General features: G+C 41.2%; 2 pseudogenes; both read left to right on the top strand.

The window, feature by feature from the left end:
• The window catches only part of LOC135276229 (uncharacterized), a 21,189-nt pseudogene extending 13,980 nt beyond the window's left edge, over nucleotides 1-7,209 (top strand).
• A 62,640-nt stretch (nucleotides 7,210-69,849) lies between these two features.
• LOC105725410 (NADH dehydrogenase [ubiquinone] 1 alpha subcomplex subunit 5-like) lies at nucleotides 69,850-70,253 on the top strand (annotated as a pseudogene).
• The last annotated feature ends 218,105 nt before the right edge of the window (nucleotides 70,254-288,358 follow it).

Below are 288,358 nucleotides of genomic sequence, written 5' to 3'. Positions count from 1 at the left end.
AGAGGCTGTGTGGTAGCTGAGACGTGAGCCTGGCTCTGCAGAATACAGACAAGAGGCAGTGAGAGAAGGGACTCCACAAAGAAACCAGCAAGACTGGGAACACAGGGATGGAGAGCAGCCAGGAGTTTACCTACGTTGAATTTGGAAAGTCTGTGGATAGAAAGATGCAGGTCCCACCAGGCATGGCGGCTCACACCTGTAATCTCAGAGCTTTGAGCCCAGGAGTTTGAGACCAGCCTGGGCAATATGGTGAGACCCCATATCTACAAAAACTACAAAAATTAGCTGGGCATGGTGGCATCCACCTGTGGTCCCAGCTACTTGGGAGGCTGAGGTGGGAGAATTGCTTGAGCTCAGGTGGTGGAGGTTGCAGTGAGCCATGATCATGCCACTGTACTCTAGCCTGAGCAACAGCATGAGAACATGTCTTAAAAGAAGAAAGGAAGAAAGAGAGAAAGAGAGGAAGGGAGGAAGAGGCAGCTCCCTTATTCCCCAGACATTCACTGAGCATTTAGTGTGTGTCATATGCAGGTTTTTAGGTTTAAGGTCCTGGGCAATGACACAGACAAGATAAACAGTTTTCTCCTTCATGAAATTTACATGAGTGGGGCAGACAACAAACAAATCATCCAGACGATTCAGATAGGGGTGAGTGTTTGGAGAGCACTAAGCAGAATAATCTGAGGTTGCAATGGGCATTGCAGTACCTGCTGGGCTCCTTACCCATCAGGACCTTTCCACCGGCTGCCTGAAAGGCTGAAAAACCTTTGCCCTGTCGCTGCAGGGCCAGATTCTCTTCATGCAGGATTCCCTTGGCTAAACTGTCACCTTGTCAAAGAGGTCTGATGCCGACTAAAAGCTCTCTGTTGCTGCGTGTGCAGAGAGAAGGCCATTGTGGCTGGAGGGACGGGTGAAGGAGAAGGCACGAAGTGGAAGTAGAAGCAGGAGCAGTCACACAGGCCTGGTCCATCACGGTGGAGAGTGCGGATTTTATTCTCAGCAAAATGGGAAGTCATTTTTCTTCTAAGCGCAAGAACAACATAATTTGATTTAGACTTTAAATTAACCACTTTGTCTGCCCAGTTGAGAATAGTTAGTAAGATAGATAAATAGATGTATAGGTAGGTAGCTAGCTAGATAGACAGACAGATAGAAAGACAGACAGATAGATGTATATGTAGGTAGATAGATAGACAGACAGAGAGATGTACAGGTAGGAAGGTAGACAGACACATAGATACACAGACAAATGTGTAGGTAGGCAGATAGATAGATAGATATAGATAGATAGAAGTATAAGTAGGTAGATAGATGTATTGACTGATAGATAAATAGATAGATAGATGTATAGGTAGGTAGGTAGATAGATAGGTAGATAGGTAGGTAGATAGATAGATAGATAGATAGATAGATAGATAGATAGATAGATAGACAGACAGGTATATAGGTATATAGACAGATGGATGCACAGATGGATGGACAGACAGATGGATAGATAGATAGATAGATAGATAGATGTATAGATAGATAGATAGATCGACAGGTATATAGGTATATAGACACAGATGGATGGACAGACAGATGGATAGATAGATGATAGATAGATAAATGGATGCACAGATGGATGGATGGATAGATAGGTAGGTAAGTAGATAGATAGATGTATAGATAGATAGATAGATAGATAGATAGATAGATAGATAGACAGACAGGTATATAGGTATATAGACAGATGGGTGAACAGATGGATGGACAGACGGATAGACAGATAGATAGATAGATAGATGTATAGGTAGGCAGATAGATAGATAGATGTATAGGTAGGCAGATAGATAGATAGATAGATAGATAGATAGATAGATAGACAGGTATATAGACAGATGGGTGCACAGATGGATGGACAGACAGATGGATAGATAGATAGATAGATAGATAGATAGATAGATAGATAGATGTATAGATAGATAGATAGATAGATAGATAGATAGACAGACAGGTATATAGGTATATAGACAGATGGGTGAACAGATGGATGGACAGACGGATAGACAGATAGATAGATAGATAGATGTATAGGTAGGCAGATAGATAGATAGATGTATAGGTAGGCAGATAGATAGATAGATAGATAGATAAGATAGATAGATAGATGTATAGATAGATAGATGTATAGATAGATAGATGTATAGATAGATAGATGTATAGATAGATAGATGTATAGATAGATAGATAGATGTATAGATAGATAGATAGATGTATAGATAGATAGATGTATAGATAGATAGATAGATGTATAGATAGATAGATAGATTAGATAGATAGATAGATAGATAGATGTATAGATAGATAGATAGGTAGATAGATAATGTTTATGAATATAGATCTCTATCTGTCTCTCTCTAGCTAGAGATAGAAATAGACAAGTGGGTTGATGCATTGATAGAACTGAAAGACATCTTGGATGTGGTCTTACTTCAAGGTGATGAAATTTCTTTTTAAGCTCAGTTTCTACTTCCTTTCTGAAGAAGTCCATACCAGGAAGCTGCTGTAATAGATGTGACTTTAAACTCTAATATCCCAGTATTGTAAATAAACTGATCAGCTAGGTAGGATTTAAGGTGAGATCTCTGCTCAAGAAGAATTATGAGACACATTTTAAATTCTTTAGCCATCAATTTCACTTCCAGTCAAACTACATCCTCAGAGGTGAAAAAAAAAATGCCCAGAAGGTAATTTTTGAAGTGATAAAACTGCACTACTCCTATATTTACAACCAAACCACATTTGAAAGGATTTTTTTTTTTTTTTGGCTCCAAAATCCTTTTTTGGTTCTGTCCACCCTTTGGGTCCACAATAGGATTTATAAGGCAGAGAACAAAAAAGCTTACATAGATGAAGAGATATAGATTTAGATACAGATAGATACTGGATAGATAGGCAGGTAAATTGATAGATATGAGAGAGAGAGAGAGAGAGAGAAAGAGAGAGATGTGACTGTACAGAAGAGACATAAATGTAGATATGGAATGGATGTCATTCTGTGCTTATGAGCCCAGCCATTCACCTGCCCCTTTATTTGCCCCCAAAAGAGCAGCATTAGAGAGTATATAAATATTGTAAATAAAGCAGATAAAAGTAGAAAGATGTTATGGTCTCAGAGACAATCACAACTGCTAAAAGATTCTCAACACAAAAAATAATCTTAAAACAAAAAGCTGTGTTTTGCATTAAATTAGCTGTTTAAATTAGCCTGAAAGATTTACACACCTCACCCACCTGTCTTAGAAAGAATACTCCAGAGAGATCTTTTGTTATTACCTGGCTCCAACTTATTTTCTTAGGTCAGAAATTGATTTCTAATTTCAAGAATTGACTTCTCTATTGGAAAGTCCATGTCACATTAATCCATGCTGCAACTGGTAGAGAATTCTTCTCCTTGGCATGTGAGCCATTTGGACTCTGTTTTTTCAGAGAGGAGTCTGCAGAGCAAACCAGATATGCAATCTAAGTGTTCCTGGCATTTCACACTAATTCTCTCGCAAACATTTTGCTGTATGTGTTCTTGATGTGTTGTTATCTGTTTGGATAGTTTAAAAAGTATTAGTAGAAGACATATGTATTTCTAACAGGTACACAAATATCAAGCCTTGAGGTGAATGTGTACAGAATTGTGTATTTTTGAGATACTATCATACTTATTCAATATAGCTCTGTAGCTTGCTGGAGAAAAAGAAATTCATAGATAGCCAGTTCTCTAAATTGTCCTTATGGGAACGTCCACTGGAAGAATGCAGGAAGTTCTGAAGTGCAGAAATCAGGCGACACAACTTGACAGAGGACCCTAGATTAAGAGAATAAATAAGTGCAAAACAGAAAAGAAAGTGCTATTAGAAGTGATAGAAGGCAGGTGTTAAAGGAAAATTTCTCTGGAACAAAATTCACGCTCTGGAAGTCAGAGGGCGTAACTGAAGATGAAATCGTCATTTGGAGAAAATCTGGATTAGAGACTGGTATCATTACTTTTAGACAATATTTATCTATTTATTTTTTCTATTAATTTGATTGAATTAAGGAGAACAAAATTGATTTTTTTACCTGCATTCTGTCAGTGTGGACACGGAGGCTTAAAGAGACAAGGTCTTGCTCAAAGTCACACAGATAGTAAAAGGGAGAGAAAGAATGTCACCTTGAGTTGTTAGATCTCCAAGCTGGGGGTCTCATCCGCTGAGCAGTGCCTCCTCTCACTTAGGCACGGCCCTGGTGCTGACTTGCTGCATGTGTTCACTTTGAGGATGCATTGAGGGCCTGCAAGAAATGTAAAGGTATAGTGTCTGCTCTCCAGCATCTTACAGTCAGGTTCAGGGTCAAAGGCTTAGAAAGGTACAGATCCGGAAAACAGATATCAAATAATGCCAAAGTGAAATTCCAAAGCAGGGTTTTTATGAGCACACCATAGAATGTCTTAATATTCAGGTCTTCAGGAAATGAATCATATGCAGAAACATCTTAGTCTAAAATAAACTCCTTTTACAAACCCAGAAATAAAGACTTCACTGTTTCTGTCAATAGAAATTAATTCATGTCTCTTTGAGAATTTAGAAGCTGGTGAAGCATAGAATTTGCAATAATAGGGAGTTCTTGTAAATCACTAACTGTCATTAATCAACACTAATTATTTGCTATTTATGTTTTTATTTCGAAAGGCAAATGCATTTTAGAGTAGTACAATGCATTTTATTCTATATCCAGAATACGATTTTCCATTTCCCTTAAGATATGTTTACTCTTCAGATTAAATGTGTCAAACTGATAGCTCATCAGATCTAATAAATGATTTTATGTGTCTGGTATCTAGTAGGTGTTTAATAAATATCTGTTGAAGAAATTTATTCAACATTTTTTTTTGTTCACCCTCTGTATGGTAGGCACTCATATATGTTGGAGATACAGCAAAAAATGAACAACCAAGTTCTTGGGAGTTGATAAAATGGTGGAAGCGGCTGTAAAAGTTAATGAATTATCAGGTTGCGATCACTGTGATGATGTATATAAAACAAGGCCAGGGCAAAAATAGAGAGTGAGGGGAAACGCTTGCACGTTATTTAGTTTACACACAGGAGGCCTGTCCCTCAGGCGATGTCTGAGCACCTGAAGAACGTGAGTGAGAAAGGTGTGGGCCATCTGCAGAAAATAACTCCGCAGAGGGAAGAGCAAGTGAAAAAGTCCTAAGGAAGGAGGATGCTTGGTGTGTTTGAGGAGCAGAAAAGAGGCCAGCAAGGAAGAAAGAGGGAAGAAAGAATGAAGGAGACGCTGATTGCAATCTCGTACATTTGTATAGAACGCCATGGTTGGCTTGATCCCGAAGCCTCTCTTCAGGAGTAAGGAGGGGGAGTGACGGCACATCTGAAAAATCCTTCTTACATGCCTTGTGATGTCTTTACCCCTTCTGGCTTTTGAACTGTATCAATTAGGATACACTGACTGCAAGGCGTGGCACACCTAACAAATAGGCTAATGATAGTTATGGTTACTGGGTACGTAACAGTAAATGCAGAGACAGGCCAGGGCAAGGTGTGTGCACAGATCTGGGATGTCATCACGGAACCAGACTTTCCTTTCCAATCGGTGTATTTTGGCATGCTGGTTTTCTATTAACTCTTGTCTCTTCATGGTCAAATACGGCTGCTGAAATTACAGATACTGTGTCCACACCTGGCAGCTTCCAGTCAATAGTGAGAGCGGTGCAAAAGTATTTTCCATATGCAGCTCTCTCTCTCTTTCTCTCTCTCTCTTTTTTTTCCTGGACAGGGTCTAGCTTTTCTACCCAGCTGGAGTGTGCAATGATGCAATCACAGCTCGTGGCAACCTCAAACTCTAGGGCTCAAGCGACCCTCCTGATTTGCTTTCCCAAGTAGCTGGGACTATAGACATGCACCACCATGCCTAGTTAACTATTCTGGTATGTTTTTTTTGTAGAGACAGGCATCTGGATACGTCACCCAGAATAGTATCAAGCTCCTAGGCTCAAGTGATCCTTCCACCTCAGCCTCCCAAAGTGCTGGGATTACAGACATGAGCCACGATGGCCAGACAGCAATTTCTTTTTAAAGAGAGACAACTATTTCCCAGAAATAGCCAGCAGATCTTCTTTTATTACTTTTTGGCAAGTCAGCCATGAAAAGAAATGGCAAATAAAATGGTGTTCCACTGATCAGTTTATTGCAGTTGTAATTTATTGCTTTAACCCACAATTCAGGCTCTTAAATTGTGTCTAGTACTTTTCTAAGCACTTTATGTATAGTACTATTTATTTCACACTACAACACCATCAGGTAGGAACTGCTATTATCCCAATTCTGCAGGTGACAAAGCTGAAACACAAAGAATTTAAATATCTCACTCATAAGTGAAGAAAATAAATAAAACCCAGGATGTCTGTCTCCAGATGAGAGTGCCACAGAGGGTATCAGCTCCCTTTAGGAACAGAGTTCAATGCTCAGTGGGTTAAAAGCATCCACATTCATTTCATAGAGGCCACAGGTAAGACAATATGTTAGCTTAAATAATCAGTAGAAAAAAAGAAAACATTCTTTATATTAACATTAACATTATAAGACAGCAATTAAAATTGTTAAAATACTTTGGAGTCATTAAACGGTACCTACTGAAGCTGAATATATGTAGACCTGACAACCAACATTTCATCCTTACTTATTTGCCAATATGAACGAGAACATATGTTCACTAAAAGACACATTCTAAGATTGGCTTATTATTTAGTTAAAAGTCATTGCAAAATCAGATGCTTTGAAAACCACAATTTTCTTGCAAAGAAAAAGAAATTAGGCAGTGGAATCCTGAAAAACTTTCTAAAATAATATATGTCTGTCATTGCATTCAGGTGCGGAACTGTATGTAGCATGCCTTCGATGTCCAATTTGATCTCCATAGGTTATGCTAAAAGCTGAAAGCAAAGCAAACACAAATAAAAATTTTAATTTGTAATCTTTACCAATGGAAAGCCTATATTTCACTGTCCATTATGTCGCCCTATTCAGTGGAAGATACTTGACGGAATTACTTTCGTATTAGAGTAAGATTAATTAGTACAATGAATTTGTCCACACTTACCAGCGTCACCTTTCAGAAAGCTTGCACTTTTTGTTGCAGCTGGTTGAGGCTTTATTCAATTCAAATTCAAGCTATTAAATCGAGGCTCTCAGACTCCTGCTGCCTGGCCAGTGGAGAAATCAAGTTTCACATACGGCTTTTGGGGTTTCTCTCTCTTATCCTGGTGCATGTGTTCTCTCATTTTTCTGAAGTCTAGGACCTCAACACAGACATCTGGGTGAAGGCGTTGACAGCAGGGCTGGTGCAGAATGAATTGTCACATCACACCCAACTTTCTCAACCTTTAGAATCTGAAAGTAAGAAAAAAAACCTCAAATGCTGGGCGTGGTGGCTCACACCTGTAATCCCAGCACTTTGGGAGGCCGAGGCAGGTAGATCACAAGGTCAGGAGTTTGAGACCAGCCTGGCCAATATGGTGAAATCCTGTCTTTACTAAAAATACAAAAATTAGCTGGGCATGGTGGTGGACGCCTGTAGTCATAGCTATTTGAGAGGCTGAGGCAGGAGAATTACTTGAACCCAGGAGGTGGAGGTTGCAGTGAGCCGAGATTGTATCATTGCACTCCAGCCTGGGTGACAGAGGGAGACTCGATCTCAAAAAAAAAAAAAAAAAAAAAAGGCAAAAACAAAAACAAAAAACAAACCTCTCATACATAGATACTGCATTTTTATGTTCTCTTTTCAGATTTCAAGTGAACTGTCTTTTTATATTATATATAGTTAGTTGATAATTTCTCAGCTGTTTAATCGTTAATATTTAAAATTTCATCTCACCCATTGAGTAGAAAGAGAAGTTCAAGACAGAATCACATTTTTACATCTTTGATATTTTTATGCAGAGAGATGAGGGATAGAAAATTGTGCACCAACAAACAGGTCTCTGAACCCCTTCTGATATCCTGACCTCTTTTGTTACCTGAACTGAGGAAAGCTATTATGCCTTCTTAGCAAATGTTGAAAAATTACTCTCAGCACAGGGTCAACAAAACTGTTATTTCTTTCAGTCTGAGGAGCTTGTACGTTGGCTTAGGAAAAGTCCATCAGGGAAATGGGGCCACATATTCCTGGACCACATTTACATTAGAAATCCAGCTGGATTTTTGTAAGCAAACATGAAGTAATCTAAAAATGGACACACCTAAAGTAATAGACTGTCTCTCTTGACTCCTGACCCAGTAAAAATAGGTCTTTAGGCATATCTCTGTTTTTAGAAAACATTAAATATAGTGAATACTTCAAGGCACTATGCTTGGTGCCGAAGAAGATATAAGGAGGTCTACACTACAGAGACTGCACCCACTCCTCAGCCTTCCTGAGCTGCACCATTCTCTTCTCTACAGCGTCCACCTCTCTTGGCTCTTGTAAGAACTGAAACATGCCACAGGCTTACTGTAAGCACAGAACAACTGTAAGGCTTTGATGCTGTCCCATTGCCATACTAAGCAGCAAGTTTTCTGGACTTGCCTGAACCTTACAGCAGAATAGATATTTTTATTTCACTGAACAAAGTTTAGAGGTCCTTTTACATCAATGAACAAAGTTTAAAGATTTGGAGATTATCTGTTTTTAATTTCTAGGGATCTTATACTTCTCTTTTTCAAGTTGAAACGTCATGGAGGATTTTTTGGAATTTAGGTTGAGAGATGTACATGGCTTCAGAGTTGCTGTGGAATTCTATCTCCATGGGGCTGTCTATATAATGGTTGTGCACTCCCCAGACCCTGCTCCAGTGCCTGCTATACTATGGCCACTTTGCCAGTATTATTGACTAACAGATGGCTCTTAATGGCAGATAAACTTCTATTTAGCAAGTGTTCCTTTTGCCCTGGAATTTTTCCACCTGTTGTTTGCACCAGCAACTCCCAGGACAAATGTGACAAAGCAAAGAATAAGGAATATTACAAGATGGGAGTAACATCGGAAGGTGTGTATTCGTCAAGCATGATCAAGAACCTACTGATAATTTAAGGTATCTAAAACCAAAGGAGCCCCTTAGATGAGATGTTGCAAATAATTCCTAAGGGGTCGTGGGAAGGGGGCATGGGATTTGAGGAGAAGTACAAAAGAGAGCTTGTCTATAAACTTATTTAATCCTTAATAAAAATGTGCACTCTAGATATTATTATGAACTCCTATACTACAGATAAGAGACCAGCCTTCGGGAGTTTACGTGTCTTGCCTAAGGTCACCTTGCTAATTAAGAGGTAATCTCAGGGCAGGGACTCTGCCTTGCCGTTGCTGAAGCCTTAGTGCTGAGAACAGCCTGGACTTCAGTTCTGTGTTTCATATTTTTTAAGTATTTAATAATAAATGTATTAGGTAGGGAAGGGGACCTTTTAAAACAGGTTTTCTTCATTGTATTAGTCCGTTCTCACATTGCTATGAAGAACTCCCTGAGACTGAGTAATTTGTAAAGACAAGAGGTTTAATTGACTCACAGTTCTGCATGGATAGGGAGGCTCAGGAAACTAACAATCATGGCTAAGGCACCTATTTATAGGGTGTCAGGAGAGCGAATGAGTACAAGCAGGGGAAATGTCAGACGCTTATAAAACCATCAGATCCCATGAGACTCACTATCATGAAAACGGAATGGGGAAACCACCCCAATTATCCAATTATCTCCATCTGGTTCTGTCCTTGACAAGTGGGGATTTTTTTTTTTTTTGAGACAGAGTCTCACTCTGTTGCCAGACTGGAGTGCAGTGCTGTAATCTCGGCTCACTGCAACCTCCACCTCCTGGGTTCAAGTGATTCTCCTGCCTCAGCCTCCCGAGTAGCTGGGACTACAGGTGCGTGCCACCACACCTGCTAATTTTTTGTATTTTTAGTAGAGACGGGTTTTCACCGTGTTAGCCAGGATGATCTCGATCTCCTGACCTGTGATCTGCCCACCTCGGCCTCCCAAAATTCTGGGATTACAGGCGTGAGCCACCACGCCCAGTCAACAAGTGAGGATTATTACAATTCAAGGTGACATTTAGGCGGGGACACAGAGCCAAGCCATATCATCCACCTTGACATGATTGACATTTTGCATCAGGTGATTCATCACCTGGGAGGCCGTCCTGTACACGGTAGAATGTTTGACAGCCTCTCGACCTCCACCCTCTAGACTCCAGTAGCATCCTGCTCACTTACAGCAACTAAAGACGTTTCCAGACATTTCCAAATGTTCCTGCAGAAGTAGGAGGAGGCAAAATTAATGTTTGAGAATCACCACATTCATTCAGGAGATTGTTTAAAAAGTTCACACTGAGATAATACACAGGCTTCTCAGAGCCAGTGTCTCATGGCCTGAGTCCTGACTTTCACTGCGAAACCTGCTTTAAAATACTGCACTTGGTGTAGCCTCGTGTGTAGAGGGCGGAGTGACTGGGTGTGGCTCTGTGATGCATTCCAGGGTGACCAAGTGGCCTCAGCAGGGATGGTGTCTAGACAAGAGTTTCTGTTGAATTTTATCATCCTATGAAGTATTTCATGAGGAAACTCACAACGTGTCCAATCCCACAAAGATGCCAGAGAAAGGCTGTATTCATTCAGGTTGACTATAATGAATAACAACTTATTTTTAATTACTAATTAAATGTGTGTATGTGTTGTTGCTGCTGGGTTTTTTTTTTTTTTTTAGACCAAACTGTGAATAAAAATATCTGATCCCTGAAGAATCACTCCTGATTTGATTTTATCCAGTGTTGCTCACTGGCTTTCGTATGTGAGTCGTTTGTAAGGAGTTTCAGTACATCTCTTCTGCAACCCATGCGTATCTTACTTATCCCCAAGCTTCTAAGGTCAATATAGGATCCTACTTTTTTCAAGTGCTATTGATTAGTTGCCTGTTTAGGCTTATGCTATATGATAACAATTTTAGAAATGATAATCAAAATATAATATTGAATATAATATGGGGCATTATGTCATAAATATTTACTAAGACAATGTTTGCATTTCATAACCTATAATACGTATTGATTTTAGTATCACTTTTACAGCTTGATTCTCACTCATTAGCACAGATTTCTAAAAGACACTTTATGGGATGTTGATGCATGAATAAAAACTTTATTCCTTTGGGATAAAGAAGATGACACTGCATGTCGCTATCTCCTGAAGAGCCCTCTTTTCACAGGGAAGCAGTAAATAGTAGAGGTTGTCCACGTGGATTCCCAAGTCAGATATGGATTCAAAGCCCAGCTCTGCCGCTTGCTAAGAGACCGTGCACTGTGGGCTCCTTAGGCCTCAGGGTTTTTGTTTGTTTGTTTTCTGTTTTCCTTTCCAAAAGCAGAAAATGATAAGATCTTTTCCGTAAGATGGCGGTGGTGAGTAAATATAATTATACGTCTAAAGCTTTGAGCATGAAAGCTTGGCGCACATCTAAGTAAGGGCTTGATAAATGTTAATTCTTACCACTGTTGGTATCATTTAGATTTACATTGCTGAATTCGTTGCAAATAATGCCCTCATCATGTGAGGAATCCCTGTTCTCAAAAGGGGTGATGATCATTAGAATGCTGACTGCTTTCAAAATAGCTAATTGACCATTTTATTCAGAAGCACCATCTGCTACTCATTAGGGTCTAGGTTTTTGTCAGCTCAGGGGTGCTCATATATGAGTTGATAGCCCTATTTCAGTCTTGGTTGTTGAATCCTCAGTGTCTGGGGTTGACTGGCTATCAAGTATCTGCATCTCTGAAAGTATTCTTCAGCAGTGAGTTTTGAGTTAGCTTCTTTGGTTACAGTTCTGGATAATCAACACTAAAATGAGACTTCTTAGAAGGCTTTGGCTCAGATACTTGAGAGAAGTGAGTGTTGAACAAGGTTCAGGAAGAGAAGAGCTGGGGGACTCCAGTATCTGGGTTTCATGTGCCTTTTCTCTAAGCACATCTATTGGGGGTCTTGGCCTAATCCCTTAGGTGTCTTCACTATAATCTGTAACTCTCAGAAGAAGAGAACCTGATGGACCTTGCTTGGACCAAATGCCTTCACCACTAACTCAGTCAGCTACGGGGATGGGTCAAGGACCTGCTGGGTTTACAGAGAAGGCTCCTGGTCAAATCTTTGTGAATGAAGCAACCATTCCATGTTCAATAACAGGATAAATGCTGGCCAATGATGTCATTATCACCCATCCTGTGACTCCCACACATCAGTGATCTTATTAGATACCTGTGATTTAATCCCATTAAATCAGAATTTCATAGGAATGAGTTGTTTTTAAAGTTCTTCAGAGTTAATTTGTATGCTCAGTCCTTATAAAGAATTATCTTCATCCTACAAAGACTGGTGTTTTTTCTTCCTTGTATATCCCGAGATTTTTTTTTCCAATTGCAGCCTTGCAAACATGTTTCCAATAATGTTAGAATTTGCTTAAAAGATTACAAAAGACAGTAATCTGTATTGTAATACTGGGTCAAAGAGCCCATACCAGGAGCCAACCATGCTAAATCTACAGAATTTGTAAAATGCCTAACTTTGAAATACTGAATTACAATGTCAGGACAAGTTCCGTCGTGTGACAGGGTCTATGTGGTACTCACTGTTTTACACACATTTTCCCACATGTAGCATAACTTTCTGCTAATTACATATAATTGTTTGAAATTAGCTGATGTGTGTTTTATGTGATATAGCTTTATATCCTAAGCCAGAATAAAAATATTCTGAGAATGACAGTCTTTCTTCTTTATTTCATAGCTTGTCCTGCGTAATTTTGTGTTTAAGTTAGATTTTTATATTCAATTGGTTAAATAAATTAAAGCAAAAAATGAACACTAGGAAAACAAAACGGGTGAGGTGGCTTCAGGCCAATTTATCTGAACAAGCAAACACTCTAACTTTTCTTTTAAAAGTTTCCAAAAACAGTGACAAGCAGGCTCTTTCATTTCTGTCTAGAATGCACCAATTTATACTAAACTATCTATACTCTTGAGAACAACAGAAACACCTGACCAAGACCACCAAAGAGTGACATTTTAAAAGACATCAAAGAACTCTCAAGGTTTCCAGAGCTGGAAAGATCAAGAAAAAGAGAATGCAAATTCATTATGGTGAGCCTAGAATTTTATGCTTTTTTTTTCTTCTAAGGAATTTATTAGATTTATAAGTGGTGCAGTCCAGTGAGGCTGAAAGGAATGTATAAATAAATAGAGTGTATAAAATGTAGAGTGGGTGAGCAGAGATTTTAGTCATCTCATAGTGATGGGAAAAAAAAGTGAGGTTATGGTTGCCATGGTAGGAATGAATCGAGGGGTCAACGCAACATGGAGAAGGGGAACCAGGTAAATAAGCCCAATGTTCGGAGCCAATCATCCTCTCAGCAAATGTACTGATGTGTCAACAAAGTCATCTATGAGGGCAGCAGAACTAAGCACAGAGCAGTAGCTAAAAACTTAAATTTTAAATAGAGTTTTCACAAGTCTTATAGTGCTGGGGTGTGAAACTGAAGTGTAGGGTTCACCTAAGAGAAGGATCCTATTAAACAATTCATAATTCCATTGGGAACTCTAAAGGCGGTTATCCTAAAAAGATGAGAAAGCTAACAGTATCTCAGACGTACAAAGACTGAAACCCAGCCTCACCTCCATCCATATTCCAGATTAGATAAAAATGATAAGCTCCTACGCCAACTATCTTCTAGTAATATAAAATATCTTTTATTCAGGTTCATCCAGATGCTATAATTTTTATCTTATTATTCAAACACCAGACACAAAAAGGACACAAAAGTGGAGGCAGCTCAATGAAAAAGATGACAAGAAAGAGTATGTCCACAAATAAATTTCACTTATAAATGTTCAGATAAAAATTCTAGAGCCGGGTTTTTGTGATTTTAGGTCTTATATTTAAGTCTTTAATCCATCTTGGGTTAATTTTTGTGGAAAGTGTAAGGAAGGGGTCCAGTTTCAGTTTTCTGCATATGGCTAGCCAGTTTTCCCAACACCATTTATTAAATAGGGAATCCTTTCCCCATTGCATGTTTTTGTCAGGTTTGTCAAAGTTCAGATGGTTATAGATGTGTGGTCTAATTTATGAGGCCTCTGTTCTGTTCCATTGTTCTATATATGAGTTCATGTCCTTTGCAGGGACATGGATGAAGCTGGAAACCATCATTCTCAGCAAACTAACACAGGAACAGAAAACCAAGCACCACATGTTCTCACTTATAAGTGGGAGTTGAACAACGAGAACACATGGACACAGGGAGGGGAACATCTCACACCAGGGCCTGGTGGGAGTGTGGGGCTAGCGGAGGGATAGCACTAGGAGAAATACCTAATGTAAATGATGTATGGATGGGTGCAGCAAACCACCATGGCACGTGTATACCTATATGACAAACCTGCACATTCTGCACATGTATCCCAGAACTTAAAGTAAAATTTAAAAAATTTTAGAACTAAAAATATAAATGAATTAAAAACATAGTGATTGTATTTAAGAGCACATTAGACACAGAGTTCTAGTGATTTCAAAACTATATTGATAGTAAATATTTAGATTTCAGAATAAAAAAATAAAAAGAATGTGAGACACACAGAAGCCGAAGAGGCATGTAGGGGAGTGTTGTGGTTATGTCTAGGTCACAAACATCTTCCAAACTTAGTGACTTAATAAAACCATATTATTATTAAACATTTCTCATGAATGAATAATTTGGACAAAGGCACTGTACAGTCAATCACTGAAGCTCCATAATGTCTGTGGTGTCATCTAGGATGACACAAACTACTAGATGCAGAAATATCAAAGGTGGATTATTTTATATGTCTGATGCCTTTGTGTTCCCCCAAAAGATCTCTCTCTCCAGCAGAGGATTCTTCTGTGGAATTCTGTGGTGACAGCCCCAAATAGGAGTATTCCAAGAGTGTGTATTTTAACAAAGATAATAGTGTCCTTACAATATCATTTAGGGGCTGTCAGAACATTATTTCCACCATACTCTACCATTGGAGCTTAAATAATGTCAACTGCAATTCAAGGGAAGATAAAATGAACTTCAACTTTCAAGGAAAGGAGTAACAAAGAATGTGCAGGCATTTTCATCCTCCATTGACATGAGAAAAAAAAAAAGTCCATCAAGGATTTCCAGTTTCAGCTCCTACCTATAAAGAGTTCAGAAATCATTATTTATAGACTTACAATTAAATAAATAAACAAACAGATAAATAAACAAATAAATTGGGTATATGTAAACTCCACAACTTCTCTTGGACTCATCAGATAATTGAGGTCATAGACCAAACTGACATATCTAAATCTCAAGGGACAAGCAAATCCAGAAAGACAACACAAGTGAGATCTTTTTATGTGGAGCAGAAGCCACAGAAATATAAACTTGAGAAGAAAGTCAGGGGCATTACATTATCCAACTTCAAACTATACCACAAGTCTACAGTAAACAAAACAGCATGGTACTGATATGAAAACACACATAGACCAATAGAACAAAATACAGAACTGAGAAATAAAGCCACATACCTACAACCATTTGATCTTTGACAAAGATGATGAAAATAAGCAATGGAGACAGGACTCCTTGCTTAATAAATAGTGTTGTGATAACTGGCTACTCATATGCCAAAGAATAATACTGAACCCCTACCTCTCACCATGTACAAAAATAATACAAGATGGATTAAAAATTTAGATGTAAGACCTCAAACTATAAAAATCCTAGAAGAAATAGCGTTCTGAACATCAGCGCTGGCAAAGCATTTATGACTAAGTCCTCAAAAGTAATTGCAATAGAAACAAAAATTGGTAAGTGGGACCTAATTAAACTGAAGGGTTTCTGTGCAGCAAAAGAAACTATCAACATAGTAAACAGACAACCCACAGAATAAGAGAAAATTTTCACAAACTATTAATCCAATTAAAATCTTATATCCCAAATGTATAAGAAACTTAAGTCAACAAAAGACATACAGATGGTCACAAAGCGTTTTGCTCAATATCACTAATTATCAGCAAAATGCAAATCAAAACCACGATAAGATATCATCTCATGCCAGTCAGAATGGTAGTTATTAAAAAGACAAAACAAAACAAATTAACAAACAAACAAAAAAAAAAACCAACAACAACAAAAAAAGGATGCTGGTGAGGTTGCAGAGAAAAGGGAATGCCTATACAGTTTGTTGAAATGTGAATTAGTTCAAACACTGTAGAAGGCAGTTGGGAGATTTCTTAAAGAATTAAAAAGCGAACTACCATTTGACCCAGCAATCACATTACTGGGTATCTACACAAGGGAAAATAAATAATTCTACAAAATTCTGCAGTATAAGCAGCATGCATATATGTTCATCACAGCACTGTTCATAGTAGCAAGGATATGGAATCAGCCTACATGCACATCAATGGTAGATTGTATTAAAAAAATGGTATATACACACCATGGAATACTACACAGCCATAAAAAAGAACAAAATTGTGTCCTTTATAGCAACTGGGTGCAGCCTCAGGCATCATCCTAAGCAAATTAATGCAGGGACAGAAAACCAAATACTGCATGTTCTCACTTATAACTGGGAGCTAAATATTAGGTAATCATGGACATAAAGATGGCAACGATAGACACTGGGGACTACTAGAAGTGGAAAGGGGGATGAAAGAAAGGGCTGAAAAACTACCTGTTGGTCACTATGCTCACCAGCTGGGTGACATCATTCATAAACCAAATCTAAGTGTCACACAATATACCCACGTAACAAATGTGTACATGTACACCTGAATCTAAAATAAAAGTTAAAATTACTAAAAACAATGCAACCCCATAATAAGAAAAAATATATAATCCCCAAACTGCCCAATCAAACAATGACAAAAGTCCTGAACAGACACTTTACTAAAGAAGACACAGTGTTTTGGTGGCAAGTAGGATATGAAAACGTGTTTAACATCATTCACCATTAAGGACATGCAAATGAAAATAACAATGCAATGCAATTATATACTATTAATCTGGGTCTTGAATTGCTAGTGGGAAGAAAAAATAGTACTGCCAATATTGGGGAAAATTTGGCAGATTCTCAAAAAAGTGTAACATAGTGTTATTATTACAATCTAGCCACCATGGTCCCGAGTATTTATCCAATTGACTTAAAAATGCATTTTTGGTCGGGGTTAGTGCCCTGCCTCAGCACTTTGGGAAGCTGAGACAGGTAGATTGCCTGAGTTCAGGAGTTCAAGACCAACCTGGGCAACAGGGAAAAGCCCTATGTCTACAAAAAATGCAAAAATTAACTGGGCATGGTGGTGCATGCTAATAGTCTCAGCTACTTGGGCAGCTGAAGTGGAAGAATTGCTTATGCCTCAGAGGCTGAGTTTGTAGTGAACTGAGATCATGCCACTGCACTCCAGCCTGAGCAACAGAGCAAGACCTGGCCAAAAAAAAAAAAAAAAAAAAAGTATGTCCATGCAAAATTCACAGATGAATATTTTAATAGATTTATTCATAGTCAACAAACACTGGAAGTAATAAAGATGTTGTTTTATAAATGATTAGATAAACAAACCTGTTACATCCATACAATGGCATATTGTGCACCAATGTAAAGGACTGAGCTGTTCAGAAACATAAAAATGTGAATGCATCTTAAATGTATATTGCTAAGTGAAAAAGCCCTATCTGACATGGCTACATGCTGTATGAGTCATGAAAAAAAAAGGAACTGTCATAGCATAGGGTAGCCTAGGAAGATATGGCTACTAGATAGAATAAGGGATTCTGGATGAGATCCTGAAACAGAAAAAGGATGTTAAAGAAAAACTAAGAAACCAAAATTAAACTGAAATAAATATGGATTTTAATTAATGATCGTATTAGTCCATTCTCATGCTGCCGATGAAGACATACCCGAGACTGGGTAATTTATAAAGGAAAGAGATTTAACTGACTCACAGTTCCAGTGGGCTGAGGAGGCCTCAGGAAACTTACAAACATGGTGGAAGGGGAAGTAAACATGTCCTTCTTCACATGGCATCAGGAAGGAGAAGTGCAGTGTAAAGCTCCTTATAAAATCATGTCTCAAGAGAACTCACTATCACAAAAACAGGATGGAGAAAACTGCCTCCATGATTCAATTATCTCCACCTGGTCCCTCCCATGACGTGGGCGTTATAGGAGCTACAATTCAAGATGAGATTTAGATGGAGACACAGTCAAACCATATCAATTATAATGTATTAATATTGATTCATTAGTTGTGACAAATGTTCCATATTAATGTAAGATGCTAACACTAAATGAAGCTCAGTGTGGGGTATATGAAAACTCTCCCTATTATCTTTGTAATTTTATATACCTAAAACTATTTTGTTTTATTTATTTTTTTAAAAGCCTATCAAATTTGCATCTAGACTCTTAGAAGAAGGGAATATAGAGTAGAAAAAAATTTGAAAAAAAATTATGGGTAAGAAATATCTAAACTTGGTAAAGGAAATGTAGGCATAGATTAAAGAATTTCTACTAAACCAATGCAAGAGAAATACAAGGAAAATAAAACACCTAGACACACCACAGCTCTCCAGCCTGAGAGACATAGCAAGGCCCTGTCAAAAATAAGCACACACAAACACACAGATACACACTCACACACACAGAAACACATACACAGAAAAACACACACACACACCACGAAACCAAAATTAAGTCTGAAGAAAACCAAATTACATAGAGAGTAGAATGATACACATTGGAGACTTGGAAGGGTCAGGGAGTGGGGAGAGGGGACTGGATGATGAGAAATTATTTAATGGGTACAATGTGCATGATTCAGATGATGAACACACTAAAAGCCCAGACTTCACCACTAGGCAAAACAGCCATGCAATAAAAAATTGCATTTGTACCCTTTAAACTTATAGAAATTTCAATAAAAGAGATAGCTGAAAGAAAATGCCTGTCATCTTTGAATTCTATATCTAGAAATAACATACTAAGAAAGTTTAAAATGAAGACAAAATAAGAATATTTATATAAAAACAAAGACTGAGAGAATTCAGTCCCACCAAATGTACACTGAAAACCATACAATTTGTTAGTGTGTTAGGTTGTTCTTGCATTGCTATAAAGAAATATCTAAGGTTGGGGTAATTTATAAAGAAAAGATGTTTAATTAAACCAATTGGCTCATGGTTCTGCAGACTTTACAGGAAGCAAGATGTTGGCATCTGTTTCTGGTGAGGCCTCAAGGGGGCTTCCAATCATGGTAGAAGGGAACAGGGAGCCAGCAGGTCACATGATAAGGTCAGGAAGAAGAGAAAAGGGAGGAGGCGCCACACACTTCTAAACAACCACTTCTCTCATCACCAAGGAGATGATGCTATGTCACTCATAAGGAATTCATCCCCACGATCCCTACCCTGCCAACCAGACCCACCTCCAACACTGGAGATTACATTTCAACATTAGATTTAAAGGGACAAGTATCCAAACCACATCAGTTAGTTTTAGGAATAGGAAAATCATTTCAGACAGATAAATAGAAAAGAAGAAAGGAATAATAAACACAGATTGAAAAATATCTGTGGCAAATCTAAACTGCATAAATCAATCATAATAACAGTAACGCCTTGTGACTTGCAAAATGTATGTAAAATTTAAAAATGTAACTCCGATAAATCAAAAGACAGAATAAATGGATTGAATTAAAATGTCTTAAATTGCTAACACTTTCCAGGTTATAAGGAAAGTATTAACTTGTATTTAATGATTATGAATTATGAATCAAAGATGCGTGTCATAGTCTCCAGGGGAACTGAATAATACAAATATAACATGCTAAAGGGGATGCTAAATAAAAATAATCTGTTAATGCAAGGACTCAAGAGGAGAGAAAAAGGAATGCAGCAAACAGAAAACAAGCCTGAACGCGAATGTATCACTAAAATCGTCACATGTAAACTAACTGACATCCAATAAAAACTCCAGCTTTGTCAAACAGGATAAAAACATACAACTCAACCACCTGATGCTTACGCTATAGGGATCTTAAATATAAAGATGTTTCTTCATATTTAAGGTGTGGAAGAATAAAAGTCCAGTGAAACATTGTTCAAACAAGAAACAAAAGCAGGCTGGCATTCTCACAACAGGTTTTATGGCAAAAAGTACCTCAAATTATACAACGATATTATGAGAAAGGAATCTAAATAGCACATACAAGTGGAAAGCCAAATGTTGACAGAACCAAAGGAAGAAATATAAAGAGTAGACGCTCACAGTGGGAGATTTTAACAAACCTCTCTTAACTGATAGAGCTCTGGCATAAAATGTGTAGGAATACAGGAGTTTTCCACAGCAGAAATACAGGCTCGATCCAAATGGCACATTTAGAACGCAGCAGCCAACAACCACAGAACGTGGAATACGCATCCCAATTGACCAGAATCAGTACCACCCAGCCAATTGTAAGCCATTCAAAGAATTGAAATGGTAGAGTATCTTCTCTTCTCACCGTGGAATAAAACTAGGATGATGATGATGATGGTAACTGCAATATCCCCAAATGGAGACTTAAAGAAATCGTCTTCTAAATAGAGCATGTCAATGAGATCATGCTGTAAATTTGATCTGAGTAATTATTAAAATATTGTATGTCAAAAGACAGCTAGGTCAGGCACGACGGCTCATGCCTGTAATCCCAGCACTTTGGGAGGCTGAGGTGGAAGGATCACTTGAGGTCAGGAGTTCAATACCAGCCTGGCCAAGATGATGAAACCCTGTCTCTACTAAAAATACAAAACTTAGCTGGGAATAGTAGTGCATGCCAGTAATGCCAGCTACTAGGGAGGCTGAGGCTGGAGAATCACTTAAACTGGGAGGCGGAGGTTGCAGTGAGCAGAGATTGTGCCACTGCACTCCAGCCTGGGCAACAGAGAGAGACTCTGCAAAAAAAAAAAAAAAAAAAAAAAGGCACCCTAAGCCATATTGAAAGACAAATTATAGCAATAAATGCACATATTAGAACAGAACTGCCCTGGACTTGGGGACTCAGGGTGACCTCCCTTTCTGCAGTGGCAGAGTAGTCGGACCTTCAGGCCACCCCAGCTTCTTTCCTGGCCAGTGAAGGGCTTCTGGCCTCCCAGACACACAGCACAGGCCTCTCAACTCTGCCCAGAGACCCAGCAGCCAGGTGAGGCTCAACCTGCTGGGGGCATGGGGTGCGGTGAAGGAGGGAGGAGGACAGGATGCGTGTGTTAAGGAACAGAAAGGGGTTGTGACTCTGGAGCCAGCTCTCAGGTCTCTCCTGCCCCCCTCCCTGGGTTCTGATGTGTGGTGGGCCTCAAGCCACAATCATTCAGTCCAGCAGAAACCTGGTCCAGTGGCCTAGAGTCTCCACATGCAGGGCAGACTCTACTCCAGCCCCTTAGGCTGTCCATCCTCCCACACCTGCTGGTTCCTTACTCACTGATGAGACCTCTGTACAAAATAGTGAGAAGGGTCAAACCTTGGCATCTACACCCTGGAGCTCTGAGACTTGAAGTAAGAATTGTAATTCTCCCAGCGATGATCTCACCTAGGACCCTTTTATTTATTTACTTATTTATTTTTGAGACGGGGTCTCCCAATGTTGCCCAGGATGGAATGCAGTGGCACACTCATAGCTCACTGCAGCCCCGATCTCCTGGGCTCAAGCGATCCTGCTGACTCAGCCTTCTAAGTAGCTAGGACCACAGGCCCGTTTCACCACATCCAGCTATAAATACATATATATGTGTGTGTGTATATATATATGTAGAGAGAGAGAGAGAGAGACAGAGAGAGAGAGAGAGAGAGAGGGAGAGAGATGGGGTCTTGCTATATTGCTCAGTCTGGTCTCAAATCCCCCGCTACAAGCAATCCTCTTATCTTGACCTCCCAACATACTAGGATTACAGATATGAGCCATCTCAACTGACCCCCTTCCTCTTAAATTGCCCTCACTGCCCCGCCCTGGAAGCCACAGCCTCTTGGCCACACATTCATCTCACAGATATTTGCCAGGTATCAACTCAGGTGAGGCCCTGGGCTGAGAAAATGGGAAAATGGCAGCCCCCACTTTCTCTGCATGACGACCTTCAGAAGAAGGGCTCAGAAGTGTGGCCATTTGCAATCCACAGTGAGATGGGGAAGAGGAGAAGATGAGAAAAAAAAGAGTTCCAGAGGGGTAGGGGGCTCTGTGACCCAGGAGGGGCACCCAGGAGAGACAAAAGCCTGCACAGAGGAGGCGGCAACAGACAATCCCAGGCTCAGGTCAGAAGTCACCCACCTGCGCACGTAACATGGGTGCCTTGCTTTGCTTAATGACTCACTAAAGTTGACTAAAATAAGCCTCGGAGAAAACACATAGAGGATCTTTTCTTGGCTAACAGTAGATTAAACAAGCTCCAGGCCACACAAAACATATCTTCTATGCACTTTAGCCAGTTTTCAGAGCATGCATGAGGCATTTCTTTTAAACATCATTTTGTTTGTTGAAAATTTTTAAGCTTCCCCAGTGACCTAGAGCTGGAAACCCTCACGCATTCATTGATTTGGGACCTTCGTGGCTGGTCCTCTTTTTCCTTGGAAATGCTTATTTACCTCATCCCCAGCACAGCAGGCCCCAAGATAAACGAGATCATCTTTCCTCAAGTCTCTTGCAACAAGAAGGAGGGAGGAAAATCAATATGTGTGATCATCATTCTTCCCCATCCGCTGTAAATAGGTTGAGGAGGGTCATTATTCATCACTGCTGGCGAAAATCAGATTATAAATGCTGGGGAAGCTGAAAGCAAATTTCAAGACCAAAATATGTTCCTCACTCCATGACTGAACTGCCTGCTGAGGGATTTTCAATCGCATAAGGCAGTTTCGAGACGCACGGCGTGACTCCAGGCTTGGATCTGGGGTCTGTAGTTTCTGGGCTTTCATTCTTATCTTTTAATCAGCTATTAAAATGACTGCATATCAACTTTCCTATACAGAATTCATGCCTAGTATTAAATAGAGCATTATTATTATTATCATTATTAAAGGAAAGCATGGAATTATATACGGAAGGGCATATTTTCTGGTACAGCTATGCCGCCAGCCAAAACATGCAAAGAACCCCCCTGCAGATAGGTATGAAATTGTCCAGCTCCCGATGTTCTCAACCTAGGGTCCAGGAATGATTGAATCTCACAGCATCTTTGTGAGGAAAGACAAAGCAAGCAACGTCTAACTGAGCCTGAACACGAGGCTAAAGAATTAACGCTATGTGACGGGTGGTTTGGCAGAAGCACTGAAAACACGTGGACTATTTACACTAGCACTGTGGTGGAGCAACTTTTAGTCGCAGTCCAAGTGCCTGGTGTATCCATGGTGACACACGCAGGTGAGTGCAACATGGACCATATGGCATCCACGGTGCACCCAAGTCCATGTCAGTGTGTCGGCTTCCGAGAGAAAATGCAAAGGTACGTGCTGCCATTTGCAAAGTTTGCAGCCTTGTCTGGGAAGACAAGCGAGGCACAGCCACATAGAAAGTGTGGGGCCGTGGGCTGTTCTTTTTATAAAGGTGATGCTTTGTACCATATTCTCCTTACATTCACTCACTCCCCCCAGGCACACACTCCCAGGCTCACACTCCTCCTTCTACTTGAGCTACTTAAACCAGACATAATGTACGGTGTCTTCGTCATGATCTGTATTTAAATCACAGTGATACATTACCGAGATTCAGAGTCTGCATTCCTCTTGCTGTGGTGAGGGAGAATCTTGACTAGGGACAAGGCGGTATTTTCCATCTTTGCATTCTTATTGTCAAAGCAGAGCACACAAGTGATTGACAGCACTTTGAAGGTAAAAGGAGACTGCATGTCTTGGCTATGTCACAGAACTCAGTCCTTCCATCAGTAAAATATTAAACGCTCTCTGGCTTACTTCTAAAACTTCTGTTATGTTTTAAGTGCCGTATTTGGAAATAAACAAATAAAAGTTTCCCTGCCTTTTTTCTCCTATTATTTCCCTCCCCAAATTGTTTTTTTAAAGACAATTATGCCAGAACTGCGTTATGATGCTGGGTTCCCAGAGAGGAATTCAGTAAGAGAGGAATTACCCTTGAGCTCTATCTGTAGGTTCTTCCTCCCTTCCTTCCCTCCCTCCCTCCCTTCCTCCTTCCCCCTCCCCTCCCCTTCCCTTCCCTTCCCTCCTCCTTCCCCATGACGCCTACTGTGAGCCAGGCTCCTTCCTAGTGCCTGGGGAAACAGCGTTGAAAGCGACAGCTTAGAATCCTGCTCTCATGCAGCTTAGAGTCTAATACAGGAATTCAGTCAATAAAACAAGTAAACAAACTATTTTCAGACTGTGATAGTGCCAGGGTGAAAGGGTAAAAACAAGCAATTTGATGGAGAGAGACTAGAATGGGGGTGGTTAGGCTATCTTATTATGGAGAACAGAGAGGGCTTCTGCTAGGAAGTGACACAGGAATCCCTCTTCTAACGGAAAAGGATGAAAAAAGAGCTCAGCCATATACAGAGAGTTCAGGTAGAAGCAGTAGCAAGTTCAGAGGTCCTAAGATGGGATGTGATTACTTACTACTTGGCCAATTATCAAAAAACTATTTATTGATAAGATAATACTGAGAAAAACCAAATCATAAGCCCAGGCAATAGGGATATATCAGTTTGTTTATATTTCTTCTCTAACAAGCTTTATCTTTACTTTCATAGGAATATAGAAATACTATTTTGAGCTGTATTATGGCTTAATATACTGTGCTGAAACAGCTTAGACTCTTGTTTCAAACCATTTTTCTTCCAAAAACAACCTACACACAAACTATTTGCTCTGCTAGTCAGAACAGGACAGATCTGAAATTAGTCACTCATGATAGGTACGAGTCACTTATAAACCTATTTTTTTTCCTATTTGTATCTGAGATAATCAGATGAAAATCAACCCCAGCATTATCCAGGCAATTCTGTAAATTAAGAAGATATTAACACCATTGTTCCTTCCCTAGTGATGGTGGTTCTCACCTTTGTTACTATTTATGCATATTTTCATTCTTTCAAAAGCTGACGTCATTTCTTCCAGTCAAATGCCTTCATTTTTTCCACCAAGCTGCTAATATGTTTGGCTTTTAAATCAAACTAAGCCTGGTTTTTATCTGAACAATTGAATTGTGTAACTTGTGCCTTGCAACAAAACAAGCTCTGTTAGAAAAGGCAAGCTACAGAAACGCAGGCAAAGATGTACCTAGTATTAGGATTTGCTGAGTACAGTGGGAACAAAGGAGAATGAAAGTCTGGCATGCTAACTTACAAGAAAAATTAAATCCACTCATGGTATGTTAATGGCTCTAAAACAGGCTTCCAGTCGGGCACGGTGGCTCAAGCCTGTAATCCCAGAACTTTGGGAGGTGGAAGTGGGCAGATTACTTGAAGTCAGGAATTTGAGACCAGCCCGGCCAACATGGTGGAACCCTATGTCTACTAAAAATACACACACACACACGCGCGTGCACACACACACACAAATGGTAGTATGTGTTGGTAGTCCCAGCTACTTGGGAGGTTGAGGCACGAGAATCACTTGAACCCAAAAGACAGAAGTTGCAGTGAGCCAAGGTAATTCCACTCCACTTCAGCCTGGGTGACAGAGGCAGACTCCGTCTCAAAAATAGAACAGAACAGAACAGAACAGAACAGAACAGAACAGAACAGAACAGAACAGAACAGAACAGAACAGAACAGAACAGAACAGAACAGCCTTCCATAACTGGAGAATTTGAATGCTTAATGCATAGTTGATGATAAAAAGAATTTTTATTGTATCTGTAGAATACTATTTTGGTTTTTAAGAAATACATTTTTAAGAGCGATATCCATTAAATATCTGTGGATCATATGGATAACCACAAACAAATTAGAAAGGATTTTCAAAGCTTGCAAAACTCTTTGGGCCAAATTTTGTTTCCAAGAATTTATTTTCCCTTCAGATGAGAACAGTGACCTGACAATGATTATATTTGGCACCCAATTATCAGTGTCACAACTCCACAGGAAGTGTGTGTAGTCTTTAAACCTTTTAACGTCTCTTCCTCAGGAGTGTGCCGATATTTAGTTTACAGTGTTCCTTTTGAATGTGCAGCCAGCAACCCCTTCACAGCTAGTTCAAATCCCCATGCATAAGAGAGATGTTTCAAAGGAATTTTTGGCCCTAGTGAGACATTCTTAATGAAAAATTTTCTGCATGTACTAATTAAATCTATGTAATTACAAGGTATTGTGTCATGTTAAAACTTTAGCACCAAATATGTAATTTACATGCCGTTATGATAGAACAGCTCATTATAGGTCCAATTTTCATCCCCGTCATTAGCCAGGCTCTTTTGTTTCCCTGATAAAAGAGAACCCTGTCTTTGAGTCAGAGGCAGCCTCATCAAAAGAAAGATGCTTGAGGGGGTAGACCAAGGAAGAGAACTGGGCTTGGAATAGTCCTGATGACAAGATATACCTACACAGTTATACCACAGGGGAGTTCTTATACCACATACAAAGAGGCAGGAAGCGTAAGACCATGAGGGTAAAACCTGCATTGGATTCATTGTTTGGATGTCAGCCATCCTTATAATAAATAGATTAAAGCTTCCCTAACCAAAACCAAAACAACAAAATGTGAAAATGTAAGAAATATGCAATCACATTTCATATCCTTTACAGAAATGTGGGATCAGGAGAGTTCTGTCCAAGAAGTAATTTGAAGTTATTTGCACTTGGAATCACCAGATATTTTGCTCCATTGTACCAAATTCAATTCATATGTCCCTCCTGTGGATATATGTTTTTATATCCAATAAAATTATCTCTGGTCTCTATTTTGTCATAAGCAGCATCTCCCAAAGGATAGGGGGAGCTTTTCTTTGTCTCCACTTTTTCCTGATGGATCATGAAATAGAAGCTTCCAGCCTTCAGGAATGTTGGGATGCCACCCTCCCCCACTCCCACCCCCACCCCACCATACACATGCACAAATGCTTGCACCTTCTTGTGGAAGGGCAAAGGGTGTGTCCAATTAAAGAGATGGAGGGATGCTGATATCCTTTTGGTCACCTCTCTCTATTGAGTGTGGTTAATATGTGAAATGCCTTTGGGAGGCTGAGGTGGGAGGATCATCTGAGGTCAAGAGTTCAAGACCAGCCTGGCCAACATTTTGTATTTAGTCTCTACTAGAAATTCAAAAAGTAGCCGAGAGTAGTGGCAGGCACCTCTAATCCCAGCTACTCAGGAGGCTGAGGCAGGGAGAATCACTTGAACCCGGGAGGCAGAGGTTGCAGTGAGCCGAGATTGTGCCATTGCACTCCAGACTGGGCAACAGAATGAGACTCCATCTCAAAAATTTTTATATATATACAAAAATTAGCCAGGCATGGTGGCAGTCGCCTATAATCCCAGCTACTTGGGAGGCTGAGGCAGGGAGAATTACTTGAACCTGGGAGGCAGAGATTGCAGTGAGCCAAGATCGTGCCATTGCACTCCAGACTAGGCCACAGAGTGAGACTCCATCTAAAAAAAAAAAAGTGAAATGCTTTGTCAGAGGACAATTCACTGTTGAGTGTTCTGAGCTCTCTGCACCTGGCTAGGAGCAGGCAGCCTTTGTTCGCCATGTGCATCATGAGCCCAAGAATCTAGCCTTGCTGTGTGGAGTCCAGTCATCCCTCAGTATTTGCAGAGGGCTTGGTTCTAGGACCCCCACGTAACCCTAAATCCGTGCACACTCAAGTCCTGTAGTTGATCCTGCAGAACACACATATGTGAAAAATTAGCCCTCCATGTACCCGGATTTCAGATATCACAAATACTGTGTTTTCTACCCATGCTTGGCTGAAAAAAAAATCTGCACATAAGTAGACCTTAGCAATTCCAACCCGCGTTCAAGGGTCAACTGTATCAAGAAACCAATTTTACCTCTGATAAAACCAACCTAGAATTTGCAGCTATGAAGATAATGTTTTTGATAAGTATTTAACCTTATTTTAAAAAAAGAAAAACTTCTATTGGTTTCAAATATGGAGGGTAGTCCAGTGAGGTTAATCATCACTTTCCAATAGACATTCACATTACAATAAAGATTGGCTCGAGGATGTAAAAGCATCATCAAGCCACGTACCCTTATTGAGGTATTACATCTTGCTGGAGCACAATGATCCTGACTTGGCCATCTTTCTATTCAAATCACAAGTAAAAGACACAATGTAATTTTGCTTAAGAAAGAGAGAATTTCATTTTTCTCCCATATCAAAGTCCAAAGGTGAGAAGCCTAGAGGTGAAGTCCCCAGAATCTAGGTTCTTTTCAGCTTGTACTCAGCTGTGTGGGGCTTCATTTCCAAGACTTCCTCACAAGTGGTGGCATCAGCTCCATCAATCATCTCGAAGTACAGAATTCAAGGAGGAGGAAGAAGCAAGGTACACAGGTGGGTCAATGACATGTGCTGCTTTGTCCTAGAAGCTGCCATAGGACTCTTCTGCTTATATTCCACTGTCTGAAACTTGGTCACCAGGGAAGATGTAGTTGTAATGGAGGTTGGATAATATGCCTTTTGATGTCACTGTAGTTGACACACAGTTATCAAGTTAAAATCAGAAGTTCCATTACTGAGGAGGAATGAATGTCAGGGATAACTAACAGTCTCTCCCAGAGGAACTCTGGTTGTCTGTGAAGGACAAAGGCTAGCACGTGTTTCCAGGCCTGAGTAAAAGGATAACAAGGCGTCATCTCACCTAGACCAGTGCTGGTGCATCATGGGAAACTCCTGCCATCACTGAGACTATGGCTGAGGCACCATGTGCTGGGACACAGGGCGGAAAGTACACGTAAATGGGAGCAAGCGTCTTGGAGGATCAGTGGCGGGGAATGTATCTGCTCTCAGCCTGATTCCCTGCCTCTGAAAATACAGAAATGGAAGATAAAAATGGGATTAGAATGTTTGCACTGACTACATGCAAGAGCTACAATACGATCACAGAAGCTAACATATAGAAAGTAGATAGCATGCTTTCATGTGCAGAAGGGCAGACTTTTTATTTTCCTGCCATAATACTACTCCCTTCTTCATGAGTCTACTGGGAGGAATTACTAAACTCATTAACTGCTGAGTGCACTGCCTGGCATGGAGGGAGTCCTTGGGGAACAAGAGTCAGTTTTTAAAAGGAAATTAGATAGATTCTTTTACTTCTACATTAAAAATCACCTTGGGAAAGTGATGGGAGGCCATGTCTTCTTGATCGAAGACTATCTGATGGGTCATGAGGGACTGGGGCTACATTGAGAGAAGCATTTCAGGTCTGTTGTGTTAGTCTCTTCTTCCCTGCATTCTGCACACCTTCCCACAGGCTGGGCTAGCAGGTGTCTCCTTCTGTGCCTGGTGTTTAAAAGCTTAGCTGATACTTTGTGATGAATTCATTACATGCACCTCATGCCACACTGTCGAGAATAGAAATCGTTAATGAGAAGCCCCTTTGTTTCACATTTGAATACTCTCAGAGCTCATTTTCATATAAAAGTTAATCATGAGATTCTTATGACCGAAGAGAATTTGTTTTCCTCTCACCATCTAGTCAAAGACATGGGCTCCATTTCCTAGTACGTATTTTTCTGAATGGTCATTTTTAAGAGAAACTTTAACCGCATTTCATCATTGGATCACAAAACCTGTTCAAGTGGCAGAGCTTCGAAAAATCACAGTGCTCTATGCAGAAAAATGAAGGTATATTAGCAAAATATATCCAAGTTAGTGTTCTCTGTTAAGCTGGAAACCAATAAACCCTGGATTCTGATATGGACTGCATTTAAGAAGTGATACATAGTCATATGTCACTTAATGATGGGGATGCTTTCTGAGAAATGCATCAAACATCACAGATGTACTTACACACGCTGTGCTAGCTGGCATAGCCTTCTACACACCCAGGCTAGAGGACAGCCTATTGCTTCTAGGCTACAACCCTGGATAGCATGTTACTATCCTGCATACTGTAAGCAGTTGTAACACAGTGGTGTTTATGCATCTAAGCATATCTAAACATAGAAAAAGCACAATAGAAACAGTTCTATAATCCTATGGAAACACCATTAAATATATGATTTGCCATTTACCAAAATGTAGTTATACAGTACATGACTGTACAAGAAAAATTACATCTATTAACTTGAAGTTTTGTTTTTTTTCTGTGCTATGAGCTATCTTATGTTTCAATATATGACAACAGCACCTATTTCAAAGTGTAATGTTGTGAAGAAGAAATAAAATAATGTTAAAACATCATTTATTACAGTACCCACAACAGAAGTTGTTCAATCCATGACACATGTTGTTTGCGGAGACATCATATCATAATGAGGTTTCGCAAGTGCTGGTCTAACAATGAGGGTAGGTCTGTATGAAAGATTTCACGCATGCTGTTCAGGTAGTTTTCACCGCTCTGTGGAGGGCAGTGTTGCAGGCCTCTTGCTGTGTGGCCAGGGAGTGGATCATCCCCGAGCTGGACAGCTGGCTGGCTGGAGGCAGCTTCAACACTCTGGCACAGTAAGAAGCAGAAGAAGGAGCTGCTGAATCAGGGGCTGCCAAATCCCAGCACCTCTTTCCCAATGTCAGACCAGGTGAAGACCACAGCCAGGCGGGAGTCCCACCCACCAAGGACTTACGTTCACTTGCTGTTCAAGTGGAAAGATAGGATCAGTGTTTCCAAAACATCCAGTGTTGTAGTAAATGCAGAAAGACAGATGTTATGTCACATCACCAGAATTCTACATGGCAGAAGGTGATGAAAGAAATATGTTTAACATTATGCGTGTCAAACAGCACACGCTTCCAGACTTCATTTGCCTGGATGAATGTGGGTTTGCAGTGTGGGGTCCGGAGAGAAAGGAGGGCTACATTTTTTTCTCTCCTTTTACAGTGGAAGGCTTTTCTCTTTTAACTTAAGCAGAATATTTCAAAACCATTGAAATCATATTGAGTTGAAGTCTCTGTTCTCGTCCACAAAGATGCAAGTGAAATGTTGAAAATGATTAAAATAAAACACATTTCAGAACAAGTCTGAGATTTTGTGTTGTAGGAGTTGGGAGCAATGATTTGCGGTGGTAAAATCCTCATTTGTCCTGTGGCTTCCACTCGAATTTCCAGTTATATAACTAGCTTGCTTAAGTCTTATATATTTTTCTGTAAAAGGACGATATACTCTCCAATTCTATTTATAAATCATTCTTCTCTTTTTTTAAATTTGAGACGGAGTCTCACTCTGTTGCCCAGCCTGGGTTGCAGTGATTCAATCTGAGCTCACTGCAACCTCCGCCATCCAGGTTCAAGTAATTCTCCTGCCTCAACGTCTTGAGTAGCTGGGATTATAGGCACCCACCACCATGCCTGGCTAATTTTTTGTATTTTTGGTAGAGATGGGGATTCGCCATGTTGGCCAGGCTGGTATCGAACTCCTGACCTCGTGATCTGCCTGCCTCAGCCCCACAAAGTGCTGGGATTACAGGCATGAGCCACCATGCTCAGCCTATAAGTCATTCTTAAAAATACAAAATTATAGAGAGGGAGAATGGATTAGTGGTTGCCAGGCCTGGGAGTAGTGGTGTCAGGAGGGATGTGTGTTTATAAAGGGGCAGCACAAGGAATCCTTGTGATGATGGAGCTGATCTGTGTGAGGACCGTGGCAGGGGAGAGACAACCCACACATGAAATAATACTGCATAGAACTAAATGCACATGCATAGACATACAGCTATAAACATGGGAACTCTGAATAAGATCAGATCATTTATGTGTCAATTGCCGGTGACGGTGTACTGTAGTTTTATAAGCTGCTACTATCGGGAGAACCTGAGTTAAGAGTGGATGCGATCCTTCTATATTATTACTTAACACTGAATGTAAATCTATGATTATGTCATGATACAAATTTCAATTTAAAAAAGATGACGATGTTCATATCTACTCAGCAGAGCCCGTATGAGGATGGATGGACAGTGCTAATTACATTTGTTTTACCTGGTGAGACAAGCTGGTGTGTCCCGCAGAAGAACTGCCTCTCCTGCTGTTCAATTGCAGCTGTCCAAACCTTCAGCAGAGCTTAAGAAATATCTTTATTTGAGAAACTGCCTTTTCTGGCCAGGCACGGTGGCTCACATACACCTGTAATTTCAGCATTTTGAGAGGCTGTGGTGGGTGTATCACCTGAAGTCAGGAGTTTGAGACTAGCCTGGCCAACATGGTGAAACTTCGACTCTACTGAAAAAATACAAAAATTAGTCAGGCATGGTGACATGTTCCCTGTAGTCCAAGCTACCTGGTAGGCTGAGGCAGGAGAATCACTTGAAATCGGGAGGCAGAGTTTGCAGTGAGTTGAGATGGTGCCACTGCACTCAGTCTGGGTGACAGAGTGAGACTCTGTCTCAAAATAAATAAATAAATAAATAAATCAAACAAACCAACAACACCAAAAACAAATACCTGCCTTTTTGTTTTTTTGAGACAGAGTCTCAGTGTGCCATCCAGGCTGGAATGCAGTGCTGTGATCACGGCTTATTGTAGCCTCAACCTCCCAGGCTCAAGCAATCCTCCCACCTCAGCCTCATAAGGAGCTGGGACTACAGTCATGTGCCACCATGCCCAACTAATTCTTTTTCTTTTTTTGAGAGAGACACATTCTCACTATGTTGCCCAGGCTAGTCTCAAAATCCTGGGCTCACACCATGTCCCCAGCTCAGCCTCTGAAAGTGGTGGGATTACAGGTGTGAGCCACCATGCCCAGCTAAAAACTGTCTTTTGAGCAAAGCTCCTGGTGGTAGTTGCAAAGTTTAATTGATTACCTACAGATGTAAGCTTTAGAGAAAATCAGAATGCAAATCCAAATGGCCCTGGTTGAGGGCTCCTGTAGTGCATGGTGCTTGGCTACTCTCAGGAAAGAACACTGGGTTAGGTAATTTGTGAATATCAAGTTATTTGCAAGTTACAACTTCATAGCAGTTAATCAGTTAGTTAGAGATGATTAACGTCTTGCTCATATGAGGAATTATATGGCAAGAGAAATACTTTGTGTTTCCCTCACCCTGTGATTTCTCTCTCTTCTCTCCGGCCATCTTGCTGAGAAAAGGTGTTGGCCAGCCTGAAAGAAGACTGAGCTGGCAGGAATTAGAGCAGGGTTGACTTTTTTTTTTCTAAAATCAAAGGGAAGACTGAGCTGGCAGGAATTAGAGCAGGGTTGACTTTTTTTTTTCTAAAATCAAAGGGAAAATACCCATGTCAATGTTCATTGTGTGTGTGTACACTAACGCACAGGCACGCACAAATGCACACAAATGTGTGCGTGCACACAGGCACACACACGTGTGTGTACACACAGGCACACACAAGCACACACACACATAGAGATTAGGTTGGTGCAAAAGTAATTGTGGTTTTTGCAATTAAAAGTAATTGCAATGAATTTTTTTTTTGAGATGGAGTTCCGCTAGTTACTTTTAATTGCAAAACTGCCTCTACATATATATATATATATTCAAAGTCATATAAAACATAGAGATGAATCTCATTTAAAACATTTTATTTGGGAAGAAAGAATAGAAATTTGGGGCTTCAACACAAACTGGATGGTCTTTGGTATCTCTGAAGAACAAAGAGAAGGTTGGAGGTTTTATAAAAAGGAAAAGTGTTATGTATTGTATTAAAGGAAAGTTCATTCACATTCACACTGTAAAGTTTTGGAAAGCTGGCAGTCTCTGACCGGTGGGTGATGGCCTTGGGTAAAACTAGTCTTAAAAGTCATAGGCCAGGCACAGTGGTTCACTCCTGTAATCCCAGCACTTAGGGAGGCCGAGGTGGGTGGATCACGAGGTCAGGAGATGGAGACCATCCTGACTAACACTGTGAAACCTTGTCTTTACTAAAGATGCAAAAAAATTAGCCAGGCCTACTGACAGGCGCCTGTGGTCCCAGCTACTGAGGAAGCTGAGGCAGAAGACTTGCTTGAACCATGGAGACAAAGGTTGCAGTGAGCCTAGATCATTCCATTGCACTCCAGCCTGGGCAGCAAGAGCAAAATGCCATCTCAAAAAACAAAACAAAACAAAACAAAAAAAACAAAAGAGTCACGGCAGTTTGTTTCAGTAGCTATTGGATAAAACTGGTTTCAAGGTACAACAGGCAATTTCGGCAGCTGGACTTGTAGAAAATTTAACTGTTGGAGCAGATGCTGTGAACCCAGAGTGCTTTTTCCCCCTGCCCACAAGAATGATTGACTTGAGTATGACAAGAATGAAGCAATTTGTATAATCAACATTCTATATATGTATACTCACTTTTTTTAAATTGCATTTTAGGTTTTGGGGTACATGTGAAGAACATGCAAGATTGTTGCATAGGTACACACATGGCAGTGTGATTTGCTGCCTTCCTCCCCATCACCTATATCTGGCATTTCTCCCCATGCTATCTCTCCCCAACTCCCCACCCCACACTGTTCCTCCCCTATTTCCCCCTGACAGACCCCAGTGTGTGATGCTCCCCTCCCTGTGTCCATGTGTTCTCATTGTTCAACACCCGCCTGTGAGTGAGAATATGCGGTGTTTGATTTTCTATTCTCGTGTCAGTTTGCTGAGAATGATGGTATACTCACTTTTATTTTAAAATGTTCCTGATTTATTTTAAAGCATTACTTTTCCTAAAACCCATTATTTTTGTGATTATGGACTACCAGTTCTTAACTGGAAAAAGGCTTTCTTCTAGATTTTTCCCCGATTCTCCAGGGAAATATGAATTATTGTCCTGTTGACAATGAGCTCAATGTTAATGAAACCACATGTATTAAATATCTTTAAACAGAAACACACATCAAACAAGGTTATGTATATATTTGCTGACAAAAACATAACAACGTTCACAGGAATCTAGCTCTATATTTACCTGAGAAGCAATATTCAGTATTTGCTAATTGTTCGGTGTTGCAGATGATTCCGTAGAATATAATCTTGAATCGTGAGAATCAAGTGCGCTTCCCGATCCATTCACATTGCTTGAATTCCACTTTCCACCTCTGTTGCTAGTAATTTATATGCGTGCCTTTGCATATACTGTTCCTTCTATCTTGTCCTCTGTCGTCTTTGAGTAAGTGATTATCTTCATTAATTTGTGGGGGATTCTACTGTCGTTATGATCCAGCATCTCTCCCCACCCCCGTCTTCTGCTGTCAGCCTCTTGATTGCTCTGGGAGAACATCCCTACTCCTACATGATAAAATTGGCAGGGACTGGCTGTCCATCATGACTCTCAACCTTCCCATAGGCAAGGTAGTTGCGGGAGGGTGTAGGGAAGAGAGTCTGAACCAACCTGGGCCAATCTGGAACGTGAATCTTGAGTTTCCAGAAAAATAGGGGATGGAGTGGGGGTGGGTCCTGACAGGTTTTTCCCGTGTGTCACATCCCTGGAACTGTTGTTTTGATTTCCGTTTTTTCCAAGGCTTACTTTTTCTATTTATTTCTGATAACAGTGACAAACCTCATGCCCTTGTTTAAGTACGTCCCCACATTTTGGTGGCCCAAATCAGTTTTTGTTGTTTTCTACCAAAGACTCAGCTCAGCATTCTCCTTCGTGGCACTTCCCTGTCATCCAGCCTCCTTTGCATTGCCAGCTCTCCCCACCCTCTTTAACCCCAATTCTACCTGGACTCTTGCTCCTCATAGGAACACGTAACACTTTACTGCTCACTCCTGTTTATCAGTCTGTCTCCTAATAAACCCATGGTGTGGAAAGAGGCAACGAACCCTTGGCAATCTAAACTGGTTAATCAGTCAGCAAGTTAGGAGGCGCTGAGAGGATGAATGTGAGTCTGCCTCAGGCTAATTCCCCTCATGTTCTTAATTTTTGTCCCAAACAAAGCATCAAGGCACAAGCAGATAAAGAAAGATGCAGACACGCTGAAAATTGGAGAACGAGTTTAGAGCGATTAATGATTTTTTATCTCTCTGTGCAGTGTGTAAAAATGTCACATAAAAGTATGGCTAGCATGGCATCCTTGTCAAGTTAAAACAGGCAGCCTCTTGGCACAGTGAGGGCCGGGAAGAAGGGTATTGAAATGCCACCGCTTGGAAAGACGGGCTTTTTCCCTCCTTCCCGCAGGGTTTGTGTTTCCACAAATGTCACAGGAAATGCTACGTTTAATCTCCATTCGAGTCTGCCTTGCTTTAACAAGCACTATTTTTTTAAAAACAGTTTTAGGTTTACAGAAGAATTGCACAGAAAGTACAGAATTCTCATAGATCCCGCCCCACCCCAGCCCCACATACATTTCCTTCTCTTCCTAACATTTTGCATTAGAGTGGCACATTTATTACAATCGATGAGCCAATAGTGATACTTTATTACCAGCTAGAATTCATAGTTTATGTTAGGGATCGCTGTCTGTTCTGTGTCTTTATACAGAATTCCACAGATGCATACTGTCCCGTATCCACCATTACAGTATCCTAGAAAAATGGTTTCATTGCCCTAAAAATGCTCTGTGCTCCATCCATCCATTCCCCACCTCCTGCCCTTGGCAATCTCTGATCCTTTTATTGTCTCTAGAGCTTGTTTTCCGAACGTCATCTAGTGGAAATGTGACAGTGTGTGCCCTTTTCAGCTTGGCTTCTTTCCCTTAGCAGTCTGTGTTAGGGTTTCTCTACGTCTTTCAATAGCTTGGCGGCTCATTAACAATATTATTATCATATTATATGTATATTTTTGTAAATGAAAGCCTGATATTTTTGCACCTATTTGTTGGGCATGACCTCCTTCATGACTCTCTTGTAGGTTACAATGATTACTAGCATCAAATAAATGAATGGAAGAAAACATATTTAGATGAGGTAAAACAGACTGTGACCGAGCAATACAAAATGGAACAGAACAGAACAGAAAAGAAAGTATTTAAGTTCATTTCACTTAACACAAAAGTATAAATTTGTAAAACTGTGTTCCTGTTGTGTGTGTGTGTGTGTGCATAGACACTGGGAGTTATATTTTTACTGTGTATTTTTTATGCACCCCATACAACTATGGGTTGTGGATTTAAAAAAAAAAATACTCAATCTACTCCAGCCCATACCTTGAAATACGCAGTTCACATTGAAATCAGAGAAAAGCCATTTATTATTGATGTTGGCTCTGAAAGGGCACAGATTTTTAGTGATCATCGTGAAAATGATAATTAAAAAACAATAGCATTACATTTTATACGGTAAACATTTATAGCAAATTCATTTTACTACAAATTTATTTAGAAATAATTTTAAAAATTCTGTTTTCTGGGCCATGTTTGAAGTGTTTTACAGATTTCAATTTAACAATAATAACTGTATAAGGTACGTATGCATATTTTTTAATTTTTCAGATGAGACACCAGAAACAGAGTGGAAAATGCCTTTCCTCAAATCTAACAGCCAGCATGCTAGCCAGGTTGAACCAGGGAGAGCGTCTGTTTTCTTTAAAATAATTCAGTCCCTGGCCCTGAGTAAAGTTTCATCCTTTCTAAAGAATAAAGGTGAAGTAACTTTCAGGAAGAGGAATTAGTTTTATTATGTTACCAGAATAAGATAATCTGATTCCAAAATTCTGTAGGTTTCAAGATGATAGGGTTTATCTCAGAGGAGAGACAGAAAACAGTTTTCACACTAAATAAAACTGTGTCTACTGGCAATAATGTAAAGGGAAAATGAGTGGGAAAAAGTGCTGTGAGTGACTGAAATGACAGGCACAGGCATAACATAGGAAAGTGGAGATAGGGCCAGACGCGGTGGCTCACGCCTGTAATCCCAGCACTTTGGGAGGCCGAGGCGGGTGGATCACGAGGTCAAGAGATCGAGACCATCCTGGTCAACATGGTGAAACCCTGTCTCTACTAAAAATACAAAAAATTAGCTGGGCATGGTGGTGCATACCTGTAATCCCAGCTACTCAGGAGGCTGAGGCAGGGGAATTGCCTGAACCCAGGAGGCGGAGGTTGCAGTGAGCTGAGATTGCGCCATTGCACTCCAGCCTGGGTAACAAGAGCGAAACTCCATCTCAAAAAAAAAAAAAAAAAAAAAGAAAGTGGAGATATTCAGAGCATGTATTTGCAACTGTTTCTTCATTACACTACCCACTCCTTCAACAAATTTGCACTGAAGGCCCACTTTGTGGCTGGTGGTTTGCTGAGCATGGGTATACCATTGGTCAAAAGGCATGAAGCTGCTGTACTCGTGGAGCTTACAGTCAAATGGGGACAGAAAGACGATAAAATAAATAATGCCAATACAGATGTATCAACAGATGCTCTGGAGGAAAATGAAGCAGGGTGAAAACAGAGATGACACTAATGTCATTTCCCCAGGGTATTATCAAAGACCTCTCTCATGAAGAGAAGGTATCTAGAAGAGGCTGGGTGCAGTGGCTCAAGCCTGTAATTCTAGCATTTTGGGAGACTGAGGCGGGCAGATCACCTGAGGTCAGGAGTTTGAGACAAGTATGGCCAATGTGGTGAAATGCCATCTCTACTAAAAATACAAAATTAGTCAGGTGTGGTGGTGCATGCCTGTAATCCCAGCTACCCGAGAGACTGAGGCAGGAGAATAGCTGAAACCCGGGAGACGGAGGCTGCAGTGAGCCAAGATCATGCCACTGTACTCCAGCCTGGGCAACAGAGAAAGAAAGAAAGAGAGAGAGAAAGAGAGAAACAGAAAGACAGAGAAAGAAGGAGAGAGGGAGAGAGGGTGGGAGGGAGGAAGGAAAGAAGGAAGGAAAGAAGGAAGGAAGAAAGGAATGAAGGAAGGAAGGAAAGCTCTAGAAGAAATCTAAACCAACAGAAGGTGTGAGCCTATCTATCAGCAGACGCCATGTGCTTGAATTCCTTAAGGAAAAGCTGAGATGGACTATCCAAGTGTTTAGAGTCTTGGATTTGCATTTAGTCTAGAAGGATAGAGTAAGAGCAAACTAACTCAGGGGTAGAGTAGCAGTGGAGAGGGAGAGCATCTTTTTTCCTACTTCATACATTTCAGTGTTCATTAATCCTTTTACAATACTTACATCAATATTGTACAATACAGACATTACTTACAAATTACGTATCTACTGCCTCAATTCATAAAAAGAATTGTGTAACACTTAGTAGTTACTCCTAGGTCTGGAAAGAGTGTGGGCTGGACTAGTTTCTCTGTGGTCACCGGACAAGACTTACATATGATTCTTTCTCTAAGAAAGAAAGGAAGCAATCAATTCTCTAAGAGTCTGTGCAGTTTCTCCATCACTTGTTCTTGCTCTGATGGTCTGGACTGGTTGCCAGAGTAACCAGGTAATGTCCACCTGCCAATAGATAATTGCACAGAGTCAAGGTGAAGAAGAAGCATGGGGCAAACAGCAGATGAGCCCAGTGCAGACCACACTGAGCAAGTAGGGCTATGCTGACGTCAGGCATTTTTCTTATCATATTGAAAGAAGATGAAGGAAGAGGCTTCTCAAGAGCAGCCAATATTTCTGACCTTCTGACTGCAAAGTGGATTCTGGGAGTGAAGGCCTGGAAGACACTACTCTCTTCTTATTCATTCAAAATGGGCACGAAAATGGAAGAGCTGCCTTCAGTACACCACAACAAACCACACTCTCAATAAACAGGGATATTTCAAAGCACGGTAGCTCTAACAGTGAGAAAATGCAGGCAGATCTGGAGAGTTTAATCATCTGGTAACAGAACATTTGTGTCATTTCTATTTTGGGAAACTTTTCATTAAATCTGTAAGTTTAGAATGTTCCCCTTTCTATTTTGTTTGCTTCTACTTGACTTAATGTTCTTGGGAAAGCACTTAAAAAAAAATACTTGCGATGATCTTCTGCCAGTGAAAAGGAGAATTGTGGTCATTTTTAGGAACAAATAATTCTGCTTTCAAATTCCAAAATAAGGTAATTGAAAAATTATCTATCTGAGAAGGCAGCATGAAAAGGTTACATTTTCGCCAAAGAAGATATGTTTGTCTTGCTTTTATTCTGGATTTTAACAATCATGATAAGGTACCATTTTAGAAATCATTGAAACTTTAACTAATGGGAAGTTCCAGATTAATACACATAATGGAAAGCCTTTATTTATTGGAAAATTATCTCAGAATATATTAAGGTGTTTTACATTTCAATCACAGTTTGTATTATTTTAAGAAATTTATTCACTATATGAAGAAGTTATACAAGATTGGAATTACAATAAATTGACAATCTTTTGAAAGACACTTAATTAAATGTATCATCACATTTAAAATTTATCCATTGACTCCACAGTTTCACTTTGGAGCATATGTCCTGAGAAAATATTATCGACGATGTAGGTGCTGGTTATATTTTGCTTTTCAGGAAACATCCTCTTCTTCTGAGACTGAGACCCCAAATCTCCCTTGGGGAATCCCCTCCTCACGCTCAGTCTATGTGTTCAGTGGGGTTGACGCAAGTCCCAGTTCACCTGGGTCCCAGGTCTAGGACAATCGGCACATTTCATCTCTTCATTCCCCCTGGTTTATTGGGGCATGAGAATATAATTGAATTTTACTCTGTGTCACTGAAGTCTAAAACCATTTGGAGAGTATCGTGAAAACTAAAAGACTTTTCTTGCTTGTTTTGTTTAGTTTCACTGTACATTTTACTGGAGAGATATCAAAGCAAAACAGCTGAGTTCCAGCCACTGGAAACAGTCCTGCTAAAGTTTCAGACACCTCCAGGGACAGTTAAGAAGCGAGAATATGGGATCAGAGTGTAAGACACACCCCAAGGCCTCCAGAATGTCAGCTCTGCAGCAACAGTGACTGCATCTACTTTGGTCACTGCTGTGTTTCTATATTCAGAAATGTATCACGTGTACAGTGAGTATCAATCAATACTGTTGGAATTAAACTATGATGCAAGAGAGACCAGGTGTGGTGGCTCACATCTGTAATCCCAACACTTTGGGAGACTGAGGCAGGTGGATAGCTTGAGACCAGGAGTTCCAGATCAGCCTGGGCAACATGGTGAAACCCTGTCTCCACAAAAAATACAAAACAACAACAAAAACCCCCAAACATTACTAAGGCATGGTGGCACATGCCTGTGGTCTCAGCTACTCAGGAGGCTGAGGTGGGAGCGTAGCTTGAGCCCAGGAGGTCGAGGCTGCAGTGAGCCAGGATCATGCCACTGCACTCCAAGTTGGGTGACAGAGTAAGACCCTGACTCAATAAAATAAAATAAAATAAAATAAAATAAAATAAAATAAAATAAAATAAAATAATAAATACAATTCAAGAGAGAGTCTGAATATATTAATTAGGTATCTAGATCCACCCATGCCTAGTGCCAGATATCCCAAGATTTTTAAGTTATACAAGTGAATATACTTTTTCTTTAAAAAATCCATTTAAGTTGTGTTTTATATGAATTAAATATTTCTAACATGAAGAGTTCAAAAGCATATTTTCAGTGCTGTTTCACAGAAGTTTCTTTCTTTTTACATTTCAGTTTTTATTTTGGGTTTGGGGTACATGTGCGGGTTTGTTACCTGGTATATGCTGAGGTTTGGGGTCTGAATGATCCTGTCACCCAGGTAGAAAGCATAGTACCCAGTAGGCAGTTTTTCAACCCTCAGCTCTTCCTCTCTCCCCCTCCTAACAGGCCACAGTGTTTATTGTTCTCATCTTTATGTCAATGTGTACTTAATATTTAGCTCCCATTTATAAGTGAGAACATGAAATCTTTGGTTGTCTGTTTCTGTGTTAATTTGCTTAGGATAATGGCTTCTGGCTGCATCCATGTTGCTGCAATGGACCTGATTTTGTTTTTTCATGACTGTGTAGTATTCCATGGGGTATATGAATCACATTTTTAAAACCCAATCCACTGTTGATAGGCGTCAAAGGAACACGCCTCAGAATAATACTAGAAATCAATGACAAATGCACAGCCAACATCATACTGGAAAACCAAAGCTGAAAGCATGCCCCTTGAGCACTGGAACCAGACAAAGACGCTCACTCTTACCACTCCGATTCAACATGGTACTGGGAGTTCTAGACTGAGAAAGAAACAAAGCCATCCAGATAGGGAAAAAGAAGTCAGATTATCTCTCTTCACTGATGATATAAAATCTAGAAATTCTTAAGACTCTATCAAAAGGCTCATAGAACCGATAAATGACCTCAGTTAAGTTTCGGGACACAAAATCAAGGTCCGAAAATCAGTAGCATTTCTGTATATCAGTAACATTCAAGCTGAGAGCCGAATCAGAACGTCATGCAAATGTGCCACACCTACCAAGAAAGCCAGATCTCAATGCTTGGAGGCATGGTGCAATTAACGAGAAAGAAAGTACTTCCTGGTTTTCTTTTCACAGACGTCGTGGCATCCTTGAAGAGGTGTAGAGGGGTAGCCAGAAATCTCTCTGCAGGCCCATGCGTTTGTGGCACGGCTACATTTGGGGATGTTTATAGACCCGTCCTTAAAACCACCACATGCCATATGGCAGGATCTCAAATTTCAGCCCTCCTTTTGCATTCTAGAAATCCCTGAAGTGGGTAGCAATGTTCTCTGACTGAATTTCAGTTCAAACATAATTCAATAATCTTGTTATAATAGTTTTAAAAAAATAGAATCAATAGTATAACCAACACAAAATAATCAACAGATGTCCTGCGATGGGATATTGTGTGGTAGCTGCTTATCTGTATATGTATCTAAAATGCTGCTTGTCTATTCCGTCACTGATTAATGCACCTAATTTCATTAAGTTCATGCTGTGGCCTGGAGACGAGGCTGGCAATGGGAGACCCAGCTGAACCAGTTATAGAGAGGCTGTATCTTCAAGAGCTCACACCTTGAGGGGAGATGAGCGGGGGCAATCAGATAAAACAGTTACAGATAATAAGAAGGAGAATACAGAAATGAGTAAGGAACATGGCAGAGAAGAAGCAACAGGGAGAAACTAATTAGCAGATGCCAGTGGGAGAAGGTCTTTCTGCGGAAAAACTTAGTCTGAAATTGGAACAGGGAGAAGAAGCCAGTCAGGGGCTAGAGCTTGGGAAAGAGTGATCCAGGCTGAGGAAAAGAAAAAATGCGGAAGCCCAGCTCTAAGAACAAACGAGTGAGTGCTCAGGGCAGCAGGAGGAGGCCCATGCGGCCTAAAACCCTAACCCGTGTACCTAGCAGATGAGTGATGTTAGTTTCTTTATTCATACAATGAAAATATACTAGTTGTATTGTTTTTAGGAGGCACACAGAAATAAGCATCCATTTCAAGCCATGCATCTGAAACGTTCTGAATAGACTTAAATGTGAAACTCCTATTCGCAAACAGTGACCCTGGGCAGGAAAAGCACATACCAAGGGCCCTGTCTTTTCAAAAGCATCTCTCACAGGAAAGCACTCTTCCTTTAGAGAAACACATCCATCATCATCTCTTTTAAAATGCAGACTCGTGTGCAGATATTCAAAGAAATAGCCCTTGCCTGACACGTAAATAGCAAATGAGGTTATTTGATTTTGTTTCTTGCTACTCTTAACGCCACGTTACAGAAGCAAATCCTTGGTAAACAAAGTGGCATTAGTCCCAAGTGGCATTACTGTTCTCGGAGAAATCTAATTACTATAGATTTTTCCTTCACTATTCTCCAAGATTTTCTAAGTTAAAGGCCAAAGTGGATGCCAGTTAGACAGCTCTCGACAGTATTACTAAAAATAGTATTTAGGACCTACTATAACGTCATGTGTGTTTCTCTGCCTCGAAGACTAAACTGATGTTAATTTAGTACAGATCAGGAAAAGACTAGGACAGAGACTATCACTCGTTCTTTTTAAGGTTCTTTTTATGGTTGGATTCAAGTGAATGGGAGAAATAAAGTCTTTCTCTTTAGTTGTGCTGCCTGAGACATACTGAGCTCTCTGCCCCAGAAATAACTTCCGAGGGGCTTTACGAGGGATTCAAGTTTCTAACTAAGCCAAAAAGTGAAGAAGGATGTGAAATTCAAAGATGGAATAAAAGAAGAATGAGTAAGAGACATTTCACTTTGGGGTTTGATAGGTTAGTTTGCTGCAGAGCAAATCTGCCATTGGGAAAAACTAAGAAAGTTGGAAACTTTTTTTTTTTAAAAATCTGATGACGTTGGGGAGCTACCGAGACAACCAGTGTCTGAGGAGCAGGATGCCAGAGGGATCAGAAACTTATCAGGGTGAGACTGACATTCTCACTTTTTTCCTTCAAGGATTTGCTGGTTGTAAGCAGCATGGAATAAGAGGCTGAGAAGTCAACCAGAAATCCTCACAGAAAACATGAAGTAGACAGGGTTTTAGGTAGTCCCAGGAGGCTGAAAAAATCAAAATAGAATGCAGGGTTATGAAGGCAATCAGGACATGAAGGGCCAAGATTCAGGGAAGAAGGGAAATGCAGAGACGCATGCACAGTTCCATCAGTCTCTGATCTTCTTAATGTTGTTTGCAACGCCTGACTTGCACAGAGCAAGAAATTCTGCCAGAAGCTTCGTCACAGGGGCTGAGCAATTAAATCAAGTTATCGGTGTACTCACAAGGGGAAGACAAAAATTGGACTTTAGGCTCTTCTATGACCTTAGGAAACTGAGTTTGTCTTTTCATTTCGTCCTAGTAACAAGACGATAAGAAATGAGGAGGTTCAGTAATAACCAGTTCAGTAAGCTGAAAGACTCAGAGAAGAGTACTGGCGTGTTTTTAACAGAATCCCACCTTTCGATGACTTCATGTCCTTTGCAGGAACACGGATAAAGCTAGAAATCATCATTCTCAGCAAATGGACACAAGAACAGAAAACCAAACACCACATGTTCTCACTCATAAGTGGGTGTTGAACAGTGAGAACACATGGACACAGGGAGGGGAGCATCATACACAGGGGCCTGCCGGGGGTTGGGGGGCTAGGGGAGGGACAGCAGGGGTTAGGGGATTGGGGAGGGATAGCGTTAGGAGAAATACCTAATGTAGATGACGGTGTGGTGGATGCAGCAAACCACCGTGACACGTGTATACCTATGTAACAAACCTGCACGTTCTGCACATGTACCCCAGAACTTAAAGTATAAAAAAGAATCTCAACTTTCATATTATTGCCAATACTTATTATGTATCTATGTGTTTCTGTAGTTGCAAACAGTGTATTTTAAAAATTTTAACAAACCTTTGTTTTTGTCTTTCACTAAGCTTATTATTTTATATTAAGTTTGTAATGTATATGTATATTACAAGCAAGATGACCATTTGCAGACACATCAAATGTGAGGCAAGGGTAAAATACAGTCACACGTGTATATGGCATCGAAGTGCGCATTGGGCAATGGTTTGGGTTTACCATTACAGGTAAAAGAACTGTGGCGCCAGAGGCTGGATTTGTACCCTGATCCACACTTACTGTTATGCATTTATTAGCTCTTTAATTCAGGCCATATTAACGGCTCATAGCCTTTGTTTCTCCATCCATGAAACTGGAACGTAATAATAACAACTTCATAAGCCTATTATTAGGGTTAAATTAAGTATTTTATGTGGACGTCTAATGATTAGCTTGCCATGTAGCAGACGTGCAATAAATGCTAGCTGTTTTTATCTATAATACTGAAAAGAAAGTAACATAATGTGTGCAAAGTACACAATACAAAGCCAGACATGTGGAAATTGCTTGGGTGGGATTACAATAATGAATATGAAGTTATTTTGGTGATGGCCTAATTTCATCCACTAAAATTGGAAAAAAAAAAAAAGACATGTTCTTCCATATGTGGAGTTTTCTAGCCTTAAAGTACTTCTCCTGATACCCTGAGAACTGTGTGTATTTTCCATTTTTAAGACATTTAAATGCATCCACCTTGTTGCATTACAAAAGGTTCCCAGGGCGGACCAGTGTGCAGGCTGGAAGATACGATTTCTGGCTCTTTCAAACATGTGCCGTTCTTCAAAACATACAACGTGATTTTCTGAATGCTAAGTAGATGAATAAATGTGGCCTGGAAATATTTGCCTTACAGCATTTTAGTAACCGAATATTAGGCCTCAGTATCTTAAAGTTGAGATACCAGAATTTACATCCTTGTTAGTCATAGATAGACTTTTCAACACCTTTTCAACTCCAAAAACAGCGACAATGACATGCAAAGCTCTTTTTCCCACAATTCTGACATATTACTCATAACATACACATCATGAACAAAAATGGATTGTTTTTGAATATTATTTCAATTCGTAAAGCACGGTAAGAAAGAGTAAGTGTTAACTGTCTCTTCCTGTCAGTTAACTCAGGCAGAAAGGCTTAGAGGAATTCTCAGGAAATGAAGTCCTGAAACTAGGTGAGAGATTCCTATTACAATAAACTGCTCTCACAATTCCTGTTTAAGGACTTATAACAAGTGTAATTAAATAATTATTGAGGCAATTGTTTTTTCCAGGGGCCATCATCAGAAACACTGAAATGAGTCACAGAGAAGACACAAATGTAGGAGGTCAGTTGGGGACTGGTGAACTGAGTGACTGTGGCCCAACTTCAGTGGACAGAACCACCCGTCACCCCCAACCAAGTCTTTGTATGCAGGAATGTGGCCTAGTGTTTATAAATTTTCCAACTTTTTAGGAAAACTAGACAAATTTTATTTATTTATTTATTTATTTATTTATTTAAGACAGGGTTTTGTTCTATTTGCCAGGGTGGAGTGCCATGGCATGATCTTGGCTCACTGCAACCTCCGCCTCCTGGGTTCAAGCAATTCTCCTGTCTCAGCCTCCTGAGTATTTGGGATTACAGGTGTGTGCCACCACGCCCAGCTAATTTTTGTATTTTTGGTAGAGATGGGGTTTCACCATGCTGGCCAGGCTGATCTGGAACTCCTGACCTCAGATGATCTGCTCACCTCGACCTTAAATGTTGACAATTAATTAGTTCAAAAATCACTGTGGTTGTCTATTTGCAGATCAAAACTCAATTGGCTATATATGCTTGTGTTTATTTTTGGCATCTCACTTCTAGCTTGTTGAGTTCTATCCTGTTGGTCTATATGTCTATCTTTGTGTGAAGATCACACTGCTTTGATTACTTCAGCTTTGCAGTAAGTTTAATGGGAAGTGTGAGTTTGGTCATCCACCACCTTTGTGCTGATATTTGCAAATGTATTCCTTTTCCATGTATTGTATATATTATTGGCCTTACTGTATACAATATTAGATGTGTGGATGGTAGAGAGATTAAATAGATGGATGAAAGATGAGAGATAAGTGAAAAGATAGATGAATAGATGGTTAGATTAGATAGCTGAAGAGATAGATTACATGCTGGATGAATAGATACACACATACATAGTGTTTTACACAATTCATTTTGCATACAATTGCACTTTAGTAAAGAGATAAAAGGAGAATAAATATACTCCATACTATCATTTATAATTACGTAATTATCTTAACAAGTGCGGTTAGTTTGTTCATGGGACGTTGAATTACTTTCTGTGGCCAGCAATAAATTATCTGAGTTTTCAGTTGTTTTGTAATACTTTTGTTTGATTTTTGAAAAATAGTTCTGTTGGAGATAAGACTTCTTTTGTTGACAGTGTTTGTTAGTTTGTTTTCACACTTAAAATATGTCATTACCGTTTAGCTCCCATTGCTTTTTGTGAGACATCATTCACTAATACTATTTGGGGTTACCTGCATGAACACGTTGTTCTCATTTTACCTTCAAGATTGTCCCATTGTCTTAAGCTTTTAGCATTTTTGCCATGATGTTGTTAGCTGTAAAATCTTTTTATTTATTCCACTTCCAGTTTGTTGAGCTTCTTTGATGTGTAGATTAATATTTTCCAGCAAACTGGGGAGATTTTCCACCATTATTTCTCTCTCTCTCTCTCTCTCTCTCTCTCTCTCTCTCTATATATATATATATATATATATAATTTTTTTTTTTTCTTTATCACTCTTCATTTCTGGTATGCCCATTGTGCATATGCCAGTGTGCTCAGGAGCATCTCACATTTCTTTTAGGTTCTAGTTATTTTTATTCATTTTTTTCCTTTTGTTATTCAGATATTATAACCTTTGTTGATCTATTATCAAGTTCACAGAGTCTTTCTTCTTCCAGTTCCTATCTATGGTTGAGCCTCTAGTGAAATTTTTACTTTAGTGATTATTCTTTTGAAATTCGGAATTTTCATTTGGTTCTTTTTTATAACTCCTATCTGTTTTTGAAATCATGTAGCATTGTTATCATTGTTTCTTTGTGTGTGTTTGCTTTTGGTTTTATTTTCATTTTACCTTTTTTTTTTTTAGCTTTAAGTTCTGGGATCCATGTGCTGAACACACAGGTTTGTTCCATAAGTATACATGTGCCATGGTGGTTTGCTGCACCTATCAACCCATCATCTAGGTTTTAAGCCCCGCGTGCATTAGGTATTTGTCCTAATGCTCATTTCTCATTAGTGGTTTGAACATATTTAAATCTGTCTGTTAAATTTGACATCTGGATCCTTTCACAGGAAATTTCTGTTGTATACCTTTCTTTACTCCTATAGATGAGTCACACTTTCGTGTTCCAAGTGTCACATCATTTGATTTAGTTGTTGTGAAAACCTGGACCTTTTAAAGAATATATGTAGTCACTCCTGATACAGATTTCCCTCTCCCCTCTCCGGGACTTGTTTTGCCTATTGTTTGCTTATTTAAGTATTGGCTAACCTACTTTGTGATGTCTACTTTCCCCAGTGAAGGCTTTTGTGCTCATGCCTCAGAGGGCACAGCCTCAGACATGGACAGGGTAAGCATTGGATTACTAATGTTTAAACTAGGTTCTCTTCGAACGTTTTCTTGATCTCTCTGTTAACCTGTCTGCCTCATTTTGTTCACATCCAATTATTAGGCTTCACTAATTGCGGGCTGATTATGCTGTTGTTTTCTAGAATTCCCTGGATCGTATATTGCCCCTCAGTCTGATACAATTAAATTTGGGCAAAGTGTAGTTTTTGAGGCCATTGTTTGAGGTTTTCTTTGACCTCAAACATACGGGTTATTCGTAGCAGTCACATTATCTGGTTTTCATAAGTAAACTAATTGGCTTATGTTTTAGCATGTTTTTCTTAATTATGAGGAACCACCAGTTTATTATTTGTATATCACCAAAAATTCCATTGTTTTTAAGCCCTTAGATGTGAACTTCCCCATACTCTTTTTCCAATACACACAGCTCCGTTGGGGAAAGAATCAGGGTTTTCTGTTCTTATACAGTTCATTCTTCCTTGGCACAGTCTCTGAGCCACCACTACAGCTACTGGGTAGAGGGATTAGCCTGTCCTTTCCTAGACTTGTCCTCCCAGCATTGCCAGAATCCTTCAGGTCATCTGGGGCATGCTTTTCAAGTCAGCCTCAAATGCCTGAGATAAAGCTTTTATCTTAAGAGGGAAGGCCAGGCTGAGGAAGTGATCCTCTGACCTCTCAGTTGTACTCACCAGCAACTTAGCCTCAACTTGGAATTTGAGGAGACATGAAATGTTGGTGACCTGTACCCCTCAGTGAGATAATATTCCTCAGTTGGGAGCTGAGGAAAGAGGGAACCCTGTCTTCTTTCCTCCATATCTCTGGAGTTGAGCTTCCACCTGCTGACCTCAGGGAAGACAGGTGGATCACGTCTTGAGTGCCTCAGACTCTTGCTATTTGGTAGACTTTCTAGAACACATATTTCTTCCTCGGCTGTACGCTGTTGAGACAATTGCCAGAGACTCTCCACAGCTGCTTTGTAAGTAGTTTACACCTTAGTGCTCTTTCTTCCTCCCTGGAACTCCTCGTGTTGCCATCCCAGAAGTCCTGTTAACTAAATGTTAGTTGGTGCTCTACACAAAATGTAAACGTTTTATAAAGAAAAATGATATCAGTTAAGTAAGGCAATCTTTAAGCAGAAATGCAAAATAAAAGATTATAAGCCAGGCATGGTGGCTCATGCCTGTAATCCTAGCGCTTTGAAAGAATGAGGCAGGCAGATCACTTGAGGTCAGGAGATCAAGACCAGCCTGGCCAACATGGTGAAACTCTATCTCTAGTAAAAAATATAAAAACTAGCCAGGCATGGTGGTGGGCACCTGCAGTCCCAGCTGCTTGGGAGGTTGAGGCAGGAGAATCACTTGAGCCCAAGAAGTGGAGGTTGCAGTGAGCCAAAATCGTGCTATTACAGTCCAGCCTGTGCGATGGAGTGACTCCATATCAAAAAAAAAAAAAAAAAAAATCATAAAAAACAATACTCTCAGGAATATAATGCTAGTTAATTCCAGGGAATAGTCATTACTTTTTTCACTGAGGACCACAAGAAAAGCCCTTGAAACAAAAATATTAGAAAAAAATTCAAACAAATGATTTAATATTTAAAATGCACTCACTAAGATGTTCTGATGGTTAGAAAAATGTATTTATTAGAGAAAATGTTTTAAAAAAACTTAACCAAACATTGTACTTTTAATAACGAAAAGTAGAAAACTATTATTTTAAGATTGGAGCTATTACAAGTGTGATATTTATTACTGCTTCATTCCAATATTGGAAACACCAATCAAATAAAAGTTATCAGAAACGAACATTTAAACATTATATTGTAATTATTAACAGATGTATATTCAGATAAAATATTAAAAACATATGCAAGGCTGGGCACAAAGTGCCTGGAATCCCAGCACTTTGGGAAGCTGAGGCAGGCAGATCATTTGAGGCCAGGTGTTCGAGACAAGCCTGGCCAACATGGTGAAACCCCGTCTCTACTAAAAATACAAAAATTAACTGGGTTTGGTGGTGCCTGCCTGTAGTCTTAGCTACTCAGGAGGCTGAGGCAGGAGAAGCACTCAAGTCTAGGAGGTGGAGGTTTCAGTGAGCCAAGATCGTGCCACTACACTCCATCTTGGGCAACAGCTAGAGACTCTGTCTCAAAAAAATAAAAATAAAAATAACAACAAAAAAAACTATATGCGAGACTTTTGGTTAATATTCATATACAAAAGCAATTAAATTTCTATATTTTAACAACAAAAACTTGGAAAATTAAAGAAAACAAAGATGAAAATACATCACATACCTAGGAATAAATTTTTGAAGTAAAACTTTGGGACAGGTCTATACAGAAAGCTTTACCACTACTTTATTAGAAAAACAAGAGAAGACCTAAATAAACAGAAAGTATATTATGCATATAAATTGGATGACTCAACATCATAAAAATGTCAGTTCTTCTCATGTGATATATGGATTCAGTTCTATTCTAATAAAAATAAGAAAGGTTGTGTGTGACTGTGTATGTCAGAAATTGACAAAACAATATTTCTAAATTCTTGGCAAAGGGTCAAATGACAAGCTGATCCTAAAAATTTTGTGAGGGAGAGAGATCCAAGATGGCTGATGATTAGCAGCTCGGGCACGTACCTCCCAGTGAAAGCGCAAAGAACGAGAGGACGCCACACTTTCAGACGAATATTTGTTGCTCACGGACCAGGACATTCCCAGTGGAGGAGCTCCACGGGTCGCCAGGGCAACTCTTGTGGCCGGAGTGGCGGTTTTGCTGGTGCCTTAGCACGCCAGTTCTTGGTGCAGAGTCCGGAGATTCCCGGGCAGAAAAGCACCATCAATCTTAACACCGCTGTTTTGGCCGGCTCAGTGGATTGCTCAGATTTCGGCGCAGGGAATCAACAAGTTGGACGTCAGAGACCCAGTTAGAAAGTTGGTAATTATAAAGACGACAGACGGACAAATATATAATGAAGGGAAGAAACCAGCGTAAAAAGGTAGAGAATACTCAAAATCAGAATGCCTCTCCCTCTACAGGGGATTGCAATTCCTCATCAGTAACGGAACAAGGCTTAATAGATTACACGAGTGTTCCAATAACAGAAGCAGGTTTCAAAACGTGGGTGATAAGAAACTTCTGTGAATTAAAAGAACTTGTTCTAACCCAATGCAAAGAAACTAAGAACCTTGAAAAAAGGTTTGACGAAATGTTAACTAGAATGGACAATTTAGAGAAGAATATAAGTGAATTGATGGAGCTGAAAAACACAACACGAGAACTTCGCGAAGCATGCACAAGTTTAAACAGTCGAATTGATCAAGCAGAAGGAAGGATATCAGAAGTCGAGGACCAGCTCAGTGAAATGAAACGGGAAGACAAGAATGCAGAAAAAAGGATGAAAAGGAATGAGCAAAGTCTCCAGGAAATATGGGACTATGTGAAAAGACCTAATTTACGTTTGATAGGTGTACCTGAATGTGATGAAGAGAATGAATCCAAGTTGGAAAATACTCTTCAGGATATCATTCAGGAAAACTTTCCCAACCTGGCAAGGCAGGGTAATATTCAACTCCAGGTAATACAGAGAACACCACAAAGATATTCTTCAAGAAGACCAACCCCAAGGCACATAATCGCCAGATTTATTAGGGTTGAAATGAAGGAGAAAATACTAAGGGCAGCCAGAGAGAAAGGTCAGGTTACCCTTAAAGGGAAACCTATCAGACTTACAGAAGATGTCTCAGCAGAAACCCTACAAGCCAGAAAAGAGTGGGGACCAATATTTAACATCCTTAAAGAAAAGAACTTTCAACCCAGAATTTCCTATCCAGCCAAACTAAGCTTTATGAGCGAAGGAAAAATTAAATCTTTTGCGAACAAACAAGTACTTAGAGAGTTCACCACCACCAGGCCTGCTTTACAAGAGCTTCTGAAAGAAGCACTATACATATAAAGGAACAACCAATATCAGCCTTTCCAAAAATATATCAAAAAGAAAAGAACTTTAACACAATAAAAAATTTACATCAACTAATGGGAAAAACAGCCAGCTAGCATCAAACGCCGGTATTAAACTTATATATATTTTAATTGGATAAAAAGCCAAAACCCATCGGTATGCTGCATCCGGGCCCATCTTACATGCAACAATACACAAAGACTCAGAGAGAAGGAGGAAGATTTACCAATCAAACAGAGAGTAAAAATAAACTAATAAACAAAAAGCAGGAGATGCAATTCTCGCCTCTGATAAAGTAGACTTTAAAGCAACAAAGATCAAAAGAGGCGAGGAATGACATTACATAATGGCAAAAGGATCAATGCAACAAGAAGAGCTAACGATTCTATAGATCAACGAGATAGAAAATTAACAAGGATATTCAGAACTTGAACTCAGACCCGGAACAAGTAAACTTAATAAACATTTATAGAACTCTCCACTTCAAATACACAAAACATACATTACCACCTCACACCTATTCCAAAGGTGACTATATAATTGGAAGTAAATCACTCCTCAGTAATCGCATAGCATTTCATAGGTTTAAATTAAATATTGGTTGGCTGTTTGTTTGTTATTTTCTTCCCTTATTCCTTCCTGACTACATCATTAAGTATAATTATCAGTATAAAAGAGGTTTTCAATACCCATTACTAAAAAAAAAAAAAAAAAAAAAAAAAAAATTTTGTGAAAGACTACAAATAACAAAGTTACTTTTGTATAAAATTAATAAGGTTGAAAGACAGGGAGGTACAGAGATGGATAAATCAGCCAGTGGTTACTTTATTTATGACAAAGCCAAAACTGCATAGCAGTGTGAAAGGAGCACTTTTTCAATGAATTACCACAGAAAAATATTGGGAAAATTGGTGAGTTTTTAATTGTACCTTACTTCATTTATGCCTAGTGTTCCATTACTGGAACGCTAAGCATGTAGGAGTTATCCTACTCCTTCCTCAAGGTCATCACCAAGGTTTGATTTTGCACACGTCTGTCTCCTGAGGATACATGTCATCACATGGTGCACAGCATTAGTCACTGCTACAGATACTGGTGTGCTGGGAGCTTGTCAAAAAGTGATGCTCATTTTTGGAGACATTTTTGAGGAAGTATCCAAAGACAGGTACATATAACTTTACTGCATTACATACTATACTAGGAATATATTTTATTACTTCTCTACTAGTTATACTATTGTGCTATACAAAGAAAATAGCTAAATTATTATTGTTGCATTAGTTATGGGTTTGACATTTTTAATGTTCCATTTTTGGAACACTAGGCAAAACCACTACCACTAGCACTAAAAATACCTTTTTTTCTGTTTTAGTCCCAAGATGCCTCAAAGTCCAAGCTACATGAAATAACTGACATTTTAGACAGATGACAGCATAGACTCAAGTGCTATAGTGATACAACCACCTGAAAACGCTGCAGCACCTGTTTCTGTTGAGGACTCAGGAGAAGAAGGAGGAACATAATCTGCCAGGTTCTCAGATGCACACAACTACATGTCTTATTCAAGATGGCTCTGATGCTGAGTCTGACTCAGATGATCCATCAGACGCACCTGAAGATGACTCTCCTGACGAAGTTCCATCCTCTACTGCACAGCAACCTCCACCATCAAGGAGGAGGAAAGTAACAAAAATTGTTTGCAAATGGAAAAAAGCTGACCTAACTGCACACGTCATAACAGCTAGAGTTACAGAACCGCCAAAGGATTTCTTCACCAAAAATAAAAGCTCTCACAGAAATTCTTGAACTTTTTCTTGATGATGAGGTTGCTGAACTCATCGTCAGGTACTCCAAAGTACATGCTCAAAGTAAGGGTGTACATCTTGGCTTGACTAGCTCCGAATTCAAATGCTTCATGGGAATTTTTTTTTCTTACTGGTTACATCTCAGTTAGTAGAAGGCGTATATTTTGGGAAAAAAAGAACAGATGCGCATAATGCTCTGGTTAGTGCTCCATGAGAAGTGACCGGTTTGAAACTATATTTTCTAACTAGCAAATATGGATCCAATGGACGGTTTTCCAAGTTTCAACCTCTCATAAGCAAACTCAGTGAGATATGTATGAAATTTGTTCCAAATGAAAGATATTTCTGCTTTGATGAATCCATGGTTCCTTATTTTGGTCATGATGGGTACAGTTTATTCAGGGAAAGCCCATTCTGTTTTGCTGTAAGTTTTGGTGTGGTATCTTATGTCTGGGCTATATTTGCTGGTTTCAGCCATATCAGGGTAAAAACTCAAATACTAAACATGAAGAACGTGTTGGTGCGTCGCTTGTCCTTCAGTTTAGTGAGGCACTTACAGAGGCACACCCTGGACAATACCATTTTGTATTTAATAACTTTTTCACCAGTATTGCCCTTCTTGATAAGCTTGATAAGGGACATTGGGCAGCAGGTGCAGTGAGAAAGGATCACATTGACAAAGCTCCATTGGAATAAAAAAGAAAGTGGCACATCCGATCATCGCATTGATGGCAAAGGCAGTCTTGTCTGCAGGTGGAATGATAACAGTGTTGTCACTGTTGGCTCTTCTGGTGCTGGAATCCATCCCCTGTGTCTTGTCAGTAGTTATTCCCAGAAACTGAAAGAGAAGACCCAAGTTCAGCAGCCAAACATGATCAAAATGTATAACCGGTGCATGGAGGGTGTAGACAGAGCTGATGAAAACATTGGTAAGTATTGGGCATCAATCAGCGGAAAAGAATGGCACTCAAGCCCTCTTTTGTTCTGTTTCAAATTGGTCTTACAAAATGCTTGGCAATTGTATAAAACATCTGAGGAGAAGCCAGTAGATTTTCTGGAGTTTCGTTGACATGTGATATGCCATTATCTGGAGACCCATGTTCGCCCTCCAGAACCCGGCTGCAAAGAAAGATATTCTGAGACTTTGGCTTAGATTGTGATGGCATAAATCATGTGATAATCAAACAGGGAAAGCAAACATGGTCTGCTAAATGTCATAAGAATACCACTTTTGTAAGTGAAAAATGTGATGTTGCCTTACATGTAAAGTGTTCTGTTAAATATCACACTGAATAGCAGGTGTCACCATTCCCTGAGACAAGAAACATGATTTTATACATTACATACAATGTAGCAGTGGTTTTGCCTAGTGTTCCATTTTTGGAACACCGCATAACTCAACAATGGAACATAATAAAAATTCTTTCTTTCAAATACATGTTCCATGGATTAATTTCATGCAAAAATTTAAAAAAAAAATTCAACCTCAGTGATAAATAGTTTTATACCATAACAAAATTGAGGATGGATTGAAAATCTAATTCCTGGATGACATAATAAAGCTTCCAGAAGCTTAAGTTGAGGAACGGCTATGTGAACTAGAATTGGCAAAAACTTAAACTAGTTAAAAAGAGCAATTCCTTTTGCAGAGATCCTCATCTTGCAGATGACAAAACCAAAGCACAGGCAGGTGACATAAACTTGCTCAAGTCTGTATGATTTATAATTGGCAAAGTTGAGATCTGACCATTGGGGTACCTCATTCCAGAGTCCATGCTTCTAAGTCTTACACTCTCAGCATTTCCTGAAATAAGAAACATAAGAGTCAAGCTCAGTTTTTTAAAATGAGAGAAAAAGAAGTTACAGGGAGAGACCAACCAATCTAACTCGACAGGATTGCTTCTCTGCACAGACCAAGAAAGATAAAAAATATATGAACATTTAGACAGCGAGAATACCACACACACACACACACACACACACACACAAATTGCATTGGTAAAGTAGATAGTACTTTTCAAGATTGCTACAGAAATATTTCTGGTCCCACAAGTTTTCCAATCAAAAGGTTGAGACAATTATCATTCCAAAGCTATACAGTTTCTATCAGGCTTGACTCTATTGTGATACTCACCCTGGGAACCCAGACACCATGCTGTGAGGAAGCCCAAACCACCTGAGGTAAACAATTGCAGGGACTAAATGGGATAAGACAAGTAAAAGGTTAGAAGAATTAACACTTAATAATCTCTTAAAATGACATATGCTATGAACCCTTATCAAATGAAATCCATTCAAGTTATTATAACAATTTTGATTTATAGCATGATATTTAATAACTTACATTTATAAAAAAAAGTACAAACTGACAATTGGAGAGTATTTTATTAAAAACTTTCCTTGTATTGTGTGTGAGTGTGAATTCTTCTACCCCAAGAATTCTGAACACTGCATGCAGAATACAGATAGCATTGGGATATAATAAATATGAATATACACTAATTCCAGAGATATTGTGGTTTACTGGTAAATGTTTAACAGCAACAAAAATGCATAGGTACGTGTATATAAAATATATATAATAAGTTGTACTGATATAAATAATGGGTAAAACACAATTTATAATTTATAATAAAAATATAATATTTATTGTAAATCCCATATAGCTAATTGATATTCAGATGATAGTTTCATTGGTTTTGGCTGAACTTCTATCTCAGTAGATACAAAGTAGTTTCTTTTTTTTTTTATTTTAACTTTTCGGTTCAGGGGTATATGTGCAGGGTATGTGGATTTGTTACATAGGTAAACATGTGTCATGGGGGTTTGATGTACAGATTATTTCATCACTCAGGTATTAAGCTTAGTACCCATTAGTTATTTTCCCTGATTCTTTCCCTCTTCCCACCACCCAAAAACAGTTTCTTTTCTAATGGGATTACATCTCCAGTCTGTTCTTCACGTTACATTTATTGTCAGTAAAAAGGATAAGTGAGGTACTTTCACACTATTTTTAACATTCATATAACTTATATTCATCATGCTGAAACTCCCTCAATTCAGCATTGTTCATGGCAAGAGCACTGTTTGGGGAATAGTTGCAGGAATTGGAGCATCATTTGGTTTTACATTGTTTAATAGCAGTTGTATTTAACAATAAGCTCATAAAATTCTTGAAAACTGACTATGATAAGCTGGTATGAGTTGGCTTTCAGTATACCACTCTTACCAACCTTGTTTTCTGCTGCTCTCATTTTGAAGTGTAAGAAGGCTTAGGTGTAAAAATGGCTTTGAAAATTTATTACCCCCATTAATTTGCAAAATAAGATGTGTAATCATCTTCGATTATGTGTAAATTATCCCTTCTTATTCTGGTTTTGCACTGTCTCAATAAGAGAAAGTAAGATACTGCACACTAATTATACATTAACAAGCACGAATTAGCTGGGGCACAAAAAAAAAAAAAACTTTTCTGTTGCATTAAGGATCATTGGGTGACTGGAGAGCTCAGCTAACGACTTCGAATTAGCACTTCTCACAGTGAATGGTGATTAATGAACAGCAAATCTGGCAATAAACACTGTAGCTGGGGGACGGGAGTAGGGCTGCTGGGGCGTCCCAAAAACGCTCCCAGTTCCTGCATCAGGAGGAGGGCTTACTCAGCTCCCTTCCCATTCCAATCTTTTCCCCAATGTGCCCAGGTCCTTGGCCTCTCTTACCCCAAGAATGGGGAAAGGGTCCCGGGAGAGCTTACCATTTGAATAAAGACTGTGGGCCCAGAGAGTTTTGCAGAAAGTGATTTATTAGGCAGAGAGTTTACAGAGAGCGATTTATTAGGCAGAGAGAGAGAAGGAGAGAGAGCTCCCAGGCGCTGCCGTGGGAGGGGATCCAGAGAAGGAGTCTGCATAGGTAGGAAGCAATGGTTTTCCCTGCTAATTTTTAGATTTTTAGTAGAGACAAGGTTTAAAAAAAAAAAAAAAAGAAGTGGAGTTTTTTTTTTTTTTTTTTTTTTTTTTTTTTTTTTGACGGAGGCAGTGGAGTTTTAAGTTATTCCCACCTGGAATAATTATTCCCACTTCATTCATGTTTTCGTCTAATGAGAGGAGTTCTTTCAAACTTCCTCTGGAGTGATTGCTCTTTTACTCTGATTCAGGATTGGCTGCCTGGAGCACAATAAAGCCCCCTCCTCCCAGAGCTTTCAGTGGGCTTTTTTGAGCTCGTGGGCAGGAAGCCTAGACAAACAACTTTACATTCCCACATGGGGGCATGGATGGAGGCATGGCGCTGGGATACTCCTGCCTTTGAAACCACGCCCCTTGTAGACTCGGAAAGAGAAGTTTTTTTCTTTCTTTAGCACAGTCCCTCAACACCACTGGCTTTGTAATTGGAAAAGTCGCTAGCCTAAGTGGTCCTCATTTAAGATTTTAAAAGTGGCAAACTGCTATTATTGAAACCAAATCGTCTCAGGTCACATCCCAGTTATGCTACTCATGTGCCGTGTGACTTCAGACAAATTATCATCCAATGGCTTTAGTGTTCTCTTCTACAAAATCCTTATCTTTTCCAAAGCACCTAAGCACCTACAATCCTGTGGTATGAAGTAATGAATATGCAAGTGCCAGCTTAATTGTCCACCACACAATGTATCTTAACAATCCTGAAAGGGACTGTGGGTCACACTCAAATGGAGATCACAGAAATTTTCATGCACAGGAATTCCTTAAACAGCTGTTGGTAGAATCAGGGGAAGCAACAAGATACGATGAAACCTGCAGGATCTACCCAATGCGGGAAGCAGTTGCTGCTCAAAGCAGAAAGGAAGAGGAAGCTATTCCTAGAACACAATAAGAACCTCATTGGGGGTTGTGGTCTTGGCAGAGGAAGGCAGACACCTCCAAGCTGTGGCCTGGCAGGGAGGAAGTAGAGAGAATAAAATACTTTGACTTCTCTTTCTTCTGAGCTCCAAAGCTCTCCCGTTGGCTGAACACAGCTAGAAGGCGGCAGATAAGGAAGCTCAGGGTCCAAAGAGGTCAGCTTCCTTGTTGTTACCTAAAGAACAGGGCAGGATGAAGGATGGAGAGCAGAACAGGGAAGAAAACAGCAGGTATCTAGCAAAGAGGACGATCACCGGAAGTTCAGCTGTACCTGGCAATCAGTGTAGATAAATAAAACATATACTGCAGTACAGCCTCATTACTCAGGCTAAGAACTGGCCGATACATACTTGTCTCCAGTCTGTGATGGTAAAAACTTAATTTTTGTTTGGTTCTGGAACAGAACCAGGAGTGATCATCTTATTTTAAAAGTGAACAACAATAGTAAACTCACTAGAATTTCCATGATGCTTTATATTTAACAAATTGCTGACAGCTATTAAATTATTTTTAAGTCCTATAACAACTTTTATAAGGTAGATCTTTATCTCTGTTTTACACATAAAGAAACTGAGGTGGGGAGAGGCCTTTTGACAAGGGTCATGGTGACCCATTGTACAATTTTTCACGTAATAGTTGGAGACATTACATGCAGACAATTTAGCAGAGGATTTAAGAGCACGGTATTGTGAATGCATTCATTCACTCATCCTTTCATTCCTCATGCATGTTTTGAAAGCACGTGGTAGTCCAGTTGTCCTCTGCATGCTGGGGACAGAGAAGTAGACAAAACAAAGCCTCACTCCTGCGGAGCTGACAACTAGGGTGCAGGGCACAGACGGCCAACGTAAAGATGCGTACACACCCAATGGATCAGATAAGGTAGGTGCTGAGAGGCTGGAAACAGGTCACAAATCCCTTAACATGTTTTTTGTTAAATGTCTTCTTAAATAAAGTGATAGCTCAGCAGGGACCTGAAGAAAGCTAGCCAGATGGACATGTCAAGAGGGAAACTGTTTCAGATTAAATGAGACCCAAGTAAAAAACTCAGGTCTTTTAAGGGCCTCCTGCATAACCAGGGGCAGTGGCAGTCTCTTTGAAGCTCAATTTCCACATTATTATGATAGGAATACAGTTATCTCATAGAGTTGTTGCCAAGATTATATATTAGGTGTAAAATGTCTGAGTTGTGTTCTTAATATATCACACCTATTTAATAAATGGAAACTCTCCTACCGTTATCAATGCTCAAAGACGAAAAGCATTTGCTTCTCGCATATCATAAAATTGTGCCCAATTCCATAACTAATGCCTAAAATTTCATCCTATGAAGTCTTTCAGCTTGTGATAATTTTCTTCCATTATAATATTTGTGCATTTTCTTTCTTTCGAGAATATCAATTTGGACAGAATCTAAATATAGCTGACTATCATAAATTACCTGCTAAAAATTTGATTGTCTACAGGCACATTCTGGAAGTCTGTATGAAAAGAAAAAAAATGTTTATAGCTACTTAATTATACCACCTACAAACCACCTCATTCTTTTAAAAACTTTTTTTAAGTCTGAAATGAATAAGTTAATGAAATTGGCTATATATGTTTCTTCTGATATTCTCATGTTTTTTCATGGGAGGATATTAGAAGAATCCTTCAATATGCCCTTATCTTGTTTTATATCTTTCTTTGTTGATAAAAGTGCAAATCTTTCCAATCTTTCTGAAAATAGCTTTGTAGTGTGTGATCTGCTTGCTTAAATTTGAATATCTATTATTCTCCACTGAAGGATTTCAGAATGTATTAATGGCAAGCAACATTCAACGTAATTGTGCATTCTCTTCCTTGTATCTTTCAGTTCTTGAAAAATGAAAATTACTGTATCATAAAGAATTATCGTATGTTTCTCAGTAATGTGAACTGCTGTAGACTGACAATATTAATATGTGTTTGCATAAAAATTGGGAAATATGATACACAGAAGAACTTATTGGTCAGAACAGATAGTTTGCAATATTTATTTTAATGTAAAGAAATCATTATTGAGGATGACTTAACTAGTGCAAAGTTATTTGGTGAGCAATGTATTGACCAGACATCTGAAAAGATAAAAATGCCAATATTCAGTCTGACAATTTGTCTATAAAACCGGATATATTTCTTACACACACACACGGTTTGGCTCTGAAAGTAGTAATTTTCCTTTCTTCTATATGTACACTGAAATCATTCAAGACGCTCTTAACAATGGTGGATGGCAACATGAAGAATAACGGGTTAAGTTAAACATTGGTTCATTTGGAAAAATAATGAATGCAAAAGAAGTGATTAACTATTCAAGCATTTGCACAGACACCAGCCCAGAATGCCCAAACATCTTTCCCCAAGTGTGGCATATTCCATCTCACTATAAAATAAAAGTGAGAATTTTTACCAAAGGACCATACCTGGAATGTTTAAAACCAAAAATACTGATTCTGTCACCACAACATATTATTGGCATGAAACACTAGTGTTATTTACTCCTCAAATATTTATTGAATACTTATGACGTGAAGGTATCACACGTGTTTCTGGAATTACAAAGATAAAGTACCACTAATTCTTTCCTCAAAATCATGAACTTAACATTGAGAAAACGAAATATAGAAGTAAGTGAAGATTAAAAAGCCCGGAAGGGAGGCCTGGGAAGAAGGAGGCAAATGTGGTTGGGACATGTCTGGGTTTTGATTAAACTCATCTCAAATCCCAAAGCAGCCACCTTTGAGGCACGTGAATTCTGTTACTTCCCCAAGAAAAGGACATATAAATGTGTAATCTACAAGTGTGCAGTTGCTTATATATACTTTATTTCTGTTAATTTCTGATTTACGTATTTTGAGGTTATGTTACTAGATGCATACAAGTTTTGAATTATAATCTCCCAGTGTATTGAACTCTATTGCCTATTTTTCCTTTTCTTTATGTTAATTTTTGCTTTATGTATGTTGAGGCTACACTGCTAGGCACATAGAAGTTGAGAATAATTATTTTTTTCCTGGTGGATTGATGCTTTCTCATTATAAAAGTAATTTTCTAATTATAATAATATTTCTTAATTTACTATTTGTTCAGATATTAATATAGCTATATATTTGAATTTGTGTTGTATCCTTTTTCGTCCTTTGACTTTCATACTTTTTGTGTTCTAATTTTAAATGTATACCTCATATAAGTAGCATACAGTTTTAAAATCCAATCTGACATATTTAGCTTAGTCCCTTACATTAAATGCACCTGAATACTTATGCTTTGAGCACTTTGGGGCATGTATGCTATTCATTAATATCAAGTTTACTTTTAACAAAAAGTTCTAATGGTACCTATTTTACATGGTTGTTTTTTTGAAACTAAAGAAGATTTATTTCATTTATTTTTCCAAGGTTTATTGAAGTATAATCAAAAAATAAAAATTTTATATGTTTAAGGTGTACAATGTGGTGTTTTGATATACAATGAGTAAACATGATCATTGTGAAATTATTACAGTAGTCAAGCTAATTAACATATAGACCTCACATAGTTACTTTTGTGAGTGTGTATGTATGTGTGGTGAAAGCATTGAAGGTCTACTCTGTTAGCAACCTTCAAATATGCAATACCATACAGTGTTGTTAATTATAGTCACCATGCTATATTTAGAGCTCCAAAGTGTATTCATCCTTACTGAAACTTCGTAACCTGTGGTAAACATCTACATATTAAAATATGCAATTTCTAACATTAAGTATGTGATGACCATTTTTTGGTTTCTATCCATAAGTTTCCAGATATATGATAGTAAAAACGTTTGTTGACCCCAGCTGAAAGAAAAGCATGAAAAAGGGGTAAGTTTCAAGATCTCTCAGTCAGGACAATAACATGACATACATGTGAATGGACTTTAGACAGCATATACAATGTATTTGGTCAAGGTAAATAAGATTGGCTTCCATAATAAACAATCTTCAAAGGTATAGGAGTATAACACTATAAAATTTATTTCTTTCTCATATTACTTATGGCATTGTGGCTACAATGACTGATTACTTTATAAAAACAATTTTGATATATCTCAAATTAAAAGAAAAAAATGTATCCTCTAAAAAACTCAGTAGTTGTGTGTAATGAATATTCTTGAAGAATTAGTGACTTTAGTTACGTAGCTATTGCCTCATCAAAAGCAATGGCTATATTTCCTATTTATTTTCTCTCTTGCTTAATTACCTACGTCATGACCACATCAAATGTGTTCTTTCTAACTGCTGTTGACTTGCAAACATGGGTGAGAAGTATTACCAAAAGACATGCGCTGAAAGGAGAAAAATTAGCTGTATAAAAGGAGTAATGGATCTGACTTTGGCAGAGAATTCCAGAAATTTCAAAATAAGGAAGGAGTTGTGAGTATTGCTTTTTGCCCACAGTAACCGTGTCTAGCATTACTACAAGGACAGCTATAAAGAAACAAAATACTAAATTGCTGATGTGACCAAAAAACATAACCCCCATCCCCCCGGATAAATGAGTACTTACTCTCTTCTCTCTTGAAATGTCTAGTTTGTTGATGGAGGGGAATAGATACTATATAGATCTAAGATAGGGTAGATAAGGTATATTTTAAACTTCTTGTGTAAACAATATACTATCCTACTGGGGTTTTCTACCAAACTTGATTAGGTTTTATAATGTTTACATAAGATATGCTTGTAAAACATGGTATGCAGCATTAAAAGCAATGGAGCAGGAAGTGTCCAAGTGGAGACATCAGGGGGCCTGCCAATCTCAGATCACCGGAATCAGTATCAGGGTTTTATAGCGTAGGACAGCGTTTACGGCACTCAACAGGTTGCCTCAGTTTTCTATTTTTTAAAGTAGAGATAAAGTATTTATCTTTCAGGACTATTTTTAGTATTTATTTAATTAGATCATTCATGTGAATAGGTTGTCACAAATTAAAGACTCCATAGGTTTAAATCATTATCATATTGGCTTATTCTCATTATTCTCATAGTTAGAAAAAGTAGGATATCAGAAACTCCTCAGCTATTGCTATGTAGATTGGAAGGCCTAGAAACACTTTTAAAAACATGTTCTTTTTAATAATTTTTTGAAATGAAGCAATCAGCCATCTAGTTTTACTTTGGGGAGATCTGTAATATTTTTGGACCTCTAAACTGTGTATTTGTAGCAGAATATTTATAAAAAGACTGTATTTTTTCAATTGTATCATGTTATTGTAGTAATCCTTTTGAAAAATTAAGCAATAGAATAGGCCTCCGTTATATATGAAGCACTATTGGGTGGATAAACACGACTGGGAGATATTGAGAGTCAGCTCTTTCATATGCCTGCAACCAATGCCATTCATGGCTAAAGAGTGCAGGAAAGACAGTGTAACATGCTTAATTAAGCCTTTGCACTGGGTGTTCCTGACTCTCCAAGCTTCTCCTATTTATGTGTGTGTGTGTGTGCATGTGTACGTATACTATATTTGTATGTATTTGTACACACACACACTCTCTCATGTTTTGTCACTTGACGTATAGAAAACATTCAAGTTCCATAGAAAAAACTGAAATGAATGGCTATGAAAGGAATTCTGTTGTTGTTGTTGTTGTTGTTTTCAGAGACGAGGTCACCCAGGCTGGAGTGGTGCAGTAGTGTGGTCATGGAGCACTTCACCGCAGCCTCGACCTCCTGGGCTCAAGTGAGCCTCACACCTCAGCCTCCTGAGTAGCTGGGACTACAGGCACAAGCCACCATTCCTGGCTAATTTTTACTGTTTTAGAAAGAGTTGCCCAGGTTAGTCTTGAACTCCTAGGCTCAAGTAATGCTCCTGCTTCGGTCTTCCAAACTGCTGGGAATCCAGGCATGAGCCACCATGCCCAGCCAGCATATTTTAAATATGTATTCAAAGGCAGAACTCATGTCAAGAATGCAGTCATGAGCTGAAGTGAAAAAAAAAAAACAACCCAACATTTCAGTTTTGAAGACTTTGCATGAAACACATAATTACTATAAAGATGAGAATACATTTGAATCTGGCATCAAAGGAAATGCTAGAAAGCAGTGTGACTGTTAGCGTGGTGATTTAGGCTGGTGGGATGAGGAGCTTTGAAAAGGGCCATGTTTAAATCGGGGATGATTGATTTTCTAATCAGAATGCCCAAGCCCTCATGGTGATACAGCTACATTCAAAGATACACAGGAGACAAACTCATTAAATTTGGATGAAAATTTTAGCAAAGTAAATTGAGGCAATCACAATATTTGCCTAGTTTGTGTTTGTTCTGAAAAATCTTAAGATAAATGTCCTATTTTCTTTTTTTGATATTTCCAACTGTGAAAACATGAATTCTGGGCACCAGGGAAAGGTCTAGAGACTTAATATCTGAAATAACATATTTTCACTTTCAGCTAAATGACTTAAATCTGTTATTTTTGCCTCATTACTCCCTTCTCTAAACCCCATGTACATCATATAGTTCCTTTGTTCCAGAAAGACTCTAGGTTAAAACACAGTGACATCTAAGTAAGCGTACTGAAATTTACCACTGGAAGTAGAGGCAGAATATGACAATGTTACTGATGGAGTATGCTTCAGAAAATACCTAGAAAATTTCTACTTCCTCCTCTTCAGGACAGCTCACTTGCTACGGGAAGCAGTCATTGTCAGAGACTCCAGATCTCAAGTGGGGTGTCAAATACTGTGAAAACAGGGAGTGGTAAATTCACTCTCTCTGAATTACTCCCAATATCTGCTCAGGATCACTCAAGACTACCCTGAAGGACTAGCAATAATATTAGATTGTAATTCAGCGGGTAGGATGTGTGGGTTTCTTGTCAGGCCAATTCATGCTGCTGGACCTCAGTTTATCTTCACAGGAAATGAGAGGTCTCTAAAATCCTCTTCAGTACTGAAACTATGTGTGTGTGCATATATATATACGCATATATGTGTGTGTGTGTATATATATATGTATATATTTAGTAAAAATCAAAGGTTTATGCCACATTATTGTGCTTTATTAAAAAGATTTATAATTACATTGACTATGGGCCTCTATTATGCAGAAAAGTTTTTCCAGCTTTATTAAGATGTAACTAGCAATTAAAATTATATATTTTAATTAGCTGAATGTGGTGGCAGGCACCTGTAATTTCAGCTACTTGGGAGGCTGAGGCAGGAGAATCGCTTGAACCCAGGGGATGGAGGTGCAAGTGAGCTGAGATTGTGCCACTGCAGTCCAGCCTGGGCGACAGAGTGAGACTCTGTCTCACAAATTTATGTATATATGTATTTAAATATATAATTAATGTGGGCAACTTGATACAAACAAGTATAGTGTAAATTATGCAACTTGATGTTTTGATATACAAATACATTATGAAATAATCACCGTAATTAGCACATCTATCATTTTATTTACGATGACCTTTCGTGTGTGTGTGTATATGTGTGTTGAGAGAACACTTAAGATCTACCTTCTTGCAAGTTTCAAGTATGCAATTGATTACCATTAACTATAGTTACATTGCCATACAGCAGATGTCCAGAATGTGTTCATCTTATAACTTCATGTTTGCTCCCTTTGACCAGCATTTCCTAGTTCATCCATCATCAGCCCCTGGCAACCACCATTCTACTGTCTGCTTTTATGAGCTTGACTATTTCACTTTCCACATACAATGAGGTCACATGGTATTTGTCGTTTCATGTCTGGCTTATTTTACTGGAGGAAAGAGCAGAAATTTTACAGATGGTTTCAGAAACATATTGTGTTCTTAGCATTGTCATCCAGGTTTACACATATTGTTGCAACTGACAAGATTCTCTTCTTCTTAAAGGCCACATTATATTCCATTATATATGTACATACATAATATGTCATCACATGTATATATTATGAACTCATATGTTATGTGTATGTATATATGCACATATACAGTCATGCATCGTTTAATGATGGGGATCATTTTGAGAAGCGTGTCCTTAGAAGATTTCATCCTTGTGCAAACATCACCGAGTGGACTTACATAAACCTACATGGTATAGCCTACTATACACCTAGACTACAAATCTGTACGGTGTGATACTTTACTGAATACTGTAGGCAATTGTAACACAATGGTAAATATTTGCACATCTGAATGTATCTAAACATTTTAAAAATACAGTAAAAATACACTATAAAAGATTTCAAAATGGTACACAGGGCACTTTCCATTAATGGATCTTGTAGGGCTACAAGTTGCTCTGGGTGTGTCGGTGAGTGAGTAAATGTGAAGGCCTAGGACATTAATGCACACTACCGTGGAGTTTATAAACACTGTATCCTTAGGCTATGCTAAATTATTATTATTATTATTTTTGGAGATGGAGTTTCTCTTGTTGCCCAGGCTGGAGTGAAATGGCTCAGTCTCAGCTCACTGCAACCTCCGCCTCCTGGGTTCAGGTGACTCTCCTGCCTCAGCCTCCAGAGTAGCTGGGATTACAAGCATGCACCACCATGCACAGATAATTTTTGTGTTTTTTAGTAGAGACAGTTTCACCACGTTGGCCAGTCTGGTCTCGAACTCCTGACCTCGAGTGACCAACCCACCTTGTCCTCCCAAAGTGCTGGGATTACTTGTGTAAACCACCGAGCCAGGTCAGGTTATGCTAAATTTACAAAAATAAAAATAAAAAAATGTGTGCTATGATGTTACTACAGCAACATCACTAGGTGATACAAATTTTTTAGCTCCATTATAATCTTATGGGAGCACCGCTGTATATGTGGTTAGTCATTGACTGAAGTGGCGTTATGTGGAGCAGGATTGTATATGTGTATGGTGTCTGTCTGTGTGTATATTGACAGATACACGCACATATGTGAGTATGTTTGTGTTTATCACATTTTCTTCATCTGTTCTCCTGTTAACAGATATCGTTTTCTATATCTTGGATTTTTTTGACTAATGCTGGAATGAACATGGAAGTACAGATATATCTATCTTCAACATACTGATTTAAATTTCATCGGATAGCTACCCAGCAGAGACATTGCTGGGTTATCTACTACTATTTTTAGGGAGAAGATTCATACTGCTTTCCATAATGGCTGTACTAATTTGCATTCCTGTCAACAGCATACATGAATTTCCTTTTCTCCGTCTCCTTGCCCACAGTTGTCTTCTGTCTTTCTCATAATAGCCATTTTAACAGTTGTGGGTGGTATCTTGCTATGGTTTTGATGTGCCTGTCCCCGATGATGAGTGATGTTGAGCACCTTTTTATATGCCTGTTGGTCGTTCATATATATATATATTTTTGAGATGGAGTCTCACTCTGTCACCCAGGCTGGAGTGCAATGGCATGATCTGGGCTCACTGCAACTTCTTCCTCCCGGCTTGAAGCGATTCTCCTGCCTCAGCCTCCCAAGTAGCTGGGATTACAGGTGCCTGCCACTACCCCCAGCTAATTTTTTGTATTTTTAGTAGAGACAGGGTATCACCATGTTGACCAGGCTGGTTTCAAACTCCTGACCTCGTGATTCACTCACCATATCTCTTTTCAGAAATGTTTATTTAGGTCCTTTGCTCACTTTTTAATTTGTTTTTGTCATTAAGTTGTTTGAGTTTATTATATATTTTGGATATTAACTCTTTACTAAATGTATAGTTTGCGAATATTTTTTCCTCTCCATAGATTGCATTCTCAATCTGTTGATTGTTTCCTTTGCTGTACTGAAGCATTTTAGTTTGATGCAATCCTACTTGTCTGTTTTACTTTCTCAGTCTGTGCTTTAGATGTGACATCCAAAATATCTTTACCCAGACCAAAATCAAGAAGACTTTTCTCTCTGTTTTCTTATAGTTATTTTGTTTCAGTCTTATATTTAATAGTTGATCTGTTTGAACTTATTTTTGTAAATGATGTTTAATAATGGTCCAATTTCATTTTTCTGCATGTGGACATCCGATTTTCCTAACACCATTTATTGAACAGACTATCCTTTTCCCACTGTGTGTTTGTGGAAACTTTGATGAAGATTGGTTGACAGTAAATGTGTGGATTTATTCCTGGGCTCCTTGTTCTTACTACTGGTCTACCTGTCTTCATGCCATTACTAACCGCTTTAACTGCTCTAGCATTTTAACATATTGTAAAATCGGAAAGTGTGATGCCTCCAGATTTGTTCTTCTTACTTGAGATTGCTTTGGCTCTCTGAATCTTTTGTGGTCCCTTTTGAATTTTAGGAATTTTTTTTAACTGATTCTGTAAAAAATGCATTGGGGGCACTGTCATGTTGGGTATGCTGAAGAAGACCACTCGGCCCTGTGTGACCGGCTGTATGTGGGAGTCCACAGGAGCAAAGCAACTACAGCCGGACTGCTAAAATGGAAGAGGCTAAGAATGTGGTACACAAAGATTCTTGATGTTCTTGAGTAAATCCCTAAAAATGCAGCATGGAGAAAGTATACAGAACAGATTATAAAGGAGAAGCTGGCTACGGGTGAAGTGGAACCAGATGTTAAGAAATTAGAAGATCAACTTCAAGGTGGTCAAGTACAAGAGGTGATTCTTCACACTGCAAATGAACTAAGTCTGTCAAGAAACATGAGGCAGTGGAAACCATAGGAGCTCTTAGTGGAAGAGCCTCCCCTGATCAGTGGAAATAGCCAATATAATTATCAAATGTCTTTGGTGGGTTGATGGGAAACTGATGTAATTCAATAGGCTGTTATATTAAGAGTGTGTCCATATTATTGACATTTTATAATCAAGAAAAATTATATAGAAAATATTTGGGAGGCTTGCTAAAATTAGTGATTATGGTAACACAGTCTTGTGGATTAATTTTTGATTTGTAAAGTATTCACATAAATTATTACAAGGCAATATTTCTTTGAACAGAGAGGTCTTGGGAAGATTTGATAATTAACTTACAGGTCTTCGGTGAAGAAGCCATTTTCAGAAAGTATATTTTCTTTAGTAGAATCTTCACTACATCATTTAATTTTTTATTATGCTGAAGAAGAAAAGTAAGGGTCTTATATATTATTGTCTAAACAAATGTATAGATCACTGTTTGAAGTAAATAGTAAGAGTGAATATTTTCAAATGTCATAGAATAGCCCAAGTCAATGAAAATTTGAAATTACAGTTAACCTTCTTGGCTGTGATATTACGTATGTATAGTAATAAATATATAATTATATACTGATTTCAAAATTCGTAATAAATGTCCTTTTATTTTTACTCATTATTTGAATTATTTCATTTATTCTATTTTCAGTCATAATTTTATGATATTTAGTTATTAATGTATTATATTTAAAAGCTATCAAATTATATAGAATACATTATAGGGGTGAAGAACTTGATTTGGTACTTGAAAGAAAGATTTCTTATTGCATAGGGGTAGTTGGAAAAACTTTTCCCTTTGTCATGTTTATGAAAGCCCATGGCCCATGGCCTTTAATTTTCTTAATCAACTCAACTACATCAGGACAGAGGTAAAATTTCTGTGAAAGAAGAGACAGTATGAGTTCCTGAAGTTTTTTATGGCATATGGATAGGCCTATATTCAAACATCTTAGTCATATGGCGACAGATTCAAAGTGGAATCAATAAGTAATTTGCATACATTTCTAATATGAGTTTAGGTATCAAAACAAGACAAATGCTGCTCAAGGAAAGAAGATGGAAAGCTGAAGGATAAACAAAAATAAAATTACTTGACATGTAAAAAATGCATTGGAATTTTGAGATTGCATTAAATCTGTAGACCACTGTTGTAAGCACTGATAGACACCCATGTTCAAGGATTAAAGACATAATATTATTAAAGCACCCATGTATTTTTAAACTTTAAAATTGTAAAATGTAAATTATCTCATATAACTGGAAAATCCAGGTGTATGACAGCCTTCGGGCAAAGTTAGCCTGGGAAGGCAGTAGTTAAACGTGTCATCAGATCTGCCTTCTTTTTGGGACCTTCATATTTATAACGTTTCTTCAGCTTGTTAGTAAAGACAGCTTCAGGGACTTCCAGCTTTATCTCTACAGCTTGTTATGCCGAAGGAAAAAAGCATATTAAAAATAATCTTAATTTCAAAAACTTCCTATGTATTGGTTACAGACCAACATTATCAACCATGAGAAGATGTTAAAAATATGACAGACCTATTGGGAAACAATGTCTGTATCTGTAGGGCAAACCCATCACTTAGACACTGCAGTGAGCTTTCTGTATCCTATAGTCTCCTCTTTCTGGGGTCACAGGAAACTGTATTTCCAAGTCTTTCTTGTACTTAAGTGAGAGCATATGATTATGCTTTTGCCTATTTAATGATGAATAGATGTAGCAATGTTGCTGCATCCAAGATAAAATGGATGACGAGACAAATGTACTTGATTTAGTCCTTTATATTTTCATAATACCGTCTACAAAATGATGAAAGTAGGAGGCAGTCATATACCTTGGAAGACAAAAGATGAGTTTTACTGTCTTCAGAATTATGAAATCAAGGTCAGCTCAAATAAGAGGAAAAGAAAATAAATAATTCCCCAAGCTGAAAGAGCCACAATGAAATAATAAATCTTCAGAGCTTATCTCCCGGTGCTGACATGTGCCACAAAGCAATGGGGTACATCAGTCAATGTGCTCATTTTATCAGAACCAATAAATGTTTTCTCTTCTTTAAAAAAATTTAATTATGTTGGTATGCACATAAAACACATAAGCATAGATGCATGCACACATAAAAATTAACTATCACTTGATATTTTCTTTTGTTCTCAATTTTTGTAGTATCTATTATGATTTTATATCTCCTTTATAATAATATGAAAACTATATAAAATTACAAAAAAATCTTCTGATTTTTATAATGTTGTAAATTTCACATAGAAATTGAATGAGTTAAAAACCACAATTAAAAATGCAAATCAAATTAGAAAATGTGATCAGAATGTCATTTACCTCTGATTGTGTAACCTGCCAACATTTTGACAATACATAAATATTGTAAATATCCCTTACTAATCATTTCAGAGTTTACATACTGAATTTTAATAGTTTTGTAATTTTGTAGAGAGCAGTTTGCTTTGCATTCTCTGCTAATCCAGGGAAAGGAAGAGATACGGTAGTGGACATCAGGAAACACAGGCTTATCTCAAGAGATAGAATTCAGGTCTAAGACTGTATCTCTAAGGACAGCTACACTGATCAGGAAAGATCGAGGATTTTGTTCATTTTTTTCTAGATATTACATAAAATTTGGCACTTTAGAGATATTTTTCCCAACTGCATTTTCAGGTCCTTTTTACGATTATTATGATATTGTTATGCTATTGATTTTTGTATAGCTAATTTGTATTCAGCTACATTTTATTTTTTAATTCTACTTGTTTATTATTTTTATTATTCTTTATATTTGCTTCCTAAATACAAGTTACTTTTTAAGTTAACATTTTATAGTTTATGTAATTGTAAATCACCTTTTAGTTCAAACATTTAAAACAAATAGGTCATTAAATTATAGTTAGTGGACTTTGCTTAAAGTGGACTTTGCTTACCAACTTATGATGTATTTTATTTACATACGGTTATATTTCATCTCAAATTAGATTTTTATGTTAGAGATGGCTTCACCAGATGTCTTGGTCAAGATTCCAAAGCATTTTTGGCGTCCTTTGAACACTTCAGGGCATGCTGCTTTCCGCCTCTCCAGGTGCTCTGTTAAGAACAGTGGTTCAGTTGGAGTTGAAATGGACAATCTACAGGAAATAGTTAAGCCAACATCTTCCCACATGCTCCAGCTGTCTCCATAAAAGGCAAGATTTTAGAACAGAGATCAAAGTACAAAAGAGAAGAGAGAAATTGAGGCCCGGAGAAGGGTCTTCACCTTGGTACCCACTCACTGGGATGCCCATAAGAATTCAGGTTGGGGCCATCTGCAATTCTGAAGAAGTAAGTGGTCTGGGGGGATCCAGCCTCCTTCAACATCTCTGGCCTTGGCCTATTAGCCTAGAGCCTTCAGTGTATGGTATGTTTGGAGGGAAAGGTCATTATCTCTTTTCTGTGCAATTCCAGGGGTATTAATCGGCTTGAACCCGGGAGGCGGAGGTTGCATTGGGCTGAGATGGCGCCATTGCACTCCAGCCTGAGCAATAAAAGTGAAACTCCATCTAAAAAAAGAAAGAAATTTTTGGAATAATTTTCAGTATTCTTGTGGATACCAGAATACTGCTCACTACAAGTACTTCTCTAAAATAATTGCAAAAGGTACGTTTCTTCTGGTTGCAAAGGGGTATGGTGACTGAATTTAACCTCTGACTCAAAACAACAAGAAAAACAAAAATAAACAAATGAAAAACTAATTTCTAGGCATTGGATAACAGGTAGTGCAAGACACTGATCACAGAGACAGGAACAAGTAAACCCTGTAATTATCCCAATTATTAGGAGGTTAGGTGGGCTGCAGCACAGAACAGAATGGCTTATAGTTTCACTGAGTTGAGGAGATACAGCTTAGATAAGCCAAGATAACGATTAGCTGTGAGAAAAATAACAAGAGTGGAGGGAGCCACACAGAAGAATTTTGTTGACACTTGAAGAGGAGCCCCCTGGAGTCTTTGTCTGAGTTCCAATCTGCAAACCATCTGAGGCCAGAGAGGGGTGCCTAGAAAGAAGTATGCAGAATTATACTCAGAAGGCATGCAGTCATACAGGCTTTGGATTAGTTTGCTCCAACTAGACAGAAACGTAAATGCCTTTTAATAACTGGGAAATCAAAGAGAGTCCTCAGAAAGTTTTTCCCTTGGTACAGGTTAAGTAACCCTTATCTGAAACACCTGGGACCACAGTGTTTGGGATTTTCGGTATTTTTTGAAATTTTATGTGTGTGTGTATCTATCTCATATATATATATATGCATATACACACACACATAAAATTTCAAAAAAATATGTATATATATATTGAGCTATCCTGGAGATGAGATCCAAGTCTAAACACAAAATTTATTTATGTCTTATATACACCTTACACACACAGCCTGAAGGTAATTTTATACAATATTTTTTACAACATTGTAATTTTACACAGTATTTTAACAGTTCTGTGCATGAAAATAAGTTTGTGTATGTTGAACAGAAAGCCAAGGTGTCACTATCTCAGCAACCTATGTGGACGGTCTGTGAATGTTTGTCAAAGCTATCATTCCTGATTCTGAATTTGTATGCTACTGATATGCAATTATTCTCTCTCTCTCTTTCTCTCTCGCCCCCTCTGTCTCTCGGTGAGACAGGGTCTTCCTCTTTTGCCCAGGCTGGAATGGAGTGGTACAATCATTTCTCACTGAAGCTTCAATTTCCCAGGCTCAAGCAATCCTCCTGCCTCAGCCTCTTGAGTACCCAGAACTACATGCATGCACCACCACGGTGGATTACTACTTTTTTTCAGATCTCGCTGTGTTGCCCAAGCTGGTCTCGAACTCCTGAGCTCAAGTGATCCTCCTCCCTTGGCCTTCCAAAGTGCTGGAATTACAGGCATGGGCTACCATACCTGGCCCAAATATTTTTGTATACTTATTCACATGTAAATACTTAACAATTAAAAAATATGACTTGCCATTAATACAGTGAAAATAAATAATGTGTTCAGAGTAACTTGTGGTGTCATGTGGCACTCAAAAACTTTCAAATTTGGAGCATTTAGAATTTCAGATTTTCAGATTAGGGATGCTCATCCTGTAGGAGGGTGAATTTTCATCAGACTAAAATTTAATTTAAACTCACATTAACAAACTTTAAAAGCAAGGCCCGAGAAAGCAAACTTATTCTAAGTAACAAAACTGTGTTTCAGAACACACTAGAGAATATTTATGGGGATATAAAAATATCCATCATCCTACAATATAAGATTTAAAATGTCTGTCATCCAATTCAAAATTACCAGTCATGAAAAGAAGCAGGAAAAAAATAGCACCTATCCAGGCTGCTAATAAATCGATAGAACCAGATGTAAAAATGACAAAAATGGCATAATTGGGTGCCTTAGTCAGTTTGGGCTGTTGTAACAAAATACCTTAGACTGGGTGATTTATAAACAGCACGAATTTATTGCTCACAGTTCTGGAAACTGGGAAGTTCAAGATCAAGGCACCACAGATTCAGTGTCCAGTGAGGGCTCCTCCTCTGTTCCAAAGATGGCACCTTCCATCTGTGTCTTCACATCGCAGAAGGGTGAGAACAACACCCCTCATGTTCCCTCAGCCTCTTTAATAAGGTCACTCATTAGGAAGGCGCCTGGTTATCCAGTCACCTCCCAAAGGCCTAACTACCTCTTAATACCATCACCTCAAGGGTTAGCTTTCAAAGTAAAATAGCATACTGTAAGCCAGACACCATAAGGATCTACAGGTGAACAAATCATAGTTTTTGGTTTTGTTTTTGAGGCAGAGTCTTACTCTGTCACTCAGGCTGGAGTGCAATGGTGCAGTCTCGGCTCACTGCAACCTCCGCTTCCCAAGTTCAAGTGATTCTCCTGCCTAAGCCTCCTGAGTAGCTGGGATTAGAGGCCTGTGCCACCATTCCCTGCTAATTTTTGTATTTTGTATTTTTAGTAGAGACGAGGTTTCACCATGTTGTCCAGGCTGGTCTTGAACTCATGACCTAGTAATCCATCCACCTCGGCCTCCCAAAGTGCTGGGACTACAGGCGCGAGCCACCATGCCTGGCCCAAATAATAGTTTTTATCCCCTAAGAACTTTCCATCTGGAAGAACAAATGGGAATGTGAATCACTATCTTCTATGGCAAATTGTGATGAGTTTTCTGATTTTCTATTGATCAGGGTTGTGTTTATTGCAAGTAATGGGAAAAATTCCACAAGCATTCCATAAAGAGAGGTGATAGTTCTCTCATGCAAAATTCTAGAGAATGCTGGCATTCATTCAGAAGCTCAATGGAGTCAAAGAGTATGGCTATGCAATCCTTTTTATTTGTTCCTCATGATTTTTAAGATGCGTGCTGCCTCTCCAGCCATTACAACCTCATTCCATGCAAAATAAGGGTAATATGGAAGGGAAATACCAATTAGGTCTCCCAGGTATTGGTGTCACAAAAGCTCTCCAGGAAGCCCCATCTCCACTGGAGATGTATGCTTAGTAATTATTTGTCAAAATTGTGTCAAATGGACAGTTACTACTGCAAAGAAAGCTAAAGGAAAAAAAAAAGATTCTTGCTTTTTTGTAGGGGATGGGGCAGGGACAGGGTCTCACTCTGTCACCCAGACTGGAGTACAGTATTAGGATCTCAGTTCACTGAAGCTTTGATCTCTTAGGCTCAAGCAGTCCTTCCTCCTTAGCCTCTTGAGTAGCTGGGACTACAGGTATGAACCATCACACCCAGCTCATTTTTGTATTTTTTGTAGAGACAGGGTTTCACCATGGTGCCCAGGCTGGTCTCGAACTCCTGGCTTCGAGTTATCTGCCTTGTCCCGGCCTCTCAAAGTGCTGGGAGTACAGGTGAGAGCTACTATCACCAGCCAGATTCCTGCTTTTTAATAGAATATGAGTTACTCACCTTAATAAAGAAAAGAAGAATGAATATAGCATATAATGTTAACAGAGTTTATCATATGCCTGTTGAAATGTGTGCTGTAAACATCTTTAAGCGAGGGAGAAATCAGTTTCATTTGAGTAGGATCAATTGACAAGAAATTCCTAATGTGAGTTGCAGAGACTCTTCACATCTCTGAGGTTTCAGTGTTTCATTTAGACCTCTAAATATTGAAACACATTATATAGAGGAAAGGAGAAAACAGAATTCTCTTCATTTTCTCAGAGACTTTTATGTTGAATAAAGTTGTTCATCTTCTGGACACAACATAGATAACTCCTGGGATTTAGGCCCTCCTCAGTAGCCCAAGAAATAGAAAGCTATTTTCAGCCAAAGAACTCCAGCTATCACAAGGATCACCTTTTATGTTTCCCCAAATATCGGCATTTCAAATGGACCTCATTATCACTAAACCTGGTGTTCTGAAATCAGTGTTACCCTTCAGTTTCAAGGTAGGTGATTTGCTTTGCATAGGATTGATTACAGAATTGTATTTACAGTGAATTTGAGTATTTAAATGTGAGTCTGCTGTAGTCTTATTAATTCATTATTAATTATTAATTCAAATATCTATTGGTCACTGGTGGGGTTCCAAATTCTGGGCTAGACAGTGAAGGATTTCCTCCTGGGGCATGCACTGCATTGGAGGATACTGGTACTAAATAATGACACTAACAAATGTAAATCATGAAAGAGCAAGTCCTAAAAGCTCCTTGTAAAGCAAGTAAAAGTATAACAGGAATGTTCCTAACATAAAGAAATGATCAATGCTTGAGAGGATGGAGACTCCATTTACCCTAATGTGATTATTATACATTGTATGCTTACCAAAATATCTCATGTACCCCACAAATACATATGCCTATATTTACCCATAAAAATTTAGAATTAAAAAAATTTCTTAAAAGTTCATGATGAAAGAATGTGTCCTTGTTAAGGAAGTTGGGGAATTCTTGCATGAGAAACTGATTATTGATCTCACTACAATGAATCGAAAAGTAGAAGGTAAGAAGATGCAGATGGAAGAGACAGGAGTCCCAGGAAGAGGGGAAAGCACATCTAAAGGGCTTGCAGCAAGAAAGACTGTGGGGACTACCAGGAACTGAAGAAGGTCCTTGTGGCAGTGATGCAGGACACGTGGGCCCCAAAACTGGGGCTTAGCCTCGGATGATTCTTGGTTTTGCCCAGGAAATAATTCAAGGTGAGCCAATGGTGTTAAACAGCAATCGTTTATTGAATGATACTGTTTCTTGTGGAGCAGGGCTAACTCATAGTCAATGTGCCCAGAGTGAGCAGCCTATAATAGGCTATTGGCAACTGTATTCATACCCAAGTTTACCCACTTCCAATTACACGCAAAGTAAGGGGTAGTTCATGCAAATTGAAGGTGGGTTATTTCAAACTTTCTGGAAAAGGGGTGATAACATCCTGGTCACTGTCATGGAAAGGGGTGGTGACTACCTGGTTGTTGCCATGGCATTTGTAAACTGTCATAGCTCTGGTGGGACTGTCTTATGCTAATATACAGTGATGGAAGCTAGGGATTGTTTTCAGCACCATCTGCTGGTTTTAGCCAGTTTCTTCACTTCATCCCATCTGAACTAGATCCTGCTTTGGTCAGCAGAGTTGTGATTAGAAAAGAAGTCCTGCCAGTGTCCTGCCAGAAGTCCTCAGTTGGAGCTGGAAGATAAGATATCACACAGAAGGAGGAGGGTGGATGGAGAAGTGAATGTCTGAGGATGCCATAGTTTGGAGGAAGACACCAAGATTTCTTTTAAACAGGGGCAGCACCATCTGATTTGTGATTAAAGCATCATTTTGGCTGTAGGAGGGAGACTAGGTTAGAATGAAGGAAGTGGTTGGCAATGCCTGACATAGCACCTGCTGTATACATTGCTGCTGAGCAAAATAATTAACAGCATCAGCAGTGCTGACAGGAGCACCAGTAACAGCAAACACTGAGAGTTCCTTTATGCAAAGCTGCATGCTAAGTGTTTCCATTTAATGTTTCCTGTGCTTCCTCATAACTCCAGATAGAATCATGGAAATCTATTTAGCAACACAATGAAAAGAAAATCAAATTGGACTGGAAAATGTATTGACTTTTCTATGGACAGAAATAAAACAATGTACTGGTTTTTTAACTCAAAGAACTACGTTCTTCATAAGTTCCAATTATATGCCCAAAGTGTTTGACCCTTTAAGCAAATCAGCTATTAGCTGTTATACTGCACAAGGGGAGGTACCATAACTATTCTATTTGATAAACCGATGTCAATCTGTGACCTTGCAGAGTACTGGAAACATATCTGATTTCCCAACAGGTGTTCTAGTTGCATACAGCCACATAGCTTGTATTCTAGGGTCTTATAATTCACCTTGGAAATAGCTTGGCAATTTCTCAAAATATTTAGTATACCATTACAATATGTATTAGCAATTCCACTCCAAGGCATGTACCCAAGGGAAATGAGGACAGCTACACAACAACCCGTGCATTAATGCTCATAACAGCATTACTAACAGTAGCCCCAAATGAAAACCACCCAAATGTCAATGATAAGTGGATAATTTGAATGTAGTTTATCCATATAATAGAAAAATATTCAGCCATTAAAAGGAATAAAGTTTTGATTTAACATGGATGGACGTAAAAATATTAGGCCAATGGAAAGAAGCTGGTCACTAAATTTCACTTATATACATTCCATTTATATAAAATGTTCAGAATAGGCAAATATGTAGAGACAGAAAGTAGATTAGTCATTTCCTAGAGCTTTATGGGGTTGGGAGGTGATATGGTTTGGCTGTGTCCCCATCCAAATCTCATCTTGAATTCCCACATATTGAGGGAGGGACCTGGTGGGAGGTGACTGAATCATGGTGGGAGGTCCTTCCCATGCTGTTCTCATGATAGTGGATGGGTCTCATGAGATCTGATGGTTCTGTAAGTGGGGTGGGGGTGGGGTTTCCCTGCACAAGCTCTGTCCTTTTGCCTGCTGCCATCCATGTAAGAGTTGACTTGCTGCTCCTTGCCTTCTGCCATGATTGTGAAGCCTCCCCAGCTATGTGAAACTGTAAGTCCAATAAAGCTCTTCCTTTTATAAATTGCCCAGTCTCAGGTATGTCTTTACCAGTAGTATGAAAATGGACTAATACAGGAGGTAAATTGCCTAGATCTTTGGGGTTGGGGAATGACTGTTAATATGTATAAAATTTGTTTTGGAGTTAATGAAAATGTTTGAAAATTGCTTGTGGTGATAGTTGTATAGTTCTGTGAAAATACTGAAAAAAAAAAAAACTGAATTGTATACTTGAAGTGGGTGTATTGTATAATGTGAATAACATCACAATAAAAAGATAAAATGATACCATTGCATCTAGCCAAATAATTGCAATGTTTAAACCATTATCAAATAATAATTTAGAAGGCAGTGTATTAAACTGAAACTATTTTTTCAATACATACTAATGGCTTTATGATTTTTAGTACAAATAAGAGATTTTAAAAGATGACAAAAAAGACATGTACTTTTGTTCCTGGGGTGATATTTGTTCACCATCATACAAACCCCCTAACTCATCAATGAGGAAACCCTGATATATTACAGAAAAAATGATAGAAAATATGCAAAGACTCTATAAAATAGGTGATGAGGAGATAGCATATAGTTCTGTTTTACAAATTTAATTATTGGTAAAACCTGGGACAAAATTTATCTAAATTAAATGTTTGCAAATCACAGCTGGAAAAAAATAATATTGTCAATATTACTGTCAAACAAGGTTGGTTTGTTTACTTTTCGATTACTTTTTTGAAAGTAAAAATTTTTTGCGTGATTATAAGAAATAATTGTAATTAGGATTTGGAAGAGCAAAGAGAACTGAATTTAAAATGATCATTTTATTAATCACACACATTTTTTATAAGGAAGTTATTTTTACCGGCTCAGGCTAATAGGAAAACATTATTTGACACAATTGTGAAAACAATTGGCCCATGTCGATTTGATGCTGTTTTTCAAAACTATCATCTGGCATGGGCTTAGATTAGCTAAATTCACATGGGTATTTTCTTAATTTTTTAATCATAGACTATTTGCAAGGTAGTTCCAACAGGCTAGCAGTTCACATGTGACTGTAGAGTGTTATTAGCTTCCACGTAATAATCCCTAATTTCCAGTACGACGCTCTGAGTTGGAGAAAAACAAAGAGTCACAGCTGCAGGCGCTGTCCAAATGCTTTCCCCAGGAATGTGTTACCACACGGAAGCTCCTATCTTCTGAGCCAAATCTCAGGAAGAAAGACTTCCCGCCTGACGATTAGAAGAGCAAGACTGAATGCTCAGTGGACTGGAGTTTTTAAATTATCCTTGATCTCTCCACGGCATATGACTTCACAGACACAGAACAACAGAGACATAAAGCAACTCACACCGTGGTGGCGGGGAGCCATAAGTGCATCATGAGAAGCACTGCATCTGGCTTTAACTAGGAGCAGCTAAATCTAGATTCAACCTGCGGTAACCAGACTCAAGCTCATTATCTTTCCATCGTACACTGCTGTATCTGTGTTTATTGATGGTTAGTGGAGTTTTCTAGGTGTCATGGAGAGAAATAATTAGGAAAGTGTTGATTTTAGAAATTGCTTTATTGACAGAATTAAGCCCAAGGCTTTCGATGAGGAGGAGGTAACATGAGATTTTGTTTTTAGCTCCAGCTAACATAAATCTATATTAAATACTATAAATATATTTTAAAAGTTATGGTTTTATGAAAAAGAAGTCTGGATATTGGCCATCGGTGGTGCAGTGGCTCAAGTTGCGTTCAAGAGCCCAGGCTCCTCTCTGTCTTCACTAGCTTCGGTAGTTGACTCCTGTTGTATGGGTGTGAAATAGCTGCTCTGTCACCACACTTTACATCTATATTCCAAGGAGGTACAAGAGGATAGTACCAAAAGCCTTATTCTCATAAACCTTTGCTTTTAATTTGAATAGAGTTGCTTTCCCTAAAAATGTTCATAAGTGACTTTAATTGGGTCACATGATGCTTAGTTGCAAGAGAATCTTCAAAGTATTTTTGCTTCTCAGTCTGTGTAGTAAAGAAAGATAAAGAAGGAGGCTGGGCGCAGTGGCTCACACCTGTAATCCCAGCATTTTGGGAGGCTGAGGCTGGCGGATCACAAAGTCAAGAGATTGAGACCATCCTGGCCAACATGGTGAAACCCAGTCTCTACTAAAAATACAAAAATTAGCTGGGTATGGTGGTGCATGCCTGTAGTCCCAGCTACTTGGGAGGCTGAGGGAGGAGAATCAGTTGAACCTGCAGGCAGAGGTTGCAGTGGACCAAAATCGTGCCACTGTACTCCAGCCTGGTGACAGAGCGAGACTCTATCTTAAAAATAAAAAAGGAGAAGCAGGAGGATGGTGTTAGGGTGACCAGTTTAAAGTGTCCGTCATAAGATATTGAGTCTTATAGTAAATAAGGTATTAATGGTTCACCAGAGAAACAGAACCAATATGATGGATGGATGGATGGATGGATAGATAGATAGATAGATAGATAGATAGATAGATAGATATAATATATACATATAGATGTGTAGATTTAAGAGGATATTTTAAAATGGGAATTCATTCATGCAGTTATAGAGATTGAGAAATCCTAGAATGCTTCATCCGCAAGCTGAAAACCAGGAAATCAGTGGTATGATTCAGTCTGAGTCTGAAGGCCGGAGAGGCAGGACAGGGTATAACTCTCAGTCTAAGTCTAGAGGACTGAGAACTGGCCCACTGGTAGAAAGCCTGTAGTAGAAAGTCCCGATAACCACTCCTTCCAATGTCTTAGGGCAGGATAAAACAGATATCCCAGTTCAAGAAGAAAAAGGGAAAAGTTACCTTTCTCGGCTTTTTTGTTCTATTCAGGCTGTTAACAGATTAGATAATGCCCACTTCCAGTGGTGAAGGTAGATCTATTAGGTTGTTCTGTGCATGAAAAGCACAAGCGGAGAAGAAAAGGCACACACACAATACCTTTAAGTGTAAACAAGGTTTATCCCACGTAAATGGCGATACAGATATAATAAGCAAATGATTTAATAAGCAAATTGCAATGGGAAAGGGAGAAGGGAAATTATATATATATATACGTATATATATATTTACACTCACTAGACTATGGAGGATTCACCACCAGACTAGGAAGTAACAGCTTGGGCTCCAGAGTTGGACACTCTTGTGTGCACAGACGAGGAGAGGTCTCAGAAGCTTCAGTACAGTCTGGGACCCCAGCTCTTTTTGTAAGGAGTTGTTTGGCATGAGGTCAAGTCACCAGGGCCCTTCACGAAAGGGCTCAAGGAACACAAAAACATCAACCTCTTTTTGTGATTGTCTGTTGTTTTTCAATAACTAACATATAGGAATAGATTGAAATAGAGATTTCTCTGAAACAATGCTCGATGAACGCCTCAAGGGACTCATACAACCTGGTGACTGGTGAATTCCCATAATAAATACCCTCTTAAATCTATGCATCTATATAGATTGGTGACCACTGTTTGTGTCCATGTTCAACTGAACTCAAATTTAACATCTAACTTGCCGTCCACATAGGTGTCAATCACAATCCCAGAAGATACAGTCTCCAACACCATCATCCCAAATATTGAAATCCTAAAAAGCCAGAATTCCTTAACATCAAAATCCTTAAAGTCTAAATTCCTCAATTCTAAGACTCTGAAAATTACTTATACAAATGTCTTCATGAATAGGGTTCACCTTCTCGTAACTGCTGACCCTTGCAACTGTCTTAAATATGTCTGAGTGTCTATGCTTGCAAAAATATGTGTGTTATTGTGGCCTATTTTATTGTGTAAAGTGGTCTATGCAGCGTTCTGCCATGGTTTAATATGTTTCTTAAACAAATCTGATTTTTAAAATGTAAATAAATGCCTTTTTAATAATTTTTAAATTATTTTCCCATACTTATATTTTCAGAATTTTAATCCTAGTTTTAATTTTCAGAATTTTAATTCCAGATCATGGTTTTTGGAATTTTAGACTTAAGAAGATTTGTTCTTTTGAGATCTCATCATTCTTGTTTATGGTGATTGAGACCATATGTCTTTCATGCCTATGGGCTAAAACTTTACCAGCTATCTGGACATCCCTTAACCCAGTCAAGTTGACACATAAAATTAACCATTATAATAAGGAATGCTCCCAGAACCTCAACAGAATAAACACAGATTCCTAGATTGTATTTTCAATGCATTTTATTTGATCTCATCTTAAAAATTATCACGAATACTGATTACATGATTTTGACCATTTTTTCTTTTTACAAACATACCATTAACAAAAAGTCTAATGATGGTTTCAGTGGGCACTCATTCACTAAATAAGTATATAGTGGGTAGGGAGACAGCCATCAGAAGATGGAGTTGATGAATTACTGCTAAATATGAGTTTGCTGTCCGAAGAGAAATAGCGAAAAGAAGAACAGTATAAATTATTAGGTTTGTGTCACTTCAGCTCCACTAAATAATGAATAACCTGTAGACAGCTAATAAAGCTGATACTGACATAAGGGTTTGCTGTCCAATGGAAACCTGGGTTGTAGAGCATTTAAATTAAATCTGTTTTCTGAGAGAGGCTGCCATTCTTTTTACGTGAGTGGGTGCTTTGTCCGTGTGTGAACTGTGTATTTCACATATCGGTGAAAGGAGACAGCAACGTGTAAGCTTTCCAATTGCATCTGCAGTACCACAACGTATCCTTGTTCTATGGAGGTATTTTTGTGCTCAGCGCTGTGGCTAAAAGGGATAACCATTAAGACAGGGTGAGTATAAAGATCAAATGAGCTGTAAAGTCCTGCAAAAACATCTTGGAAGCAGTTATCGTGCTAAAAAAAGACCTTGTACTCAGCTTGGCAGGAAATCGGGGTGAGCTGAGTTGCAACCTGAAGTGGCATGTTTTCAATGCCAACGCATCAAGCCCTTTTGAAGGGCTCCTTTGACTCTTTCATCACTGTTGTCTCAATCTTCCATGGTCTAGCAGAAAAGGATATTTCCATCAACAAAGAGATGTGACCTTAGAACATGTTAGAGACGAAGGCTTTTACTTCCACAATGGTTTCTCTCCTTACTTCTTGGTGGTCTATGGAGCCATACCTTCGCTCACGTTATTCATTCTGGCTAGAAATCCTTCCCTCCCAACTTCCACTGTTGAGGGGCTTTAAACAGAAGTGTAGAACTGGCTCTGGAATAAAGAGAAGACACAGGTTAGAAGGAAACGATCCAAATGCTCAGATATCACCAAGGAAGAAGCTGTCATTTTTATTCATTTTGGTCAGAACACTAAAAATAAACTATAAAGGCTCATATATATATTTTCGCCTCCATTAATCTCACTTCTTTTTCTATTTAACACGAGGTTGGCATCCCTAATGTGTCCTTATCTAGCCACTTCAGTCCATCTGCAGCGATCAAGCTTCACACACATAAGTCATGTCTCCTCCATTTCTAAAACCCAGGCTGTGAAAGGACACAAAGACCTCAGTAAACTCCATTCTTCCCTGTCTCAAGAAAAACGTCACATTCCCTTTAATTTCTTTGTTTTTGGAAACAGAACTTCTCCACAGGAGATTTTTAAAGATGGGCAAATGCGCTCAGATGCCAGGACATGTTAAATCAGCACCTGCATCCTGCTTGCATTCCAGTCCCATTTTTCTCTGGTCCAGAAGGAAGCCTGTGTCTATCATTATTAAAAACACCAAGAGAAATTACAGTCAGGAAGGGCTGTTGCTAAAGTCTTCCCTGCAGCTCCTCTCCGCCCACACTGGCCCACTCCTGACATCTTTCTGCAGCTCATTTTGGTTTTACATGCACACGCATGCACGTTTTCCAATATTTCCTCATTCTGTGCTCGCCCTGGCTGCATCTCGTTCTGTAAACAGACCGGACCCACGCTCCCAGCCCTTTACCGACAATACTCTGGGGCTTGTTGTTGCTTCTTTGCTATTGCTCCAGACACAGGTAGAATGCTGTGCAAGTAATCTTAGACCTAACCCTCCCACCAAGTCTGTGAAGTAAATTATAATATCATCCATCCCATTTTACAGAAGAAGAAACAGACACAGAGATTGAGTCGTTAAGCCATTAACGTTGAAATGTAAGCCAAGGCAGTCTAGCTCCAGAATTTGCATTCTTAACCATTATACCAGAGATAATTTTTGTTTTCAGAAGCAGCTGCTTATGATGGGAGCAGTATTTGAGGCTAATTTGACGGCATAAAACAATACCTAGAGGTCCTTACCTGGTCGAGGCCTTTCCGTCAGGGACGAGTTCTTGACTGGCATTGAGCTCATTAGGGATTTAACACTATGCTGAGTTTACCAAAGGTGCAGAATAAATGTGTGTAGATGTCTGTGACGTAGGAAATTACTCAAGACATAGGAACAGTATTCAAACTATGTTGAGGGTCCCCCGCAGTAGGACAGATATGCAACATACCCAGTAATTGTGTTGGATAGACTCTGGGTAGGCACATCAGTTTGTGTTTGAAAATGACACTCTGGGCCAATATCAGTTGAGTGAGACTTTAATAATGTTTCACAAGACTCCCAATGTTTCAATTTCTTTCCCTTTAGACAACACTTGCTTCCAGGCACTTGAGTTCAATTTTTTTTTCCCCAGAGGCAGAGTCTTGCTCTGTCACCCAGGCTGGAGTGCAATGGTGTGATCTCACCTCACTGCAACCTCTACCCCCTGGGTTACTCATGCCTCAGCCTCCCAAATAGATGGGATTACAGCCTCATGCCATCTATATTTTTTATAGAGATGGGATTTTGCCATGTTGGCCAGGCTGGTCTTGAACTCCTGACCTCAGGTGATCTGTGGTGGCTCACACCTGTAATCCCATTACTTTGGGAGGCCAAAATGTGGGTGGATCGGCTGAGGTCAGGAGTTCAAAACCAGCCTGGCTAACATGGTGAAACCCCATTTCAACTTAAAATACAAAAGTTAGCCCGGTGTGGTGGTGCATGCCTGTAATCCCAGCTACTTGAGAGGCTGAGGCAGGACACTCACCTGAGCTGGGGAGGCAGAGGTTGCAGTGAGTGGAGATTATACCACTACACTCCAGCCTGGGTGACAAAGTGAGACTCCATCTCAAAACAAACAAACAAACAAAACGAAAAAGAAAGAAAGAAACTGGGCAGCAGCTTCTGCTTCTGGTTTTATTGACATCAGTGGTAAAGAAAACTCATAACACTTCGACATTCTTCAAACATTCTATGCTATAAATTATAAATTACTGTAGGAATCCTCATACAGGCACATCATGCATTGGGTTTGGTTCTGAATGAGCTCAGATGGTAGCCTAGCACAACAAGCTTTAAAATCTTAGGGTGATAAACTCCAATACCTGAGTGAAAAGCAAGCAGTGAAGTGTGAGGTGTGGGGAACCACAGGGACCGTGCTAAACGTCGAAGCTCCTTCAGGGTCGAAAGGTGCATTCTCAGCTGAGACAGTTTCCCTACAGGACTCAGACCAAGGGTGAACAAATCTTCTAACACAAGCAGAGAAGGGTAGAATATTAATGTTTACCTGGGATCCTACTATTATGAAATGTTGGTAATTAATTAAAATTAAATGTAAACACAGAGAATTTTAAGAGGAAAATAATATAGAGTGGATTTTATATGAAAACCACCAGTTTGCAATCTCTGAACTACAGATTGGTAATTCATCAAAAAGCCACGGTATCTTTGAGAGCATATGACGTCATCAGTTTGAAGTCTCCCCTTCCACTTGTATAATGTTTCCAACATACTTTGCACTTAACTTTTAGAAATGCTTATGTGGCTAGACCTAGAATTACATGGGGAAATGCAATCTACATTAGAAACCCAAAGTGATATACAGACGCTCCTCGATTTATGGGATTATATCCTAATAAACCCATCCTAAATTGAAAAAAAAAAAAGAAAGAAAATTAAGTAACTCCAGTGTGAGAAATCAAAGCTACCAGGTGTACTGTGTAAAATAATTATGCATGCATTTAAATCTCTTCTGCCCATTCAGCTGATGAAATTCTAAAACACTGTTTTACATTCATAGCTACAAGCAGACCAGGTATGAAGGGCTTTCTGGAAAGCTTCATATAAAATTACTTGTTTTTCCTATTAATTTCAATATTAAAATGATCGAGATATTTTTAAAAAGAGATTGCATTTAAATGAAGCTGGTTTAAAGAGTAAGATTTGGAAAATAAGCGTGATTCCCCTAGTCCGGTGTTATTGGAATCCAGATCTGAATTTAATGAATCTAATTATACATATACGTTCCCATTGAGTGTCAACTCACAGCCATTTTTATTACATTATGTGGAATTTAGGATGGCTGAATAATCGTTACTATCACAAAGAAGTTTGCAAGTCGTGATTTTGGATTTTGTTGTTGTTGTTTTCATAATGGAAATGACCTTGCTCTTTGTTATAATCCCTAAGTTCTTAAAGTTGACTTAGAAGTGGAAGTAACAGGCGTCAGCACGTTTGAGAGAATGAACATCTTTTGACTGTAAAGTACTGTGAAATAAAGTGCCTGGACCCTACATTTTCAGCTTACTTTTTGTTAGTACCAATCTCAATATTTTTCTGGTTGAATACAAATTTAGATTTTTTTTTAAATAGACATCTTCATTTTCAACTCTCTCTCCTTTTTCTCTTTTTCCCACCCACCTCGTTGAAGTAATTGTTGAAACACTACTAAATGTTTAACAAAAATGTCATGAACACCTGTGAGGGGCCTTTCCCATGAATAAAAATGGCCTCATCAGGGCACTGATGAAAGTCCCTGGAGATGGTGGGGCTTATAGTGATCCTTATTTCCTGAAACTGCAACTCCCTCATCCATGCAAAGGCTCAGGGGCCCAGATTCTGAGTTGGGGGCAGCAGAAATGGAAGCCGCAAGGAGAGGCGCAGTTTCAACTCTGGAGCTGGCTTTGCGAAAAGACTTGTTATTCTGAGAAAGTGAGGAGGCTATGGCTGTTCCCATATTGATAATCATGACAACTGTTGCTCCTGTTCACGTCTCTCTTTGCTGCTAAGCTGTGGGCTCCTGGAGGACAGGCTTTGTGAGTACTCAGTACGTGCTCAACAAACACAACTTTAGTGAATGACTGAGTGCTCCAGAAAAACTCCAAGTTATGGTGGAAGCTGAGATACTTACACACCTGAGTGAGTAGCTGAGCAGGGACTAGAGCCCACGACCTTCTGTTCCACATCCCGTAGTGTAACCAACTGTCCTACAGGTTGTCCGAAGTCTAGATGGAGCCAATTTACCAAGAAAGGGGAGTTGCAGCAGAGAAAGAGTTTAATTTATGCATAGCCAGCTGTATAGGGATATTGGAGTTTTATTATTACTCAAATCAGTCTCCCAGAAAATGCAGGGATCAGAGTTTTGAAGGAAAATTTGGTGGGTAAAAGGTTGGAAAGTGGGAAGTACTGGTTGGTTGGGTCGAGATGAAATCATAAGGAGTTGAAGCTGACCTCCTGTGTTGAGTCAGTTTCTGGGTGGGACAAAGACCAGACCAGCCAGTTTATAGATATGGGCCTTATCAGCTGATCCATCAAGTACAAGGCCTGCAAAATCTCTCAAGCACTCACCTTAGGTTTTACAATAGTGATGTTATCTCCAGGAGAAATTTGGAAAGGGTCAGAATCTTGTAGCTGCATAATCCCTAAATCATAATTTCTTTTTTTTTTTTTTTTTTTTTTTTTTTTTTTTTTTTTGAGACGGAGTTTCGCTTTTGTTACCCAGGCTGGAGTGCAATGGCGCTATCTCGGCTCACCGCAACCTCCGCCTCCTGGGTTCAGGCAATTCTCCTGCCTCAGCCTCCTGAGTAGCTGGGATTACAGGCACGCGCCACCATGCCCAGCTAATTTTTTGTATTTTTAGTAGAGACGGGGTTTCACCATGTTGACCAGGATGGTCTCGATCTCTTGACCTCGTGATCCACCCGCCTCGGCCTCCCAAAGTGCTGGGATTACAGGCGTGAGCCACCGCGCCCGGCCCCTAAATCATAATTTCTAATCCTGTGGTTAATTTGTTAGTCCTGCAAAGACAGCCTAGTGCCCAGGCAGGAAGGGGATTTGTTTTGGGAAAGTTCTGCTATAGTCTTTGTTTTAAAGTTAAACTATAAAGTAAATTTCTCCTAAATTTAGTTTGGCGTATGCCCAGGAATGAACAATGACAGTTTGGAAGTTAGAAGCAAGATGGAGTTCGTTAGCTCTTTCAATGTAGTAATTTTCTGTTACAATTTTTTCAGAGGTTGATTTCAGTAGTGGCCAAGGCTGAGAGCAGGGTCCTCACCTTGTGAAGCCTTGTCTGGGCCAGGAGAGGAGTCCACACAAGGTCAAAATGTGGTGACCGGCGCCCAAGCCCCAGATGCCCTTGCCCTCACAGAAGCACATTCAGTGCTTAGACAAAGAGCAAGAGGGCCCCTCCCTTCTCTCCCTGCTCCTGCCTTGGTCTCTTTCATATGCAGATTAAAGGAGTAAGGGAGCACTGGGTAGCTGTGGGCAGCTGAATATGCAAAGGGAGTTCAATGTCCTTGTCAGCGGATTCCTTTCGAAAAATTCTGAGCGAACATTAAGTCAGCTATTTTAATACAACTTGAGAAAGTAAAACACTCAGCAAGGAGGCTTTCGAGAAATGGCCTGGCCTATAAATGAAGGCTGGTGGGATTCTTTCCTCCATCTCTTTCTCTCTCACTTTTTGTATTATACTGGTCATTTATTTCTGAGAGGAGAATACGTTAAGGACTTTCACCACTATCGTTTATCAGAAATATCCTCCTTTTTCCTAAAAATGGAAAGAATTCCATCCATTTGGTGAACTTGTGTGGAGGATCTAGCAAACGGGCTCTCAGAGCAAACGGAGATATGAAGGAAAAGGATACAGAGGTTCTGCCCTGAAGAACTTGCACTTATCATATGAGGTTCTTCTAATAACAGTAATAATCTCAGTCCCTGAAACTCATTGCTCACTACTGTGACCTAGGTCCTGTTCTTAGTTCTTTACAGTATGTCAAGTCACTTAAAAACCCTATGAGGGGCCAATATCACCTACTGATGGGCATTAGAGTCATTTGTAGTGTTACTGTGGGTCCATGAAGTGGATGTGCACACATTTGTTTAATAACACATCAGTCAGTAGACGTCATTTAGAAATTATCTTCACACAATCTCATGGTTCCTCATGCAGTTCCAGGCACTACTACTGACTGAGAACACACAATACTTTCAGTAAGCCTGTTAACCTCTCATGGCATGCTGCCACTGTCTTCCTCTCACATTTCTGCTTACCACTTACCCCTACAACACTGAATCCTGCCGTTCTCCTGCTCCAGCTGGAAGACACAAAGCCTCATGGCTGTCTTCACTCAGTTATGGAACTGTAACAGTCCAACGGGTTCACCTTGCCTGCTGCCTAGACAGAGCCAATTTATCAGAACAGGGGAATTGCAATAAAGAGTAATTCACTCAGAGTCAGCTGTGCGGGAGACAGGAGTTTTATTACTGAAATCAGTCTCCCCAAGTGTTCAGGGATCAGAGTTTCTGAGGACACTTTGTTGGGTTGGAAGGGCCAGTGAGTCCGTAGAGCTGATTGGTTGTGGCTGAGATGAAACCATAGGGTGTCAAACTGTCCTCTTGCACTGAGTCAATTCCTGCGCGGGGGCTCCAAGACCAGATGAGCCAGTTTATTGATTTGGGTGGTGCCAGCTGATCCATCGAGTTACGGTCTGCAAAATAAGCACCGATCTTAGGTTTTACAGTAGTGATGCTATCCCCAGGAGCAATTTAAGGAGGGTCAGAATCCTGTAGCCTCCAGCTGCGTGACCTCTAAACCATGACTTCTCATCTTGTGGCTAATTTGTTAGTCCTGCAAAGGCAGTCTGGTCCACAGGCAAGAAGGGGGTTTGCTTTGGAAAAGAGCTGTTATCGTCTTTGTTTTAAACTGCAAACTAAGTTCCTCCCAAAGTTAGTTCAGCCTACACCTAGAAATGAACAAGGACAGCTTGGAGGTTAGAAGCAAGGTGGAGTTGGTTAGGCCAGATCTCTCTCACTGTCTTAATCATAATTTTGCAATGGCAGTTTCAGAACTGTCTGTACCTCACTCACATTTACTTGAAACTCCCATTGAAAACCCTGACCCAATATTACTTATTGATGTATTATACCACACAAATTAAGATGGTTGTCTCACAAGATGTGCTACCATGAGTTTGAGCTATTACTTAGAATACATTCCTTTATTTGAGATGAAATTAGCCAGGACAACCTAATTTAATACACTCACTAGAACTTGTCCATTAGCCAAGATCAAAGATCACAGAGGAAAACACATGTACAAATATCAAGTTACTTTTCAGGAGTAGTATAAGCTAACCCCCTAAATAAAGTTCTTATTCTAATATATGCACCTCTACTTTCTAGAGAGGTGGCTATTATAAAAAATGAGACCCATACAAAGCCGAGATCATATGGAACCTAAATAAGCTATTCTGCCAATCCTGGTGTTAACTGGTCAGCCTTAACCTTAAGGTTATGACTCTAACTAAATTATCAAGTAATAAATCTCTGGAAAAATTCAGAGTGGTCATTGTGTCAGAAGCATTCAAACCAGAACAACCCTGTCTTAAATAGGGTCTGGGCTACTAAGGCTAAGACCTACTGGGCTGCATTCCCTGGAGGTTAGGCGTGCTAAGTCACAGGATGAGATAGGATGTCGTCCACAAGATACAGGTCACAAAGACCTTGCTGATAAAACACCCTGTGGTAAGAAAGTTGGCCAAATCCCACCAAAACCGAGATGGCAACGAAAGTGAGCTCTGGTTGCCCTCACTGCTCGTTATACACTAATGATAGTGCATTAGCTGCTAAAAGACACTCCCATCAGCACCTGTGACGGTTTAAAAATGCCATGGCAATGCCAGGAAGTTATCCTATATGGTCTAAAAAGGGGAGGAACTCTCAGTTCTGGGAATTGCCCACCCCTCTCCTGGAAAACTCATGAAGAATCCAGCCCTTGTTTAGCAGGTAGTCAAGAAGTAACAATGAGTCTAAGCAGCTGAGCATCCCACGCTGAGCCCTGCCTATGGAGTAGCCATTCTTTATTCCTTGACTTTCTTAATAAACTTACTTTCATTGTACTCTATGAATTTGCCTTGATCCGTTGTTGTGTGGAGATCTAAGAACCTTCTCTTGGGGTGTGGACTGGGACCCCTTTCTGCTAACAATTGTAAGAGATCAATGTTTAGTCCCTGATTTTTACAGGAGAAAATGGGAAAAGCAAACGGGTTGTATCTTGCCATCATAAAATCTTTGGTTCTCCTGAGACAGCTGCTTAGTGGCACCAGATGATTTTGTTGGAGGCATTTGAACCAGAGTGACTCTATCTTGAACAGGGACTGGGTAAAATAAAGCTGAGGCCTATGGGCTGCATTCCCAGGAGAGTAGGTATGCTTAGTCACAGGATAAGATTGGAGGTCGGCACAAGATACAGGTCATAAAGCCCCCACTGATAAAACAGGTTGCCGTAAAGAAGCCAGCCAAATCCCACTGTAAAAGCGACTCTGGTCATCCCTGCTGCTCATTATAACGCACTAGCATGCTAAAGGACACTCCCACCAGTACCATGACAGTTCACAGATGCCATGGCAACATCAGGAAGTTACCCTATAAGGCTGAGAAGGGGGTGAACTCTTTCTCAGTTCCAGGAATTGACCACTTCTTTCCCAGAAAACTCACGAGTAATCCACCTCTTGTTCAGCATATAATCGAGAAGCTACCCTAAGCATACTCAGTCTCACAGCCTATGGTGCTGCTCTAAGGAGTAGCTATTATTTTATTTCTTTGCTTTCTTAATAAATTTGCTTTCACTTTACTCTATGGACTCACCCCAAATTCTTTCACGAGGTCCAAAAACCCTCTCTTGGGGTATCGATCAGGAGCCCTTTCTGGTAACAATTTCACAGAGATATTAGCTAAGTGTCTTCATGAAACTACTCAGAATGATGTAGGCAGATAGGTTATTATCTTATGTGAAGATTGATAAGAAAACTTTATTATTTATTTTTTATTTTTTATTGCATTTTAGGTTTTGGGGTACATGTGAAGAACATGCAAGATTGTTGCATAGGTACATACATGGCAGTGTGGTTTGCTGCCTTCCTCCCCTTCACTTATATCTGACATTTCTCCCCATGCTATCTCTCCCCAACTCCTCACCCCCCACTGTCCCTCCCCTATTTCCCCCCAACAGACCCCAGGGCGTAGTGCTCCCCTCCCTGTGTCCACATGTTCTCATTGTTCAACACTCGCCTATGAGTGAGAACATGCGGTGTTTGATTTTCTGTTCTTGTGTCAGTTTGCTGAGAATGGTGGTTTCCAGGTTCATCCATGTCCCTACAAAGGACACAAACTCATCGTTTTTTATGGCTGCATAATATTCCATGGTGCATATGTGCCACATTTTCCCTGTCCAGTCTATCATCAATGGGCATTTGGGTTGGGCATCCAGGTCTTTGCTATTGTAAACTGTGCTGCAATGAAGAAAACTTTAAAGAGATCACTGAGGTTATTTGGAAGTCATGTGTCAATTTCCAAAAATAGAATATTCAAATACACTGAAAAAGAGGGACCTAACCAGGAACAAAAGCCTCAAAACTCCCTTGAACACCTTCTGTTAAATTTTATCCAGCTTCCTTCCACTCTACATGGGACTTAACTAGGCATTATTATTGTATTTCTATTATCAGGATGTAGGAAACATTTTCTTGCTTAATAGCTAAAGCTCTAATTGTCGCTAAAAGTGACTTGATTTTGTGTTTCCAATCTGTTGCACACCAACTTGCTGAGGCACACACTTTACAGAAACTACTATAAAAGAACCCAGTAAGGTATCACCACTTATTAAAAAACTGCATTGATATTGCCATCTCTAACCTTTGGTAAAGATTGAAAGGATGAAAGATTGAAAGGTTATTTAGCTTAAGAATGACCAATGGCATTCTTAAGTTAAAATGCCATCCAAAAACCAACAGAGGGTTTTTGGAACTCTTGAAAGAAAGAATTTGGGGTGAGTCCATGTAAGCTCCAAATGACCAATGGCATTCTTAAGTTAAAAATAACAAAATTTTCAGAAAACTTCGAGATCAATTGGTCCTTATGTCTATTTGGTCCTTATGTCTATTTGGTCCACTCCTTCAAGGACATGTGAGTCATCCCCCTGTGACTTGATAACTAGAAGGTTCATTTAAATGGGGTTTTCACCTCTGATACAAGACTCTTCTTTGCTGCACAGGGACATGACAGTCCCATAGTCAACCGGTTCAGGTTACCTTCCCACAACATCTTTCTAAACAGACCCTTCGTGATCTTCAATCAGGAGAATTCATTGGCCCAAAGAGGTGTCAGGAATAAACTCTCTGGAACCCCTTTTGGAAGTGACCATATGACATTTGGTTAACAACAAATACAGCGATGCATTCACAGTTTGCAACTTAGTGTAGAAATTCAGAATTCTACATGATACAGAGGCTACTTCAGTGAAAGGCCTGAAAATGAAGTTTTCAAAGATCCTCTAGAATATCGCAGTATAACTTTAGACAGAAAACTGTTCCTCCCAACCTGAGAACTAGGATCCTTGTCTAATTCCTGTTTCATTTCACCTGCTTTATTATACTCATTCATCCTTTCAGTTTCTATATATGTCTGGCATCCACTCTTAATGGCTTTCCTCTTTGTTGTGATTGTTACTTCTGAGCATACTTATTTTAATGTGACCCTTAGGTTATTCCAAACAGTAGTCCCTGCCCCTACCCTTACTGACTGCTGGGCATGGCATCATCACCAGACTCCCCACGACAAAAATTTCTGGGCAATTTTGGTCTCTTTGCATGGGACCTTTGGGAATTATAGCCAACGGCCTTTTCAACTTGCACCTACCTAGAAAAAAATGTCCCTAAACAAATCAACCTCTGACTTTACTTACATCCATCTCAAGAAAAAGAATGCATTATTACAATCTATTGTTCAGACCCTATGTAATTCTACATTTTGAATTCAACAACCTCCATAGTGCAATGGGCCAATTACCCGTACCCAGAAACAGACTAATGGAGACTCAACGGGCTGATGTTAGCCCATGGTCAGACCTCATGGCATGAGCAACTCCTCTTGCTGGGTCTCCATGGGGCTAACGAGACACAGCTTCTTCAGTGCCCAGGGCACCTAGTTCTGTTTGCCTCAGATTAACCCCTTCTGCAGAGTAGAAATTGTATCCCAAGACTTGACTTCATAGAGAGACCCTAATTCTGTAAATCATCACTGCATATTGTGACTCAGACATAAGTGCCAAAACAAGACCACCCTTAACTAGCTATTTAGGCACTCTTATCTAGGGAAATTGTTGACTCATTGTTTATGCAAACAATCTGAGCGATGTTTCCAATGGTGAGAGTCAAGTAAACGAAAAACACTTTGGGGTCAGTGGTTCATGTCTAGAATCCCAGCATTTTGGGAGGCTGAGGAGGGTAGATCACTTGAGGTCAAGAGTTTGACACCAGCCTGGCCAATATGGTGAAACCCCATCTCTATTTAAAAATACAAAAATTAGCCGGGCATGATGGTACGGTCCTGTAATCTAGCTACTTGGGAGGCTGAGGCAAGAGAATCACTTGAACCTGGGAGGCAGAGGCTGTAGTAAGCGGAGATCGCGCCACTGCACTCCAGCCAGGGCGACAGAATGAGACTCTGTCTCAAAAAAATAAAAACTAAAAAAAGTAAAATAAATAAGTAAATAAATAACACTGTAAGAAAACTATAATTAAGGCTGACAGAAGTTACTAATATCACCTGCAGCTCAAGCAGTTCCAGTCACCATCTGAGAAGGCTGGAGAGGTTCTCATCACTCTTTATATCAGTTCACTTCAAAACAATGAAGGAAAATAAAAGGCTTTTGGAGAGTGGTTTGCAGAAGTGATGAAGAAAAGCATTTCGTATGAATATTTATCTGAAGAAGGCAATCAAACACAAGCATTTGAAAAGTAGAAAGATACATAGCTTCTTTTCTGATGTTTTCTTCTCTTCTCTTGATGAAAGTGAATTATTTAATGCTATCTATAACTTCCCAGTTCGATTTAATGAGATTTACCAGCTCCCCACATTTGACAATTTATTTTCTATTAGGCTTTCAACCAAAATCCAGAAATAAAAGGTATATTCCTTCAAAGCAATGTGATTTTCTTTTTGTATCTAATATATTGAAATGGTGTAAATTCAGATATATTGTATCAGACTTCACTGAAAACTTCATTAAAACTTCCCCTGTTTGTTTTCCAAGTCCCTGTAAACCATTCTCTTCTGTGCTATATTGACCTTTGTGAATAAAAGGAGTAATGCTTATCTATGTAGATACACTTATTTGCAAAAGCCCACAAATTTAGGGTCATAACAACTAAGGCAAATCTTGAAAATATAAGATAATGCATAAGAGAATTAACAAAATAAAAGATAATGCAAAGAACATATAAAGGAATCTTAAAAAATGGCAGGTCGTTGATCCCAGGTTTGCAACTCTGACTAGTGCAGTTCTGGTTACTTACTTAGTCATTCTGTTCTGTGTGGGTTCTGTTTCCAAGGCCCACTTTCCAGCACTAACACCTCCTGCAGCCCACACAGGTGGGGGCTGGGAGCAGAGAACTTGGGAAAAAAGAAAGGCTGTGGCCAACTTTGCTATCAACCCACAGGCCTCTCAGTCATTTCGACGAAGTGGAAATCCCATAGGCCTGGGTTGTCTAGTCTGAAAGACGTGGTGAAGTTTCCTTTCTCTCAACTTGGATTAAATGGAATTTGCATTCTGTAGAGGTAACATGTTTCTGGGTCAAAGACTGGTTTGAAAATTTACAACAGAGCTTCTGTCTGTCCCCGGCGGTTTGTTCAGAATCTGGTGACAAGCAAGTGTGGGACACGTTTGATTCAAACTTGGCCTTGGCAAGCACTGCTCAGTGTCTTTGTTCAATGTGCTTCACCCTTCTGCCCCCAAGTTTTCTCGTTTATAAACAAGAAATTGTTGGTACAGCAATTCTTCTTCCTGATGCCACAGATGAACCATCATCATGCCTGTACAGTGGTTGGCTGGCATATATTAATAGCATGTATAATTACTTTTATTGAATAATAATAACCAGCTTTTATAAAGTCAAACAGAGTTTGTGAGTTATATTTGCAAACATTAGGTTATTTTGTCCATATGTCATCTGTAAATTCTGCTTGCTGATAAGAATACCTGGGTTAGGAGAAAAGTAACTGTCTGAAAGCTGCATGGCCAGTACCGAGAGAAGCACTCACACCCATGGACAACTTTCAGTTCTGAAGCCCGTGGTCTTCCCCTTCCATCATGTTGTCTCCTCAACAGGCAGAGATCCAGGGGGCCCAGCCCATGATACTCACACAAATAACATTGCAGAAAAAAGGGCATGAGATACGGCGTCTCAATCTCAGAGTTCCTTCTGGGATTTGCAAAGTGGTTTGTGTAGCCAGGGTGCAGATGGTGTGTGACTGCTTAATTTGGCTCTCAAGCATTTTATTTTATTTTTTTACTTTTTATTTTGGAAAATTGCAAACATGCACAAAAGCAGAAAGAAGAGAATAATGAATCCCTATTTACCCATCATTCATTTTTAGCAATGCCAACTGGCTTACCCCCAAAGAGCATTTAAAGGGTCTCATAATTGGCACTTATGTGACTTGGAAGCAGAGCAAGCAAAATTAGTAATTATTGGTTTAATCCAACCTGCCTCATGCATTTCGTTACCAGCCTGGATAGTGAAGGTGTGTGTGTCTGGGACCTTTTTCAAGTGATGATGCAAAATGGAGAGAGAAAAAAGTAGTTTCTGACCTCCACTCACATTCACATGAGATAAAAAATAAAAAAGGACAAACCATCTATAAACCAAGCACTGACATATGGGGCACATTAATTTGTCAGGGAGTGGAACGTGTTCTTTGGGCAATTGATAAATTGCAGGTAACTTGGGGCTTCTCAATCTGGAGTAACTGCAGAGAACAGAAATAAGAGCTTCACATCCTCACTCAAATCTCCTTTACCACCCCAAATAACTACCACTCTTCCCAAAAACCTACAATCAAAACACAGGTGCTTGAAGTTTTACATGGGGAATGTTTTGCCCTGGCAAACCTCGAACTGCACATTATTATTGCCGAGGAGGAAAAGAGGTACCGAAAGTGGCAGGGAAAGAAATACACTTTAACAGCAGCGTTTCTGTGAATCTGTCAAACGTGTTAACAAGACAAATATTCACCAAGGAAAGAATCAAGTCCAACATTCGTTCAATTTTTATTTGCTTCTGCATAATTCTGATTGGTATTTGTTGATAGCCTTAAACATGTCAAAATTAGGTCTTTAGGCATTACAATTCAATTTAGGCAGATGAAGTAAAATATTCCAGGTAAAAGATACCTATACATATACTGGTTCTGTTTTCTAATACGGAAATCCAAGTTGTTGGGGTCATCAAGGATTGGTTTTGAAATATTATAAAATTATGCTTTAGGTTTACTGTGAAAGATGTAGACATATTTACATAGGCACCAACAACACTGAATACCTATAACTGGATATTGCTTCCCATAGAACATTTGAAGGAAAGGGTTTGTATGAATATTGATAGCAGAAAGTGGTTTTCTCACACGAGTGCGTCCACGGATGCTCTGGTCCACCTCCTCCGGACTCGCTGAGACCTGTTCTATTCATATTGTTCCTTTCTCTCCATTTTCTCTTTTCCTAATGACTCTTTCTCATTAAGTTTTTAATAAACTGGAGCCACTTCCAAATTAAGGAGAATCAACCTCTCTGACTCTGTTAGCCATCTCCTCTCCCTCTTGCCCTTCTCAGCCTGACTTTCTAAACTCCTTTTCCCTGATCATTCCCAATGCACTCAAACCACAGCAGTCTCTTTTGGTTCCCATGATGCCACTGAAACTGTTCCTTAAGATTAGTCAAATTGGGCCAGGTGTGGTGGCTTACACCTGTAATCCCAGCACTTTAGGAGGTCAAGGCAGGTGCATCAGATGAGGTCAGTGGTTTGAGAGCGGCCTGGCCAACATAGGAAAATCCCATCTCTACTAAAAATACAAAAATTATCTGGGCATGGTGGTGCATGCTTGTAATCACAGCTACGAGGGCAGCTGAGGTGGGAAGATCACTTGAACCCAGGAGATGGAGGTTGCAGTGAGCTGAGATCACATCACTGCACTCCAGCCTGGATGACAGAGTGAAAATTCTTTAAAGAAAGCAAAATCAGTAAAATCTCCATCTTGTTGAGCCGAGGATATCTTTTTTATTTTGACCAAGCCCATGAAAGAATCTGACATTGTTAATAATGCCATCCTTCTTTAAACACTATCCTATTTTTGTTTCACACATTTATGGAATTGCTTCCCATGCATTTTTCCTGCTCCATCCTAATCCACTTGATGGATACTCATCTTCCACATGCCTTTCAATGACTGACTCCTTGGGACACCATCTCTGGGTTTATTTTCTCCTCCTCAAAATGAATAGCTTGCACAAGTTAGTGTCTATAAGCACCACCTGGAAACATATTGAAATGCATATTCTTTGGATTTACCCAAGAAACAGGGCATCAGTTTCAACATAAGCCCTAGAAAAAACATTTTTAAATAAGCACATTAAAAAATCTGGAGAAAACAGATGCTGGAGAGGATGTGGAGAAATAGGAACACTTTTACACTGTTGGTGGGAGTATAAATTAGTTCAACCATTGTGGAAGACAGTGTGGCCATTCCTCAAGGATCTAGAAACAGAAATTCCATTTAACCCAGCAATCCCATTACTGGGTATATACCCAAAGGATTATAAATTGTACTATTACAAAGACACATGCACACGTGTGTTCACTGCAGCACTGCTTACAATAGCAAAGACCTGGAACCAACCCAAATGCCCATCAATGATAGACTGGGTAAATAAAATGTGGCACGTATATACCATGGAATACTATGCAGCCATAAAAAAAAACAATGAGTTCATGTCCCTTATAGGGACATGGATGAATCTGGAAACCACCATTCTCAGCAAACTGACACAAGAACAGAAAACCAAACACCACATGTTCTCACTCATAGGTGGGTGTTGAACAATGAGAACACATGGACACAGGGAGGGGAACATCACACACCGGGGTCTGTTGGGGAGACAGCAAACCACCATGGCATGTACCTATGCAACAATCTGCAAGATCACCACATGTACCCCAGAACTTAAAGTACAGTAAAAAGAAAAGATAAGAAATTCTTTCTACTTGCTGGGCTGACTGGGATTAACCAGTCCAGGGCTTCCATTGCTGTCTAATTTTGATGGATTTTATTTCTATGCCTCCACCCTAAACCTCTTTTCTTGCCTTCTGACCCACACATCCACCACTGTGGCAAATATCCACACATGGAAGTTGTCAGAGAACTCAGAGGCAAATAACTCAGAACAGCGATCATCAGATCATCATCTTGCTCCAAAGCTGGTTCTCCAACAGCAGTCTCTATAGAAGACAAATGGAAACTTTTTATCCACTAGGCACTGAGAATAATGTGGGAATTGTCCTTTATTTTTCTTTCTCCCTCCTTTCTTTCCCAGCCAAATGTCTAGTCCAATTAATTCTGTCTCCCTGATACCTCTTGACCCCATTAATTTATCTCCATGCCCACCACTCGAACAAAAATCCAGGTGACCATCATCTGTTACCTGAATTTTTAAAATAGTCAAAGGTCTCTGCCCCTCGACTCTTATTCACTCCTATGTATTCCTGACACAATAACCAGAATGATTTTTCTAAAACAAGATTTTTTATCATTTCATCATCCTGACAAATAGTTTGTAATGATTTCCATTGCCTGTAGGGTAAAATCCAAACTTGCTAGTGTGAGTTTTCATTATCTCTCTCCTGTCTACTTCCTCAGATTCATCTCAAGTCAGTTTCTCTGAATTCTGAGACTTTGCACAGGTGACTCCCAGTGACTAATATTCTCCGCTTCCTCCTCAGACTCTGGTCTCAGCTAAAACCCCAGCACCTCAGGGCCATTTCTCCTAAGCCTTGCGTGTTGCGGGTCCTTTGCTGTGCACTCTAGAGCCACCTCACCTAACACTGGACACATTTTGTTTAATATTTGTATGATGTTTTTGCCATTCCAGGGTAAGCTCTGTGAAGATAAAGATGACATCTCCCTTATTCTGTATCTCCAGCACCTGGGATGATGCCTGTACCTTTTATGCTCCCACAACACCCATATGAGTGAATGATTCAAAAATTATCCCAAGAGACCTACGCTTTCCTTTTCCCTACAGTTGCCTCTGGCCAATCCAATAACAATATCTGATATTAACCTTTCTGTTAAATCATTTTTAACATAGACCCAAAAATACATCATTGGGCATCCCAGATTTAACTGATTGAATGCATTTGTTTGTGGACTTCATTTTTCTCTTTGTCAGATAACCATATACCTTTCTTTTGCATTTAGCATAGATTCTCATAACCTAAGGAGAAAATGCTTCTCCAGCCAGGTAATCAAATACAAGTTTACACAGGAAAGTGCGTATCTCTAAGAAAAAGTTCTATGAGATGGATCATATAATTTATACGGTCATCTTATATATAATAAGGCCCCTGTAGGAGAAGGTCAGGAAGGCTGTGACTAAGGAGAAGACTGTGAGAGGAAGGGAGCTTTTGCATCTTCACAACATTCTATTTTGCCGTGCAGAGAGATAAACATGCAATATACTGATGGGTAGTGCGTAATGTTCATAAATGTGTTTACTGTCATATTAAAGGAAATAGGTAGATACATAATTATATGAACTAAAGAGAAAAATATATCAATTTATATAAATGTAGGAAAAGCTTTTGGCAAACTATGATGTGGTCCATAACAAGAAAATAACTAGAAAACCTGGAATAGAGAGGAAAATAAATGGACTGAAGGATGTGAACCTGAAATAGAGAGGAATTACAGTAATCCAGTAAGTGGATGGAAGGATGTGGACTTCCTGATTGGAAGATTCTACGACAGGAATGGCACAATGGAGAACAATTAGAGCACAGTGATTTCAGAAAACTGGAGACAGCAGAAGACCTGTGAACTTCCAAAGACTAAGGAGATGCTAAGTTCTGACGAGCCATCCACCCTTCCCCACCAAGACAATTCAGTCCCCCTCATGCCTTTCCCCAAATTTCTCTTTGCCTCAGGATATTCCTGTTCTGCCCAAAACCCCTCTGGCCCTCAAATACCCCTGCCCATAGGATCTCAGATGTTACACACGATATGTGATCAAAGGGAAAAAAACTGGTTTCTGTAAAAAGAGGCAGATAGATCAACCCCACTCCCACCCCATCCCCACTCCTGCTAAGAAATTCTTACTTGTCAAGCTTCCTAAACAAGTTTCACATAAGCTAAAAAAAGAAAATGAAAACCCTCTGAGTCATTACCGTGTTTCTCCCATTTTTCCTTCTCACCTGCCAGTGATCAGGGCATAGAAAAGTTGAATTTTAAAATTCCGAGTCTTTATTTCTATTACCAAAACAACAACAACAACAACAAGAATTTCATTGTCTTCGGTCTTCTCAAAAGCAGCATCAGAATGTCAGAAATGATGGAGCAATGTCTTCCAAGCTGTTAAGGAAACTGATTTTATGTTAAACTTCAATATGGAGTAAATAAGAAAAGGCTAAAAATAGGTGTTTTCCACGTATGTGAGGTCTCCAAAATTACTTACCACACACCCCTTTCCAGGAGGTTGTTGGATAAAGTGCTCTAACAAAAAGAGGAAATAAACATAGCAAGAGGTATTCATGGAAACAGTTAGATAGAGGAACGTACACAGGAGAAGAGCAACGGGAGTCTCCACAGGATGATAGCAAAGGTCCCCAATATGGCAAATGTGTCCAACAGGTGTGTGTCAGAAGACGCAAAATTGGATCTTTCAGGAAAACCACATGAATGAAGTAACTAATATTTCTAAACAGAAAAAAAAGAGACTTTGACAAATGGCAGAGATTGGAGATAATGATCAGTGTATAGAAAACTACACACACATACCTGCATACAAAAGAGATAATTATTAACTCAAGACAAAACAGTAAGTATTCAGGAAATGAAGTATGTATAGGAAACTATAAGGCTCAGCTTGAATAAGATTTTCATAATGATACACAATGAGCCTGAATATGCAGACGGAGACCTGGAACTCGTGTGACAGTAGATCTCCCACCCAAAGCCCAGCCTCTGCAACAACCAGCCCTGGAAAGCCCAAATGCAGCCTCCACAGCAATTTGCCCAGGGTGGTCAGAATGTGGTGAGTGACTTCCAGTTTCCCTCCAATTCAAGACCAATCAGAGAAAGCCAAAGCTGCTCCCAAGCCTGTTACGTAAGATGCCTTCTTCTAGTTAATTCACCTTCAGCTTCCCTGGGCCAGTAACCTGGGACTTGAACACAACTGAAGACTTATTTTTCCACACTCTAAGCTCTCTCACTCCTTCACCTGTGATATAGTCCCTGACAAATGCAAGGGATGGTCCCTGATGCCCAAGCTGTAGCAAGCTCTGAGTGAATAGCTTGTCCTCATTTTGGGGGTCTTCATTTATTTTCACAACAGAATATTGATTTACTCACAAAGTATTACCACAGTGCGGGAATGGAGGTTGGAAAGCACGGATATGGAAAGACAGTAGGGCTATGTGAGAGATTAATATATGTCTTCTAGAGAGGGAAAGATAAACAATGACTAACACTGGAAACACTAATTAAGAGCCACTGTAAGTATGTTACAGAGAAATTTAGAAGTATATCCCAAAGGAATGAGCTAGAAATGCTTTCCCTAAGGAGAGAAAGAGGAGGACTGTAAAGGGATGGCTATTTGCCTGGCAAGCATTTTAGAATTATCTGATCCCGTGTGAAAATATGGCTTAGATAAAACTAAAAGTAAACAAACCATATATTTAGAAATCTCAAGATTAATCCTATTCATGTTAAGTAACACAGACAAATTCACAAAACCACCACCATAACAAGAGGACATATTGTACAAGACTACAACTCCTAAATAGGAAATATGCCTGTGTCTATAGGACAGAGAATGAGATGCAAGAAGGAATCTGAAATGAAGAAAGAAAATGAAATTTTAAAAATGCAATATGCTGCATAGGGCAATAGGAAATGTCTTGAAATGAGAAATGTGAAATATAAAATCTCTGCAATGGAGGTTAATAAAAGGGGTAGGGCAAGATAAAAAGACTATTTGAAAAGAAAACAAAAACTCTCAACATCTTTGCATGAAACTCTTCAACAGTCTGGAGAGTGTGAATCTCCTAGAAAATCTTGTTCTGACACAGAAATTAAAACACTTGAATTATTAAGTGACCTTAACCCTAACCCTACCTGAACCCCAACCCTAGCCCTAACTCCAACCTTAACCCTAACCCTAACCCTACCTGAACCCTAACCCTAGCACTAACCCCAACCCTAGTTACATAACCCTAATTAATCTAGTGTTCAAACCTCATCCTACCACCTACTTTCCATGAGACCGTGGGCACGTTTCTGAGGCTGTTTCCTCACCTGCAAAGAGGAATAGTAATACCCACCTCTCAGGATTGTGTTGAGAATTAAATGAAATAATACGTAAAAATTCCTACTGCAGGTCTTGGCAAATAATGAGTCCTGGTAACTGTCTGAAATTATAATTATCAGACGCTTTAGGATTATTTGGATTTTCATTGGGACATCCAAAATAAAGTCTAAGTCTTGTGAGAAAAACAGATGTTTTAATCTCCTTTCTCCAACTCATCTGTAGCTCTCAAAAAAAGACATTTGTCTCTTTAATTGTCATTGAGTGACAAGAACTCATTCTGGTGAGAATTACAAAGACTGCTGAAGAAAGAGAAGAGACCCCATGAATCCAGGCTACAGGAATTGGTGATGTGGGGTTTTTAGCCTGTAGATAAAATACTTGGATTCAGGTGATTATTATAATATCCTTAGATAAAATTTTAGAAAGTCAAATGTCACCAGGGCCACTGTTCTGGAAATTAGCAGCTTTCTCAAATTTTTTTTTTTTAAAATAAAATCTAATTTTAATAGAAACATAGATACAATACATATTTCTCTTTCTTTTTTTCCTATGGTGGAAACCACAGCTGAAGTGTGAAGATTAATGGCATCAGACATTAGTCCCCAGTGTGGGGGAGAAACAGTGCATGTCAGTAATTTGTCTACTGGGGACAGAGCAACTCGTTTCTGTTGAAAGGAGGAGGCTGAGCTCAGCTCCCTCCAGAGATGCCCCATATGCAGAAGGCAGACACAAGGGTGGCAGGCCTTAGATCATACCAGAAACTCTATGAATGCAGATTGTTGTATAAAATTTCCTCATTTTAAAATAACTGGCTTAATATTACTAAAATACTAGGTCAGCCAAACAAAATGCGTTACACATCTGCAGACCAAATATGGTCCAACGGTTTGATAAATTTTGATCATTTTTCTAAATTCACAGGAGAGGGATTATTTTGTGTCTTTCTTTTTTGAGACGGAGTTTCGCTCGTTACCCAGGCTGGAGTGCAATGGCGCTATCTCGGCTCACCGCAACCTCCGCCTCCCGGATTCAGGCAATTCTCCTGCCTCAGTCTCCTGAGTAGCTGGGATTACAGGCACGCGCCACCATGCCCAGCTAATTTTTTGTATTTTTAGTAGAGACGGGGTTTCACCATGTTGACCAGGATGGTCTCAATCTCTTGACCTCATGATCCACCCACCTCGGCCTCCCAAAGTGCTAGGATTACAGGCTTGAGTATTTTGTGTCTTTTTGATACGGATTGGAAGACTGAGGCCCAAAGAGGGAGGAAGTTCTTCCCAAGGTCAATTGTGAACAGCAGGCCAGGCATGAACAGAAGCCCACTGTATGAGTCTGTTTTCACATTACTAATAAAGACATACTCCAGACTGGGTAATATAAAGGACTCACAGTTCCACTCGGCTGGGGAGGACTCACAATCATGGCAGAAGGTGAAGGAGAAGCAAAGTCACGTTTTTCATGACTGGTGGCAGGCAGGAGAGTGTGCGCAGGGGAACTCCCCTCTATAAAACCATCAGATCTCCTGAGACTATTCACTACCACAAGAAAGGCATGGAAAAGAGCCACCCCTGTGATTCAATTACCTCCCACCAGGTCACTCCCATGACACATGGGAATTATGGAACTGCAAGATGAAATTTGGGTGAGGACTCGGCCAAACCATAACACCCACATTCTTTGACCTCTAGTCCTGGGATCAGGAATAAAAGGAAGACACAAGCCTGGCTTGCACCTGACCTCATCCCCCTGCAGGAGGGAGTCCAGACCTCAGCCCTCATCTGGACAGCCTCAAAGTCAGAACGTGGAAGGGTGACATAGAGCCTGTGCATTTGGCTAATATGTAACTTTTAATTCATGAAGAGCATACATATATTGACTTCTGTTATTAATATATTGGAAGTGTGAATTATTTGAATTATTAAAATGCAAATATTTAAAACATACTTTTGCCATATCTTTTAATACTTCTTCATTTTTGACGTACTGGGGGGCCTGAAAATGAAAGTGGTCCAGTCTGTCTGCACCTGTAAGAGATCCTGGCTAGATCTGATTGGCTTCTTTTTCCTGATGTGGAAAATGGGGATGATATTGTTACATCCGATGAGTGTTCTGAAGGGTGACTGTGCTGCATGGACTTATTAATCCACCTCCCACTTAACTTAGAGCAGAATTACATTTTATGTATTAAAAAATCTAGTAATGTGCTTTTAATTGAACACAAAATTACCTTCCCTCTGCTCATGTAAACAAATAATACACCGTTCTCTAGTTGTTTTATATGAGTTAAAGCATTCTATCATAAAAGAAAGTCATAACTCTGTTCTATAGTTCTTAATACAAATAACTTCAAATGTTTCTAACATTGACATATTGATTTGGTGACCTTCTTTCTTTTCCTATTAAAAGGCCACAGCAGAAACACACATTAACACACAGCAGAAACACATAGTATCTGAAGAAATTTCATAAAATATTATTCCTGCAGCTTCAGCTGATTCAAAATTCATTCCCTGTATCTTGTCCCACTTTTGTATTCTTAGCCATGGATAAAGCCTTAGCTCTCAATGCTAAGGCAGCATGCTTTGAGGATCAGGATTCAGTCCACGTTGCCATTCCCAGGGTTTACTGCTGATGTAACTTATCTTTCATTCATAATCCCCTTGCAAGGAGAAAATATTCTATAACTTTGATTTAAGCTGCAATGATTTGACTGTTGCCGTGATCAAACACACATGTTATTAGCAGGTGTGTTTGCCAGTAAAGACATTCTCAGGTTCATGCATGTGTGTATATTTATTTAAATTACACAAAAGACGTCATAATTATGAGTTAAGAAAAACTTTAGGAGATGGATATAAATTGTCCCACATCTCTAATCTGGTGATCATTATTTATTTTAGCAAAATTTATCTGAAAATATTCAGATAAGGACTATGATGCAGTTAACTGGAACTCTTACATTCTAGGAGGACATAGTCGGCATAGGAAAAGCTATGATCCAAGGTAGAGAAAGGCAGGGAAATGGATGAGATGAGGCTCAAATGCCCCAGCGGGCCATGGGTGGAAGCCTTGGGTTTTCCATGGAGTCTGAAGGGAAGTTGGTGTTTGAAGGCAGTGAATTTTGAATTGGGCTTGAAAGATGTTCATGTCAAGAAGGAGGAAAGCTACTGCTGGTGATGGATACACAATAAACACAGAAGTCGCTTTATAGAATGCACATATAATGGGGCTATGTCACCTGGGAGGTAAAGACCTTTACACTTTTTAGGTATAAAGCACAAATATGCATACAGTAGTAAAAATATATACATCATATTTGGGTCATTAAAATAGCATGTGGAAGACTGTTGAGGGTGGCAATAATGAAAGAAAGCTGAGCAGCACTGCCTCAGAGATGTAAGATATGTTCCATTTGGAATATTTACAGTTTAGAAGACAGAACACGATGGGTGAAAGTTTTCTCTTCAGTGAGGGAGGGAGTAAGCATTTTCTGAACTGACCTGAGTGGCCAAAGATGGCTGCATATATGATAAATAAAAAAAAAGCGTCCAATCTTTCCCCAAAACCAGGGTATTGCCTCGTATTTTACCATTGTCTGTCACTTCCTTGGGTTTATAAAACAGTATGTGATGATGGTCCCAGAGTGAATTAAGACTTCATTTGATTTTATGTACCCCTGAACAACCTGAAGAATCACATGTGAACATATACTGCATGGAAACAACTCAAAATTGGTGTTAAATGAGACATTCTAGAAACAGGACAAGAGTCCAGGCACCATTATTCATAAAAACAAACAAAAACTTTGAGACGTACGTTGTATGCATTTGTTGGGACAATTGCCAAACACATTAGTATCCCTGGGCAGAAAGGAAATAGAAGTGAAGGGAAGCAAAAAGGAGGCACATCACATAAACCAACCGCAATAGCAGGATATTTGTGAAATCCTATGATTGAATCCACTCTGAACCTGCAGTCCAAAATATTTCAAATAGGAAATAAATGAATGAAAGAAAGTTCACAGATTTTTATCTTGATGGGATCTCAGCACAGATGTCTGATTTGCCAATTAAATAATTCAAATTCAAGATTTTCATTTCTAGGCATGTGGAGTAACTGGGACCTAATATACCGTTTAATCTTAAGCAATTTTTAAACAGTAAATTTATCTGGGATGAGTTTTCAGGCCTCAGACCACAAAAAACACAAGGTTAGGAGTTCAGAGCTTGGGCTGAGAGAAATTTGCAATTGTCCACAAGTTTACCTCTAGTTTAAATAGAAGTTCGCACCTGCTAGTGCTTCATATTGAAATTTTTAGGAAATGTACATAAGCACTGGGTTAATTTATTGTGGGAAGGGATGTACCTCAGAAGGAATATTTGAATCGCGAATTTTAAAAAAAGGATGTAACAAAATCTGTGATTTCTGGGGAACTATTTTAATTCGCTTTTCCTTGAAACTCAAGGTTGTACACAGTATCTGTCAGATTCTCTACTACAATGTGAATACAATGTTACATTTGTATTTTGGTTATATTTTTTTTCTGCCATCTCTCAACCATTCTCTTACCCAGTGAATGGTAAACCATTACAGATACAATTTTAATTACATATACTTGAGGCTGGTATGGACAAAGTGTCATTTTGATACGTATTTATTTAAGGTTTGCTTAAGTGATTGCTCCAGCCTGGGTGACAAATATGATATTATTGCTAGCACAAAGCGGACACCCCCATGATTTCTTCCTCCTCTTGCCACTTCACCTCCAAAATCTGTCCCTTTCTACTGAATTCTAAAAGATAGAAACCAAGTTACCTGTACGCTGTTGCAGAGCTTCTGGGGGCGTTTCTCAGTGCGGTGACCACCATAATCATTGTTTCGTAGCAAAGCCCTCTTAAAATCCTATTCAGCCGTGTGTTCATGCCTGTCCATGAAGTAGATGAGCTACAGGTGGGAAAATCCAACCTGTTTAACATGGGAAATGGCCCCTGGTTCAACAGGAATGCTGAGGGAGGTTTCCCTTGTGATAAAACACAGTGCAACTTCTTAGTCGCATCACTGCACCATAAAGAAAGAAATGGTCTAAGGAAGTATCCTTCTAGAGAAAATGGACTTCACCTTTAGGAACTCTACAGGTCAAAGCTAAAACCTGCATTGAACACAACCGTGGTTTGAAGGCTAAGATGGCCCCACATAAAAGTGAGTCCAGTGTGAACGGAGTGAATCCTCACTGGGTGACTAGTTAGAATCAGTTGGGGATTTTTGTTTGTTTGTTTGTTTGTTTTTTAATATACTTGTCAGGTATTGTGGTGGCAGACAGATCCACAGTTGGAAGCAGGAACAAAGTAAGGAAATGGAATTCATAAAGGTTTTCTGCATTGTTTTTGACTCAATTTGAAATCACTGGCTGACAGGCCTTTCCTGATGTTGATCTTACAGGTGATTCATAGCACGAGATGCTGTAACACAAAGCAAATTCACTGTCTCTCTCTGATCAAAGGACATCATTCATTCAACCTTTCTATTTATTTGTTCCCATACATGATACTTAACCCAATTTCAAACCTCAAAGTCCCACAGATGAAATACAAAGTTTAAAAATAAAATTCCTACACAATGGGAAACAGCTGTGCCCGGACCACTCTAGTTCCCATCATTTTATACTTTTATATACACACATTCCCACTGTCCTTTGAAAAGAATCCCACATCCTGTAATCAGAGAAAGTGTCATCAAGGGCAAGGAGATAGTTTATATTTTGCCAAATACTAGAGATCAAGCATCTGTTCTACACACAAGTTTAAGTGATCAGCTGTCATTCAGATCAAAGAGAAAGCAATCAGAAAAACCTAAATATAGATCAACTCAGATAGATCTGGGGTCTGTCTTCCTATGACATCTGGTGTGCTCTGCTTGGTTGGTACATATCAACCATGAAAATGAAGACTGAGTTGCAATTTAAAAAAATAATGCATCTTCAAATGGCAGCCAGGTCCTAGAAGCAGACATTCCTACAAATGCAACTGTTATCTTACATATCTGGATATCTTTGGTGCACAGCACAGACATGATACTTAATGTTCATTGACTTAACTAATTAGCCAGATAAAATGATAAATAAATAGGATGTAAATGAGAAGGCCAATGTATTGAATAACACTGGGGAGTTGGAGTCTAGTTTTGAGTCCGTCACTCACTTCCTGACCTTAAATAATATAACTTGTCCATCACAGCCATAGAGTAACCCTCTAGCTAATGAAGAGCTGACCCATGTGCTATATGAGGCCCTGGATTTTTGTCATCTTAATTGTATTCCAGGTCAAAGATAGGCATGGATGTCTAAGTGTGAGGTTATGACTTTGGACTCTAGTGGACCAAATGGGCAGGCCGGGACTCAGTCTTAAATGGTATGCATTAGAGGGCATTGCTTTGATTTGGAGGAAGAGGAGGTAAGCAATTGACCAGTTCTGATTCCAAAATGCAACACGTCAAGTCACATTATCTGCAAATCTAGATGCATTTTTTGAGAGATAACATTACCTGGAAATGCTTTTCCACCTAATTTATTTTCTTTTTCGGATAATTCACTGCTTTCATTTTCAGTTTTATTTTAGCTTCCAGCATATGGAGATTTCATATCTTTCTAGACTTGTTAGGCATTTATGAAAAAGAATCTCTAACATGTCTAGGTTATTGTAAATGGGAGTATTTATTGGTCATTTTACTCTTACTGTTTTCTTTTTCTTTTCTTTCTGGATTTGTTTGTTTTGTGACAGGATCTCTGTTGCCCAGACTAGAATGCAGTGGCACGATCATGGCTCACTGTAACCTTGAACTCCTAAACCAAAGCAATTCTTCCTTCTCAGCCTTCATAGTAGCTGGGACTACAGGCGTGAGCCACCACAGCCTGCTAATTTTATTTTTTATTTTTTTTTTGCAGAAACTGGGATCTCACTACATTGACCAGGCTGGTCTCAAACTTCTGACCTCAAGTTATCCTCCCACCTCAGCCTTACAAAGTGCAGGTATGAGCCACTCAGCCAGACCCTTTGTGTTCTTTATACTTCTGTGTTTTGCCTGTTTATTTCATCTTCCTGGAACCTTCATGTATTTGAGATTGTTACTTTCCCACCATGGTTTAATGGCCTCTTTCACTCCCTTTCCCTTCACAGTTAAGAGTTTTTGGTGTTTTCTCCTTATTTATCAAAAAGCCCTTTCACCATATTTATCTCAAGGGGAGTTGGTTTTTAGTCCACTGAAAACTCCTCTTTTTCCCCTGTTTTTTTCAGACAAGCATCTATACAAGCCAGGATTTCTGATGGGCAGAATCTGCGCCTACAGAATAGTTCTCCTATTTGTAGAGACTATGGGCTTCTGAGTTACACAGTTGACCTCCCAGGATGAGGCTCTTACTATCTTTGGAAAATTGCAAAGTGCTGGGATTACAGGTGTGAGCCACCATGCCTGGCCATAGATTCCTTAACCTGTTTTCCATGGCTGTGAAATGAGATTTATAGAGCATCTACTTCATAGAAGTATTATGAAGATAAAATGAGTTAATATTGTAATGCCTTGAGAAGAGGGGCAAAGTGTTTGATACCCAATCATCAAACTGGAAAGCTTGAGCTCATCAAAGATAGTAGTTAGAGGAAGAAAGATCCTCTTTTGAGAATTGGAAACTACTGATATCATTACACCAGCTCTTTTCCTATAACTGCTCTTTACTATTAGATAGATAATTTTAAATACAGTAAAATATTGGGTGAGACAATTACAACAAAGAGGTCTTTAAAAAGCTGAAGAAAAACCAAGCTGAGAAAAAAATGTGGCAGCCAAGGAGGTGTGGACATAACTCACACATTGTGAGACATCAAATAACTTAATGATGTATTTTATTCTTATGGGGACATAAATGCCAAGGATACAGAATTTAAAGCCATGACTTTCTTTACCATACATAAAGACTGGCCTGCAAGAAGACGGAAGCCTTCCAGAGACTGAGACCAAAACATTCTCATTGCTAAGACATCAAAATTGTAAGCTTTCTTTTATGCCTGAATTTGTCCGAAATTTCTCCCATTCCCTGAATTATTCTAAGCCTTCTTTGTGATCTTCAAGAGAGAATGAACTTTTTATTCATTAGGAATATAGCTTTGAAATAAAATTTAATATGCATTTAAAAAGAGATCAATATATATTTTTAAAAGAGATCAAATATACCTTTGAAAACAAGAGGGGGTCTTACTATTTGTTCAAAAGAACAAAAGAGAGTGTGACTTTGAAATTCTATAAAGGGGTTATGATGTCTGTTTGTTTGAAAAAGAGAAGCATTAGGATATTTTTAATAATTGGATTTTTAAACAAACCAATGTCAGGAAATTCTTTTGATTCTGGAGACTGCTGTCCCTGTCTATATCCCCAATATCTGGTACAGTGTAGGCCTGCATTCAGTGCTTGTTAAATAAATAAAGGTTGAAATCATCAAAGGCCAACCATTCAGTATTCACATCTACCTCACGACATGCGGAAGTACCATTTATTATCAACTATTTACTGGATAACCTAACTATGGCATAGAGAGAATAAATAACTTCTCCAAAGACACATAGTAAGAAGTCAGAGCCGGAATTTGAACCCAGGCAGTCTGACTTCAGGGTCTAAGCTCCAAATTCCCAAGAACTAAAGTGCCAGAAGGGATACAGAAAGTAGGAAAAATAAAGCAGAAAGAAGAAAGCCGCTATTAGTGATTAGAGAATCATTAACAATATTACACAGGGCAAATTTAGAATATTTGGGCGAGAAGTATGAGTGTAGCAAAAGTATGAGCACTGAGTGAGGAGACAGGACACTGAAACGAGGTCTGAGAAAGAGAGGCAGAGAGGAGAAAATGACCGCCATGTTATAGCAGATAAGGGCAACAGGTGGGACAGCAGAGCCAGGGGAGACGTACCTGAGTTCCCTGTTCCCTCCAGGAATTGAGAAGTAGGTGCTTTCTGATAGCATAGAGGGTGGGGAATTAGTTGAGTGGTTGACAGAAAGACCGAGTTAGGAAGATGCCTGGATTCATGTCATAGAAGACTTGAGTGGCCATGAGATCACTTCAGGGCTGGAGACCATAAACTAGCAGAGAAATCAAGTCCACTTCCCCTGGGATACTCTCCCAATAGCCTCTGACAATCTAGCTGCAAATATCATCTATGTGGGTGGAATTTATCAAGAGTTCGTAGTTGGCTGGGCAGGCAGAGTGGGAAGATAATAGCGCTAGATGTTGATGGTCTTTTAACAGGATAATTAAGAGGAGGTCCTGCGAAATCTACACTGGCTAGGAAGTTCACCAAAAGCAATTTAATTGACTAAAAGAACAGGATGGAGTTGAAGAGAATGGGGCGAGGTGAAATCTAAGGGCAAGTATAAAGAAGGAGGATGCAAGAGAACCTTTGCCTATGGAAGGTGTGACTCAAAATGGGGATTCACCCACCTTTCAGTAGGAGACCTCACAGGTGGGCCAGGATTCAAGTGCAGATCATGGAAGAGCCTGCTGAAATGTAGCCAGTCTCCTTCTGTAAGCCACTCAGGGCACGCCAGGCTGGGATGAGGCTGCTGAGTTCAACCCGACATCTTGTATAAAGCAAGGACTTCACGGTCTGCCCCTGACAGTCTTCAGAAGGATTATTACAATGTGTCAGGGAAGTGCCCATGCAGCCAGTAAGAAGAAAAAAGAAAACAGTCATCAGGATTACTTAGAAATTATTCAACTTGAAGTACATTCTTTCTTCAGAAGTGAGTCTCCCGTGTGAAATATATTCTCCCTACACGTTTATCTACTTTAAATATCCCATTTTCTATAATTGAGCACATATAAGCTGCCATATAAACTGTAATTTTACTACTCTGAGCCTGTTTCGAATTGCTGTAAATTAAGAATCGTAATAATAACCATACCGTAGAAACAGCATAAGGATAAACTTAGACCAAATATAATGTCCCCGCTCTTCCGTTTAGATCCCAAGTTCTGATGTCAGGAAAAATTAGCTGGAAATCACTAGTATTTTTACTTTCTTGGCTAAATAAATTGGCACCATAATGGAGCAATATCATTAACTAAGTTTACTATCTATTCAGCAAACCGGCTGTGAAATAATGTGATTCTTGATGCTTTATTACTAATTTGGGTGGTAACTATTATTTCTAATTATTCAAATCAAGTAATATTGCATTAGCATTTCATGTCACATAATGGTTAAATTGGCATGTCTTCAATTTGAATGAAATATAACTTCAATCTGTATTTACAGAGATGGAAAAAAAAAATACCTGCTCACTTATTGATTTATACGAGACCTCTTCTTTTGGAAAAGTCATCTTGCTGGGAAAAGTCTTGGCAAGGGTGCTTGGGCTGGGAATGTCTCTGACTAGTGGGCAGTACTGTTTCAGGAAGGGAGATATGAGGATCTGTGGCAGGATAACAGCTAGGAACCCAACTCTCCTGGGATCAAGGGGAGTGGACTTCATGGAGTGGAGAGAGAGGAGGATGGAGAGAGATGGGGATGGGGAGCGGTGAGATGAGGCAGCTGGAACCCTTTCCTGAGACCTCAGATGTCTTCAGTAATGTGAATAAATGGGGTTTGTGAACCTGGACATGCTAACATTTGGAGCTGACAATTATTTGTCATGGGAGGCTGAATAATACATTGTAGGATTTTAGCAGCATCACTGAAATCCAATCAAAGGATACCTGTGGCATCCCCCTTCACCGTGCTGAAAACCAAAAATGTCTCCAGATGTTGCCAAAATTCCCTAGGTTGAGGGGAGAGAAAGAGATGAAATTTCCTCTGACTGAGAACCATTTAACTGAACTCCTGAAATCTTTGTTGGGACTGGATATTTATGGAAAAAGAGGGGGCTCAGCATGGTGACTGGATAGACTCATAATCAAAATGGCAAAGAAATTAAGAAAAAAAAAACTTAGACCAAAGAACTATAAAGAAGTGACCATGAGGAAGTAAGGCCCCAGGTAGTTCAGACATTGTGTGGGGATGGGGGACAGTCCCAGGTCCTGGCAGAGGTTCGCCAGGTATAGTTACATAGGTTACTCAGAAAACTGGGGGCCCACAGGTTATATTCACAATTGTGTTTTCTTGTTTGCTTGTTTTTAAATTCACACTTTAAAAGAGCCATTCAAGTGAACTATAAAACGCCATGAAAAATCCATTTAAATTGATATAAACATTTTAGGGAAAGAGAGATCTTATTGAAAATGGCTGGGTATTGTTAACGCTGCTTCCAACTTGAGTATGGGCTCTGTGGTAGATCAGCCTTGGGTCGCTTTCTCATTATGCATTTCTGTAGAGGATACTATACTACTTTTGTAATTATAAAAAGAAAAAATGCAACAAACCTTAAAAGAACCTTTATAGTTGAAAATACACAAAAAAGTCTAAGTGTTTCAGAATGAGGGCCTGTGGGGGCCTGAAGTGGCATCACTGTCTTAGAAGCAGGATCATCCTGCAGGTGCAGCTGCTGCAGGATATTTGAAAACATTTTTAGACCTCGTCACAGATTTGCTATCACTTGTCTCTGCATAGCTGGATGGAAGCTGCTGGGCCAGGCATGGAGTATAATCCCAGCACTCTGAGTGGCTGAGGCAAGAGGATTTCTTGAGCTCAGGAGTTCAAGACCAGCCTGGGCAAAATAGTAAGACTTTGTCTCTGAAAAACATTAAAAAGGAAACCACTCAACATAATGAGGTACTGAGGACTTGCCTCTGGTCCACAGGCACCAAGAAGGTGTTGCCTTTTCTCGTCACCTTGAAGCTTCCAGGTGTTGAATGGGGCGTGGTTGAATCCCATTAGTTTGCAAGTTTATTTAGGGGTGGGCAATAGACTGAAAATGCATTTGATAAGGAAGATGACCCATTTCTCATATCCACATAAAGTATGCACACTCCTTTTATTAGTCTACATAAGTCAAATCCAGGCTCAACTTGCCTTAACTCCTATACAGTCAGATTATAAGGGTTTCCTGCATGGATGTGGTTGCCAAATATTGTACTTTTCTCCCTAGACCCATAAAAAAACTGTCTCTGAGACAAAAAGGATGAAAACAAATTGTTCTACCTTTAACTCAAAAATGCAAAGAGGGCTGGTCTGCCTCTCTCCTACCTCCGTATGTGCAGCTCAGAATCACATTTGTGGAGGATTCGAAAAACATTTACCAAATTCCTGAATCTTTAGGGGGGCACTTATTTACATTGTTTTTGCCATTTAAAAAATTGCATATATTTAAAGTGTACCATATAATGTTTTGATATCCTTATCTTGATCTACATATGTATAGTGATATAGTGAAGTGATTACTATAGTCAATGACAACAGCAACGAAAAAAGAAGGAGATGCTGCCATTCACAACAGTGAACTGGATGAGCCCAGAGGACGTTATGTTAAGTAAAACAGGACAGACACAGAGAAAAAAATACTGCATGGTCTCACTTGTATGTGGAATCTTAAAAAAAAAAAAAAAAAGGAATACGTAAAATAGAGAGTAAATATTTGCCAAGGGCAGGGAGTGAAGGCAGGAAAGGGGAAGATGGAAATCAGAGAGTGCACAGCTGCACTCACAGGGGATGAAAAGGTCTAGTGACCTCCTGTACAACATGAGGACTACGGTTGTAAATAATATTGTATTATAGACTGGTAATTTGCAAAAAGAGTCGATTTTAGGTAGTTGTATTATACACATACACAAAATAGATGATTTGCCTTTAGATCAGTATCTTAGCCCTTTTTTACACTGCTATACAAAATACCTGAGACTGGGTAATTTATAAAGAAAGAGGCTTAATTGACTTACAGTTCTGCATGGCTGGGGAGGCCTCAGCAAACTTAAAATCATGGTGGAATGGTAAGCAAGGCATGTCATACATGGCAGCAAGACAGAAAGGGGAGGTGCCACTTTTAAACTATCAGATCTCCTGAGAACTCACTCCCTATCAAAGGAGCATCATGGGAGAAACCACCCCATAATCCCATCACCTCCCACCAGGTTTCCTCCTCAGCACAGGGGGTTTACAATTTGAGATGAGATTTGTGTGGGAACATAGAGCCGAACCATATCAATACGACTCCAGTGTTAACCAGGAAGCACAGCAGGATGAGCTCAATGTTCCTGAGACATTTTGTACTTCGAAAAATCATTTTTAAAAGATTTCCCTGGTATATACACAATATGTTAATTCTTGCTCACACATCTCACACATAAACAGAAGTCACAGATGAAACCTTCCCTCTATTTCAAAAAAAAGTAGATTTAGGAAAGAGCTTCCAAACAGGAGGAAAAGGCTATCAGCTACATCGTTTCCTTTTCAAAAGATACATCCAGAAAAAAAATCAACTTTATCGAATGGTTCCACCAGTTTTAAAGAGAGCCATCGAACTTCTTTCACAAATTTCATCCCAGCCATCTGAGAGTGAGGACAGTTTTACAAAAACAGTGCCATAATGCAAATATTTTAATTAATTGTGTCTCAAAAAATGAGAAGCATTGAATCTATTATACTATCCAGATAATAAACATACAAAACAAATCAATTCAGATGTACAGACTTCCCTGTGAAATTTAAGGCAGCTATGGGAAAGGAGATTGAGGGTGTAAGAGGCCTTACGATCTGAAAGGACATGGAAGAACATAATATTTGGGGTGTTTTAATTTAAAAAAATAGCAAAGTTGAGCATGCTCACCTTGAATAACTTGATTTGTTTGTTCACTATGAAATGAAAATTCCAGGATGGAGACAGAATCTGGTCTAATAACTTTACTTGTCACTAATTTGATATCTCATGACACAGACTCTCTGTCAACTTGTCCATGGAAGTAGAAAATTCCAGTTGTCAGGATGGTCTTGGAGTTCTAAGCTGACTTTGTTCATGCAACTGGGCATGCGAGGCAGAGGGGGCATTGTAACCAATTACAAACTTTCTTTTGCATCATTGGAAACACAAAAGGACAAGTGCTTTCCTAATTTATTCAGGATTGCTTTCTACCAAAGGAGACTGCTTGTTAATCTGTCGAACATTTGTGTGTCTTATTTTGAGAAATGCCTGTTCAGGTCTCTTACCTATTTTATTTTAATCAGGTTATTTGTTTTCTGGCTATTGAGTTGTTTGAGATCTTTATGTATTTTGGATGTTTTGAGTTAATTTTTATATATGGTGTGAGGTAAGAATCCAGTTTCATTTTTCTGCCTGTGACTATCTAGTTTTCCTCAGCACCATTTATTGAAAAGATTGTTCTTTCCTCACTGTGTGTTCTTGGCACCTCTGTGAAAAAAACACTTGACTGTATATGTGTGGGTTTACTTCTGGGCTGTCTATTGAGTTCCATTGGTCAATGTGTCTATTTTTATTCCAGTACCATGTTGTTTTGTTTACAATAGCTTTGTAATATGTTTTGAAGTTAGGTAATGTGATACCTGCAGCTTTATTCTTTTTGCTCAAGATTGTAGGGTTTTCTGTGGTTCCACATTAATTTTAGAATTTTTTTCTATTTCTGTAATTTATTTGTAAAATTTAGGACTCTATTCCTTGTAATGTCTTTCTTTCCTTGAGCAGGTGAATTTCAGAGGATGTAGCACATGCTGATACCAAGGAAATGCTCACTTGGAGCTCACCTGTCCCTCTCATCCCCTTGAGAAGGACCAGTCTGTCTTTAGGGGACTCAGGTGTCTGTTCTAATAAAAACAGAAAATTTGAGAACTTGGGTAGAATCAAGTCCTGTGTGACCATGCAGAGGCGAGTTGGACAAAGCTTCAGCACAGGTCTGTGCTTTGTTCATGAGGCATGGAAGCAGCATCTCAGATCAGCCTCTTTACAGGGCAACTGCCAAGCGCTTTACTCCCTGACTGTTTCTGATCTCATTCAGGGGAATGGTACTGACCTTGATTTCCTACTCTTTATTGTCTCATTTAAACACATGAATCAGCATCAGTTGGGTAGACCCTTAATAACCTGATGAAACTGTTGAAAAATATTTGGAGCAAAGAGCATATGTCAACAATGAAGAAAATAATGTTATTTCACTGGTTACATATTAATGGACAAAAGTAAACATGATGAAGCTTTCTTCTATGAGGTAGGAATCTCCTGCTTATACGACAAATAAACAGCAAGGGTTCGTTCACTGTCCAGTAAATAAACAAATTGGATAATGTCATTTTTGGCTCAATATTAAAACTAAACATTGGATATGTTTAGTGGTTTCCTGTCCTGCTTAGAATAAAATCCAGAATCCGTATTAGGACTTTCAAGGTTCTATATTGTTTCTGGATGTCTTGACCATGTTGTTCCCAGATACTGTTCATTGAATTCTTGCCATATTGTCCCATTTGCTTTGCCTTAAATACCACCAAGCACACCTCTGCTCTTCTTTCTTCCTGGAAGTCAATTCCCCCAATATTTTCCTCATTTTGTTCAGTCTCTGTGCAAATTCGACCCTTTCAGAGAGGACATCTTGAACTTCTTGTATGAAATAATACTACTTGCTATCCTCTTAACCCTTGTCCTACTTTAAATTGTTATCTTTCACCATTACTTGATACTATATGGCATCTATTTCTTCTGTTGTTTATTCTCAACTCCGTGTACCAATTGCTTTCAAATGCTTTTGTTCATGACCCAGGCTTAAAAACAAGTAAACAAAAAAGAAAAACAATCTCATGACTCTATATGCACACAAATGTTCCACTGATCAATATTCACCTCTACCATATACAATCTGACTCGGAAACAGTATTTCTATTTCCTTTTTTTTAAAAAAATGTTCTATTCACCACTGCACTGCAGTGAGATTCTGTCTCAGAAAACAAACAACAAAAAGAAAACAAAAAAACCTCCAGCCACTGAATTAATTTTACAGTCAATGGACTTCAAACTGCAGATGGGAAGGCCCTGAATTAGACTATAAAGTCTGTGCAAGCAAGGGCTTAGTGAGTTTTGTACACGGCTGAAAAACACGTTGCTACTGTTTTGATAGCACATGGAAGGGGATGAAAACAATTTGCGTTGAATGAATAAATAAATTCAAAAAGGGTTCCTTGTATGTCCCTAGTACTGAACTAAGCACTGTGAATATTATGATGAAGACTACAGATATATTCCAATTTGTTACATGCAGACAAGGAGGAAGATTAAAAAGTAAACACATGCAGTCATTTTGCATATTTAGTCAGCAAATACAAGGCTGCGAGAGCCTGCTAGTTGCTGGAAGTGTGGGATGCAAAGATGCATAAACCTTACTTGATGAACAGTGCAATCTGCTGTCAGAGTGGCCTGTAACAGTTTCAGAATAACTAGCTATTTTGTCAAGTGTTGTTAAATGAAAATCTACCATGATCCACTGTCATCAGTGGTTGGGTTCATAACCCTATGGAACACATTGTAATTTAAGTAATGCAGTCCTACTGAAGATATTGAACAATGTTACTGAAAAAAAAAAAAAATCTGTGATTCTTTGTTTACAAAATGAAAATGCAGACCAGAGAAATTTCTCGGGGTCATTTCATATGTCTTTCTGTCAATCGAAAGTCCCACAAAAACATATTGATATCTGCTTTGATAGAAGGATAAAAATTATTTTAGTGTGCCTGCTGAAACTTAATAATGATCAGACTAATTGGAGAGTCTGTTTGTGACAGTTTATTTCTCCCTAACTGTGACAACAGTTTTGCATACTTTCCACTGACCTTTTCAGAATTTGCAGAGGTAGAATCAACAGAAAAATGTCAGTAGTTGAGAAACTACATAATGCAGAAAGCCCATTTTATTAATCCTTATTTTGAATCAAGATATAATCCAAGCACAGAGTTGGGAAACATTAAAAGGGAAGGTAATTCCATAAATACTCATTAAGCTACCACTGCATTCCAATACAGTCCTAGGTATTCAGAGGCTTCAGTGATGAAACGTTTGTGTATTTGGTTGTTTGGTTGATCGGTTTGTTGCTGTAGGGTCTTGCTCTGTCACTCAGGCTAGGAGTACAGTGACTTGAACTAGGCTCACTGTAGCCTCTACCTTTTGAGCTCAAATGATCCTCCACCTCAGCCTCCCAAGTAGCTGGGACTACAGGTGTGCACCATCATGCCTGGCTAATTTTTTTCTTTTTTGTAGAGATGGAGTTTCACCATGTTGGCTAGGCTGGTCTCAAATTCCTGGACTGAAGGGATCTGCCTGCCTTGGCCTCCCAAAGTGCTAGGACCACAGGTGTGAGCCACCATGCCCAGTCTAATTGTTGTTATTTATTTCTCCCCTCTGTGAAAAGACACTTGACTGCAGCCAAGAAAAAATTGCAAGGTAATACAGTATAGTGTATTTTGTAAACTCTTGATGCACTAGAAGTTGGGAGGTGGGAAGCAACCTGAGGAGCATGGTGTGACGGGAGGCAGTGTAAGGCGGGGAAGGAGGACAGCAGTGTAAGGCGGGGAAGGAGGACGGCGGTGTAAGGTGGGGAAGGAGGACGGCGGTGTAAGGGGGGGAAGGAGGACGGCGGTGTAAGGTGGGGAAGGAGGACGGCGGTGTAAGGGGGGGAAGGAGGTCGGCGGTGTAAGGTGGGGAAGGAGGACGGCGGTGTAAGGGGGGGAAGGAGGACGGCGGTGTAAGGTGGGGAAGGAGGACGGCGGTGTAAGGGGGGGAAGGAGGACGGCGGTGTAAGGTGGGGAAGGAGGACGGCGGTGTAAGGGGGGGAAGGAGGACGGCGGTGTAAGGTGGGGAAGGAGGACGGCGGTGTAAGGGGGGGAAGGAGGACGGCAGTGTAAGGGGGGGATGGAGGACGGCGGTGTAAGGGGGGGAAGGAGGACGGCGGTGTAAGGGGGGGAAGGAGGACGGCGGTGTAAGGGGGGGAAGGAGGACGGCGGTGTAAGGTGGGGAAGGAGGACGGCGGTGTAAGGGGGGGAAGGAGGACGGCGGTGTAAGGGGGGGAAGGAGGACGGCGGTGTAAGGGGGGGAAGGAGGACGGCAGTGTAAGGGGGGGATGGAGGACGGCGGTGTAAGGGGGGGAAGGAGGACGGCGGTGTAAGGTGGGGAAGGAGGACGGCGGTGTAAGCGGGGGAAGGAGGACGGCGGTGTAAGGGGGGGAAGGAGGACGGCGGTGTAAGGGGGGGAAGGAGGACGGCAGTGTAAGGGGGGGATGGAGGACGGCGGTGTAAGGGGGGGAAGGAGGACGGCGGTGTAAGGGGGGGAAGGAGGACGGCGGTGTAAGGGGGGAAGGAGGACGGCGGTGTAAGGCGGGGGAAGGAGGACGGCGGTGTAAGGGGGGGAAGGAGGACGGCGGTGTAAGGTGGGGAAGGAGGACGGCGGTGTAAGGGGGGAAGGAGGACGGCGGTGTAAGGGGGGGAAGGAGGACGGCGGTGTAAGGGGGGGAAGGAGGACGGCGGTGTAAGGTGGGGAAGGAGGACGGCGGTGTAAGGGGGGGAAGGAGGACGGCGGTGTAAGGTGGGGAAGGAGGACGGCGGTGTAAGGGGGAGAAGGAGGACGGCGGTGTAAGGGAGGGAAGGAGGACGGTGGTGTAAGGTGGGGAAGGAGGACGGCGGTGTAAGGGGGGGAAGGAGGTCGGCGGTGTAAGGGGGGGAAGGAGGACGGCGGTGTAAGGGAGGGAAGGAGGACGGCGGTGTAAGGTGGGGAAGGAGGACGGCGGTGTAAGGTGGGGAAGGAGGACGGCGGTGTAAGGTGGGGAAGGAGGACGGCGGTGTAAGGGGGGGAAGGAGGACGGCGGTGTAAGGGGGGGAAGGAGGACGGCGGTGTAAGGGGGGGAAGGAGGACGGCGGTGTAAGGTGGGGAAGGAGGACGGCGGTGTAAGGGGGGGAAGGAGGACGGCGGTGTAAGGGGGGGATGGAGGACGGCGGTGTAAGGGGGGGAAGGAGGTCGGCGGTGTAAGGGGGGAAGGAGGATGGTGGTGTAAGGCGGGGGAAGGAGGACGGCGGTGTAAGGGAGGGAAGGAGGACGGCGGTGTAAGGTGGGGAAGGAGGACGGCGGTGTAAGGGGGGGAAGGAGGTCGGCGGTGTAAGGGGGGGAAGGAGGACGGCAGTGTAAGGCGGGGGAAGGAGGACGGTGGTGTAAGGTGGGGAAGGAGGACGGTGGTGTAAGGGGGAGAAGGAGGACGGCGGTGTAAGGGAGGGAAGGAGGACGGTGGTGTAAGGTGGGGAAGGAGGACGGCGGTGTAAGGGGGGGAAGGAGGACGGCGGTGTAAGGTGGGAGGGAAGGAGGACGGCGGTGTAAGGGGGGGAAGGAGGACGGCGGTGTAAGGTGGGGAAGGAGGACGGCGGTGTAAGGGAGGGAAGGAGGACGGCGGTGTAAGGGAGGGAAGGAGGACGGCGGTGTAAGGTGGGGAAGGAGGACGGCGGTGTAAGGGGGGGAAGGAGGACGGCGGTGTAAGGTGGGGAAGGAGGACGGCGGTGTAAGGGGGGGAAGGAGGACGGCGGTGTAAGGTGGGGAAGGAGGACGGCGGTGTAAGGGGGGGAAGGAGGACGGCGGTGTAAGGGGGGGATGGAGGACGGCGGTGTAAGGGGGGGAAGGAGGACGGCGGTGTAAGGGGGGGAAGGAGGACGGCGGTGTAAGGGGGGGAAGGAGGACGGCGGTGTAAGGTGGGGAAGGAGGACGGCGGTGTAAGGGGGGGAAGGAGGACGGCGGTGTAAGGGGGGGAAGGAGGTCGGCAGTGTAAGGGGGGGATGGAGGACGGCGGTGTAAGGGGGGGAAGGAGGACGGCGGTGTAAGGTGGGGAAGGAGGACGGCGGTGTAAGCGGGGGAAGGAGGACGGCGGTGTAAGGGGGGGAAGGAGGACGGCGGTGTAAGGGGGGGAAGGAGGACGGCAGTGTAAGGGGGGGATGGAGGACGGCGGTGTAAGGGTGGGAAGGAGGACGGCGGTGTAAGGGGGGGAAGGAGGACGGCGGTGTAAGGGGGGAAGGAGGACGGCGGTGTAAGGCGGGGGAAGGAGGACGGCGGTGTAAGGGAGGGAAGGAGGACGGCGGTGTAAGGTGGGGAAGGAGGACGGCGGTGTAAGGGGGGGAAGGAGGTCGGCGGTGTAAGGGGGGGAAGGAGGACGGCAGTGTAAGGCGGGGGAAGGAGGACGGCGGTGTAAGGGGGGGAAGGAGGACGGCGGTGTAAGGTGGGGAAGGAGGACGGCGGTGTAAGGGGGGAAGGAGGACGGCGGTGTAAGGGGGGGAAGGAGGACGGCGGTGTAAGGGGGGGAAGGAGGACGGCGGTGTAAGGTGGGGAAGGAGGACGGCGGTGTAAGGGGGGGAAGGAGGACGGTGGTGTAAGGTGGGGAAGGAGGACGGCGGTGTAAGGTGGGGAAGGAGGACGGCGGTGTAAGGGGGGGAAGGAGGACGGCGGTGTAAGGTGGGGGAAGGAGGACGGCGGTGTAAGGGAGGGAAGGAGGATGGCGGTGTAAGGTGGGGAAGGAGGACGGCGGTGTAAGGGGGGGAAGGAGGTCGGCGGTGTAAGGGGGGGAAGGAGGACGGCGGTGTAAGGGGGGGAAGGAGGACGGCGGTGTAAGGGGGAGAAGGAGGACGGCGGTGTAAGGGAGGGAAGGAGGACGGTGGTGTAAGGTGGGGAAGGAGGACGGCGGTGTAAGGCGGGGGAAGGAGGACGGTGGTGTAAGGTGGGGAAGGAGGACGGTGGTGTAAGGGGGAGAAGGAGGACGGCGGTGTAAGGGAGGGAAGGAGGACGGTGGTGTAAGGTGGGGAAGGAGGACGGCGGTGTAAGGTGGGGAAGGAGGACGGCGGTGTAAGGTGGGGAAGGAGGACGGCGGTGTAAGGGGGGGAAGGAGGACGGCGGTGTAAGGGGGGGAAGGAGGATGGCGGTGTAAGGTGGGGAAGGAGGACGGCGGTGTAAGGGGGGGAAGGAGGACGGCGGTGTAAGGGGGGGATGGAGGACGGCGGTGTAAGGGGGGGAAGGAGGTCGGCGGTGTAAGGGGGGAAGGAGGATGGTGGTGTAAGGCGGGGGAAGGAGGACGGCGGTGTAAGGGAGGGAAGGAGGACGGCGGTGTAAGGTGGGGAAGGAGGACGGCGGTGTAAGGGGGGGAAGGAGGTCGGCGGTGTAAGGGGGGGAAGGAGGACGGCAGTGTAAGGCGGGGGAAGGAGGACGGTGGTGTAAGGTGGGGAAGGAGGACGGTGGTGTAAGGGGGAGAAGGAGGACGGCGGTGTAAGGGAGGGAAGGAGGACGGTGGTGTAAGGTGGGGAAGGAGGACGGCGGTGTAAGGGGGGGAAGGAGGACGGCGGTGTAAGGTGGGAGGGAAGGAGGACGGCGGTGTAAGGGGGGGAAGGAGGACGGCGGTGTAAGGTGGGGAAGGAGGACGGCGGTGTAAGGGAGGGAAGGAGGACGGCGGTGTAAGGGAGGGAAGGAGGACGGCGGTGTAAGGTGGGGAAGGAGGACGGCGGTGTAAGGGGGGGAAGGAGGACGGCGGTGTAAGGTGGGGAAGGAGGACGGCGGTGTAAGGGGGGGAAGGAGGACGGCGGTGTAAGGTGGGGAAGGAGGACGGCGGTGTAAGGGGGGGAAGGAGGACGGCGGTGTAAGGGGGGGATGGAGGACGGCGGTGTAAGGGGGGGAAGGAGGACGGCGGTGTAAGGGGGGGAAGGAGGACGGCGGTGTAAGGGGGGGAAGGAGGACGGCGGTGTAAGGTGGGGAAGGAGGACGGCGGTGTAAGGGGGGGAAGGAGGACGGCGGTGTAAGGGGGGGAAGGAGGTCGGCGGTGTAAGGGGGGGATGGAGGACGGCGGTGTAAGGGGGGGAAGGAGGACGGCGGTGTAAGGTGGGGAAGGAGGACGGCGGTGTAAGCGGGGGAAGGAGGACGGCGGTGTAAGGGGGGGAAGGAGGACGGCGGTGTAAGGGGGGGAAGGAGGACGGCGGTGTAAGGGGGGGATGGAGGACGGCGGTGTAAGGGGGGGAAGGAGGACGGCGGTGTAAGGGGGGGAAGGAGGACGGCGGTGTAAGGGGGGAAGGAGGACGGCGGTGTAAGGCGGGGGAAGGAGGACGGCGGTGTAAGGGAGGGAAGGAGGACGGCGGTGTAAGGTGGGGAAGGAGGACGGCGGTGTAAGGGGGGGAAGGAGGTCGGCGGTGTAAGGGGGGGAAGGAGGACGGCGGTGTAAGGCGGGGGAAGGAGGACGGCAGTGTTAGGGGGGGAAGGAGGACGGCGGTGTAAGGTGGGGAAGGAGGACGGCGGTGTAAGGGGGGAAGGAGGACGGCGGTGTAAGGGGGGGAAGGAGGACGGCGGTGTAAGGGGGGGAAGGAGGACGGCGGTGTAAGGTGGGGAAGGAGGACGGCGGTGTAAGGGGGGGAAGGAGGACGGCGGTGTAAGGTGGGGAAGGAGGACGGCGGTGTAAGGTGGGGAAGGAGGACGGCGGTGTAAGGGGGGGAAGGAGGACGGCGGTGTAAGGTGGGGGAAGGAGGACGGCGGTGTAAGGGAGGGAAGGAGGATGGCGGTGTAAGGTGGGGAAGGAGGACGGCGGTGTAAGGGGGGGAAGGAGGTCGGCGGTGTAAGGGGGGGAAGGAGGACGGCGGTGTAAGGCGGGGGAAGGAGGACGGTGGTGTAAGGTGGGGAAGGAGGACGGTGGTGTAAGGGGGAGAAGGAGGACGGCGGTGTAAGGGAGGGAAGGAGGACGGTGGTGTAAGGTGGGGAAGGAGGACGGCGGTGTAAGGCGGGGGAAGGAGGACGGTGGTGTAAGGTGGGGAAGGAGGACGGTGGTGTAAGGGGGAGAAGGAGGACGGCGGTGTAAGGGAGGGAAGGAGGACGGTGGTGTAAGGTGGGGAAGGAGGACGGCGGTGTAAGGTGGGGAAGGAGGACGGCGGTGTAAGGTGGGGAAGGAGGACGGCGGTGTAAGGGGGGGAAGGAGGACGGCGGTGTAAGGGGGGGAAGGAGGACGGCGGTGTAAGGTGGGGAAGGAGGACGGCGGTGTAAGGGGGGGAAGGAGGACGGCGGTGTAAGGGGGGGATGGAGGACGGCGGTGTAAGGGGGGGAAGGAGGTCGGCGGTGTAAGGGGGGAAGGAGGATGGTGGTGTAAGGCGGGGGAAGGAGGACGGCGGTGTAAGGGAGGGAAGGAGGACGGCGGTGTAAGGTGGGGAAGGAGGACGGCGGTGTAAGGGGGGGAAGGAGGTCGGCGGTGTAAGGGGGGGAAGGAGGACGGCAGTGTAAGGCGGGGGAAGGAGGACGGTGGTGTAAGGTGGGGAAGGAGGACGGTGGTGTAAGGGGGAGAAGGAGGACGGCGGTGTAAGGGAGGGAAGGAGGACGGTGGTGTAAGGTGGGGAAGGAGGACGGCGGTGTAAGGGGGGGAAGGAGGACGGCGGTGTAAGGTGGGAGGGAAGGAGGACGGCGGTGTAAGGGGGGGAAGGAGGACGGCGGTGTAAGGTGGGGAAGGAGGACGGCGGTGTAAGGGAGGGAAGGAGGACGGCGGTGTAAGGGAGGGAAGGAGGACGGCGGTGTAAGGTGGGGAAGGAGGACGGCGGTGTAAGGGGGGGAAGGAGGACGGCGGTGTAAGGTGGGGAAGGAGGACGGCGGTGTAAGGGGGGGAAGGAGGACGGCGGTGTAAGGTGGGGAAGGAGGACGGCGGTGTAAGGGGGGGAAGGAGGACGGCGGTGTAAGGGGGGGATGGAGGACGGCGGTGTAAGGGGGGGAAGGAGGACGGCGGTGTAAGGGGGGGAAGGAGGACGGCGGTGTAAGGGGGGGAAGGAGGACGGCGGTGTAAGGTGGGGAAGGAGGACGGCGGTGTAAGGGGGGGAAGGAGGACGGCGGTGTAAGGGGGGGAAGGAGGTCGGCAGTGTAAGGGGGGGATGGAGGACGGCGGTGTAAGGGGGGGAAGGAGGACGGCGGTGTAAGGTGGGGAAGGAGGACGGCGGTGTAAGCGGGGGAAGGAGGACGGCGGTGTAAGGGGGGGAAGGAGGACGGCGGTGTAAGGGGGGGAAGGAGGACGGCAGTGTAAGGGGGGGATGGAGGACGGCGGTGTAAGGGGGGGAAGGAGGACGGCGGTGTAAGGGGGGGAAGGAGGACGGCGGTGTAAGGGGGGAAGGAGGACGGCGGTGTAAGGCGGGGGAAGGAGGACGGCGGTGTAAGGGAGGGAAGGAGGACGGCGGTGTAAGGTGGGGAAGGAGGACGGCGGTGTAAGGGGGGGAAGGAGGTCGGCGGTGTAAGGGGGGGAAGGAGGACGGCAGTGTAAGGCGGGGGAAGGAGGACGGCGGTGTAAGGGGGGGAAGGAGGACGGCGGTGTAAGGTGGGGAAGGAGGACGGCGGTGTAAGGGGGGAAGGAGGACGGCGGTGTAAGGGGGGGAAGGAGGACGGCGGTGTAAGGGGGGGAAGGAGGACGGCGGTGTAAGGTGGGGAAGGAGGACGGCGGTGTAAGGGGGGGAAGGAGGACGGTGGTGTAAGGTGGGGAAGGAGGACGGCGGTGTAAGGTGGGGAAGGAGGACGGCGGTGTAAGGGGGGGAAGGAGGACGGCGGTGTAAGGTGGGGGAAGGAGGACGGCGGTGTAAGGGAGGGAAGGAGGATGGCGGTGTAAGGTGGGGAAGGAGGACGGCGGTGTAAGGGGGGGAAGGAGGTCGGCGGTGTAAGGGGGGGAAGGAGGACGGCGGTGTAAGGGGGGGAAGGAGGACGGCGGTGTAAGGTGGGGAAGGAGGACGGCGGTGTTAGGGGGAGAAGGAGGACGGCGGTGTAAGGGGGGGAAGGAGGACGGCGGTGTAAGGTGGGGAAGGAGGACGGCGGTGTAAGGGGGAGAAGGAGGACGGCGGTGTAAGGGAGGGAAGGAGGACGGTGGTGTAAGGTGGGGAAGGAGGACGGCGGTGTAAGGGGGGGAAGGAGGTCGGCGGTGTAAGGGGGGGAAGGAGGACGGCGGTGTAAGGGAGGGAAGGAGGATGGCGGTGTAAGGTGGGGAAGGAGGACGGCGGTGTAAGGTGGGGAAGGAGGACGGCGGTGTAAGGTGGGGAAGGAGGACGGCGGTGTAAGGGGGGGAAGGAGGACGGCGGTGTAAGGTGGGGAAGGAGGACGGCGGTGTAAGGGGGAGAAGGAGGACGGCGGTGTAAGGGAGGGAAGGAGGACGGTGGTGTAAGGTGGGGAAGGAGGACGGCGGTGTAAGGGGGGGAAGGAGGTCGGCGGTGTAAGGGGGGGAAGGAGGACGGCGGTGTAAGGGAGGGAAGGAGGATGGCGGTGTAAGGTGGGGAAGGAGGACGGTGGTGTAAGGTGGGGAAGGAGGACGGTGGTGTAAGGTGGGGAAGGAGGACGGCGGTGTAAGGGGGGGAAGGAGGACGGCGGTGTAAGTGGGGGAAGGAGGACGGCGGTGTAAGGTGGGGAAGGAGGACGGCGGTGTAAGGTGGGGAAGGAGGACGGCGGTGTAAGGGGGGGAAGGAGGACGGCAGTGTAAGGGGGGGATGGAGGACGGCGGTGTAAGGGGGGGAAGGAGGTCGGCGGTGTAAGGGGGGAAGGAGGATGGCGGTGTAAGGCGGGGGAAGGAGGACGGCGGTGTAAGGGAGGGAAGGAGGACGGCGGTGTAAGGTGGGGAAGGAGGACGGCGGTGTAAGGGGGGGAAGGAGGTCGGCGGTGTAAGGGGGGGAAGGAGGACGGCAGTGTAAGGCGGGGGAAGGAGGACGGTGGTGTAAGGTGGGGAAGGAGGACGGTGGTGTAAGGGGGAGAAGGAGGACGGCGGTGTAAGGGAGGGAAGGAGGACGGTGGTGTAAGGTGGGGAAGGAGGTCGGCGGTGTAAGGGGGGGAAGGAGGACGGCGGTGTAAGGCGGGGGAAGGAGGACAGCAGTGTAAGGTGGGGAAGGAGGACGGCGGTGTAAGGCGGGGGAAGGAGGACGGCGGTGTAAGGGAGGGAAGGAGGATGGCGGTGTAAGGCGGGGGAAGGAGGACGGCGGTGTAAGGGAGGGAAGGAGGATGGCGGTGTAAGGTGGGGAAGGAGGACGGTGGTGTAAGGGGGGGAAGGAGGACGGCGGTGTAAGGCGGGGGAAGGAGGACGGCGGTGTAAGGGAGGGAAGGAGGATGGCGGTGTAAGGTGGGGAAGGAGGACGGCGGTGTAAGGGGGGGAAGGAGGTCGGCGGTGTAAGGCGGGGAAGGAGGACAGCAGTGTAAGGTGGGGAAGGAGGACGGCGGTGTAAGGCGGGGGAAGGAGGACGGCGGTGTAAGGGAGGGAAGGAGGATGGCGGTGTAAGGTGGGGAAGGAGGACGGCGGTGTAAGGGGGGGAAGGAGGTCGGCGGTGTAAGGCGGGGAAGGAGGACGGTGGTGTAGAGTAAGCAGAGGATCCTAAGTGTAACCTCAGGTCTATCACTATCAATTTTGTCAGACTCGTGGAATGTCTTAACCTCTCTAGTCCAAGTTCCCTAGTCTGATAACTGGAAATAGTAAAAGAGTAGAATTTACAGGTGACTCATTCATTTTGTAAACATTGACTGAACTTCCATGGGGTAAGCGAGAGTTGCTGTTTTGGTTGCTCATCATTCATCACTTTACTTCTGGTAACTGCATCCCACTTGCCCATAAGCACACCTGCTTCCCCCCGTCTCAGTCCTTGCTGTTCTAGTAAAACTGACTCCATCTCCAACTCAGCACAGTGTGGGTCACGTGGTCCAGGCTTGAGCCAATCAAGACAGAGCAATTTTCTGGCCAATGAGAAAATGGTTCTGAGAGGGACGCAGAGATACAATTTTGCTGAAAATTTTGGAAGACTTACTTTATTCTCACTGACTCTAAACGTGGAGAGGATGTAAGTGCTTTTCAAAGTGCAGATATGATCCCCATTGTCCGTTGCATCAACCCCTTCAATGTCTTTCCACATTTTTCCAGACATCAAGCAGTGCAGTGACACCAAATGCTCTGGTGCTGCAGTGCTCACCTTGATCCTCTTTTCCCTTCTGCAGAAGTGGTCCAGGTTCATGGGCCCTAAAGCACACACAGTAGCATGGCTTCTGTAAGGAAAAGGGTTCAAGGTTACACATTCAGAAAACCATTCAAATATTTGCCAAGGGATTAAAAATAGATTTTTAAAGTATGGTATGTGTGTGTGTGTATACATATATATAATATATTATGTGTTATATATATTATATATAATATTCCATACACAATGGAATATTATTCAGCCCTAAAAAAGAGATTCTCACACATGCTACAACATGGGTGAACTTTGAGGATATTATGGTAAGTAAAATAAACCATATGCAAGGACGAATGTTAGATGCTTTCACTGATATGGGGTAGCTGGGATATGCAAATTCATAGAGACAGAAGTAAAATTGTGGTTGCCAGGTGCTGGGGGAAGTAAAATGGAGAATTATTGTTTAATGCGAACAGAATTTCAGTTTTGCAAGTTCAAAAAAACCCAGAAGTGGATGGTGGTAATGGCTGCATAGTCATGAAAATCTATGTAATGTCACCCAACTGTACACTTAAAAATGGTTACAATGGTACGTTTTTATGTTGTATGTATTTTCAGCACAAATAAAATTAAAAATAAAAAAGCATATTGTGGTGATCATCCACCAAGGTAGTCTCAAAAGATTCTAAGCAAGGGGTTGTGGCATTTCCTCAGCGTCCAGGTGATTCCACCCTTGAACTTTTGTGCTGCATCTGCACAAACGTCTTTTTTGAGATGGGGTTTCCCTCTGTTGCCCAGGTTTGAGTGCAGTGGTGTGATCATGGTTTACTGCAGCCTCAACATCTTGGACTCAAGTGAGCCTCCCACCTCAGCCTCTCAAGTAGCTGGGATTACAGGCACACACCTACAAGCCTGGCAATTTTATGTTTTCTATAGAGATGGGGGTCTCACTAGCTAGTGAGACCTCCCAAAGTGCTAGAATTACAGGCATGAGCCACCACACCCAGGTGCACAAACTTATTTTTATTCCTTACACAAATTAAGCTCCCTCAACAAGATAGAAAATATAAAGTTAGGAGACATAAATGATAAATGAAGTTTAATGTAGCCAGTTAGAGTCCCAGAGGAGAGAATATATACGTAGAAAGAGAGGCAACATTGGATGAGATGATGGGAGATAAATTTTCAAGGACTAATGAGAGACAGAAATCCAAAGATTCAGGAAGCACAACACATACCAACTAGGATAAATAACTTTAAAAACTGCAAACTCGCATAGTCTAGTGAATGTGTGGAACACGAAAAACGGACAGAAAGGCAGATGATCTATGAAAGAATAGCGGACGGACTGAAAGCACGTTTCTCAGTGTGTCATCTTTTAAGAACAAGGGTAAAATGAAGACTTCATTTTAAACGAAAACAAACAAAAGAAAAAAACAAATTAGGCTTCCTTCTTCACAAGGCCTTCAGTAGCCAGTGCTAACTTAATCTTCTAAGTTTGGATTCGAGTCTCTCATTAGTCCTCTAGAATTTGTCTCCCATCATCTCATCCAATGTTGCCTCTCTTTCTACGTATATATTCTCTCCTCTGGGACACTGGCTACATTAAACTTCATTTATCATTTGTGTCTCCTAACTTTTCTTTAATATTTTCCGTCTTGTTGAGGGAGCCTAATTAGTGTGAGGAATAAAAATAAGTTTGTGCACCTGGGTGTGGTGGCTCACGCCTGTAATTCTAGCACTTTGAGAGGCTGGGACCCCGTCTCTGTAGAAAATATAAAATAGCCAGGAGTGGGTATGCATGCCTGTAATCCCAGATACCGGAGAGGCTGAGGTGGGAGGCTCACTTGAGTTCAGGATGTTGAGGCTGCAGTGAATCACGATCACACCACTGCACTTTTCTTGGACGTTCTTCCCTCTCCCATTCACCTGGTTGGCCTCCCCTCTTCTCTCAGAGCTCAGCTCCTCCCACATGTCCTCTGTGAAGGCTTTGGCCATCTCCCTTGCTGGACAAAGTCCCCCTATCAGGGGCTCTCAAGGACCTGTGGCTGTTCCTCCTTTGTCCTGCCTGGGTTGTGGCTCACCACTGTGTGTTGATTAGCTGCCTTCTGTCTGTTTCTGTCCCTGAACTGTCACGGCTAATGGGTGGGTTCTTTCTGTGTTTTTGCCCAGCTCTTTATTTACAGTGCTCAGCACCAAACATATCACTTAGGATACTCTGAATAGGTTTTATCTGAGTAGAAGGAAGGAAAGAGAAAAGGGAGGTTGGCAGGAGGAGCAAGCACTTATGTCACGGTTACAAAAGAAGATGGAAGACTTAAAAGCCCTCGAAGCATTCTGACTCCACGTGAGAAGCATAATCAGATCTAAAACAAGGTAATGGCAAGAGGCAGAAGTTCTTGAGACTGTGGCCCTTCTCCTGTAATTTTACACAAAATCGTTAGTTCCCAGGGAGCGGAGTTTGTGTTTAAAGATCATTTTCATTTCTGGATGCTCATGCATTGTTGCAGGCGTGATTTTTTTAAGAATGTCCTTGAGAAGCTTCAGTAGTCCTTTATTAGCCAGTGCTAACTTAACCTCCTGGGGAGTACTTACAGAAATGACTGCGGGTGCAGCAACAGGAAACAAAAACCCAGAAACTAAATAGATGTACTTGGATGCACATCAGAAAACTCAAGTGTGGAAACCACACATCGTTCTTCTTGGTTATTTATAGTCTTAACTTTGATTTCTGTCAAGTGGATATGATGCATCTTCTCCACTACCTCAAGCACAGTCCAGCTCCTGTGACCTTCTTGTCCATCCATGGTTTTGTTCTCACCTAAGTCTATTAGCATTTATTTTTATCATCATCTGATGCAGGTCATCGTGTTAATATTTATTTGAGCAAGACAAAGTTCTGAAGTTTGTTGCATCAAAGGGGGAATCAGCTTTCAACTTTGAATTGCTATATGCTTGTGGGAAATGAAGACCTCGATGTAAGAATATGATATAATTTTTAAATATGTATTCTCTTCTATGGACAAATTGCATTATAATTTTTGGAACGACACAAAATGAGTAGCAATGCCAATAAACTCACTAACATATCACACAGAGGAGGAATTCAGGTTGTGATTACTTTTAGCAACCTCTTGGAAACCATTAAGCTATGCCTGTGAGAGGTGGATCCAGGCATTGTGCAGTTCCCTCATCCATAAGCCTGTCAGACAGATCCCACCTGAAATACACTGAGGTAGAAGGGAGGTAGATTTCCATGAGTTCGGGGAAGGCGGTAAAGTATAAAAGACACTGGATGCAGGACTGGATCATGCAAGCTGCGGAGCTCTAGATTTGGACCTTCACCCAACTCTTCCCAGTTGGGAGGCCCTGGGTAAGCCAACATCACGGAGCCTCTGTTTCCTCATCTCTAAGCTCTAGATCATAATTGTATCTTTTTCACAGTGTTGAGAAAATTAGACTGTCTGTAAAAGTCAGCAGAAAAGTGTATTTCATGTGTGGCTACAATAATTTTGGCCACTGTTTTCATTAACATCGTGCATGTCGTAACCATTTTTTCTAAAGCTGTAAAACCCTATGGAGTCTATCTGACGTACATGCAGATTTGTGTATTGGAGGGAGTTCTTTTACGTGAAAGTGTTTGAAAGATAATGTTGTTTGTGCCAATACTATTGGGAGGATTCAGGTCACTTGTTATGAAAAGCAAGAGCTTGGCATTTTCCAACACTCTTGACCCCTCTTCTCGGTCCCCTGGGTGGCCTCCATAGACGCTTTACTTCACTACAGTTTTCTGAGGCCAACTGAACCTCTTTAGGGTTCCAACTTTTTCTGTCCTCTTAGACACCCAGAGGGTTAGTCTGGAAATACTACGATCCATGGCTGAGCTGAGCCTCTAAGAAAGACTGCTCCTGGAGAAAGGCAGCAATATTTCTATTACTGCCCAATCAGCCCTCCCCTTAATTAAGAGTGGGCTCACAAGTAATAGTGGCGAGGGACAAAAATCCATTCACAAAATAAAGCAGCTGACAAACTTCCACTAGACACTGTGGTGAACTTTTTTTCGTATGTTCAAAATTGAAAGGTGATTGCAATATCACTTTTAATCAGTAGAACATGTTACATGGTCACATAATTACAAAAATTGTGCAATTGCTGATATCAAGAAGGTCGTCCTTGTAGTCCTGGTCAGAGCTTAGCAAAAGCTGCACTTTCTTAAATACGCTATTCTAAAAAAAAAGATGAAGGCAGGGTCTCCAGCACTGAGAGGTATTGCGGAAGCACCTATAAGCCAGAAGTGACAAGCCGTGCTGCTTCAAAGCAGAGAGGAAAACGGTTTCCTTCAGATTCCGTCATCCAGTCATCCACCAGACAGGAGAAAGAAGTGGGGCTTGTGTCTCTCAAAGACTCCTTCAAGGGTAGTCTCTGGGTCTCCACTGGGGATGGCTTTTACCTGCCTCCATTTGCTGTTCATGTATTCAAGGCACATTTATTGGCTGATAACCATGTAGCATGGAGGTATTCACAAGACCAGAAAAAAAAAAAAGCAACACATTGGCAAGAATAATGCTGTAGTTATCTGCAAAGTATTACAGGAGCAGAGAGGAGGAGGGACTAACCTTGTCCAGGAAGACAGGACACAGAAGAAGTGACATTTGAGCTGGGTTTGCACCAGAGATGACTAATAGGTTCAATCCTGAGTCCCGACTCCGGGTGTCTGAAGTGCTGTGTTGGGAAGGTCTCTGAGGCTGGGCTGCGGGCCTGGGGCAGAGGTACTCCTGCCCATTGACGTCTCCCACAGACCGGTACCTGGGAGTGGGGTGGAAGGGCTGTGTCCTGCCTCAGTTAGCAGCTTGGCCTCAACCACATCACTGTTCTTCATGTTTGTTTCTGAGAAGTAAGAATTAGATACAAACACATTTTCTCCACCATCTTCTCATAATAATCAGTGTTCTTTCTAACATTTTCTGTCCTCCTCCGGCCGTCTTCACATAAATAAGTCCAGGAACTCCATGGGTGTTTACGAAGTTCAGTGTCGCCAGCCCTGGATACTGTACATTAGTGACTGTAAACTAGAGTGCTGTTGGCTAAATACGATCCATAGATATAATACATTTTGCCCTACAGAGGTTTTATTTATTTTTCCCTTTGTGTGAGAAAGAAGGCGGATTTGACACTTTTTTTTAAAGACAGATTTATGACTTCTCTTCACAACTCAGATAATCTGGCAACAGCTTCCTCACATAGGATTTCACAGGGAGATGGGGTGTTCAGGGAAGTCGTCTCCTGAGAAGTAGCACACAGTGTAAACCCTGTGATTAAACAAGGTGTGAAGACCTAGGGCAGAGGTGACCAAACTCACCTGCAGGGAGCTAGACAGTGCAGATGTTTGGCTTTGCCAGGCATGCAGTCCTTGCCATAATGAGTTTGTGGTGCAAAAACTGCCATAGACAACACTTAGGTGATTGAGTGTGAATTTATTCCAATAAAGCTTTATTTACAAAAACAGTCAGCTGGGCATATATGGCCCATGGGCCAAAGTTTGCCAAGCCTTGACTTAGGGGAAGAGTCATCCAGATAAAGAAATCATAAGCTGCAAATCCCTGAGGTAGAAAAAAATCTTGTAAGTTTATGTGAAAGAAAGTGAGATTTCATTTTTGTCAAGAATAAAATCAGAGGAGAGCGGGATATGAGAGAAGGTGCTCATCTGTCCCTTAGATTTGACAACCAAGTGGGAGAGGTTATACTGAAATTAACTCTAATGTATACACAATCCTGCATATTTTTAAACTGACTTGTCCTAGCACCAACACTCACAGATATCCATGGAATTAATTATTAGTGGATTCAAAGGTGTTTTATTGTGCATTCCATCAGATGTAGTCCAGCCCTTCTAAACATCAACCATGTAATTATCTTCTGTGTCTCTAAGGCAATGCAAAAATGCCTGACTTTCTCTCTGGATTATGGTAGTAAAAAAGAATAAATATAGTTTGTGGAAAAATACCTCGTATATAAAGGAAGTAATAGATATCATTGAGTCATAGCACATTTTTATAAGGTATACTTCTCTGAAAAATATTAAAATATATTTGGAGTTGTTTACAACTCTGCCCAGATATTTGGATAACTGAGACATACCAATTTGTGATAAAGAGTTAATGTGAAAAGGGTGATTTCACTACAGTATTTTTATCTGCCTTAGCAGAGGTTGAGGAATAAAAGATAACTTGGCAATCATGTAGCCTAGCATTTCCAAAGTCAAGGAATATTGAAAAGCTCTGACAATGTGAGTATGAACACGGCATTAAATACCTTGAATTAAATAGTGAGAACGCCACTGCCTTTTTAATCCCCTTTTTAAATTATTTTGATTATACTCTGTGAAAAATCTCAGTTTTGTACAGCCATGTTTTAACACTGGCTTATCTCCTTTTTTGCAAAGAGAATTCTGATCTCCAGCTCAGAGCCCTCAGCAGGCGCAGCATCCATGACATTGATTAAACGTGGCTTGTTTGTGTCTTCCCAGTTAACTTCTACGCAGGGTTTGCTCTCCCCAAAACTCTCCACTCTTCTGCATCCCGCCCTCTGTCCTGGGAGGCTGTCCTGAGTAGACAGCATCACCGGGCTTTCAGGCTCTCTGGCTTCCCACTGGGCTAGCTGAACCCTGAGGGCAGGGTTGGAGGGAGGGAAGAAAGGAAGGTCAAAACAGTTTTCCTCTTGATGTTCTCCACTGAGGTCACCGCAAGCTGGCTCTGTCCCTTGGCTACTGATCTACACGCCTTCCTCTTCGTCCTATTTCTGGTAAACTTTGCTACTCCTTCACCCTTGTACACATAAGGAAGTGTTCCCTATACCCCATCCAAATCTGTTTTACCTGTAAATCCATCCATATGGGGTCCTGTTGAAACCTAAATAGCACAACTTCAATTTATGTTGATTTATGTCACTTACCTATGAACAGCCATGACAGAAATGTTCCTTTTAAAATAAATATTTAAGTTTTCAGAATGATCCACTTTTTTTTTTGAGACAGGGTCTCATTGTGTCACCCAGGCTGGAGTGCAGCGGCGCAAACGCTGCTTGCTGAAGCTTCGACATCTCGGGCTCAAGCCATCCTTCTCCTTAAGTCCCCAAAGTAACTGAGGCTACAGGCACATGCCACCACGCACAGCTAATTATTTATTTTTTGTAGTCGCAGGGTCTCCCTGTGTCGCCCAGGCTGGTCTCAAACTCCTGAGCTCAAGTGATCCTCCCGCCTAGGCCTCCCAAAGTGCTAGGATTACAGGCATGAGCCACTTCACCCAGTCAATCCACTTTGTTTTTTCTCTCTCTTTCTTTCCCTCCCTCCCTCCCTTCCTTCCTTCCTCTTTCTTCTTTCTTTCTTTCTTTCTTTCTTTCTTTCTTTCTTCTTTCCTTTCTTCTTTCTTTTTCTCTTTCTTTCTTTCTTTCTTTCTTTCTTTCTTTCTTTCTTTCTTTCTTTCTTTCTTTCTTTCTTTCTTTCTTTCTTTCTCTTTCTTTTTGATGGAGTTTTACTCTTGTTGCTCAGGCTGGAGTGCAATGGCAGGATCTCGGCTCACTGCAACCTCCGCCTCTGAGGTTCAAAAGCGATTCTCCTGTTTCAGCCTCCCGAGTAGCTGGGATTATAGGCATGCACCACAACACCTGGCTAATTTTTTTTTTTTTTGGTATTTTTAGTAGATCCATGTTGATCAGGCTGGTCTCGAACTCCCGACCTAGGGTGATCTGCCCGCTTCAGTCTCCCAAAGTGCTGGGGTTAACTACTGTGAGCCACCGTACCGAGCCAATCTACTTTCAATATAAACATTAGATAACAATTCAAGTGATACTGAAATATGCTAGAAAATTATGAAGATGATTTGTGGCTGACGAAATTGGTCCAGCCTTGTGGTTTTTCAATTGGTTGGTGTTTTAGTTTGTAATTTTACATTTAATTGAACTGGAAAGAGGAAGGGATGTGCTCAAGGTCACCAGGAAAATAGCTGGTTGTATGTCAAAGCCACAGCTAGAAACCACATCTGCATAGTTGTCTGGCCACGGTTGCCTTTATCACACCAGATGGCCTAATCCCAGCATTAATGATGTGGGCTGAACAGACAGACATGATCACCAAACAAGGAATAGTAAATTCTACAAATCCAGCACTGGAGGTGTTTAAAGAACCTTACTATATGCAGCTTTTCAAAGCTGAATGGAGTCTAGTTGTCTTGGAGGATGTGAACAAGTATCTACTGTTTTCCCAGACAGGCTAATATCAAAAATATCCACCCAGGGCAAATATATGTTCTATTTCGCAGATAAATTCAAGGAGACGCAGAAAGTAGGCAGCCAGCCCAGAGTCACACTTCACAGAAATATAAGGTGAAAATCAAAAGTTAGGGTAGCCTCAGGCAATAAGAAAAGCAACCAAGAACTTTCTTCTGCCCATAGAAGAGAATTCAAAGGTAATGTAGGGGCAAAAATAGCACAGTTAATACGAGTCATCTGTGTCAAACCCCAGAAAATGGGCAAAATTATGATACTCCTCATCCTCTACCTCCTCATAAAACTGCAAGAAAAGTCTCTCTTTTTCAACTCCTAAGAAAACAGTTTCTGCCATAAGATGATGTAGACAGTACCCATAGTTTGCAGGCTAAAATGTTTTTAAATTAGCTACCACAATTTAGAAGTGGAAGATTTTAAATAAAAATTTAGATTTCCAGACTTTCCTGAAGTCTTAAAATTTGAGTCTAGATTCCAAGATGACAATCGGCCAGGATGGGTATTAATATCCTCCACCTTCCCCATAGATGTCAAATGCTCTCTATTTGAGAGACTCAGCACGTGGTAGGCTTTATATTCAGCTGGAAAAGAGAGAGACACACACACTGACTGGACCCTCCTTGCATTTCAGTTTGTTGTTGTTGTTGTTGTTGTTTTGAGACATGTCACACTCTATCTAATAGTTTCAGAGAAAAGTGTGCACTCCAGGCTGGAGTACACTGGCATGATCTCAGCTCACTGCAACCTCCGCCCCAGGTTCCAGCGATTCTCCTGCCTCAGCCTCCCTAGTAGTTGGAATTACAGGTGCACACCACCACACTCAGCTAATTTTTGTATTTTTAGTAGAGATGGGGTTTCATCATGTCGGTCGGGATAGTCTCCATCTCATGACCTTGTGATCTGCCCTCCTTGACCTCCCAAAGTGCTAGGAATGCAGGTGTGAGCCGCTGCACCCGTCTGCGTTTCAGTTTGAATATCCAAAGAAAACAGAATGTATGAAATTACCAGTTACTGACAATTACAAATTCTTGAAGCTTTTGTAATTCTCAGTCCAAGTATGTGGGGGCAACAGCAGGTGAAGAGTCTGCTTCTTTCTGTGGTCCTGTTTTGAATGCTCTCTACACGTGTCCTTCTTGAAAATATTCTATTAGCTCAATGCGTTTTTGAAACCCTGTTGCCTAAAATAGCATCACTTTTCTTAAACCAACTTCGAACCAACTTCGTTTCTGTTACCTGGGTGAACCCAATACACTTTCCCTATACATCTGTCAAGCTAATCCATTTGCTGTCATCTTGTATTTTGAGTTGAAACTAATACATACACTAATCTTTAATTTATAGCATGAATTCCATTAGATCAGATGGGTTTAAAAGAAAGGCTTTATCTTGATCCCAAGATGTATTCTGTGAACACCACTTGATATCACGTGCGTTCAGTGAGTTGAATAAATCTGCTCTGCTTGCTGCCGGTCTTGCTAAATTCACTCAGAGTTTTAATGCTACTAGGTGTTCTAAAATTTTTGCTGAACAAAATATTCCAAAAAGAAATATTTAGGTCACTTGTAGAAGTAAACTCTACTCTGAAAACTTGGTTACGGAGTGGTTCAAACTTTCTTTTATGTTTTTAAATGATTGCATCCTTTTTAAAAAATGCAATAGTCCTGTTCTCACAACTAAATGGAAGATGGGAAATAGGAATTCCATTTATAATTATTGCTGTAGTTATCATGTTATGACTCATATACTCCCCCAAATACGATCTATTTCACAAACACATTGCTCTTTTTATAAAGAATTGGGTTTGGAGGCTGAATTGCAGGGGGATCTAAGGCCTGGGAATTTCCCCAGTTAAAAGAGATTTTTTCTAACCAGTTAACTCATGCACAAATCAAATTCTCTGCTAGGGCAGATGGGCCTCACCATATTTCTCCATGCTCATATTTTCTTTGGAACCATTCATTTCTGTAGGGTTTTTTCCTTTAAATGGCAGCAGAAGAAGGAAGCTTTATGAGTGCCAAGGGAAGGCAGCAGGTATTTTGAAATCCTCTGCCACTTGTAAGGATCCTGGCCTTTTCTTTCTCAGCTTCTACCACAGGTGCAAACGGGGGCAGAGTCTACACATACCTCTGGGTTGAGATTTCAGTCCCCAGGCGCAGTGTTAAAAGCTCACCACACTCTGCATCTCTTGCTAACGTTGGAGTGGAGAGTTTATTTCCTTAAGAAAGCAAACAGCAAATCCGTCTTCCACAACTGCTCAGTGTCCTACAGTTGTCTCTATGGATAGCGTAGGGTTTACCTTGAAATGAAGATGATAAAGCAGCTCCAGGAGCAATTTAAGTCCCCTGAATCTGGCATCAATAGATAGGGAGACCCTGAGTTTCTACACATGAGAGTACTTATGATTTTTACGTGTAACACCAAACACATTGAATAGAAGTAAAGAATATAATTGTATGTAAAAGTGGGTTTTTGTATGTGTGTGTGCACAAGTATGTGTGTGCACCTGTGTAATGAGTGGCAATTTAGATGGGGTCAAGTATCTGTTTTCCGCTTACTAATCTAGGGCAGCTACTTAAGCTCTTTGTGCCTCAGTTGCCTCATTTGTAGAAAAGGGATAATAAGAGGATTTACATTATAAAGTCCTTGTGGGAATCTAGTAAGTGCCTGGCTCATAGAAAATGCTCAGTGGCATTTCTATTTCTAGATCCTTGAGGAATGGTCACGCTGTCTTCCACAATGGTTGAATTAATTTACACTCCCACCAGCAATGTAGAAGTGATGGATGCAGCAAACCACTATGGCATGTGTATAGCTATGTAACAAACCTGCACAATCTGCACATGGACCCCAGAATTTAAAGTATAATAAATAAATTAAAATAAAATGCTCAGTGGATGTTGATCACAATGATTACTATTACTATGGTTGATAATGTCAAGATCGCCTAAAATGCTTTGCTTTTGGAAATGTTACCGCTCAGATTCCTCTTCTTTAAATAGCAATTGTAACATATCACAGGATTATTCCTAGGATTATACGCATTAGTACACTACAAATGCTCAAAGAGTCATGGCAACATACTGATTTACAGAATGAACTCCAGAGCTGACATGGCTCCTGTATGACTTTGCTCAGGGCACCTAATCTGTCTCCTCATCTGTAAAAACGAAGGCAGAAATGGTACTTCTTGGGGATGAAGTGAAGATTAAATATCTCAAGGCAAGTAAAGAATTAGAATGGTAACTGCTGTGTAGTGGGTGTTCTGTAGATGCCGGAAATAGGTATCTGTGGGAAACACTTGATTGCCTCCTCACTGGACTCACAGTAGACTGTGGGCCCTCCTGCTGCCTGTGCTGAGTGGCGTGGTCTGAAGGGGCTCATCTATCTGTACAGTCTCACTTGGAGTCCCATCCTCTCCTTGAGCTACCCCTATGTCACTATCATTTCATACAAGGCCTTTGAGATACAGTCACTAGCTTGTAAGATGGTGTCATATGTCATCTGGCAAGGATTAAAAACTCCCACTGATACTTAAAAGAAAGTATGGGGCCAAGAGCGGTGGCTCACGCCTGTAATCCCAGCACTTTGGGAGGCCGAGGCGGGTGGATCACATGGTCAACATGGTGAAACCCTGTCTCTACTAAAAAAACAAAAATTAGCTGGTCATGGTGGCCCATGCCTGTAGTCCCAGCCACTCTGGAGACTGAGGCAGAAGAATCACTTGAACCCGGGAGGCAGAGATTGCAGTGAGCCAATATCACGCCACTGCACTTCAGCCTGGCAACAGAGCAAGACTCCGTCTAAATAAATAAATAAATAAATAAATAAAAGTATGTTTACATCTCAGTTTAGGGCGTGGCATGATATGGAGAGAAATATTCAACTTCAAAATAATGAATTCATTGCATTTTTTAAAAGCACAATTGAATACCACCTTGATAACAAGGTCTACGGGCAGCTAATGTGCACAGCCCCTGGCCAGAGAGGACAGTAACTCCCAGGCAGGGTGTACAGTTTGAAGGGCCTGAGTTCAATAGTGGTGTGTCTTTTTGGGGAGTCTTTCACCACTTAAGCCTTAGCCTTCACCTGTAACAGATAGATGAGCAGGTGTCTTGGTGAGAAAAAAAATAAGTAAATACATGGATAAGCATCTACGATGCAACAAGTACTCAATGAGACAACAGTGAAATCCAGGCAAATGGCCGCATGCTTCGTAGATACTGTGAGCCCACAAGCTTTTACAAAAACACGATGGAGCAAAATTGGAATTTGAAATTGCTTTCTTTGAAAATTCAGTTGAGGCTCGGTGCAGTGGCTCATGCCTGAAATCCCAGCACTTTGGGAGGCTGAGGCAGGTGGATCACCTGCGGTTAGGAGTTCAAGACCAGCCTGACCAACATGGTGAAACCCCATTCTACTAAAAATACAAAAGTTACCCGAGCATGGTGGCGCACACCTGTAATCCCAGCTACCAGGGGGCACTGGGGCAGGAGAGTCATTGAACCAGGGAGGCGGAGGTTGCAGTCAGCTGAAATAGCACCACTGGACTCCAGCCTGAGCAGCAGAGCAAGACTGTTTCTCAAAAAAAAAAAAAAGGGAAAAAAAGAAAGAAAAGAAAATTCAATTAAAACTAAATTAAATCGTGTAACATGTCATTTCCCAATCTTCTTATATAATTGTTCATATTTTCTGAGAATCACTGTATGTCTGGCATTATTGTAAACACACTAAAATTTTTACCCAGCCCTCTCTAAATATCTATGAGGTAATATTTTCTTTATTATCCCCGTTTAGTAGAGGTGGAAGCTGAGAAAGGGAAGTAAAATACTGTGCGTAAGACCAGACAGTGACAAAGCCAGGATTTAAATTCAGGCAGTGTGCTTGCTGTAAAGCAACTCAGCATTGGAGAAATTACAATTTCACAATAACATTTCCCCTAGAGCTTCAGATAATATGAAAACATTAAAGCAGACCATCAAGATTTCATAAAAAAGCACATTTTATATATCTCAAATTGCCTTTACTGATCTTCCTACACTAAGTGTAGAAAGCAGTAACACTTGCTTATTATTTTCTGCCATTATTATTTTTGTTCTTCCTTCCCACATATTTCATAAAAATATTCATTTTACTCTGAGAATCGAGATCCCCACGGTGAGAGGGGTGAATGTCTCACATGGTGATGCTCTTACCTGGTGTATTTTGTCCAGTCTGGTGTTTACCCAACTTTCTCTCTGTGTATCATTCGCTCTTTAGTAGTAAAGGTTTCCAAATGGCTATGCGGACAACCCCCAAATTTCAGTGGCAGCAGTTTTCCACAACACAGATGTATTTCTTCTTCAAATCTCAATACAAATTGAATTGAGTGGTGGAGAGGTTCTGTTCTGTACCTTTTTAAGAGACCTAAATTCTTTCTACATTTAAGTTCAAGACCGAGGTTATTCGACAATGAAAAAAGACATCATGGAATTCCCTTAATGAGATTTATAGTTGGAATCATAATTTTATTGGTCAGAACTCAGTCATATGACCCCCAAATTAAAATTATTCCCAGTGGCCAAACTCAGTCACATGACCCCATACACCATTTTCATTGGTCAGAACTCAGTCACATGACCCCAGATTCACATCATTTTTATTGGCCCAAAATGAGTCACATGACCCCAACCCAAACTCAAGAGAGCCAGGGAAAAGTAGTCTAAGGTAGAGCCCTAGAAGAAAAATTAAAGGGGTTGGTGAGTACATTGTATGATCTTTGCCATTACCTAGACTAACGGCCTTGAGCTTGTGAGTTCTGCTTTCTCAGCCAGGAGTTACTATGCTCGTGCCCCTGCTGAGCACTGTCATTCAGGGAAATAGCAGAAATGTTCCCTCAGTCTATCAACATTGCCTATTCCAAAGGCCAGGGAGGTCTGACCTCTGTTTCCTCAGCTGCAGCTCACCTTGGAGAAAAGTTGCAAGTGTCAGAACATTAAAATAAAAGACCTCTCGGCAGGAATTCAGGCTTATTGAACTCTAACATTGTTTCGTACTTTGACAAACAGGAGAAATGAAGCCTAAAAATTAATGGCTGAATTTCACGTGCAGAGAGCTGATCCTACCAATGGGTAAAAACAGCAATATTTTGTAAACCAAAACTAATCTTCAGCCACACATCTGGAAGTGCAGACGTTTCTCATAATCATCAGATAATAATAATGGCACAGCTACAAGAAGGACGTTATGTTTAGAAACACAGTTACCTGGAAAAGTAGTTCTCCTCTGAGCTGGATGATTCTGAGTGACTTTGATGACAAATATCTTCACACCTCCAACACACAAACTTAGTCTACAGTCCTCCTATAAATGAAATCAGAAGTAAAGTGTAGGCTGATGAGAGTTTTATGTTCTTGAGTTTTCTTTTCTAAAAGTTAGCAAAGAATTCTGCCTAATCCCCAGTCAATGACACATAAATATTGGTTCGAACATGGCTGTCTCTTAAATTTTCCCGTCTCTATCCTAATCTCTTCTCCACTAAATTCTCCTGCACCACCTCCCCAACCCCATCTAATTGATTGATTCATGTCCTTGGGTGACATCTTTGAAAAGTATATGGTAATGATTTGTGTACACATGCATCTTAAATTCACATCCTATTGCACTATAGAGTTTGTGTTTCTTGGGTTTCTTCATTGAGCACTATGCTTTGCAGAGCTCTCTAGGGTGCTGTTGGCTTCCCTAGTTCATTGCCACTGTGAGTTTTAACTGATAGAGCTCTATCCTCCTGCTCTCATTCGTAAACACACATCACAAGAATAGTCTGTGTCCACTAAATTCAAGTAACTTCTCAGCCCACTGGGTTAAGATAAGTTTTCATTGCCTGAAATGTGGCTTTGGTAGAGATAAACACTCAATTTGCCCACTTATTTTTAACTAATATTTTAATTTATTACAATGAAACATTCAAGATCAATTTCTCCTAGACGTTTAAGTTCAACTTACAAATCTCAATACTGTATTTATAAAGCTAATACATTTTACAATTTAAGCTAAATTAAACTTTTAAAAATATTTCTAACTGCATTATAAATTTAATGCTTTATTTCAAAGCTATTAAGATGCTACATTACAAAAACTATGTAAGTACTTAAATAATCCTAGTAAACGTAATATATTAAACTTTGAAATAGAGTGATCTCAGGTTCTGTTCAACATACTAATATTGTTTAAAGTTAAATGCCTTCTTACATCTTTCAACTTAGAATAACAAGTCTAATATTGTTTTCTACGTTGCATGTTTTAATGTAGACCACAAGGCTAATCTGTTGTGCCAAAATTAAATGCTTCAAATATTTCAAATACAAAGTTACAAGTCTATCTATAGCTTAACACTAAAATATTACTAGGGGCTTGGTTCACTTCAATATCTTGATTCTTATTGCTAACCCTTCCTAGTATGAAATGCCCACTGAGGAAATAGCTTTACTCTCTCTAGCAATCAGGGCCAATTGCCCAAGCAAGTGGGGAGTTTTTGTCCCATAGTGATCAAGGTCTTTCCTCAGTGGGGTGTGATTACTTGTTGACCAAGAATGTTCCAACAAGAAAGAATCTGGAACTGCAAATATCACAGAGGTTATTCTCACCAACCAGAGAGACTCCTTGAGATTTTTCCAGCATCTTTATGTCAAGCTGCGATCTGAGTCCCTGCTCTCCAGGGATCCAGCCATCTAGATTCAAGTCACACAGATTCAAGTAGCCAGAGGGGATTTGATAATGAACTCTCCCATCCTGGATGCCTCCCCATAATTGGAATCACCAAATGTATTTAGTCCTTCTTTCTGTCCTGCATTTTATTCCCATCTTGCCAGCCTATTAAGACCTGTGGTTAGAGCCTGCATATTTGTTGTGTTCTAGTCTTTCTAGTTGTTTTCTACTAGCTCAATAATTTTTAGCATCTGAGGTGCTTCATAAAGATGACCCCTGCAATTGTTAATCCTAATAATAGCAACTTAGAAAATAATTTTTAAGCTTTGATCATCTGCTACCAGATTTGTTAAGTTTCCTGATTTAAATAGCAGATTTTAAAATTTAGTATGGCTGGCTCTTTTTAATGTTAAAATACCAGATATGACAAAAAGAATGCATACTAATTCAATTATTCTAAAACATCTTACTGCTATACTTTCTTCTTAATATATTCTAAAATATCAATACAACACTCTTCATTTTTTAATTTTACTAATATTTGTTACTATAAATACACACATATACATAATTTAAAACTGTCATTAATGATTATGATTAATAAAAAATCACTAGGTTTTAATAGAATATGAAATATCTATGTGTAATAAATATCCCCTACATATTAAAATTAATTAAATGCATATCCTATTATAGTCTTTCGTGTTACATTTCATACTGGTAATTATAATATTGCATATTATAATAATTAATGTCAGTAATAGTACTGACTCAGTGCTTTTCACAAATAACTTATTGCAATTATCCATAATTATCATTATTATTTTTTGGTGTTGTTGTTTTTGGTATGCAAGATGATTAAAATACACCCAATTAAATCATTTTAACTAAGTGTTAAACTGTTTTCTGCCTTTTTAATGTCATGCTGAGTTTTTCAAAATTATTATTTCTTAAGCGTCCTTGCTCGCTTTCTGGCAACATTAGAAAATTATAAGCTCTTCTGAGGTACTTTGTTCTTCGTTCGTTGCCTCAGGATTCAGAATCAACAGCCAATCCCTGCATGTCCCCTGGATTCCTTTAGTATGGAGTTGGTGTTTCAAGTCCAAATCTGGACAATATGGGTAGTGATGGCTGGCAAGTGGCTTCTTCTATTCTTGGGTCATTTTTAGATTCTGATCTGGGGAAATTACATATATCTTTAAGGTCATAAATTTAACTTGCAGTTTCAAATTTAACAAATTATGTTGCAATAACTAATGCTTCTCAAAATGCTGAGTTTTCTCAACCTCTAGGACTTTCTTCTGTGCTATTGACTATTCGACTCCTGGCTGGGTATACTCCCTGGATCTGCTATATCTGTTATGAGACTTCTTAATATTTTGGTTTTCTTTCTTCAGCCCATTGTTTTCCCAGTGGACTACTCTCCATAGTGGTTGTACTTGCTCTCGTGGCTTGAAGTACTGACTGTAAGCTGTTAACTGCCAAATCTTTACCCTTGGGACTCTTACCAGAGACTCAGACTCACATCAACACCTACCAAACCAGTAACTCCACTTGGATTTCCACAGGCACCAGAAGGATCTCATTGTCTTCTAAAATGTGTCCCCGTTGGTCTTACCATCATGCCTTTTCTCTCTTAGTCAAAGATGCTACAGTCTCAAGTCACCTAAAGTGAGTTCTTAATGTCATCTCTCATCTCTATCCAACCCTAAAACCAGCCTTCTCATTTTGCACCCCCAAAATATTTCTTCCATAGCCCTTACATAGTCCTAGTAAATGTAATCTATTAAACTTTGAATTAGAGTGATCTCAGGTTCTGTTAAACATGCTAATATTGTTTAAACGTAAATGCCTTTTACCTTCATCCATCATCATTGCTATAGCTCAGGTCCTCCTGGATCATTACCTGGACTAGTGCAGTAGTCTCCTAAGTACCCTTGCTTCAACTCAATTCTGTCTCCTAATCACTCTCAACTCTTCGGTCACAGTTTTATTTCTCAAACATCAGTATATTAATTTCACTCTTATGATTAATTTGAAGCACTCTGTGAAACTGTATTTGTTTCTCTGGGTAAAGTTCATCCTCAGTGTTGTGTTATGCAAGGCTCCTTATATCATGATTAATACAATAAGATGCTTCATCATGAATACTTATTGTCTGCATCATGTTCCCTAGGCTTCAGGAAGAAGAACAGGAATGGGATATTTTTGAAAAGGTTATTCTAATGTACAGCTGGGTTTGTGATCCATTTATAATCCTTCAAAATCACTAATCTGTTCTCTATAATTTCGTCATTTCTGGAATGTCACATAAGTAAAATCATACAGTATGTAACTCTATGGGATTGGCTTTTTTTCTCCCTCTCAGCAGATTTCTTCCAGGTTATTTGCATTTACCAATAGTACATTCTTTGTTACTGATCAGGAGGATTCCTACATAGGAATGCATCACAGTTTGTGTAGCCATTACCTCACTGCAGGACATTTGAGTTGTTTCCACAATTTGGCTCTTATGAATAAAGCTTCTGTAAGCATTTGTGTACTAGTTGTTGTTGAATATCAGTCTTCATTTCTCCAGGATAAAGGTCCAAATATACAATGGCTAGATCATATGGTAGTTCTGTGTTTAGCTATAAAAAAGAAGCCAAGACTTTTGTAGATTAAATGAGAAAATCTGCATAAAGAATCTCTAACAAAACACTGAGTAAGATATGCCTATAATTATTGATGTTACTATTAGTATTAATAACATAAATACCAACAGTGAGGACTTCTGTGTGGTTGTTCAAGGCATGTGTTCAAGACATTGATTGCCACCTGGTGACAGCATGCTTTGGTTGTTTTCTGTTCTCTTCCAGATGAAACAAACTTGTGATTACTTCATTTTCAATTATAAATAGAAAAAAATCAACCAACCAACCAGACAAACAAACAAAACAAGAATCAACCATTATGTAACTCCATGATTGAAAATATTGAGAAACAGCCGTGAATGGTTGTACATTGTGCCTAAGCTCAGGAGAAGGCTTTGTGGAGGGACTTTATCTTATCACTGTTCTTTTATCTCCCTTTCCATGATCCTGTGGGTGATGAAACTTGAGGAAGTTAACCCTTAACCTGAATCAATGTGCCTTATCTGTTTGCCTAAAACCTTATGCCCCTTTGTGCCTCATTTCCCCAACCCCCCAGCTGGTAATCACTATTCCATTGTTTGTTTTTACAAATTATACTATTTTAGATACTTCATGTAAATAGAATCATGCAATATTTTTCTTTCCATGCCTGGCTTATTTCACTTAGCCTAATGTTCTTGAGATTCACCCATATTGTTGCAAATTACAGAATTTTCTTATTTTTAGAGGCTGAATAGTATTCCATTGCATGTGTTTATATATATACCACAATTTCTTTATCCATTCACTTATCAATAGACACTTAGATTGTTTCCACATCGTGGCTACTATAGTGCTGCAATGACCAAGGGAGTGTCAAGGTATCTTTGAGATTCTGATTTCAATTCTTTTGGATAAGTATCCAGATGTGGAGTTACTGTATCATATGGTAGTATTTATTTTCTAAGGAACATCCATATTGCTTTCCATAGTGGATGCACCATTTTGCAGTCCCCTAACAGTGTGCAAGAGTCCCAAATTTTCCACATCCTTGTCAACACCTGTTGTCTTTTGGATTTTTTTTTTATAACAGCCATTCTGACAGATTTGAGGTGATACCGCATTGTAGTTTTGATTTGCATTTTCCTGGTGATTAATGACCTATAGCATTTTTTTGCATACCTGTTAGAAACATGGGTTCCTAAAATGTGCTATCTCTTAAAACTCATATTGAGTTGACTAGCTGCTTAAATACCCAAGACTGTTAAAGATAGGCAGTTCAATATATTGAATAACCAATATATGGAATAATCAATATATTGAATCTGAAAACTTAACAAAAGCAAGTAACCTTTGTGCCCCATGTCTCCCTCGCCCCAGCTAGTAGTCACTATTCCGTTGTTTGTTTTTACAAATTTTACTATTTGAGATACTTCGTGCAAATAGAATCATACAATATTTTTCTTTCTATGCCTGGCTTATTTCACTTGGCCTAATGGTATTGAAATTCATCCATATTGTTGTGAATTGCTTTTGTTAAGTTTTCAGATTCAATGTTTGGGTTCTTCTTCTGTGTTTCTTTAACATACGAAAGATGAATTAGCCTTTACCCCAAGTCATAGATGATGGCATTAAAGTGAAAGTTGATGCTATTAAAAGATATAATTATATGTCTTATAACATGTATAGATAAGTGAAGATTGATAATTATAATATATATGATAGAATTATCATAATCTAGAATGTGATTACTCTTGGGGAGACTAAAGACAGAGCCAAAAATGATTACTTAAACTGATGTTATAAAAATCAAATGGTTAAAAAAAGCAACAGTAAGCAAATGAGATCAGTTAGTCAATCAGAAAATTGCTTTTAAATCAATTTGGTCATTCAGTGTATGGGGTTTATTAAGTGCCTTTTGCAAAATTGACCTAGAACATACTCACGTACATGTGTATTTCCCAGTTACATTGATTGAGCTTACTAGAAATGGAAAAGAGTAGAAATCTTACATATTGGTCAATGATTCATTCAGTAGATATTTAATGGGTGTCTGCTACCACCAAGAATTTTATTAGTGGCAAGTAATTTAGTGGATTTCTGGCCAAAAATAAGAAAATATTAGGTTGGAGTTAACAAGCATTATTTCATGTCCTTTATTGAGTAACTGGGTGAATTCCAATGGATGGGGCCTCATCAGTAGAGGTGGATTTTCCAGCCACATTCACCCAACACTTGGGTTGGAGGGGCCTTCCCTACCAGAGTTTTGCTGATCTGGTAATTAAGCAAGAGGAAACATATTTTGGATCCTGTAGCAGAATCTCTCTAGGCTCATGATCTACCCACCTTTCTGTTCTCCTCTCCTCTAGCACTCTTTGCACTGCCTGTCCTCAACCCTCACCCCCAGGGAGAAAAACTTTTGCTAGTCTTCAGATCAGTACACTCAGTAACTACATTTTCCCTTCTGGCCTCAGTCTGGGGCTTTAATTGTAAACCAATGGAACAAAACAGGGGCTTCAGTGAGAAAGAGAAATAAAACAAAAACAAATATAAGTTGGAATCTTTTTAAAGACTCCAAATGAGATGATTATTATTTAGACTTATGGATGTGATAAAGACTAAACTAGGTTGATCAATTTTGTGTTTTGACTCTCAGGTTTTAAAGAGGAGTGGCTGTGTGTTTCTCAATTCCCAATGAGATGACTTGCCAGGGAAGAAAGGTTATTTCTTCGAAACTGGATGTGTCAGCAAGTGTGTTTAGTTGTGTACAGTTCTTCACACTGTACAATACAAAATACTCTTATATCAGGAAACATGGCTGTCTCTTTCTTCAGAATAATGTACTTTTCTCCTTAGCACAAATAAGGCGTTATCAATGACTGCATGTTTCTGAGGATAGCACAACAGAGCCCGTGGGTTGCCGTGGGCAGCGGTAAAGAACACTGCAGTGCTTTTCAACCATATTCTTAGATCTCCTCCTTTTCCTCTCCCCCGCCCTCTCCGCCTCTCACCTAAAGTAAACTCTTTTCCAAAACAGTAATTGAACAAGCAAATAAAACGACAAGGCACCTGAAGTCAACTCTTTTCCAAAACAATCATTGAACAAGCAAACAAAATGCCAAGGTTATGTTAACAGCAGCTTTTGAAAGTTGCATAAGAAACACAATCAATCCTCCTTTTCCATGATCAGAGAGCGATTTCTCATAATTTTCTCAGTACTTGAGGTTTAGCCATTTTGAAAAATCTTTTTTAAAAAGAAAAAAAAGGAGGCAGCATTTTTTTAAAATGAAAAAAAAGGAGGATGTTCAGAGAGGGGGACTGAACAAGAGGCACCCCAGGCTTCCTCTGGGCCAAGGAAATCATTATTTGCTTCCCTGCTTCCCAACCTATTACTCAAGCCCTATTGTTTTTTTGCATTAAACTACTTTCTTCTCCAGGTCAGTCTGGTGAAGAGAGCTAATTCACTATTGAACTTAACACAAATTTAAAATTTCAAAGATGTACATTATGTGTGTGTGTGTGTGTGTGTGTGTGTGAGAGAGAGAGAGAGAGAGAGAGAGAGAGAGAGAGAGAGAGAGAGAGAGAGAGAACAATTCTTTATAAACCTAGGAATTTTTCCAGATTCGATTCCATTACAATTGTCCTCAGGGAGTGCCTCAGGAGTGAGATAGGAGATGTGAATACATACTCGCTCCTTCACAAAAACTAAGAATCGACTCTTCCTTGGTTCTGCAGCCTCTCCTCCTCAGCATCTCTCTGTGTTGAGAATATTTTTGACCGGTGTTTGTCATACAATATGGTCCCTAAAAGTAACACCACAGTTATGCAAACAGCACGTAGCGATCCATTTACACTCTACAGGGAAACTGGGTTCCACTGGGTTTGTTGGGCAATGTTGACTAGATGTTGTTTTCAGTTTCTTTTCCATCCCATTCTCTTTTGATCCCCAGCCTGGCATAAGGTGTCCTTTCATCAGTCCTTCTACCTTGTCCAAGATGTTGTTTCCATGTGTACCTTATATGAGGAGGGAAACATATAATCTCCACCCACTGATGTGTGCTAGGGCATCCTGTGTGATTTGTCCTTCCTGTCTCCTAGAATGGTAACACACACTCACACACACACACACACACACACACACACTTTGTTTCCCCCTTTCTGCTTGAAGCACACAGTTCTGTCCAGCAGACCTCACGCTGTTTTTTGGAGCCGTGATGATGAACAGACCCAAAGGCCTGCCACTCCCCACATCTCGGTTTCCCAGGTCTACTCCACAGACACAGATTTCGCTGTGGGGTCTGGGTGTAAAGGCTCTGTTTTCTCCTGCCCTATGGCTGTCATGGGAATCTGGCTTAAGAAGGTCTACCCTGGCCAGGCATGGTGGCTCATGCCTGTAATCCCTGCATTTTGGGAGGCTGAGGTGGGTGGATTGCTTGAGGTCGGGGGTTCGAGACCAACCCGGCCAACATGGTGAAACCCCATCGCTACTAAAATACAAAAATTAACTGACTGTGGTAGGACGCACCTGTAGTCCTAGCTACTCAGGAGACTGAGGCAGGGAGAGTTGCGTGAACCTGAGAGGTAGAGGTTGCAATGAGCAGACACAACTCAAATGTCCTTCAGTGAGTTAATGGCTGTACAAACTATGATACATTCATACGCAGGAATACTGCTTGGCAATAACAGAGAATATACTATTAGTAAATGCAAAAAAACCTGGAAGAATTATGCTGAGTGGGGAAAAATAAAGCCAATCCCATAGAGTTACATATTGTATGATTTTACTTATGTGACATTCCAGAAATGACAAAATTATGGGGAACAGATTAGTGGTTTTGAGGGGTTATAAGGGGGTCACAAACCCAACTGTACATTAGAATAACCTTTTCAACAATGTCCAATTCCTGTCCTTCTTCTCAAAGCCTTCGGAATGGGATGCAGACACATTAAGTGTTCTTGGTAGAGCATCTTTCAGCGTTCATCATGATATAAAGACTTTGTGTAACACAAAAGCTGAGACTGCTGCACTGCACACTGGTCTTGGTGACACAGTGAGATTCTGACTCAAAAAAAAGAAAGGTCTACCCTACAAGAGGTGGAGAGAGGGCTAGTGGCTTAGACTTTTGGGGTGCACATGGGAATTGGGGGCCCACAGTGTCTGGTGAAAGTAGAGGAGGCAGGAGGCCTTTTCCTTCTCATGGGCCGTTGAGCGGTGGAGTCCTATGTCTAGTCATTCTAGGACATACGTTGAGTTCTCAAGGTCCAGGGCTGGGATTCAGCTGTCCAGGTGTCCAATACCAGTTACCAGGCAGCAGAGAGTAATGGAGACTGTAGAGACAGCAAGAAAAGAGGGAAATAGACATCACAGAGGAAGAAAGAAAGACACATGACATCACAGAGAGGCTAAAATTACTGCCAGTCCACCACCTCCAGACTCCCTGTGAGGGAAACAATTCTTGTTCTTACGGCTGAGCCAAAATTGCTTGAGATTGTCTATGATTATGGTTGAAACATCCTAAATAAGTGTGTTTTTATTTTTCCTTTCCTTTTGTCTTAACTATGGAAATAAAACATTCTCATTCTTAAAAATTTAAGAAAAATAGAAAAGTAGAAAAAGAAAACCATCATCTGTAAGTTTACAATTACTCAGCTGTCTATGTTTTTAATCCTCATCACCACAACTCTCTAATTCCATTTCTCAGGACCAAAGCAAGGAGCACACATCGAATTCAGCGTCTCCTCTCAGTCTTTCCTTTCATTCTTCAAATTTTGGATGAGAACAACTGCACTTTTAAGCAAATGCAAAGCCTTAGGTTTAAAATCCCTCTTTCGATGAATGCCCTTCTGAAAGAGACCATGCCCCTGCTGTTCTTGGCATTGGAAAGGCACCCACAAGCTGCTGTCAGGATGAATAGGAAGCATATTGGAATACTGCTGATCTTTCTTAGGTGAGAAGCTAAAGCTACTTATTTACACTTACAGAAAGTCACTTGTTTGCTTTCTTTCAGGCTCAAGTCACTTTGGAAGATTGGCATCCAGATGCAGCCACATTCTAAAAGTGAGATAATCTAGTCACAATGACAGGCAAATCTTCAAAAGCCTGACATCACTAGGCACTAAGATTAGGTTCTGAATAGCAATTGATGAACAAGGTAAAGCTCTTCAAGTGACTGCTCTGACTCCACAAAGGGAGCAGCCTTGCGCTGATAAGGTAGTGCTTGCAAGTCAGTGAGGGTGTAATTAAGAGGTCTTGCAGGAATTTTACATATAAATTTTGAATATTATTTGTATGTTGAATGTTTGAGTGTAAAAGGAGATAAATAACCCAGAGCGAAAAAGTATATACATTGACTGTAAGACTACTTTTAATGTCAACCATTTATAAACACATGGCTAAAATAAGCCGTACAACCTTTTATTTTCAGGCACTATTATAAAAATGGGGCTGAGCTTGACAAAAGCTTGATGAGCACTATTGTGAGGTTTTAAAAAATGTGTTTGTATGTGAGTTGTTGAAATTTTAAGTATGCAAATCTGTGCTCCATAAGGTTGGATGGCGCTGATTTTTCTGATGCCCTTACAGAGCGTTGATGCAGTTAGAATGGAAAGAAACACATTGGGCAAGGATGCACCTATGTTAGTAGTAGAATTTTCTTTATCTCTACATGATATTGGAGCAGTGGCAATCAAAGTTAAAAAATCAGTGTCTCGCTCTCTTTGAAACAAATCATCCTTGTGTTCTAAGCAATTAGTTCATTACTTTAAGTAACATAGCTCTATTTATATTTATTTCTGTGCATTCTAAGCAAAAAATGTATTACTGTATATTATAGCTGAGGAATTGTTAAAATATTGGTAGCTGCAGTGGTCAATTACGCTACCTTTATGTGGTTAAGTGAGTTTGGGGAGTGCAGCAGTCACCAAAGGCCAACGTATACAGAAGTAACAAATAACTCCTAAGTCACAATGGCCTAACACACACCAGAAAGGGCTGTCACTGTAACCCGGTGGTGGGATGGCAGGGGCTCAGCCTCCCTCCCCCACCCCATGCTCACTAAAGATGTAACCGGGTGGGAGGGGAGTCCGAAGGGGATATCTGTACAGGGAGAGAGGGACAGACAGCTGTGGGAGGGGATCCAGAGAAGGAGTCCGCACAGGTAAGGGGCAGTGGGATTTTAACTTGGGAGTTATTCTCGCCCCATTCATGTTCTTGTCCAATGAGAGGAGTTTTTTCAACTTCCTCTGGAGTGATTGATCTTTGACTCCGATGCTGGTTTGGCTGCTAGGTCCACAACTAGAGCCCCCTCCTCCCAGAGCTTTTCCCAGGCTTTTTAAGCAAAGGAACTGACCTGGAATTTCAACCTAGCAGAGGTGGGAAAGTTAGACAAAGCACTTTACATTCCGGGATTAGGGGGAGGGTGTTGATGGAGGTATGGCACTAGGAAATTCCTGCCTTTGAAATACAGGCAATTTCCCTTAACACAGTCCCTTGCCACCATGTCTTGTGGGTGTCCCTCTAACTAATCCCAACTCTGATGTTGATTATCAGGACACAAGAAGTGACCACATCAGTAATAATGATCAGATATTTCAGAGTGTGGTCTCTTTCAAAAGTCCTCTCCAGACTCTTCACATGAAACTTCTTGGGATTATGGGGAGGATGTCACTCTGGGGAGGAAGAAAACAAATATGAATTCAAAGACAAAGGTGTATAGAAAATGAAATCTTCCTTAAGTTATATAGTCAAATTGACATTTGCAATTCAGTCTTCATGATACCAGGTTGGCAGACTCCCTGAGCGCTGCCCTGGACCAGGAGTACTAGAAAATACAGAGTCCAGAAAGGTTCTGTGGTCTCATGAGTGGGACTCCTGCTTCTTCTACCTTCTCATTTCCCCAAGTTCTTACTGTATTTTCACACTTCTCTTGGTGTGGGGCAACCCCATATGATACAAATGTGTTTTAGGAGGGGATAAACCACCACTGATCCATGATTTCTTAACCCAGATTAGTTGTTTTAAACTATGAGTGCACTTTAGAATTCCACTGAAAACTTTATCTATCTATCTATCAATCAATCATCACTCTATGTACATATCTATCATCGATCTTATCTATTAAATATTTATCTATTATTCTATGTATCATTCTATCTATTTATCTATCCATCATCTCTCTCTCTCTTTTTTTTCCCTCTCTCCCCCCACTCTAGATGCCTGTACCCCATGCCAGACCAATCGCATCAGTCTTCCCAAGGGCTGGATTGGGTCTGCGTCTCCACTTCGTGATGGCTCCCCTGGCTATTCTAATGTATAGATAGAGCCAGGGCCTCCACGTTTTATTTGCCCTGAAGATTATACAATTTTAGAAATCCTCTTTAAGAAATATAATACAAAAGTTACAAATAAAAATTAGATGCAAATAGGAATAATTATTTACTGTATGAAAATGAATCACAACAGGTTACACATTTTAAAAAGCTGACAAATATCAAAAAGTCACAAGATTTTAAGAAATTAACACAACATTCGTAACAATTAACTGCCTGGCACCCCTATTCTATAATATTGATATGACATATTTATTCAAATGATTTAAAAATATCATTTTACTATGATATGAAAAAGCCAAGCATTTCTCCGTTTTTTATTATTGATATTTGTGCTGCCTAATATCTGTTATGTAGCTGCAATTTGTTGTACTGCTTCATGTTTTCTGGTAAAGTCTATTTCATGAGGTCCTCATCAAAGCGGAAAACAGCACGTGATGCAGGTATAGTAGTCCATGCCGCATAGTCAGCTATATTCCTGTAAGAGAGGATTTCCATTTTGATTAGATATCAGTGAAGACTGAATCCTTCACTTACAATATTACTTGCCTGATAGCTGGGAGATTTTTGCATAAATGAGAATGCGACTCCACGTACATCAAATCTTGTTTTGTTTCTTCTACCAAATGTGTCAGTGCAGTGGGCAGGAAAGTATTACTCTTAATAACTAGCATTACACAGATGCAACTGCTAACCACCTAACCATGACCCACTAATCCCCACTGAAATGTATCTTCAGCTCAACTTACCTTGAGCCAGATCCAAAAAATGTACCTGTAGCCACTCATCACCAGCTCACATAAGGGAAAGTGTGATGATGTGGCAGCCATCTCAACAGATTGAAGTTCAAATATCTTACTTTTACAAAATCGTGACTATGTAAACACATTTGTGAGCCATGCACAGGGCTTGGAAGGGCTCCTGCAAGTGGAGCCCCTGAAGCTTGAGCTCCATTCATTTCACAGTAAATCTAGCTCTATCTAGTGGGTGGAGCCACTGGTGGAAGGAAGCCCCTCATGGACATTTCTGCTTTGATCTCTTGTCTCTACCTCCTCCATTTTTGAAAACCATCCATCTCTATTCCCTACTACACCAGCCACAAGGAGAAGATCTATTTTCTGTTTGAATAACCTCTCTCCCTTCATATGTATAGACGAAAGAGAAAGCTTAATGGGCAGGACACAAGGCCATAGATGGAGCTTCCCAACAGTGCTGAAATTTTGTCAGATGTGTATCATCGGAAACCTTGACCGACCCAAGGTCATGAACATTTTCTCTAATATTGTTTCCAGAAGTTGCATAGCTGTAGGCTTCATATTTAGGTCTTTATTCCATTTCAAGTTGATTTTTTTTTTTTGAAACAAAGTTTCACTCTTGTTGCCCAGGTTAGAGTACAGTGGTGCAATTTCGGCTCACCACAACCTCTCCCTCCTGGTTTCAAGTGGTTCTCCTGCCTCAGCCTCCCAAGTAGCTAGGATTACAGGCATATGCCACCACATCCAGTTAATTTTTTTTTTTTTTGTATTTTTAGTAGAGACAGCGTTTCTCCATGTTGGTCTGGCTGGTCTCGAACTCTCCACCTCAGGTGATCCACCTGCCTCAGCCTCCCAAAGTGCTGGGATTACAGGCCTAAGCCGCTGTGCCCAGCCTAAGTTGATTTTTAATATGTTGTAAGGTATGAATTGAGGTTTGTTTTTGTTTTTTCCCTCCTTTACCATCAAGTGTCACTTAATGATGGGATGCATTCTGAGAAGTGTATTATTTGGCAATGTTCTCATTGTGCAAACATAACGGAGTGCACTGACACAAAGATGCACAGAGATGGTAGAGCTTACTGTACACATCTATACTATATGATATGGCCTGCTGCTGTTAGGCTATAAACCTGTACAGCATGTGATGGTTCTAAATACTGTAGGCAATTATAACACAAGGGTAAGTATGTGTGTATTTAAACATATCAAAACATAGGAAAAGTGCAGTAAAAATACCATAAAAAGGTAAAGAATGGCACATGCGTATAGGGCATTCATCATGAATGGAGCTTGCTGAGAGGAAGTTGCTCTGAGTGACCCAGTGACCGAGTGTAAAAGACTAGAGCGTTACCGTACGCTACTGTAGACTTCATAGCCACTCCACATTTAGGCTGCACTGAACTGACTTAAAACTTTTTTCTTCTTTAATCATAAATTAACCTTAGCTTACTGTAACTTTTTTACTTTACATATTATTTTTTAAACTTTTTGACTCTTCAGTAATAACAGCTTAAAACAGGATCACTTTGTAAATCTATACAAAAGTATTTTATTTTTTGTGTCCTTATTTGATAATCTTGTCTATTTTTATTTATTTATTTATTTATTTTAATATTTTTGTAGAGATGAGGTCTCACCAGGTTGTCCAGGCTGTTCTTGAACTCCTGGGCTCAAGTGATCCTTCCACCTCTGCCTCCCAAAGTGCTGGGATTACAGGCGTGAGCCACCATGTTTGGCCTTTTTAGACTTTTTGATTTTTTTTGGGAAAAACTAAGACATAAACATAGTCTAGGTCTACACAGGGTCAGGATAATCCACATCACTGTCTGGCCCTGCACACCTTCTCCATGGGAAGGGCTTCACGGGCAGTAACGCACACGGAACTGTCATTTCCCAGGATAACAACGCCTTCCTCTGGATACCTCCTCAGTTTCTGCCCAGGCTGTTTTACAGGTAACTTTTTAAAAAAATGAGTAGAAGGAGTACACTCTAAAATAATGATTTAAGAATATAGCATTGTAAATACAGAAACCCATAGCATGTTCATTTATTACCATTATCAAGTTGTATGTACTGTGCCTAATTGTATGGACTGAATTCTATATGACTGGCAGCACCGTAGGCTTGTTTACACCAGCTTCGCCACAAACAGTTGAGTAATGTGCTGTCACTAGGTGATGGGAATTTTCAGCTCCATTATAAACTTATGGGAAGACCATTATATATGCAGTCAGTCATTGACCGATATCCTTATATGGCACATGATTGCATATATGTGAAATTATTCCAGCATTATTTATTGAAACGCTATAGTTTTCCAAGTGAACTACATTGGCATCTTTCTCAAAAATCAATTGACCACAAATATATGGGCTACTCATGGACTCTTTGTTCCGTTACAGTGATCTACATTTCCATCCTTATGTCAGTACGACACTGCCTTGACAGCGTTGTTTTGTATCGATGTTTCAAGTAATTTGTGCATTTCACGTAGGTCATCAAATACATCGGCATAAAGTTGTTATAATGTGACCTTGTGATCTTTTCCAATGGCTGCAGGGCCATAGCAGTTGTTCTGCTTTCATTCTTTATATTAAGGTAGCAGTACACTAAGTCTTGAAATAGGGTAGTGAGAGCACATTGCTCTTTATCAAAATTATATTGGCTAATACAAACCTTTTGCTTTTTGAAAAAATAAATAATGAATGCATGTAACTTGCTAATTTAAACAAATAGCTGAGTAGAATTTTGATTTGAGATATCTTTAAATCTGTAGAGCAATTTGGAGAGAGATCATTCCTAAAAGTATTGAATCTTCCAACTCATAGGTATAGTATCTTGAGTATGGCAAGCTATATATATTTAGCTCTTCTCTGATTTCTCTGGTCAATATTTTATAGTATTTAGCATATGAATTTTGTATATATTTTTGCTAAATTTATACCTCATATGCCTTCAAAAGTTTTATGCTATTGTACATGTTGTTAAAATAATATCCAACCACCAATTACAAATTATATTTATGTATTGATTTTGTATCATGTGAACTTAATAAATTAGTTTATTAGTTCTATTAGTATTTTTGAATGTTCTTTGGAAATCTATGTAGATGGTCATGTACTCTACACAAAAAGACAATTTTAATTTTTAATAATTCATGTGACTTTAATATGATTTTCTTGCCTTATTGCACTTGCTAAGGCCTTCAATACAATGTTTCATAAAAGTGATGACATTGGGTACTTTTGCTTTATCCCAGTATTTTTTGGGAAAAAAATTTCAGTTTTTACCACTGAGTATGATATTAGCTGTAGGTCTGAAGATATTCTTTATTCAGGTTGAAGAAATTTTGTTCTATTCTTCATTTGCTGAGAATTTTTATCATGATTAATCTTGACTGTTGTCACATCATTCTGTTTGCATTGACTGAAATTATCATTTTTACTTGTTTTCCTGTTTTTATATGGTAAAATACACGTATGTGTATTGTATTTCCTAATGTTAAGTTGTTACATTCCTGCAATAAACCTTACTTAATAGGAATGTGTTTTACTTTTTATGTACTTCTATTTTCAATTTGCTTCTATTTTGTTAATTATTTTTGGACCTACGCTTATGAGATACACTGACCTGTAGAGTCCTTTCCATGTAATGTTTTATTAGTTGGTTGGTTTTGTTTGAGTGTTCAGCCTTTTTTTATTCTTTTCTGAATGAAGTTATCTGTATTTGATATTATTTAGTCATTGACTATTTGGTTAAATTCTCCAGTGAAGTCATCTGATTTGGAGTTCTCTTTCCACTAGGGCTCTTTACTACAAATTCAATAACATTAATAGATATAGGATATTTGGTTCATCTGTTCCTTCCTGAGTAAACTTTGGTAGCATTGATGTTTCAAGCAGTTTGTGCATTTCACATAGGTCATCAAATATATTGGCATAAAGTTGTTATAATGTGACCTTGTTATCTTCCCAATGGCCGCAGGGGGCTATAGTAATTGTTCTGCTTTCATTCCTTATATTGATATTATACATCTTCTTCGTCATCCTGAGGCAAGATGGGATAAATCTGTGTATTATAACCATAGAAGCGGGGGCAGGGGGAAGGGAGGGGGTTGGCTTACTATTTCCCAGAAGCAGATGAGCTTTGCTTTCATTTCTCTCCTAGAAGTAATAATTTTTTTCTTGAGCCCTGGAGGTGAGGTGAAAAGAGTTGCTGCCTCTCTCCCAGTGGAAGAGGTTTTTGCTTAATAGAAGAGAAGGGGCCAGGCAGTGTTGCAATTCCAACACTAAGCGCACAAAATCACAGCCTGCACATCTGCACTACAGGAAGCCCGTCTTACTAGTATTCATGTCCTCTCCTCATGGCCTTTGCTCTTCCCCTGGTTGCATTTTCTGTCTTTATGCACCATCTTGCTTTTTGACCTCACTGTACAAATACACTCAAGCCCCCCATCCATGGCAAAAATTTTCTCTTGATTTTTGTCATCATCATTCCTTTCTTAAGCCCTCTACTCTTGAACTTCCAATGACCAACACATTTACTGAAAAGGGAACAGGTGCTAGGCACTGTGTTAAGTGTTGTTACATGGCTAATCTCATGTAATAGCCACCTCAATTCTATGAGACAGGATCTTTTCATTACCCCATTTTGTAGATGGGAAAACTGTTACCCACCACTGCAGGTGAGGACAGGTGTCAGATGGCCTAAATCAAGTATCTCTCTGCTAGGGCCAGTGTAGAGGCCCAGCCTTGTCCTCCAGCTCTCCATAGTGTGCTGAGGCTAATGTCAGTCACCCGGGAGCATGATGATGGTGTCTTTCTTTATCTGGTTGGAAAACACAAGGACTTTGGAAGTTACCCCAGCCCTCTGCCTAGGACCTACGTGCATCTGTCTCTACTCAACTCTTTCATGCTGAGAAGGCACAAGGAGCTCAATGAGAGGCTGCTTCTGCTCTCAGATTCCCAAGCTTCTGGGAGGACTCCTTGCCTAACCACCATCAGCTTATAGTACTGCATAACCCTGCTCGCTTTTCTCACAGACTCTCTCTTATCTGCCCTAAAGCAGGTGGAATCCTTCTTCCAGGTGCACAGGAGAAAGTCTCACCAATAACATTGTTTTCTTTGCCTGCTGTTTAGATCAGAACCTAAAATCTTAACCAAAACCTTATAACTGAAACACACTTATTTTTCTTCTTGAAAGCCCTAGTTTTGTACAAACTTTCAAAATTCTATTATGAATCTCAGAACCTGGCAATAGACGAGTTGGTTTCTTATGAGCGTTTTTTTTTTCTTTAGATGTTGTCTATTGGAAAAGAAGCCAGAAATGCCTCAGCTGCTTAGTTGTGCATAAAGTTCAAGGAGATGTGGGGGAAATACATATCTTGTTTATCATCTCATCATCCCAACACAGGAGTGCTTCTGTGGCTGCAGGACCATAAGTGTTTGGGAAGCAGCCAGTTCCAACCCCAGTATCCCACACCCTCAAACCCACTGCTTTTAGTCTGTGTGGGGCTTGGTTGATTTCAACGAGCCTTCCCCAGGGTAGGAGACGCTATGGTTCTTAGAAGAATCATCCTATATAGAAAAAGCCAGGATCGCTCCCAGAGAGAAGACATGTAATTAAACAAGCCTCTTCCTTCCCTAGTGTGTGTAATATTCATTTAAATATTTACTTTGAGCAAATACATTTTAATGAATTTTGCATTAAAATTAAATCAACTCATTAAAGCACATTTAAGAGATCAGAAATGTAAAATCAGTGCTGAGAGCAACTTGTTAATTTCTGAGTCTGACTGACTTGAACCTAGGAGGAAATGGTCCGTGGGAGTGTAGCGTTCTCTTTCCCTAGAACAGACAGCCCTTTACAGTTGTGCAAGGCATGTTCACATCCATTAACCTGGCAAGAAGAGCAGGGGTGCTCATCCCTGTTTTTAAGGTGGCCAAGTTAAGTCTTAGAGATTTTGACCACTGTTGGGAAATTCAGCCAGTAAGTAGCAGAAAGCAGTGGTGATGGCGGAAGGGATCTGTTCTAGCCTCACTGCCCCAACAAAGTGGGAGACTCACTTAGTGCCACTGTCAATCTCTCTTTGCCAAACATTTCCGACTTTATGTCATGCCCTTTTCAGCTCTGTTCTGAGCTAGAAAATGTTGCTCCCCGCCAATCCCATGACTCCTTATCTTCTGACTTCCAGTTGGAATTAATCAATGAAGGGCACCAACCAGATCCAGGAGGGCAGGAGCAGAAAGAGCAGGGCACTTATTCCCTGCCCCTTCTGTGGTTCGGTGCCAAGTCTCTGACCATCTCCTGCTATAGGATTACAGCTTTCAGATTATCCCTCCTCTGGAGCTCCAGCCCTAGCTTCGGGTGACCCTGATCCTATCTTTTGCCTTTTCAGACCTAGAGGCCATAACAGCATCCTCCTGTTCCCAATCTATGGGAAGAATTCCACGGCCAGTGTCTTCCCTTACCCCTGCCCACACCTGTGTAAATAGTCCTTTTCATGGAAGTACCCATGGTTGGACCATCTGGATAGATGCTGTTTCCTACTGGCCACCTTGACAAGTCAGGCTGCTGACCATCAGATGGTCACCAGGCAGCAAAGAGCCTGGGGAGCCAGCCAAGCCATCTCTTCTTCTGCTTAGCTTGGTGCAGACACCTCCAGCAGGGAGTTAAGAAGATGGGGTGGGGTGGGGCGGGGGGTGGCAGGACCAGCACAGCCCCTCCTTTCCCAGATTTTGCAGCCATTCTGCTGAAGCACCAGGGATGTTCTGCAAGCCTCCTGCTCCTCCCAGGATTGACACGAAGTCAGTCTCAAAGTGCAAATTGTTAAAACTTAGATTTAAGAATTCTTTTGAATTTTTTGAATTATTAAATTTTTTTTGTTATTTATACATTATAAGTTCCTAGTATTTAAAATTATACACTAAAAAAGGAAGCATGTCTGTTAATTATATTCCCAGATAGACAAAATATTTGCAGTTGGTGTATGTTCCTTTGAAGTTTTTTGAAGGTACACACAGGTGTGTGTGGTGGGGTTGTGGGGAAAATATGCTTATATTTTTAAAATAAAAATCAAACCATTCTTCACATATTTTTTCTGTAATTTGCTTCTTACTAGTTATCAGTCTTTTGAACTTTTTTTCTTTTTCTTTTTCTTTTTTTTTTTATGTTTTTGAGATGATATCTCTCCGACATCAGCCCCAGGACTGACCCCACACTCTCTGCCCACGCCCACTGGGCTCCCAGCTGTTCCTCTTCAAACTTGCCCAGTTGCTTTTCCTAGAAAGCTCTTCCCCCAGACAGGAACACTGATCACTCCATAACTTCTGGCATTCACTCAAAGCTCATTTCTTTGTGAGGCTTTCACTGAGCTGCCTATTTAAAAGGGAATTCCTCTTCCTTCACTGAAGCCCCTGTTCCCCTCTCTGCCTCCTGTGTCCTCTGTAGCACTTGCTGACGTGCCATGGACTTTATAATTTATCTTATTCACTGTTTGTCACCGCCAGCCTTTTTGACCATGTGTTAGATGATCCCCTTCTTTCTCCCAGAGGTTAGAATCAGGATTCAGAGTCAGCCAGCTGGCCTCTGCTCTTAACAGTAACTGAAAGGTGTGTAGTCAGGGAGCAGCTGCGTCCCTGCTGCCTCCACTCTGTGTTCAGTGAGGCAGCAAAGGCCGGGACCCGGAGCCAGCTGCATGCCTGCCTGGTGTCCTTCTCAAACAGTCCCTTTAGCTCAAGCCCCCTTGACATGGCTTCCATGACTCAACCCAAGAGATCTTTTTGAGCAATACAGGAATTCTTAAGAAAAATTCTAGTCAATCTTCCCACTTAACCAGTCTGGAAGGCCAATGTAATCCTTGTCTGTTCATAAACTAAGTAAAACTGGTTCCTTTCATTTTCAGCACAGTTTTCTGCAGGACTCTGTTTCCAAACTTGCCCATCAGCTGGAAAAATCTGAGGGAAGCCGTTCATGAGACTTACCCTCACCTGGGTGATTACATCATTTCTCAGGGAGGACACTGCCATCAGAATTTCTTCAAAACTCTCAATTCCAATGTGCAACTTCACAAACCAGAAGAACACAAGAGAGCCCCAAGAATCTCAGAACACAGAGGCTGGGCAGAGCAGTGAGGCCAAGGACAGGCACAGGGCATCTTCATACCCAACCTTATGGGTGAGGAGGTGGCTGAGGTCTCTAGAGTGGGCACAGGATATCTTCTTACTCAACCCCATGAGTGGGGAGGTGGCTGAGGTCTACAGGGCAGGCACAGGGCATCTTCTTACCCAGCCTTATGGGTGAGGAGGTGGCTGAGGTCTCTAGAGTGGGCACAGGATAACTTCTTACTCAACCCCATGAGTGGGGAGGTGGCTGAAGTCTCTAGGGTCTTCCCACTTCATGACATGGGATCACTGCTTATGTTGCCGTGGCCAGGACAACTACTGATGGATGTGGTTTTCATGGGGGAGGTTCCTTTGATATCCCCTGCTCTAGAACTTGGCCTTTGGGGCTGCAGGGTGCAATTTAACAATATACACCGAAATGCTTGACAACAGAAATTTTCTCTTTTTACTTTGCAAACCATGCAATGACCAAGTTAATGAAGGAAGTCATTTGAAGAGTTTGATTCAATTCCCTGATTAGCTCAGACATGAGCATCATTGAACGAATGAAACCCATGCCAAAGGAAAGATCACACCAACTACTTTTTTCTTCTTTTGGCTTGAGAAGTATGCTAATCCAGCAACTACTTTTTAAATAAAAATTCTGGGGAAATTATCAAACTTATTTGATGAACCAGTCACACTATAACTTAGTTGGTGAACAGTTTTGGAATACACATGCCTTTTGAAAAATAATAAATACTAGAGTATAAATTTCAAATTCCTTATTTACATATTCATGTATATTTAATTTATGTTACTGTATCGACTTTTTAAATATTGTAACTAAGCAGTGACAAGAGCAATGGGGCTACCAAGATTCAGACCAAGGGTTCCCAATTTTGTTGTATCAGAATTACCTGGGGAATTTACTAAAGCAGATTCCTGTGCCCCAGCCCCAGAGTTTCTGATACAGTAGAACTGAGGTGGGAACGGATAATCTACATTTGTAACAATTTCCTTCCCAGTTGATGCTGATGCTGGCGGTCCGGGGACTACACTTTGAGAATTATACTCCTAGGATGATAAGGATGTAACTGAGCCACCTGAGGGGATGTAAACCACCATAAAATTGGTGGTTTCTAAACATAATAAGCATGGGGGAAGACAGGAGTTTGGGGAAAGACTAAACAGAAGGATATCGGGTGTCCCTTTCCTTAGAGTCTGTGCCCTGGAATCCTTGGGATTGTTATTCCAGCCCCAGCTTGATCCCTCCTGTTTCAGATGATGCAGTCAGCAGCATGTTCCACGGTCTCTTCTATACCCAGCACCAGCGGCAACTACAAATATGCAGGTATCATCTGTGGACTTTTCAGGTGGTTGAGATTGTCCGTACATAATCTAAACAGCATTTCCGTATGTTGTGCCTTTTGGGTTTCTCTATTTTTTAAAGCTCCTTTTCCCATCCTGAACTCATCACTATGATGAAACAGACTTAAAAGAAAGGTTTAGATGATGGGAACAGTCCTAGAGCTAGGAGAGTGCTGGGTGTGGCTCCTTCATCCCCAGACGGACACATGCTCACACACACACACACACTCAGACACTCATGAACCACTCATACACACACACACTCACAAACACATGCACACACCCATGCATACACACACACACAAACACATGCACACACCCATGCATACACACACTCACATGCTCACACATGCACACTCAGACACTCATGCACCACTCATACACACACACTCACAAACACATGCACACACCCATGCATACACACACACATACACACACACATGCACACACTGACATGCACATGTACACACACAGGCACAGGTTGACTTCGTAAACGGAATTGCACAGCCTTTACCAGAAGGAGCGCTGAGTAGGCAAAAGCCAACAGATTTCTGCAGCTAGGTCTATTTCTGTCCTTTGTATAGACTTTTTCTTTTTCCTGGATGTGTGGAATATGTGAAGCTGCTAAATTACTCTAAATTGGAAATTGGGCCCTTGAGTTTGATTATTTGTGAGTCAATTCCACTCTGCCTTCCTTTGGGTGTCTCCATTAGAAAGGCAGAAAAAGATATTCCAGTATCCAAAGAGAAGGTTAAGAACAGCAACAATGCCCAGGAATGACAGGTAAGAACAGCCTTCCATCTCCACCATAAACTCTGGTTCATTCGGGACTGTTCTCCCTCTGGCCATCATCTCCTGGCTCTAAGTCGCCCTCTACCCTCACCTGCATAGAGCCAGGACTGTGCAGGACAGATTTGTCCACTGCGAACTCCAGGTTCTGCCAACAGCGGGGACGGGAGGGAGACCAGAAAACAGAGGACAAAGGAATTGCACCTTCCCATGTTGCTTTCTGTTCTGCCAGCAAGACCCTAGTGATGGCTCTTCATCCTGTGAGCAGCTGTTGGTTCCAGTTTGCTTTGTTTTTTCTTTTTTGATTCTTACAGCTTTATTAAGGAACCACTGATATGAAAATATGCATGTATATTTAGATGTCCATTTTTATTATTGTGGACACATACACCCATAATAGCATGAACACAATCAATAATGATATAATAACAGTAAACATTCCCATTACCTCTAAAGGTTTCCTGTGTCCCTTTGCTCTGCTCCTTACTGTTTCATAAAAACACTTATCATGAGACCTACCCTCTTAACAAGTTTTTATCTGCACAACTTTGTGTTGCTAACTGTGGATACTACCTTCTACAGCAGATTTCTACAATTCATTATTCATAAAAGCCAAAATAGGGAAAACCCAGGTGTTCTTTTGTTCATTTTTGTCTTTGTTCATTTCTCTTCTCACATGACCAAAACCAACCTCACCTCTCCTCCTCAGAGATGCCAGCAGCAGGCAGCCAGTATTCCCCGCCACAGAAGGAGTCTGGGTTTCAAGTCCGTGGGACTCTTCTCCACATTTCCAGATTCTGATAAACCCAATCCCTTCCATTTGTTTATCCCATTGCCTAGGTGTATTAGTCAGTTCTTGCACTGCTATAAATACCCGAGACTGGGTAATTTATAAAGAAAAAAGACTTAACTAGCTCATGGTTCTGCAGGCTGTGTAGGAAGCACAGCGGTTTCTGTTTCTGGTGAGGCCTCAGGAAACTTCCAATCATGGTGGAAGGTAAGAGGATAGCCGGACATCTCAAAGCCAGAGCAGGAGGAAGGGCGGCAGGGAGGTGCTGCACATTTTTAAACAACCAGATCTAATGAGCACTCACTCATTATACCAAGGTGGGAAGGTGTTACATCATTCATGAGAACTCCACCCCTATGATCCTATCGCCTCCTACAGACCCCACTTCCAGCACTGGGGATTACAATTAGACATGAGATTTGGGCAGGGACACAGATCCAAATCATGTCACCAGGGAACTGCTTCTGTCATTTACTAGAACTATTATCTCAGTCTCCCTTTTTCCCATTCAGTCCATCAGTATCTATTTGACCAACTCTATGTATTAACCTATTTCTGCTAAACTGACCACCATAGCTTCATTTTTCCTCGTTGGATCCTAACTGATAAATTCCTGTTAGTGGCCATCCACTCCCTACTCTGGAAGAGTCTCATCCCACTTTGAAAGGCTCTTCTCACTATGCTGAATCATAACCTCGCTCCTCAGTGCTCGCCTGTAAGCAGACCCTGTGGAACCCACCTAATTATGTTGCCTTCTTTTTCCCCTACCAAATCTGATCTTTTCTTCCCCACAGACCCTATGTCTCATAAGGCTTGGCTTGAAGTGGCTTGACTCCGTGAATCAAAGCTAAAGACACTGTGGGATATGCAAATCTGTTCTCAAGACATGGGGCCTCCTGGCTTCTTCGTGGGTGCACATTTGCTCTTAATCAGCAGTCCCTGATCCCTCCCCTTTTCCTAGTAATGACATCTCAGTTTGCTGTAGGCATCCTCCCTGACATTCAGATTATGGCTTTGGGAAGCCTCTTCTGTCTTATTACATAGAGGGGTATTGACTCAGACCTGATCAATTGGCTCATTCAGTTTCTCTAGTCCCAGTGGTTAGGTCAGAGATGTCCATTTCAGAGCTAATCAGAGCTAACGAGTAATAATGGGTCTCTGTCTGTGAGTGTTGGAAGATGGACATGTTCTTTTTAAGGAAACTGGATTCAGGTAGAATGCAGAGTTGGAGATAATACAGCCATTGTGCCTTCAGAAAGGGAGATTCTGTGTAAGAATTAAACCAGCAGGGGGAAACAATGCAAAGAGAAGAAAAGAAAGTAACCAGATTCTGGTGACATTAAATAAATCCCTGGTTGTATTAATCTGTTCTCATGCCGCTAATAATACATACCTGAAACTGAGTAATTTATAAAGGCAAGAGATTTGATTCACAATTCCACATGTCTGGGGAGGCCTCACAATCATGGTGGAAGGCAAATAACGAGCAAAGTCATGTCTCACATGGTAGTAGGCAAGAGAGATCGTGTGTAGGGGAGCTCCCCTTTCTAAAACCATCAGATCTCATGAGACCTACTCACTATCATGAGAACGGCATGGGAAAAATGCACCCCCATGGTTCAATTATCTCCCACTGGGTCCCTCCCACTATACTTGGGGATTATGGGAACTACAATTCAAGATTAGATTTGGGTGGAGACACAGCCATACTAAATCACTGGTTCAAGCTGTACCTAAAGGAGTCTCCTTCCTGGATATTCCAGTTACGTTAAACACATAAATAAACTTCATAGAGTTGCCAATTTGAGACGGGATTTCTATCACTTTCAGTTGAAAGAGTTCTTTTCTGTCTTCCCACTCCCTTAAAAGAGCTTTTGTATTTCCAAATGAACAAGCAGAGTGTGTTGTTTCTACTGTGGTGGGTTAGCAGCCTGGTCTCCCAGTGCTTTTGACATTTCCTAGTCATAGGCTCACCCACTACATTTCTTGTGTCTGCGTTTGACAGCAGCAGACTCCTCCAGATCATCAGTTGTACTGAGATTGATTCAACACAGCTGAATGCATAACACAGGCCTTGATTATCTTTGCCAAGGAAATGTGGGCCTTTCTCCTTTGTTCTGCAAGATAAAAGGCCCTTCTTATTTATATCTCCAAAGGGAAAAGTAAATGATCAATGAACTGGACTAAACAATAACATAATAATAATAGCTATGATTTGTTAAACTTTATGAATATTAACCAGTTTTGATTTTTAAATATTTTATATAAATTAACCCATTTATATCTCTCAAAGCAATTCATGTATCAGTTACTAATACCATGGTCATTACACAGAAGAAGACACTGAAACTCAGAAAGGATGGGCAATGTGCCCAAGTCACACCACTGAGCAAGAAGCAGTGCTGGAAATCATACCCTGGAAGTCTGAACTGAGACCCTCTGTGTGCTACAGATAATGTCCCCCCCCAAAGATGTCCTTGTCATAGTTTCTGTAATCTTTGACAATGTCACCTTCTATGGCAAAACAGATTTGGAGGTGTGATCAAGTGAACTTTACAGTGGCAGAGATTATCCTACATTGTTGGGTAGGCTCAATAGTAACAAGGGTTTTTCAAGGTGGATGATGGAGGCCAGTGAGGGTCAGACCAAAGTGGGTCAATGTGGGAAGGACTCACCACCATTGCTGGCTTTACAGATACAAAGCAGCAATGAGCCAAGAAACATGGGCAGCTTCTAGAAGGCAGAAAGAGCAAGAAAACCAATTTTTCTCTACAGCCTCCAGAAAAGAATGCAGCCTTGTCCACATCTTGGTTTAATCCAGTAAACTCAGATTTATGACCAATAGAACGGTAAGACCATAAAGTTTTGCTGTTTTAAGCTAAACATGTGATTGTTATAGCAGCAATAGAAAATTAGCACATCTTCTCATTGTTTTTTAAAAACAACTTTGTTGAGATATATTTGACCATTTGAAATTCATCCACTTCAGGTGCACAGTTCCATGACTTTTAGTCACTTTACTGAGTCTTGAAAGCATTACTATAAGTCAGCTTTAAAATATCCCCATATTTGGCAGAGTATGGTAGCTCATGCCTGTAATCCCAGCACTCTGGGAAACCGAGGTGGGTGGATCACCTGAGTTCAGGAGAACAGCCAGGCCAACATGGTGAAACCCCATCTCCACTAAAAATATAAAAATTAGCCAGGCATGGTCATGGGCACCTGTAATCCCAGCTACTCGGGAGGCTGAGGTAAGAGAATCACTTAAACCTGGGAAGTGGAGGTTGTAGTAAGCCAAGATCGTGCCACTGCACTCCAGCCTGGGCAACAGAGCGAGACTCCACCTCAAAAAATTATATTCCCATATTCCCATAAGATCCCATTTATAATATATCCTGGTCCCACCTCCAGCCCCAGGCAACTACTAATCTACTTTTCTGTCTCCATAAATGTGCCTTGTCTGAATATTTTACATAAATGGAAACATACAATATGTGTTCTCTTGTGTCTGGCTTCTTTCACTTAGCATGGAATTGCAGGTCCACTCATGATTTTGCCTGTGTCAACAGTCCATTCATTGTTATTGCTGAATACTATTCCAGTTAGGAACATATTGGATCTTGTCTACATACCAATTGATGGAAATTTCAGTTATTTCTACTTTTTTCTATTACGAGTAATTCTGTTATGAATAATTTGTGCACAAGTTTTCACATGGACATGTGTTTTCATTTTACTTCTTTTTCTGGAAGTGAAATTGCTGGGTCATATGGCTGCTTTACATTTAACTTTGTGAGGAACCGTTGTTCAAAGTGGCTGCACCATTTTACATTTCAGTCAACATTACAGTACCACTTGTATTCATTTTTCTCATTTACCATTGTCATTCTAGTGGGTGCAAAATAGTATTCCTTGTGGTTTTAACTGATATTTTCCTAATGACTAACGATGATGAACATCTTTCCATATGCTTGTTAACCACTAAAATATCTTCCTTGGTGAAATATCCGTTTATATCGTTTGCCTTTTTTGGATTGCGTTGTTTGTCTTTTTATTATTATTATTATTTTTGAGACGGAGTCTCGCTCTGTCATCTAGGCTGGAGTACAGTAGTGAATGGAGTACAGATCTCAGCTCACTGCAACCTCCGCCTCTTGGGTTCAAGCAATTCTCTGCCTCAGCCTCCAGAGTAGCTAGGATTACAGGCACCTGCCACCACACTCAGCTAATTTTTGTATTTTTAGTAGAGACAGGGATTTCACCATCTTTTCCAGGCTGGTCTTGAACTCCTGATCTCGTGATCCACCTGCCTTGGCCTCCCAAAGTGCTGGGATTTCGGGCATGAGCCACTGCGCCTGGCCCCTTATTATTGAATTTTTAAGAGTTCATTGTAAATTCTAGATGAAAGTCCTTTATCAGATTTGTATTTTACAAATATTTTCTCTCCAGCTGTTTTTTCATTTTCTTCACACTTTTTGAAGTGCAAGCATTTTGTATTTTGATAAGTCCAATTTTTACCTTTTTTAAAAAGAAATTATGGGATATTCATCTTGTTACACAAAACTCTATCATCTTAACCATTAGACTGCATGCCTCTCAAAGTAGTTCATTGTTTGATGTATTTACTAGCTTTGTTCAATGTTAGGTTAACTATATCTTAGAGATATTCAAGAGCTACAGCCCTTAAAATAGAATGTTGTTACTCCAATATGCTAGTGAATTCTGCCAAGTCCCCGAAATGCCTAAAGAACACAGTTCAGGATATTTGGGGAAAAGAAAGTTTTCATGTTTTTTTTCTTCAGTATTGCCCGGGAATGGTCAGTGCCTTAGTCAAAATACATAGTCCGCAACACAACAATATGATGGACTTAATACCACTGGTCTGTATACTTACATATGGTTAAGATGACAAATTTTTTTCTTCAGTGTTGCCCAGGAATGGTCAGTACCTAAGTCAAAATACATACTGGTCTGTATACTTACAAATGGTTAAAATGACAAATTTTATGTGTACTTTATAATCATAAAATGTTTCATTTAAAGAAATTAATTAAAACTCACTTAGAAAAATTGCATGGTATACGTTATATGAAAATGCTAAGATATAACAAAGACCTATAGAGAAAAAAAGAGTGGCCTGTGTTTTGCCAGACCTGCTCATATATACACAGGTGTGATAAGGAAAAAATCACCACCATGTATATTGAGTTTCAAAAGGACACTGCAATATCCTTACACATAACTTATCTCTATTTACCTGATCTGAATCCAACAGGTCATAGTTCTGTCTCAGAGAGGGTCTTGCAGAAACTGGACTGATTTAGCACGGTACCTCAAAGCTAGCACAAGGGCCATAATATGTCATAGAGTTACCGGTGACGGGTATCTTGAGCTGCTCTGAGTTACCAGTAGTGAATCCCTATGTATCTGCAGCAACTTTAATTCTTGCCTCCTGAGGAGAATTCGACCGAGGGGCATAAGACAGAAAGAGAGACTGAGGCAAGTTTCAGAGCAGGAGTGAAAGTTGATTAAAAAGTTTTAGAACTATGTGGACGTTGCCATCCCATGCAACAACAAGGGAGCTCACTCAGTGGGTTTGGTGTGGTGGATGCTGGCTCGGGAAGTTTTGTGCATGCGTGGCACCATTTCCCATGAACACCCGTGGGAGGTCATGCCTGATCTCTACTTCTACGGAGATCCTGAAGAGATTGAAAAAGAAGAGCAGGCTGCTGCTGAAAAGCCTGTGACCAAGGAGGAATTTCAGGGCGAATGGACTGCTCCAGCTCCTGAGTTCACTGCTACTCAGCCTGAGGTTGCCGACTGGTCTGAAGGCGTGCAGGTGCCCTCTGTGCCTGTTCAGCAGGTCCCTACTGAAGACTGGAGCGCCCAGCCTGCCACGGAAGACTGGTCTGCAGCTCCCACTGCTCAGGCCACTGAATGGGTAACAGCAACCACTGAATGGTCTTAAGCTGTTCTTGTGTGGGCTCTTAAACAATATATAAGATTCATGGAAAATAAACATCGAGTTTCTAAAAAAATAAAAATAAAAGTTTTAGAACAGTAAGGAAAGGAAGGAAAGGCAAGAGAAGGAAAGTACCACTTGGAAGGAGGCCAAGTGGGGCGACTTACGAAACCAAGTGCACAGCTCGACCTCTTGACTTGGGCTTTTTTTTTTTTTTTTTTTTTTTGAGACCGAGTCTTGCTCTGTCACCCAGGCTGGGATGCAGTGGTGTGATCTTGGCTCACTGCAATCTCTGCCTCCCTGATTCAAGCAATTTTCCCGCCTCAGCCTCCGGAGTAGCTGGGACTACAGGCGTATGCCACTATGCCTGGTTAATTTTTGTATATTAAGTAGAGACTTGGTTTCACCATGTTAGCCAGGCTGGTCTCAAACTCCTGACCTCAGGTGATCCACCCTCCTGGGCCTCCCAAAGTGTTGAGATTACAGGTGTGAGCTACCACGCCTGGCCTGACTTGGGGCTTTTATATGTTGGCATTCTTCCAGGATCTTATTGGGAAGCTGCTGATCAGTTTCAGATGTTTTGTCTCTATTAGGAGATTGCTTTTTCTTGGTGCCGGCTGTGGCAATCATTACTTTTGAGAAAGGGTTAGCAACAGCCTGACCACCACCTAGTGGTCACCCAGCACTCCTAGTGTGTGTGTGGTCAGGGGAGCCCTCTCCTGCCCTGCCCACGCCTGACCAGCCACCTCCTGTAACAGTAGGATGCAGCTGCTCCAAGGTGTGTATTTTAGAACACTTGTCGTTGGTTTTGAAAGAAGCTGTTCTTTCATGCTGCATATGTCTGCAACGTGTAAGAAGACCAAGGTTGCTGCTATATTTCCAGAAAGGAGAATGTTATGCTGTCTGCAGTCTTTGTATTTGTAGATCACATAGTAGGAACTGCATGCAGTTTTCGGTCAAACCCAGAGCTGTGGGTGAATGTTGGCTTTTCCACATTCCAGTTGAGAGATTGGAGCTGAAATATTGTCTCTGTACCTTGGTTTCTTTGTCTGAAAAATAAGGATTAAAAATACTGATCGTATGGTGGTTCTTGGGAAGATTAAGTAAAATCGTATGTGTAAAGCTCTTAGCACAATTCCCAGCAGCTAATCAAGGTTTTTGGAAAATTCTTTATTAATATTTTTGTTGCTGTTTACATAAATATAATTATCATCATATTAGTAGCTAGAAGCTAAGATTGGAAACGTAGACAAGGGTTGCAGACAGGCGATATCTCTGTTTCAAAGGGTTAGAATAAGTGATGCATCCTCACCTCCCACATGATAACAGATCTCAGTAGGGTGGATGCAGTTGAGTACCTCTTATCCAAAATGCTTGGGACTGGAAGCATTTCAGATTTCTGACTTTTTCAGTTTGTGAATATTTGTATTATACTTATGATTGAACGTCGCTAATCTGAAAATCCGAAATCCAGAGCCCTTTAGTGAACATTTCCTTTGAGCATCAGTGCTGAAAAAGTTCCAGATTTTGGAGAATTTGGGATTTAGGATTTTTGGATTAAGGATATTCAACCTGCACTGACTGCATTTGTTGACCCAGATGACAAGTGAGAGAGAAAGAGCTCCCTGCCCCTGTTGGGGAGACATGGGTTTGTATTTAAAATTGGCACGCTAAAAACAAGATCAAATAGGAAGAACAGTTTTGAGAAATTGTGAAAGTTCATAGTTTAGGAATAGATGTGATTTTCCACAAACCCTTCAAGGAGTGTATTTTTGTCTCCGGTTTTCAACAATTTCCCTGAAGTACCAAGCAGTATCTTGTGAAAGGCAGGATGTAGAGGTCTCAGGATCTGGTGTCAGATGAAGTCAGGTTGGATACCAGCTCTGACACTTAATAGCTGTGTGGGCTTGAGAACATTACTTAGCCTCTAGCTATTTAAATTCTCTCAGTTCCCTTCTATATATAATGGGTGTGATGATAGAACCTTCCTCCTTGGATTGTCATCAGAATTAAGTGAGGTGAAGCTTGTAAAAGGCTGAGCATAGGGCCAAGAACACTGGGACAGCCCCGTAATTGGGAGTGACGCTCATCCTCGAATAACGCATGGTCCTTAAAATCTGAAAGTCTTGTACTCCAAGATTCTTAAGTCTGCTGCAAATGATACCTTACCAGATTTAGCTACAACAATCCTAATAAAGTTCTCCTAGAGGAATGTACTCCTTTAATGGAATGTCTTAGGACCAGGATATTGGAAGTCTTTTCATACAAAAAAAAAAAAAAAAAATTATGCCCTTCAGTGAATTCAGGCCTAATTTGAAAGTATAACCCACAGTCCCAAAATGAAAATTTAGCTCAATTACAAAAATGTTTTATTGAGCCTTTTTTCTTGACCTGTAAGAGAACTGGAAAGCAGTTAAATAACGACATGCCACAGTGAAGTTCAGTGTAATAGTAATAAGCCCAGGAGTTTCTGGGGTTCCTTGGCCCAGCTGGCTGTTCAGAGATTTCCCTAGAAAGATTCACAGGGCTCTACACATATTGTTTATACAGTTAAGTTTTATTACTGCAATATTGGTCAGATACTCAATCGGACCCAAGGGGACAAGATGCTGGTGGAGTCGGTAGGAATCCATGTGCAGGATTCTCGTAATCTCTCTCCCACAAAGGCCACACAAAGCACACCCTTCCCGCAACAGTAAAAATGCTGAAACATGAATACTGTGTTTCAACAAAGGGAAATCCATTAAACACTCAGTGCCCAAGAGTTTTACTGTGGGCTGGTCATGTAGACACCCTCTGTCTGGCAGAGGGTATGGCTTATGTGAACACCTGCTTCTTTCTTTTGAGAAGTTCCCAAATTCCAGACTCCCCAGAGGAAAAGCAGGTGTTCACATAAACGACATCATTTGCACAAACAGTTTAGGAACAATGAGCCATCTTATCAATGAACTATTGCCATTGAGAGACAAGTTCCCAGGCGAAAAAGGGCCAACCTTGTCAACAGGCCTTTCTACAGATGACAGTTTCAGCCCAGCTACTCTTTCTTTGCTGCACACCCTGTGTTGGAGGCTGTCCATGAACTTGACCAAGGCCACACCACTGAAAGGCAGAGATGAGATTAAAACCAAGATGAGATTAAAACCAAGAAGAGTCTAACTCTCACGCCCTCGTTTTTGCTGGTCGCAAAAGTCTTCTGTGCGGCAGAAAATTTAGATTAAGCTTCTCCCGATGTTTCTTTGTCAGCCCCAACAGCAGACCCCTCATTTCCTTGGACTTCTCCTGAATGAAAACCCAAGGTCTCTTCCCAGCTCTAAAATCACAGGTCACGGTCACCTCCGCATATGTTCACTGGGGAATGATAGCAACATCTATTTGATGATGTCCTTGTGAATATTCAACGTCAGAACACAAGACCATTTCCCTTTCCTTGGCCTTCAGGGAGTGTAGCAGAAAGCCAGAAATCACCTAAATTACCTTCTCCTTGGTTCTAGGGCTGAAGGAGGAAGGCAGGAGCCAGACAGGCTGAGGTTCCCAAGCGGGAGGCCTTCCCATTCTCTTACCCAGTGTCTAAGCTGCAGCTACTCTTGTCTAGAAGACAAAAGTCAAATACAGTGTTTCTAACTGAGGGACTGTTACCTGAAGACTCACTTTCCAATGCGCGATCTCATTAGCAGTCGGGTTTAACCAGACCCAGCTCAACATAGCCTTGTTAATATTCTTACTCACCTCCTTTGGTTTTAACAACACATATTCTTGTATCTTTCTCATGTAACGTTTATTTTTTATTGCATGTTTCAGATTGATATTTTTATTTTATTTAGTTAGAATAAAAATAGCAGATACTAGGTCATTATTTCTGTTCAGTTTTCTCATTCAGTAAGGTCTTAAATTGCTCTGTTATTTTGCATCCACAACAGAAATAAACAAAATGTGACAAAATGTAGATTACATCAAGTATTTATGGCCCATAAAAAGTGCATGCCATCTACAAACCTTTCCAGGTAATTGTAAGTATGCGAAAATAATGTAACTGTGAGGCATTTGAGATGGAATCCACAGTAATCTCTTCAAAGCAGTTGTAAAAGCATTAATTTATGATTAAGTATAAGCAATATTCTGTGTGGCCTGGAGCTGAGGAAGTCAAATTCAATCTGAAAAACCCCTTAGTAAAGAACAGCATTATTTGAGAAGCAAGAGATTGGGGTAGATCAGTGACTTTAAAAATAAATGCGTTTTGAAAATTGAAGTACAAACTATTTATAGTGAGAGATGGTGGTGGGATACCCCTTCCAGCTCAATGATACTGAGACTATAGGATTTGTCATTCCAGTTTATGCACACAGATTTGATATTAGTATCTCCTGCTCAATGGAGAGGCCCACAATTTAATCAAAATTTTTAGGCAAAGCTAGTGTGAAACCACTGAAGAATATTCTTTAACTGTTAAGACATATAATAAACATTTTCCTAAAATGATACATTCTTTATTTCAGTGTTCCTAGCACAAATACTGCCAAAACTGCTGTGCAAAAGATGAGTTTAATTTCCTTATTTATGGTACCTACTGATGATCCCTTACTGAGTCAATAAGCATGTTTCTCTAATCTACAGAAAATAAATATGGGGGCTTGTAATTTGGTTCATATGTCATGATTCCAAAACTGTTATCCAAGCTAGAAATCACAAGGCAAAAGCTGCTGCATTTTTAGAGATATTAGCCACATCTACATTTATGAATTATTCATGACTTACCAGTGAAGTCGCAGGTTTTGCATACTTCTGCATTAAAAATTAGTTATCTCGCTTCTGACTATTGTGTTCTTCAAAGTAGAATATTATTTGAGGAAAAGTTACAGAGGACATTTAATTAATTTTATTTTTAGATTTACTACATTGTAAGTATTGCTTAATATAGAACAAAAGCCGTCAGCTCAAGGGAAACAAATTTAGTTCATTAACTCCTAGAACTGCTTCCAATGTACACAAGGCATCCCACATGCACGTTGTCCTAGAAAGGTGGATCTGTGACCAGAGTTATGCTCAATCAAATATTTTATTTTGGTGGTTTCATTGGTTTCCAAATATGTCTTTCTCTCACTGCATTGAAATGCCAGTTTAAAAGTTTGTGCAATAGATAAAATTGATGCCATTTCTTTTGTATGTTAAATAGGTCTTTTGATTAGAACATATACATTCCTATTGTAAAGGAACTGTTTTGTCATTTAAATTTAAAATTTTCATCACAACGAAAGAAGAAAATGTAAGTACCCAAAGCCCTGTATCTCTGAGATAAACAGTATTAACTTCCAGTAGTTTTTCTATATGTATATTTTAAAGAAGATACCATTAAGATAATTTGTTTTGTTTTTGCACTTCATATTATATCTTCAGCATTTGTGGGACCATTAAAATCTTTGAAAACAAGATTTTTGTTTAAAATCTTTGAAAAACACTCTGGGGTGTAGTTCCTGAGAGCCTATGGTTTTTGGTGCCACAGAGCTCCAGCAGCCTCATATAGGTGGGAGGGGTGGAGGGAGCTGGGGATTGAATGGCTTCTGGGGAGTTCGCGTCCCCGTCCCCTGTTCTTCCTCATAAGCTGACATTGTCTGTGCATCACCACCAGTTTTATCAGTACCAGCATGCTTTTCACTATACGTAAATTAATGTTAGTTTCTATCTCTAAGAGCAATCTCTTGTACCTGATCACTGCATGCTTGAGCCATTGACAGACAGTAAATCGAATCTTCAGAGCCCTGTTCCTGCATTTATCCTTCCTTCTTTGCACAACAGGCAACCCTCATGAGCTGATATTCTCTGTCCATCACCACCAATTTTAGCAATATGAATATACTTTTTGCTATATGTAGTTAATTTATATTAATATTGCCTAGGTTCTTCTAGAGTTTTTATGGTTTTAGGTCTCAGATTTAAGTCTTTTTTTTTTTCTTTTTCTTTTCTTTTTTTTTTTTTTATTGCATTTTAGGTTTTGGGGTACATGTGAAAAACATGCAAGGTTGTTGCATAGGTGCATACGTGGCAGTGTGATTTGCTGCCTTCCTCCCCTTCACCTATATCTGGCATTTCTCCCCATGCTATCCCTCCCCAACTCCCCACTCCCCCGCTGTCCCCCCCAACAGACCCCAGTGTGTACTGCTCCCCTCCCTGTGTCCATGTGTTCTCCTTGTTCAACACCCGCCTATGAGTGAGAACATGTGGTGTTTGATTTTGTGTTCTTGTGTCAGTTTGCTGAGAATGATGGTTTCCAGGTTCATCCATGTCCCTACAAAGGACGCGAACTCCTTGTTTTTAATGGCTGCATAATATTCCATGGTGTATATGTGCCACATTTTTCCTGTCCAGTCTATCATTGATGGGCATTTGGGTTGGTTCCAGGTCTTTGCTATTGTAAACTGTGCTGCAATGAACATTCGTGTGCATATGTCCTTATAGTAGAACAATTTATAATCCTTTGGATATATGCCCAGTAATGGGATTGCTGGGTCAAATGGAATTTCTATTTCTAGATCCTTGAAGAATCGCCACACTGTTTTCCACAATGGTTGAACTAATTTACACTCACACCAACAGTGTAAAAGTGTTCCTATTTCTCCACATCCTCTCCAGCATCTGTTGTCTCCAGATTTTTTAATGATCGCCATTCTAACTGGCGTGAGATGGTATCTCAATGTGGTTTTGATTTGCATTTCTCTAATGACCAGTGATGATGAGCATTTTTTCATATGTTTGTTGGCCTCATGTATGTCTTCTTTTGTAAAGTATCTGTTCATATTTCCCATATATCCCATTTTTGAATGGGCTTGTTTGTTTTTTTCTTGTAAATCTTTTTTAGCTCGTTGTAAATTCTGGATATCAGCCCTTTGTCAGACGGGTAGGCTGCAAAAATTTTTTCCCATTCTGTTGGTTGCCGATTCACTCTATTGACTGTTTCTTTTGCTGTGCAGAAGCTGTGGAGTTTGATTAGGTCCCATTTGTCTATTTTGGCTTTTGTTGCCAATGCTTTTGGTGTTTTGGTCATAAAGTCCTTGCCTACGCCTATGTCATGAATGGTTTTGCCTAGGTTTCTTTCTAGTGTTTTTATGGTGTTAGGTCTTACGTTTAAGTCTTTAATCCATCTGGAGTCAATTTTAGGGTAAGGTATCAGGAAGGGGTCGAGTTTCTTTTAATCCATCTGGAGTCAATTTTAGGGTAAAGTATCAGGAAGGGGTCGAGTTTCTGCTTTCTGCATATGGCTAGCCAGTTTTCCCAACACCACTTATTGAACAGGGAATCCTTTCCCCATTGCTTGTTTTTATCAGGTTTGTCAAAGATTGGGTGGTTGTAGATATGTTGTGTCGCCTCTGACGCCTCTGTTCTGTTCCATTGGTCTATATCTCTGTTTTGGTACCAGTACCATGCTGTTTTGATTACTGTAGCCTTGTAGTAGAGTTTGATGTCCGGTAGTGTGATGCCTCCTGCTTTGTTCTTTTTGCTTAGAATTGACTTGGCTATGCGGGCTCTCTTTTGGTTCCATATGAAGTTTAAGGTGGTTCTTTCCAGTTCTGTGAAGAAGGTCATCGGTAGCTTGATGGGGATAGCATTGAATCTGTAAATTACTTTGGGCAGTATAGCCATTTTCACAATATTAATTCTTCCTAACCATGAACATGGAATGTTTCTCCATCTGTTTATGTCCTCTCTTATTTCGTTGAGCAGTGGTTTGTAGTTCTCCTTGAAGAGGTCTTTTACGTTCCTTGTTAGTTGTATTGCTAGGTATTTTATTCTCTTTGTAGCAATTGTGAATGGCAGTTCATTCTTGATTTGGCTCTCTTTAAGTCTGTTATTGGTGTATAGGAATGCTTGTGATTTTTGCACGTTGATTTTGTATACTGAGACTTTGCTGAAGTTGCTTATCAGTTTCAGGAGATTTTGGGCTGAGATGATAGGGTCTTCTAGATATACAATCATGTCGTCTGCAAATAGAGACAATTTGACTTCCTCCTTTCCTAATTGAATACCCTTTATTTCTTTTTCTTGCCTGATTGCTCTGGCTAGAACTTCCAGTACTATATTGAATAGGAGTGGTGAGAGAGGGCATCCTTGTCTAGTGCCCGATTTAAAAGGGAATGCTTCCAGTTTTTGCCCATTCAGTATGATATTGGCTGTCAGTTTGTCATAAATAGCTTTTATTATTTTGAGATATGTTCCATCGATACCTAGTTTATTGAGAGTTTTTAGCATAAAAGGCTGTTGAATTTTGTCGAAGGCCTTCTCTGTATCAATTGAGATAATCATGTGGTTTTTGTCTTTGGTTCTGTTTATGTGGTGAATTACATTTATAGACTTGCATATATTGAACCAGCCTTGCATCCCCAGGGTGAATCCTACTTGATCATGGTGGATGAGCTTTTTGATGTGCTGTTGCAATTGGCTTGCCAGTATTTTATTGAAGATTTTTGCATCTATATTCATCATGGATATTGGCCTGTAGTTTTCTTTTTTTGTTGAGTCTCTGCCGGGTTTTGGTATTAGGATGATGTTGGTCTCATAAAATGATTTGGGAAGGATTCCCTCTTTTTGGATTATTTGGAATAGTTTCAGTAGGAATGGTACCAGTTCCTCTTTGTATGTCTGGTAGAATTCAGCTGTGAACCCATCTGGACCTGGGTTTTTTTTGGGTGGTAGGCTCTTAATTGCTGCCTCAACTTCAGACCTTGTTATTGGTCTATTCAGGGTTTCGACTTCTTCCTGGTTTAGGCTTGGGAGGAGGCTACTGTCCAGGAATTTATCCATTTCCTCCAGGTTTTCTAGTTTATGTGCATAGAGTTGTTTGTAATAATCTCTGATGATGGTTTGAATTTCTGTGGAATCTGTGGTGATATCCCCTTTATCATTTTTTATTGCATCTAGTTTGGTTATTCTCTCTTTTCTTTTTTATTAGTCTGGCTAGTGGTCTGTCTATTTTGTTGATCTTTTCAAAAAACCAGCTCCTGGATTTATTGATTTTTTGTAGGGTTTTTCGTGTCTCTATATCCTTCAATTCTGCTTTGATCTTAGTTATTTCTTGTCTTCTGCTAGGTTTTGAGTTTTTTTTATCTTGCTCCTCTAGCTCTTTCAATTTTGAAGATAGGGTGTCAATTTTAGATCTCTCCTTTCTTCTCATGTGGGCACTTATTGCTATATATTTTCCTCTAGAGACTGCTTTAAATGTGTCCCAGAGATTCTGGTATGTGGTGTCTTTGTTCTCGTTGGTTTCGAAGAACATCTTTATTTCTGCCTTCATTTCCGTGTTTATCCAGTTAGCATTCAGGAGAAAGTTGTTCATTTTCCATGAGGCTGTGCGGTTCTGGGTTGGCTTCTGAATTCTGAGTTCTAACTTGATTGCACTGTGGTCTGAGAGACTTTGTTATGGTTTCCATTCTTTTGCATTTGCTGAGGAGTGATTTACTTCCAATTATGTGGTCAATTTTAGAGTAGGTGTGATGTGGTGCTGAGAAGAATGTATATTCTGTGGATTTGGGGTGCAGAGTTCTGTAAATGTCTGTTAGGTTTGCTTGTTCCAGGTCTGAGTTCAAGTCCTGGATATCCTTGTTAATTTTCTGTCTCGTTGATCTGTCTAATATTGACAATGGTGTGTTGAAGTCTCCCACTATTATTGTGTGGGAGTCTAGGTCTCTTTGTAAGTCTTTAAGAACTTGCCTTATGTATCTGGGTGCTCCTGTATTAGGTGCGTATATATTTAGGATCGTTAGCTCTTCTTGTTGCATTGATCCTTTTACCATTATGTAATGTCCTTCTTTGTCTCTTTTGATCTTTGTTGCTTTAAAGTCTATTTTATCAGAGATGAGAATTGCAACTCTTCCTTTTTTTTTGCTCTCCATTTGCTTGGTAAATCTTCCTCCATCCCTTTATTTTAAGCCTTTGTGTATCCTTGCATGTGAGGTGGGTTTCCTGGATACAGCACACTTATGGGTTTTGGCTTTTTATCCAATTTGCCAGTCTGTGTCTTTTGATTGGGGCATTTAGTCTGTTTACATTTAGGGTTAATATTGTTATGTGTGAATTTGATCCTGTCATTTTGATGCTAGCTGGCTGTTTTTCCCATTGGTTGATGCAGATTCTTCATTGTGTTGATGCTCTTTACCATTTCGTGTGTTTTTGGAGTGGCTGGTACTGGTTGTTCTTTTCTATGTGTAGTGCCTCCTTCAGGAGCTCTTGTAAAACTGGTCTGGTGGCGATGAAATCTCTGAGTACTTGCTTGTTCACAAAGGATTTTATTTTTCCTTCACTTATGAAGCTTAGTTTGGCTGGATATGAAATTCTGGGTTGAAAGTTCTTTTCTTTAAGGATGTTGAATATCGGCCCCCACTGTCTTCTGGCCTGTAGTGTTTCTGCTGAGAGATCTGCTGTGAGTCTGATGGGCTTCCCTTTATGGGTAACCCGACCTTTCTCTCTGGCTGCCCTTAGTATTTTCTCCTTCATTTCAACCCTGGTGAATCTGATGATTATGTGCCTTGGGGTTGCTCTTCTAGAGGAATATCTTTGTGGTGTTCTCTGTATTTCCTGGACTTGAATATTGGCCTGCCTTGCTAGGTTGGGGAAGTTTTCCTGGATAATATCCTGAAGAGTATTTTCCAGCTTGGATGCATTCTCTTCATCACATTCAGGTACACCTATCAAACATAGATTAGGTCTTTTCACATAGTCCCATATTTCTTGTTGACTCTGTTCATTCCTTTTTACCCTGTTTTCTCTAATCTTGCCTTCTCGTTTTATTTCATTGAGTTGATCGTCGACCTCTGATATCCTTTCTTCTGCTTGGTCAATTCGGCTGTTGAAACTTGTGCATGCTTCATGAAGTTCTTGTGTTGTGTTTTTCAGCTCCATCAATTCACTCATATTCCTCTCTAAGTTGTCCATTCTCGTTAACATTTCGTCAAGTCTTTTTTCAAGGTCCTTAGTTTCTTTGCATTGGGTTAGAACATGTTCTTTTAGCTCATGGAAGTTTCTTATTATCCACTTTCTGAAAGCTGATTCTGTCATTTCATCACACTCATTCTCCATCCAGTCTTGTTCCCGTGCTGGTGAGGAGTTGTGCTCCCTTGTAGGAGGAGAGGTGTTCTGGTTTTGGGTGTTTTCATCCTTTTTGCACTGGTTTCTTCCCATCTTTGTGGATTTATCCACCTATCGACTTTGTAGTTGCTGTCTTTCTGATTTTGGTAATTTTAAGTCTGCAGTAACTGAACTCATAAACCCCCTTTTCTTCTCCCCAGGTGTTCTGTCCCAGGGAGTTAGGGCTTTATGATTTTCCGCTGTCTTGCTGTTGTTTTCCCTGCCCACAAGGTGGCAGCCTAGTCACACTCAGCCTGCAGAGGCTTTGCTGAGCTGCTGTGGGCTCTGCCCAGCTTCCGTGTGAGCTTCCCTGCAGTCCTGTTTATATGGGTGTAGTTAGAACTGCTTCCGCTATGTTGGACCGCCCCCGTAGTGATGTAATCTCTGTAGTGGCGGGTTGTCTTGGTTACGGCAAATTGCCCTGGGAACTGCAAGGTGTTTCCTGGTGGGGGACGCCCCTCCCCCACTGAGCTGGACCGTCCCGGGTTCAGCCGTGTTTCTGGTGGCGCCTTCTTTGCCCGGGAATCTCTTGGCTTGACTCCCTGCCTCAGCTCCCCTTGCTGGCCCAGAGGGGACTCAATCTCTCTCCCTCTGCACAAGGAGCCGCTGCTCCCCGCCCCAGGGTGTAGGCCAAGTGGCTGTGCCACTCAAACCAGCGGCGCTGGTGACCCGTGGGGCTCCTCCTCCTGTGAATCTCCTGGTCTGTGGGCAGTAAAAATCCGTCTGGGAATGTGGTGTCCACTCACCCTCTGCACCTTCTTTCAGAGCTGTGATCCCGAGTTCCTCCTAACTGGCCATCTTGGATCGAATCTTCCACATTTAAGTCTTTAATCCATCTTGAGTTAATTTTTGTATAAGGTGTAAGGAAGGGATTCAGTTTCAGCTTTCTGCATATGACTAGCCAGTTTTCCCAATACCATTTATTAAATAAGGAATCCTTTCCCCATTGCTTGTTTTTGTCAGATTTGTCAAAGATCAGATGGGTGTAGATGTGTGGTGTTATTTCTGAGGACTCTGTTCTGTTCCATTGGTCTGTATATCTGTTTTGGTACCAGCACCATGCTATTTTGGTTACTGTAGCCTTGTAGTATAGTATGATGTCAGGTAGTGTGATGCCTCCTGCTTTGTTCTTTTCGCTTAGGATTGTCTTGACCATGTGGGCTCTTTTTTGGTTCCATATAAAATTTAAAGTAGTTTTTTCCAACTCTGTAAAGAAAGTTAATGGTAGCTTGATGGGGATAGCATTGAATCTATAAATTACTTTGGGCAGTATGGCCATTTTCATGATATTGATTCTTCCTATGCATGAGCATGGAATATTTTTCCATCTGTTTGTGTCCTATCTTATTTCCTTGAGTAGTGGTTGGTAGTTCTCCTTGAAGAGGTCCTTCACATCCCTTGTAAGTGTATTTCTAGCTATTTTATTATCTTTGTAGCAATTGTGAATGGGAGTTCACTCATGATTTGGCTATTTGTCTATGACTGGTGTATAAGAATGCTTGTGATTTTTGCACATTGATTTTGTATCCTGAGAATTTGCTGAAGTTGCTTATCAGCTTAAGGAGATTTGGGGCTGAGATGATGGGGTTGTCTAATTATACAACCATGTCATCTGCAAAGAGAGAAAATTTGACTTCCTCTTTTCCTAATTAAATATGCTTTACTTCTTTCTCTTGCCTGATTGCCCTGGCTTGAACTTCCAGTACTGTGTTGAATAGGAGTGGTGAGAGAGGGCATCCTGGTATTGTGACGGTTTTCAAAGGGAATGCTTCCAGTTTTTGCTCATTCAGTATGATATTGGTTGTGGGTTTGTCACAATAGCTTTTATTATTTTGAGACACATCCCATCAATACCTAGTTTATTGAGAACTTTTAGCATGAAAGGTTGTTGAATTTTGTCAAAGGCCTTTTCTGCATGTATTAAGATAATCATGTGGCTTTTGTCATTGGTTCTGTTTATGTGATAGATTACATTTATTGATTTGTGTATGTTGAACCAGCCTTGTATCTTAGGGATAAAGCCGACCTGATCACAGTGAATAAGCTTTTTGATGTGCTGCTGGCTTCAGTTTGCCAGTATTTTTTTGAGGATTTTTGCATTGATGCTTATCAGGGATATTGGCCTGAAATTTTCTTTTTTTGTTGTGTGTCTGCCAGGTTTGGGTATCAGGATAATGCTGGTTTCATAAAATGAGCTAGGGAGGATTCCCTCTTTTTCTATTGTTTGGAAGAGTTTCAGGAGGAATGGTACCAGCTCCTCTTTGTACTTCTGGTAGAATTTGGCTGTGAATCTGTCTGGTCCTGGACTTTTTTTGGTTTGTAGGCTATTAATTGCTGCCTCTATTTCAGAACTTGTTATTGGTCTATTCAGGGATTCGACTTCTTCCTCATTCAGTCTTGGGAGGGTGTATGTGTTCGGGAATTTATCCATTTCTTCTAGATTTTCTAGTTTATTTGCATAGAGATGTTTATAGTATTCTCTGATGGTGAACTGCAGACCAGGGGTTTCTTCAATTCTTGCAGCTTACATAAGTCTCTATGTTCCTGAGAATCACAGACAGTGAGGAAAGATCTCCCTCAACATTAGTCAACTGCATTTTCTACCATCCCTGACAGCTACAGGCTTAGCCAGACTGAATCCTATTTAAGAATACAAAGGAATGTGCTATCTATTTTATCTTGAGAGCTTGTTGCACTCATGACGTTTGCTTACGCTGTTATGGATTTGAGGACGTGGGAGTGCTCAAGCTTCACAACTACTCCACAGAGAATAGAAAAGAAAGAAGATGAACTAAATTGTCCAAAGGAAGTACGTGATAGGCATAGACAAAGATGTGTAATGTCTTGATTTCAAAAATCTTTAAACGCTGGGCTATAGGAGATGGTCTGGCCTCCCGAGAGCTTATAAAATACTACTGATGATGATCACCCTATGCTATGGTCTGAATGTCTGTGCCCTGCCAAAATTCATATATCCACACCTATCTTGAAAGTGATGCTGTTAGGAGATGAAGCCACTGAAAGGTGACTAGGCCATGAATATGGAGCCCTCACAATGGAATGAGTGCCTTTAAAGGGGGCTGGAAAGACCAGAACCTTTCTCTTCTACCACTTGAGGACACAGGGAGACTTTCTTTGTGAATGAGGTAGTGGGCCCTCATCAGGTGTGGAATCCACCAGATTCCTTTCTTGAACTTCTCACCCTCCAGAGCTGTGAGAAGTAAATTTGTGCTTTTTAAGCTACTAAGATTATGGCATTTTGTGATAGCATCCCAAACAGACTAAGATCTCATGAAGAGAATAATGCAAGTCATTCGAGACTTTTATGTATATGTTTTGATGAAGATGAAAACAGAAATCTATGAATTCTAGTCAAAAGTAGTAAAATGAGTGAAGGAAAATTACTTGTTTTTAGGTATTTGTCTTGCTTTGTCTAAAACTTGGTAAACTACAAAAGTTCTCATATGGCTCAATCATATAATGTAGTTATTTTTTGATAAAATATTTTGTCTTTATTGCTTCCATGAAAAGTTAAAAAGAACATATCAAAATATTGAAAATTATTAATTTTCATCAGTAATTTTATTCTGAGTTCTATTCCATCTATATGTGAATGTTGGATTCCCTTGCTTGCTTTTTTATTTTTTTAACAATCTTATAATTGTGCCTATTTCATAAAGTTAAAATTCATGAAGCCCAGTTAAGATTGTGAGGCTTTTTGATAGCAAGTTTGGGAGATTCATTCTTGAGTGTAAATGTTGCTATCTATATTATTTTAAATGCCATGAATCTATTACTTGTATTTCAATATTTAAGTATAATAAATTATTACAATATTTTCCCATTATTGTGATTTATTGATTATTTTTAAATAGGAGACATATTGTAAAAAAAAAAAAAAAAATTAGCTTCTTAAAAGAAAAACCAAGTAATTGAATCTCCACCTCTATTTCTAATTATCTACAATCTGCTTTCTGTACAAGGACCTTTTGTTTGAGACATCTATTTGCTCTTTCGTATTTTCTTAGATTTTATTTGATTTTCTATGTATTAACTGTAATTTAAGTTCTCTCTGGGAGGGCAGTTTATAATTAAAATTATTCCTAATTGTGTGTTTTTATTTCACTGCAGCTTAATAAGAGATTATGAGACAATTTGGTGCATGCAGGGAGATCTTAGATCATAGAATAGTTGCCATTTGGGGAAAGATTTCTCTATTTTTATCTTCTGTAATGCAGACCAAAGCTCAAGTGAACTCAATATATTTACATTGCTCAGGAATATGACTGTGAATCAAGGAAAAAATGTCAGCCTTTGCCTGGATTTCTCATTGGCGTTCAGATTTATGAATAAACTTGGAAAACTGGAGATTGTGATGTGACTTCAGTGCATGACCATATCCATGTGCTCTGGCCAGTCAAATGCAACCAGAAGTTCTGCTGGCCCCACAGTTCTTCGACCCAGTTGGCTTTTAGGACTGTTACATATACTCTGGAAAACTTATGGTTAATTTCACTTAATTTCCTCCTCCTCAGCCGCATTCCTCATTTGCCTGATTTCTTCCTACAAGATTATCAGGAAGAGGAGAATCCCATTAGCATGAATGATAACAAGGCTTCCATATTCAATTATTTGCCTGTAAAATCCTTGTTTGTACCTGCAATGCATTCATCATACCCCTCATTTTAATTTAGTCTAGTCAACACACAAGTAAATTGCTGAGAGAGAGAGAGCGCACGTTGAAAATATAGTGTAGCTGTGATCATCAGAGTGCACAAGTCTGTGTCTTCATAAGACTTTTCTGCATTATATCTCCTGAAACAAAAGCCAGCTCAGTTTCTTCTCTTGGTGAGACTGGGCTCTTATACCTTAGCTGCACCGGAGGTGGGGAAGCCCGTGACAGTTTCACATTGTGGAGTGGGAGGTAATCTTTGCTTCCTACAAAGAATCTTCAGTTGGAGAATTCTCCAAACAGAAAAAAACAAACCTGGAGGAGCATAAAAATGGGCATATTTGTTTGGTAGGGCTGCTATAAGAAAGTTATTTAAGTTTGGAAACAGGGTGCCCAGGGAGTTTGGAGAGTGCCTAGAATGTATTAGACAAATGTGCAGAAGGCACAGACTTGAGCATTGTTGCAGTAGTGAGCCAATCAGCATTGCAACATCATAGGCTGAGATGTAGTTTTTTAATTTAACAATATTCTTATATTTTGTGCTTAAGAATTTGCAAGTTTTTTTTTCTTCATTTTCTTCTTCTCTCTGTAAGAGCAAGTGGCATCTCTTGAGAGACTTTTACAGTGTGTAAAGATGTCTCCTAAGACTTAGAGTACATGAGGTTGTCACTGACAATGTTTATAAAATTACATGTCTTACCTTCTTAGTTATATAAACATTTATTTTCTTAAAATTTTCATGTGACAAATATCTGAGTAGCCACACTCATTCATGCCTTCATTTCCTCAAAAGATTGAACCCTATCCAGTAAATGGAGATCGAAAAGGGCAGAGAAATTCTTCTTCTCATACAATTATTTCAGTTGCTTAGCAAAAACTGCATCACCCTTTTTTGGCATACAAAATTAATTCTGGAAGGCAGAAAGCTTAATTTTCTTAGAGAATCCAGGATCTCCCAGTAGGGTAGAAGCAGATACTGCATTTCCTCTAACTTCAGTTGCATTTCTGTGAAATAAAATCGCTTTGTGGAAAGAAGCTGGTGACCTGGCTCAGCTAAATGTGGTAAGAGTTCATGGCAAAGGATTGGCTTCAAAAAAATATGCAGCTGATTGTGGGTTTCTTCATAGAACAGAGGTGGTGATTTGAAGAAAATGGCTGAAGATGTACATGAATCAGAAAGAACAATAATTTGGCACTCAACTGTTCCTGAGCGCAGGGATCTAGGTAGTCCCGAACAGCACAGCCCACGGATGTGCACAGAACGACTCTTCAGCAGCGCCACTGTGAGACCACATGGAGCAATACCCCGACTTCCGTGAGATTTCATTATTTTTTTCTCTCTTTGCTGTTAAGAGACCTGATTCCTTTTGAACTATAGATTGATGCCAAGAGATCTTGAACCATTTTTCATGGGAAAAAAACAAGACAGAAAGTCCATAATTCTTACTAATAGAGCTTTTATTTCTTAACCAGTTACTTGAAGGTGGTCGTGGTGAGGTATGCCAGTTTATGTCTCTCCTCTTTACGGAAAGGGTCTCATCACCTTCTTCCCTAATAACAGTTCCGCAATTTGATTCACAAACCAACTGGACAGACCTGTGCTCTTGAGAGTAGATAACTGAGAAGCTGAAAAGGTGAGTCATGCCAGTTCTAAGCCAATTTTGGCCCTTGTAGCTGTGCTTGGTCTTGGAATGAGTCTTCCGGCCACGTTGTACCTATGAGTCAGATGGGAGGTTTTCTGGGGCTTCCAGGAAAAGTGGATTCTTCACAAGAGAACACTGAGAAACGTCTTCTTTTCTGCCTGCTCTGTCTCATCCTGCTTCAGATGAATATCGTGTAAGGCCATCATACCTGAACCTGAAAGCTTAGAGGACCGGTTCGTGGTGACACCACCACCTGATATGACAGCACTGATAATGACCTTAGCACTGTTCATCTCCACAGTTATTCATTTAAATTATTATTATTTGGTATTTCTGTTATTTTAGCACAAAATATTGCCAAAAATTCAATTTTTCTTCAGTATTAAAGTAAAAATATTACAAATTCTAATATAATTATTTTATATGAAATCTATAAAATACATACTAAAACTAAGACAGCTTACCCAGTTACACCTTTAGATTGCATTGTGCACTTTTACTTGATAAGTATTGTCTTAAATGCAATTAAAGGATGGATTTTGAAATAAATGACTTAACATCTGCTTTCTTTATTTGATAGCAAATTTCACAAGCAGGCAGGAACCAAGTCTCGCAGGTGCACCCCCTAATACATAATGGAGGATCTGACAAAATACTTGATACTCCAGATTATCTGTCAATTAAAAGCTGGATGAGACAAAGAAATGCCAATTCATGCTTCTATTAAAGATTGAGCATTATTACCAAATTTCAGTGCAGTTACATGAAAGCTGAAAAGCAAGGGCAGCTTCCCAGTGGACAAGGAGGAAAGATACCTTTTGAAATTGAAATGCTTCCTCCAAACTTTTGATGCATAAAAAACAAATACTCAGTTCAGGCTAGGTAATTACTCGTGTTTCATTGATTGTGTGTCTTCAGAGTAAAAAAAGAAAAAATGAGTGCAAATGGGCTCTAAAGGAGAAACTTATCCAGGAGCTATTGATTTGCCTTAAGTGTCCTGGGGGCAGGGCTGGTCCACAAGCCAAGCAGCTCCATGCAGAATGCCCTCACCTCTAAAGGCAGCAATCACCTCTCACAAATCATATTGTTAAAGTTTTCCAGTGAAATCTTACAAAGGTTTTGTACTGAGTGGGCTAGTATTTTTTCAATCGTGGATTAAGTCTTTTAAGCATCCTGAAACACATTTGTTCTTCCAAGACTATCATTTGTCCGAAGATGGGTGGTACAAGGTGATTTGGATGAGTTGAAACCCTAAATCTTGAATTTCATAGGTAAGTTATAGCTACTTGATTACTGGCTGAGATTTCTTTGCCTTCAATTCCTGAAAAAAAGAGGACCCCTACAAGTTCTACTCAGTGCAGACAGGATCTCTTTTGGGAAGGAGAAGGCACAATAGCATGTATTTAATACTGCCTGGGTTATTAACTTAGCTATACTCACTTAATATACAGATTTGTATTTAATTTTCCCACTTTCCAAATGACAAAAAAATAAAACTTATAAGAGTTATGTCACTTGTCTACATTCACCTGTATAGTAAATGATAGGTGGGATTGGTATTTGAATTCGTGACAATTGAACTCTAAATGCCCCTTCCCTAAAGAACATCAATTACACTTCAGTTCATGTGTCAGGTCCCAAAAGAATGATCTCACTGCCCAGAGATGTGCTGAGACTTTTCTAAAGATTCATCTAGGGTTAGAAAAAAAGTGACAAGATTGACTAGTAATGTCTGCTGCAGGTGAGGAAGACTGAGTGGTTATGGCATAATGAGAGCCACTGAAGTGCTGATCCTGTACTAAACGATAATTAGTTCCCAGATGAGCCAAATTTATCCATATATGTCCTATTATTCCAGATTTAGGCAATTTAAAAATATTCATTAATTTCAATAGATATCTTTTTCTTTATCATGCAGTGGAGGAAAAAAGGTGATTACATTTTTCTTCCATAGAATGCCCTCATTCTTACCTGGAATTAAACATGTGCCTCATATTAGGGAAATCAAAGCATCTTATTGCCATGGCTACAGTACTCTAGGAATAGTTATTGACCTAATGAGTAAATGAGAGATAAGACTTTTTGCTGCTATTGTGTAGAGGAAAAACATATTTTTAATAGGACTGGAACCGGAGAGGATATAGCCCTCCCAGATCTCACTCAATTCCATGTGGAGCCTGACAATGAAGTCAACACGGATGAGGAAAGACCTAAGAGATGGAGACAAAATCCTGGTGTCCTTGTGTGTCTCAATCCCAGCCTTGCCTGAATTCATTTCTTCTCATAAAGAGTTGCACTAACAAATTATCTTGTGTACCTGAGCTGCTTTGAATGATATTTTCTATGTCACTCAAATATTTAGACAATCTGAAGAATTTGCAGCCACAGGGGCATCGTTCTTGTACTCAGGATGGTGGCCACTTTGAGTAACTTGAATAGACGAAATAAGCCCATCTTTAGCCATTTTCACACCTTCATTCACTCACCAAACGTTTACCCAGTAAATACCATGGAGCAGGGACTACCCAAATCACTAGAAACATGTAGCTACTTAGACAGAAACCCTGCCTCTAGGTCTTAGAATGCCAATGGGTGGAGCAAATACGCATATAAACAATTTCAGTTCAAAACTTCATGGCACTGATTGTTGTTACATTTTTTAAATGGGAGTTTCTCTTCTCTGAGCTAATCAAATGAACATTACAGATGGAATTCAGGTTTTGAAGGTTGGATAAAAATTTGGAAGAAAGAAATGATGGGTAGAATGGAGTGTGCAGAGGGAAGAATGACCGGAAATGTAGGTAAGTGAGCCGAAGTCAAGTACAAGACGTGATGCAGGTTTCAGGTTCAGTAGCAATGGAGTGGTGCCCTTGACTGGTGAGACACTCCCTTGAACAGAGAAAAAATAAGTAGCCTAAATTTTGAAGGAATAATCCATCTGTGGTTTGAATAGTAACGCAAGGGGGTCGGGGGCCCAGTGATGGTCTAAGGTATAACAGGCAGGGAGACTGGAAGAGACGAGACCAATTAAGACGAAATCAGTTAATTCTTAGCTGGATCCTGGATCCATTAAAAGCTGTTACACCAAACAATTAGGGGACTATTGGAGAAATTTAAACATGGACCCAGTGAAATAAATGATTTGCTAATTTTGTTAAACATCAAAATAGCGTTAGCTGGCCGGGTGCAGTGGCTTACGCCTGTAATCCCAGCACTTTGGGAGACCAAGGGAGGCGGATCTTGAGGTCGGGAGATCAAGACCATACTGGACAACATGGTGAAATCTCATCTGTACTAAAAAAAAAAGAAAAATACAAAAAAAAAAAATAGTGTCAGCTTATATAGGAGAATCCTTATTTTTTGGAGATGTGTGATAAGGTATTTAGGGTAGAAGTATTATGCTGTTTGTAATTTTCCTTGAAATGGTTCCAAAATAAATAAAGGAAATACGGCAAAGTGTGAATCTTCATTGAATTTGGCGAGTACATGCAGTTTTGTTATAGTTTCCTTTAAACTTCTCTGTATGCTTGAAAGTATCTTTAAAAAATCAGCAACATTAATAAAAGGGCAACTGCAACTCATGTATTGAATACTGGGAGTAGAAAGACAGAGGGAACCCTCACAAGAGATGAAACATTCTCGGAAACTCCGTTTTCTTTGCTACACGAGCTTCTCTGGAACATCTGCCTTGGCAGCAGCAATTTTCTTCCCGATAGTCATTGTCTTGTCTTTGTGGCTATTTTTTGTCCAGACGGTAATGTGCCCAGCCCCAGAGACTGAGTCATGGTTGGTCTGCTACAGTCCTGACTTCCCATTCCTCTTTGCCAAATGCTTTCCCTGCCTCGCTTAGAACCAAAGGTGAATGGTGATGTGATCCTGGCTTACGAGGCCTAAGGGGATCTTCTGGGACCTTGATGCTCAAAGTACTTTTTAAGGACTAGAAGCATCAATGCCACCTCTAAGCCTGCTGGAAAAATACAACGTTGATTCTCACCACAGACCTACTAAATCAGAACCTGCATTTTAACAAAAGCCCCAGGTGATTGGGGAACACTCTAAAGTCTGAGAAGCGCTGCTTTATGTCTCTGATCCTCAAACTTCATGCATATTGGACCCAGCTGAGGGGAACTGGGATTCCTAAAACATCCCCCAGCTGATTTTTCATGCGCTCAGTTTGAGCACCACTGACTCAGACTGTCTTTGTGAGTCTGAACACGATGACTGGAAGCTAAAGCTGTCTTTACTCATACAGATGTTTATCTTCCTTCTTTCCTAAAGGAAAATGATTCATTAATTGGGTCGACATTTTCTTTTTTTGATAACCTGGAAGGTAGAATGGAATGTAAAACCCAAAGTCATCATAATTAGCAAGTGTGAAATGTCTAAAGAAGATAATAAACAGGAGTAGAAGTGAGTGTTTTGTCACTCAATTTGTCAACAGATTTGATGTTGCTTGGTCCTGTCACTGACTTATGTAGCTAATAAAGAATCAGCCCATGTCTGTGCACAGGAAACATGTCATGTGTGCTACATTGAGGCTCTCCTACTATAGAAAAAAATGTTGGTGTCATAGAAAATTTGGTCATGCAACACATGATTCCTACATGTGTTGCATTTGAATTGACTACAATCTATGATAATTTTGTGACATCCTGTCCACTCATTCATAACATTCAAAGTGATTCAAAAAGTACTTAATACAGATTTAAATATATATATATACTTTATAGATGCTAAAATATATATGTATATTAAAGTATATATTTAAATACATATACTTAAATTCTTAAACACTTACATATGTATAGAATTCCTTTAATGAGAGACACCTTGAAATGTGTCAAAGCAAGGTTTTGGAATCTCTGCTTTAAGGTGCTTCTCCTCAAAAGGCACAAGGTTATATTTTAGCTGAAGTTGAAGAGTCTCAGAGGTTGTCATTTCCTATATGCACTACAGAGGGACCACGCCACAGAAGCTCTGTGCCTGGATTCTAAGCCCTTCTTAGCATTTTCTATCTATTGGGATGGAGTTTACTTTCCTTCAGACCTCAGGCTGCTCACTCACCATGAGGATGCCGTATTTATGCCATTTTTATGCCATCAGGCAGACTGGTGGCTACCCGGAAACGCAAACCACAGTGATGCCTCAGATGCTTCCTGAAATCTCTTCCAGCCGCAACCAAGACTAGGACAAAACCATCTGCATGCGGAGGCACACACCTCCATCCACAAATTCAGATAGTCAAGACACACACTGTTATCTTGCTTTTTTCTGCAGTTCTACTTAAGTTCTATTTTTAACCTCTTCTCATCTCTGAGGAATGTTGACCTTATTCAATTTACGAGGGTTTAAGCAAGCTATTAACTTCCCTGTGATGGGGATTACAGTAATGCACACACCCTAGAGTTGATGCGATGGACGAAAGAGTCAATACCAAGCACTTGCTAGAGTGCGTGGTACTTGTGATTGCCATTGTCATAATGACTTAGGGTTGTCACTGCTTCTCTGCAAAGCTATATCTCTGTTCAAATGACTTACGCAGTACCACGGCTCACATGGTATCTTTGGACTGAGTAGGCCTCTGCAGAGATATCCTTTACCTGTCTTGTTCTAGGTAACTGGTTCACACAGGTTGCTGCTGCATCAACTCTTGTTCTCTTCTTTTTTTTTTTTTTTTTTTTTTTTTTGAGACAGAGTGTCATTGTGTCGCCAGGGGCCAGGCGAGTGCATTGGTGTGATCTTGGCTCACTACAACCTCCACCTCCCGGGTTCAAGCAATTCTCCTGCCTCAGCCTCCCGGGTAGCTGGAACTACAGGCACGCACCACCACACCCAGCTAATTTTTTTTGTATTTTTAGTAGAGACGGGGTTTCACCATGTTGGCCAGGATGGTCTCGATCTCTTGACCTCGTGATACGCCCATCTTGGCCTCCCAAAGTGCTGGGATTATAGGCTTGAGCCACCGCACCCGGCCTCTTGTTCTCTTCTGAGAGGCTCCTCATGCCCCGAAATTATCCTTCTTCATCTTAGTACCTCCCAAATCTACAAGAGTTTGTTTTGTGCTATGCTGGTCTGTAGGAATTTTTACTATTGTATTCTTTAGAATATAAATCACTTATTCCAGATACCTTCTGTTGCTGGTCATGGGGTCATGGAAAAACTGAGTATGTTTTACAGCTCCTAGTACTTTTTCTAAAACAAAAATGGTGACCCTCGAGTTGTATGCCAGATATTTTCCATTGGCAAACACTTCAATGCTCTTCATCATTTTCCTTCCCACTCTGTACCCATGAGGACTAACAATATGGTTTGCACTATTAATCAGACGCTTTGTCATCCAGCATCCAGTTAGGATTGGAAAATGAGAGTTAATTGCAAGAAATCAGAGAATGAGAGGAGAGGAAGTTCAGGTATTTGGTTCCCCAAATCTCTCCTCTGTGGTTGAGGTTCGACATTGCCTAAACACTTTATATAAAGTCCGAGTATCTGCTAAGCAGCTCTCCTCAGGTTTCTTTAACATATAGGTAGCTGGGTTTCATATGTTTTTATTAGTAGTAGTATTTTTTTTTTTTTGAGACAGAATCTCACTCTGTCTCTCAGGCTGGAGTTCAGTGACACAATCTTGGCTCACTGCACTCTCTGCCTCCTGAGTTGAAGCAATTCTCCTGCCTCAGCCTCCTGAGTAGTTGGGATTACAGGCATATGCCACTATACCCGGCTAATTTTTGTATTTTTAGTAGAGACAGGGTTTTAACATGTTGTCCAGGCTGGTCACTCCAGGCCTCAAGCTGTCCACCTGCCTCGGCCTCCTATGGTGCTAGCATTACAGGTGTGAAACACTGCACACAGCCAAGATTACCGATTTTTTAATGGATTCAACCTGGCCTCAGTCCAGAGAGTGGAAAGATGGAGAAATCTTCAATATTCTTGAAAGATATAAGCAAGTCCACTTTATTTCCACCCAGAATCCAATCATTCATTGCAAGGATGTTTCCTGATTTTTCTCTGAGCGCCCTTGATTTCCTCTAGCGAAGGGGGACGCCATTAAGGTTCATTGTTTGTCTATGTAGTATTTTATAAATGAAGCCCTTGCAATGTGAACAGATCCAAACCAATCACATTTGCCATCGTGCTGCCTTTCAGAGCAGAGAAAGCTTTATGCTAGACAGCATTTTATTTTCTTCTTTTCTGTCCTCTTTGAAACTGCCTGTTGACCTGAATGAATGGTGGTAAGTGGTAAATACTTCTGCTTCTCAGCTTTTTTGTTTATTTCTTTATAATTTTTCTGGGAGAATTAGCTGGAAGCAGAAAAAACAAAAAAGTATCTTTCAATGAAATTCTCACTGAGGTTGGGCTGCTTAGATTTTATCTTCAACAAAGCCTGGTGAACTTAATTTGGCAGGCGTCTTACCTCTACACATGTTGTATTATACAAATAAAGTTTTCTAAACCTGACTGGTTAAAAAAAAACCTGATGATGTTGGTAAATGTATAAAGATGCCAGGATTCTCACTAGGAGAGTCATACAAGTCCAGGGTGGTGCCCAGGAACAAGTACTTTTAATAAGTGACAAGTGTGACTCAGAAAACCAGGCAGATTTGAGCAATCTGGGTTAAAAGCAAATTTTTGACTAGGCACGGTGACTCATGCCTGCAATCCCAGCCCTTTGGAAGGAATGCTTGAGTCCAAGAGTTTGAGACCATCTTGGACATGGGGAGACTCTGTCTGTATAAAAAATACAAAAATTAGGTGGGTGTGATGGTGCATGCCTGTGGTCCTAGCTAGTTGGAAGGCCAAAGTGGGAGGTGGGCTTGAACTCTGGGAGGTCAAGTTTGCAGTGACCCTTGATCATACCATTGCATTCTACCCCGGGAAGTAGAGGAAGACCCTCGCTCAAAAAAAAAAGAAAAAAAAGAAAACTTTCTGGTTAAAAAAGAATGAAAGAATGCAGGTCTTGGAGCTGGGAAGACAGAAGCCTGGGTTGGACCCTCAGCCACCTATAGCTACATGGGTATGAGCAGTTACTTTATCTCTCTGGGTCTAGTTTTCTCATCTATCAAATTCAGATGCTAATAGACCTGCTCATGTGGAGCTTCCCATCCAGTGGGGGTCAGTGGCTGATGCTAAAGGGGTGTGGAGTCCCACCCCCAGGAGAGGGTCAGTGCAGAGCAGGGCCCATTACAATGAGAATGGCACCGATGTCCTTCAATCAAGGACATGCAAAGACACACTTGTAGCTTAGCAAAGTTGGGTTAATTGCCTTGTGGCAACAGGAGAGGTTGAGCACCATGGGAACTATTAGGCGTCTGGAGAAGAGGGGCAGAATGTATTAGAAAGAGGTCATTCTAGGATTTGGGCTTTCTTCTTTCCGTGATTTTTGGGTAGTTTCCATGAAGTGAGGCTTTGAATAAAATGCTTTTTGAAAGTGAGGTTAATCCTACAATTGGACATGTTCATATGTCTATCTAAAAGAAATAACAGATCAAAGTTAAGTCTATGATTAAGAAAAAACTGTATTCACTCATATCGTTCGGAAAAAAAAAGGATGTTTGGTAGTTTTGGTAAGTGCTTTAATATCCTTTTATTTTTGAGAATTCAGACATGATTACAAAGTGGTTGAGTAGAGCTTAGTCTATTGAACTCACAGAGTGGCTCTGCCTGATATTACTTTGCTGGGAAATCATTTTTTAATGTTTTATAGACACATAATGTGTATATATTTATGGGGCACATGTGATATTTTGTTACATGTAATGATCAAGCCAGGATATTTGGGGTGTCCATCACTTCAAATATTTATTGTTTCTATGTGTTGGGAACATTTCAAGTTCTCTTCTCTAACTGTTTTTAAATATACAATATATTATTGTTAAATATTGTCATCCTATTCTACTATCAAACATTAGAACTTATTGCTTCTGTCTAACTGTCTGTTTATGCTTCCAAAAACACCCTGCCCAGCCTCTGGTTACAACATTCTATTCTCTACCTCCATAAGATCAACTTGTTTTTTGCTCCAACATACGAGTGAGAACATGCAATATTTCACCTTCTTCCTGAAGACTGAGGATGATTCTTTCCTGATCTGAGCAGTTTTGAGCCCAAGAGCTGGTGTTTCTCATTCAGCATTTGTGATCAGGTGATAGAAACATTTCCATAGGAGCCTGTAGCCAAGAAATATTGGAGGATATGTTCTTATTATTTATCCAGGGGAAAATAGTGAGCACAAAGTGAAATTCAATTACCTTCCACACCTGGTGAAATCTGGTTCAGCGTCTGCCTGCAATTAATCGTATCACAAGTGCTTGTCTTTATTTGGAGTATAAAGCAGGACACAGTTCCCAGTTTCTCAATTATTTCCTATTAAAGGTGGAAGAATCCCTGGAATTCCCTTCTTAAGAACAGTTTATTCTTAGAGGAAAGAGGAAACATCACACAACTCTGCCCAGATTTCAGACCCCATTGGAGATTCTTCTGAGGACAAAAGTGCATCACCCACCATTGTGAGTCAGTGATTCTCAATCTGCTCAGGAGTGTTTAAATGCCCTCTTCCTACCAGCATTATTTCAGTCTAGGCTTATGAACATTCTGTCTTTGGTTATGCACCCTATTATAGCTGCTGCTTATTAAGCATCAAACTCATTACAGCACGTTTGGATTTTAAATTTATATTGAGCCAGGCCCCCCTCTTCATTTATGAATTCAAGAGTCAAACATTGAGTTCCTACATTGTGCAGTTCAGCAATCTCTCCAGTGTAAAGCCCTGAGTCTCCCTTTATTCAACAGCTAAACCCCTCATTATATGTTAGACACTAAACCATACCTGGGCCATCCAGTTGTGGTGCTTACAGTCTACTAGAGAAGAAAAGCATTAACCAAACAAGCACATACCTATTAAATTACACACTGAAATATGCAACATAGATGAAATGCACAGGGAACTATGAGAGGACAGGCAGGGGGCCTGACCTCTCTAGGATTGCAGTGAGGATAGAATGTGTGAGTATCTTTTGAACAATAAGCTCTATGCAAGTATAAGCTAATTGCATTCCCATACAACTATGGAGAGGCAGGTCCTGGACTTGACCCAGGTTCTCTGGCTTAAGCCCCAGAATATCACCCACCACCCTAAACTCTGTCTCTCTCCTAACCTCCGAATGTAGCAGCTCTATCTCCTGAGGCGGCTATTCTATCAGGGCTAAAGCAGTGGCACTGGAACTTTTGAGGGACAATCTTCTTTAATACAAGAGCACAAACAGGAAAGGACTGATGGTCCTCTGCTGAAAAGGAGATAGAAATACAAGACTTCCCACTTAATTTTCAAATTTCCAGCAGTACTGCTGCAGTAATTTGGATTCATTCTGTAGAAAAGACATTTTAATTTTTCCTTTTGAATGACTCTTTCCATTTCTATGGCCATACTATCTTTTATGATATAAAAACATAGAAATTGTGGCATTTGTTTAATGTTGAGTTCTTGTTTTGTTTTATTCCTTTTAAACTTATCTTTCTGTAAGTCAAAGAACACAGAATTATTGAATTCATTTCTATTACCATGTTTGCTGTTTAATGGAGTTATTTAACTGGTACATATATATATATATGTGAGTCTGTTGCTATCCACTCATGAAAGAGTTTCACAAATGAACTCCCCCAATCTATATCAGGCAGAAGCTACATCAGAAATGTAGCTCTGCTCTTTAAGAATAATAATCTCACCAGACTCTCATTATTATTGCTCAGCTCTGGATCCCACCAATTAAACATTTCTAAAATAGCAGAATGAGAAGGATTGGCCCCAATGTCCCCTGCTCTTTGAAAATACAGTGGTTCTGAGTGGGGCTGGGAAGGGGAGCTTTTATTAATCTATTTTTACACTAGTATAAAGAAAAACCCCAGACTTCATAGTTTATAAAGGAAAGAATTTCAATTGACTCACAGTTCCACATTGCTGGGGAGGCCTTAGGAAACTTGCAATCATGGCAGAAGGCCAAGAGGAAGCAGACACCTTCTTCACAAGGCAGCAGGGGAGAGAGAGAGAGAGAGAGAGAGAGAGAGAGAGAGAGAGAAGGAGGGACTTCCAAACACTTATAGAACCATCAGGTCTTGTGAGAACTCACTCACTATCATGAGAACTGCATGGGGGAAACTACCACCATGATCCAGTCACTTCCCACCAGGTTCCCCTTTTGACACATGGGGATTACAATTTGAGATGATATTTGATTGGGGACCCAGAGACAAACCATGTCATTCTGTCCCTGGCCACTCCCAAATCTCCTGTTCTTTGTACATTTCAAAATCAATCTGCCTTCCCAACAGTCCCGAAAAGTCAAAGTCAAAGTCTAAAGTCTCATCTGAGACAAGGCAGGTCCCTTCTGCCTATATGCCTGTAAAATGAAAAGCAAGTTAATTACATCCAAGACACAATGGGTTACAAGCATTGGATAAATGCTTCCATTCCAAATGGGAGAAATTGGCCAAAACAAAGGGGCTACAGGCCCTATGAAAGTCCAAATCCCAGTAGGGCAGTCATTCAATCTTAACGTTCCAAAATGATCTCCTTTGACTCCATGTCTCACATCCAGAGCACACTGATGTAAGGGGTGGGCTCCCACAGACTTGGGCACCTCCTTCACAGGTTGGCATTGAAGGTGCCCACAGTGCAATCTTTCAGTGCATCTACCATTCTAGGGTCTGGAGGACAGTGGCCCTCTTCTCACAACTCCATTAGGCAGTACTCCAGTGGGGATTCTGTGTTGGGGCTCCAACCCCACATTTCCCTTTTGTACTACCCTAGCAGAGGTTCTCCATAAGGGCTCCACAAATGCAGCAGACTTCTGCCTGGACATACAGGCATTTTCATACATCCTCTGAAATCCAGGCAGAGGTTCCCAAAGCTCACTTCTTGTCCTCTATGTACCCACAGGCCCAACACGAGGTGGAAGCTGCCAAGTCTTGGGGCTTGCATCCTCTGAAGCAGTGGCCCAAGCTGTACCTTGGCCCTTTTTAGTCATGCTGGCACTGGAGTGGCTGGGACACAGCCATGTTGCAAGGCTACACAGAGGAGTCGGCCCCTGGGGCTGGCTCATGTAACCATTTTTTCCTCCTAGGCCTCCAGGCCTGTGATGAGAGAGGCTGCCTTGAAGATCTCTGACATACCCTCGAGGCATTTTTCTCCATGTGTTGGTGATTAATATTCGGCTCCTTGTTACTTATGCAAATTTTTGCAGCTGGCTTGAATTTCTCCCCATAAAATGGGATTTTCCTTTCTACTGCATCATCAGGCTGCAAATTTTGCAAACTTTTCCCTTTTAAGCATAAGTTACTCATCTCCATCTGAGACCTCCTCATCCTGGACTTCAGTGTCCATATCACTATCAGTATTTGGTCAAAACCAATTAACAAGTCTCCAGGAAGTTTCAAACTTTCCCACATCCTCCTGTCTTCTTCTGAGTCCTCCAAACTGTTACAACCTCTGCTTGTTTCAAAGCAGCCTCCACATTTTCAGGTTATCTTTATAGCAACATCACACTCTTGATACCCATTATATTAGTTTGTTTTCACACTGCTATAAAGAAATACCCTAGACTGGGTAATTTATAAGGGAAATATGTTTGACTCACAATTCCTCATTGCTGAGAAAGTTACAATCATGGTGGAAGGCAAAGGGGAAGCAATCACCTTCTTCACAAGGTGGCGAGAGAGAGAGAGAGCAAAGGAGAAACTGCCAAACACTTATAAAACCATGAGATCTTGTGAGAACTCACTCGCTATCATGAGAATCGTATGGAGAAACCACCCCCATGATCTAATCGCCTCCCATCAGTTCTCTCTCTTGACATGTAGAGATTACAATCTGAGATGAGATTTGGGTGGAGACACAGATCAAAACCATATAAGTCCTTATTAGAGAGACTGCCACACGGGTCTGTCTGACCCAGGTCTCTGCTCCCTCATTTCCTCCTCTGCTCTCACCAGGTTTGTCATCTTCATTGTTGACATCTTGTGATGCAAAGACCAAAGAGGCTTGATTTTTTAGACTTCCAAGATGCAGGGATGAAAGAGTCAAACTCACTCAGCCATGTCCCTCTGCCTTCCCTGCTGTGCCCACTTAGTTTCTGGACCACCAGATAACTTGACAGCTCACGTCAGTGCCTGGGAAGGTCATTTGATGGGGCTCAGTATTTTGACATGTTCAAGTTTGAATCTGTCTATGCGAAGAATGAGGGATCCCTGTCAGGGTCCTGCAGCAGCCAGAGTTCCTTATGTTTTCCTTGTACATATGCATGTGCATGTTTGTACATGTGTATGTGTGTGTAAGTAGTGATTTTTGAGTGACTACAATTGCTAGTTATTGAGTAAAGCAGTTTGCAAGGATTGTCTCAATCCTTCAAACCCTTTGAGGTAAGAACAATTATATTGTCATTTACAGGTGGGGACCCAATATTCAGAGTTTATCACACCCTGGATCCTATAACTTCTATAATATTGTCATGGTTCAGAACCTAGGTTCTCATGCACAACTGTATTTTCTCCCCCTCCCTTCCTTTCTTTCTTCCTTCCTTTCTCATTATGGCCAGCTTCTCTCCCTGAAAAACTTTGTTCTGGACCCTATTTTTTTCTCATAAGAGAGGTTAGTTCTCCTCCCCCAATGCCATCCTAAATTTTAAGCCTGTGGTTTTAACAGATGGGAAAGAAGCAGTCAATTCAGCCCAGTGAGTCCTAGAATAGTATGGACCTGGCTGCCCAGGAACCCTGGAGCATGGCCAGGTGGATCAGAAGCTGAATACAAGCTAAGCACCACAGGTGGGGTAGAATCTGAGGAGAAGCCCCTGAGCTGCGTGAACAGCTTTTATCATTCTCACATCCTGGGCCTCCCCCTTCTGCAACCCAAAAGAGAGATTTAATTTTCTCAGCAGATGCTTCTGCCTCCAGCATTAGTTCTGCAGTTTCACTTCTGGTCCCCTCCTGTTCCTTTTGCAGAGCTGTGATGTGTCTTTCACTCGAGCACATGGGTCTGGGGCATCCACCTCTGGTGACACAGGAGGAGATAGTGGGCAAGAAGCAATGGATGCAAAGGAATTCCAGGGTAAGTTCAAAGCCCTAAGTTGGAATAGGAAGCAGAATGAGTAGTTAGCAATTTGGGAAGAAAAACAAACAAATAAAAGTTGGAGACATTTCTCATTCCTTATATAAATATAATTTCCACTGGATTAAAAATTAAATGTAAAAGGTAGAAGAGGAGAACGGGGACAGATTTGGTCAAAAGTCACTGTAAAAATGACACAAAGTCTCAAATCAAAAAGGTAAAAAGATTAATAAGATTGACCACACAATCTCAGGTATCAAGTCATCATCCTTTGACAGAGATGAACAGATACAGAATAAAGCAAGTAGAATAAAATGTTAACAGTAGAATTTAGGTGCTGGTAGGTGTATGGTTGTTCACTAAAAAATTCTTTCAATTTTTCTGTGTATTTGAAATTTTTCATAAAAAATACTTAGATACAATTATATAGAGTAAGCACCCATGCATCAAATTAGTTCAACATGTGACCACAGATATTTTTTCTCAAAGAGCACATGTGACATTTTGCTCAATTATTAATTTACTATCATTATTAGTCTTCAGCCACACAATGCTTCTTCCACCAAAGTGGAGGTTATTAGCAGGTCGTTTGCTTCACTCTCCTGGTCATTTAGGAAAAAGGGTAGAATTCAGTGAAACAGAAACTGAGCTTTATTCTCGATCTCTCCATTCTCACAAACAACGCAGGATGCATCCTCTTCCCATGAGAAACTGAAATCCATTCATCCAAAATTAGAAGACTTTCTATCCAGAAGTTATACGAAAAAGATACTTGCTCATGCATGTTTATAGCAGTACAATTCACAATTGCAAAAATGTGAAGACAACCCAAATGCCCATCAATCAACGAGTGGATAAAGAAACTGATACGTATGATATGATGGCATACTACTCAGCAATAAAGAGGAAAGAATTTATGACACACACACACACACACACACACACACACACATATATATATATATATGACATGATGGAATACTACTCAGCCATAAAAAGGAATGAATTAATGGCATTCACAGCGACCTGGTTGGGATTGCAGATTATTATTCTAAGTGAAGTAACTCAAGAATGGAAAATCAAACATCATATGTTCTCATTTATAAGTGGGAGCTAAGCTATGAGGATGCAAAAGCATAAGAACGTCACAATGGACTTTGGTGACTCGGGGGAAAGGGCGGAAATGGGGTGAGGGATAAAAGATGACAAAATTGGTTCAGCGTATACTGCAAGGGAGATGGGTGCACCAAAATCTCACAAATCACCACTAAAGAAATTACTCATGTACCAAATATCACCTTTTCCCCAAAAGCCTATGGAAATAAACTTAAAAAAAAATTGAAGTTTAGGAGTAGCAGAAGCCAACAGGGTCACTTTGTTCTTTTCTGTTGTTTTAGTCCTCACCTTGATTTGTCAGGCCAGAAAGTGTCTCTTCCATTATTGAACCCTCTGGTCCCTTCAAAGGTGTCCAGAAAACACTAGACAGAAATCTCAGCCCCAGCCCTATCTGGCAATGATAGGAGCTATGCCAATAACACCTATGATAGCTAAAAAGAGAGGAGCGACACTCCCAGTGCTGGGTGGGATCCAGAGCCAAACAGAACTGTGCAATCTCCTAGTTTCCCTTATTTATCTATTAAACAACAAAGGTTTTTGATAACTGTGCCTGGTACTTTTATCTTCAGTATACAGATAACTGCATTTCCCATTAACAACTTGATATAAAACAACAAAGCATTTATAGATTTAGAAGCATATGAAATTCACTGGGGATAAAGTCACTGAATCCTGGATAAGGCTTTGGAGAGTAGTTATGCCATCGTTTTTCAGGAAGTTCTAGACCCTTGAGAACTGAGCAGAGTCTCCAGGAAGTTTCACACCCTGCTCCCCCTCCTCCCAGCTCTTTTAAGCTGGATAAGTGTGAAGAAAACCCCTCCCTTTGCTCTGTTTTCAGGTGATTTTGTGAGGACCAAATATTTGGAGCTGTGGCAGCCACCTCATGCCAATGAGGAACGACCAAAAGAATCTCAGACAAGCCTTTCCGGAGCTCTGACCAGAGTCAATGAACCAATCCTAGAAACACATGTTGCTTGTTGGGTGAGAAGTTTCCTGCTACATCCACTCAGGTATAGCACACAGCAGATGGACTCACTGGTTAGTGAGGAGGCAGTGTACAAACGAACAATTACTGCATGGGCAATAAGTGCTCTGGTGGAAGTAAGTCCAGGGTGATGAGGGACATCTAATTCAAACTTAGAGGGTCAAGGAAGCCTTCCCAGAGGAGGCAAGCCCTGAGCTGCAAAACACAGAATGAGCAACAGTCATCTCCATAAGGTAGGAGGTAGGGGCCTCAGACCACCTGCCCAGGGTTGAAAGAAAGACGAAACCTTCCAGTGTGGCTGCGGGGAAAGGGGCATCTAACATAAGATGAGGCTGGAGAGGTGGACAGCGGCCAGGCCAACTAAGAGCAATGGAGAGCCACAGAAGAACTTTTAACAGAAAGTTAGATCTGTAGTTTAGAATAATCATAATGAGTACTACTGAATTGCTGGCTGAATACAATAAGAGAATAGCAACAGCTAATACACAACACTGTGTGCCAGACTCTAGGCACTTTATGTACATTAGAACATTAGATTACTTAATCCATGTATTTTGCTCTCTAATATATATGTAAACGATAGTAGTAGTTAATAGTAGTTAATATATATAATTACTAACAGTAGTAATTATGTGAGAGAGATACATGTCATATATAGTATTAGTAATCATGAGAGAGATATATATGATATACATATATTATATGCCTCTGTCACATGATTACTGTTGTTACAATCATACATATTAACTATTACTATTGTGATACGGCATGTATCTCTCACATAATTATGCTTACTGTATGTATACAGGTATATATGGTGGGGGGGCACCTTGGGGATGTCTCATCTCCATACCTCATACTCATCTTGTAGTGTGTATATACATAGATAGATATTTCACATGATTATATATATATATATATACACACACACATATACACTAACAGGTATCCCACAGGCCATAGCAAATTTAGGGAGATATATAGATCATGTATATCTCTCTCACGATTACTATTGTTATCCCCACTTACAGATAAGGAAACTGAGTCAAGTGGACCAATAAGACTCTGTAGTCCCCCTGCCTCCCCAAGCCTGAGTGTTGCATAGCACCTAGAAGAACAGCAGTTGCTAGAGGCGAATTTTCCATTTGTACTTTGAAGGCTGCTCTCCCTGGTCAGAGACTCCGACAGGAAACAAGTATGGGGCCTGTGAGTTCTAACGCAGACGTCTACTTGGCAAAGGTTCAGGAAAAACTAGCAGCTGATTAGAAGATATCCGATTTCCATCAAGGGCCAGGCAATTGGCAAGTGCCTCATGTATAAACTGAATTTGCCCTTTTGATCCTGAGAGCAGCTCTGTTGAGTTGGGGGAGGTGTTCTCAATATTTTACAGATGACAACACTGAGGCCCAGAGAAGTTAAGTGACTCAGCCAGGGTCCCAATGTTATTAGAAGGTGTGCAGTGGTCTTCCAGGTAAAGTCCTCTTGTGTCCAAAGGGAGAGATGATCGGTTTGGAAGGCCCGAGGAAAGACAAGGTTATTTGAAAGTGATAGCAGTTCATCCGGGGGTGATCCTGGAGTGCAAAGTGGCAAAAGAGCCACACGTCAAGGCACCGATGTAGAAAGGGTCTCCCTGTCTCAGAGCCCACCTGGTCTCTTCCTTCTCAGGGTGGGTCCTCTCTCTCTCTGCCTCTGCCCCTTGTCCTAATGGGTGCAGGTTCCAGGTTCTGTGACATCACAGTTCAGGGCCCACAGCCCAATCTTGGTCCATGCCATTGAGAGTTTCTGATTGGCCACTGGCCAGCCAATGGTGGGACAGACTTTGGAGCAGGTTATCACTGTTGGAACAATCAGTGCTGAAGGAGTTGGAGAGGATGGGGAAGCCAGGGCTTCTCCTTCTGGAAATGGAGCTCATCTCCAAAGAAGACCAGTTCATTTTCTACTATGGACAATGTAATTGATAGTCCTGTCCCACTCACAGGTTCAGCACATGTTACAGAAGAGCGTTTTCCTTCAGAGATTATTCACAGGTGTCCCACAGACCATAGCAAATATAGGGCACGTTAAGTTCAAACAAATGTAAATATATGCAAATATGTGAGTATATTGACTCAAATACTGCATTTATATTCACATACTATACTTACATGTATTAAATATATTTTCATATATATCTATTTATATTGTATATACATATTTCAAGCACTATTGTATATATGAATTTATTATGTATTAAATGTGTCCTATATAAATATGAATATGTGAATTCAATATATTTCAATTAGTTGTTCATATCTAAAGAGACTTCACATAAGAATTCATGTTTTTTGTTGTTTGTTTTGTTTGTTTTTTGTTTTGAGATGGAGTTTTGCTTTTGTTGCCCAGGCTGGAGTGCAATGGCAGGATCTCAGCTCACCACAATCTCCGCCTCTCAGGTTCAGGCAATTCTCCTGCCTCAGCCTCTGGAGTAGCTGAGATTACAGGCATGCACCACCACACCCAGCTAATTTTATTTTTAGTAAATATGGGCTTTCTCCATGTTGGTCATACTAATCTAGAACTCCCGACCTCAGATGATCCACCCTCCTTGGCCCCCCAAAATGCTGGGATTATAGGTGTGAGCCACTGTGCCCTGCCAGAATTCATGTTTTAAGGTATTTTTAAATGAAAATTAATGTACTATAGCAATAGGTAACATCTACATATATTTCCAATGCGTTGACCCTGTTTTAAATGCTTTCTCCGTGTTAACGTATTTAATCCTGGACTCAACAGTCATCATGAGGCTGACACTGTTAGTTTCCCTATTTTACAAATCAGAAAACAGACTCTGATAAGATAGCCGACAAGCTCCTACAGCTAGTTAGCAGCCCTGCTGGGATTAGCAGCTGCAGTGTGGCTCTGAAGCCCTGCCTGTCGGCACCTTGGGGCGGTGACCTTTGGGACAGGAGGCTCTGGCTGCCATGGGCAGCAGGTGGCTGAGGCTGAGTGTCCCTGAGAAGCAGAGTTTTGTCTGGTAACTTTGCTCCAGTGCCATCTGACCTGACATACTTGCACAGTGCCCGCCTAATCCCTGTGGGCTTTCTCATTTCTTATTCTGACAGTTTATAAGGCTGGAAAATTTTCTATATGAGCTGCACTTGGAGTTTTGAAATACATTTCATTTTTAAAATTTGAATGTAAATTCATCAACAAAAGGAAAACTAGAACTGAAGTTTGGATAGAGAAAACCCATATTGTGGCTATAAATTTTGTGTGTTCTCAATGGTTTAGTTCAGGCGTCTTCAAGTAGATTGAGTCTTGGGAACCTGTCTATTGTCTTCCCCTGGTGAATCAGTCAGACACATGGGGCTCCCTTAATTCAGAAAGAAACAAACCAGCTGTGACATTTGTCACTGCAGAGGCCTGGTCCATTGGTCAGTCCCTTGTTCCTGGGGTGACAGCTCTGTGTTCCCCTGTGGCCCTGCTGCTGTCTGACCACCTCCTCTCCTGACTGATGCTGACACCTCCTTGCGAGTGTGGAAACAGTCTGCAGCCTGCAGGAGGCTGCAGAGAAGGGAGGGGCTAGGGTCCCCCGTCAAGTCTAGCACAGTCACCTCCTGGTGGTACCCTCAGCCTCTACCCTAGAAACCAACATGGGCAGCTGGGCAAAGACAGTGACCAGAGCTTGTCCTGCAGTGCTGGCTGTTTCCCCGGAAAGGTCAGAAGCATAGAGAAGTCACTCATAGCCTTCATGACGTAGGCATGACTACCCATGTCCTCTTCAGTGACAATGCCCATATTTCACCAGTGAAGCATGGATGGTTTGCCACGATGAATGTCAACTAGAATTTCCCATCTCCTCCTCTCTTCTTCTGGCATTGAGTGACCAATCTCTTCCTTTCATTAGTCGTCTCAGGTGTCCCCTGACGGATCCACAAGGAGATGGAAGGTTTTGGGTTTTGTGTTGCAGCAATGAGGACCTGGCTCACACAGTTACGGAGATGAGACATCCCACAACGTGCCCCTGACCATCTGGAGACCCCGGAAAGCTGGTGATTCAGTCTGAGCTCAAAGGCCTGAGAACTGGGGCAGGCTGATGGCACAAATCCCAGGCTCACGGCGGGACGAGATGAGACGAAATGTCTGAAGTGAAGCAATAAGGCAGAAAAAAACAAATAAACAAGGGGGGAAATTGTCGTTTCTCCACCTTTTGTTCTAATTGGGCCCTCAATGGATTGGTTGGTGCCAATTAATATAGGGAAATATTACACTTCACTGAGTCCACCAATTCAAATGCTAATCTCGTCAGCAAATCTCCTTTGAGATACACTCAGAAATGATGCTCAATATGAGCACCCCAGGGCTCAGTGGAATTGGCATAGGCATTAACTATCACACTCTAATCAACCTTTTCCACCTGATGAAAGTTTTCAGGTTTTGGGGTCAGAAGGGACAGTTATGTCGCTGAAGACAACAGGTGATTTCCTTACACAGTTTGTCTCCCATACTGACATTTCTTGTCCAACTCTTCATTTTACTTTTCAGAGAATGTACCCAGTATGGGAAAAAATTACTGTGGCAAAAGACAGTCAACCACAAACAGAAATTATAAATCTTCTGTTCATTTTTTCTTACTTGAAAATATTAAAACCATCAGAGAATACAGAAAGCACCATACATCAACCCAGTGTCTGTGGTCATTGAGACAAGTGGTGTATTTAGATGCAGCAATGAAGCATCAGGCACCTTCACTAGGGTCCCCATGAGCACCAGCCACTCGCCAGTCCAGGAGCAGGAGCCCCTGTGCATAAAACCTGTCCCTGCAGTGATGAATAACCATGGTTGCAGGCAGTCATTAGGAGACCTTAGTCATTTGCTGCATGATGGAGACGCCAAGTCTAAGGAAATACATGTCTAAACTGCCTTTGAATGTTTTGTTAAACTCCGCTGAATTGAGGAAAAATGTGACATGCATAATCAGTTCTTACAGACCCGAGAATAAGAAGAATTCAGTGACAAACGTCTTGAGTAGATCTATTTCAGATCTACAAGAAGCCATTCATTTTTACACTGCACAGCTTAGGCCAGACAGGAGAGAGATTGATGTCAATTATTTTGTAATGGAAGAAGGTCACATGCTAGGCAAGTTGTGCCCACCAAAGGCACCCGTCCCCTGGATACCAGAGTTCTGTTACCATTCCCTAGACAGAAGGACTTTGCCACTTCAGTTTTGTCCACTTCAGATCCCTGATGAAAGAATCATGGTGGGAGGCAATACTTGTGCTCCTTTCAATCAGGCAGCAAGTCATGAAAAATGTACCAAATGAAAAACTCTGGACTGGCAGATGTCAAAGAGCATGCTAAGAGATAAAATTATAGTCCTGTCTCACCTCCTTGCTCACTCAAACTCAGAAGATATGTGGGACACTGGACTTTCAAATCACAAATTGTTCCAAGTGTTTCTTTCAGGGATCCACTAGTGGTGGGTGTAGAGTTTCACAGGTTGTGACTTTGCTAATGGCTCTCTGATCACACTTCCTCTTGTTTGGTTTGCTACTTTGCTGCAAGGAGAAATTACTTGGATTTCTTCTTGGAGGAGTCTTCAGTGAGACTTGCATGGTTCTAGTTTCATATGCAGAAGGTACATGTGGTAATCAATTTAAATTTGTCTTGTCTAAAAATTATACTTTAAGTTCTGGAATACATGTGCAGAACATGCAGGGTTGTCACATAGGTATACACGTGCCATGGTGGTTTGCTGCACCCATCAACCCATCATCATTAGGTTTTCTCCTAATGCTATCCCTCCCTTAGTCCCACACCCCCCAACAGGCTCCAGTGTGTGATGTTCCCCTCCCTGTGTCCATGTGTTCTCATTGTTCAACTCCACATATGGGTGTTTGATGTTCTGCTCTTGTGTTCATTTGCTGAGAGTGACGGTTTCCAGTTTCATCCATGTACCTGCAAAGGACATGAACCCATCCTTTTTTATGGCTGCATAGTATTCCATGGTGTATATGTGCCACATTTTCTTTATCCAGTCTATCATTGATGGGCTTTTGGGTTGGTTCCAAGTCTTTGCTATTTTGAACAGTGCTGCAATAAACATACGTGTGCATGTGTCTTTACAGTGGAATGATTTATAAACCTTTGGAGATGGCACACTGAATATCAATCTTCTATCCATGATTGCCCATCCTCCCTGCAGTTAGGTGGGGCTTTGTGACTCCTTTCGCTAGTGGGTTGAGCAGAAGCAAGATCTCTGCTGGGCTCAAGCATGGAAAGACTGACTCCTGAACCTCCAGCTCCTCTTCCCAGTGGCAGAAAAGCAGAAGTCACAGTAAAGAGGGAGGAGCCACAAAATGGAACCAGCCTCGATCACCAATGCTGAGCTCACATCTTACTTTGCAAAACAGAACTCAACCTTTGATTAGATAAACCAGTGATAGTTTGGAGTGTTGGCAATTCCAGCATGACCTTCCATTCCTGAACAACACCTCTCCTCCAGTAGCAGCTAGTACATACTGAATTGTGTCCCCCTCCCTCGCTGAAATGTATATATTGAAATCCCAATCTGCAGTGACTAAAAGATAATCCTATCAGAAGATATGATCTTTAAAGAAATAATTAACTTAAAATGAAGTCTTCATGGTGAGTCATAATCCAATATGACTAGTGTCTTCATAAGAAGAGGAAAGGTGGACAGAGGTACCTGTGCACACAGAGGAAAGATCATGGGAAGACACAGAGGAAAGACAGTCATCTGTGAAGCACAGGGAGAGGCCTCTGAAGAAACCAACCCTGTCCATGTCCTGATCTTGGATTTTCATATTATGGAAGATTCCATACTACGAGAAAATAAATTTTTATTTTTTTAGATGCCCAGTCTGTGTTATTTTGTTATGGCAGTACTAACAAACTAATACAGCACTATTTTTTTCCCTTTCCTTTTGGAGAATCACCATACCATATTCAATCCATGCGATCAAGTGGGGCTGACTCCCACCCTGGCTATGGGGTAAGCTAATGATCCTGGATGGCCAATCAGAACCTCCCACCCTACTGTCAATGATGAGTGGTTCAGGAATGAGCCAGCAATGACATCCAAGCTAATAAGAACCGGTGAGCACTGCATGGAAGACTTCATGTTTTAAATGTTGAGATTAAGAAATGGCATCTCCTGCAGAGATGACCAAACTCATAGACTATGTGACTAGAGCTTTAACAGCAACTGGAGAAAACCATCTTGAGATTGAGGCAAATTATAAAGAAAGAACAGAACAAAAGAGGGAGGATACAGAGAGGAAAAGTTTGCTGACCAAAGTGTTCCAACTCCTCGATCCCATCCTGGCTGAACCTTCAGATCAATTCCAGACATGAGGCAGTGAATTAGCTCATTTTGCTTAAACAAGTATTCTGTCACTTGAAGCTGAATGAATCCTGCCTGATTAATACAATAGAATTTCATGTAATGATAAGAACCAAATCTAAAATTCTTAGCAGACACCAAGCATTTTACCCAGATGATTATATTTAATCCTCATAATTGTTCAAACTAGGGGACTACTGTTATCTTCATTTTATAGATAAGGAGCAAGAAGCTAGAGGAGAATAGTTCTCATTGGCTGAGCTGGAATTTGCATGCATTTGCCTCTAACTCCACAGCCTATCTACTGAACCCTGTCAGACCTTTACCCTTCCATTTTTAAAACTTTGCAGATCCCACAGGTTAATATCAGTACCCTTATTTTGTACATTAGTAAATTCAATCATGTGAAAGTTAAATTCTTGGTAACAGTCAAGGTCTAACACAAATCTGGCAGAATTAATATTCCATTCATTTTGGGTCCACAGGAGACTGCTTCTTTAAAATTCTAATTTTCCTAGGAAATGCTGAACTTGAGCTTGTAGAAGCTAAATCCTTCATTGCTAATTCTCACTGCAACAGCAACCAGAGTCACCGTCCACATATGAGCAAGGACAGGACACAGGAGAGGAGTGACAGTGATGACACTGGCTGCCAACCGAATTTACTGACTGCTCTCTGCATGCCAGCCACTGACCTAGTCATTCTCCGCACTTGGGCTAATTTCATCCTCAAATCTCCCCTGAGATAAATGTCATGTGAAGTATCCATTTTATGGATGAGACAAACTGAGGGTAGGTAAGTTGCCCAAGGTCACACTGCTGGTAGAATGTGTGGAGGGGGTTACGGGGAGGGGAGAGGGGATGCTGACCTGCCCTAACCCTGAGCCCTTGGTTGTGAAAGGAGCACCTCCCTCCCTAGAGCCCTCTCTCTAGTACTGGACACTGATAAGTCCAGTCTTCTGCATGCAGAATTCCCAGGCTTTATAATCACCACAGAATCCTCAAGTCCTGATCTATCTAGTTCCCTTTACGGGCAAGACTATCTCCAGGGAAAAGGGGGAGGGGGGCTCTATGATCCCAGAGTGTCACCTGAATGGATGGATGGCCTCTGTCATCACACACAAAACCCTGGGGTGTAACATAAGCCCGAGGTGGGATGCTGTTTTCCAGGCAGAGAGAACCACCATTTTGGTGAATGTCCTCTAAGCTCACTGAGGCCTCCTCCTGGAAGATGAATCTGGAATCCGGCCTCTCAGTTCCATTTCAGGTAGCAACTGGCAGGACCGCTTATGTGGAAGACTGGCTGGAGGCATAACTGTGACAGGTGGCCCAAGAGAAGGGAGGGAATGAGGTGGGATGGATGTCTGACACCAGACACTGCAGCTTTTCCTTATCAGAGAAACAGCCCAGGACATACCACATTTAAAAGTGATGATGCCATTTGTTCCATTTTTTTCCCTTATCCTTACACATTCTTGGGGATTATGGCAGCCATAGAGGCTTGGGATTTGAGTGGAAATTATTTTCAGGCCAAAGTTGGTGACCTGAGAATCACTATCCCATCAGCTCATTGCTCAATTTTCACTTAGTTGGTAGTATCTTCTTTTATTAATTCAAATGACTTTTTTATTACAAAATTATGCATGGTGAAAAACAATCTTTTAAAAATCACCTGAAAATATACTACTTATAGACAGCTGACTTATCTTCCGTTAATCACATCTCATCCTCCTTTTTCACACACACAGACAGTTCAGATTTGCACATTCGATCTCAGCAAGAAGAATTCATTTAATTCACTTAATCTCTGCTCACAAGACCCATTCTCAGGGTCCATTTGGTTGTTTCTAGTCCTGAAGCAGCTGAGGCTCCAGACAAGGGCTCTGTGCCACTGTGCAGTTGGCTTGAAGTTATAGAAGTTCTCCTTTTAGAGCCCTGGAGGGTGGCTGGCTCATGGCAGGGCCAGAAGCACTTGCTGTGTGCAGGGCTCCCGTGTGCTTTGCTGATTACTTACCATTAATATTTCATTAGGTTTCCTTTGTTTGTATCTATTGAAAGAGGTGGCCTTACAGCTTGAATTTTGTGAATATTGTGTATCATGTTACGTTTTCATTGTGAGTTGACTTAAATAATTACTTTAAAGTTCTTGATATGGTTTGACTGTGTCCCCACCCAAATCTCAACTTAAATTGTAACTCCCATAATCCCCATGTGTCATGAGAGGGACCTGGTGAGAAGTAATTGAGCCATGGGGGTGGGCTTTTCCCATGCTGTTCTCATGATAACAAATAAATCTCAGGAGATACGATGGTTTTATAAAGGACAGTTCCCCTGCACACACTTTCCTGCTGACCACATGTAAGATACACCTTTGCTCTTCCTTCATCTTCCACCATGATTGTGAGGCCTACCCAGCATGCTGAGCTATGAGTCAATTAACTCTCCTTCATAAATGACCCAGTCTCAGGTATGTCTTTATTGGCAGCATGAGAACAGACTAATACAAGGCTTAAAGAGAAAATATGGACAATTAGATTGTAGTCATTATTGAGGAAAAAACTTCCTGTCAATTGCTAACTCCTGGAATAATTATTTCAGTTTTTGTAAGATTTGATGTTATTTGGGCATGCATAATAATAACTGTGGCATTGAGGAACTGATAAAACTATTCCTGTTGAAAGTAACTACATTACATCTCGTAACATTCAACATTAGGTAACATTCAACGATGCATCCTGTGATGTATATTTGAAGAGCGTATTGTATAGGCAAACTGGGACACTGGAGAGAGAATGAGATCCTTTCTGTATGAACAGGATAGAAAAAGGAATCTATGCATATTTTGCTCACCACTGAATCTGGAATGCTTAGCATAGAACAGAATAGCAGATAGTTTATACATGTTGTTAACTAGCAACGAATTAATTTAAACATTTTAAAATTTCATATGTAATTTTTTTGGTGCCAGTCACCATTATGTCAGAAAATACCTTCATTCTGCTGAAAGAGTCAGTGGAAGTGAGGGAGTTAGAACATGATGATTGTATCTGTAAACTGACAGGCCAGTTAGCAAATGTGATGTAGTTCCACGAGCCAGGTCCTTCCTGTGCTTGGAACATTTGTACCAAATATTCTGCAGATTATCAGACCCTTGGCTTTGAGTTCTCCTTCTTTCTTGAGTTTCCCTCCTGTGCTTGGAACATTTGTACCAAATATTCTGCAGATTATCAGACCCTTGGCTTTGAGTTCTCCTTCTTTCTTGAGGCCATTTCAGCATTTATGGAAACACTCTTTCCATAGGCAGGTGATCAGAAACTACCGTCCACAAAGCACTAACAGAGCATTTTGGGGTAACAATAAATAACTATAAAAGAGGGGTTGTTTATTTATGCAATTTCCACTATAGCTGGAGGACATATAAAAATAATCTCAATCAAAGCTCATATGGGATAAATTACAAATTTATGTATATAGCTTCCATCACCATATATGAGTTCTAAAAAATTCTGTACAAGCACAGAACACAAGGACACACCTAGACATAAGTTTGATTCTCTAGTTAGCAGGACAGGAATATAAAAATATTTTGGAATCATGAGTCTGATGATGAGGAAAAAGGGCAGGGAAAGAAATGAGCATTTGTTTGTTAACCAAGAACAAAGGCAGTGTGTTAGACACTTCACAAGTACCATTGCATTTTCTTCCCAAACATTTCATAATGGCCAGGGGTGTGACCATTTCATAATGGCCAGGGGTGTAACTCACCCCACACCCACAGATGCTATGTGCAGAATGAAAGAGAAGACAGTTCCTCTGTCCCCTATTCCACCTCAGCATGTTGCCCTTGGAGGTTCTGTCATGGTTCTGCCTTCAATAACATGCAGGCTGATCAGTCTCATTTTGGGATGGCAGAAACTGGGATCCAGCAGGCTTGCTTCTCAATGCATTTAAACTGACGTACTATTTCAGCCTCTCAACCCAACACTTCCTAAGACCATTCCTAACAAGCCACAGCATGCTTTAGGTACACTTCATGTACACATATTGACAGATAAGGTTCATTTTAAGCACATTTAGTTGAATGATTATGAGCCCCTGGAGGCTACGGACAATATTTATCTCCTTACCACCCAAAACCCATAGCCGAGAACAACCTCTCACATGTTTGGGGGGCCAGGGAGTGACAGAAGAATGAATATGCATTGTAAAAAATCGTGATCTATGGTATTAAGAACCTGGATAAAAACAATGTTTGTTCTTATATTTGTGTGTGTGTGTGTGTGTGTGTGTTCTTCCTTTATGTCAGTGTGTATATCCTACTATATATAGAATACATAGAATGATATATATATATATATATATATATATATACACATATAGTAACATATCTATCTATCTATCTATCTAGTAAGATATATATCCTACTGTTAGGATCTAGGACAAAGACTTATATTCTAGCCATGAAAATACATAATATGCAACTAACTAAAAATTAGTTATTTAATCACAGATGCAGTAGGTATATATAAGATCAAACCTAGGGGAACAAAGATACGACAGGAGAGTCAAAACAAATTTGTATAATCGTGATAATCCATTCAGGAAGTGACATTTGTTCTGAAATTTTTTTAAGTAAGTGAAATTAACTTGATGAATGAGTAACAGAACATTCTATAAAAAGGGAATCAGAAAGAAGAAATGACACATGCAGAGGCCCCGGATGAGAAGTCCAGTGCTTTTCAAGAACTGACAAATAAATCACAATGGCTTCTCTGAAAAAACAAAACAAACAAACCAAGGTTCTGAAGAATGAGAGTAGGATGAAATGAGACCAGAGAGGTCAGCAGAGGCTGGGACATATTAAGTCTTTTTAGCTGTTGGACAAATCACGGCCATTTTAGAAAAAGCAAGTTGTGAGCCATAGAAAGATATTAAATAAAGAAATACTATAATCAGATTTGGGTGCTGTAAGAGAAACCCAGAGGGGAACAAAGGATGAATTGAGAGACACTGGTTAGTTTGAACTAGAAATTGTGCAAAAGGCTGGAATTGAAGGACATTTATGAGGTAGAGACAGCAGACTATGGCTGAACTTGGTCATGAGCTCTCACAGAGAATTCCATTTTTTAGCACTGAATACAAGGCAGAGCCATCCACTGATACAGGAGACCTGGAAAATTAGCACAGAGGATGTGATGGGTTCTATTGTAGGTGATGTGTAATTCTGATTTTCCATGATACCCTTAAAAGATGGACACTAAGGAATAATTTGTAGTAGGATAGCCATGCACTCAAGTTACTATTTCCAACTACTTAGTATATTCAGGGCACTGCTCTGTGCAAGATGAGAATGTCGAGGTGACTTGTCCCTGGATTCTGCACTCAACAGAATACAAAAAGGGAAATGAGGCATGAATGGCACAGATACAAGGCAAAACCATACTGATCTCCTGTGAGATGCCTTCCCTCTTCCAATACAATCAAATCTTCCAGTGAGAGGTATCAGGGGAAGCTTCTCAGGGGCAGAAAAGAGAAACAGCAGAAGGACATATCTAAAGCACCGAAAAGATAAACAGCAGGAAGTCTATATAAAAGGCAGATTCAGAAAGAGTCAGAAAGGGGTTGAAAATACTCTTAATTCACTGAGTCTCATGGAGAAGGTGAATTGACTGTTTAAATGGTCAGACATGGTCCATACTTTTTACCTGTGAAAGTCATTCATTTCTTGAGGTCAAGGAAAAGATTCTGTTCAATCTCTTTTATCTTGGCTGTGCAAACTAAAGGAAGAGTCAGTGGTTTAATGAAATAGTTGTTGGGTTTAATCAGCCTTTGATAGCAAACTTGCTTTCCAATTACAGTGAACAAAGTTTTCCAAATGTCATTTCCTATAATAAACACTCGTAGTCTCAATAATAGAGCCAATAGATCTTGAAACAATTAAAATGAACTTTCGATGTAATGAAAAATTCATTTTCCTATCTAAACAGAGAAAAATTCAAAAGCTATAATGCCATGATACTGACCAATTAAGTATGACATAAATGTCGTGATAATAAGAATGTAAAATATCTGGTAACCTTCCCTCTTTCCTACGTAAACAAAGGCTGAGTATCAACGAAGAATACCCTTGAAAACATTTGGGTTAGTGGCTTCTTAAATTTGTTCTCCAGAAAACCAAACACTGCATGTTCTCACTCATAAGTGGGAGTTGAACAATGAGAACACATGGACACAGGGAGGGGAACATCACACACTGGGACCTGTCAGGAGTTGGGGGCTAGGGGAGGGATAGCGTTAGGAGAAATACCTAATGTAGATGGGTGCAGCAAACCACCATGGCACGTGTATACCTATGTAACAAACCTGCACTTTTTGTACGTGTACCCCAGAACTCAAAGTATATTAAAAAATTGTTCTCAAATGCTCTGTCCAACAAATATAAAACAAAACGTTGAGTTCTTGTCATTAGCTTGTATTTTTACCGAAGCTGAATCAAATAAAATTTGGAGTAGCTAACAGCGATGTGTTGTCCTACTAGCTTACACTGTCTCTGATCACTGCTCACTTTGTAAGGAGCTACCATATTTGCCAGCAACCAAAATTCATCTTTACCAAAACGCAACATATTTGCCCCATGTCTAGTGAATTAAGCCTATTGAAAGCCCAACAGGAAAGGAAAGTGGAATAGTGGATTTATAGCCCATGGTAATATCATTAGCCCCTGGTGGCAGAAAATGGAAACATAAAACATCACAGAAAAGAGTGATGATTTCCATTCTCAGGTTCTTTCCTTTTTCCTTTCCTTTCCTTTCCCTTCCCCTTCCCCTTCCCATTCCCCTCCCCTTCCCTCCCCTCTCCTCCCCTCCCCTCCCCTTCCTTCCCCTTCCCCTTCCCCTTCCCTTCCCTCCCCTCCCCTCCGCTCTCCTTCCCTTCCTTTCCCTTCCCTTTCCCCTTCCCCTTCCTCTTCTCCCTTCCTTTCCCTTTCCCTTTCTTTCCTTCTTTCCTTCTTTCCTTTCTTCTTTCTTTCTCTTTCTTCCTTTCTTTGTTTCTTTCCTTCTTTCTTTCTTTCTCTCTCTTTCCCTCCCTCCCTCCCTTCCTTCCTTCTTTCCTTCTTTGGCGGAGTTTCACTTTGTCACCCAGGCTGCAGTGCAATGGCACAATCTCAGCTCACTGCAACCTCAGTCTCATGTGTTCAAGCAATTCTCCTGCCTCAGCATCCTGAGTAGCTGAGATTACAGGCACTCATCACCATGCCTGGCTAACTTTTGTATTTTTAGTGGAGAAGGGGTTCCACCCTGTTGGCCAGGCTGATCTTGAACTCCTGACCTCAGGTGATCCACCTGCCTTGGCCTCCCAAAGTGCTGGGATTACAGGCATGATCCACTGCACCCAGCCTGCTTTTCTTTACATAATAAATAAGGGATTAGCCACCCAGATAATCAGAGGCAAAATATGGTCTACTTTTTTTTTTTTTAGGATTCTTTTTTTTTTTTTTCCTAAAGAAAAAGGAAGAAAGAAAGAGAGAAAAAAAATGAAGGAGAGGAAGAAAAAGGAAGAGAAAGAGGGAGAGAGAATGGGAATATTGCTTTATTGCCCAGGCTAGAATGCAGTCTAAAAATGAGAATTGAAATCCTCTTTTATGCCAATAATTGTGCTTAACAATGGAGACAGGAAGGCATAAGGGAAGAAAATAACAAACAAACAGCCAACCAATATTTCATTTAAACCTATGAAATGCTATGCAATTATTGAGGAGTGATTTACTTGTAATTATGTAGTCACTTTTGGAATAGGTGTGATATGGTACTGATAAGAATGTATGTTTTGTGTATTTGAAGTGGAGAGTTCTATAAATGTTTATTAAGTTTACTTGTTCTGGGTCTAAATTGAAGTCCTGGATATCCTTGTTAATTTTCTATCTCGTTGATCAGTCTACTATTCACAATGTGATGTTACAGTCTCCCACTATTATTGTGTGGGAGGCTAAGTCTCTTTATAAGTCATTAAGAATTTGTCTTATGTATCTGGGTGCTCCTGTATTGGGTACGTGTATATATAGGATCGTTAGCTCTTCTTGTTGCATTGATCCTTTTACCATTATGTAATGTCCGTCTTTGCCTCTTTTGATCTTTGTTGCTTTAAGGTCTATTTTATCAGAGATGAGAATTGCAACTCCTGGTTTTTATTTATTTATTTTTGTTTGCTCTCCATTTGGTTGGTAAATATTCCTCTGTCCCTTTGAGTCTTTGTGTATCGTTGCATGTGAGATGGGTCTGGATACAGAGTACCGATGGGTTTTGGCTTTTTATCCAGTTAATAATATATATGAGTTTAATACTGCCATTTGATGCTAGCTGGATATATTTTTGGAAAAGCTGATACTGGTTGTTCATTTATATGTGTAGTGCTTCTTTCAGAAGCTTCTGCAAAGCAGGCCTGGTGATGGTAAAATCTCTAAGTACTTGCTTGTTTGCAAAAGATTTTATTTTTCCTTCGCTTTTGAAGCTCAGTTTGGCTGGATATGAAATTCTGGATTGAAAGTTCTTTTCTTTAAGGATGTTGAATATTGGCCCCCACTCTTTTCTGGCTTGTAGGGTTTCTGCTGAGAGATCTGCTGTAAGTCTGATAGGCTTCCCTTTGTGGGTAACCTGACCTTTCTCTCTAGCTGCTCTTAGTATTTTCTCCTTCATTTCAACCCTAATGAATCTGATGATTATGTGCCTTGGGGTTAGTCTTCTTGAGGAATATCTTTGTGGTGTTCTCTGTATTACCTGGAGTTGAATATTGTCCTGTCTTACTAGGTTGGGAAAGTTTTCCTGAATAATCTCCTGAAGAGTATTTTCCAACTTGGATTCATTCTCTTTGTCACATTCAGGTATACCTATCAAATGTAGATTAGTCTTTTCACATAGTCCCGTATTTCTTGGAGACTTTGCTCATTCTTTTTTATCCTTTTTTCTCTAATCTTGACTTCTCGTTTTATTTCATTAAGTTGGTCTTCAAACTCTGATATCCTTTTTTCTGTTTGATCAATTCGATGGTTAAAACTTGTGCATTCTTCACGAAGTTCTTGTGTTGTGTTTTTCAGCTCCGTTAATTCACCTATATTCCTCTCCAAATTGTCTATTCTCGTTAGCATTTCGTCAAACCTTTTTTCAAAGTTCTTAGTTTCTTTGCATTGGGTTAGAACAAGTTCTTCTAATTCACAGAAGTTTCTTATCATCCACCTTCTGAAGTCTACTTCTGTTAATGGAACGCACTCATTCTCCATCAGGGCTTGTTCCGTTGCTGATGAGGAACTGTGATCACCTGTAGAGGGAGAGGCATTCTGATTTTGGGTATTCTCAGCCTTTTTATGCTGGTTTCTTCCCATCATTGTAAATTTATCCACCTGTCGTCTTTGGGATTTCCGACTTTCAAATTAGGTTTCTGAGTGGACGTCAAACTTGTTGATTCCCAGCGCCGAAATCTGAGCAATCCACTGCGCCGGCCAAAACAGTGGTGTTAAGATTGATGGTGCTTTTCTGCCCAGGAATCGGTCTAAAGGGGACCCAGTCCCGCTCACTCTGCACCAAGAACTGCCACGCTGAGGAGCCAGAAAACCACCGCGCCGGCCACAAGAATCGCGCTAGTGACCCGTGGGGCTCCTCCGCTGGGAATCTCCTGGTCTGTGAGCAACAAAAATTCGTCTGAAAGTGTGGCGTCCTCTCCCTCTCTGCACTTTCACTAGGAGCTACTATCCCGAGCTGCCAGTGGTCAGCCATCTTGGATCTCTCTCCCTACTTGGATCTCTCTCCCTACTTTCTTATTAAATGTAAATTTATCACTGCCGGAAACCATGGCTCAAATAGGAATGGAATTTCTGGGTTTTTGTTTGTTTGTTTGTTTGTTTTGCTTTTTTTTTTTTTAAAGATGGGGTTTCACCATGATAGCCAGGCTGATCTTGAACTCCTGACTGCAGGTGATTCACCCACCTTGGCCTCCCAAAGTGCTAGGATTACAGGCATGAGCCACCATGCCTGGCAGGAATGGAATTTCTGAACAGCTCTTAAAACTACGGTTTAGGCTAGTTTCTATGAGAATTATCTTTCCCCCTTGCTGCTTGTTCATGTACTCACAGCCAAGCAAATATTGGCTCTCACTGCATGCATGAGAATGACCTTGGGGTATCTTCATTTTTTTTAAAGGTTTTGTACTACTGATTTGTACAGAAATATTGGCTTGTCAATATGCAACACAATCTGTGTGGGAATTCAGTGAAATTTATAGGATTTTGTCGTTGTTGCTTGATTTCCTTTGATTTCAAGTGAAGGAATTTGTTCTTATTTCACCCAATTTTATGTTGAGACTTGCTTTTTAGTCACCAATATTTCCTGAACTGCAGTGCTGCCATTTGCTTTTATAGACCACAAGTAAGGGATAACAATCTACTTAGCAGTATTTTTCTTGGCATTTTTTCCTGCCTTTTACCAGTATTCACTTAAGCCAATAAATTTCTTTTAGTTATGTGATTTTTATATTTCGCAGAGCTGATGGACTATTATTTTATATTTCAAACAGTTTCCTGCTACATTCCAATATAGATTATGATGTATCTGCATGGGTATAATAATGCGTTTCCTCCATAAAACCTCTGTAATATCACTTTCAATGAATCTACAGTAAAACTCACTCAGATCCTCCTACAAATATTCCACATTAAATAAGAATGTTTTATGTTCTAATATGCCTTGAATGCTAGCAAATAAAATACCTGCAATTTGTTCTTAAAGGTGCCATGAATGAGTGAAATGAAACTAGCATTTGCTGTACACAGAGGCCTCTTTAAGTAAAATATGTTATTTAACTTTCAAGAAAAAACACACACACACACATATAGTTATACTGGAACCTAAAAGCTTGGAGGACTATGCAAAGCAAAGACCCATCATTCTAAAGAAAGTCCACCACCGTGAAAGCAGGGAGCTGAGACCCAGACGCTGAGAGGGTGAAATTGCCCAGTGGATCCTGGTGTCACTGAAGCTTGTGCTGAGGCTGGTCTTGGAAAGGAGGAAGAAGGTGGAAGCTGGGATCAATGGGTGCTGCCAGCATGTGGGGCCATTTGCTGGGGTGGTATGGGGAACAGCAGGAAAGTCATAAAAAGCAAGACCCTTTTTCCCTTCTAGCCTCAAGGTCTCCCTAGTTCCCCTAATGACAGAGCCCAACAGAAAGCAGCTGTCAAAGCAGAGGTGAAGTTTGCAGAGCTCCAGCCCCGACATCAGGGTGTGGAAGGGTAGGTCCGGAGCTGAGGTAGCACTTAAAGCCAGCACAGACAGTTCCACCCTCAAAATGTCACATTTTATACACAAGGCTTTTTGTTTTCTCCTGAGTGTCTTAGAGATAAGCAAATAAAACACTTCTGGATGGTTTACAAATAATTCTCAATGAGTAAAATAGAACCAGCATTTATTAAGCACAGATAGCTCCTTCATGAACCCAGAAAATTATGAATCAGCTCTGAGCTGTGTATGTTATGATCGCCATTCTCAGGTGAAAGAAGCCGAGCTCAGGAGGTGGTGTGACCAGCCCAATGCTACACAATTAAGAAGCTGCAGACCCAGGACTGCCCCCTTCCAAATTGAAGGATATGTTCTCACTCCTCGTACTGGCTGCTACAGAACAGAGGCTCAACTCTGTGATCTGGGTTTCATTATACTTGAGACTTTTAGTAGGATTTGGGATTCTGGCACCTACGTTCTGTGCTCAGGTGTTTGATAAATTAAGGAATGTCAAGATTCTGAAAGGCACACAGTATTGAAGATAAGACCCGAGAAGTTAGCAGGACACACACATGCAGAGGAGTGTGTCTTAACACAACAACATTCACATCTTTTGTCAAAGCTTCATTTAATTATATTTCATCAATTATCTTCAATGAGGAGGCATCTTATAACTAATTCATCTTGTAGGCAGCATTAGTTTTTCTTAGTGGTATATAAAATAAAAGTCTGACCAATACTAGCAGCTTACATCTAATGAAAAATGGCACAGTGTTTATTATAACCATTTTCAGAAAGATGGCAAACAAACTCTTTAAGGAAGGGATGCCTTTTCTAACTTTACAAAGGTACCACAGGGGCAGGTAGCTGCCTGGGGAGTCAAATACATTTTGAATATGGATATTTTTGCAGTGGAATAAACCTAACATGAGAATAATGTATCTCCTATTCGTAATTACTAATAATTAATGGAATTTGGGGTAAAAAGAGGCTGGGAGTGGTGGCTCACTCCTGCGATCCCAGCACCTTGGGAGGCTGAGGTAGGCAAATCACAAGGTCAAGAGATCGAGACCATTCTGGCCAACAGGGCAAAACCTTGTCTCTACTAAAAATACAAAAATTAGCTGAATGTGTTGTCACGTGCCTGTAATCCCAGCTACTCGGGAGACTAAGGCAGAAGAATTGTTTGAACCTGGGTGGTGGAGGTTGCAGGGAGCTGAGATTGAGCCACTGCACTCCAGGCTGGGTGATAGAGCAAGACTCCATCTCAAAAAAAAAGGAATACTTTCTCTTTAAAATATCTACAAATTTCAACATTTCAACTAACCTTTTAGTTAAAAAAAAAAAACACAATATTTTGCACATTTTAGCAGTTTTTCACCTCAGAAGACAGAAGTTGAAATGAAATACTTTGTACATACTCAGACCTGTCATGTTTTACTCTGTTTTCCATTAGAATCCATCAAAACCATAACTGTATCCAACAAAACCACACCATTTTACATTCATCTATTACTTTATTCGTGTAGCATTTCCATTTCATACCTCATTGGATTCTATGACCTTTCCATTGCCAGTACAGAATGCAAATCACAGACGGGGGGTTCCCAAAGACTCTTCTCCTCTGCTCAGATCTTGATGTCCCATCACCCCCTGAAGTTGATGTTGTATGTGGCTTTCTGAGAAGTAACCATGCTCACTTTCTGGAGTGGTTGCCTCTTTGTTGGGGACCCTGATACCACCCTTCTGTCTAGAGAGTCACTAGAAATGCTCGAGGGGCTCAGCGTAGAGTTGTACTCATGGCTAAGATTTGTTACAGCAGCAAAATTAGGCAACACAGACAGAGTGTAAGGGACAAAGACCCAGGGGGAGTCTGGGGGAATTCGTAGGCAGGCTTCCTCATGCTTTCTTCCTCCCTTATGAGAGTTACACAGAGTGAGCTTTTCTGCAAAATGTTCACAAGGTTCTGCCCAGGGAAGCCCAAGGCTTTTATCTGGACCTTCCCACATGGGCATCTGCCAATCATGTATCAAAATTTCAGGTTCACAGAAAGAAACCAGATGTTCAGCAAAAGCCATATGATGGGCATAAATGTTTCAAAAACAGTGAGTCATTATTGCCACTTAGGGAATACCTCAAGTGCAAAGTACCCAGACACCAGTCAATGGCCATCAAGTAAACCTTTCTAAGAAGAGCAGTCTCTGGCTATGTTAACATTTTTCTGCAAATCCTCCAAGCCCCGTCACTGGCCTAGCCACAGATACTAGGTGGCTGGACAGAAAGAAGCCTGAATGATTCAAAACATGACTGTAGATACTTAGATTCATTAGTTCTTACTGTAATGTGTTGTGTGTTCCAGGTGGCACAATAGAGCATGTGAAATTACAAAACTCTTTCATATCGCCACATGCAATTTCACTGGGCATCTTAGCCCCACTTCTCCTCTTCCTCCTCCTCCTCCTCCTCTCCTCCTCCTCCTCCTCCTCCTCCTCCTCCTCCTCCTCCTCCTCCTCCTTCTCCTCCTCCTCCTCCTCCTCCTTCTTCTTCTTCTTTGAGGAAGGGTCTCGTTCTGTTGCCTGGGTTGGGGTGCAGTGGTATAATCTTGGTTTACTGTAACCTTCACCTCTTGGGTTCAAGTGAGTCTGGCACCTCAGTTTCCTGAGTAGCTGGGACTACAGGGTTGTGCCAACAAGCCTGGCTAATTTTTATATTTTTGGTAGAGACAGGGTTTTGCATGTTGGCCAGGCTGGTCTCAAACTCCTGACCTCAAGTGATCCTCCGATCTTGGCCTTCCAAAGTACCTAGATTACAGGCATGAGTCACTGTGCCTGGCCAGCTCCACTTCTTACATTATAATTTTAAAATGTTTACAAGCCATGTGGATAATGCCTTGTTTTAATCAAACAATCTGAAAAACAACATTTTTAGTTTATTTATGAAGGTAAACATAATTAAATGACAAAAAATCACTTTATGTAAAAATATTCTAAACATACTCTTCTCAGCCAATACCAAGGCTAGAAATTGTTTCAATTGTTGGAAAACAAAATAGTTTTGTGTTGTGTGTTTGTGTTTTGTCTTACCATCTCTTCTAGATGTAGAACAAGACTGTACCTTTTGCAGACTAGGAGGCAAATTGACACACTGTAGATGTATGATAATCATTCTATTTGTCATTGAACATTTATTGCCAAATCATCAACTATAGCAAATGTAAATGTAAATTTCTATAAATATAAAATGCATACAACCAGGTAGCCCAAAGTGGTACTTTGCTCAACAGCATAAAATGAATTCTACCTGGCCTAGAGTACCCCTAGCTATAAAAAGTAAAATAAATCTCTGTCAAAGTGAGTTTTAACCATGACATGCTCTCACATCTTCTAATGTTAAAGGACTTGAATGACATAAAGAACATTTTCAGAGCAGAAAATTGGGGAGGACAAAGTGGCTCTGTTTAACTTTGATGCAAATTCAAGTATGGGGGACCAGTGACCCCACTCGATGTGTTTCTCCTCAGAAATACCTCAAAGACCAGTTGCTTTCCAAATTTTCCTGATTTGGACAGTTTCTTTTTCTTTCTACAGTCTTTAAAAAACAAACAAACAAACAAAAAAACCTTTATTTTAAGTTCAGGCGTACCTGTGAAGGTTTGTTACATAGGCAAACTTGAGTCATGGGAGTTTGTCGTACAGATTATTTCATCACCCAGGTATTAAGTTTAGGACCCACTAGTTATTTTTCCTAATATTCCCCCTCTTCCCACCCTCCATCCTCCAGTAGGACCCAGTGTGTTCCCCTCTACGTGTCCATGCGTTCTTATCATTTAGCTCCTGCTTATAAGTGAGAACATGTGGTATGTGGTTTTCTGTTGATTTGGATATTTTCTGAACATCTTTTTTTAAAAAAAGCAGCAATGACTCTGGGAAACATAACTTGAGGATATAGAAGTTCTAAGGCAAATTTTGTGCATGAATGCTCAATACAGGAGGAGGAAGGACCATCGGCAAGAGAGAGAATTGAGGAGGAGGAATCCAGAGGTTAGAATGGAGAATGTGAAGTTGTTTTCTAGTCAGCCCCTTGATGCACGTTAGCGTTCCTAGGCACAGGTGAAGCCCAGAGCCCAGAAAGCTGTGTTGCATCGAGGTGTGGTGAGGTTCTGTGCAGGCAGTGATGACTAGAACCTTGTGGGAGTACGAGCAGACACATTCCCTGCCTTGCCCCACAGATACTGCCACGTGGAAGGCAGACAGGATTGAAGTAAAGATGGTGAAATGGCTCATCTCAGGCCTCATACCTGTCCCCATCCCCTCCACTCAAATAACATCTCTGGATTTGCTTTTTAGGTTCTGAACTTTCTCAACTCTAGTGCACATGGTTTTGGTTTCGTCTCTGAGCCACAGCGTGAACCAAATAATGCAAGCCTAACTCAGTCGCTGCATCTTGCACACTGGCCACAGAGAGTGAAGGACAGAACTCCAATTTACATGCAAATATATTAGATACATCTTCATTTTAGATCTACAGGGCCTTCCTATCAACCCTTGCAGGCCTGCATTGTCAGAAATGGAGACCACTATGATTCATTCCCTCTGCACCACCCTGAATCACAGTTTGTAAAGGATTTCCAGGGTGGAAGTGGGAACCTTAAAATAACGTAGAATATAAGGGATTGAGGAATTCAAGTGTTAAATTAGAACACTATAATCAATCTAATTATATCTGAAGGTTATAATTCTATCTGAGGCAAAAATGCAGATTCCCTTCATCTTAGGTGGTATTTAAATCATTTATTTACAGAAACAGATCACAGCATGTTAGAGCCAGAAGCAATCACTTTATTTGGTGGTTGGGCCAACTGGCACCCAGAGGTCGAGTGGCTTATCCAAGGTCCAGGCAATGAAAGACTAGCTTAAATAATAAAGATAGTTCTTGACCTCTTGGCTCGAGGCTGCTTTCACTTTGGAAGTTTCCTCTAAATAATGATCTGTATAAGGAGTGTGGGATTATATGCTCATTGGAAACACACTGACAGAGGACAAAGCCATGTAGGGTGAAGGCCAGGAAGGAAGGAAGGGAGAAGGGAGGGATGGAGGGCTAAGAAATTTGTCAAGCAGAAGCCTAAGGCTTTTTCTCTGACTCTAGGTCCTAGTGGGGGACTCTATCCTTCTACCAACACTGTTTTTCCTCATGAGGTCAGACTAACAGAAGCAATAGTACCTCTTGTCTGGTCTCTCTTTGATGCTTGACCTTATTCTCAAAAAGAAGCCAAAGATTATTTGAGATCACAAGATACATTTCAGATTTTGCTGAGCATTATAATAAACTTTATTACATTTATTAACATGTCATACCAAAAAAAAAATACCTCTCCTCTCTACTTCTAAACATAAAGGAAAAAAGACGTTTCAGTTTAAATTCTTATATTTAAATTCTTATGTTCACTCAACACATTATTTTAAATTAATTTGACCAAAATTTTATGAGCTACATAGGCTGAAATTTTATAGCCCATGACCTATAAACAAATATGAAGTCATGCACTAGAAAAGCTGGCATTTAAAGAAAGAAAACACATAAATATCCAGCACTGTATTTAATCCCCCAAATACAGGCTTTCTGTCTTAGAATCTTCTGTAAGAGCCCAAGAGTAATTCATGATACTGCAGAGACCCTCACCTCAGGATAAAATTATAACCAAGATCCAAGGATAATTACGGCTGGACACTGGCCATCAGTTTGTTGATAGGCAGTAAATATGCAATTGGAAAGCAGGCAGACTCAAGGCCTGGAGACTTTCTGAATGCGTGGTTTATTTTCCTAAAGAAAAAAGTAGGAAAGATGGTACTGATTTAAATTCTAAGGGCTACATTTGCAAAACTCACATGTTGAGCTTTTAAACTAGTTTCTCCAGAACAGCTCCTGATGTTTCCATAATCAAATGCATCCCTTTTCACTGAAGGACTATAGTCACCAAGCAGACCCAATACTGAGCAATCCTGTTACAACCTTCCCTCCCTTTTTAAAAATTGTTGATAGAAAAAACACATGTGGGCTGGACACGGTGGTTCACGCCTATAATTCCATTACTTTGGGAGGCCGAGGTGGGCAGATCACTTGAGGTTAGGAGTTCGAGACCAGCCTGACCAACATGGTGAAACCCTTGTCTCTACTAAAAATACAAAAATTGGCCAGGCATGGTGACACAAACCTGTGATCCCAGCTACTTGGGAGGCTGGAGGCAGGAGAATCATTTGAGCCCGGAAGGCAGAGGTTGCAGTCAGCCAACAGCATGCCATTACACTCCAGCCTGGGTAACAGAGTGAGACTTTGTCTAAAAAATAAATAAACAAATAAAAACAAAAAATAAACAAGAGAAAAATAAAAAGCATATGTGGCCTCAGCAACATAGCAAGCTGCTTTTCTTCACAAAAAGGAAATAAAGATGAAAAATGTTCAAAGAAGAACACAGCACATGTGCCTAGACATTTCTTGATTACAATCCAAAACCCAAAGATGTTCTGCCAGAGACAGAACACGCATCCCACACAAGCAGAAGCGTCCCAGGTATGCATCTACAGAGTAGATTGGCACCAAAATTCCACTCAATCAAAACATGTTCTTCCCAATTATCTGTAGTGTAAATCCAGTGCAGAACTGCCCAAATTCACGAGTAATCACTGGGTTTTCTCAAGAGACACCAATAGAAAAGTATTTTTAAGTGTTCCTGGTAGGTCTTTAAAAAAAAATAGCTGTGGCAACTCGAATGATGAATGAATTTTTCACTGTCCAAAGTGGATCTGGTCTGGGTAAAAGAAATAATTCAGCCTTTTGAGAACTCACTTGAGCTGCGGGCAGCAGATCACTGGGCAGGTCCTGCTGGTGTGTAAAACATGCCTCAGCTGTGTGTTTCAGGGAATGGAGACTGTGTCACAGCGACAACAGAAAGACAGCCAAAGGTGAACTCCCAAATTATTCTACACTTTGCTTCTAACTTATTTAACTCATAAGGCAGGAAAATTGGCTTCTAACCAAAGTCCATTCACCCGTCATGGAAGGTGATCACATCCTTGGCTCAAGGGTAAACCCAGAATTGTCTAAATCACTCATGGGGTCCACCCTTGCCAGTAACTGGTTTATTGTTGGGCCTGAGTCCCGATGATGAGATGCAGAGGAACATCTGCTGGGAATTTCCTTTAAAAAAGTTCTCTTACTGATAAAAGGAAACACTCTGAACACCTGTCATTTTGGCAAAATTCCTGGAACATGAGCAGCCATTCTGCTAACTGTAGAGGAGCCAGCCTAGTCAATAAGAGAAAGAGAGCAACACACAAAAACAGAAAGAATCTGAACCTATTTGACAGTTTTCAGCTGTTATAAATCAGCCTATTTTCAAACTACCCTGCCATGATACTTCTTATTTTTTTTTAATTTTTTGAGACAGGGTCTCACTCTGTCACCCAGACTAGAATGCAGTGGCCCAATCTCAGCTCACCTCAACCTCCATCTCCCAGGCTCAAGCGATTCTCCTGCCTCAGCCACCTGAGTAGCTGGGATTATAGGCATGCCTCTATCGCCTGGCTAATTTTTGTATTTTTAGTAGAAATGGGGTTTCACCGTGTTGGCCAGGCTGGTCTTGAAATCCTGACCTCAAATGATCCACCCCCCTCAGCCCCCCAAAGGGCTAGGATTATACGCATGTGCCACCGTGCCCGGCCCCATGATACTTCCTGATAGTCAGGCTCCAATGCTTCATGCCATGCAAGACTTTCTGAGTTTCATTTCCTCTGCTTTGCAGCTACAGGCATTACTAATGCACCTCTGAGTCACAGAGAATGTTTCCATATGAATGCGTGTGATTGGCTGCTAGAGTGATTTTTTTCTCTTTATCACTTGGAACTCTAAAAACCACCTGGTAGTGAGGCAGCACAGAGGAAAATAATCTCCCTGGCATAGCAATCAGCCACAGGTCAGTCATCTGTGGTGCAAAGATAACTCAAGTCACTTTCCTCCAATACCTCCCTGCATCACGCTTGAGGTGACCTTAGCACTTCATTTTGTGCTGTGGCGTCTCAAGCACTTAGGACCTGGAGTCAGACCTGTGTGACTTAGATCGTAACTCCAGCACTGTCTCTCTGAGTACGCCTCAAGCTCTTGAACACCGAGCTCACTTTCCTCATCCCTAAAATGGGATGAGGAAGGTTGTTGTCATTTAACAAGAATAAGAGGTTGTTGTAGTTAAAGCAGCACTCAGCACAGAGCTGGTGCTTGGTCAGTGTAGCTAATATGGATGCCTGTCTCTTAAATGTCTGCCCTGTAAACCATTATCAAGCACTTTTGACCCTGTGAACATTTTGCAGGGAGATGGAGGAAAGAAGGAAAGGAAAGGAAGGAAGGAAAGGAAAGGAAAGGAAAGGAAAAAGAAAAAAGGGAGGAAGGGAGGGAGGGAAGGAGGGAGAAAGGAAGGAAAGAAGGAAGGAAGGAGGGAAGGAAGGAAGGAAGGAGGGAATGAAGGAAAGAAGGAAGGAGGAAAGGAAGGAAGGAGGGAAGGAGGGAAGGAAGGAGGGGAGGTTTCTTTAGAACACTTTGCAAACTCCATGGAGGATTAGAAAGCTGTATCATAACATTTCAGAAGGAAAATGCATACAAATCCTAGGAGCGTCCTGTCATATGTAAACCCAGCACTACTCCCCACTGGGAGTGCAGTCACTGCTCTAATCTGGATGGCTTTAGAATGAGAACCTCCTCTCTGCTATATTAAGAGGGGAAAACTTGTGCAAATCCTAACAGAGGAAAGGAAGCTCATCTGTGACCACAGATCAGAAGGCAAATCTTTTGCCCAGTCCTCCTTGATGCCAGGCTCAGCACACAAAGCCAGGCGTCTTCTCTACTATCCTCTGCCTCATTTAGAGAATGATTTAGTCAGGAGGGCAGGACTCATTTAGGGAAAACAACAATTGCAACAAGTCATTCGGAATGTAAGAAAATAATAATAAATTTCTGCATAGAAGGAATTTATTTCTGTTCCTTCAACCTGGCTGTTTCTGGACTAAGGCAAGAAATATGTTTTTGTTACTTAAACTTTAGTTTTTATTTTGGCATCTTGGGGACAAATCTCCTCAACTCCTACTTCGCTGCTTCTTCCTGAAAATCATCTTGGCTATTATGGTAGTTTTTCCTCTTCTATTTCAGAGAATCAGATGAAATCAATGAATCATCACTATCTTCCCCCAATTTCTATCTCATTCATGGCCAAAGTTAGACGTAGAGGTCAAATGCTCTTGTTCTTGACAAACTGCATAGTTATGGAATATGTAGCAGCCTCTCTCCCTGAAATGAGCTGGCAGCCTTGGGTTGATTCTTGTGTGTGTGTGTGTGTGTGTGTGTGTGTGTGCATGTGCATGGTAGAAGATGGATAAAGAGGAATTTTAATAAAGGGAACTAAGGAAAATTGAGAAAAGTTAAGTCAGAAAGTGGCAGTACTAAGACCAAAACCCACGTTTTCTTAATACAAGTTGTCTGGTTTTCTGTATTGTCTGTTCTGCAATGGACATTAGAAAACTTATAGGTTTTGAAGAAGATAAGAAAAATAGGTACAATGAACAGTATATTGAGTTTGCTATGAGTCCTTTCTTGCCTAGAAATTTCTCTATTCTTCTATTCTGTATTTTACATGTTTCATAAGAAAAAATGTCCTCTATCACATGAAATTCTGATGACAGTACATAATATTGGACATATATTTTTATACCCGTAATTCACAAAATAAAATATAGACAATATTTTCCAACACACTCATTAAAATCAGTAGACAACAGATAGAAAGATGGAGAGAGAGAGAGAGAGAGAGAGAGAGAGAGAGAGAGAGAGAGAGAGAGGATTTCTTTTGTTCAATGGGCATTAAATATTTTTCTCTTAAGGAAAGAGGATTTTGAATCGGGCATTTATCCCCCAAGAACAGAGAACCCTTATAAAATGCTGAGATGAACTAGTTTCTGGACCCCCATTTTGATAGAATAAATGGGAGAATGTGGTATTGACCTGACTTCTGACTCCAGTGTTAGCCTTATCTGAAGCCCCTGAAATCTTCAGCTGTCAAGTGTTCTCTTTTTCATTTCTTTTTTTTAGATGAAGTTTCAGTCTCATTACCCAGGCAGGAGTGCAGCAGTGAGCTATTGTGTTGTCTTTTTTTTTTTTTTTTGAGATGGAGTTTTACTCTTGTTACCCAGGCTGGAGTGCAATGGCGCGATCTCGGCTCACTGAAACCTCCGCCTCCTGGGTTCAAGCAATTCTCCTGACTCAGCCTCCTGAGTAGCTGGGATTACAAGCACCCACTTCCATGCCTGGCTAATTTTTTGTATTTTCAGTAGAGATGGGGTTTCACTATGTTGGCCAGGTTGGTCTTGATCTCCTGACCTAATGATCCACCTGCCTTGGCCTCCCAAAGTGCTGGGATTACAGGTGTGAACCACCATGCATGGCCCTCGATTTTTTAAAATCTCTCTCTTTTTTAAATTAGTGCTGATTACTTTTAGTAACTGTGTTAGTCCATTCTCACATTGCTATAAAACATACCTGTAAATGGGTAATTTATAAAGAAAAGAGGTTTAATTGGCTTATAGTTCTGGGGACTGTACAGGCTTCTGCTTCTGGGGAGGCCTCAGGAAACTTACATTATGGCAGAAGGCAATGGAGGAGGAAGCACATCTTCACATGGCCAGCAGGAGGGAGAGAGAGAGCAAAGAGAGAAGTGCTGCACACATTCAAACAACCAGATCTCATGAGAACTCTATCACGAGACAGCACTAAGGGGATGGTGCTAAGCTGTTAGAACAGCACCCACGATCCAATCACCTTCCACCAGGCCCCACCGCCAACACACAGGCTCACAATTCAACCAATGATTCGGGTGGAGTGAGGACTCAGATCCAAACTGTAGCAGTGACGAATTTCTGTGGTCTGCAAGCAGATGCCTTATCAGGGTCCCTGGGCTCTGCTCTTGAGTGCAACAGACACAGAGCCTACTATTAAGGTTGATTACTGTCCTCTGGTACTTGAAGATGCTCAGCTGCTCATTCCAGTGACATTTTTCATGCTCCTATCCGAATTAATATGTTCCCCTTCCTTTCTAACCTGTGGTGGATTCTTGGCCTTCAATCGATCATTAAAAAGTCAAAATAAATATTTAAATTGGTGTTACAATCATATTGGCCTTGACTTTATTGGGTGATAATGATGGTGATGATGATGGTGATGATGATGATGGTGATGATGCTGGTGATAGTGATGATGGTGATGTTGATGATGATGATGGTGACGATGGCAATGGGGCTGTTGATTATAATGGTGATGATGATCAAGATGACGATGATGAGAGTGATAATGGTGATAATGATTGTGATGATGATGATGATATGGTGATGATGAAGTTAATGGTAATGGTGATGATGATGACCATGATGATGATATTGATGATGATAGCCAATATTTTTGACCACTCACTATATTCTGGCCACTTTGCTAAGCATTGTACATATATGATCAACTCAATACCCACAATCATTTTGCGAGGTATGCATTTTTTATATTTCCATTTTAAAGATGAGAAGGGAAGGCTTAGAGGGACTGAATAACCTAGAGAAGAAAATAAATCAATATGCAAAGAGAAACAAAATTAGTAGATGGGGGAAGAGAAACACTAAAACAGAGAAGTGATCATTTGATTTGACTCCTAGGTGAAAAAATACCAGAAGCTATCATCATCCCTAAACCTCAGTTTCACGACCCAGTGAATTCTTTTTTGCTTAGAATCTTTAAGAGTCTTAAGAGTATAACTACAAATATCCTTGATGGTTTTTACACGATAACACAACTGATATACTCATTATAAGCTAAATAGAGGTATTCACTTAAAGAGCTATAATTTTCCCCCACTGCCCAGTGTCAATACACAGAAGTAATGTCAATCACTTTTTCTCCACCAGGTCTCAACACGTGGCGGGAGGGAGCAGAATCAATTCCCTGTGCCTCCTGCAATTCCTCACACCTCCCTTTTTCAAAAGGCCAGCTTTCTCACAGAGATAGCCTGAGACATCCAGAAATGGGAATGCGGTTCTGTTCTCAGGTGAAGTGTTTGTGTATATGTACGTGTCAGGGGGAGAGTGAGGTAAGCAAAACTAGTTGTTCTCAGATGACTTGCAGCACCTGAGTATGTTCTTTATCTTTTTTAAAAAGAAATACTTAACAGCATTTTTGCTTCCTGGTTTCTCCATTATGTTGAAGTTGAATAGTCCTTGGTAGGTTCTGTCTTACTTTTCAAGAACATTATGGAAATTCTGCAAAAAGGTAACTACATGCAAAGCTATCATTCTATTGTTAGAAAAAAGTGACACACTTACCTTATGTTATTAAAGGATGAATGTTATCTTCCACATATTCTTTAAATGGGCTTCACAAGGAGATGATGGTCCCATTTCTGAACATTGCCTTGGCAGTGGACCAGGAGATTTGCACTCAGTCAACCTGGTTAAGCTGGAATTATATTTCCCTGAATTTCTTGTCTTGTTTGTTTCCAGGTGATGATTGGCCAACAAAATTAATTTAGATGTGATTTGGATGGCCAAAATGAAACCACAGTTACTGCTCACTGAAGGTCATTGTGGATACAGGTGGCAGCTCAGGGCTACCAAGGGACCAGTGGGATTTACAAATCTTTTCTTTATTCTTTATCCTGCTCTTCTTGTCGACTGCCAGATTTCCTGACCAACAAAGGGCCCATTCCAACTGCCTCAAGTCTGACTGCAGACCTGCAGAAGAAGCTCCAACTCAAAAGGACAGCATTCCACAGACTTTCCCTGCACTGTCCTTCACAGCCCACTCTGCAGCTGGACCTGCCCACTCCCCATACACCCTGAAAGCAACCACTCATCCACTCAGCCTCAGCTTGCTCCAGTGTTCCAGGAGGGCTGAGTTGTGGTTTTCCTAGGGCCTTCCAACATTTGCCTTTTTTTCCCAAATATTACAGGCTCTCATTCTAAATATATCTTTGATTTCATAATACGAATAGAAGCGCTGCTTCTCTGATTAAACCTGACTGACACATGGGGTGTTTTATTACCATTTAATAGACATAATGTCAAACCTAATGATTTGTGGTCAACACGAATTACAGAGGGAAGGTGAGCAAAAGAATCTCTTTCCTTTTTTTCCCCTATGCTGTTCTGGTTTCAGCTGGCCTGAGTTTCCCCGTCTTGGGCTCTTCAATCTAACCGCTAAGCCATTTGTGCCACAAAGATCAAAGGTCAGATTACCGGGCTCCATTAAAGCTGCTATTTTAAATGACAGCACTATTTATGGGCTCTTTACTGAAGACACATCACCCTTGAAGGCCACCACAACCTTTATTCATAAATCAGACACCAAGTGCCTCTTGGAGACTAAATACTGCCTCTCCTGTTGAAGACATGAAGGGGTGTAACACATACTCAATTTGCTGCCACTCAAGGATTTAGAATTTGCTTATTCTCTTAACCTAGAACTCAAGGTTCAGACAAGGAAATTTGATTTTTTTTCCTTCCTTTTTCTTTCTCTGCCAGCCACACACGCCAGCTGCTGTTCCCAGAGGACAATGGTAACTGGGCCTAGGCTGAGCTTTAGCTTAGAAGAAATAAATAATCTATAGAGGAAGATACGCCAGAATATTTTCTTATAAAAAGGAAGGAATGACATTGCATCATTCCAAGTACTAAAATAATGCACTAATTGAAAATTTTACTCTGAATCTCAGTGTTTTCTAGCAGAGATTACTCATAGAATGCAGAACAGTGTGGTAGGTCTAATCTAATGGCTTTCAACAGGGGCAATTTTGGCAATGTCTTGGGACTTATTTGTAGATAATTTGTTTGAATCCTCTATGACTCAACTTCCTTATCTTTAAAGAAAATAGAAAACATAGTAATGCCCTAAGGTTGTTTCAAATAATAAATGAGTTGGCCAGGAACAGTGGCTCATGCCTGTAATCCCAGCACATTGGGAGGCCAAGGTGGGTGGATCACTTGAGGTCAGGCGTTCAAGACCAGCCTGGCCAATATGGTGAAACCTTGTCTCTACTAAAAATACAAAAATTAGTTTGATGTGACGCATACCTGTAATCCCAGCTACTCGGGAGATGAGGCCAGAAAATTGCTTGAACCCAGGAGACCAACATTGCAGTAGGCCAAGATTGTGCCATTGCACCCCAGCCTGGGTGACAAAGTGAGACTCCTTCTCAAAAATAAACAAATAAATAAAAATAAAATAATAATAAATGAGTTCATACATGTAAAAAACACTTGAAATAGTGTTCATTGTTTATAAGCACTTATACTAGTGCTAGTTATTATGGTTAAGTATGCAACTTGAATAAAGGGACTATCAGTGTGGTGAATGAATTCTCTTTGTAACATAAGTTGAGTTCATTCCACTTGTAATCTAATACAAATCTTTATTAAGCCATATTAAGCCACAGTGCATCTAAATAGACAATTTGCTGACCTTGAAACTGAGAGAATGGGCTAAGAAATGATACTGATGATGACTGCATGATCGTTCCTGAAGAGACCAGGGTGGAGCTGGGATAAGTGATAAGAATGGGTATTTGGGCATCAATCTTAAAGTTGATCTCATAAGGTAAAAGGCAGCTGCATCTTACCTGGGGAAGCTGGGCTCCTGCTACCCTTCATGGAAAATCAATTTCTACAGAGGCTGGTTTACTGGAAAGCATTGACCCCAGAACAGCACAGGGGTATAGGGGCTTTTCTGTATTGTTAAGTAAAAGTTACAAAAAAATATCTGTCTTTGTTTACGTAAAAAATTGAAGCAAGTGAAACTTGACACAAATGTGCTAGCAAGTGAGGGTCAACAGAGAACAGTGATGTGTCCTGTGGTGCAGCTGGAACCAACTTCTGGAAATACCTGAGCTCCAAGTTGCCTACTGGGGCAGAGGTCACAGGGGATGTGGGTCAAAGGGTACAAGTCTCTGGAGCTCTGTTAGATATCATGGTGACTATCCTTAACAATTGTGTACTGTGTAGGTAAAATCTGCTAAGACAATAGATCTTAAATGTGTCCAAAGCCCTCCCCAATGGTAACTAGGTGAGGAGATGGATGTGAAAATTGGCTTGATTGTGGTAATCATTTCACAATGTATACCTCTATCAAAACATCCCGCTGTAAACCATAAATATATACAATTTTTATTTTTCAATTTTACCTCAATAAAGCTGAGGAAAAAAATTGTCCAACCTGGACAACATAGTGAGACCTCATCTCTGCTAAAAATAAAAATTAAAAAAGTAGCTAGGCGTGGTGGTGCCCACCTGTAGCTCCTGCTACTTTGAGAGTGTGGGATGGGAGGATCGCTTGAGCCCAGGAGATCAAGGCTTCAGTGAGCTATGACTATGCCACTGTGCTCCAGCCTGGGAGACACTGAGGCCTCATCTCAAATAAGTAAGTTAAATAAACAAACAAGTAAATAAATACATTGTCTAGTAGATGTGAGTTCTGACACTAGACTATCTGAGTTGGAGTCTTGGCTTCAACACCTACCAGGTGTGTGACCCTGAGCAAGTAAGTAACTGGACTTTAAGCATTTGTTTTAAGCATTTATTTCCTTGTGTGTGAAATTGACATTATGAGATTACATACTTTGAGGATTTTCATAAAGATTGAATAAGTTATTTCAAGTATTATGCCTAGAAGAGCATCTGCAGGTCTACTGGAAGGTAGATGACTTTAATTTTTTTTTTTTTTTTTTTTTTTTTTTGAGATGGAGTTTCGCTCTTGTTACCCAGGCTGGAGTGCAATGGCACGATCTTGGCTCACCACAACCTCCGCCTCCTGGGTTCAGGCAATTCTCCTGCCTCAGCCTCCTGAGTAGCTGGGATTACAGGCATGCACCACGATGCCCAGCTAATTTTTTGTATTTTTAGTAGAGACAGGGTTTCACCATGTTGACCAGGATGGTCTCGATCTCTTGACCTCATGATCCACCCGCCTCGGACTCCCAAAGTGCTGGGATTACAGGCGTGAGCCACCGCTCCAGGCCCCGATGACTTTAATTTGACATGTCTGCCTCTCAGTCCCTCCATTGTTAAAATGAGGCTACCACTGTGTGGCTTCCCAGGAGTCATTCATGCAACACATGGTTCTGTGATGCACACGGTGCCCTGCCCCACTGGAGAGAAGGGAAGCACTGCTCCATTTAGTCACACTCCAGGGAACTCACATGGGGGCTAGGCAGGGTGACCCAAGAGAGAGAGAATCGGCTAGTATCGCTTCTCGGCCTTTTGATTCAGATCAAGTGATAACCGGCAAATAAACACAGAGGAGGGAAAGCTGGGGACTCTGGGCACAACTTTACAGCTTCGTTGTTCATATTCTCTTCTAGGAGGAAGGAAGGGTGAATCAGGTCCTAATCCATCAGTTGGAAATAACGGCCTACGTTTTATTTCTCAGTGGACTGAGGAGGAGAGCAACATTTAATTGAGTGTGTGTGTGTGTGTGTGTGTGTCAGAGAAAGGGAGGGAAGGAAAGAGAGAAAATGACATATCTCTGCTGCTTTAGGAAGACCAGACAGTCTGCATCTGCTTTATAACTGCAACTACTTCCCAAGGTCATGTCTAGGCTACACAAATCAAAGGAGTCTTGGGAAATTCTCAGCAGTATTTTTTTTTCTGTGCAGACCTATTGAAACCCACATTTTGCAACTACCCTTTTGTTGCCAGAGGGCTCAGGAGGGTCTCTGGGTGCCAGTGAGACCCTAGCTCCAGCAGTGTCCAGGTTTCTGACATCATAGTGAGAAAGAATTTGAGGATAAATCAGAGCAAAGCAAAAGACAAGAACCTTTTACTGTAAAACAAAGCACACATGTAAGAGAGAAGTGCAGGCATGCTCGGGAGAGTGAGAAGAGCACAGCAGAGTTTGGGTTCATAATTTTATGGGCTCTTCTAATTAGGGGATAGAATAATCATGAGATTTTTCTAAAAAAAAAAGTAGAGACTTCTTAGAATTGGGGAACCACCCACTTTTATACTAAATATGTCATGGTGCGGGTGGGCCTGCAATTTTGGATGGTAATGAGTGTACAGTTAGGTCTGGGGTAGGGCATAAGTCAAGTTCAAGTCCATTACCATGTCAGATCCAGCTGGTCTCAACCAGCTTTGTCCCCCACCCTGTTTGTTGGGGTCTTATCAGCCCCGGCTTTTCTTTGTCCTTGTCGCTCATTCTAACAGCTCCTTTCCTGCAGTTACATGAAACTGCTGCTTCGTATTTTCTCACTTCTCCTGGGACCACCTAGCATTCCGATTTAATGGGTGTTTCTTTAATTAGGGAGTTGAACAATCATTAGATGTTCCAGAAAAAGAGAATGATATGGTTTGGCTGTGTCCCCACCCAAATCTCACCTTGAATTGTAATAATCCCCACACGTCAAGGGCGGGGCCAGGTGGACATAATTGAATCCTAGGGGCAGTTTCCCCACACTGTTCTCATGGTAGTGAATAAGTCTCACAGATCTGATGGTTTTATAAAGAGGTGCTCCTTTGCACATGCACTCTTGCCTACCGTCACGTAAGACGTGGCTTTACTTCTCTTTGCCTTTCATCATGATTGTGAGGCCTCCCAGCCATGTCATACTGTGCATCCATTAAACAGCTTTTCTTTATATATTCCCCAGCTTCAAAAACTTCTTCATTAGCAGTGTGAGATCAGACTAATGCAGAGGGGATTTTAGGGACTCCCTCATTAATGCCCTCTTTCTCCCTTAATTGGGTTTGCCCAGAAGAGTCATGGACCTGTCACTCTGACCGGGGTTTCGGCTGTTTTCGCTCCCTTTTTGGAGTTTTCAGTTATCCCGAGTTTCTTTGTGTAGTTCTTGTTTCAGCTGTTGTTCGGGTTTTTCCATCTTGTGACTACCCAGTGCTATTCCTAACTCACCTTGGCCTGGCTGAGATGTTATCTCGGCTGCCTTCTCCTCACTGCAGGCAAATGGAACTAACTAAGAAAACCAGTGGGCTGGCATCAAGCCCAGCCTGGGACTAGAACTCTCCAATGTTCTGTATCAGGGGCACGCTCCCAGGATGAGAGGGTTATCCAAGCCCACCCCTCTTCTCTGTCCTGTTGGGGGTTATTTTCATGTGCCCAAATTTGGAGACAAAGATTGATTCTTCATTGCTAGCATCTATCTCTTTTATAGTCATTTAATCACAGGATTTTTTCCTTCTATTTTCTTTTGAAATGCCTTCCTAGCTCAGGACCCCCTGGGGTGCTGCAATGAAGGAGACTGCTGTGACACTTGGCTAGCAATCGGCCTTCCCTTCTGAGGTTGCACTGAGCCAGCCCTAGGTGTGTGTGGGGGACTGGGTCCTGCCTCCAGGGGTAGCAGACACAGAGGGTGCTGCCCTGGGTTGTAGGGTGGGGGTGGGGGATGAGGCTGGTGTGTGAGTGCTGTTCATTCATTAGAGGCAGGATTAGGAGAGCGGCCAGGTTCTGACTCCCATACCTTGCAGATCAGGTCAGAACAGAAATAATCTGGTTGGGCCGTGGCAGAGGCAACTTCCGTGAAAGAAGAGATAGCGCACTGGGTGCAAATCAGCGGGAAAGGCTGGGGGAAGACGGAAGGTTTGGATTTCTCCTGCTCCGTTGTGCAAAGCCCAAACCAAAGCGGGAACAGTTCTGCGGGGAAAAGCGGGGGCTCTTCCACCTAAATCGTTAGCACAGGCTCGTTGTGTTAAAAATTCAATGAGTAAATAATGGTAAACAGTGAACGATTACCCTTTCTTCTGTGATTAGTTTCTGGTGTGTTTTCGCATGTTCGAGTCTTCCCCTGCACATTTATAAATGCAGGTACACGTCGTTTATATAATACGTGTCCATCCCCTGGTTCACACCGTCGTGCACGCTGCTTTTTTTTCCCTCTCCGTGTGTCTGGAAAGCGGTTCCGAATCCGCTGGATGGGATTTTTAATTTCCGAAGGCACGAGCTCCCCTGGCATCCGCAAATGTGACCCGCCATTTAGAGAGGAAGAGGAGCGCAGACCACCTGCCCGGAGCGGCGGCCAGGAGGGAGGTGGGGAAGGGCTGGGCCCTTCTCGGCGTCCCGGCCAAAGTCTCCAGGTCTGCGGGAGTCTGCGAAGGCGGAGTTTCCGCGCCAGAGGAGCGGGTCCAAGCGGACAGGCAGTTCCAGCCCCGCGTGAGGGCCCCATCTCCTCTCGGTCCCGGGGCCCGCCAGCAGCAGCCCCGGCGCAGTTTCCCCTCCCCGCCGCCCGCGCTCTCTCCTCCTGCGCCCAGGCCGGTCTCGGGCTCCGGATCCGGGCGGCGACGGTGCAGATGGTGGCGCACAGGGGACCGTCCTGGAGCCCGGGAACGGCGGAAGCTGGAGGCGGCGGTTCAGAAAAGTTGTGAGGTCTCCAGCGCGGGCGGCCGCGGGAGCTGGAGCGGCGACGAAGAGGACTCGAGGGGACGCAGCCCGCCTGGCACCAACGGCCGCGGGCGCCAGGGACCCGACGCGCTGGGAGGACGCGGCCCCAGCAGGTGCGGCGCGCTGGGCCCGGTGCTTTGCGCCTTCCCCTGCACAGGTGAGGCCGGGCGGAGAGGGCGTCTGTGGCGCGGCCTCTCTGGGTGCGGGGTAAGGGGACACGCAGAACGCGGTGTTTATTTGGGGAACGGCGGGGACGCTGGAAAGGCGGACCCCGTGAGGCTCCGCGGACGGTATCTCCTACCTGGACCTCCGGTGGACCACGTGCAGATGTGGTAGCAGGGGGAGGTGGCCCAGGGGTCCCGTCCCTCGCTTTCTCCCCTCCCCAGGACTTGGCGGGACTGTGAGAATGGGGAGCCCGGTTCTTTGCACTCCTTTTTCCTAACCGTGGAGCTCCATGCTTCCTTCACTCCAGTTCAGTTAAACTAAGATTGGGAAGATCCCAGGGAGGGGCGGGTCCCTCTGCACCTGTTTCCCTTCCACCCAGTGGTCCTGAGAGCCAGGCTGTGCCCACGGGGGAGCAGGTGTTCACAGCGAAGCTCACAGGGCACCCCAGGTTGGCAGAAATGTGGGATCCTCTTGACAGATACCTGAGATCCAGTCCGATGTTGTTTGAGGATGGCTAGGAGGGGTTGAAAGGTCTCTGGAGAGTGGGTACAAGAGTGTAGAACAGAACTGGGCTCTCCAGAAGGCCTTTCACCTCACTCCCGCATCTCCACAGCGGGGATTACTCCATCTCAGAGGGAATTAGTGGGTGCCTTAGGCGCAGAGCACAGCGCCTGAAGAACACGAAAAGCTTAGCAGCTGTTAACCACTGCCGTTATCATCATGCACACGTGGGGCCCGGGTGGAATCAAGCCGACCCACATGAGTAGCGGAGGCGGAGGCTTCCAGGTCCGGAAGAGCGACCCATGCGCCCTTCTGCGCCGGCTACTGGCACCACGCGTGCCTGCGTGGATAGCGAGCGAAGTCTCACCTAAGGCTGGGAAAGCGGCTGCGCCTCTGTTCAGGGTTCCAGGGCACCTGAGGGCCGGAGCGCTAGGAGAATGTCATTTGCCTGCTGCCCGCATGCGCCTGAGCTAAGGGTGCGCAAGGCTGGGCTCTGAGCGCAGCAGCGAGATCACCTGTTGGTTAAACTTACCTTGCAGGCCAGGGTGTTCTCAGGTCTCTGCTCTCAGCGGAGAGCTCTACCTTAGCTCACTTACACACAGATCTTCTAAGCACGTTTTCTCCAGCTGCCTCCTGCCTAAAGCTCCTTCGGCTCAGCTGGAAAATCACTAGGAAGGATATACTGCCAATTTTCAGAGAGAAAAAAAAAAGTTTGTGCTTTTCAAAAGTCATCTGCAGCCTGAAATTCTGGGATATCCACTTTCTTTGAGTTTTCAGGTTCCCTCAGGAACCAGATTGAACTTTTAAATATACTGTTTTTTAAATACTGCCATTTTCTTTCAAGGCGTCCAGTGAGGCAGAGATGAGGGTGGGGTAGCAGATATCTTCTCTTTTTTTCCTTTTTGAAATGGCACAACAGATCTCCAGTGTCAGGGTGCAGAATAAAGCTGGGTGAGGAGACAGAGTGACAGAGGCTACTGGTGATGGAGTGAGCAGAGAAATCTCCCCCAGGAGGCTTACTTGGGAGCAGATACTTGAGTGAAGTGAGGGAAGAGGCCAGAGAATACTTGAGGAGGAGCTGTCCAGGCAAGGGAACAGCTAGCACAAAAGCCCAGAGGCTGGAATTAGCTGGGTGCATGGAAGGAAGAACAGGGGTGAGACGGCCATGTGGCTGGAGCAGAGTGAGGATGGGAAAGGGTGGGGGATGCATCAGGGAGGTGGGCAGAGTCCTGACCATGTGGTCCAGGCAGGCCATGCATGTCCCAGGTTGGAGCTGGACTCGGTATCCACTCTCCCATCTCTTCCTCAGGAGCAAAACTCCTGATGTTTACCTGGGCACTTGATCACTCAGAATAAGGACTGCCTTTGCCAGCCTCTTCTACAGCAGGGTGTGGCTCTGTGACCAGGTTCTAAGATTTATTTATTTATTTAAGATGGAATCTTGCTCTGTCAACCAGGCTGTAGTGCAGTGGTGTAATCTCAGCTCCTTACAACCTCCATCTTCTGGACTCAAGCGATTCTCCTGCCTCAGCCTCCCAAGTGGGTGGGATTACAGGCGCCCACCACCTGGCACAGCTAGGTGCTAAGATTTAATATTTTAAGGGGGATGGTACCTATAAATTCCAGGAAGTGAAGTTCAGTGGAGGAAGTTGCCTTTCTTTGTCCCTATGTTGTGGCTGAGAATGAACCATGAGTAACAACAGGAGCACTAGCAGCCATTTTGGACCACGAGGTGTTCCCTGGAAATGGAAACTGCACAGTGGACAGAAAGAGAAATGAAGCCTGGGTCTCCACTGTGGCTGTGCTGCCCCCAGCCTTGGCTCACGGCTTCTGGACTTTGTGAGCACAAGAGAGATAATAATTTGTATTTTGTTTAAGGTAGGGGTGTGTGTGTGTGTGTGTGTGTGTGTATATATATTTTTCCCTGTGACTTACAGCTGAACCTAAACCTACATGGTACCCCATGGCAAGAACTTACATTTTAACCCATCAGGAAACTATTGGAGAGTTTTGAGCCAAGAAATGACAGACATTGTTTCACTTTTTTGTTTGTTTGTTTTGTGTTCTCTTTGCTGCCGCCCCTGTTTCACTTTTTAATAGACTCGCCCTGCTGCTGCGGGCAGGAGACTGGGCTCAAAAGGAACAAGAATGGACATGGGAAAGGTCAGCTGAGGTTGTGCAGGCATCAGGTGCACGCAGATGGTGGCTTGGACCAGGTGGCCATGGTGGAGAGAACAGGAAATGATCTTCTTTAATATGGACTAGAATGAGTGAGATAATAGAGGTGATGAGAAAAGCCACACACACACACACACACACACACATACATATACACACATGCATATGTATACACATTTGTGTATGTAGATATGTATATGTTATACATTTGACTTGTCAAAAACATAGACCTGATTTTCTCATATATTTTTGTAAAACAGATAATTTATTTCATAGTTCATATCTCCTTAGTTCACTTCCCCATGTTTCTAGTAGTTTACTAAACAGCGCCTCAACTGCTTGTACAGAATCCTTCAGAAAGCAAGAATAAGGAAGACTTTTAATTCTCATATTTACAATGAGAATAAATGAGGCAGAGGACAGTGGTGAAACTTTCTGTAATTCATCCTAGTGAGTAAGTTTCACACCTGGTATTAAAGGATCTGAAAACATTGAAACTTCAGTGAAAAGCAAATTCCTCCCAAGCAATTGTTTAAAATTTCTTAAGGAAAAAAAAAATCAGCATTGCATTTGTATGTGTTACTTTATATAATTATATCCCTCTGTTTCTCTAATAATTCCCGATGTACTTTAGCTCATGGTTGACATCTGAAATAGCATTTGATAATACATACGACAGCGCAGAGAAGTAGATGTAACAAATGTAAAATAAGGCTAAAACAATCGAAAGGGACTCAAATCCAAGGAAAATGTTGGACCAGAGTGTACGGCTTATGCCTCTTTGACAGTTCCTGAGAGGGAAGTAAAGCTTTAACTCAGAGTTTCCTGGCAAAAAGGAAACACAATTTATTACATGTTTCTCATTGTCCATGAGAAGAAAACACACCAGCTATAAAGGGACCATGAAGGTGTTCCTGCCACTGAGGTCTGTAAGAAAAATATCATGAATAGTTTTAGAGCAGAAATAATTACCCTGCAGGCTGAGATTCCTGCAGTTCACTGATAAATATTACGGCATCAATTTTCTCTTAATTTTTTTTTTCTGAAATGTTGTGGTTGTGTGTATTTTTTTCCTCTGGATAGGGTCCATGCTTTAATTATATTTCCAAAAGGGTGAAAAACTCTCAAACTGTTAAGCATCCTTTATATAGAAAATAATGCAGTAGGCAGCGTTCTCCAGGCCATAAAAGCTGCAATAAATGTGGCAGCAGGCTTCCCAAAGCTTTCTATTTATATAGGTTTCTTAGCAGAGTTGAGGGTCTGACAATTTTATTTTTATTTCTTACTCTACTTCCCTCCTTTGTTGTCTTTATTATCAGGATATGCTTCCTGCAAACGATTCCATCATCACGATGTTTGTTTTAGTGGAGTTCTTAAAAGCATAGGCCCTGGAACCAGAAAGCCCACCTGTAAATTCTGCCTTCACCACGCCCTCGCTGTGCACTGTGGGATGGGTGGCTTCATGTCTATGCTTCTCATTTTTCTTGTCTGTAAAATGGGGCCAGTAATCTATTACGTGACAGCATTGTGGTGAGATGTACGTGAAGTAAGAAATGGAAAGCTCACATATCCGCGTCTGGCACATCACACATGCTCAGGAAGCTGAGTCCTTTATCATTCTTGCCATTGCTTCCATGGTCATTGTTATCATGGACTTTCTTATTGACAAGCCAGAAGACACGTTACACATCAGGTTGCTTACAATGTTGGGCATTCCAATATTCTTATTCAAATACTTATAGCCAACAAATAGAGAAGTTGACAATTATCCTCTCCTCCACACAACTGATCTTGATTTGGGACTGTGCACATTCAGCTTTCACAGTCGCTGTGTGTGTGTCCATCCCATTGTGGGAGACCATGATGTACAATGGTGAAAACACAGACATCTCGGCCCGTGCACCCACTCAGTGTGCCTGTGCCCAGCGGGGCCATGTGAGTCTCAGAGCAACTCTGTTGATTCCTTTCTTTGAGATTCTTCTCTTGTCATTCTTGTCTTTAGAGACAGGATGCTCTCAGTGGGGGGGGGGGGGGGGGTGCGCGCACGCGTGTGTGTGTGTGTGTGTGTGTGTGTGTGTTTAACTGTTTTACAACTTGGTGCTTTAAACTCAAGATCTGAAACTGGGGCTCAGCAGAAACAGTGGCAATCTGTCGCAGTGCTGAAGGAAAAACCACCCATGCCAACTATATCACAATACAGAACTTCACCATCTTTATGGGAGGTTTTGATTTAAAGAGGCTTTTCAGGAATGAATTGATGCTAGGTGGATTCAGCATCAATGTAGACTTTAGAGATTGAGCCCTTTTTTATATAAGACTTCACTGAACACTCAAACTGAAGTCAGAGATTCCCTGAGGCAGGTGGCAATGGCTGAGTTTTAAATAAGATGCAACTCCATGTGACTGGGCAGTTTAGCGAGTTCTACCTCTGCCCATCCTCACTCCAAGCACAGCTTATTCCCACAGAGATTAGAAACACAATCACCAAAGTCAGATGAAAGTACATCTTCAATCTGCAACTCTACAGAGTCATTCCATTTCACAATCTCTCTGTGAAAAAAAAAATCAGAGTAAGAAACATTCCTAATTTGGTTAATTTCTTTCTCTCAAATTTATAGTTCTAATTCCCCCTGACAGTCTGCACACACACACAAACGTGTGTGTGTATTTGTGTGTGTATGTGTGTATATATCATACATACAATGTCTATTGTTCATAGCTATTATATTCCAATGAATTAACACATACTGAACCATTGCCTTTAGGGAAACTGCAGAGATAGGTTTCTCTTAGTCTTTGTTTACAAAGTTTTCATCAACTGATCAGTATATGACTTTATGTGTACTTCTGTATAAAGACACCTTACTTAATATAAATTATTGAATAATAACATTGAGTTCACAGCTGACAGTCCTGCATAGCTCATGCCTCAGCAAAGTTTATCTAACACACATATTTTCTCCGTAAGGCACACGACTTCCTTGTGCTTAGGAATTAACTGCACGGCACTTCAGTACCAAATTTGCAGGCTGTTTCAAACAGCAAAGATACTCTCAAAATAAACAAAAATAGGAAAAGCATGGAACCGAGTAGACCACAGAAGGACCCTTGCTTGCAGAGCTGGACAGGAGTGGAAAGCACTGCCTTTTTGGACCTCAGTTTGGATGATTCACATTTTTTGCTTCTCTGCCCATGTACAAAAATGACTTTAGATGTTCCACGAGTATTGATTTGGGGATTAAAAATAAGGGTGAGTGAGGGGGCAAATTTGCACATACAGAATCTGTCAATAGTGAATATTGACTTTATGTGTGTGCATGTGTGTGTGTGTTTGTGTGTGCATGTACATGCATATATAGGAGTGACAAGTGGCTGGCCCAATTCAAATTTATATTGATTAGATTGGAGCTACTGGTAAGCTGTACATGGTCCCATAAGATGCATGCTTATTATTGCTGAGGAAATTTAACTGTTTTCTACCGTAAAGATTGTTGTAGTCATCAGAGATAAGGAAGTGGAATGTTGTAATAAGGATTGTCTGTGTCCTTGAAAGAGACAGCTTTTACTAGTTTTATCTTAGCTTTCGGGGTAGGATAGCATGGAGCACAGATTCTGTTGAGGAATTTTATGGAAAATTCAGCTAGGAAAAGGAATAGGTTTGTTTACTTTTTCAAATTAATGAGCCAGGTTCTTTCATTTCTGTCTTTGGGCACAGGAAGGAATTCAGAGTGGGGTGACTGAGTGGAGTCAGGATCTCTGGCAAAACTGGAGAAGCTACAATAATTTATGTGTCAAAATATTATCCACATAAAAAGTATGAAATGAACAGTAGGACTAGTGGTGTGACCCATTTTGTCACTGGAAAGTTATTGATTAGCTATTCCAGTCTTTACAAAGGAATTCGAGAAAGACAGATGTCTTCATTATCTTGTCTGTGGTTGGTCAATTTTTATAAAATAACAATACGTTCAACACTTTTCTTCTTTGCTTTTTAAGGATTTGAGACTCCATGGTGTATCCTTCCCTCTCTGAAGGTAGAGATTTTGTTGTTGTTGTTTGTTTAATTTTTTTCTTGAGACTGAGTCTTCCTTTGTCACCCAGGCTAGAGTGCAACGGCATGATCACGGCCCACTGCAACCTCAGTCTTCCAGGTTCAAGTGATTCCCCTGCCTCAGCCTCATGAGTAGCTGGGATTACAGGCATGTGCCACCATGCCTGACTAATTTTTTTATTTGCAGCAGAGATGGGGTTTCACCATGTTGGCCAGGCTTGTCTTGAACTCCTGACCAAATGTGATCCGCATCCCTCAGCCTCCAGAGTGCTGGGATTACAGATGAACCACCACGCCTGGCCAGAAACTTTTTTTTTTTAAACCTAAGACATGAGACTTCACAGGCCTCCATGGACTGTTTTTCCAAACGCCTCGTGTAATGGGCACTGTGCAGGTACAGGAATGTCCTTTCACAGTGGTTCCCGTGGTGTTGCTTTCCTCTCCCAGCTTCAGAACAGGACACCTGGCACCTCTGGGCTCCTCACTGGTGGTGGCAGCATGGCTTTGACACCCCCAGTCCTCATATCCTTACAGAATCCACTGAGTGTAGGAAATACTCCTCCGGTAGCTTCTGCACACGTTCTGAAGGTCACTCTTTCTTGCGTTGGCCTATACTTGGTGATAAACTGTGTTGCAGGGTCCCCAAAACTACCCCCAGATTCACTTACTCTCTGTAAGAACTCAAGGGATTCAGCATACAGGCTTACTTGCAGCTGAGAATTATCACGACAAAAGACGTAAAGCAAAATCAGCAAAGGGAAAAGGCTCACAGAGCAAAGTCTTTAGGTCGCAGGGCACAAGCTTCCAGGAATCCCCGCCCACTGCAGTCGTCTGTGAGGTGCCAGCTTTTGCATCCTATGGTAACAGCATTGTGAAATGTCAATCAGGGAAGTTCATTAGAAATGCATCACCACACCAGGTGCAGTGGCTCACGCCTGTAATCCTAGCATTTTGGGAACCCAAGACAGGTGGATCACCTGAGATCAGGAGTTTGAGACCAGCCTGGCCAACAGGGCAAAGCCCTGTATCTAAGAAAAAAAAAAAATTAGGCAGGTGTGGTGCCAGGTGCCTGTAATCCCAGCTACTGGGGAGGCTGAGGCAGGACAATCACTTGAACCGAGAGGTGAAGTTTGCAGTGAGCCAAGATTGCGCCACTGGACTCTAGTCTGGGTGACAGAGCAAGACTCTGCCAAGAAAGAAGAGAAAGAGAGAGAGAGAGAGAGAGAAAGAAAGAAAGAAAGAAAGAAAGAAAGAAAGAAAGAAAAGAAAGGAGAGGAAAGGAAAGGAAAGGAAAGGAAAAAGAAAGGAAGGAAGGAAGGAAAGAAAGAGAAAGAAAGAAAAGGAGGGAGGAAAGAAAGAAAGAAAGAAAGAAATGCAGCACCCAGGGTCTTTGCTGAGGCCTGGTTGCCTAGATACTTTCTGCCTATCAATCATTACCCAAATCCAAAACTCCTACAAAGAAAGCAAATGTTTGGCATAAACTGGTTTTTGTACTAAGAGTTTTATCACAGCGTACCACTCTTCTTAGTTAGGGAATGCTGGAAACTCCCACAAAATCCAGGTTTCCAGAGAGCAGGCACAGGACCACCTTAGAAGCAGATCTTTCTACGGAGAGAAGCCTCAGGCCTGCTACATCCTTTTCTGCACACATAACCACCCTTGGCCTGATCAAAGATTAAGTCCAAAGGGCAACACAGAGAATGTTAATTTGCTTAAGCAAATCAGGATGACTCAGATGTTTCCTTGTGTTTTGGACTTTGCTCCAGCAAACCCCATTTAAGATTCTGCAGAAGAGCCTCCCTGCCCTCCTTATTGACCTGCTAACAACAAAAGGCTGAAAACAGAGCACAGGCTGACGTACCGTTGCCATGACTACCAGTGTGGCAAACATCTTAATGGCAGTTCGCCGAGATGCTTCAGGTTTAGGCTTTGGAAAGGGAGTCGCTGAATAGAACTAAAGACCTCGAGGCACTCAGCTCCCAGTGGTGCAGAAATGTCCAGTTAAAGGCCTTGGTGGTAGCCATTCCTTTTCTACCAACGGTAGTAGAAGAGGAAATGGGTTCATGCTACCATGAGTTGGTTTGGATACTCACACAAAGAATGGCTCCTTTATTCATTATTCAACGTCCACAGCTCCTGCTCACTCTCAGCCACTGTGCTATGTCTCTGTCTCTGCCACCGCAACACTGAACTGCTCTCACCAAGCGAGTCAAGTCCGTTGTTAAAGTCGATGGCTGCTTCTGATTGGTTAGTTCCCTTGAGGCTTCAGTAACATTTGACGTCAATACTGATGCCCTCTTTGAAGCTCTGTATGGCTGTGCTTCTCACACTTCGATCACAGGTTCTGTTTAACCTTACATGGTTGAGAACCACCCCACCGCAAAAGCAATTTTGCTTATAAACATTGATATTTATTAAAAATTAAAAGGGAGTAATTTCAGATGTTTTTCTCCAGTCTTTGCAATCTCAGTTTTCCAGAAGCCTTTGGTAACCTCCATTCTGCATTCATGTGATCATGAGAATGAAATCGATAAATAACACCTTAGTACCCATATAGAGATATTCTGGCCGGTGTGGACCTCCTACAAGGGTCGTGGGAACTCCAAGAGTTTCTGGAGCTCGCTTTGAGAATCATTGTTCTACACTATTCCTTTGGCTGTTCTTAACAGGATGGGTTTCTGCCTCCCCACCACCTTCCTGGCTCCTCCTTCTTGTTAGGTTTCAAAGGGAAGGCGAGGGTTAAAGACACACACACAGAGAGAGAGGGCGGCTCAACAGCAAATGCAGGCATTTGTGTCCAGCACGAATCTGCAGAGGTGGAGGACCAGCTTAATGCCAGTGCCCACCGCCGCTTACTGGCATGGGCGGGAGGGGTCTGAGCAGTGTGGCTTGCCGACAGGGAAGATGTTGATAAGACATTCCCATGATGTGGCAGTTTGAGCCTTGTTCCCGCAGAATGTGATAGTGATGTTCCTTGGATGTTTTCTTAGCAGAATGTGATAAAGTCAGGCGATTGGGCTGGCAGATTCTCACAGTCCGAACGAACCCTTGTGGAATGTTTCACTTTGACCAAGGTCTGAAAAATGGCAGGGAGCTTACAAAATGGTGCAGTTTGGACTAACACTTCTCAGTCTTGGGCTCCTTGTTATCTGACAGATCCTAAAAGTTGGCCCCTGCTGTTCCAGGTTCTCTTCTCGTTATGCACGTTCTCTGGGTAATTTCATCCACTCCTGAGGCTTAAATTATCATCTCTCTGCTGAAGGCTTCTAAATCTCTCTCCCTAGCTCGGAGCTCTTTTCTGAGATTCAGATCCATGTAGAGTTTGATATAGCACCTTTGTATTCCACAGGTATCTTTGGGAACCATCTACTTCTTTCTGTCTTCATGGCTATTCTTCAAGAGTCACTGTAGCCGGCCCTAGCAGGGTTTCCTGTCCTTGTCCCTGCCTGCTTCCAGTCCACTCTCCATCATTGTAGAGAGATAATATGTACTCAGATCTTCTCATTTGTGATTAGGTCATGTCAGTGCCTTTCCATTACTCTTCAATTAAAGGCTAAGCATTTAAAAATGCTTAATGACTTTTTGTGATATGACTCTTACCTAAAACTCTCCAGCTTGGGATTTGCAGCTTGGCCCTTCTCTTGAACTTAATCTTTCAATCATACTGAATTCTCAGACTCTCCTAGCAGCTATGTCTTCTCATCCTCTGGACATTTACCACTGTGGTTCCAGGAAAAGCTCTTCAACATCTTCAGATACCTAGAAGGTTTGCCCCTCCGTGGGAAGAAAGCTTCTGACTCCCAGCAGTTCCAGCAGAAGTCCTGGGGCTGGAGAGCTGTTCCTGAGTGAGTTGCCTGTGATTGCATGTCGCACCTGAAGGCATCACTGTATCCAGGTTCCAGGTGCATGGAATTCTGTGAGGTCATGACTGCAGGCATTATGACCACTCTTGGAACTAGGGTTGGGGTGGTGTTCATCCCACCCAGACCACAGGGACCGAAAATGAGAAAGGAGTGGGGCCTAAGGGGCAATCAGAATGTTTTTCAGAGAGAAGTGTGGATATTGAACAGGAAGAAACCACCAGATGCCAGATTCTGGTACTGTTGTAACTCTGTTCTCCATAAACAGTAATTTGCTTTTGCTTGATACTAATCTTTTTGCCCTCCATACCTCTGCATGTGGAGTTATCTGTCTGTCCCCAACAGACACTCATGCGTCTCCCATTCACTTCTTCTTATCCTTCAAAACCAGCTCAGATGTGTGCTTTTTCAGAGAAAGGATGGAGGTTCTTCCCTCCCAGGCTGACTTTCCATATGCAAGGTACACATGCATACACTGCAGTGAATTACACACGGCATTTGATTTTTGGGTTTGTCTTCTCCACCACATCAGCTGACCAGAAATCACGACGCCTTGTACATTTCCACAACCTCAGCAAGTAGTTAAGATCTGGCACAGAGTAAGTCCTTGACTGGGTTTGGGGAATAAGGGATAGAGTTTTTGTCTTTCAGTTTCCTCCAGGCGCTTGTTCAAACTGTTCTTATTGTGACTTTGGGTTAGAGATTTCTAAGGCTTGTGGGATAACAAACCTATGTTTTTTCTCCTTGAGTTTCTGTTTTTTCTTGAGATGGAGTCTTGCTCTGCAGCCCAGGCTGGAGTGCAGTGGCACGATCTCGGCTCACTGTAACCCCCACCTCCTGGGTTCAAGCAATTCTCTGCCTCAGCCTCCTGAGTAGCTGGGATTACATTGAGTTCTTCTTTATAGGTTTTATTCCACAGAAATTTCATGACATATTATTAATTAAAACAATGATGATGCCTGCTTTGGGTACTAACCAGGACTGTCTACTGGGGGACCCAAGAGAAGGACATGACAGAGCCTGTGACTTTTACCAGCCATCAGTTCCAAGGGAAACTTGCATACAGCCTGCAGCTGGCTAAAGTACCAAGAAGGAGAAAGCTCATCAGAGCACAGCCTCTGGAGCCTGAGTTCAAATTCTAACTCACCTGTTGTTAGTTTTGTGCCAGCGGGCAAACTTCTTAACCTCATGTCTTAGTAGATGTGAAGTACTTAACTCACGCTGATGTATAGTTAGCAAGTAATAGTTAAGATTAATTTCATTACATATTTGTGGTTATTTCAAACTCATTGATCTTTTCTTTTTCTAAACTCTGACAATGGTTAAAACTACTGGGCACTTTTAGCACTGCATTGTGCATTTTCATTTATGCATCAGTGTTTGTTGTGAGCATGTATCTTCTCTTCTCAGCTAGATTATTTGTTCCCAGGGATAAAACTGTGTCTTCCACTTTGGATATGTATTGGCTGTGTCATATGTGTAATAGGGACTTTTACATAATTAGTTCTGATAGAAATGATACATCTGTTTTTTGTACCGTAAGTTAAACATAATATAACAGCAATATAATACCATGAAAAAGGTGGCAGGAATGACAGTTGAGCTCCCGAGCTGACACTGTTTCAACTCTGTGAAGCATCCATTAATACATAAACAACGTAATCCCAGCATTTTGGAAGTCTGAGGCAGGCGGATCACAAGTTCAGGAGTTCAAAACCAGCCTGGCCAATACATTGAAATCCCATCTCTACTAAAAATATAAAACTTAGCCAGGTGTGGTGGCATGCGCCTGTAGTCCTAGCTACTCAAGAGGCTGAGGCAGGAGAATCGCTTGAACCTGGGAAGTGGAGGTTGCAGTGAGCTGAGATCAAGCCACTGCACTCCAGACAGGGCAACAGAGCCAAACTCCGTCTCAAAAAAAAAAAAAAAAAAACATAAACAAGTGTTATAGTCATTTTTAAACAGTCTTAATTTCCTTAAGGTAGTTGCATTAGTCTTCTGGCACTGCCATAAAATACCATAGACTGGGTGTCTTAAATTTTATTTTCTTACGATGCTGGAGACAGGAAGCCCAAGAGCAAGGTGTCTGCTGATTAGTTCCAGGGATTTCTTCCCAGCTCACAGACAATCACCTTCTCACAGTGTCTTCATGTGGCAGAGAGAAATAGTGAGCATTCTGCTCTCTCTCCTTATAGGGATCCTACCAGACCAGACAAGGGCTCCATCACTATCACCTACTTTAACCTTAATTACTTCCTTACTCCAGATTCAGCCAGACTGGATGTTAGGGCTTCAACATACGAATTTTGGGGACACGGTTCAGTCCACAGCAGAGGTCTTTCCACAAGAAAAAAGCAACATGATGGTTCTGTCTTTCTAGTTTTTGTGAGCCATTCCTTACAAGAAACTAGCTTCCCCAAGTTATCCTGGATGACTTGTATTTTACTGTTTTTTCAATAAATAAGTTAAATTACTATATTGATGAGGAGACAATGCCTAGATCAGGGTTGTAAACTCACCCTGGGTCCTGGGGTTCAAATGTATCGTTGGGATTCTGTCCCCATCTCCAGGGCTGCTTTTCCCATTGTCAGCCTTGTTCTCACACAGCTCCTCAACGGGTGGCAGGAAGGCCAGACAGGGGACATGAATGAGCGAAGCAGCCTAGACATGGGGCAGGAGGGAATGGTGGGGACTGCGGCAAGCCTTAGGACAGAGGCCCCATGTAACGGGCTCAGCAGCCACTGAGGGCCATCAGATTAGTGCCAGGAGAAGTGTATGTCCCAGTTTCCAGATGTTTTTACATTTTTAAATAAAAGCCAGAGATCTGGATTTGTTATGTTGATTTTCTGTGTTAATTTCATTTTTTTAAATTGTACTTTAGGTTCTGGGGTACATGTGCAAAACATGCAGGATTGTTGCGTAGGTACATACATGGCAGTGTGATTTGCTGCCTCCATCCCCACGTCACCTATATCTGGCATTTCTCCCCATGTTATCCCTCGCCAACTCCCTATCCCTCACTGTCCCTCCCCTAGACCCCCACAACAGACCCCAGTATGTAGTGCTCCCCTCCCTGTGTCCATGTGTTCTCACTGTTCAACACCTGCCTATAAGTGAGAACATGCTGTGTTTGATTTTTTGTTCTTGTGTCAGTTTACTCAGAATGATGGTTTCCAGATTCATTCATGTCCCTACAAAGGACACAAACTCATTGTTTTTAATGGCTGCATAATTTCATTTTAAAAAGATTGACAACTAATTAGATGCTAAAAATTGTATTGGAGTAGAAGAAAAATGTTTTCTGGTTGCGACTAACGGGGTCTATTATGGATCTCTAGCCTAAGCTTCTGGAGGAAATTGGTGAAAGTGTCAACATCACATTTGTGGGGGATTAACTTGCATATACATCCGATTTTACCCTTGCCTATTGGGTTTATTACTGAAGACAGCGTCATAAAGTATACCTATTAGATCATTCGTGGCACTGGGTTCAGATGGTCTAATCTTACAATGCAAAAAAAAAAAAAAAAAAGAGTTAATTCCAGTAGTAACTTTTTTCTCCAGAATAATTGCTTAAATATCTGGCACACTCTGTGGGCTCTCTTGGTTTCTTTTTTACCAGATGACTCAGTTGAATAAGTCACATGATATTGTTATTTTCTATTTTGTTTGGGTTTGAGAATGAACGGTTGTTGATTTTTTTATCTGCTTAGCATTCCTTTGCCCTTCCTGTCCTATTTTTCCACAGCATCTAAGAATGCTACGGAAAAACACCACCAGTTCACTTTGTACTTCAGGAAAAACTGAGTTTTTTAGGCCTCAGTAGGAGGCTTCCTGGCACAGGCTGGGATGCTGAATACATTCTTCCCCCAGGCCACAGTGGTAGGGTTAGGGATGACACTGACCCACTGGAGACAGTAACACGCAGCATGGCTTCTTCCTTCTTCTGCCGTGACTTGTGGAAAAGGAACCCTAACCAGTTCTTGATGGACTGAACGCTGTTGTTTACGAGATGATGTTCTTGTCACCATGTGGAGCTTTAGCAAAAAGCCACACCACGGAAAGCAGGACTGAGAAATAAATGAAAAGGCATCTTGGTGCCATTGTTTGCACCTGAATCCATCTGAGCCTGAAGCCAGTCTACTCCTAGCCTTTCCAGCAGTGACTGTGTGCTTTACATTTAAATGCAACTAAAAGAATCCTGTCTGATACACATAATGACCAAGGGAGAAGAAGATCAGTCTCAATTAGTGAGAAGTCCAGAGCAAATGAACTCCATGCATGGTCCCATCAAAATGAAGTCCAAGGTTAAGGGCACATTTAAGTTGTCTCATAGAGTGTCCCTGATGATTGGAGAGAATATGAAATCCCATTTAACACAGAGAAAACAAATTGAACCTCAGAGGGCTTGTGTGGCTTCTCTCAGTACCTACCGTGGGCTCATGCAGGCCTGGGGCTCCAGCCCAGGGGTCTCAGCTTCTCAGGGCAAGCAGCTGCCTCCTATTCAGGTAGTGACAGAGCTGCTAGGATTGCTCATTGAACCTCCAAATACCAGCTCCTAGATTCAGCAGTTAATATTTTGCAATGCTTGCTTACAACATATCTATCCATCTGGTCCACTGTCCACCCTTTAATCCAACTTATTTCATGTTTGAATTGGAGGCCATCTTAGCTGATGCACAGACTTTTATTCATTTGGCACAGATATAATACCTCCCACTAGGCATTGGGATGCAACTGTGAGCTAAATACCAAAATGTTTCCTTTCAGGACATGTTTTCGGGGGTTGATGGTTGATAGAAAAGTAAACAAAACATATACACAGGACATTTTTAGGTAGCGATAAATGCTTTTAGGGAAGCAAAATAGGATGAAATGATTGGTGACTGAATCTCTCAAACACATTCCAGCTAGGAAAACAAAAAAAACCTTCTAGGTATTTTAACAGAGGGATATAGTACAGGGATTATTTACCTAGGTGTAGAAAAGCTGAAAAAAAAAAGGCTGAATGTTTTTTGAGAAAATAATGCAGAGGTTAAGAGTTGCAAGAAGCTGTTATCCCTCCTAAGGTTGGAGGGACAGAGGGAAGAGGTGATATTGCTGATGCCCATGTTCTGGGCCTATTGGTGGAAGTTAGAACCAGTAGCTGTCCTGGGTGATGTTGCTGGGGTATCTGAGAAGATGCTAAGGGGAGCTGTGGAGGAGTTGGAACCACAGAGAAGACAAAGCCATTAGCAGAAAATGTTGCAAGAAGCAGAAAGAAAAGCAAATACTGGAGTTCTTCCTTCTTCCTGTCCTCCAGCCTTGCACCAGCGCCTGCAAATTGAAGGAAGCTGCTGGGAGCCGGTGGGAGAGAGCCTGGGAAACGTATGTCTGAGGCATACACAATGGAAGAAGGTGTCTGGGGCCCCAGGACAAGCTGGCAGTTGACAGCCGCATAGGGGCTTTTCAGAAACAAGTCTTGTCAGAAATGTGACTTTTTCTGGGGAGAATTTGACTAGAAGCGAGAACAAGACCTGTTTTCTGGGAATGCCCTCTATGGGAAAGTCGTGGTGGTATCCACTGGAGATGGGCAGATGACGGGGGCTGAGGAAGCCTGACGAGGGGCTGCATCTCTGCACACATCCCAGTGGAGAGGGTTCCAGGCTGAGCAAGGAGTCAGTAAAACCCATGAAACAGCACAGAGGAAGGTGTGTCAATAAATCAGAAACCAATATTTCAGACAAGCCTGGTTAGAAGAGGATGAGGGGACCTTTGGCCCTTTCCTTCACCCTAAGCGGTGCCATCAACACCACCACCCTGGATGAAGATCAGTTTCCTTACCAAGGTTCTTTCAGGCTCTTGGCACGCCAGACCATGGACACAGGAGGGTACCTAACTGTGTATTATCAGCGACGCCTCATGGCTATGTTTGGGTATTTAATGAGGCATTGGTCTTGCTGGAGGTTTTTGGACGTCTGGCCAGGTGGCCCATTGGAATGAGACCTCCTCCTGCGCTTGGTTTTCTGTGCCTGAGTTGTCTGCTGTGTATGCTATAGGAATGACCTCAGCTGTGGAAATTCCATGAATTCTTTCCCCATTGGCCACACAACGGATAATTAGCATTATAGCGATGTGGGGAGGAGATGGCAGGCCTTCAAGTCTGCGGGTCGTATCAGGGGACCTGTCACACTGCCTGAGTGTTTGGATTCAGGGCTTCCTTCCTCCATCCTGACAGAGGCACATTTCCAGGGATGATGTGTGTCTTCCAAGCACAGCTACAAATGAGGCAGTTAGGTCGATGGAAGTGCTGTGGGCCACAGTCTCCTGCCGGGGTTCCCAAGACCCTGGGAGTGGCTTCCTTCCAACGGGCCATTAGCTTTCCCCTGAAGCTCTTTGAGGCTTCTCTGGAGCCAGCTTCTCTTGGCACCGCCGGGCTAGAGGAAGCTTCTCCCACAGCACTTCTCTGGCAAGCCTCACAAATTCGCTCTGTCTTTCTCTGAACCTTGATGCTTGATTCTCTCTGTAGCTCATAAGCAGGCCAGTAATGAGAAGCCCTGCTGAGCTGGGCCTCATTAAGACTTTCTTATTCTCTCTTCCCAGGACATACTTTATTCAGCTGGGTGCTGAAAAACAACCTTGGAAATTAGGAAACCGAACAAGTCCTCATTTCACACTCAGAATGTGGGTTGCAATAGTCACTTCCTCTGCTGATGGGAAAGAAAGGATTATACTACCTTTTGAATTTTGGATTCAAGAGAGAGGTGTTGGCTCGTCCAACAGGTATTCCTCAAGACATATTTTTGTGGCTTTGTAAAATTCAATATGTATTTCTAAGTCAGATATATTTTGTTGCAATCTGGCCCTTGGACAAAATGAGACCCTGGCAACTGATGTTTATGGCTTTCCATAGACCCTTTCAGGTAAAATTTACGTAGCATTTTACTTCAGCTATTTCAATAAGTGGAAGATTTTACCACAAAACTGAAATAAATAAAACAACCCTGCATTCTTAAATTTTGTATGCATCAAAAGGTATAAAAATATCTACATAAAAGATGAAGATGAGAAACCCATTCCTGATGGAAAGAAAGCCTATTTACGCTTTGCCTTTAATTTCTTTTTTCCATATCTGGAAAGCAATCAGAATTTTCATCTTTCCTTGGGTTCCTCCTGGATTTTGGGAGAAGATAAAACCTGAAAATCTCAACCCAAATCTGCGCGTGTTCAGCTGCATATCTTCTGACGCCAGCGGAAGGATCACACTGCACAGGCTGCTGAGACTGCAGGAGCCCCGCTTTTCAATCTCAACCTCTTTGTGAATAAATTTGCCAGAAAGGTAACTGGCCACTCGTACAGGGGGAAATAAACCAACTAAACGTGACATTGGATTTTTCCCAGATTCTTCATTAATGATGCTTCTGCATAGCTTTGCATTTTCAAATATATTATAAGTTGGAGCAGATATTTAATTCTTCTGAGAATGATCTCCTAAGGCCTGACTGCCTCTTTTCATTTTTATCTGGACACTGCCCCATCTATAGGGTCACATTTCTGATTAGAAATGTTGCTGAATATCCCCTCAAAATAACAAATATGTGTGACATAATTAGATGTAGTTTATATACTCTACATATACACATGTACACTTGTGTAAGGAATTTATTAGTTTGGGTTAAATAGTATTTTATATATGCTGTTTCATATAACACATTGCAAATGCTTCCTGTGACACTACATTATCTTCAAGTCATGGTTCTGATGGTGATTTAATATCCTATTCGTGGCATGTCTGAACTATATTTATTTAATCATTTTAGTGATGGATATTCAGGTTGCTTTCAAAGGCTTCCTACTGTCATAAATAATGCTTACCACGAACATCTTGGCATGTATATCTCTTTCCAAAATGATTATTTCCATAGAATAAGTTCTTAGATGATGAATTAGAAATTCACACTTTACAAGTATATCCTGATTTACTTATGCAGTCCCTTATTAATTAGCATTTAATGCTAATTATTAATAAAGACACTAGCAGGGGGATATCTATCATTTATACATGCCAGTAACTCTTCTGAGTGCTTTGGCATAGGAACTCATATGATGCCCACAATCGCCCAGTGAGATAGAATCTATTGTCACCTCATGTCCTAAGTGAGGAACGTTGAATCGTAGGAAGATGAGGCAGCTTGCTCAGGATGGTTCAGCTTGTAAATATCAGATTCAAATTCAGGGACACGGCCACAGCATATTTGCTGTTTATTTGGTTTAATATTACAAGCGATGCTACAGTTAATATGCTTGAGTTTTAATCTTTAGGCCCCTCAGTAGCATCTATGAGGCATGACTTTTCATTTTGTGGAATGGAGGATTATAGAAGTGTAAATGCTTTACCACAGCATTATTCTCATTTTCACGGAAATGGTGGAGATATCTGAAGGTCTCCTTGACAGGCTTCCCAAGTAGATGAAGCACGAAGGGACGATGGAAATAAGCGAAAGGTTCCCAAGTGTCAGCATGCCACATTCCACAGGCTGGATGTCAAAATAGTTTTGGCTGATGGGCAACTTACTGTGCATAAGGTTTACACACAAACCACATTGATTCCTGTTTTTCTTTCCTTTAAGAAACGGAAGAATCGACAGTTTCAGAGATGGAGACTGTTGAGCCACAGTATCCACTAGTCAATGGTGAATCCACCTTCTCCCTTTCTACATGGTCTGATAGAAGTCATCGGGGAACACACTGTACATGGATTTTCACTGTTGGTGAAAGCAGTTTTTGGAAGTGATGGGTAGACATCAGTTCGTATGCATTGCATTAATTACCATGTCTTTGCTTTTCCTTTTTTGTGCAGTTGCAGACTGTCAAGGGATTGGATTGTGGATTGCATCAGTGGTTTTCCTCAGTATCCTCGTCTTTTCCACAAGTTTCTACGTATCTAATACAGAGCACCCCTTCTTCAAAGGATCTCCTACGAAACCCCTAAGCCATCAGGACCTGCCACCTCCCACTACCTAGTGGCCCCTTTTCATCAGAGAAGATAATCCCCCAGAAACAAACTCATGCTGACTTCCATGTTCTTTAAACACATGGAGAATTTTCCTTTCCCTTAGAATTAAAATCCTTCATTCTACTTTTTAGTAAGCTTTTTTATTTTGGAATAATTTTAAATTTAAAGAGAAGTTGCAGAGATGATATAGAATCCTTCCTTATACCTCTTATCTGTTTTCCCCCTTTATTAACATTCTACATGACCGTGGTATGTTTTTTCAAACTAATGACCCAATACTGAGACATTACTATCCGCTAAACTCCAGATTGTACTTGGATATTGCCAGTTTCCCTATTAATGTTTTCTTTCTGTTCCTTATTCCTCTTTTTGTTCTATTAGTTAAATAGTTAATAGAACATATAGTTAACTATTTAATTAATAGAAACCAGGACACCAAATTGCTTACCTGTCGTATTTGCTTGGTTTCCTCTGGTCTCTGGCAATTTCTCAGTCTCTCCTTGTTTCAAATGATCTTGATGGTTTTGAGAAATGGTGGTCAGATTTTGGAGAATGCCCCTCCTTTGGGAGCATTTCCAATTTCCAATTTCCAATTTCCTCATGAGTAGACTAGACTTAGGGTTATTTTTATAAGAGAGCTACAGACTATATGCAGGCAAATGATTAGAAATATTTTACTATGAAACTATTTATAGGCACTGAAATGTAAACTTCATGTATTTTTCACACCACACACTAAATTCTGTTTATTTTTAAAATTATTTAAAAATGTGAAAGACGGGCCGGGCTCGGTGGCTCACGCCTGTAATCCCAGCACTTTGGGAGGCCGAGGCGGGTGGATCACGAGATCAAGAGATCGAGACCATCCTGGTCAACATGGTGAAACCCCGTCTCTACTAAAAATACAAAAAAAATTAGCTGGGCATGGTGGCGCGTGCCTGTAGTCCCAGCTACTCAGGAGGCTGAGGCAGGAGAATTGCCTGAACCCAGGAGGTGGAGGTTGCGGTGAGCCGAGATCGCGCCATTGCACTCCAGCCTGGGTAACAAGAGCGAAACTCCGTCTCAAAAAAAAAAAAAAATGTGAAAGACAAAACAAACAAAAACAAACTCTCTTAATTCACCAGACAAACAAAACCAGGAGGTTATGCTTTGGCCCATGCAGCATTTTGCTGACCGTTGGTATAGGTAACACTATCTTCACTTTTTATTCTAAAAATAATGAACAGATATGAAGAAATTAATAAGACTCAGGTATGCAGATGCTATTTATGGGGGTGAGGAAGCAGCTTGTTGTATAGTAAGTGGCTAAACCATGATTTGTTATTAGTGTTGTTGTCTTGCCTATTAATTTTAAGGAGTATACATCACAGTCTGTAATGTGCATTGAGGGTCCTAATGCATGTATGTGTGTGTCTGTATGTGCATGTGTGTTTGTGTGTGTGTGTGCATATTTTTACATTAAATATGAAACTTAGCAGAAACTCCATGGCAGACATGGTCCCTACTGCCTGTCCACAGGGAACGTGTAGCCACTGTTGATGGAAGTAGCTGTCAGATACCACCAGGTCCAGTGGTTAGTGTGGCCTCTGGGAGCAGGTGATGACTGATTAATGCCCTCTGCTGTCAATGCCAGGTCAGCTGAATCTGACCGTCTCTTCTTGGTGCTATCCTGACACCTATGTGATGTGTTCTGGGGCTGCCCGTTTGTAGCCAAGGCTTTCCAGCCTTTCCTGTCATTCTCAAAGCCAAGCAATTTCCTTCCTATATATTTTCTTTCTCATAAGAGAGACAGAATGACTTTCTATTGCTTGAGGGAATCAAAGAAAAATAACAATATTCTTCCTTGATTGTGTGACTACATGGATATAATTGTGTAATTCTGTTTATTTTCATTATATGATTTTGTCAATAGCTTCATTCTCCTGAAACATTGAGAAAAAATTATGTCATTCATTTTTGCTTCTAAGGCAAATGTGCGTTTTCAGTAACCTAAGTTTACTTCTCTCTAAATTGTGGTTGAGATCACCTGTATGTATCTCTTTTTATTCAGAGTGATGTTCCCAGGAGGCATGATAATGCAGCAATGGACAAGGGCAGGAGCCAGAGACATTCTCGCCATCTTCTTAAAATGTGTGGATGGGACAGTGGAAAGAGAAGCCACATTGGGGTTGGGCATGCGGAGATCTGGTCCTAACTCAGTGTGGCTTTTGCCAAGTTCTTTTGCTTCACAGGATTCTAGGTTCTTAGCTGTCAAACAGGAACCAGACCATCAAATCCACAGAGATTTGACCCATGCAGGAGCCTTCAGAAACTTCCCATGGCCTGTGTCAATGTGAGGTTGCTGGATGGTTATGACAAGAAATAACATTAAATTCACTGTGGTAACATTGTTCCTGAAGTGGGATAATGTGTTTCAGCGATGAATCACCCAGGGCATTACTGCAGACATATTTCCACTTTGAAAAGATGTGTGAGTGTGTGTCTGTGTAAGAGAGAGATTGAAAAATTTAAGAGTGTGTGTGTGTGTGTTTTAATTTCACACATCTTGGCCGGGTGCAGTGGCTGATGCCTGTAATCCCAGTATTTTGGGAGGCTGAGGCGGGTGGATCGCCTGAGGTCAGGAGTTCAAGACCAGCCTGATCAGCATGGTGAAACCTCATCTCTACTAAAAATACAAAAATTAGCCAGGCATGGTGGTGGGTGCCTGTAATCCCAGCTATTCGGGAGGCTGAAGCAGGAGAATTGCTTGAGTCCAGGAGGTGGGGGCTGCAGTGAGCTGAGATCACACCGCTACACTGCACTCCAGCCTGGGCTACAGAGCGAGACTCCATCTCAAAAAAAAAAAAAAAAAAAAAAAAAAATTTCACATCTTACATTTTCCTTTAGTTTGTTTGAAAGTCTGTTTCGTTTGTGGTTTCCATTCCTGGAGGTCCCATGAGTTGTTAATGGTAAAGATGGAACAGATGTGTCCCACCCTGGGAACTCCTGTCTTCAGGGACAGAACAGCTGCAAACATCTCTTTCTCTCATCTGATTCCACTGTTTCTTCCACATGCACACATCATGAGAAATATTGTTCAATCAGTATTTTTCTTTAAATCAACTCGTATGCTTATTTACATGAATTTACCTAAAACAGAAACTGGGTATCACTTCTGTAAATGAAAAAAATTAAACTTCCTGGCTATAAATAAAGTGTAACAGTAATAGTCATGCCAAAAACCTTCCTCCAGCGTTATGAAGTTCAAGTTAGGTGTGAAGATTCCTGAAGGCTCTGATCCTATGTTGTAATTGTTCCTGTTAAAAGGGGAGGTGGGCAGGAGTTCAAAACAGTGAAAGACACAGTCCCCTCAATGGAGACCCTTCCTAAATTATTCAGAAAATTTAAAGAAGAGTTTTCCCTCATTTTGTTAATTACATTTGCATATTAATATATATTAACATTTTATATGGTAATAGGTTTTTGACATGCCCTAAAATGTTCTCATGAGCTGGCAGTGGTTTATTTCCTATATTATGGGAGCCCTGCTCTTGACGGAATTTTGTCCTTCTGTCATACTTAAAATGTCTTCTTCTCTACAGCTCTCTCTCCTTTCCAAGTGCATACCCATAGATTGGTTTGCATGTAGAATCCTAGCATATCAGAAATGAAAGAACCTCAGAAATTGTTTTCATCAAACACCTCATATGCAGAAGGCAAAATGAAGGTCCAGAAGCAGAAATGATTTGTCCAAGGATGTAACACTCATCTGCAGCAGAGGGAGGCTGAGCTCTGCAGATCTAGCACGGCAGAAGCAGCCCCCTTGGACAAGGCTTAATAAAGAAGTGACTTTATGAGTCAGTGGCTTCATAAAAAAATGACGCAGATTGAGAAATTGTTTAAACAGTGATCTCTACTCTATATAATCACTCTTCCCTTTTAACTTAAAAACATGGGCCCGGCCTAGTGGCTCACACCTCTAATCCCAGCGATTTGGGAGGCCGAGATGGGCCGATCACCTGAGGCTGGGATTTCAAAAACAGCCTGACTAACATGATGAAATCCCATCTCTACTAAAAACATAAAATTAGCTGGGTGTAGTGGTGCACACCTGCAATCCCAGCTACTCGAGAGTCTGAGGCAGGAGAATCGCTTGAACCTGGGAGGCGGAGGTTGCAGTGAGTTGAGATTGTGCCATTGCACTCTGCCTGGGCAAAATTTCGTCTCAATAAATAAATAAATAAATAAATATTCATTCTCCAATCTTTGATGTGTGGAGCCAAGGTTTTTATTTGCAGAAGTCTGTGGGGCTGGTGTGATCTCTTTCAGTCATAAACCATAACCTTCTTAAAGGGCCATCTGCAATATCCAATTATTTTTACTCAAATGTGGAGCAATTACTTAAAGACACTTCAGAATCAATCGGAGGAAGGGACCCTTCCAGAGCTTAGATAATTTTCCGTTGTGTTTTGAAGTTCTGTTGTCCATACCCAATTTGTCAGGCATGTTTTTAGTCAAGAGTTTTGCAGAATCTTTCCGCAGCATTTATGCTCCTTTCCATAGAAGCAGCTCGATCTGCTCCCTGATTTATATAATATAGATTAAATGAGGGCAGTGTAATAATGACATAACAGAGGCTGGTACTAAGCTTGAAGCACCCCTGACGGGAGCAGAAATGGCCTGGCAGCTGGAGAGAGAAGGAGCACCTAGAGCGAGCATCTCCTGTGGGCCATGGAGGAGAATGGAGGGTGTGGGATCACCTGGCCAGCAGGTTAAGTGGCGATCGTTTCAAAAGCTTCTTCTACAATCTTTCAGGATACTACAGATGATCATGGAAAACTCAATCTGATGCTGTATTAGACCAATGAGATCAAAACTGACAAGCAGAACCTAGAAATTATACGATTTTTAATATTTGTGAAGTACCTGCCCAGCCAGATGTTGATGAAGGACAGAGGATTAAGAGGAAGTCTTGAGTTACAGGCACCAAAGCACCTGCTGTGTGGATTCAATTCTGGGCAATATGGCCACAGAGCTTGTTCCTCTGGCATTTCTATTATTCACTCTCTCATAGGCAAATTAGATTATGTGTCTGGGTCAATACATGAAGGGATTGACTAGGATAGAGAAACATAGTTTTAGGATGTGAATCTCCAAAATTTCTATGATTCAGTTGTGAGATCTCATGTGATGGTCTTGGGAAAAGAGAATTTCATTGATTCTCAAGATTTAAACACAGGAGGGCCTCTCACGCCTCCCAAAGGTAGGTAGGTAGGAAGGGGATGGAGATGGTCTGGAGACATTCGGATTGGAACTCAAGATCAGTATTGGAGACCCCACCCTGTGACATAGACATCATGGGTAACTTCCTTAAATGTTTGGAGCTTTATTTTCCTATTAGATAAAATGAGAATTATAGCTTCCTGTGGTGGGCATGGGGGTGATTTGTGAGGATCACAGCAGATAATGCACATCAACATTCTTTGAAAAGCATCAAGTACTGAAAAATGTCTAGCACAGCTATTAGTAATAGTGACCATGTTGGGAGTCCAGGCTTTCTTCCACGCAGCTAGAAATAGTTTCATTGTGTTACTTTTAGTGTCACACCCGCACACGCTTGTTTGAGCAGGTATTAATGGTCTAGAGATGCCAGGCTCAGGCCCATGGTGGGCCAGTTGATGTAATTTTCTATTGCAGCATAACTTGACAATAGCTAAATGCCATGAAATGAATTGAGGATGGGGTGTGGGGGTAAAGACGATGCCTAACCCCTCCCCACTGTTGGAGAGTGACATCCAGCCTGGCCCCCTGCTGATGGCAGGTTATATAGGAGAAGCAAATTCATTAAAACAGAAGCACAGCTGCACGCCCATGACCATTTCACTAAAGTTACTGTCTAGCTCTGCACTTGATCCTCCTCTGATAATACTCAAGAACTAGAACACCAAAGTTTGCTTGTTTTAAAGTTAGCTTGTTTTAAATCTGGTAATTAACATCTGTTTTGCTTACACTAATGGTTTCTCGAGGGAAGGATGCATGCATTATTAAATGTTGCTTAAGGAAAAGAAAGCGTTTTGTGCTGGTTAACAATTTTTGACTACAAATAATAGAAAACGATACCAAAGCTGGCTTAAGTAGAAAAGTAATTTAATGCTTCCTATAAATAATAGGTCCAGGGTAGCAACGTATCCAGTAGTCACGATAGACACCGTGCCTGAGGCCCATTGTACTATTAAACAGTTCATGAAAATATTTTAATTTTTATTTACTTTAAAATTAGAAGAAATAGCAATGCGATAATATTTTAGTGGAGTAGGAATCCACAAAGTGAAAGCATCTGGAGCACGCAAGGTCGTAACTTAGCCCTGAGGGGTCAGGCTTCATTTGCTATCAAAAAAATACCAAACTCCTTTGAATCCTCCTGCCACCTTGTCCCCAGCTCCCGCTCTCTCCTCTTTTTTATACCTACTGTTGACATTTAAAAACAGGCTTTTCCGGCCAGGCGTGGTGGCTCACGCCTGTAGTCCCAGCACTTTAGGAAGCCGAGGCAGGCGGATTATGAGGTCAAGAGATCTAGACCAGCCTGGCCAACATGGCGAAACCCTGTCTCTACTAAAAATACAAAAACTAGCCGGGCATGGTGGTGCGGGCCTGTAGTCCCAGCTACTTGGGAGGCTGAGGCAGGAGAATTGCTTGAACCCAGGAGGCAGATGTTGCAGTGAGCTGAGATTGCGCCATTGCACTCCAGCCTGGTGACAAAGCGAGAGACTCCGTCTCAGAAAACAACAACAACAACAAAACCAGGCTTTACTTCACCTCCTACCGTCATTTACTCCGTTCACCCCATGGTAGCTCCCTCTTCTCTTATTTCCCCATATTCCACGGCTGTGTCTGCAGCAGGGTCTCTGCCCTGGATCTTCCCTCTGTCTGAAGTATGGTTCTTTCAGATAACTCTCATTTCACTTGCTCCGGGAGTATTGTTGGCTTCTCAGAGAGACTTTCTTTTACATGTAAAAAGGATAATGAATGGAAGACAGATGCATCAGCCCAGACTTCACAACCTCCCACGGGAAAGCGTGAGACTCTCATCTGTAGAAGACCCAAGAGAGTCTCCCCAGTGCTCCTGAGCTCTCCCTGGGTCCCATGCCCAAGCCTGAGCCAGCCACTGGGGAGAGAGGCTGGAACACACTGCTTAGCTTAGCTGTTATCATCTGCGTTTCCTCTCCAGCAGAGGCTGGGTTCTACATGGCAGAACTGAGAGTCGGAGAGGGCTGGTTCTTCAGTGGGAAAGAAGATACAGTTACCAGGAAGGGAACAAGAGTGAATTTACCTGCAGAGCAAAGATAATGCGTGTTTCTTAATTTCCCACTCCAGAATTTTCTTTGATTCATTTTGTGCATCTATTTTGCATCACATCTGTATTCTGGTAGTTGTTCATATCATATTTATCACAAATTCAACCGTTGAACATTTTAATTTTTTTTCTTAAAGTGAATTGGTAGCATCTATGGTTGTTTCTTAAACTTTTATTTTACGTCCTGGGGTCCATGTGCAGGATGTGCAGGTTTGTTACATAGGTAAACGTGTGCCATGGTGGTTTGCTGCACAGATCAACCCATCACCTAGGTATGAATCCCAGAATCCATTAGCTGTTCTTCCTGACACTCTCCCCCCACCACCCCGGACAGGCCTAGTGTGTGGTGTTGCCTCAATGTGTCTAGGTGCTCTCATCGTTCAGCTCCCACTTATAAATGAGAACATACAGTGTTTGGTTTTATGTTCCTGTGTTAGTTTGCAGAGGATTATGGCTTTCAGCTCCACCCATGTTCCTGCAAAGACATGAGCTCTTTCCTTTTCATGGCTGCATAGTATTTCATGGTGTATATGTATCACATGCTCTTTATCCGTCTATTACTGATGGGCATTTGGGTTGATTCCATGTCTTTGCTATTGTGAGTAGTGAATAGCATCTGTTTTAGTTTTAAAAATTAAAACAGTTTTATAAGTAAAGGAGACTATACAGACATATAGAAAGAAGAATGTTTTGACATATTTTGGAGAGAACAAGTTTTAATGAAAACGGGAATGTGAGAAAGCCCAGGAATCTATTTCACCTTGCAGCTGAAGAGACATGTTATCATCATAAGGAAGATTGTGTTGTCACAGTGTTTTGTTGAGATCACTACTGGATTTTTGGAAGCACTTTGAGATAGAAGGATCTCTTCTCAGGGGATAGTTGCAGAGTCTAAATTTATCAGAAGACTGACAGATGAAATATCCAGGGAGCTTGTAAAAATCAATAAGCAGATGAGTCTCTCAGCATGTATGTGTGAGAATGGTGACTGCAGTGTTATATCTGGGAGATGTGTGCTTTGGGGCAATCTGAGTACCCACCGATGGGAGAGTGGAGCAGTAAAAATGTGCCATGGGCAAACGGTCCAGCATCGTGCCACGGTTAGAAACAAAAGAGTAGATTTAAAAATAGAAACATAGCTAGATGTTTTAAAAAGGTGAATTAAGAAAGAAGCATAATGAGTATATTATTTACGCCAAATAGCAATATATATTTTGACAGAACACACAGACAACTCCATGACCGTAACAAAATATATGTTAATTTTATGTATGTAGTTGGCAATGGAGAAATGGAAATAGTAGCAGGATATGTGGGGTTTTGTTTTTGGTTTTGGTTTTGCTTGTTTGGTTTTCTTTTGTTTTTTTTGAGACAGAGTTTCGCTCTTGTTGCCCAGGATGGAGTGCACTGGCAAGATCTCGGCTCACTGTAACCTCTGCCTCCTGGGTTCAAGAGATTTTCCCGCCTCAACCTCCCGAGTAGCTGGGATTACAGGCACACACAACCACATCCGGCTAATTTTTGTATTTTTAGCAGAGATGGGTTTCACCATATTGGTCAGCCTAGTCTTGAACTCCTGAACTCAGGTGATCCACCTGCCTCAGCTTCCCAAAGTGCTGGGATTACAGGCATGAGCCACCGCACCCAACCTGGATGTGGGTTTAATAAGGAATAACTACTAGGTGATCCACTTGAAATCATTAATATTTGATTACTTTTTTTATCTTACAAAGGTGGTAATTTTACATAGTTCAACATAATGAGTGAATGAAAAAGGATTCTTTCACAGACCAATAATAATAACATGCCCTGAAAGAGAAATGAAGTGAGACTGACCCTTTGCACCTTTGTTGAAAAATAAATAAATAAAGTGCAGATTCTTCTGCAAAACATGTTTCCAAGACTTGGTTTTATCTTGCAATTCTATTCCACGGAATAAATGGACTTGGTTTCATTTGCAATTTTATTCCACTGCTTCTAAATGTTGCTGTAGAATAATGCAAATAATAGACGATCCCACCTGCTATCAGAGAAAGCCATCCCTGTCTGGAAGATGCCATCTGAAAAAAATGACAAAGTTATTTTCTCTTGGTGACTTCAAACTCACCAAGTTAAATCCAGAAAGGTACAGATGGTTGTAAGAGTAATGCTATATTCCGGCAATTGATGGATGGTAGTGGTGTTTATTCATTTTACATTTTAAGAGAAAAGCAGTTTTCCTCTGCTTTTATTACAGTGTGCTTACAGATGTGGAAGGGATCCAAAGGAAGACAAATGAAGCATGAAGCTTTCTGTTGCTCCGTGGGTCTGTCTCTCTTCAGTGACTGCTCACCACCACGCGAGTAAGAATAGGGGCCTCTCATTTCATAGAGGTCTTGAAGCAGGACAAAAGTGCCTAGATAAGTCATGTGGGGTATGTGTCCTGTTAAGGAACAGAGATTAGGAAGCAGGATGACATAAAAGGAAAGATACAGGGATAGAGTAGGTGCCCTGGGTCTGAGTCTTTCTATATAACTAACTTTACAAATGGAATTTTGGCAACTTTCTTCCCAATTAGACCTTAGTTTTATTGATTAAATATTAATAGGTTGGAGTGAAGGAAACCCAAAATCTATACTAAGCTAAAGCTTTATGTGTTTATTTGATGGGTTAAAGAGGGTATCTTTTGTTTTTATTTTTTTAAGAGCCTGGGTCTCACTCTATCTCCCAGGCAAGAGTGCAGCAGTGCAATCATAGCTCACTGCAGTCTCAAACTCCTGGGATCAAGTGATCCTCACATCTCAGCCTCCCAAGTAAATCGGATTACAGGCACATACAACCATGTCCAGTTTTTTTGTTTTGTTTGCTTTTTTCTTTTGTTTTTGTTTCTTTTTGGTAGACATGGGGTCTCATTATGTTGCCCAGGATAGTCTTGAACTCCTGGCCTCAAGTGATTCTTCCTGCCTCAGCCTCCCAAAATGCTGGTATTACAGTCATGAGCCATGCACTCAGATCTTCTCTATGTCTATAAGTATAATAAATGCAAAGAAGGTCATTGAAGATAAGCGATTGATGGATCATAGCGTAAGAGGCTCCTCACCACTCCCTGGATCCAATTGCCTTTACTATGGGTCCAAGGTCCCATCTCTCAATTACAGGAGCCAGTGACAGCCTCCCAGATTCTGTTTCTTCATTTGTGAAATGAGATTTTTTTTAAACCATATTTATCTAGTGTGTTTTCACTTGGTACAGTGTCTGGTGGTCTATAAACTGCCAAAACAGTAGCTATTTTCATGTTGAAAATAGTCCCCCTCGCTCCCAGTAAACATAATTTAAAGTCACATTCCTTTAGCCACTGGTAAATTGAAGCATCTTCTACAAACGTCTATTTTCCATTTATATTTTGCCGTTAGTAAATGGTCTATTTATATTTGCTACCTATTTTTTTCTTATTTGGTTGTTTAGTTTTCCCCATTATTTAGTGGATTATGATATTAAGTGTTGTTTTTCCTAGTGCATATGTAGAAGACAAAAATGGACAGCAAGTAATGTGTGAATATTATCACCAAGAGGTGCAGTGTGATTTTCTATCCCTGTGACCTAAGCTGACCTCAAGGTGTGCTTTGGCCAACAGAATATGGCAGAAGAGTCATTGAACCACTCCTGGGCCTGGGCTTCAAGAACCCTTGCCACTTCAAATCACCCTTCTTAGAAGGTCTAAACCCTGGACGGAGGGGAGGGGATCTGTTTATTCTCTGGAGGTTGAAAAACCATATGGGCAGAGAGACCTGGCCAACATCAGCTTCCCAACTGGGCTACCAGATGACTGCAGCCATACGAGTAGCCCAAGCTAGGACAGGTGGAAGAACCAGCATGCTAAGCACAGCTCAAAGTATAACTCCAGATTCAGAGCAAATAAAATGACCGTTATAGCCACTGTTTTGGGGTATCAGTTATGCAGCAGTAGACGACTGATCACACATACACACAAACACACACACACAAACATGAAGCCTTCTGTACCTGTGCATACACATTTAGCATTATTAGAGGAAGGGGGATTATTACTGAGAATTTGGGGTACAAAAATTTTAGCCTCTATTTTGTGTATCTCCTTATTGCTTGAGTTTTTATAATAAGCAAGCATAATTTTTTACATAGACATCAGTTTTTGTTTTTTTGTTTTTTTTAAAGATAACAGTCTGGTTCTGTCAACCGGAAACATATCTTCTTCAGAACAGTGATTTTTGTTACTCTGATTTTTTTTTTCTGTCAGAATGTTATCTATGTATGCTATGAGCTTCCAAAATCTGATTTGAAGGTTTGGAAATACAGGAATTTATTGATCATCTGTATTTTGGCTGGATCCTTCTTGACTTGAGCAGAGGATGTCATCATCTAGTTTTAACATATGTGAAAGGAAAATTTTAAGAGTGAAAAGCCCAGTGATTAATTTAGGAAATACTTCACCGTGTGTACAATATATTATTACTGATGAAAGGGATTATACTATCAACACTGTTTTGACCTTGCTATTTTCACTTCAAAATATTTTTAGACAACTTTCCATGTTGACATATTCTACCACATCAATTCTATATCATCTACATGACATAGCATTGTATAACCTATCAACCAGTTTCTTGTTGATGCACATTAGGGTTTGCAGGTAGCATTTCTGAATGCAAACAATGCTTCAGTGAACATTATTGCACACAAATTTTGCATTTTTGCAATAGGTCATTAAGGTCCTTCTGCCAGGGCAGAAGTTGAATGTCTACATTGCTGTATTGTTTTAGGTTTTCACTCCCATGGACAGGATCTGTTTTCTCATTCCCCTGTGAAATCTGGTAGGGGTTACAGAGAGACAAATGTGTAAAGAGAATAACCAGCGTGCCTGGTATTCAAAGAGACCCACGAGTACGAGGCATGCTGGTTATTCTCTGTTTGTTTCCACCCCATCCCCTTGCAACTCTTCACCATCCCTTGTGCCTAGGGACTGACTCCTACAGATCTCCTCACCCAGGCTCCTTTATCAGCTGTGATAAAGGGCTGTGGCCAGTGTTGGCCAGCAGGAGGCATCAGTGGGAGTTTGGAAAGTAGAAAGAAAAGGGAGGATTTTTTTCCCACTTATTTTCTGCTTTGGCAACATGGTTCTGGCAATGGCCGCATCCGTTCAGGACTACAGCCCCTATCACACAGCCCCTCTGCCATGGAAGTAGCTTTCAAGAGCCCCAGCAGCACCATATCCTCCTCCTGGTCCTTCAGATCCAGGGATGATAACAGCTTTCTGAAGATACCAGTTTCTGGTTTCGTCAACACCCTTTTTATTCTTCTTAACCCTGTGAATATTCCTTTCAAATCCCCAATACTTTATGGAATTCTATCCCATAAACCCATTTGAGTGGAATCTTATTTCCTGCTAGGGCCACTACTGATTCACCCGGCTTGTGTGCTCCAACTTAATTCTGTGGGCAGTAGGCAGAAATCAGAAAAAAGGAAAGCCTGGATTTGGTCATCACTACTTGGCACTACCTTCCTGTGGTAGCCATTGGAAGAATGGATGGATCAGCTCCTACAATATCACATACATAGGGGCTTCGGAACATTTTAAATTATGTTGCTTGTGGAAGGACATGAGTATTCCTTCAGTGACAGTTCATGAATAAGTATCGGTCTTTTAGTATTAGATATTGGCCTTTTATTCATTAAATACTTCAATACAGTTGCTTCAAGGAATTTCTATGAACTTGCAATGTGCAATATTGTTGAAAGGTTGTTAAGGGATTTTAATTTATTGAGACTTATTTAAGTTGTGACAGAACCTGACATCCCATATCCTCCTGAATTATATTACCTTCTCTGCTACAAATTTTTCACTTGGTTGAGCAGCAGCAGTGAATGGCCAACCTTTACCTCAAGTTTTTAAAGCAAAAACAGTTGGAAATGGATCCTGAAACTATGATGGTTTGATTTAGCAAACGCATAGAACTGGGTAGAAGAGAATGAGTTTTGGTGTTAGCACTGTAGCCATTTCAGGGAATCATTGTGAGATGTCAAGTTCCTAGAAGGATTAGGTGTTCCAGGAAAGAAGTAATAAACTTCAAGAAAATAGATTAACCTCGATTTTGAAGGTAATTTACACATTTCTACTGCATCTTTCACTTATTCCTTAAAATATAGTTAAACACTCATTCAAATTATAAGGCAAGTCAAATGGCTAGAGTACAGAGATGAGCACAGGGAGTCTGCCTCATTAAGAATGCTCTGCTGTCATTGGTTATATTAATTTCCAATTGCTGCTACAACAAATATTCAAAAATTTAGTGACTTAAAACGTTAGAAATGCATTACCTTCCAATTCTGGAGGTCAGAGGTCCACATTAGGTTTTGATGAGCCGAAGTCTAGGTGTTGGCCGCATTCCTACTGGAAGCTTTAGGGAAGAACGCTTTCTTTCTCCAGCTTACCGAAGCTCCCCATGTGCTCCGTTATGTGACTCCTTTCTCCATCATCAAAGGCAGCAGCATGGCCTCCCAATTTCCCTCTGACTTTCATCCCCATGTCTCACTCTTTCACTTGTAAGAACCTTTATGATAATATGGGGCCTGCCAGATTATCCAGAATCTTCTCCCCAGCTCAAGATCCTTAATGTCATTATGTTTATAAAGTTACTTTTGATACAGAAGGCAACGTATTTGAACACAGACCTCTTTAGGGTCCCATTATTCTGTGTATTGCATGTAGCATATAACATTTTATGTTGCAAACAACAAAGCTTCAGATTATCCCAAGGAAGGGATGGATTGACTCATGAATTGGAAAGGGGGCTTCAAGAAGTGAATCTAAGGATGCCTCTATTTGGACTTTTATATCTATACTATATCTGTAACTCTATCTATCTATCCATATGTCTTGAAATACTATCTGGTCAAAATCAATTTATCATTCCACTGCTTTTCAACTCGTATGTTTTGCTCTTGTGAATTAGATATGGCCATTTCCTGAGATACTCACAGCCTAATGGGGAAAATGAACCTGTCTGTTTCATGACACACATAAGCAAAGGGAGCATGGCAGAGGAGCAGTGCCTGCAGCAGATGGAACGGAAGTTGGAGCAGCTTGCTCTCACGTCCTCCCAAGGTTCTTGATGAACACGTCCCTTATAAGCACCTGCGATATTCTGTTTCAATAATGAGCTTGTTTCTCCAGCTTTTCTGTGAGTTCCACAAAGATGGAGTGAGTCAGGCATCTGCTTCTTTGCATTCTTAATTCCCAGCACAGTGCCTGACATGTAGTTAGTTCCATGTGTTATTTAGCCAATGCAGGTTATCTCATGGGGCTAAGTAGTTGTTGCAGCTGTCCCTGCAGGCAATAGACTGGGGCATGCATGAATGATGGGAGCTGGAAGGGACTGAAGGCCCCCGCCCCATCCGGAGGGAGGATTTGGGCCTCAGGACAAGGGAATCCTTGCCATGTTGGAATGTGGACTCGGTGCAGTTGGATCTTCCTGTAATTCCAGAATATTGGACAAATTTTCATGTTGTGTGAAATCTAGGTTTGTTTTCTGTTGGTAACTGATATTCATTGCTTAAAGATACAGAGAAGGCTGGGGGAAAATGAAAAAAAAATTGTAGCCCACTCTTTTCCAGTATTTGATCTTTGATTAAAAGCTGTGGACATTTTTCACCTTCTAGCCTCGAGGGGGTAAAGGGCAGGGGCTGGAGGGGAGCTGCTGCATAGGTCTGGATAAAACATGCCCTAGAGGGGTAAATGGGCCTGCAAGTGTTCAGTGTCCATGCCCTCTCTGACATGGAAACTTTATGCTGAAACATGCAAACCCTGGCACCTTATGGCCCTGCTCTTCCCTGGCCTGTGGGGACATTTTGCCTCCTTCCGTTCTTCTTTGCTAGTCTCTCCTTTGAAACTTATGTAGAAATCAATTATCCAAACTGGGGGCTGGAATTCCAAGACACCCACTGGTGATCATTGCTCCCTTTTGCCTAAATTAGCTGCCATTCACAACTTAGCAAAGTTGCAGAAATTTCAGATGGGACAAGAAAAGGAGAATGCTACAGAAATCTCTTTCTAGAGTTGATTGACTGACTTCAAAGAGGAATCATGTCTGTCATAACAGGTCTTAATTAAATTACTTTGAGTATTAATTTTCTCAATGCCAATCTTACTACCCTAAACAGACTATAAGCCCCAAGTAGTCAGAAAATTTTCATCTCCTAATTTGCCTAGCATAGAGGGTAGCTGATAACAGATATTTTTTAAATGTTAAATGTTTACATGAGATCAAATCAAATGTTACTTAGCTTATGATTTCATGAGACATTTTGAAAATTTTGATAAAGGGATGAGGTGGAATGTAAGAATTACCATGTATCTTCCTTTATATTCTCATTACAATTAGGCCTAAACATTTTAGATATTTATAAACAATGTTAAAACAAGGACATTTATTTGATAAGATATGGTATCCATAAGAATGCTACATTTATGTCTGTCTTAAGATAAAAAGTTTGAGAAAAATTTGTTTGACAGGAAGAAAGATTCCTTGAACTCTAGAGATCTAGAAAGATTTTGAATTCAAGTGAATGATGCTTTTTAAAATACTATTCTAACATGGTTAGAAATGTATTTCCACTTAGTGATTATAGAGATGGACAATCAGCCCAGTTTCCTCGAATGCTTAGTTAGGCTGGGATGATCATGGCTCAAGATTTGGCTTTCCAGAGAACAGTAAAAAAATAAAATAAAATTCTCTTTGAGGATGCCCTTTAGGAAGGCTTCATAAGCATTTTCCCAGGGCTGATAGCATAAAACCCAACCCCTAGACATAGCATGAGGCCTTTCCCAAACTTCTTCTCCAGATTAATTCTTTCATTGATTAGCTCATTCCTTCTTCCACCTGGCCTAAAGAACATATCCCAAAGCCATGAAAATAACCATCGTTTCAGAACACCTAGAGCCACAGGTAGATGGGATGATTGCTCCTAATTTTTTGTTCTTCTCTACATTAGAATCTATACACTTTGTGAAGTGAGTTTGTAATTCTTCCCATGGAAGCTTGGCTGTGCCTTCCATTTTGGCCAATGAAATGTGACGGAAGTGACTCATTCCAAGAAAAACTCTTAAGGGTTACTGAAAAGCTTCTGTCTAGTCCTCTTATGCTGTTACCATTCTCCATGTAAAGAACATGCTGCATGCAGTAACAACTTGCATGGAAAATGAAGAAACACCTGGAACAGCCTACACATGAGACTAGGGCTGCCTGTGACTCAGCATTTCTGCAGCAATAGCACAGTTACAGCATTGTCTGTTTCTCTCTTCCTTTGCCAAACCCATTTCTATCTCAGGCTGAGGCCATTCCCTTTGCCCAGGAGACTGCTCCTCACCAGTCTCACTTCCCCTCCCCAGATTATTCAACAAGACAATGTGCTGTGTTCATGAGGTTTTAGCTTAAATGTCACATTTTTGGGGGTGAGAGAGGGAGAAGAGAGGCCTTCATTAATTCTCAGCATAAATTATGACTTTTTTTGTGTTTGCTATCTTGGTAGCTTGTTTATATTTTTCTGCATCCCTTATGTCAATTTTGAATTGTATTTATGTGTGAATTGGTTTCATGTCCTTTTTCCTCTCCAACCCATAGAAACAGAGATCATGTCTATTTTATTTTTCACCATAGAGGCAGTATGTATAGTGGCTAAACTCATGGGTGAAAATTCCAGCTTGGCCACTCAGTAGCTATTAACTGTTGACAAGCTGTGTTACTCAACCATTGGGCCTCAGTTTCTTTACTTCTACAGTGGAGTCATAACAGAAAATACCTCACATGTTTTTCATACAGAACAAGAAGAAAAGGCACATGAAGCACTTAGAGTAAAGTTCTATATCGACCCACTCTGTTGGCATTGTTAGTGTCTTATCACCCTGATTATTTCGGTGTCTGCACTTACGACCCACTGTGTAAATATCTGTTGGATGAATGGATGCAGGCTACCCACTATGATGACGGTCTATTATGACAGAGCCTTGTCCTTGGTCATCAGGTAAAAGTGGTGGGTAGTAGAAGCCTGGTTACTCTGCAAGTTTCCCAGCTCCAGGAATATTATCACCAGCATGTCAGTGCCATCCTTTGTTTCCTAACAAAAAGCACCCTAGCATCTTGGCTGGAGGGGAAGGTGATGGTTATACATCCTGTTGCATAGTAGACAAAAGAGAAGACTACTCGAGGGAGATCACTATCTTTGGAGAAGAGTGGGATGAAACTTGAAGGTGCCTGAGTTACACTGAATTTTTTTTTTTTTTTTTAACCTATCCACATGAAGCTAGGAAGACAGAAAGGGTGAAGTTCGATTCTTAAATGCAAGGGGTGGGGAACTCTGTGGGTGAGGTATTTTCACATTCATGTAAGCATGATTTCAGATGTGAGCTCACCTGCGGATGAAGACCCTTAGTTCTCAATCTTCCTCTGTATCAGGCTCTCTTTATCTTGTCTGCAGTGTTGCAGTCGAGGTGATCAATGACCTTCTCCACCTCTTTATTCTTAAGTCTGTGGCCAACCATGTTTCACCTAACACAGCAGCCATTTCCATCATCTTCTGTTTTGTCCCCTTCCTGTAAAGTACCTGCAAAGCCAGGCACTCACTTTTCCAAACTTCCTTTTAACAAGAGGTGACCATGTGACCCAGTGCTGGCCAATGAGGTCTTAGACAGTCACTTGAGATTTCTGGGAAAACTCTTGCCTCCTTAACAAAAGAAAGATATGAAAGAAACTTTCCCTCTTCTTCTGCCATGAAAAGGCTGTGATGGCTAAAACTGTGCAGCCATCTTGTGAACACGAGTTGCTAAGCAGGAGGATGAAAAAAATCAACATTGGAAGGTGGCGGACATGAACTGTAGAAAGAGCCCAGGTTCTTAGTTTCATTGCTAAACCAATGCATTGGTCTAGAATCATTTACTCACAGTTTTCTGCACTAAGAGATACTTAGATGCCTTGACCGTATGAGCCATTATTTTAGCAATTTCCGTTACTTGCATGTAGAAATGTCAGAATTGTGATAGCACCTAGTATTTGAAAAGTCCTTTTCTAGACCTCTGAGATGTACATGAGAGGGATCCGGTACCAGTGACTTACTTTGAGTAGACAAATGAGACACATACGAGTAAAACAGAAAATGATAGAAGAGCACACATTGGCCACATCTGTCCAGCTCATGTGTCCAATTTTCTATATCATTTGTCTCCAAAATACTGAATCCGGAAACTTTAAGTTCTACTTTAACAATGTTAAGTTTCCCCATGTGTTAGATTTGGAAATTGATCATTAGGGAGTTAAAGCAACTTTGTCAATATCACCATATGATTAAAAGGTGGAGTTGGGTTTCTAAACAAAATCTTCACTTCCTAAGTAGCTGCTTCTGAGCCCCACGCATTATTGCTGTCAATTTACCTAATCAATACTTAGTGTCTAAGTTACTTAATCTCTTAATTTTATTTCCTATTTTCTATAGGAACAAGCCAGAATGTGACATTTATTTTTTCATTTATTCTTTCATTCATGTTGCCCTTCTTTTATCTAATCTTCTTTGAGAGTTTACCGGATAGTTACCACATTTTCTTGATTTTACTGGTGAGATCACTTAGGCACAGAAGGATTAAATGATCGCCCCAGGGTCACACAGTCCATGAGTAGCAGATCAGGAATTTGAACGCTAACTGTTCACCTGTAAAACTGTCCCTTTAAACTTTAGAAAATGAATCAGGGAAGAGGAGAAGGGGAGAAAGAGAACTGAACCCAGCTTGCAGCATGTTTAGCATTCGCCATGAGGAAAGCCTGCTCTCTGACCTGCTTCCTCTTAGCTGTTTGGTGCTGATTGCCTCAGAATCACATGGACTCTATTCCACGATTAGAGTTCCACTTAACTGCTCTGTAACTGACAACTTGAACATTAGAAAACTTTGTCCACTTGAGATATGGTTTTAGACCACTTTCATGCTGCTGATAAAGACATACCGGAGACCGAGTAATTTATACAGGAAAAAGGGTTTAATGGACTCACAGTTCCATGTGGCTGGGAAGGCCTCACAATCATGGTGGAAGGCAAGGAGGAGCAAGTCATGTCTTTCATGGATGGCAGCAGGCAAACGGAGAGCTTGTGCAGGCAAACACTTCTTTTTAAA

The sequence above is a fragment of the Aotus nancymaae genome, unplaced genomic scaffold (assembly GCF_030222135.1).
Source record: "Aotus nancymaae isolate 86718 unplaced genomic scaffold, 86718_ANA_hifiasm-v0.15.2.pri h1tg000021l, whole genome shotgun sequence".
NCBI classification, from domain to species: domain Eukaryota; kingdom Metazoa; phylum Chordata; class Mammalia; order Primates; family Aotidae; genus Aotus; species Aotus nancymaae.
The sequence above is the reverse complement of the archived record's forward strand: the minus strand, read 5'-3'. Positions and strand labels throughout refer to the sequence as shown.